Source organism: Pygocentrus nattereri, chromosome 15 (assembly GCF_015220715.1).
Source record: "Pygocentrus nattereri isolate fPygNat1 chromosome 15, fPygNat1.pri, whole genome shotgun sequence".
Taxonomy (NCBI): domain Eukaryota; kingdom Metazoa; phylum Chordata; class Actinopteri; order Characiformes; family Serrasalmidae; genus Pygocentrus; species Pygocentrus nattereri.
Window position 1 is genome coordinate 11,826,142 of NC_051225.1, and position 288,358 is coordinate 12,114,499.

At 39.7% G+C, this 288,358-nt stretch overlaps 11 protein-coding genes and 5 non-coding genes across 20 annotated transcripts in view; 10 read left to right on the top strand and 6 right to left on the bottom strand.

The window, feature by feature from the left end:
* Positions 1-8,964: 8,964 nt before the first annotated feature.
* Positions 8,965-11,862, bottom strand: LOC119265249. The gene is made up of 3 exons (XM_037545427.1): positions 11,850-11,862; positions 11,203-11,267; positions 8,965-10,497 (listed from the first exon to the last, which is right to left on the bottom strand). Exons 1-3 carry the CDS (start codon positions 11,860-11,862, stop codon positions 9,640-9,642), a joined length of 936 nt encoding a protein of 311 aa, XP_037401324.1. The 3' UTR covers positions 8,965-9,639.
* Positions 11,863-16,125: 4,263 nt separating this feature from the next.
* Positions 16,126-19,023, bottom strand: LOC119265250. Its single transcript, XM_037545428.1, has 3 exons — positions 19,011-19,023; positions 18,364-18,428; positions 16,126-17,658 (listed from the first exon to the last, which is right to left on the bottom strand). The coding sequence occupies exons 1-3, from the start codon at positions 19,021-19,023 to the stop codon at positions 16,801-16,803; spliced, it is 936 nt and encodes a 311-aa protein (XP_037401325.1). The 3' UTR covers positions 16,126-16,800.
* A 3,407-nt stretch (positions 19,024-22,430) lies between these two features.
* sinhcafl (SIN3-HDAC complex associated factor, like) lies at positions 22,431-26,598 on the bottom strand. Its single transcript, XM_017685764.2, has 6 exons — positions 26,524-26,598; positions 24,805-24,944; positions 24,557-24,656; positions 24,337-24,451; positions 23,485-23,635; positions 22,431-23,399 (listed from the first exon to the last, which is right to left on the bottom strand). Exons 2-6 carry the CDS (start codon positions 24,930-24,932, stop codon positions 23,219-23,221), a joined length of 675 nt encoding a protein of 224 aa, XP_017541253.1. The 5' UTR covers positions 24,933-24,944; positions 26,524-26,598; the 3' UTR covers positions 22,431-23,218.
* Positions 26,599-27,411: 813 nt separating this feature from the next.
* Positions 27,412-90,599, bottom strand: dennd5a (DENN/MADD domain containing 5A). Of its 5 annotated transcripts, none has more exons than XM_017685759.2 (24): positions 90,364-90,599; positions 62,182-62,253; positions 61,252-61,361; positions 60,364-61,027; positions 54,735-54,922; positions 50,082-50,396; positions 46,323-46,538; positions 45,684-45,918; positions 43,569-43,719; positions 42,741-42,834; positions 42,348-42,452; positions 41,092-41,223; positions 39,690-39,842; positions 39,296-39,383; positions 39,115-39,199; positions 33,604-33,732; positions 33,076-33,197; positions 32,810-32,955; positions 31,827-31,945; positions 31,124-31,305; positions 30,936-31,018; positions 30,719-30,842; positions 30,440-30,608; positions 27,412-28,897 (listed from the first exon to the last, which is right to left on the bottom strand). In XM_017685759.2, exons 1-24 carry the CDS (start codon positions 90,461-90,463, stop codon positions 28,714-28,716), a joined length of 3,966 nt encoding a protein of 1,321 aa, XP_017541248.1. In that variant the 5' UTR covers positions 90,464-90,599; the 3' UTR covers positions 27,412-28,713. The 5 variants fall into 5 exon arrangements, with proteins under 5 accessions (XP_017541248.1, XP_017541249.1, XP_037401231.1 ...); XM_017685760.2 differs by lacking the exon at positions 42,348-42,452 and adding an exon at positions 44,350-44,445; XM_037545334.1 differs by lacking the exons at positions 42,348-42,452; positions 62,182-62,253 and adding an exon at positions 44,350-44,445 and having other exon boundaries at positions 28,714-28,897.
* LOC119265306 lies at positions 73,194-73,249 on the top strand. The gene has a single exon (XR_005131575.1). It is a non-coding gene; the product is annotated as a U7 small nuclear RNA (small nuclear RNA).
* Positions 74,301-74,357, top strand: LOC119265305. Its single transcript, XR_005131574.1, has one exon. It is a non-coding gene; the product is annotated as a U7 small nuclear RNA (small nuclear RNA).
* An 8,390-nt stretch (positions 90,600-98,989) lies between the features above and the next one.
* Positions 98,990-108,558, bottom strand: tmem41b (transmembrane protein 41B). The gene is made up of 7 exons (XM_037545045.1): positions 108,354-108,558; positions 107,553-107,673; positions 107,116-107,244; positions 105,550-105,643; positions 101,760-101,864; positions 101,441-101,580; positions 98,990-101,266 (listed from the first exon to the last, which is right to left on the bottom strand). Exons 1-7 carry the CDS (start codon positions 108,442-108,444, stop codon positions 101,098-101,100), a joined length of 849 nt encoding a protein of 282 aa, XP_037400942.1. The 5' UTR covers positions 108,445-108,558; the 3' UTR covers positions 98,990-101,097.
* Positions 108,559-109,440: 882 nt separating this feature from the next.
* Positions 109,441-133,124, top strand: ipo7 (importin 7). The gene is made up of 25 exons (XM_017685762.2): positions 109,441-109,648; positions 112,781-112,862; positions 118,048-118,201; positions 118,315-118,473; positions 121,790-121,946; positions 122,073-122,162; positions 122,862-122,956; positions 123,168-123,252; positions 123,338-123,472; positions 125,249-125,348; positions 125,444-125,520; positions 126,659-126,775; positions 126,934-127,023; positions 127,164-127,329; positions 127,700-127,860; positions 128,002-128,130; positions 128,920-128,986; positions 129,100-129,225; positions 129,859-129,956; positions 130,034-130,129; positions 130,336-130,556; positions 130,677-130,885; positions 131,075-131,281; positions 131,377-131,493; positions 132,048-133,124. Exons 1-25 carry the CDS (start codon positions 109,565-109,567, stop codon positions 132,143-132,145), a joined length of 3,120 nt encoding a protein of 1,039 aa, XP_017541251.1. The 5' UTR covers positions 109,441-109,564; the 3' UTR covers positions 132,146-133,124.
* LOC119265309 lies at positions 122,224-122,404 on the top strand. The gene has a single exon (XR_005131578.1). It is a non-coding gene; the product is annotated as a small nucleolar RNA SNORA23 (small nucleolar RNA).
* LOC119265310 lies at positions 123,985-124,152 on the top strand. The gene has a single exon (XR_005131579.1). It is a non-coding gene; the product is annotated as a small nucleolar RNA SNORA23 (small nucleolar RNA).
* Positions 126,423-126,586, top strand: LOC119265311. Its single transcript, XR_005131580.1, has one exon. It is a non-coding gene; the product is annotated as a small nucleolar RNA SNORA23 (small nucleolar RNA).
* A 1,974-nt stretch (positions 133,125-135,098) lies between the features above and the next one.
* On the bottom strand, positions 135,099-181,906 carry pkd1l2a (polycystic kidney disease 1 like 2a). Its single transcript, XM_037545378.1, has 41 exons — positions 181,585-181,906; positions 175,161-175,319; positions 174,871-175,059; positions 172,273-172,383; positions 167,038-167,185; positions 165,921-166,150; positions 165,013-165,420; positions 163,932-164,044; positions 163,675-163,822; positions 163,329-163,518; positions 160,788-160,896; positions 160,278-160,410; positions 157,916-158,260; positions 157,675-157,817; positions 157,366-157,548; positions 156,714-156,851; positions 156,474-156,629; positions 155,980-156,104; positions 155,716-155,836; positions 154,616-154,747; positions 154,205-154,430; positions 152,845-153,035; positions 152,500-152,730; positions 151,752-151,853; positions 151,486-151,664; positions 150,806-150,952; positions 149,434-149,633; positions 148,478-148,728; positions 148,181-148,382; positions 145,568-146,016; positions 144,803-144,899; positions 144,515-144,655; positions 144,247-144,432; positions 142,253-142,583; positions 139,639-139,772; positions 139,424-139,551; positions 139,166-139,326; positions 137,709-137,919; positions 136,493-136,594; positions 136,278-136,409; positions 135,099-136,197 (listed from the first exon to the last, which is right to left on the bottom strand). Exons 1-41 carry the CDS (start codon positions 181,904-181,906, stop codon positions 136,066-136,068), a joined length of 7,536 nt encoding a protein of 2,511 aa, XP_037401275.1. The 3' UTR covers positions 135,099-136,065.
* An 18,601-nt stretch (positions 181,907-200,507) lies between these two features.
* On the top strand, positions 200,508-220,579 carry bco1l (beta-carotene oxygenase 1, like). Its single transcript, XM_017707236.2, has 11 exons — positions 200,508-200,730; positions 204,527-204,655; positions 209,570-209,699; positions 209,801-209,948; positions 210,057-210,198; positions 214,122-214,339; positions 215,008-215,268; positions 217,524-217,629; positions 217,707-217,801; positions 218,946-219,057; positions 219,468-220,579. Exons 1-11 carry the CDS (start codon positions 200,646-200,648, stop codon positions 219,668-219,670), a joined length of 1,629 nt encoding a protein of 542 aa, XP_017562725.1. The 5' UTR covers positions 200,508-200,645; the 3' UTR covers positions 219,671-220,579.
* An 8,512-nt stretch (positions 220,580-229,091) lies between these two features.
* bco1 (beta-carotene oxygenase 1) lies at positions 229,092-237,059 on the top strand. Its single transcript, XM_017707224.2, has 11 exons — positions 229,092-229,318; positions 230,343-230,471; positions 231,230-231,359; positions 231,442-231,589; positions 232,604-232,751; positions 232,846-233,066; positions 233,966-234,223; positions 234,316-234,418; positions 234,508-234,599; positions 236,059-236,170; positions 236,268-237,059. The coding sequence occupies exons 1-11, from the start codon at positions 229,255-229,257 to the stop codon at positions 236,420-236,422; spliced, it is 1,560 nt and encodes a 519-aa protein (XP_017562713.1). The 5' UTR covers positions 229,092-229,254; the 3' UTR covers positions 236,423-237,059.
* Positions 237,060-239,658: 2,599 nt separating this feature from the next.
* bola3 (bolA family member 3) lies at positions 239,659-243,835 on the top strand. Its single transcript, XM_017707225.2, has 4 exons — positions 239,659-239,826; positions 240,224-240,356; positions 240,735-240,823; positions 243,270-243,835. The coding sequence occupies exons 1-4, from the start codon at positions 239,764-239,766 to the stop codon at positions 243,333-243,335; spliced, it is 351 nt and encodes a 116-aa protein (XP_017562714.1). The 5' UTR covers positions 239,659-239,763; the 3' UTR covers positions 243,336-243,835.
* Positions 243,836-247,625: 3,790 nt separating this feature from the next.
* The window catches only part of vat1l (vesicle amine transport 1-like), a 54,809-nt gene continuing 14,076 nt past the window's right edge, over positions 247,626-288,358 (top strand). Inside the window, exons 1-7 of the mRNA XM_017707237.2 lie at positions 247,626-248,002; positions 248,944-249,073; positions 252,874-253,089; positions 254,500-254,642; positions 262,544-262,647; positions 263,319-263,374; positions 263,526-263,720. Of these exons, the coding sequence (XP_017562726.1) occupies positions 247,788-248,002; positions 248,944-249,073; positions 252,874-253,089; positions 254,500-254,642; positions 262,544-262,647; positions 263,319-263,374; positions 263,526-263,720 (1,059 nt within the window). The 5' untranslated portion in view covers positions 247,626-247,787. The remainder of the gene's footprint in view (positions 248,003-248,943; positions 249,074-252,873; positions 253,090-254,499; positions 254,643-262,543; positions 262,648-263,318; positions 263,375-263,525; positions 263,721-288,358) is intronic.

Here is a 288,358-nt window from a genome sequence, read left to right on the forward strand (position 1 = left end):
GTATCGTTTTTATAATGCCCCCTTTAGTGACGCCCCTGGTCTACTCCAAATCTTAAAGACTAAACCATCTACATTGTAACCAGCTCTGGACAGACTAACTGCTCAAACCCTCACTACATTCTACCCTGCATGCCTGCAAGGGGTCGGTCCCATTAAATTCTCAGTATGATAAATTTTGTATCATAATATAACAAATCTGACTTTTTTCAGAGGCGTAGACTCAACAATGACGTCATGACGCCAGATTAAGGCCAGTATTCATGAAGCGGACTTTGGCGCTCTCTGGTGTTCTAAGAGTGCAACAGCTTGTACCAAATTTTCTATTGCATTCTTCTATTGTCTTGGCGAAAATTTACTTACTTTTGGGGTGAGGTTTGCGTATTTCCATCATATTTGGCAACAGAAACCACTAGCGAAAACTAATTTACATACAAAGTTTTATTAAAATACAAATGTGATGGAAATTAAGATACAAAATATCAAAAAACATGACAAAAGTATAAAAAACAATTCAACATGTGCAAAAGTTATGGCACGTTTGATATTTCAGGGAATCAATTGTGAGTTGGATTTTATGTGGCTGTGTGTCATTCAGAGTGCAGAAAAACTTTCCTGTTCAAACCAGAAAAGCATAAATCAGATCGTGGCTTAGATACATTCCAGCACAACCAAGCAGTATGAACAGAGCGTTAGTGCCTGTCTGCTTCACCTGAAAACCTCCATGCAGCTCCACAGGTAGAAAACGTAGAACACCACACTTCGGCCCTGCATCTCTGATAGACTCCCGAAAACCCTGAACAGAATCACGTTCCTCCCCATCACCTGAAAAACACAAACACACAAACAGCAGGACAGGTTCAGCACTACAGGACACAACAGCACAAAAACACGAGCACCCACCTGTGTAAAATGATCTAATTGTAAGTCGCTGTGCAGAAGAGCGTCTGCCAAATGCCATAAATGTAAAATGTTTGCAGACGAGTGAATAACCGTACAGATTAAAAAGGGATAATTGTTAGAACTGTTTGATGATGATTTTAGGTTCTATGGTTCGACCTCAATACCAAACCTGTTAAATTAGCCAGAAGCCCTCCGTCCTTCTGAAAGTCCAGCTGGCTGGGGGAAACTCAAATGATCACAGAGATAGGTCTGTACTCAGAAGGCTTTTCCAATTCATTAATCAGAATAGCAGAGTTTATATAAACACAAGTGGCATGACCATCACGTGATCATGCGATAAGACAATAGAGAGAGAGGATTGGATGAAATAGACATTGAGGTGGACAAAGGCCCTCAAGGATGTTTATGACGTCCAGGAACATACAGCCTAAACAACAGACAGTGTTAGAACATTGCTAATCGGATATCATTGTCACTATGAGTTACAACTAACCATATGAACGCACAAGCATAAGTTGAGGCACTGACATTAAGCTCTAACACTAATGAAGTTTATTAATAAACACCACCGACAACAACAATAGCTCATATGTAAATATTCACTGTAAGGGTAAGACGGGTGACAGTGATCAGGCAGTCTGTAGTGAAGACTCACTGTTCCTGCTCTCCACCTTCATAACAGTCAGAATCTTCTCTCCAACCTGGAGGAAAAAGCTGCTTATGACTATGAGCTTCCACGGGACGTTTAGTCTGATTCACTTCTACTGACATCATCACCACAACAAACACTGCAAAACTCTGTGCGCTGGTATATTGTTGTTGATTTTCTAAGAGTGAATAAGTTCTCCTCTACAGAGGCACAATTCTGCACATTTTAATGTACAATAACTGTTCATTTGAATACATTGTTAAAATAATGACATGCAATATAAAAATACAACAAGAACCGAGGTTGAAATTTGTTAAATAGCAAATTAATAGAAACTGCGCGTTTCATATATGTGAAATATGTACGTGTGAAAGTTTGAACAGCGCCTGGTAAAATGATGTGCTGTTGATTGTAAGTGAAAATAAGTAAACACATCCTCTAAAATGATCAAATGTGACAGTGAGTTAATAGACACAGGAGAGGTGTTCCTAATAAAGTGCTTAGTGAGTGAATACAGAACTCATTAAATACAGTCACAGCTCTTTTATTGCACAGGTCAGTCTTTTATTAAAGCAGTGGGTCAGAAATGGAGTTGAGGAATGTGTGGTGGTCTCTTTGTGGCAGCGCTGGGGTCCTCTATCTAGTCTGCAACTTCTTCACACCCTTTAGTGTGCTTCTCACTGCCAGAGGTGCTCTTCCTCTCAAGAAGCGTGACGGCGCTGTCCTGAAGATCTCTGAGGTGGGACAAACCTCCCGGCTCTGCTGCTCAGGGGTTACAGGGTCTCTCTCTTTTGCCCTGTTCTTCACAGCCATTTGAGAGCGTCAGCACACTGTTCAGGTGGTCCATCATCCCTCGGAACAGGATGGTGCAGCCATGAAGGTCTTTGGACGGTCCAGGTTGTGGAGCTTGTGCAGCTCAGACAGCAAAATGGTTTTCCGCCCCACTCCATTTGTATGTTGCTTCAGGAACAACAGGCCGCCTTCATCTGGATGCACTCTCCGAGGGCTTTCCTGCAGAACCACGTCTTTGTTTCGTGTCTGTTTCCGTGCACATATTCTTTCGCTGTATCAGGCTCTGTGCAGCTCATTCAGGTCTTCCTCATGTTCAGAAGATAAACCTGTACAGCAGCTTAAGAGGAGAAACATCCACAGAGGGGTCACCACCACCTGGCCCTTCTGCTTCTCCTTCCTCTGCAGTGCATTAACAGCTCTTTTACTGCACAAGTCAGTCTGTTATTAAAACTTCAGGTTAGAAAACAGAAAAATGAAGAGGTAAATGTAAATTGCTTCAAACAACACAATGCAAAAGCTGAACCACAGGAGGTGATAATTTGATGGAGTTGGGATCTCTGTGGTCTCGTCCGTGGCACTGCTGGAGTCCTCTATGCAGACTGCTATTTCTTCAGGCACTTCAGAGAGCTTCCTGCTGCTGGAGGAGCTCTTCTTCTCAGGAAGTGTCATGGCGCTGCCCTGAAGATCTCCAAGGTGGGACGGTTCTGCTTTCAGCTCGGGCAACTCGGGTGTTACAGCATTTACCTCAGTTTTGCTCTGTTCTTCACTGCTGCTGAAGACCATCGGCCCCCTGTTCACATTGTCCATCACCGAGAAAAGGACAGTGCAATCTCGGTGGTCTTCATGCTGAGATGGTCCTGGTCTCGGCTCGTGCATATCTGGTGCGGAAGTGACTTTCTTCCAGTTTTCCGCGCTGCTCTGAGTCCGTGCTTCTTCGAATGCACTCTCGTGAACACTGGTGGATGTCTGGTTGCATGGAGGAGCTCTCTGTGAACTGGGTCCAGCGCCATCATTCCATCCACTGTCGTCCCCTCGTCTTTCACTCTGTCCAACTTTTCCGTTCCATTTGGTGAACAGTCCGAGAGCTTTCTTGAGAAAAGACTTTTTAGGTGTCTTCCGTTTCTGTGTGCAAGTTGCATCGGTGTTCCAAGTGTGCCGAGTTCCATGGGACTCATTCTGGTCCTCCTCATGTTCTGTAGCTGCAACTCTACTGCTGTTCAGGAGGAGAACTGTCCGCAGAAAGGTGACCACCTTCCAGCCCTTCTTCTCCTTCCTCTGCTGAGGCAGTGGGTCCATAGTTATGAATGGGTTCTTTTTTTTTTTTTAGGAAAAAAAAGAACCTAACGAAATCGACTGTCCGTGCAAATGACGCTCACACCTCAAGTGCTACACTCGAAATGAAATGAAATCCGCGGGAGTCTGGTTTTTATATGGTACCCAGGGGCGTGGACACGATTATGACGTCATAAAGAACGCCGCGATGTGTGTTTATTTTCATCATATATACACACATACACATTTCTTGCCGTGATGACGCCACTGTCTCCTGACAGAGGGTGGTACAAAAGAGCAGCCTATAAAATGTAAGCCCTTATAGTGACTCTATTGTAAAAAAAAAAAAAAGCATGTAAAACGCAGTGTAATTAATGAAAAGAGTAATTATTATATAATAATTAATCTAAATTAGTGAACATAGGAAATCATGAGCAGTCTGAGAGAGGTGGGTGAAATGTGCAGTGTTGTTTTAATTGTATAGCTGTGTCTGTGAAACTCGCTGCCGTTATTTGGCAGTAAATATGTTTCCCATTAGAGAAGCAGCGCAGTGGGATTTCATATCCAGACGACGTCATTTGAGAGTTCGGCTTTACCAAAAACCAGTGAAGCTTCATGGAAATTAAGTCAGTGTTAAACCCAAATTTTGACCAAAACTCCGCTGGCTAGCATTAGCTTAGCTACCCGAAATCTTTGCTTTAGTCACAAACTCACCGCGGATACACGAGGCTTAAGATGCTTCCTGTTCGCTAGTTCCTTATTTGAATTTTCCGGTCCACCTTAAATTGTCTTGCAGTTGCCTTCTGGCGCCGGTGCGGGTGCCCGCTAAGTGCGGCACCATTTAAGGTGGACTTGGAAATTCGAACGAGAAGCTGGAGAAGAAGAAACTTCAGCTTCGTCGGGGTGACCGGAAGTATCTCCCGGTTGAACGAATTCACTCCGCAATCCGAAATTTTACCGGGAATCAAAGTCTGATCCTGTCCAGAAAAAAAACTTATGAAAGAAATGAAAAACAAGCAACCGAGAAAAGTAAACAACAACAATAACAACCACCTCCTACACAACAGTCTGTGCACGTCACTGTTTACGACACTATTTAGACCAAACTGCAAACAGCACCTGCCCACAGATTATAGATTTTATTACTGCTTTAATGCATTATAGATTGTTTAATAATTTTCCGTAGTGAAAGGAATCAATAACTTTACACCCCTTTATCTCCTACTGATCAATCTAATGAGCTGCTAATGGACACGTGGAGGCTGTACTCTTCACTCTCTAACAGCCAGTGACTGCATATAATCATGTTTACATTTGGACATAACCCAGTTAGCAACATTTCTCTGGCTCACTTGTGGGCCACATCCTTGCTTTGTTCTGCCCCAGTATATGGCTGGGTCCTCAGCCCAGATCTGGCCCACACACTATGAAGTGAGCAGAACTATAGGATACGGCCCAAATTCGGTCCCAATCTGACCCAACTGCATCGTTGGTCCACATTCTTCATGCCAGAATTGTCCCACAAATGTAGACACGAGGCAAAACGGTATGAAGCTGTCCAGGATCTGGTCCTATTCTGGCCCACATGCCTAACATCTACCCGGTAGTCAGTCAACACTGAGAAAGCCAGAATTGGCCCAAAACTGTCTGCTATCTGGGAATGTCCTGCTTTTATTGGGCAGATGGTCAAGCTCAGTTTACTCTTTCAAAAATAGACAGAAAATCTAACTTTTTACTTGTTTTGGATATTATTTCTTTGTGTTATTGTTTGTTTTTGTTTACCTTGAATATTTTAATCTGCTTTCTTTAGTGTTACTATTTAATTTTCAATAACAGCCACTTTCAGGTTCATAAGCACTTGTTTGCAAAGCACTCCGAGCTGCTACTTGCATGGAAAGGGCTCTGTAAATGTATTTTAACAACTATATTTTTGTTATTAGATTGTAGGCAGAGGTAAACATGCTGATGCGTCATTTGAAACCCAAACTTTTTTAAAAAGAAAAAATCCACCATCAGCTCATTTTAAAACACCCAGCAACAAAACAGTGAACCCATCAAACTAGTTTAAAGCAGCACGAATGTTTATTTTAACGGCACAAACCAGTGAGACCCTTTTGTTGCTATTTGGACGTTTATGGGGGGCTGGGTTACATCACAGGCAATAAAATATAATGATTAATTTTTTTGAAATGGTGCCAGCACAATCAAGGAGCCCCGCTGAGGACATCCTTTATACATATAAATTATTCGTGGCCATGCCTTATTAACTTGTTGGAACAACATCCTGATATGTGAGATGAATAATAATAATAATAATAAATTTCATTTAAAGCACCTTTCAAACACCCAAGGACACTGTACAGATAAAATGGGAAAAAGGGTCAGATAAAGCAGAAAATAATATAAAACAATTAGGAGTTATTAAAAGCAGTCCGAAACAGGTGTGTTTTCAGTTCAGATTTAAAAGTCTTGAGTGATGTGCAGGAACGCAGGGAAATGGGGAGCGAGTTCCATAACTTTGGGCCAACAACGCTGAAGGCTCGTTCATCGAACCCTTGTAGTCGAACTGGAGGAACAACCAACAGGTGAGCATCAGCGGAATGGAGAGAGCGAGAAGGACAGTATAGTGAAACTAAAGAGGACAAGTAAGGGGGGGCCAGGTTCTGTAGTGAACGGAAGACCAAGAGTAATGTCTTGTACTGAATGCGGTATTGGATGGGTAGCCAGTGAAGGGATATCAGTTTTGGGGTGATGTGCTCAGAAAATTTAGACCGTGTCAGGACCCTGGCAGCAGAATTCTGCACATGCTGGAGCTTCTTTATTCTACTGACAGGCAGATGGATGAGATGATTAAATGATGGCCATGATTTAGTAAGGCATGGGAACGAGATCGTGGCTGACTAAGTCGTGGCCAAGCATTACGATCTCGTTCTCATGCTTTACTAAGTCGTGGCCACAATTATCTCGTCCCCACACCTTACTTAGTCATGGCCCCGCATTATTTTTATTTATACAGGATGCCACCAGTGGGGATCCATACAAACCAGCACAAACGCACAACAGTGTTTTCATTCCATTTCTGACCACATGAGGGGCCAGCTTCACTCAGGTCCCAAATAATACCTGGTCTGTGGGGGTCCTGACCATTGAAGGACAGGGTGAAAGGGGGGTAACAAAGTATGTAGAGAAACAGATGGATATCTGCCGCTGCTTTTGGAACAAAACTTTGTATCGTTTTTATAATGCCCCCTTTAGTGACGCCCCTGGTCTACTCCAAATCTTAAAGACTAAACCATCTACATTGTAACCAGCTCTGGACAGACTAACTGCTCAAACCCTCACTACATTCTACCCTGCATGCCTGCAAGGGGTCGGTCCCATTAAATTCTCAGTATGATAAATTTTGTATCATAATATAACAAATCTGACTTTTTTCAGAGGCGTAGACTCAACAATGACGTCATGACGCCAGATTAAGGCCAGTATTCATGAAGCGGACTTTGGCGCTCTCTGGTGTTCTAAGAGTGCAACAGCTTGTACCAAATTTTCTATTGCATTCTTCTATTGTCTTGGCGAAAATTTACTTACTTTTGGGGTGAGGTTTGCGTATTTCCATCATATTTGGCAACAGAAACCACTAGCGAAAACTAATTTACATACAAAGTTTTATTAAAATACAAATGTGATGGAAATTAAGATACAAAATATCAAAAAACATGACAAAAGTATAAAAAACAATTCAACATGTGCAAAAGTTATGGCACGTTTGATATTTCAGGGAATCAATTGTGAGTTGGATTTTATGTGGCTGTGTGTCATTCAGAGTGCAGAAAAACTTTCCTGTTCAAACCAGAAAAGCATAAATCAGATCGTGGCTTAGATACATTCCAGCACAACCAAGCAGTATGAACAGAGCGTTAGTGCCTGTCTGCTTCACCTGAAAACCTCCATGCAGCTCCACAGGTAGAAAACGTAGAACACCACACTTCGGCCCTGCATCTCTGATAGACTCCCGAAAACCCTGAACAGAATCACGTTCCTCCCCATCACCTGAAAAACACAAACACACAAACAGCAGGACAGGTTCAGCACTGCAGGACACAACAGCACAAAAACACGAGCACCCACCTGTGTAAAATGATCTAATTGTAAGTCGCTGTGCAGAAGAGCGTCTGCCAAATGCCATAAATGTAAAATGTTTGCAGACGAGTGAATAACCGTACAGATTAAAAAGGGATAATTGTTAGAACTGTTTGATGATGATTTTAGGTTCTATGGTTCGACCTCAATACCAAACCTGTTAAATTAGCCAGAAGCCCTCCGTCCTTCTGAAAGTCCAGCTGGCTGGGGGAAACTCAAATGACCACAGAGATAGGTCTGTACTCAGAAGGCTTTTCCAATTCATTAATCAGAATAGCAGAGTTTATATAAACACAAGTGGCATGACCATCACGTGATCATGCGATAAGACAATAGAGAGAGAGGATTGGATGAAATAGACATTTAGGTGGACAAAGGCCCTCAAGGATGTTTATGACGTCCAGGAACATACAGCCTAAACAACAGACAGTGTTAGAACATTGCTAATCGGATATCATTGTCACTATGAGTTACAACTAACCATATGAACGCACAAGCATAAGTTGAGGCACTGACATTAAGCTCTAACACTAATGAAGTTTATTAATAAACACCACCGACAACAACAATAATAGCACATATGTAAATATTCACTGTAAGGGTAAGACGGGTGACAGTGATCAGGCAGTCTGTAGTGAAGACTCACTGTTCCTCCTCTCCACCTTCATAACAGTCAGAATCTTCTCTCCAACCTGGAGGAAAAAGCTGCTTATGACTATGAGCTTCCACGGGACGTTTAGTCTGATTCACTTCTACTGACATCATCACCACAACAAACACTGCAAAACTCTGTGCGCCCCACTCAGCTGGTATATTGTTGTTGATTTTCTAAGAGTGAATAAGTTCTCCTCTACAGAGGCACAATTCTGCACATTTTAATGTACAATAACTGTTCATTTGAATACATTGTTAAAATAATGACATGCAATATAAAAATACAACAAGAACCGAGGTTGAAATTTGTTAAATAGCAAATTAATAGAAACTGCGCGTTTCATATATGTGAAATATGTACGTGTGAAAGTTTGAACAGCGCCTGGTAAAATGATGTGCTGTTGATTGTAAGTGAAAATAAGTAAACACATCCTCTAAAATGATCAAATGTGACAGTGAGTTAATAGACACAGGAGAGGTGTTCCTAATAAAGTGCTTAGTGAGTGAATACAGAACTCATTAAATACAGTCACAGCTCTTTTATTGCACAGGTCAGTCTTTTATTAAAGCAGTGGGTCAGAAATGGAGTTGAGGAATGTGTGGTGGTCTCTTTGTGGCAGCGCTGGGGTCCTCTATCTAGTCTGCAACTTCTTCACACCCTTTAGTGTGCTTCTCACTGCCAGAGGTGCTCTTCCTCTCAAGAAGCGTGACGGCGCTGTCCTGAAGATCTCTGAGGTGGGACAAACCTCCCGGCTCTGCTGCTCAGGGGTTACAGGGTCTCTCTCTTTTGCCCTGTTCTTCACAGCCATTTGAGAGCGTCAGCACACTGTTCAGGTGGTCCATCATCCCTCGGAACAGGATGGTGCAGCCATGAAGGTCTTTGGACGGTCCAGGTTGTGGAGCTTGTGCAGCTCAGACAGCAAAATGGTTTTCCGCCCCACTCCATTTGTATGTTGCTTCAGGAACAACAGGCCGTCTTCATCTGGATGCACTCTCCGAGGGCTTTCCTGCAGAACCACGTCTTTGTTTCGTGTCTGTTTCCGTGCACATATTCTTTCGCTGTATCAGGCTCTGTGCAGCTCATTCAGGTCTTCCTCATGTTCAGAAGATAAACCTGTACAGCAGCTTAAGAGGAGAAACATCCACAGAGGGGTCACCACCACCTGGCCCTTCTGCTTCTCCTTCCTCTGCAGTGCATTAACAGCTCTTTTACTGCACAAGTCAGTCTGTTATTAAAACTTCAGGTTAGAAAACAGAAAAATGAAGAGGTAAATGTAAATTGCTTCAAACAACACAATGCAAAAGCTGAACCACAGGAGGTGATAATTTGATGGAGTTGGGATCTCTGTGGTCTCGTCCGTGGCACTGCTGGAGTCCTCTATGCAGACTGCTATTTCTTCAGGCACTTCAGAGAGCTTCCTGCTGCTGGAGGAGCTCTTCTTCTCAGGAAGTGTCATGGCGCTGCCCTGAAGATCTCCAAGGTGGGACGGTTCTGCTTTCAGCTCGGGCAACTCGGGTGTTACAGCATTTACCTCAGTTTTGCTCTGTTCTTCACTGCTGCTGAAGACCATCGGCCCCCTGTTCACATTGTCCATCACCGAGAAAAGGACAGTGCAATCTCGGTGGTCTTCATGCTGAGATGGTCCTGGTCTCGGCTCGTGCATATCTGGTGCGGAAGTGACTTTCTTCCAGTTTTCCGCGCTGCTCTGAGTCCGTGCTTCTTCAGGAACACCAGGCAGTATCCAGTCGAATGCACTCTCGTGAACACTGGTGGATGTCTGGCTGCATGGAGGAGCTCTCTGTGAACTGGGTCCAGCGCCATCATTCCATCCACTGTCGTCCCCTCGTCTTTCACTCTGTCCAACTTTTCCGTTCCATTTGGTGAACAGTCCGAGAGCTTTCTTGAGAAAAGACTTTTTAGGTGTCTTCCGTTTCTGTGTGCAAGTTGCATCGGTGTTCCAAGTGTGCCGAGTTCCATGGGACTCATTCTGGTCCTCCTCATGTTCTGTAGCTGCAACTCTACTGCTGTTCAGGAGGAGAACCGTCCGCAGAAAGGTGACCACCTTCCAGCCCTTCTTCTCCTTCCTCTGCTGAGGCAGTGGGTCCATAGTTATGAATGGGTTCTTTTTTTTTTTTTTAGGAAAAAAAAGAACCTAACGAAAACGACTGTCCGTGCAAATGACGCTCACACCTCAAGTGCTACACTCGAAATGAAATTAAATCCGCGGGAGTCTGGTTTTTATATGGTACCCAGGGGCGTGGACACGATTATGACGTCATAAAGAACGCCGCGATGTGTGTTTATTTTCATCATATATACACACATACACATTTCTTGCCATGATGACGCCACTGTCTCCTGACAGAGGGTGGTACAAAAGAGCAGCCTATAAAATGTAAGCCCTTATAGTGACTCTATTGTAAAAAAAAAAGCATGTAAAACGCAGTGTAATTAATGAAAAGAGTAATTATTATATAATAATTAATCTAAATTAGTGAACATAGGAAATCATGAGCAGTCTGAGAGAGGTGGGTGAAATGTGCAGTGTTGTTTTAATTGTATAGCTGTGTCTGTGAAACTCGCTGCCGTTATTTGGCAGTAAATATGTTTCCCATTAGAGAAGCAGCGCAGTGGGATTTCATATCCAGACGACGTGATTTGAGAGTTCGGCTTTACCAAAAACCAGTGAAGCTTCATGGAAATTAAGTCAGTGTTAAACCCAAATTTTGACCAAAACTCCGCTGGCTAGCATTAGCTTAGCTACCCGAAATCTTTGCTTTAGTCACAAACTCACCGCGGATACACGAGGCTTAAGATGCTTCCTGTTCGCTAGTTCCTTATTTGAATTTTCCGGTCCACCTTAAATTGTCTTGCAGTTGCCTTCTGGCGCCGGTGCGGGTGCCCGCTAAGTGCGGCACCATTTAAGGTGGACTTGGAAATTCGAACGAGAAGCTGGAGAAGAAGAAACTTCAGCTTCGTCGGGGTGACCGGAAGTATCTCCCGGTTGAACGAATTCACTCCGCAATCCGAAATTTTAGCGGGAATCAAAGTCTGATCCTGTCCAGAAAAAAAAGTTATGAAAGAAATGAAAAACAAGCAACCGAGAAAAGTAAACAACAACAACAACAACCACCTCCTACACAACAGTCTGTACACGTCACTGTTTACGACACTTTTTAGACCAAACTGCAAACAGCACCTGCCCACAGATTATAGATTTTATTACTGCTTTAATGCATTATAGATTGTTTAATACTTTTCGGTAGTGAAAGGAATCAATAACTTTACACCCCTTTATCTCCTACTGATCAATCTAATGAGCTGCTAATGGACACGTGGAGGCTGTACTCTTCACTCTCTAACAGCCAGTGACTGTAGGTACAGCATATAATCATGTTTACATTTGGACATAACCCAGTTAGCAACATTTCTCTGGCTCACTTGTGGGCCACATCCTTGCTTTGTTCTGCCCCAGTATATGGCTGGGTCCTCAGCCCAGATCTGGCCCACACACTATGAAGTGAGCAGAACTATAGGATACGGCCCAAATTCGGTCCCAATCTGACCCAACTGCATCGTTGGTCCACATTCTTCATGCCAGAATTGTCCCACAAATGTAGACACGAGGCAAAACGGTATGAAGCTGTCCAGGATCTGGTCCTATTCTGGCCCACATGCCTAACATCTACCCGGTAGTCAGTCAACACTGAGAAAGCCAGAATTGGCCCAAAACTGTCTGCTATCTGGGAATGTTCTGCTTTTATTGGGCAGATGGTCAAGCTCAGTTTACTCTTTCAAAAATAGACAGAAAATGTAACTTTTTACTTGTTTTGGATATTATTTCTTTGTGTTATTGTCTGTTTTTGTTTACCTTGAATATTTTAATCTGCTTTCTTTAGTGTTACTATTTAATTTTCAATAACAGCCACTTTCAGGTTCATAAGCACTTGTGTGCAAAGCACTCCGAGCTGCTACTTGCATGGAAAGGGCTCTGTAAATGTATTTTAACAACTATATTTTTGTTATTAGATTGTCGGCAGAGGTAAACATGCTGATGCGTCATTTGAAACCCAAACTTTTTTAAAAAGAAAAAATCCACCATCAGCTCATTTTAAAACACCCAGCAACAAAACAGTGAACCCATCAAACTAGTTTAAAGCAGCACGAATGTTTATTTTAACGGCACTGTAAGAGCCAGTTAAGGGTTAGTTCATTTGTTGTAATGATTGACACATATGCAAGAAGAAGATGGAAGCAAGTCCAATATCTTGCAGATTTATTCTGGTCTAGATGGACACGTGAATATCTTCCACTTCTTCAGGAGCGCCAGAAATGGCTGAAACCCAGACAAAACTTCATGATGGGTGATGTTGTGCTATTAGTGGACCGTTCTTCCCCTCGCAACTCCTGGTTCATGGGGAAGATAGTTGAAACGTTGCCAGACTCCAGCGGAACGGTGTGGAGAGTGAAATTGAAGACTAGGACCAGCACTTTGGAAAGGCCTGTAAATAAACTGTGCCTGCTGAATGAAGTGACGTTAGAAGACTAACAAGGAAAGACAAGTTCATCTTTAAGGACATTTGAAGTTTAAGTAATTTGGTTCTTAAAGTTTTAAGTTCATAATTGCTTAGTCCTCCTGCCTAACCAATTAGGGGCCTGGTATGTAAGAGCCAGTTAAGGGTTAGTTCATTTGTTGTAATGATTTAGTTAAATGGTTAAAATATGGTAAAGATAATTTAATAAGAATTCATGGTAATTGTATTTTCTAAAATGCATAATTTGGTAATGTGGATATTTTAAATAATTTTTTTTTTTTTTTGCTGCTTGCGCGTTAAGGTCATATGGCAGCTAGAGACGTGGGAAGCAACACAGTTTTTTGACCGAGCCATATCGAGTCCGATGTACTGTTTATTTTGTGTCTATAAGTAAACCTTTAAAGGAAGATTCGGGCTCACTCGCGTTTTTCAAATACTGGTTGTTAAACGGACAGTAAATGGTGGTACAAAAGAATTCACAAGGGAAACGGAGTGCCATATCAGGCACAAACCAGTGACACCCTTTTGTTGCGATTTGGACGTTTATGGGGGGCTGGGTTACATCACAGGCAATAAAATATAATGATTAATTTTTTTGAAATGGTGCCAGCACAATCAAGGAGCCCCGCTGAGGACATCCTTTATACATAAAAATTATTCGTGGCCATGCCTTATTAACTTGTTGGAACAACATCCTGATATGTGAGATGAATGAGATGATTAAATGATGGCCAAGATCGTGGCCACGCATTATGATCTCGTTCTCATGCTTTACTAAGTCGTGGCCACAATTATCTCTTCCCCACGCCTTAATTAGTCATGGGCTGCATTATTTTTATTTATACAGGATGCCACCAGTGGGGCTCCATACAAACCAGCACAAACGCACAACAGTGTTTTCATTCCATTTCTGACCACATGAGGGGCCAGCTTCACTCAGGTCCCAAATAATACCTGGTCTGTGGGAGTCCTGACCATTGAAGGACAGGGTGAAAGGGGGGTAACAATGTATGTAGAGAAACAGATGGATATCTGCCGCTGCTTTTGGAACAAAACTTTGTATCGTTTTTATAATGCCCCCTTTAGTGACGCCCCTGGTCTACTCCAAATCTTAAAGACTAAACCATCTACATTGTAACCAGCTCTGGACAGACTAACTGCTCAAACCCTCACTACATTCTACCCTGCATGCCTGCTAGGGGTCGGTCCCATTAAATTCTGAGTATAATAAATTTTTTATCATAATATAACAAATCTGACTTTTTTCAGAGGCGTAGACTCAACAATGACGTCATGACGCCAGATTAAGGCCAGTATTCATGAAGCGGACTTTGGCGCTCTCTGGTGTTCTAAGAGTGCAACAGCTTGTACCAAATTTTCTATTGCATTCTTCTATTGTCTTGGCGAAAATTTACTTACTTTTGGGGTGAGGTTTGCGTATTTCCATCATATTTGGCAACAGAAACCACTAGCGAAAACTAATTTACATACAAAGTTTTATTAAAATACAAATGTGATGGAAATTAAGATACAAAATATCAAAAAACATGACAAAAGTATAAAAAACAATTCAACATGTGCAAAAGTTATGGCACGTTTGATATTTCAGGGAATCAATTGTGAGTTGGATTTTATGTGGCTGTGTGTCATTCAGAGTGCAGAAAAACTTTCCTGTTCAAACCAGAAAAGCATAAATCAGATCGTGGCTTAGATACATTCCAGCACAACCAAGCAGTATGAACAGAGCGTTAGTGCCTGTCTGCTTCACCTGAAAACCTCCATGCAGCTCCACAGGTAGAAAACGTAGAACACCACACTTCGGCCCTGCATCTCTGATAGACTCCCGAAAACCCTGAACAGAATCACGTTCCTCCCCATCACCTGAAAAACACAAACACACAAACAGCAGGACAGGTTCAGCACTGCAGGACACAACAGCACAAAAACACGAGCACCCACCTGTGTAAAATGATCTAATTGTAAGTCGCTGTGCAGAAGAGCGTCTGCCAAATGCCATAAATGTAAAATGTTTGCAGACGAGTGAATAACCGTACAGATTAAAAAGGGATAATTGTTAGAACTGTTTGATGATGATTTTAGGTTCTATGGTTCGACCTCAATACCAAACCTGTTAAATTAGCCAGAAGCCCTCTGTCCTTCTGAAAGTCCAGCTGGCTGGGGGAAACTCAAATGACCACAGAGATAGGTCTGTACTCAGAAGGCTTTTCCAATTCATTAATCAGAATAGCAGAGTTTATATAAACACAAGTGGCATGACCATCACGTGATCATGCGATAAGACAATAGAGAGAGAGGATTGGATGAAATAGACATTTAGGTGGACAAAGGCCCTCAAGGATGTTTATGACGTCCAGGAACATACAGCCTAAACAACAGACAGTGTTAGAACATTGCTAATCGGATATCATTGTCACTATGAGTTACAACTAACCATATGAACGCACAAGCATAAGTTGAGGCACTGACATTAAGCTCTAACACTAATGAAGTTTATTAATAAACACCACCGACAACAACAATAATAGCACATATGTAAATATTCACTGTAAGGGTAAGACGGGTGACAGTGATCAGGCAGTCTGTAGTGAAGACTCACTGTTCCTCCTCTCCACCTTCATAACAGTCAGAATCTTCTCTCCAACCTGGAGGAAAAAGCTGCTTATGACTATGAGCTTCCACGGGACGTTTAGTCTGATTCACTTCTACTGACATCATCACCACAACAAACACTGCAAAACTCTGTGCGCCCCACTCAGCTGGTATATTGTTGTTGATTTTCTAAGAGTGAATAAGTTCTCCTCTACAGAGGCACAATTCTGCACATTTTAATGTACAATAACTGTTCATTTGAATACATTGTTAAAATAATGACATGCAATATAAAAATACAACAAGAACCGAGGTTGAAATTTGTTAAATAGCAAATTAATAGAAACTGCGCGTTTCATATATGTGAAATATGTACGTGTGAAAGTTTGAACAGCGCCTGGTAAAATGATGTGCTGTTGATTGTAAGTGAAAATAAGTAAACACATCCTCTAAAATGATCAAATGTGACAGTGAGTTAATAGACACAGGAGAGGTGTTCCTAATAAAGTGCTTAGTGAGTGAATACAGAACTCATTAAATACAGTCACAGCTCTTTTATTGCACAGGTCAGTCTTTTATTAAAGCAGTGGGTCAGAAATGGAGTTGAGGAATGTGTGGTGGTCTCTTTGTGGCAGCGCTGGGGTCCTCTATCTAGTCTGCAACTTCTTCACACCCTTTAGTGTGCTTCTCACTGCCAGAGGTGCTCTTCCTCTCAAGAAGCGTGACGGCGCTGTCCTGAAGATCTCTGAGGTGGGACAAACCTCCCGGCTCTGCTGCTCAGGGGTTACAGGGTCTCTCTCTTTTGCCCTGTTCTTCACAGCCATTTGAGAGCGTCAGCACACTGTTCAGGTGGTCCATCATCCCTCGGAACAGGATGGTGCAGCCATGAAGGTCTTTGGACGGTCCAGGTTGTGGAGCTTGTGCAGCTCAGACAGCAAAATGGTTTTCCGCCCCACTCCATTTGTATGTTGCTTCAGGAACAACAGGCCGTCTTCATCTGGATGCACTCTCCGAGGGCTTTCCTGCAGAACCACGTCTTTGTTTCGTGTCTGTTTCCGTGCACATATTCTTTCGCTGTATCAGGCTCTGTGCAGCTCATTCAGGTCTTCCTCATGTTCAGAAGATAAACCTGTACAGCAGCTTAAGAGGAGAAACATCCACAGAGGGGTCACCACCACCTGGCCCTTCTGCTTCTCCTTCCTCTGCAGTGCATTAACAGCTCTTTTACTGCACAAGTCAGTCTGTTATTAAAACTTCAGGTTAGAAAACAGAAAAATGAAGAGGTAAATGTAAATTGCTTCAAACAACACAATGCAAAAGCTGAACCACAGGAGGTGATAATTTGATGGAGTTGGGATCTCTGTGGTCTCGTCCGTGGCACTGCTGGAGTCCTCTATGCAGACTGCTATTTCTTCAGGCACTTCAGAGAGCTTCCTGCTGCTGGAGGAGCTCTTCTTCTCAGGAAGTGTCATGGCGCTGCCCTGAAGATCTCCAAGGTGGGACGGTTCTGCTTTCAGCTCGGGCAACTCGGGTGTTACAGCATTTACCTCAGTTTTGCTCTGTTCTTCACTGCTGCTGAAGACCATCGGCCCCCTGTTCACATTGTCCATCACCGAGAAAAGGACAGTGCAATCTCGGTGGTCTTCATGCTGAGATGGTCCTGGTCTCGGCTCGTGCATATCTGGTGCGGAAGTGACTTTCTTCCAGTTTTCCGCGCTGCTCTGAGTCCGTGCTTCTTCAGGAACACCAGGCAGTATCCAGTCGAATGCACTCTCGTGAACACTGGTGGATGTCTGGCTGCATGGAGGAGCTCTCTGTGAACTGGGTCCAGCGCCATCATTCCATCCACTGTCGTCCCCTCGTCTTTCACTCTGTCCAACTTTTCCGTTCCATTTGGTGAACAGTCCGAGAGCTTTCTTGAGAAAAGACTTTTTAGGTGTCTTCCGTTTCTGTGTGCAAGTTGCATCGGTGTTCCAAGTGTGCCGAGTTCCATGGGACTCATTCTGGTCCTCCTCATGTTCTGTAGCTGCAACTCTACTGCTGTTCAGGAGGAGAACCGTCCGCAGAAAGGTGACCACCTTCCAGCCCTTCTTCTCCTTCCTCTGCTGAGGCAGTGGGTCCATAGTTATGAATGGGTTCTTTTTTTTTTTTTAGGAAAAAAAAGAACCTAACGAAAACGACTGTCCGTGCAAATGACGCTCACACCTCAAGTGCTACACTCGAAATGAAATTAAATCCGCGGGAGTCTGGTTTTTATATGGTACCCAGGGGCGTGGACACGATTATGACGTCATAAAGAACGCCGCGATGTGTGTTTATTTTCATCATATATACACACATACACATTTCTTGCCATGATGACGCCACTGTCTCCTGACAGAGGGTGGTACAAAAGAGCAGCCTATAAAATGTAAGCCCTTATAGTGACTCTATTGTAAAAAAAAAAAGCATGTAAAACGCAGTGTAATTAATGAAAAGAGTAATTATTATATAATAATTAATCTAAATTAGTGAACATAGGAAATCATGAGCAGTCTGAGAGAGGTGGGTGAAATGTGCAGTGTTGTTTTAATTGTATAGCTGTGTCTGTGAAACTCGCTGCCGTTATTTGGCAGTAAATATGTTTCCCATTAGAGAAGCAGCGCAGTGGGATTTCATATCCAGACGACGTGATTTGAGAGTTCGGCTTTACCAAAAACCAGTGAAGCTTCATGGAAATTAAGTCAGTGTTAAACCCAAATTTTGACCAAAACTCCGCTGGCTAGCATTAGCTTAGCTACCCGAAATCTTTGCTTTAGTCACAAACTCACCGCGGATACACGAGGCTTAAGATGCTTCCTGTTCGCTAGTTCCTTATTTGAATTTTCCGGTCCACCTTAAATTGTCTTGCAGTTGCATTCTGGCGCCGGTGCGGGTGCCCGCTAAGTGCGGCACCATTTAAGGTGGACTTGGAAATTCGAACGAGAAGCTGGAGAAGAAGAAACTTCAGCTTCGTCGGGGTGACCGGAAGTATCTCCCGGTTGAACGAATTCACTCCGCAATCCGAAATTTTAGCGGGAATCAAAGTCTGATCCTGTCCAGAAAAAAAAGTTATGAAAGAAATGAAAAACAAGCAACCGAGAAAAGTAAACAACAACAACAACAACCACCTCCTACACAACAGTCTGTGCACGTCACTGTTTACGACACTTTTTAGACCAAACTGCAAACAGCACCTGCCCACAGATTATAGATTTTATTACTGCTTTAATGCATTATAGATTGTTTAATACTTTTCGGTAGTGAAAGGAATCAATAACTTTACACCCCTTTATCTCCTACTGATCAATCTAATGAGCTGCTAATGGACACGTGGAGGCTGTACTCTTCACTCTCTAACAGCCAGTGACTGTAGGTACAGCATATAATCATGTTTACATTTGGACATAACCCAGTTAGCAACATTTCTCTGGCTCACTTGTGGGCCACATCCTTGCTTTGTTCTGCCCCAGTATATGGCTGGGTCCTCAGCCCAGATCTGGCCCACACACTATGAAGTGAGCAGAACTATAGGATACGGCCCAAATTCGGTCCCAATCTGACCCAACTGCATCGTTGGTCCACATTCTTCATGCCAGAATTGTCCCACAAATGTAGACACGAGGCAAAACGGTATGAAGCTGTCCAGGATCTGGTCCTATTCTGGCCCACATGCCTAACATCTACCCGGTAGTCAGTCAACACTGAGAAAGCCAGAATTGGCCCAAAACTGTCTGCTATCTGGGAATGTTCTGCTTTTATTGGGCAGATGGTCAAGCTCAGTTTACTCTTTCAAAAATAGACAGAAAATGTAACTTTTTACTTGTTTTGGATATTATTTCTTTGTGTTATTGTCTGTTTTTGTTTACCTTGAATATTTTAATCTGCTTTCTTTAGTGTTACTATTTAATTTTCAATAACAGCCACTTTCAGGTTCATAAGCACTTGTGTGCAAAGCACTCCGAGCTGCTACTTGCATGGAAAGGGCTCTGTAAATGTATTTTAACAACTATATTTTTGTTATTAGATTGTCGGCAGAGGTAAACATGCTGATGCGTCATTTGAAACCCAAACTTTTTTAAAAAGAAAAAATCCACCATCAGCTCATTTTAAAACACCCAGCAACAAAACAGTGAACCCATCAAACTAGTTTAAAGCAGCACGAATGTTTATTTTAACGGCACTGTAAGAGCCAGTTAAGGGTTAGTTCATTTGTTGTAATGATTGACACATATGCAAGAAGAAGATGGAAGCAAGTCCAATATCTTGCAGATTTATTCTGGTCTAGATGGACACGTGAATATCTTCCACTTCTTCAGGAGCGCCAGAAATGGCTGAAACCCAGACAAAACTTCATGATGGGTGATGTTGTGCTATTAGTGGACCGTTCTTCCCCTCGCAACTCCTGGTTCATGGGGAAGATAGTTGAAACGTTGCCAGACTCCAGCGGAACGGTGTGGAGAGTGAAATTGAAGACTAGGACCAGCACTTTGGAAAGGCCTGTAAATAAACTGTGCCTGCTGAATGAAGTGACGTTAGAAGACTAACAAGGAAAGACAAGTTCATCTTTAAGGACATTTGAAGTTTAAGTAATTTGGCTCTTAAAGTTTTAAGTTCATAATTGCTTAGTCCTCCTGCCTAACCAATTAGGGGCCTGGTATGTAAGAGCCAGTTAAGGGTTAGTTCATTTGTTGTAATGATTTAGTTAAATGGTTAAAATATGGTAAAGATAATTTAATAAGAATTCATGGTAATTGTATTTTCTAAAATGCATAATTTGGTAATGTGGATATTTTAAATAATTTTTTTTTTTTTTTTGCTGCTTGCGCGTTAAGGTCATATGGCAGCTAGAGACGTGGGAAGCAACACAGTTTTTTGACCGAGCCATATCGAGTCCGATGTACTGTTTATTTTGTGTCTATAAGTAAACCTTTAAAGGAAGATTCGGGCTCACTCGCGTTTTTCAAATACTGGTTGTTAAACGGACAGTAAATGGTGGTACAAAAGAATTCACAAGGGAAACGGAGTGCCATATCAGGCACAAACCAGTGACACCCTTTTGTTGCGATTTGGACGTTTATGGGGGGCTGGGTTACATCACAGGCAATAAAATATAATGATTAATTTTTTTGAAATGGTGCCAGCACAATCAAGGAGCCCCGCTGAGGACATCCTTTATACATAAAAATTATTCGTGGCCATGCCTTATTAACTTGTTGGAACAACATCCTGATATGTGAGATGAATGAGATGATTAAATGATGGCCAAGATCGTGGCCACGCATTATGATCTCGTTCTCATGCTTTACTAAGTCGTGGCCACAATTATCTCGTCCCCACGCCTTAATTAGTCATGGGCTGCATTATTTTTATTTATACAGGATGCCACCAGTGGGGCTCCATACAAACCAGCACAAACGCACAACAGTGTTTTCATTCCATTTCTGACCACATGAGGGGCCAGCTTCACTCAGGTCCCAAATAATACCTGGTCTGTGGGAGTCCTGACCATTGAAGGACAGGGTGAAAGGGGGGTAACAATGTATGTAGAGAAACAGATGGATATCTGCCGCTGCTTTTGGAACAAAACTTTGTATCGTTTTTATAATGCCCCCTTTAGTGACGCCCCTGGTCTACTCCAAATCTTAAAGACTAAACCATCTACATTGTAACCAGCTCTGGACAGACTAACTGCTCAAACCCTCACTACATTCTACCCTGCATGCCTGCTAGGGGTCGGTCCCATTAAATTCTGAGTATAATAAATTTTTTATCATAATATAACAAATCTGACTTTTTTCAGAGGCGTAGACTCAACAATGACGTCATGACGCCAGATTAAGGCCAGTATTCATGAAGCGGACTTTGGCGCTCTCTGGTGTTCTAAGAGTGCAACAGCTTGTACCAAATATTCTATTGCATTCTTCTATTGTCTTGGCGAAAACTTACTTTTGGGGTGAGGTTTGCTTATTTCCATCATATTTGGCAACAGAAACCACTAGCGAAAACTAATTTACATACAAAGTTTTATTAAAATACAAATGTGATGGAAATTAAGATACAAAATATCAAAAAACATTACAAAAGTATAAAAAAAGTGCACAAAAACCTCTTTACAGCATCAATTGTACAGTCAGAATTGAATAAATAGTATAAATTAGAAAAGACAAATTCATGTTTTGCTATCAGTTAAATCTCTCATAAGGCACATTAACACTGAATGAAAATGTACCAAGTAAATAGTTTCCCTGAACCTTACTGACATCGTCATATTAGCTTTCTTGAAAACCAGAGAAGTTTAGTTTAGTCAACATGCCTATTGACTCAGTATTGCTGGTGAGTTCAAACATTCACTCATCCCAATAATTCCATGAAAGACAAAGTGATCATACAAAAATGAAGTGAACCTTTTAACAGTCATTTGAATGTAAATTCCATTGTACCATTTCTTTGAATGGTATGTTACCCAAACAAAATGTCCTTATGTGACAATAGGTAAGTTTGCCTGGGAACCAGTCACAAGGTTTTTTTCACATTGAGTTATGACAGAAAAGCTTGACTGGATCATGATGCCAAAACAGGTTACACAAGTTCAGCTTCAATGATTTTTTTTTTTTTTGGTTACATGGATGCACATTTGTGAGAAGCATGCCACATGCAGATTTTGCAATGGCATCAACGGTGTTAAAGTCTGTGTAGTGAAACAATTGCTGGTAGTCAAAATTAATAACCAAGCCAAAAATTAAAAATAATAAAATACAGTAGTAAATAGGCACACCAGCACTTTTAACGTTGAGCAACTAGAACCAGAGATTAAACACTTAACACATGCTTATTTAGAACGCTTTCATAAATAGAATTTTATACAGCAATATTAAAGTATGCAATTTTATTTACGAACTTATTTGCAAAAGGATGGATAACGGTTTGTGCTCAAAAGCATTTGAGAATCGCAGACAGCATCCAAGCACGAATGCTTTTGGATCCTGACAACTCACGAAAACAGTAACAGAGTCAAACCAAGAATGCGAGATTAACAGATGCATGTAATGAACAAAAATAGAGCTGTATTCACACTGAATATCCAACAACCCATTCACCGCACTGCCAACACATGCAGATTAGGGGCAAATGGGTTGGCACAGTATAAACAAATTGCTTAAGATTTGAACCATTATCATCACACTGTGCCCTGTTTGACACAGATCAGTACGGCATTTCATGAACATTGACAACAACTCAACACATAGAAAACTAGGAGCCAGAGGAGGCTTTTGGTGCACTGGTATTGAAAATAAAGATATTTACAAACACTACAAAACTCAACATCAAATATTTTTACAGTGCCAAAAAATTCATAAAAAAATAAAATAAAAATACCTGTATTACACGCCTTAATAAGCCGTTTAACCCGATTCTGATCCTATGAATAATTACTAATGCCCATACTTTTTTTTGCTCCCTTTAGTTAAAAAAAAAAAAAATTATAAATGTAATATTACCAAAAAAATTGCTAACAACAAAAACAGGGAAAATATTCAACGGCATTCATACACAGTGAACTAATGTGGGAATGGTTTTTGAGTCTGCCACTGGAGACAAAGCTAGGGAGCCTCAACGAGACACTGAAGGAGGTGCGGTAGCTGATCACCAAGTCTCCTTTAAGTCCTCTGGGAGGGGAGAGGTTGGTGATTTGGAGTTCTGAGAGTCTGCGTTGGATGTCAGCGCTGCCCGCTCTTTGGTGCTGCAGCAGGGCTTGAAAAGACGAGGGTCGATAATTACCTCACCAAAACGCCCCTTGTAGACAATCCCACAGCACACTTTCTGCCTGTAAATAAACAGGAGGACGCATGAATGCAAATTCAGGTAACACCACAAACAAATCTGCTTTATTTCATTGCTCCGCTCATTACCTTTTCCAATAGGAGAGGTCGAGGAACGAGAAGCCAGCTGGGTTTGGACGCCTTTGCTTAGTCTCGATGTCTGAGCCATCATCAGACTGGTTACTGTGGCTGGGAGACTGAGAAGGAGACATGCTGGATGTAGTGCTGTGGGCATCAGAATCTAAGGTAGGGGGGAAAAAAAGGAGTGAAAAACTAAAGTAATCATATTTCACTGAACAGGTGCAACTTTGATTAATTACAAATGGTGTCCTATTGAATAGTGCGGCAGCACACCAAATCACTAGCAATAAAAAGGGAACTGCACCTTCTCCAATTCCACATGATTAAGTTGTTATAATGTAAATGTATTCATTCAGTCACTCAAGTCATTCAGAGTAGGCTAATGTAACATGCACCATTCTTTAGAAACTTAGAATTGTTATGGTGGCGATGGATGTGAGGTAGCACTGATAGCTACTTCACAGAAAGTAGCAGCTAATGCTTGAGACACTTTACACATGATAGAGGTAAATACCAGGTAGGCAGGCAAAGTGGACCCCAAAGAAGCCTTTTTGTCCAATTTAAAATCACTACTTTATATTTTACCATTAGCAAAATTAGATACAGAAATTTAAGACCTTTAGGTTAGCAAATACAATTTCAGCTAACAAATTGTGTGTAATATATATTATACACAGACCACTTTATTAGGTTTGATATTATTTGAGTTACTGTTGCCTTTCTATCATCTCGAACCAGTCTGTCCATTCTCCTCCGACCCCTCACATCATCAAGGCATTTCGGACAATCGATAATTTCACATCAAATCACCCTGAATGACTGACTTCAGAAACCTCTCAAGACAACACACTTGACACCCACTTTGTCGTTTAAATTTATGCAGCTTCTTCAGCTTGCTTTTTTTCTTCCCATCAATATTCTTCAATTTTTTGGGTTTTGTCAACTTGAAGCCAGGCCCTGCTCTTGCATCCACAACCTGTAGAGGAAGAAGAGGAAAAAAAAAACATCATCAAAATGAGAAAGAAAAGCAAAGTGTTGACTTTCATAATAAATACATGAATAAATAAAGAAATACACATACATGGTTCCAATTCTTCTTGGATCCCAGCGGCAATTTCTTCCATCTTTTCACGAGCAGCACGCAGGCATTGCAGATATCTCCAACCCTGTCCTCGGACAAACTGACAATAAAGAGTAATTACAAAACACTTGAGCGTTGGACTTGCAGTTATGAAATGATGAAATTTTAAAAAATGGCTTATGAAGACCAACATGCAGTCTGTGAAAGCCCCTCTGACCGGCTAGCAAAGAGTTAAACAGCGCTCTCACCCAAAGCAGAGTCGGAAGTTTTCCTCGTATCTGCTGCTGTCTGTAAACCGGGAGCTGGACGACTTGGTTTTACAGATACAGCAGCCCTCATGGCTGCGATAAATCTTGGATTTATGAAACCCAAACATCTCTCTTTGCTTCTGTAAATGAACATAAACAGGCATTAGAGCAGCCGAAACCCTCCGACTAGCACCGAGCTACATTTTAGGCGGGTGATGCCTTAAAGGGGGCGGTCACGCCACTCTGCCCGGCCGCTTGTCAAACCTTTATTTTCCAGTCTTCACCAAGACCTGTGACTAAAAACATACCATTTTCTTTGTCTGGAGAGAAAAAAACATCAGGAAAATTCGTTTTGTGGCGCTTCGCTGAGAAAATGTGGCGCGTTTGCAGCACTTGACCTACTTTAATCCTTCCCAACAGCTGCTTAACAACAACAGTGACGCCTTTAAAAACGCAGTGTTGGCTTATTTCAGACATTTCAAGTAGGGCTGGACAAAATTACAATTTGTCGTTTTCGTGACAAAATATGGCGCATTACAGCAGTTATATGGAACACTGTATGGATGTTGTAAGTACTCGTAGACTAACGTTAACTGCTTCATTATAAACAGAGCGAATAAAACAGTTTAAATGGATTTGGCGCAACACAGAATGCCAGATAAATAAAAATTATCGCTGTATTTATAGTTTTTGATAAATACTTAAACGTAGCACTGGTGGTTCTTTTCCCCTGTGTTGAAACTGAACCAATGTGTCTGGAAAAAAATATTACGACATAAATGTTCACAATAGGTTTTAAAGTATCGCGATATTATATTTTGGCCATACAGCCCGTTTCTGCTTTCGTTAATGTGTCGACAAACGCTGGAATATCGGGCTACATGGCAAGAGGCGCCAACATATTTAAACTACTGGGGTAGAAGAAAATGTCTGTACCCGCGAACCACAAAAACAAAAGCACTTTTAGATAAATTAAGGCAAAGCGTTTGTTTTTTAAGAGCTAAAAAGGCGAATTAGCCGAACGCAGCCCGCTATTTACTCTCCCAACTTTCTGAACGAGGCGGATCATAACGTCAGACTAAAGCGCGCGCATCTCGCACGCGAAGGTGTCCGTTTCTATGGAGCCGTTGTCGTTACTACGGACGAAAAAGCGACCGTAACCGCAACCGTGGCGCTCCTGTTTCTGGTCTAAAAGCAACTTAAAGGCGACTTAAAACTCAATTTGAAAGAAAACCTACGGCAAATAAAAGCACAGTCTTGATAACCAAACGTTAACGCGTTCTGTGTTCAGAGGTGGCCGAGACAAAAAAGGGGTGGGAGGTCGTCTTTCTTAAAACATTTATATCAAATTCGCCTCCAGATATGGTTGATTTCGAGTGGGGTTACTGACACGTCGAGTTAAAGCCGCTAGTAAAAGCTTTAACCTGACTCAGTCCGTTTCCCTTTATTCAAACTTTCGCCCATGGAGAGCGCCAAATCGCCCTCTCGGACTGAGTTGGCTATTGTTAGGGAATAGCTTAGCCTGTTAGCATGCCTGCCATGCCACGCTCCACATCCACGCTCCATTGTTGAATGTAAATAACGTCGCCGTGCGTGTGAAGCAAACGCGCGTTTCGCACGCAAATCCCTGCAAAACTTACACGCGTGAAACTCGGCCGCGCTGCACACATGTCACAAACTTTAAATAAGAGTTTACAACAACAAAAACAAAGCGCTTACCGTCGGAAACTTTGAATTCCGTTCGTTTTAGTCCTCCGCACTGCGCATGTCTCAGACTCGGGCTACGCTCAGATGAATGGGGGAGTAGCATTAGCGCACAAATACTGGAGCAAAATGGTGCGTCGCTCCGCCGGAACTCCATATTAGGAGTGGAGCGCCACGGTTTGAACAGCATTTCGACCAATCGGCGAAGCCTCTTTATTCCTTTTAAGAAAGTTGCATCTTGGGAGTTGTAGGGTAAAACGAAAACAAAAATGAACAGCATTTTGTATGTTGTTTTCTACTTTTTTCAGCTTTATTACTCGGAGTCTTGCAATTGCTTTGGAAAAGCACATATTCCAACAAAGCTCTCTAAACCAACAGAAACATGTTTTCATTACGGGACTAGACGAGGCAGGAGGACTAATTTTCCCAGACTGCATTGCCGCGTCTCTGTGTTTGTTTTGCAGCCGACTGCAAAGAGCGCGAACTGAGGAGCGGACTGGAGTCAGTCGGTTAAACGAAGCAGCTGCTTATTGAAATTTTAGACATTAAAAGCGTTTAACTGTCAAAGCACTGATGCAGTAAGTTAAAGGTACGACTGAGGCCCGCATAAATTAACAAAGAAGTCGGTTTTGCGCTGTTTAAAAGCTCCAAAGCCTTCATTGTTTGTATTAAACGTAAACCCTGCATTAGAGCGTTACCATTACGGTATTTTGTGCAGTATAAATATTAAGTTTATAAAAAATGCGTCCGATCCAAATAGCTGTAAAAGGGACTGTAAAGGTTATAATCATATTTAAATCACCGTAAAAAGCAATGTATCCATAGGCAGCAGTGATTTCTGCATTACTTCTCTAATATCTGTATTAGTACTCTGAATAGTAAAAACGACTCACAACACCAACATGGAATTATCACTTTTAATACATTTTATACACTGTACACTGTTGCTCACTTATTTAACACTACATTACACAGTTTTGTCTATAAATGTATCAAGAAACAAACAATGCTCATGCCAACTGTGTCTAGAGTGGTGGCGTAGGTTGCCACACATCTGAATGATATTGGCACATGAATGACAACCTCTAATGAGACCTGTCATCCAGACTAAAATATATGCTACACTTTAGAACAGTTGCAGAAAATCTCTGTTTTATCAATATATCCTACATCTAAGTAAGTGGTGGGTTTTTGGAGATTGCATAGCAGAAACAGATGAGCTGATTACGGGTTTTCATGGAGGCCAACAAACACTCAGTGTTGCTTTGTAATGTTCCTGGGCTATTAGCAAAGGCCAGTGTGCAGACCTGAGGGATAAAACAGATGAGGAATGTAGCGTTGCTTCTAAGCTGAGAGGAATAAATTGTTTAGAGGTATTCATGGGGATTGATAGAACAATTAAAATAAAAACAATTTTGGCTGTATAAATGCGTGGGCGATTATGGAAAGTCTTTTAAAAGTGTTATAGAGAGAAATGTCAATGTTTTTTTTCCTCCCTTTCTCATTCATAAAATACATTTGTGCATCATTTTACAAGACCTATCATCCATTCTAGTGGATTATATTCTAACCTCAATATGTGCTAATGGAGATTTGCATACTACGTTTGGGGAATGACAAAGTCCCCTGCCAATGCTTTAAAAACGAGCTTATTTCTTGCTATTTTTTAAATTAAAACATGAAGTTTCCATGAGTTATACTTATAAAGCATACTTCTACATCATTTGCTTTAAACTCTGCATTGTGACAGTATGGATTAGATAGACCACAGAGCAAGCAACTTGACAAACATATCAAAATAATACTGTTCTTCTTTGAAAATATATTACCAGTTTTTCTTCCGTGTTCTCCTTTTAAATATAGCCGTTGTCAGCAGTTCACAATAACAATGAAAATATTGAGCTTTCAATAAAACGGTATAGCACAAGTGGGTGTTTTTTTTTAACCTCTTGTGAAAAGTATGGATCATAATACAAAACATATCTTAAATGTCTAACAGCAACATCATCAAGGATAAAAATAATGACACATTTCGAAAAGGCTCATTGCACTTAATATATGGCAAACATGACAGTAGCTTTAATGTAAGCCAGGTTTAGTCCTTTTGTTCAAGTCTCTCCATGTAAAAAAACGAAATAGTCCATGGTCCCCGCTGATCTGCCTGGGTTAGGTCCTTCGTCGTCTTCCGAGGGGGAGGGGGAGGTTTTATATTCCGATCCCTTTGACTAGAGAGGCCTCCAGAGTAATGTTGAATTCTTGCAAAGTCTGTAAAACTCTGATCAAAGAGTTTACCAAAGAATGGTCTTTTAGTAGTGCTGTGTCCTCATACATCTGTGCTGTGATTGGACAGTCAGCCAGTAGGGCTATCCAGTGATGCAGCAGGTGATCTCTGCAGGAGGTGATAGAGAAACATGGGTGTCTAAATCATTTTAAAAAAACTTTTTTGTATTTTTAATGCCGTGCCGCCTGAGGGATCGAAGGTCACGGGCATTCAATGTTGGTTTTCTGCCTTGCTGCTTACTTGCAGAGATTTCTCCAGATTCTCTGTATCTTTTGATGATATTATGAACCATAGATGATGAAAGCCCTAAATCCCTTGCAATTGCACATTGTGAAATATTGTTCTTAAACTGTTGGACTATTTGCTCACGCAGATGTTCACCAAGTGGTGAGCCTCGCCACATCCTTGCTTGTGAACGACTGAGTCTTTCAGGGATGCTCCCTTTATACCCAATCATGACGCTCACCTGTTTCCAATTAACCTGTTCACCTGTGGAATGTTCCAAACAGGTGTTTTTTGAGCATTCCTCAACTTTCCCAGTCTTTTGTTGCCCCTGTCCCAACTTCTTTGGAACGTGTTGCAGGCATCACATTCAAAATGAGTGAATATTTGTAAAAAACAATAAAGTTTATCTGTTTGAACATTAAATATCTTGTCTTTCTAGTGAATTCAATTGAACATAGGTTGAAAAGGATTTGCAAATGATCATATTCTGTTTTTATTTATGTTTTACACAACGTCCCAACTTAATTGGAATTGGGGTTGTACTTGCGTGCAGCTGCTCAGCCATGGAAAGCCATTTCATGAAGCTAACAATGCACAGTTCTTGTGCTGATGTTGCTTCCAACTTTGAATTGAGTGATGCTACAGAGGATAGGTGACTGTTATGCTTTGTGTGTGTTGCAGCACTTGGCAATCCTGCTCTGAGTTTGCATACTCAACAGCTTTGTGGCTGAGCTGTTGTTTCTCCTAGATGCTTTAGTTTCACAATAATAGCACTTACAGCTGATTGGGGCAGATCTGACAGGGAAAAAAAATTTCACAAAATGACGTGTAAAAGGTGGTATCCTATGGTAGTGTCACATTTAAAGTCACTGAGCTCTTCAGTATGACCCATTCTACTGCCAATTTTTATGGAAATTGCATGGCTATGTTTATAAACCTGTTAGTAACGGGTGTTGCTGAAACACACAAACACAATAATTAGGAGGGGTATCTACATATATTTGGCCATATAGTGTATATTATGAATATTCCTAGTTACTCAGAATTAGCAGGGTGTAAAAAGAGACAGAGGATGAACATTAATGGAGTAGCCTTAAAGCAGTATAAAGCAGTATAGTATTTTAGAAATGTCTGTCTGACCTTCAGATGGCACAGTGAATACGTTTTATTGCTCTTTTAACAGCATACTCCAGCATATATCCATCTCATCTCTATCTGACGCATTGGTAGCATATGGTTATTTGGCATGGGTAATAATTTCTACTGAAAATCTGTTGGCTCAAACATGTACAACAGTGCTATACACTGTGATAAATTATGTCAACAGTACAAGGTATAAGGTAACAATTACTCTCCAATAGTATCCTACAAATGTGGCAAATAGAAATTAGTTTGAAATTCCTTAAAACAAGATTACTGACTTACCTAGCTCCAAGACACACAAGCATCTGGAACTTTCCATCTTTTCCAATATTTCTGGGTGTGCTGCTGATGGCACGCATGAAGCGACAGAAATGGCGCACCCTCGTCTGATAGTTCTCGTCCTGAGTCACCTGACTCTGCTCAGCACTCTCAAAGTAAACCTGCGCTTTTTCTGAAGAAGACACAAACATATTAACCATTTAACATAACCCTCTACAGAAATATTGGATCACATAGTCTAATTAAGGCTGAATAAAATAAATAAATAAGGCTGTTTATTACCCAGAAAATCCCAAATGAAGACATTCTTGAATAGGCGTGGTGACTTAAAGCCATGCTGGAACACCTGCTCCAAAGCCCACACCAGACCATACTCTCCGCAGAGCAGCAGAGTCAGACTACCCCTCTGAAATCAAACCGAGAGAGATATTCAGTATTGGTCATTGTGAGACTTTGTGAGACTTATAAAGTGTAATCAATGGAGCAGGGGTGCCCATACCTCCTTCTCTGGCTTATGGAAGTGTTTTACAATGCCATTGATTGCCTCCCCTACACCCTCTTGGATCTGACCTGTGTTCAGCTCTTGTAAAGACATGAAAAAGTGACAAATGATTTTTCATTGTACTTTCATGGTGAAGCTCTGTAACACTTGTCTTTTCATTTTGGTCTATTGCTGAGGTTACTTACTTGGTTTGCTGTTTGGAGAGATGGTGACAAATCGCCGCATCATCCCAGGGGATTGCTGCATGGGGGGAGTTCGGCACATTCTGTCCTCATTCTCCGTGCTAGCAGTCACCAGCTCACCCACCAGAATCCTCTCTAAACTGCCATCATCCACCCCTTTTCCCAGCCAGCGGCCACATGGGAACCTAAACACATGCACGAGTTTGTTGTTTCTTATCTCCAACATACAGTGACATTTGACCTATCAATGTTCTGCCGTTCTTTTGCACCAACTGTGACTAGGTTGACAAGTTTTGCAGTATGTTACCAAAAAAAAATCACATTCAAACTATAGAGAACTTTTAGCGAACAACAAGTTTAGCCAAAAAGAAAATTAAAAGTTATTAATGTATAATTCTGTATATTTTTTCTATGTGTCTAACACATCAGAATGTTAAGACAGACATAGATGAAGAGCTTTAGTTTTTTGTTGTCAAATAACATCCATTTGGTTTGGCGGCAAATTATAAGAGTACTACAGTAGCACTGTCCTGCATTTTAAACCGGGAACTTAATATTAACTAGAAACGATTTAAGCTAAATGGGTGTTTTCCAATATTTTGTAAAGAAGTTGCAACAAAAGTTGCTACAACAGAAAGCATTTTCAGGCGGAACATGGATGGTTCAATTATTGGAATGACTGGCAAATCGGATTATTTGTACTTACTTGTAAGTATGTCCTGTTATCCCATTACGGACCATGACGCACTCCACCAGCCACTTGGCATACAGTCCTGAGTTATCGTGGCCCATCTGCACTGTGGTCAACTTGCCCAGGTTCTGGCACTGGGGAGGGGTATAATAAACAACCATTAGGCTCCTGGTACAAGACTAATATGCATCACTCAACACACCTTCCTTCCAACCCCCTGCGTCCTGTTGGTTTAAAATCTAAAAAGGTGGTCCGCAAGTACATGCATATGGGCATTTTGGTATCTGCAACATAAGATAATTAGAACTGTGGAATCTGATAAAAAAATAATTTATACATTTTAACACTCCTTTTTATATGGTGTTCTTGAGAGCTGGCTAATGAATTACTGTAGCCTTAACCAATACCTGATAGTGTTAAATAAAAGCAACCTGCCATTACATGAGCCTGTGTAATTGTGCCCTTTAACTTTATTTCAGATAAAACAATTAAAGAAGCAGTTTAATGAAATGAGATATTATCCCTAACAGATTATATATGATATGGTTGTATGAAAAAGTCTTGGTCAAATTATGTAATTATCCCAAATCACATTACAAAATTTATATATTTGGTGAAAAATCTAAATGTGGCTTGTGCAAAGGTTATGGCACATTTTATAATTTATGTTTTATTTATTCTGTATGAAATGCCAAACAAATAGAAATTATGCACTAAAATTTACAGAAATATGCAATATTTAAGTTTGCTTTATGTAGATGTGTTAACTTACTTTCACAAAACGTACCTCGAATGGGGGCGTTCAAACTTTTGTATCTAGCTGCAGACGTTATATGTACATATTGACTATCAAAGACTGTCAGTGTCAGTTAACGATACAAAGCTCTTTGCTCACCAGATCAGGACAAGGTTGAGGTTGTGTATACCCTGTTAAAATAATGTGTGGACAATTAACCTTTAAAAAAAAAAAAAAAACAGCACCCTATGTTGTTACTCACTTCAAAAGTAATTTCCAAAGTGTTCTTAGGCACTTGGAGAACTCCAGTCTCGGCCAGTTCTCCAGAGACGCAGACCCAGGGGTTGGCTGTGAACATGGAGCCACCCAGCTTCTTACTGGGTATGATCACTACATGGTATGGAATCACTGCAACAATAACAAGACAGACAGGAGAGAAAAATGTAAACAGGACTCGGCTTCTATGTGTGCTTCCTCAGTCTCCTAGGACATGTGTATCTGGTGCTTGTGTTATATGTTGCCACTCACTGATTGTGGTGAAGACGTTGGTAAAACAGAAGTAGTCGACGGCGTTGAAAGACAAGAGGTGATAGAGAAACTGCTCCTTCTCGTCATCACAGCGCAGAAAAGCGTAGCGCTTATAGAGCTTCCTGCAGAAAAGGAAATGGAAAATGATATTTGAAATGCTCCCCGAAGAGAGTGGAAGTGGAAAGTGTTTTTGTGTTCATGCTGAAACGTGTTGTGCCAGAGATGCTCTTTCAAGTTGAGTGAAGACCTCTCAAAAGAATGCTACTACAAACTTGACCTAGTTTATCCTGCAGCTCTTATCAATAATAAAACACTTTTCATTTTTAATGGTGAATTGCTGCATCCAGAGATAATACTTCTGATATGTTCATTTATTATGGATACGCGTCTTTGCCGCATTACTTAAATGAAAATGGAATTTATATTTAAATATCATCAGGCCAAAAAAATAGAAGGGGGTCTTCACCAAAGCAAGAAGCATGGTAGCTAATGTAGATCTGAGAAATGCAAAGTGAAACTGTGCCTTACTTTGTGAGCTCATGGTCAGACAGCAGCTGCTTGAGGTGTCTGGACAGCAATTTCTTCTCCATGGAGAGTCGCACCCAGGCCCTGGCCTTCCCCACGTCTGTCTTAATCTCACTAATGTTCTGAATGTGCCTAGGAAAAAGCAAAAGAGTTGTCAACTGACACTGACAAACATGCCTTATACCCTATCCAGCATAACATCTTTCCAAAAGCTTTTTACTACATACAATTGAATATCTTTCACAGTTGTTCTCAACACCTGGGGACCCACTACTTGGCACGCTTCAATTTATTCTATACTTCAACGTTCAAATCCAGCTCATCAGGAAATTAAAAAGCCCTTTATGAGCTGCATTAAGTGCGATGAGTTAGGGGAAATTTTTAACAGTGCAGTTCATAAAGTCTCCAGGACAGGAACCTCTCATCCACCAGATATTAAGTCACCTGAATAAACTTAAGAAAACTCCTGAGTCTGTTCCATATGATCATGATAGTATTCTAACATGATGTATCTTGAACATATGGTGAACATGATTACAAATAATGCAGTCAGCATGAGTTACATAAACAATTAACAATTAACTACTGATTATTTTGATAGTTTACTGGTCAAACAATAAGAGTGGATTTTACTAAGACAACAAACCATGAATACCCTTTAAAATATAAAAAAAAAAGTTTACTGGAGAACTAAAAAGACAAGATAGCCATTAAAAAATAGTCTTAATCCATGAAGACTTCTAATTATGGCCACAGCATTCAGTGCTGGGTATTAGACACTGAAATCTGTTAATAAGTGTTTTTTTGAAGCCATGAATTTATAGTTCATCAGTAACATAGTGTATGTATTTTCATTGCAATTAAATGTTGAATATATTTTTCCATCTCAAATGCTTAAATATAGTTGTATTTTTTGTAAGTGAAAAGGGAGTGTGGATTATTTTACACTTTCTTCAGCACTATTTGTCTTTTTTTGCTGAGTTTTTCCCCTCTACATTAAAATTAGCAAATAAACAGCAAGTGTGCAACATGCAGATGCTCTCTGTAGAGGATATGTACTTATTTTCACTTAGAAAATCAAGAAGATATGTAATTTGACAAGGAGCGCTCAAACTTTTGCATACAAATGTATCTGTTTGTACATTAACAGTACCTCAATACATTTAATGCAAAAAGAATTATTTAAAAATGTAATAATTTAACAGCATCCTTGACCTTTGCCATACACAACACAAATTATTTAGCCATAAAAATAATAAATAATGTAGTGTCACATTAAGTAACATGATGAGGAAATAATATATATATATATATATATATATATATATATATATATATATATATATATATATATATATATATAATATGAAGTCTTCACGAAAGCCACATTCAAAAGCTGATAGTTTAGGTTGTTTTTAACATTGGTAATTTGACACCAGAATTCCATACTTTAAAGATTTTAACATATTATGTACACCCCATCACACAAAACAGACAGAGAAAGCAGATTTTAGTGTTATTTGTGTAATTAAAAAAATTTGTGTTTAAAAACTGATGTTAGGAAGCAGAAGCTTAGTAACAGACAGTGTGGCAGCCAGTTTAGCCTGAAACAGTCCGCCCAGTCACATTCCACTCCATCACAGGATGATCAACAAAGCATATAATTAGACCAGCATGGCTAAAACGTTTGTAAATACGTGTCCATCAGGCTGTTTCTCAGTGCACGATAGACCAGAAGGACAGTGTACACGTTATCACCATGCAAACTGCCACCCGATCATTGTCAGTTTTTCACAGGGGTGCATTTTATCATGACAGCCCTTATTGCAAATACTGATACAACTGCTTAGCAGGTAACAGCATGATCAGAATGAGGAGAGAGTACATAAACACGTGCTAGGAGTATCTCCCCAGTCTCTTGTTATGCATTCCTCCACTGGGGCAGCAGTTAGAAGTGAAGCTCCAGGAGAGAAAAGGAGGGCAGCAGGAGGAGCAGCTCTGGGCCCAGACTCCCTGCTGCATCAGCCAGCCTGCTGTCATCGCTCCGAGCCACTATCATGGCAGCCCTGTCCAGACACATTCCCTTCCACTCCAGCTCTGCCACTGAGCACTGTCTGCTCACCCTCTCTAAGTGCTGCCCCTCCCCCTGAGGCAAAATAACCCCATTTCTCCACAAACACCCCCCCTCTCTGAATCTACTCTCAAAGCTACCGCATACAAACCAGCAAGAAACAGTGATGAGGAGGGTGCATGTGGAACCACATAATTCAAGCTGTTAACATGCACGACTCTCGTCTAATAATAATCCATCTGTCAATATGTGATGCTGTTTGACCAACAGACAGCTGACTGGGGCTGTTTCATTAAATGTTTGTTGTTATAAATGTCTACAGAAGTCTTTTCTCAGTCTATCGTGGACATCAGTAATTTAGAACTGCAAGTGTCATTTAAACATTACAAATATCCTATAAAATGACACAATTAGTGTATAGTAAATGCATAAAATGCAACGTAACCAGTGCAATCTGCAGCAGACTTCAGGTTTTTCTATCTAAAATGCACACAGTTACAGACGTGGGTGTTCTTTTCACAAGGATACATGCGCTTTGACAAGGATACATGCGCTCAGTTACTTTCACATTTACCTCCTTTTTTTACCTACTTTTACACACAATGTAAAAGGCAAGGGATATTTTCAAATTACATCAAAAACTGAAAAAGCTTTTGTTCCGACAGCAACAATATAATCTTCGCATATAGTACTGTGCAAAAGTCCTAGGCATCTAAGCACATGACGTTCTATTTTACACCATTTATTTTGGCAATAATTTGCTTGTAAAATTATAATATATCATTGGAGTAAATGCAAATAGACAAATACAGTAAACAATTAAGAATTTCTTTTTTCAAATAAGTAATTATCTTATCTTTTGAGCTATTCTGAAGGACAAAGTTTGGTACTTATTTGTACTTACTGTTATGTGTTTTTTCTGAGCATATAAATGCTTCCTGCCCAGATAAACAGCTTTTTAAATCAAATTTTCTAAGGCACCTAAAACATTTTGCACAGTACTGTATATTTTTGAAATTCTGAATCAAATTACATGAAAATTGATGTTTACTGTCTATATGTATCCCAATTAAAGCAATCAAAAACTTTACTTCATCTCTATTTCTTTATGATTGACTGGTTTATTATTTGAATTGTAACCAATCAGGTCACTGAAGTTTGGCCAAAAATAAGTTCTATGTTTCACTTGCAAAATTACCGTTTGGCCGTTATTAGCAGCAGCTCATGCTGCATGAACCATATGAGTGTCTAAAAGGAGTCAAACACTGAACCAGGCAGCTTATGAGAACAGTACAGTGCTGATGCGCTGCTAGAAGAAGAGAAAAGTGTGCTCTGGTGTTAAATTTCCTCATTTGGTGTAGAGCATCGTAAAAATGTATTCCCATCAGTGGTGAATACTTATAAGCAGACCAAATCTTGTGATTTTTGGTGGTCTATGGTCCAGGTGTTTGGTGCACAACTGAATAGTTTTCACACCTGTCAACATAGACCATGCTAAAGAAAAGGTCTGAGTAGTCACCACCAAAGAAGATGTGAAAAGCACCCAAACATTCTGATATAAATTAGAACCTTATGCTTTGAAACTGTGACCATCTTCACAGACTCTATTAGTAACTCACTCAGGTAAACTAGAATCTGGCTCGTCAGTGAGAGCTGCTGACCATGCTTAAAGCAGAGATGTGTTGTGTTTATGCTGAGTGTGACTGCAGACGGGGTGAGCTCAGGGCACAGCTGCACGCTACAGGCTTCCCGCACTCTGATGTCTCACCAGAGGGCTCAGCAGGGGGGCTTCTGCTAATTAGACTGGAAGTAATGTGCCGACATGCACGCGCACAACCCCTCTCCGTCTTCTTCACGCAATGTAAGGAGTCGACCTTTACTCAGACTCAAGAGGACCGGACTGACACAGATAACTCCATATTCCAAATATATCAACAGTCTGCTTACAATTCCTATACACATATATACTATATACTATATACCTATATACTATACACAAGAGCATCAACAAGCGTATTTGTGAAATACATGTGGAAGTGCTTTTGATCTCAAAGGTGAAATGACAACTTACTAATCAGCACTAGAATAACATCACTATTAGCGTAACTTATGTTTACCTTAAATTTAAATATTAAAATCAAATAATATTAAACATAGTAACTAAAATGTGTTCTAAATCCAATCTGCATTAACAAGCATGCCTTTTCCTAACTGGTAGAGATGAAAAAACAGACCTGTTTTTCTTTTGTTGGCCACAAGATGGCAGCAACCTCACAAATTCCAGAATCTTTGCTATGAAAACAGCTGCAGGGGATTTTTTAGATCCTGGCCACAGGTGAAATGTGAGAAACGCCACACATAAAGGAAAATTCTCCTGATTTTTTCTAGGTGTCAACGCCCCTATAATACAAGATTTGTCCAGAACAAAACACCACACTTCCAGATTTGGCTCACAAATCAGCAACCTCATAAATTTTACCATCTCTCAGAAAATGTAATCTTGCAGAATTTCTTGTGAACTAACAGGACTTTTCAAAACAAACATGTCAGACAACAGAAAGATACAGATCACTGAACCAGTTATATGTGGATTGTTATTCTTCCATTCAGCTTGACTCTCGCTGGTTAAAGTGTTCCTCACATGACATCAACACAGCGTTTCATCTGCATTCCCCACATGCTACAGGATAATGAGTGGCAAATACTGGGTTTAAACTAAATATAAATATTAAACTAAATATAATATAATAATTAAATGTTAAGTTTAATATTTGCGATTTGAAATTGGGCTGGTCATGACTGGACTTCAAGCATATTGAAGGGGTAGGATTGGATTATACACACAAGATAATTAAATAGAATAAATCGATTAAGACCTTTGTGAAATCAGGGCATCTATTGTGGTTGTCAGGAAAGGTATATCAGCCTTAAAATCATTTCAAATATCCTGTAGTATCCAGTATTTGTGCATTATAATATTTGTACAACCAGACAAAAGGCCTCAGACATAAGGCAATGTCGTTAATGATGGCATGAAGTAATTCAATGGCAGGAATCGCCAAGCTGGGAAACTAAAAGACAGCTAGAGAGGATTAAACTAACATTTAACAGCTCTTTGAATATGGTGGGTAAAAAAACATAATGCACATTTGCATTTCTGTACAGCTTATCCCCATGGTTAGTTATATTATGAAAATTCATAAACATACTACAATATGGTATTCCAAAGGCATATAGAGCTGAATTCCCCTTATAATGATGGAAGACACCTCCATTTTAATACATAAAGTACATGGGCATGTCTTTGGAAATTACTAATTGCGTGTCACACTCAGTGATATAACTAACTATAACTAGGCTGGTGATAGAACTAAAATACTGTGCTAATTATTTTTAGATATCGCCCAGGCCTACCAGGCAACCATAAGCTTTCTGAGACTGACCTCATGTCCTGGATGAGGGAGATTTTCAGAGGGGGCATAGCACAGCCAGCATCTGACTTCCGCCTCTCTGTGTCATGGATGATACCTGGCAAAACAAAAGAGAGAGAAGGTCAAGCTGACAAACCCTGAAATATCCCCAAAAGAATAAGGCACTACTGAAGCAAATTGACTACAATCTTACCAGGAGGGCCTAAGCCAGCCGGTGTGGCATCCCTCTTCTCTTTGCTCTCCTGATAATGCAGCAAGTGCGACCACAAGGCTGATTTTCCCTGTCAAGGAGGAGACAACTCAAGCTTGCATAAAGCCAAATCACAAATGCAGTTCTTATTTTATAATTTGACCACACAGTGGCACTGAATACTGCATTACTGTAGAACCTGCTGTTGGTAAATTTGTATTTGATCTTTTTTTGTGAGAGAACAACTGATTTCTCTAACCACAGATCTCTGCAAAGCTACTGATTGCCATCTCAACACAAATATAATATCATTGGTCAGGACTGCCAATATTATACTGATAATACTGCCAAATCACTAAAGCCCAGTAACAACACTGTGTGCATGTTCTTGGTATACCTGTTTGACCTGCAGGCCGTGGCTCCAGATTCTCTCCAGCAGGTCACAGAGGCTGGCGATGAGTGTGTTCTCCTCCACGCCGGTGATACTGACCTCTCCATGGCCCAGCTCTACCGCCTCCCTGCCCATCTTCTCCACCAGCATGCGCTTGGTCTGAGTAAGGGACAGCCACAGGTCACATAATCAGACTGCATATGTGTCTCAGTGTATTTGAAGCACTGTATGTTAACAGCTCAATTAAAATCACTGAGCACTACAGCCCCAACAATATACTATTTTCCTGATAAAATCAGCTCTTATTCAGGTTAACAGAATTTTTAGCATCAGTAAAAATCCATCTTCACTGAAAGTTATATAAGAACTACAACCAGCAACACAATGCTATTGTGAAAAACAAAATATCCTGTCAGGTGTCAAGGGAACTCTTGTTCGAGAGTGTGAAGAAGGGGGCAGGATTAGGCTGAACCAGCAGGCTAAGTAACTGATGATATTCATCTGTGCCTTGTTTCTATCAGCCTACTTATAGTCATCTCTTCCCCCAGTAGAAGGCAGAGCCCAGAGAAATAGACCTGTGAAGGTGTGAGAGCAGAGCCAAGGAGACCTAAGCTGAGCTGAACTAAAGAAAAGAAAGAAAGGACTGAAAAGTCCCAGTGAGCGTCTTGTCTTAATTTGTCTCTGGGCTGAAAAGCTGAGTGGTTTTTGAGTTGTGTAAATAAAAAAAGCTCTCCACACCTGCGTCCTCCCTCTACCCATCTATAAAGTCGTTTAGAGTTCATGTTTTTTCCCTCTTTAAGGTTAGGTTTAAACGTAAAGTTCTGTGTTAATTATATATGTGTATCTTTTTCTAGTTATATTACTTGAGACTTGATGGGTTTCTGCTGTTTATGTGCGTTTAAAGGGATCCTTTATATCCAACATTTCTTGCATTTCATTTATCTCCCCGAGGTCCACATTTGACTAGATAAATAATTTTCACATTCAACTCTTTTCAACTGAATAGACAGATATAACAAAATAATGGATGTAATGATATAAATTAATAAAATGTAAAACTAGTAAAATTAATTCAAAATTAATTAACAATTAATTAAAAACAGGCTCTTTGTGCGGCTTAGTTTTCATATATATGGATTGCACGGACTGAAAAGGGAATAGTATGTTTTAAAAAACTATGTTTTGATAACTGGGAACTGTCAATTAGTTGCAATCAAATCAAGTGACAGCACTGTTGAAATAAAATACAAGAGTCTTTCATTTTTGACCATAGAGCTTCTTAAAATCAGTACTGGAAAACTTTCATATTGGTCAGTCCCCGTCAGGCACAGTTAAATAGATAAGCCTTCCTGGACCTCCAATCTAAAACACTGCATGGCTCTTCACAATGTTAAATCAGTAACTATACCTTATTCCTGCACTCCTTCAGTAGGCCCTCCACAAACTTCCAGTTCGTCTGGGCGATAACAGAGGGGGACAGATTGGAAAGCTTGGGCTGGCGAATGGTGGTGCCCAAGTTCCTGGCCTCCTGGATGTACTTCTGTAATCACAGAGTGAAAATGTGAGAGAGTGTACGCTGCTGTAAAGAGTGTGCTCTAAACACTGTAGGAGACGCAATCACATTCACAAGGATCTACAAAACACCACACAAAACGGTGAATGGCTATCATCTTTCTTAAAAAAGAAAAACTGCTTTCTTCAAATTATTCTTGTTCCAGTAGTTTCAATAAAAACGCCTTTAGATAAACTCTAATGAAGCAACTTCTCACAACAAGCATAGCCACTGCTGCTGAACTTCTGCTTTGGGCCGTTTGACTGTTTTCACACATGTAAACAAGCAATTAAAACGGTAATTCATTCTTTAAATTTTTTATATGAAGTTTTTTTGGGTCTTATTATTGCTGAATTGTCATTTACTGTTTCTACCACACCCAACACTATTGTTTCCAACACTTCTTGCAAAAGCACAAATCAAGCGACTACACTAGCGTGGCAATAAATATACTACACTGTGCTACTTCTTTAAAAAGATGGTTCTTGAAGGGTTCTTTAGTAAAGGAAATGGTTCTATTTAGAACTATGAGTTGTATATAAAACCATTTCATGCTTAAGTGGTTCTTTGAATGAAGAAATGGTTCTGATTGATGGAGAATGTGTTGTATATGGCTCTGTATAGAACCATTTTGATAAATTCTATATAGCACCAAAAAGGGTTCTTTTATTGTTACAGTGTCAAGCTTGTAACAACAAAAAGACACAATCTCCATCAATCTAAAGAACCATTGCAAAGAACCATTTAAGCACTTTATTAAAGTACCCTTAATCTTTTCAAAGTACTACTGTACTTTAAATTCATAATTTTTGCAGAGAATAGTGGCAGGACCAGCAAACAGCTCCTAATTCTACATGTCTACTCTAGATTCTCTAGGTTATTAACTGTCAATGATAAAAGTTTTGAGTTCTTTTGATTACAGTGTGAAGTCAACTTCTCCAATAAATGGCTAAACTGTGGTCAGCAGATACTATGCAACTGCAGGGTGCATAGCTGCTTGTTAATTGTTGTGAAACTGGTCACCAGTAACAGTGCAGTTGCTAAAGCAGGGAAAGCCCATTATGTCAGGATCATCACAGCAAGTTCACAGCATCTGACAGACCAGCACATACCGCGTCCACCTTGACAGACTTTATACATGGTCTGAAGGACTGCGAGAACCAGTAGTAGTCCAGAGCCACCAGCAGCTGGAGCTCAGGAAACAGACACTCCAGATGCTAACAGAGTGTATGTGTGTGTGTGTACGTGTGTGTGTGTGTGTGTGATTGTGGAAGGACGGGGTCATACAAGAAAGAAAAAGGGAAGAAGAAAGGAGGTCCAGGCAAAAAGTGGAGAAAAAACAACCAAAAACAATTAATCAATTTTGCTACACAGAAAAGGTGAAACAGTGAACTCAAACAGACAGAAACAAAAAGTGTGAGACAGCAACATGCAGAAACAAGCTAAAGTAACTTAAGGCCAGACATAAAGTTACAACAGGGCAACAGTAGAGGTGGGGTGCTTGCCTCTCTCTGATCATTGTCCAAATAGAGGTGCTCAGCATGCTGCTTCTGTCTGTCCTTCCGTCTCCACTGTGCAGGAGCGCTCCGTTTGGCCCATCTAAGTGGAAAAAGCAAACAGATAAGACATCAGCTCATACATACACATTAGTCCTTTAGAGAACAGCTAATGATTTCTGTGAAACCAAACATGTCTTTAATTTTCATTTATATTCAATATAATCACCATGTCTGTTGCATTTGCATTTAAAGTGTTGTATTATTTAATTGTTAAGTTAGTTGGAAAAAAAAAGGTTACAATCTTGAAATACCCAAAGGAAAATTATTCAACTCCATCCATTTCTTCATGGCCAAGCCAGCTCTCCCATTGGTTAGAACTTCAAGAGCAGAACTGAAGGCTGTGACATCAGCCCCTTTTGATTTCCAACGGGTGAAACCAATTTCATGAGGTGAAAAAAACATCACTCGAGGCCTTCTGGACAGCCTAGATACTGACTGCGAGTACAAGTGTTTGCCTGAAGATTTCTGCAATAAATGCTGCTAGAAAACAATATGCACAACCATGACAAGCTGATATTTTCGGATTACTATATTTAAAAATAGCCGAAGAGTTTTATTTTGGCCAAGAAACTGATGCAGTGGCTACTGAATATTATTTTAGTCAATATAATCAATTTTAATATTCTAAGATCAATACAGCTGAATCAGCAGCTTTAGACTGACGCATCACAATGCACTGATCCATTTGTTCACCCATAGTTTCACTCTAGGTATCACAACAAAACAGCTACAAAAAACTTTGCTGTGTAAATGGTTTTGGCTGGTTAATCTCACTTGTTGCTGGTGGGTCCACTGGATAGCACATCAGACTGCAGGCGGGGGAAGAAGCCCTGCTCGTAGCGGCCCTGGCCGATCTTCATGTCCAGCAGGTGTGGGTGGAGGGCCGTGTGGTCAATCTTTGTCAGCCGCATTTCTATGGCCTTCTCTGAAGGGACATAGGGCAACAGGAACGTTAATGGCATTTAGAAAATAAAAGTGATCCTGCTGAAAGCATGAGACTTACATCACCTGTAGGCCTGCTGTGCAATGTGTGAGTCAGGGAGAGTGAGAAAGTGAAAAAAAGGCCATTTAGCTACTGTTTCTCACCCACACACCATGCTGTGAGTAAGCGTTACATAATCAAACGCCTCCTCTAATCACTGATCAAAGGCATTTTGCAGATGCCAAGACCATGTGGGTTTAGACTGTTAACATTGTCCTTCCTTTTTATCAATGGTTAGTATAAGTAGCTACCCACAATGCATTATTTATCATGTACTGCCATGTACTGCCCTAAAAAGAATGGGAGACAGAATATTCGGTGAAGACACCGCAGTAGATTAGCTCTTAGGGTTAGAATGGTGCTTTCCTTCCATAATGATGTACTTAACCTTTTAAACTATATTTCAACCATATTAAAGCAACTGTGTTTCCCAACACTGCTTAAACAGGGCTAATGGAGGACGCAGCAAGGTTAATGACACTACATGATAATCAGAATCATTTACATAATGCATTGCAGGCATCAGTCTATTCACCCACCACCCAGTAATACAAGCTAAATGGAATGAGAGACCTGAATCACTAAGGTGAGCCTTGTTCTCCTGATACATAGGACGGGGTGGAGGGGCCACCAGATCAACTTTCTGATAGCGCTTTTTAAGGAGTGTCTCTGAAAATGGAGATAAGCAAACGTCCTCATATGAAACACTCACTCAAAACCATTTGTATGTTGTCCCCTTTTAAGAAAATTCAGTGAGATGCATTTGTACAAAAATATCTACAGTACTATCAGACTGGAGACAGGAACATGCTTCATTTATTCAATTTGAATATATTTACTTCAATAAATAAATATAATATACAATGTTTTTGGTATTTAGTGTGTCCACCCTTTGCCTTTATTACAGTTTCAAGTGTTCTCAGGAGACTTAAAGTACTTTCAGTTCTTCATAGAAATCTGCAGGGACATTTTTAAAGATCTCCAAAGTCATAGAAGTTGGTTGCATTTTCTGCTTCTCACATTGACAGTTTTGGTAGTCTACCATAGGGCTGGATGATCTGGGGGAAATATCAAACTGCGATTTTTCTGACTAATATTGTGACTACGATTGAAATCGTGATTATTTTCTATAAATTCAGGTTCTGGCTTTTTGCCAATAATTCCTGAATATCCACTTCTTCTGGCTTAAGACTTGACCCACAAGTGTAGTGTGCCAGACTGCCAGTAAGATTGTAATGTCACAACACATGAAGGTTTAGTTGTCTCTGATTGATCTAACTTATATACAGGCATTATACAAGCTCTGCGTTATTGGGTTAAATTTCCCCATTTAAAATAATGACATTTTTGATAATGTAGGCTTTAATTTTTTGTCAATTACAGCTCTTGCTATTTGAAAATTGAGCGCTCTTAAATTGTGATTTTGATATAAAAATGATTAATCTTTCAGACCTAGTCTACCAGTTCTTGTATGTTTGTTGGAAGTTCACATCTTATCTCCTCAGAAATACCTCCTGAAATATTAATAATTTGAACTAAATGGCAGTTTTAATTGGAAATTAAATAAATGAAGAGCTGTCTCTGTTGACTTGATAGTCAACACAGTAGTTGCACAGTACTGCATACAATACACAGTTGCTGTCTGTTAAAAGAATCTCCAAAAGGAAAACTGGGCAAAAGGCAAGAAACACCCTGGACAGGTGGTCCATCCATTGGAGGGCAGACATACACATTCACACAAGGGCCAATTTAACATCTCGAATACACCTGACTGCATGCACTATGGGAGCCACACAGACATTGTCGCTCAGCTAGGGAATCAAACCCAGGCCCTTCTTGCTGTGACATACCACTGCTAACCATTGCACAACAGTGATGACATAACAAAGAAGACAGCCTTCTCTGACCTGCTTCATCAATGTTGGTGCACTTCTGGTACATGGAGGTGCGCAGTGTTGGTGTTCTGACGTTCAGCAGCCGGATCTTGTCTACCCGGGCGTCGAACACTCGTAGTGTGTGCTCTTTTTCCTCATCATCGTGGTACAGGATCTTGCTGTCAATGAAGGAGGCAAACATCTGCGTCTCTAGGAAACGGGAGAGGAAGGGCAGGTATGGCTCTGGCTGGTCAGACAGGAAGGAGGCCTGTAAAAGACAAAATTAATACATGCTAAGAGGTAGTGTTTAACCAATAATCCAGGAAAAATATACTTTTGTACACTTGATTTCTTCAACATTCTTCAGTGTTGTGATGATTTAGGCATGCAGTTTGCACAGTGCCAAATGGTGGGATAAAAGCTGCAACCCAGCATATAATGTAAAACATTTTTAGGCTATATGTTATAATCCAGAAAATACAAACTGCAAAGATCTTGGTCTTTCTTGACTCTGATTCGCCTCTAGTGGTCTTCACTACAACACTGTCAGACACCAAACGTGTTGGTAAGCAACCCCATTTGGGGTGAGGGGGAGAGTGTGTAAATTAGATTGTTGCAAACTTATCACATAATGCAGTGTTGAGACTTTGCAGAACCTAAGCAGACGTTCACCTTGTCAAAGTTCTGCATCTGATCACGGTTGCTAAACCAGGACTCTTTGTCCTGGCTGGGCTGGATGACAAAGACCTCATAGTCAGCGAACATCTGTGTGAAGCGGTTGGCAAAGACCTCTCGGACTTGAATGTTCAGCTGGTGCATCTTCAGCTCTTCCTCATCACACTGCATCTTCAGATCCTTATTACTGCTTGCATTCTCCTTCACATCCAGCTAGGGAGAAAGACACAGACAATGTCCACAAACATATTCACATTTATTCTACATAATGCATGCTTAGTCAAAAACTTTATAAATAGGAAGATAGTACACAATGTATTTTTTATTCCATCTTTTATTCCAAACTATGCATACCTTATTCAAATATCCATTAAGTAAATTAAAAAGTACTAAGTTCAGATATTAGGTATTAGCATATATACACATCTGACTCAAAATTCAAGTTGCTTATCCTACAAAAAAAAGTTTCTAAAGCTATCTGAGAAAAAGGCCAAGGACAACAAAGCATGTCACTGTCAAGTTCTCTACCATCTATTTTCATCGTAAAGGACACGGACATTCAGGTAGAACTAGATAATAGGAAGAAGGAAAGAAAGGGTGTGAAAGACAGGGCTGATTCAAAGTCAGCAAGTTATCTTATCTCCTCGGTAACACACTGCCTGGGGAGATAGAAGCCTGGGAAAGGAAGTGTGCAAGTTTGTTTTGATCTATGCGGCCAACAGGGCATGTTCCCTAGAGACTGTGTGATCCTACTGTGAGGCGGGTACTGGAGGAGAAAGACGTGAAAACACAAAAGCTTGACAAGCCTTCTAAGGACACAGAGTGGGATGTTGAGTCAGAAGGATGGAAATACAAATGCATTCTTAAAGGAATATTTTGTTTCCTTATACCCCAGATATAGCTGATTGAGCCGAGATGTGCCTTGAGTCTAAATTGTGCTTCTTTTAAAAACTGGAGCACCAAGGCTAACATTGCTTACAAAAGCCAGAACTCAACGTTCATCCAAATCGCCAAAATCATGTCTGCAAAAATACACAGAAACTTCTTTCACTCACTCAAACCACACCCAGGTCTTCATTAAGGTCGTACAGACTTGTCAATGTGGTTTAGGACACAGTATGACTTACTGTGAGTTATACAAATGAACAAAACTGCAGGAAAGCACTTTAGACAATAGGATCTGTATTTACAAACCACCTCAGCAGTAGAAATGCTGATCACAGTAGCTCATAATGTGTTCTAAAGCACATCAACAAGTTTGTCACTCAATAATGAAGACCTGGATGCAGTTTTAGGCTGAGACAAGTTTTTGGGATGTATTAAAAAAAAATATCTATCCACATCTGGGGTAAGTGGGAAAATTAAGTATGTTAGATTTTTCACAGACTATTCTTAAATTAAATGAAGCTCCTAAACTGTTATAAAATGTTCTAGGAAATACCTTTAATTGGTAAAATGCAGAGATTAATTAGACTTCAAAAAGCTGCAAGTTGGGTAAAGCGACCTCAACCAGGGTTCAACTCTGTATACTTCACACTTAGTGTGTTTTGTACTACTGACTAGGGATCCCAAAAAACTTAGTTCTGAATGCAAACTATAAATATCTAAAACCTTTAACAATCTAATTTGACCCTGAACATTAAATCATGTAAATGCAGAGTGAACAGAACACATGAAAACAAGCTGAAAACAGAGCAACACATCAACATCTGCATGAAGTTGCTATTGCTTATGTTAGTTTGCGAGTTATTTTATTTCTAACTCTCTCACAAGCACTGACCAGTACAGCCTGCGCCATCCAGTCCTAACAATACTGATATTACTAACATTGCAAGCATTAACAGCTTGTTTTGCTTATCGATGTCAATTCAGTCTTGACATACTTTGGTGCTAAACAAATACACAATGACAGAGAAATAACAGAACCATCAAGGTAAACTGCTATATAACAGCTGCATTTGAACAGGGGGGCTTCAGTCATGAAGTCACAGTAAAAGTGTGTTAATCATCATCACATTAGTGCATTGTTAACACATTAATGTAATGTACTACTAGTAAAAAGTGAAGGTCTGATGTGAAGGTTTGACAAGACATGTTGTAAAGGGTTCTGCTATTTGTGTTGGAGAATTTGGAATTCGCAATCAGGCTGCTCTCATTTTCTCCCTCCTTTTTAATCTTGGCACCTGTCTTTGTGCGAAAGGTGTGGCTGTGATCTCAAACACACATTTACAGAAAAACTTGAGAATTCAAAAGACTCACCAATGACAAAGAGAAACAAAATGATACTCATTAAACAGCTCTTACTGCTGCTGGGAAATATTACTCCATAAAAACTAATAAAGCAATGTTGATTCTGTTCTTAATGAATTTCTTTTTTCATTACTGTTGCTTTTCGACAAAGTAACAGATTCAAGAGTAGCAGTAAAGTATAGAGTCCATAAGGATGAGCAGTATTGATGAGCGGAATAGTATTACTTATTCCTAACAATGTTAATCCTTAACACAGATTGAGGAAAGAATGTATGCAGTCTGAGCATGCAAGTTAAACTTAGAAGCTCTCGCTAGCCTTTTGACCAGAGTATTTTCAGACTATCAGGTCAATCCTTTCCCTCCACAAACAGGCTGAGTTTAAGCGGCTTAGCCTGCAGATAGTTAAGGACACTACTTTCTAAGATTCAGTCTGGTTCAAGTGTTAACTACAGCGTCTAAAAACTACGACTTTCATCTGACACCACACCCTCCACATTTGGATTTACAACAGAAAACAATTAAGCTTTGGGATGACTGTTTATAATATGCAATCTCTATAGACAGTCACAATGCAAATCAAGTTCAAATAAATTATGAGCACACATTATTTCCCATATAATTCTATAAAGTACTAGAATGGGTCAGAATCTCCCAGACAAAATAACTGACAATACGAATTTAGGATTAGTGAGGAGACAACATTTTAACTTCTGTGCTCTGCCAAATGCAACCAACAGCTTCTAAGACTGTTAAAAACTTTTAGAAAAGCCTATGAAATGTAAACATTGCTATAAGCTAAAACTGATGCATTTGATCCTGTCTTACATTCTTTGCAATACACAATGTAAACAAACAGCTTCAACCCTCTAAGATTAAAAATACTTACTGACTACATTCACATATATATATATATATATATATATATATATATATATATATCAATAAAATCTAATGATAATCCTACCGTTTCAGCTCATAAAAATGCAGACAACTCTGTAAAATAACCATGTATTGACAAAAGTTAGGGTGGATAAATCACGTACTGCACAGCACAAGCACAGTAGACAATTGTAGTGCTATTAAAATGAGGTAACATTCGATTATTTGTTTATTCACACTGAGGTAGTTCCTTCTTCACTTCTGAATAAAAAGTGATTTTAAGTGATAAGTGAGTTATGATGCTGTTCAAAAGCATTATTTAATAACTAAACTTGCAGATTTATTTACCTTAAAATAGCTTATTGTTTAATTATTATTTTATACAGATTTATAATTAATTTATCCGCATTGTAATGATGACTATTACTGTCACTCCATGGTAACCCTAGCTAAGCTTTATTCGGCACTTTGGGTGATGACAGGCCCAAATGGCATAATTTTGTTGGGCTCTGGCCAGTTTCAAACTCAAGCTGGGCTCAGGTCAGGTGTGGACTGTGATGCTATGTGTCGGGTGGGGTTGGGCTCAGGCACAAAATGTTTGGGCCAATTAAAGCTGTTTAGGCTCACCTTCTCCAGGCTTACCCCAGTCCTCTTCACAAGGGCCTGCAGGCGGGCGATGGTCTGGTTCTCTCTAAGCAGGTAAGAGTTCAGCGGGGAGCTGGCCAGGTTGCCATTGCGCTTGTCGGAAACCATGTCGGCTGACCGAAACCCTTTGATTTTGGCAGGACCCTCGGTGCAGTGCACATTTCCCTCTGGAGACACCCCAAATGACATCAGAACCTCTGAAATCTCCTGGATGAATTCCAGCTTGTTGGGGAACTGAGGCAAGTCTTCAGGAAGCTCAATGAAGTGGTTGTCAATGTCGACGAAGCACAGATTGGCCTGAGGAAAGAAAAAAAAGATGAAACTGAAACTGAAGCAACACACAGCTGGTCATCTTTACAACAAGTAAATGTGGGATGCTGCTGCTGTCCACTAGATGGCTATAAATGATATAATAACAATATTCAATTACTGTTCTGCTATGTGAAAGCACATATTCTATATGATTGAGATGAACCTCATCAAAGACACATAAATGGAATTTATACTGAAATATGTCCGTACAAAAGCCCATTAAATGAATGGCACAACGACAAACTGTGTTTTGCCTTCATAGTCTTTGCATATTATGTAAAACTGTCAGGCAAATAGCTTTTTGCATTACACCAATAATTTCATAATGTAAATGTGCTTGGGGTAGGTGGGGAAAAGCACTCACTGATGAATGAAGAGATAATGAGATGTAATAAAATCATCATTCCCAAATTTACCACCATTACGTATAATGGCATTTCTCCCTGGACTTAGTCCAAACGTTTAAGAGCAAAATTGGCACAAGTACAAGTACACAAACTCTGTAAGAAAGAGACTGTGGAAATGTGAAGATGTTACAATATTTTGGCTTCCACACTTTCCAAACCAAAAAGGAAATCAATTTTATCACCTTTCTACACAATATGAGACATATCTCTGAGATTCTTTAAAATGTCAGTAACTTGATTAAACACTAAAAGAACCTAAAGCCCCAAGAAAACTAAATTTGTGCTTTCTTCCAAGCAGGTTAATCTTGCTCTTGTGGGTAAATATACACCAATCAGGCAGAACATTTTGACCACCTCCTTGTTTCTACACTCATTGTCCATTTATCAGCTCCACTTACTGTATAAGTGCATTTTGTAGTTCAACAATTGCAGACTGTAGTCCATCTGTTTCTCTGATACTTTGTTAGCCCACTTTTACCCTGTTCTTCAGTGGTCAGGACCCCCATGGACCCTCACAGCGCAGGTACTATTCAGGTGGTGGATCATTCTCAGCACTGCAATAACACTGTTCATGTGGTGGTGGTCTGTTAGTGTGTGTTGCGCTGGTGTGAGCGGATCAGTCACAGCAGTGCTGCTGGACTTTTTAAAACACCTCAGTGTCCTGTGGGCAGCGTCCTGCTGTGTCTGATCCACATGTACCAGCGCAACACATACTAACACACACACCATCACATCAGTATTACTGCAGTGCTGAGACTGATCAACTACCCACATAGAACCTGCTCTGTGAGGGTCCATGGGGGTCCTGACCACTGAAGAACAGGGTAATAAGGGACTAACAAAGTATCAGAGAAACAGATGGACTACAGTCTGTAACTGTAGAACTACAAAGTGCACCTATATAGTAAGTGTATCTGATAAAATGGACAATGAGCATAGAAACAAGGAGGTGGTCACAATGTTATGCCTGATTGTTATGACTAACTTTCCAACAGACCTATTCGGACAGGATTAGTCTAGCATGAGGAGTGGAGTAATGTAAATTTTACTGGCTTTTCTCAGCGATTTCAGAGCCATCTGAACGCACCATGTCAGTCATTTTTATGGTCTGCACGCTCCTACATCAGTAAAAGGTTCTGCCGTCTTTTACTCTCCATGAAATAAGCATAGAGATAACCTCAGGTAACATTAATCTTGTGTTAAACAAAATGTTGACGAATACTCTATTATATCTTGTGGAAACAGAGTATGAAGGCACACAAAGTAGCATTCGCTTGTATTCTCTGCGACTAAAATCAAGCGATGTGTGATGTCACTGTGACATCTTACACGTACAACTCAAAACATAAAAATCACAGGAATTTTATGTGGTGAATTTGACTGTCTGCTGTGAACTCCTAAGTTTATGGCCAGGTTAATGATGCACTGCTTTCACTTAAGACTGTAAGTTAGTAAATTAGTTAGACAGTAAATCCCAAGTTAAGTTAGTTAGTGTAAACAAAATAATACCTAAATTAAATATTTTGATGATTTCTACTCTTTTCTGGAGTAAAGACATTCCATATATTGAGTAGCCACTCCCATCCCTGTCATTTATCCTGAGATTTCTTATCCTGTGCGAATAAGTCATAAACGTTACACATGTCCTGTGGTAAAGTGACATTACCCCGCTTCCCTCTGGAAAACTTATCCTCTTTGAATATGGCTAATGTCCACTAAATAGGCAATGTATTTACTAAAATTCTCCTAATGTAAACTGAGTGGTCCTAATCTTGGTTCACGTGTATGTAAGCAGTAGCCTCACCAGTAGCAGTTATATAAAACTGTGTTTTAACAAAACTGTGATAGAGAAACCTATCAAACGAAAGCTAACCACCAAGTGAAAGCTAACCAAGCAAGCAAAACTGAGCTAGCTCATCTGTTTGCCTGTTGTCTGTCTATTCAAATGTTGTTTGTTAGCCGCCCCAGCAGCATAGTGAAACTTAACCTTATCTTCTTTAAGGTGTCACCACATGAAAGCTACATAATATGTTTAGTGAGTCATGGACACACCAGGCATGGTCTATAACACAACCTTTATATGTAGAGCCCACTACACTGATCTGTGTCAGTGTAATTGCACTCTGGCATGTTGGACTGAGGGACGTCAATCACATGCGCTCATTAGAATATTAAGACCATTCCTAGACAGTTCTCAGATGGTTATGATAAGCATTTGTTTGAAGTGTTTTGCTTTTCTAGCTTGTATTTTCATTCAAACTTTGCTGGATGCTATGTTTGGCATAACAGTCAATTTTAACATCACGAAGAAATGTTTAAAATTTTGAACTGTATTCCCCTGGGACTTTCAGTTAGAGACAGAAAGGCAAAAACATGCAATCCATCACTTATTCAGGTCACTCTTTTTACAATCACAAAAGGAATACATTGCTGTTTTCCATCTAGGGATTCAGGGAGAAGCAATTACAAAAATCAAGGCCAAAATGAGTCTAGACAAAAGATGATATCTCATCTGTTACTTAAGCTTCAGTGGCCTTCCCCACAGATTAGACGACTTTACCCCATTACTGTGGCCCAAATATAAAGATGGAGATGGAAGAGGGATAAGACGTGTGCTTCCAGGTAGGATATGTTGGAAGTCCAGTAACAGAGAGCACATGCCTCTGCATTAGAATGGCAGGATATTGTTTCTGACATGCTCTCGTTTTAATAAAGAGTACAGTATATGCAAAATTCAATACAAATGCCTTACAGAAATCTAGCAGGATGGAGAAAGTTTCACAATTAAAGTGATGTGTCAAGTAAGGCTTCACTATGTATAGGTTAACTGTTTGCTATAAAAAACAATAAACATTTTTGCTAGCCAAGCAATATACAAATGAGCCTATATGGCATCAGATGTTCTTTATTGTACGAAAAAAAACACAGCAACCAAATTGAAAACATTTCAGGAATGCTTTTTTATGACTGTGTTGATAAATCAAGGTATTTACATTACCCAAGCATTAATACCACCAATTAATACCATTAATACCATGACAAATCAAGTGTTTATTAATGTACTCTAATACTGTAATAGAAATATTATTATGATGCAATGTTTTATCTATATTGTACAGCCTGTATGAATAAAATACTGCGCCAGAGTGTCTTTGCTGATAGCAATTATTCAATGAATGTCCTTTGTTTAGATCAGCAGTGCTCTTAAACTGTGTCTGAAAAACAAAAAATGCCTACAAAAATTGCACATGACCAAGTTCCCTCATCTGACCTCTACTGACTCCTCTCTAAGAGTTTTCTTACATGCCCCACTAGGTTGGCAATCCTACAACTTTCCTAGGAGAGACGTCTTCTCTGGCCCAATGCTCATAAAACTGGAGTACATTTTTCTAATTCCTTCTGAATTGTTCCTGGAAGAAAGGAAGAGTTCTTTCAGAAGCAAAGAAGACTGACCATATTAGATCTTGTTTATCCACTATGCAACAGACATCACTTACATTTCATCTTATAAAACTCTGTTTACAACTTATAAAGTAATACGTTGTTTAGTCCCATACTATTTAAGTAAACTAGTGACCTCCCTTGATTATTAATGTCACAGAATGCAGGTTTGCGACAGCAACAGTTAAAAAACTGACAGCAGGAGAAAAAGGAATTGCGTGCAGAGCCCTGAAACAATGAAACAATCTGACTTTATAATGAATATGTTTTTTGTTCATTGATTTTGTCATTATATTTTATGCAATCTTAATTCGTACCTTTTTGGTATCTTCATTTCAATATATACATTAGAGTTTAAAAGTTTAGAATCATCTGCCATAGTAATGTTTTGTTATTTTATATACCGTAATAACTTCTTCAGTATGGATTTAAATATTAAATACCCCCCAACCCAACCCCACCCCCACCAACTGACCTCCTGAGGCAGCTCCAGTTTGGTGCGGTCATCCTGGCCATTGGAGTGAAGGCCCATGAGGTAGGGCACAGGTGCATCCAGGAAGTGCAGCAGTGAGGCAGGTAGGATGGGCACATAGACATGCTGCCACTGGAAAGGGAACATTAAGGCTGTGATGCTCTCTGCCACGGTCATCAGCCGCTGGTAATCTGCTCGACACAGACATGAGGCAGATTTAGTCCACTTACAGGAAGAACTTTACTCTTTCAAGTCAAAATTTGTTTAAAATCAAAATAAAATTGACCAGAAATGTAATCAGCCAGTAATAAGACAGTATCTGACTAATTGTTAGGAAATGCAGAATCCACATTCTAACACATCTATACACACACACACACACACACACACACACACACACACACACACACACATATATATATATATATATATATAGGTACAGGGAAAATTGACAGATTCTTTTGCCAGAATATCACTTTACTTAATCCAGATAAAACAAATGACATTACCACACATATTTTCTAAGTTGATGACACTAATAATTGGGCAAAAACAAGAATTTCACTCTGTTACTCTATTAGGATAAAAACCAAAGTTGAAAAACATTCCATGGTCTTTTCTGTTTTCTGAGAGCTGAGTGCTTTTGAACAAGCGTCTGCTCTAGATTTCTGCATATCGAAAATATCTCTCAACCATGCATGGTTAAAAATGCATTCATTGTCCCTGTGAGAACACTTAAGGATTAAAATGCCAAGTTTCAAGTAGGTGTTCTATTTTTACTGATTGTGAAACTCGTAGACTAACAGCACAATGTATTCACATCCAAGTGGTGCACTGAACAAAACACTGCGAAAAAGACAAGAAAGATGAATTCAGGGTACACACACAAAAAGAGTTTGATAAAGTGGCAAAAAATCCTGTGACTTCCAACAATAGTTTGGTGCTGCCTTTTTGGAAGGTTCATGAAAAAGTCAGAGAACTTAATTTCTAGTCCAAATGACAAGTTCAAGATCAGGAGATATTTCTGAGGACATTACACATATGATAACCCATGTGCAAATGGAGGAAGTAAGTCAAAGGAAAATCAGTGAAAGAACAGGAGTTTCCAAAACTTACTAAAGGTTAAAATTATTAGAGAAAACATGACTCCTAATAAACTTGTAAGACCTGGTAGAACACCACACCTGTCACCTTCAGATAAACAGCATTCAAGGCTTTCATTTCTGAGAGGAGAAAATCAAGCTACACTCTTACTTCTGAAAACAGAGATGTTTCTGTTCATCCTTCGCTGTCAGAGGAAAAATCAATGCTACACATCTGAAAGGATGTGTAGTTGTCAAGAAGCCTTCGAAATATAGACAAAAAAGAAGAAAATTGCCAAATAAAAAAAGCTATTGGTGTTCCCAGACGTATGGACTGGCAACCGTAAAGTCCAGACCTCATCATCACTGAATGTGTTTGATATGTTCAATGTGTAATTGTTAAATATATATTCTCACACATAATGGCTGTTCTGATTGGAAATAAATCAATGAAGGGTGGTCTCTGACTTTTGCACAGTACTGTATATACAATGACAATAATAGGTATCATAAAAATAATGATGAGATATGCAATAGATGCCATAATAACCATCCATCGTAAACTTGTAAAGACAGCTGTAGCATAATTAGAATGGAACTTAAAAGAACCATTTTCTTTCAAAGCTTTCAATGTTTTTTTAGTCATCAGGAACCCTTACAGACCCATTCTTTTAAAGAGTTGACATTTTCAAAACATCTATTTCAGTCCTGTCCTTATAGTATAGCTCATTCTTGCCCTGCTTTGCCTGGCATCCCTGCATATTTTCCCAGGAAAAGGCCAGTGTCAGGAATACTAATCTATCTACTGAGCTGTGACCCTGAGGTCCAACAATAGGCCTATTCACTTACACACACACACACACACACACACTCACACACACACACACACACACACTTCAACTCATCTGTGGCATGTTAGAAGAATGGCACACCTTAATATGTTAATTTGTCTCATCCTCTTTTCAAAACTGGGAAAAGCTAATTTACACTATTATTCACATTTTTTATAATAAGCTGATCTGAGATAATAAAAAGATAACACTTCTGTCTACTTTGAATCAGACGCAGAGTTACATAACGGAACAATGATAAGAGATGGATAAACACTGATAACTGACATATTTACATTGATCTAGCTGCAGGGCTGGACCAAAAAAACGGATGCTTGTCTAAAGTATGTGGGAGAGACATTTGCCAGGCCATTTCCGAATCCAAGCTATGAATTAGCTTGCTATTTATAAACCAACCCTAGCAGCCAGCTCCTTTTTTGTAGAGACCATCCCTTAGCCTACACGAGTGTTTGTGTATGTGTGTGTGTGAGTCTCCATCTAATGACATGCCTTTCGCTTGGAATCTCACACTCCTCACACATTCTGCTGTGCTGATGAGTCTTCTTGGAAAAAAAAAACAGGATGATGTCATTTCTAGCCAATCATATTTCTGCTGCATCACCACAGTCCTCCTCGGGGTAGGTTGCTAGGCAACACCCCACCAAGGCACCCAAGCAGCTCCCTGACGCTTTGTCGAGCGCTTGCCCTTCCTTGTGACTGTAATAGAGACGACCATCACATCTGCCGCTGAATTCTTCAAGTAGCATCCAGTGCACTTTTACATTCTGTCCAGAACAATTATCTGAGCGCTTTTTCTCTTCCTACAGTTGTGAATAGTCAGAAACATTACATCTGGCAGCTGAGCCAAGCAAATGACAGCTTATTTCACGTGGTACTGTATGAGAAACTGCACCACTGAGGTTATTAAGAGTCGAAACAGATACAGAATGGTGTTCGTCTGCTAAGCTCAAAGCATCTTGAGATGGGTCCTTTTACATTTATCAACAGATCAGAACATTTATGTCATCTGGCCATTGACACTTCTTTATTATACATTAGTAGACAGATTCAGTCTTTACACAGCACTTCGTCAAAGGTAACCTCCCATAAACTCTTTGTACTTTCTTATGTGTCAGTACAGGGTTCTTACTCACTTTTTGGAGGAATGTGCTGTGATCTTTGCAGAATACCCACTCTTAGTGAGCAATGGTCCTGAATTTCCTTCTGTCTGACTGATGACTAATGGAATATGGATGGAGTGCTCCAAGCATGTGATTGGCCAGTTTACCCTACTTATTTTGGCTGCACAAACAATATTGAGATCTAAAGCCTCAATTTGTTCAATCTATGAACAGTGCTGATTCTTCAGTTTGTAGCAGGGCTGAAATGCTGTCCATAGCACCACGATGGTTGCATGCAGACCGCGGTGACACATCACAAAATGTAACTAAGTGAGGCACACTTTAGATCAGAGGCAGTAACCACAACACTTCTGCAAGCTTTCTGCATCAAGCGTTGCTTGATCAGCAGCAGAAGAGATGGGACTGGGCCACTGGGTTCAAAACGTCATGTTTCACTAGAAGCATGTGCAAAATACCCCAGCGACATATGTCCCTCACGTTGTGCTATGCTGCTGTGCTGCATGACTTTCGCTATAAAACAAGCTTGCACCAGACCTATCTGCGCTGATATTTTGTATTCATGCACTAAGAGCATGCACTAATGGTTACTTAAGGACTAATGTTGAATTAAATTTGACAATGCCAAGATATATTATGTATTAAAGTCAATAAAGTATTAAACAAATAATTAAAGTTTTGCATGTTATCCTAACACCATGTCGAAACTGTGCCACTGAAACAACCCAACCATCCAGTTCCTATACACACACGTTCTGTTTGTTCCTCCTTATGTAAGGCTTTGTACTGAGTTTATATACTTTGTATACAGTCGATTTGAAGCTGAGTACTTGTTCATGCCTTAAATCAAGATTATGTCTTTTTTGGCTCCATTCATACAGAAAAGTAGATCATTCACAAGCCATTTACAACATATTTTCTCTCAACTGGAGGTTGCAATCAAATGAATGTGCATCAAAGAGAGAGAGAGAGAGAGAGAGAGAGTGAGAGAGAGAGGAGACTCTTTACAGCACACTACTAAATTAGTCTGTTTACCCCTTTAGCTTACATCAGCCCCTGCAGGCTGAGCTGGAACCTGGGCCATTAGTAGAAACTAACATTTGCATAGCACACTTTCATGCAACAAGTCAATAAGTTGCATAATCCCTGAGGGAAGCAAAGAATCTGACTACTTTTTAAGGCCTTTTAAACACATTTACAAATTATTTGCTCTTGCTGTTCATTTTATGAATACAAGCACCAGGACATAATGGACTGTTGTATTTGCTGATGAGGGACAAAGTTCAACTGTGCCTCACTTAGAAAAGATTACAGGGATGGTTAGAATGAAGAGGAGATGTGGATGAAAATGGCTTTGTGATCGAAATCTCTGACATAACTCTGCTGATGCTGCCTAGAGGAATCATTTATAACGTGCTCTCATGTTATGGAGGCTGACATCACTGTCTCTTACATAATCATCCGTTTCTTGAATAATCACCGACAATACTGCAGCCCAGTCACTTCAGTGGCAATTCAGTGGATCTATGGGCTATAAATAACACATAATCATGGGCCCTGCATAAGCACTAACCTAAAGCTTAGGATGTAAGAGGGTTAAATCATGTCTTAGAGTAGTGGTAGTTAACTGATCCTCAGGGACCCCTAGACGGTCCAAATTTTTGCTTCATGGTGCACGGACTCAAGCAAAATGTTGGACCATCTCACAGTCCCTGAGGACTGGTTTGAGACCCACTGTATTACTGCTTGTCAATTTGCAAACAGAGATATAGCTCAGGAATTAGTGATATATGGCTACACTCAAGGCTCAACATTAAAGCTTGTCCACTTGTCCAGGTTTGTGTCAGACAAGTAGATGATGAATTTACATGTAAAATACAAACTAAAAAACATAAAAACAAATGTATTCTGAGAGAACTGAACACTTTTAAGAGTGATAAAGCATACTATACTACTAAAGCAGCAGCTAAGCTTATCAGTCAGAATGCTAGAAACCTCCACAAAGCTCTGAAATGATCTAAAGGTTAACAAATGACATGTACGAGTCCAAGAGGGAATAAGAATGTATTCCCATCTGGAAGAACAAATTTGACTGGGTGTGACGAAGCTATGACAAAGAACAAGGAATGTTCTGGCTGAGATTAAGCAGCTACGTTAGCTGTAAAAGTAGTCACAAACCAAGCCTCTTTCTCGAATGATTTGAGTGCTTTTTTGATAACATTTGTTTAAAGTAAAGAAGCAGGGCTTGGCTAATGCTAGCTAGTTAGTATCTTCAGTGACTTTTATTGAGTGTTAGCTGGTTATTTTTTTTCTAGCTGATTTACTTTCTCACTGTCATTATAAACTGTTTTCAAGCCTTGGCTATACTTATGTGTGAAAACCCTGTTTTTGTTTGTTTTAATAAATCAACTAATTCTGTTCCTCTCCCTTTACAACAAAACAGCAGCAGGCATACTGCCCCCATACTTCCTGAAGCTTCCTGCTACATACACATATATATGAATATGTATGTATGTACGAAAGAGAAAGAGAGAGAGCTCAACTAAAGCAGCCAGCAGCAGTGGCTGAAAGTTAAACTTACGCTGAGAGTACAGCAAGATCTGGATCTCCAGCAGAGCACAGGTGAACAGCTGTAGCACGTTCTCCACACCCAGCAGCTCAAACATCTTGCGCATGGGGAAGTCAAAGAGTGGCAGCTCAGCGGTGCTGGGCCTCTGGCACACCACAGGCCCGTAAACGCCCGAGAACTTGAGGGAGCGCCCAGCAGGAGGCAACGGCACCTCGTACAGGACATTGTATACGTAGCTCTCCAGTGGAAGAGGTGGCGGTTGTGGTGAGGTGACAGCCTGGTGCAGTTGCTCCAAAACCTTATGGCAGGCCTGCGCGAAGGCCATCGGCGTAATCAGGCAGATGCACTTTGACACGTACAGCGTGTCGCGGCTGATGTCGTAGGAGTTGAAGCGCTGTAGCCGCGAGATGGAGGGAGCGGCATGCAGCTGGGCACCAGAAGATGGTCGGGCCTCCTCGGTACCTGGCGTGTGCAGGATGTCGTACTGCTCAGCGTTGTGCATGTGGTAGAGCGTCTGCATGGCACTGCAGATCTGCTTGCTGGTCACCTCCTCGAAGAAGGTGAGGGCAAAGCCGTAAGTGCGTGAGCCATCCTCACGTGTGATGATAAAGGAGTGGAATTGAGGCTCGTGTGAGTCAGCCTGTGTGCGGAAAGACAGGCCTTTGGGCATGCAGAGCTGCAGGACAGACAAAAGAGCATTAAATTAGAAACAAATGACCAACAAAATTTTCCTTTTATCGTAAATACAGTCAATCTGCCAAGTTTGTTTCTGTAGGTTTGTACTTGAGCCACGAGGCTAATGTAACTACCAAGTAACAAGTAATAGTCTTTGTCACCAATGATAATGATATTGGTGGATACTGAAAAGCAAAAATGCTTAAAACCTATCAGTTTGCTTACCATGCCCACTGCATCTTGGTCGAACGGACTCCACTCCACATTCTCGGGGTAATGGGCTAGAACTTTGGATTTAAAAGTTCTCCGCAGTGGACTCTGCTCAAAATTTTCACCTGAAAGCAAGAAGAAAGACACAGCACAAAGATAGAAAGGATCAGGAAAAAGAAAAGGTGGAAGCGTCCAGAAAACACATCTACCTATCTACAGAAAATGCGTCTTGTTAATAGTGGAAAAACAGTGTTGCATCATAGAAAGCTGTCACTTCACTGTGCTCTTGGCAATTCCAGAACAGAATTAGAGAAACTGATGTAATTTTTATAAACATATTAATCTTGTCCAGCCTCTATCAGGTGCAGCTTTGGACATTTTGGCTGCACTGTTATGTCTTTCAGTTATTTTTGTTTGCCAAGAACTTTGGTAAGCGACAGCAAAGGCAAAGCATTCCCGCTTAATGATTCGAAAAAGACACAAATCAAACCATATCAAAAGTAAAGTGAAGCAGAAGTGAAGTGACACAGCAAGTAGACGTGGCTAGCAAACCCATTCCGAGTGAGAGAGGGACAGTACATAACAGTTCACACAATGACCAAGCAGACAACCGGGCCTGTGGCACAGCCCCAAAGTCAGTACAACAAGAGGAGGCAGTGACAGCCAAACAGATCAGCCTGTCGATCAGTAGACGCGGCTGGCAGGTAGAGGGATATTCGGGGGCAGAGCAGAGTGGACAGGGTTTAGAGGGATAGGGAGAAAAGTGATCGTTTCTGAATTCCCTTCACCCGCACGCAGCCGAGCACAGAAATGGAGTGCTGTGAAAGAAGTGCATGTAAGGTCAAAGGTTAGAGGGCACAAGCAGAGCCGGAATCATTTGTGTAAAGGAACAGGAGCATCGTCCGAGGTGGAGGGGAAAAGAGGAGAGTGTTTGGGATGGGTTACCTTCACATGCCATCGCCAACTTTCCTCTGGCACCATCTCTGAATTTAGTAGCCTGTATATACTGGCATAAAGCTACACAACAGATAAAACAACAGTACAATTAATCACACAAGCTAAGGGGAGGACAAATCTGCAGTCAAAGAGCCACAATGCTACAAAGATGGATGATGGTTTATAAAATAAAAACACTTCAAAGGAAAAAAGTCAAGCCACTATGAGCCCGTTCACACCTTGCATTAACATGTGTTTCATGTCCGGACTGTATGTGGATATACTTCGCGCTGGACTTCATTCAGAACTATTATAATCCCTTAATATGTGTGCCCAGTGTAGCCAGATGAGATCGGATTGTACTCTTCCAACATAAAAAGCATGTCAACACAAAGTCACAAGCTTGGCCTGAATGTTTTCATCAGCCTGGAGTGCACAAAGGCACTTTTTGGGAATAACTTCAGCCTCAGGCATCCTACATGTTTCATTTGATTGTTCATTCTCTTACGTAGTCAGCTCTCGGCAGATGCACTTCCGCTCTAGCATTTGTAAATGGATAACAAAAACACATTCCGTTTACGATTGTGTTAAATGCAGTCCATCTGTCCATCACTGACCATCACCAAATGTGGTTTGAGTGATACAGTCATAATCTGCTCACTGCATGATCTTGGGGTGTTTATACCTGGCTTTTCAAGTGAATCCGAATGTGATTCGATCCCCAAAAATACATCTTAATGCATGGTGTAAACAGGCCCTGTGTGTTTTTATACATATGGGTTATATGGCAAAAATGTATAATTACAACATTCAATGACACAATACATTAGTGGTGGACAGGATGGCCAAAAATGTATATCATAAAATCTTTGACAGTTTTGGTATACGGTGTGGTTTTATACAGTTTTTTTTTTTCATAAAAAACTTAGGTAAACCTACTTTTTAAAATGTTTTTGATGTGAAAACACGGTATTTTGTAAGTTAACAGTGGCTCATTATTCTGGGATATTTGTTCATTTTCACTTGCAACCATTTTTAACTGAGGTAATTTTTTTTTTTGGTGTAAAACCATAAAAATCAGAACTGAGCAATATACAAATAAACCCAGTACAGATTCTCTGTTGCTAAATCGTGTTTCTAAATGTTGTGTGTCCCATAAACACTGCTTGCTGTGTTTCCCATAAACACTGGGTTGCACAATGTCACAGTGTTTCAGTATAATATTCGTATAGATGTTCAGACTTGACTGATATTTTAAACTGATATTTGACGATATCAGAGCAAGAGTAACTGTGCTATCATGTCTGCATTTCACTGCATTTATAACCCCCATAACTAATGGTTACATTTCTATTTAATGCTAATGGATGTATTGACAGTGGAAGATATGTACAGTAAAAATATGGGATATTGCCCCAGAATTGCAATATCAGTGAATATCCCCAGTAAATAATACAAGTCACTATATTACACAAAGGATTCTTGGTTTGTTGCGAGGACCAGGCCCCAAGACGGCATCGTGACCTCATGTGGCTGATCAAGTGAGGTGGTGTTGTAGACAGTTTCTGAGGAAACGAAAGCACAGTAAGCGGGCTAAAGACCTCGAGAGTCTGGCCATTCTTGATGTGTGTATATATATATATATATATATATAGCTGTTGTCCGCTCCCAAACTTCAAACTGGCACAGGGATTTTCCTTACACCTGACTGAAACAGCCCATTCTTTCCAGTCAGAGCTTGTAGACATTCAGCTAAATGCACTAATCCTAGTATGTTTTGTTATCTATGCTGCCAACCTGGTTTAAAAGGTTGTAACAAAACTCATAGCATCAAGCCTTGAAAAGCTGGAAAGGATTAATCTTTCAACCCTTATACTGGTATATCCCCTACTAAAATATGCATCAAAGTATGTTGATTTTCTGACCATTGAAGAGCTGGAATGGATAAACTGCATCAGCAAAACAGTAGTGCCACATTTTAAAATGCTGTCAGAAACCATGATCTGTTTTTTCAGTGTTTGACTATATCTGATTAAACAGGACTAATTAAAGATGGTATTTAAACCTGCAACCCACTAGGGGGCAGTCACATTTATGCAGAGCTGTTTATGAATATTTCAGGCATAAAGATGGAGTGTAAGAGATGACAAAACTACAACCAAAGTACTAGATAAATGCTACAGAGATGCACAACAGGACTTTAGAAAAGAACCATAAAAAAGTCAGACTACTTTGTGTTTCAAGACAGTGAGAAGTTTGGCATGTTGTCACTGTCTTTTGATGGGCTGCCCTGCAGGGGTCGGTTTCAGGCACTCTGTTGGTGAAGAGGCAAATTCTTCCTAACCTTTTTTCATTCACCCTGCAAGTATGATGAACATCCAAGACACAAGACACAAAGAAAAAGAAAGCTCTTTTGCAGGAGCCCAAAAATTTCAGTTGCATTTTCCTCTGAGGCTAATGTTAGATGAATTGGCAATGAAATGAATAGAGCCATGCAGAGTCCTAAAAGCCACTATGTGTGGAGAGGACATATGACCAGACCCAGAGCACATTCTGTGACCATCATCTCAAAGGTCACAGGAGCTCTGGGCCTCAGCAAACAACCCAATGAACATGAGAAACAAATACAATCAACCAACATGAAACAATTAATTTTTAATGAGTTCCTTTTGCCTACTCAATGGTCATCATTATCTTCTAGGTGGTTGCATCTATTCCCATTGAAATCCCTCCTGTCTTTGTCCCTGTGGAGGTTCTAACACACCTGCTCAAGGCTGGGGGATGTCTTTTTTCTGGCACACAGAGATTTTGCTGATTCATCCTGTGCAATTCTGATTCAGCCTACGAGCCAAAGCTTTTCTGACACATATTTTAGGCACAGAGCTCCAAAACGACTCTACTCTCATCAAAAAGGGTTTTTTCGGGGCGATACTACTGGAGAACCACTTTTGGTTCCCTAACCTCTTTAACTAATTGGGACCAGCAGTGGTTCCAAAAAGCACTTTGTCATATTCTTTATAACTTTCATATTTTATAAGCTTCCTTCAAAAGGTGGGTGTCATATGAGGTTGTAATTGTGTTCTTTCCAGTCAAATAGATGGGTGATGTAATTTTAAGACTTTATAATAAAAGAAGCTGAACTCACAACGTTTTGTTCTACTGAAAGTCGACCCAAATCTAAGCTATTAACAGGATCTCAGATGGCATCTTTTCTATAATATTCTCTGTAAAAACTATTTTTATAAAAATAAATAAATACAAAAATAAAATACATTTCATGTAGTTACTGAATAATTTGCCTTACGATTTGGGCGTGTAAATTCAGAGGGAAAAAAAACTAAGTGCATAAGGGGCTTAAAAACCATTCAAATAACCATTTTTGTCAATTACATGTGTAAGTGTAAAGAACCTTTTCAGACTTTAAAGAACCGCCAATGAAAGCGTTTTCCTACAACCATACATCCAGGCCAAGAACTGTTTAGGAATCTTAAATTTTAAGAATGTAGGCGTGTCTTCTTTGATTTGCTCAACAAAGAGCTGTACGTCCTGACAAACTCAACATGAGATAACTTAACAAATGCAGTGCCAATCTACTGTGCCAGCCCATAATTAAAGTGAAGTGTACAGACAAGCAGCATCAACAAAAGGCTGACTTGCTTATGTGGCATTTCTTTTCAAAGCTGCTGACAGGGCCACCCAAACAAGACTGGTCCGTAGGGCTGTTTGGGTTTTGGGTGAGACCGAATGCAGGTTTGCTTTGGGACGTAGGTGTGAAATGTGCATTTGTAGAAAATAATTAACTCGATACAAGCTGTGTGTAGTTCACAATTATGCAGACAGTTTTCTGAACTCAGTTTAGAATGTAGGTCAGGAATGTGTGGAGCTGGACAGCCCAACAGTGAGGTTGTGGACATGTCTAAACATAGGCAAAGCTAGTGGACCCCCCTAGACAAGATGACAACGATAGGTTCAACTATGCAACACCATGACAAAGACCAGACGCATGTGGCATGGAAAAGTAGTGTTGTCTGAATTACCTTGCAATGACTAGGCATTGTAGTCTCTGTGACATACCATTTATCTCAAATGTATTAGGTAGGCCAACTTTTCAGAACTTGACAACTACAAATTTATAGCTACTTTAACACAGTAGTGGAAAATATGGACAAAAATATATGTAACCGTACGTAGATCTATCATAATTATTACATAATCGGCTTATCACAATTATTTGACTACAATTGAGTTGACTACACTTATTTTCCCCCATTAACGTTCACAATCATGTGTTTAAATTGAACAGAATTGAACAAACAGAATAAGAACTGGAGGCAGACACTATTCTTTATATGGCTATTAACAGTCATGTTAATAGTCAACAGGCTATTTCATGATGGTCTCAGGCCTAAGATGAGTCAAAATTATCTGACAGTTTTGTATATCACAGTACAGTGTATTTGTAAAATATATGCTCTATAAAAATTCATTTTAGGTATTTAAAAAAACTTTTTGTTGGTCATCAGCAGTTTATTACTCAGGGTGTCCCTTCACTTTTAATAAGAACCACAATCACAACCATATATAAAAATAAAACCGAATATATAGACAGATGTCAATACCACTTTCTAACTGTAACCCTAACAAAATAAAAGTGTGTATGCGCAACACACAACCGCTTCTTTTGGCCCAACAAAAATGGTGAGACATGTTGCTTCACATCCAAGTTTCTCAAATAATATGCTTCATAAGTGTGACTTATTTCAGAGATGGATGGAATTTGGTAAATATTTCAGTCATTCACACTATCAGTACCAGCTACTCACAGCCAAAGACCAGGCCCTGAGGCTGTGTTGACGTCTGAGGAAGCTGACCGAGGTGCCACAGTGTCCATAAAGGCTAATCACTAAGAGACCAGCTATTCTTTTAATGTATTTCTCTAATACCCACAGCCTCAATAACTAACTGGACAAACATTATCTCAGACTGCAAATGACTACACAGTGAGCAATGATGGACTGCTGAAACATCTCTGACTCAGCTAAACAGGATAACCTTATGCTGCATTATTTGCACATATTTGTGGCAAAACGGTATTTAAACAGTTATATAAAACAAAATGATACAAAACGGTATATAAAAAGGTTATTACAAAATTCATAACTGCAACCTGTATACCAGATATGCTGGTATACTGTTTTCAATCCATATTTTTACCTTGCTAAGAACAATATCACTTGGTAAACAAATTAATATGTAAATATATCAGAAAGAATAGCCATTATCATGGATTAAATTCAAGTGTAACAATTATTTTCTGGGCTCGATTTGATTTTCTGGCTGGTCTAATATTCAAGACACGTGAGGCACTCCGAAAAAAAGAGTGATAACAATGGCTGTCTGTCAACACGTATCTTCATAATCACTCAACAATCATCACACAATAGAACAGCGCTCTTGTCGTCTGTTCTCTGTGTAAGGGGAGTTTTCCTCTTTTCTCTAATTACCCCTGCATTCAGGGTGCAGAACATTTGACAGAAGCAGGCGGAGTTTGGAGCGCAGAGATCAATTAACACCCAGCTCTGACGAGCGTTTGTGTGGTGTTGAAAAGGTCTCGTCACAGTTCATCTGCTTTGTTAATTCTATGCCAATGCTGCACAGCCGATTAGCCTCACTCATGAACCCCACAAGGCCCAGACTGTCCTATGATTCTTCCTCAGATCATGTGGGGAATGAGTCAGCCTGTGGCTGGAGAGAAAAAAATGATTTTCTCAGTAGCAGTCGGCCTTTAGATATTATGACTTGCTAATGGATCAATGAGGCCAGAGGCATAAATACTGCAAACAAACAAACAACCCTTTGTGGGAGGCTATGGACATAGGAGGGGCTCCAACTACACCACAACCTAAAAGAACACACAATGAATTATAACTGATAATGAGATGAAAAAGATTTTTTTTAAATGTATATAAAGGTTTTTCCAGTTAAAATTAAAGTCTTAATCTTAAAATGGATTTATTAAAAATAGTAATTTTATAATGGAAGGAAAACGCATTCTTAAATTGAGTCTGTATTAATGTAACAGAATTTTATTCCAAGCTATTTTGGACCATTTATTTTTTATTTATTTTTCCACACTATGGCTGTAGGTTATGTACATAAAATGAAAAATTTGATTTAAGCTGTTGGATCCGTTTAATCTGTATTATCATCGTAGCTCTTAAAGATGTGTTTATCGTAGAAAATAAAATAAGAACAAAAACACAATTTATCACGCTGCTCTCGACCCTGAGTTACTTCTAATTAGTGAATTCAACTTCTTTAAGGGTGCATCCATTGCTGACACAGGTCATTTGCGCACACACTGCTTGTATAATCTCCATGGAAAAGTGCTGCCAAGAGAGTGGGAGACTCTGGAGCAGCCGCACATGAGGTCACCACGCCCAATGCCAAGCCCCCAGCACCGGGCTGTGGAGCACAGGAACTGTATTCTCTGGAGTGATGGATCACCATCCAGTTACTCTGGCATGAGATCAGAGCAGCGTTTGTAATCTAGAACTAATTATTATTAATATTACAAATGCTCCTGTGGCAGAATGCAAATAAATCCTCACATAAAATATTCCAACATCTAGTGGAAAGCCTTTCACAAAAGAGTAGAGGCTGTTAAAGCAGCAAACAAGGAACAACTCCCTATTGATACCCTTGACTGCTTAAGAAATGTATGTTGAGAAAGTGTCTGCAAACTTTGGGACATATGACAGCACATCAGGCCAAACTCAGACTGACAGACTAACAATAGATGATGCAGTTGGTGATGTCTGAGAACACATGGAAGGTGGGAGAGAGAGTGTGTCACGTTCTCTCTTTTCACACTTCCCACTTCCCCCGCTCTGTGTGCCAGGAAGTGCCTCTGGCTGAGCCTCTCAATGCCGAGCATCACATGTGCCAATCCTGGACTGAGAAGAGTCCTAACAAAACTATCATTTCCTTGACAAAATTACCAAGACGAAAGCAAAACTTGACATATCTGGACATGAGACAATAAAATCGAAAAATAAAAAAAACTACACAAAATAAAGGTCTCCAAAAATGACCAGGAATGATTCACACTCACCATTTCATAATCATCAACTGAAAAATGGTGGCGAGGAAGTCTTTTATCTCTCCATCAATTAACACTAATTAAAAAAGTAAAATGTAATAAAACTCCATGTGAGATTCAGCTAAAATGGACCTTTAAACAACAAATGTCACAGAATCAAGAAAAGGCCCTTCTACACAAATACCACAAGACCAAATTTACAACACCACAGCCTTCGTCTGAAACATGACATACATCTCCACATTGACAGTGTTTCCCTTTAACACTATATGTAAAGACATTTGTAATAAAAAAATTATGTGAGGTTTAGTAAAAAAATGACCTTTAGGCAACAAATGTCACAGAATCATTATCATGCAAAAAGCCCTTCTGGACAAAGACCACAAGATCAAATTTCCAACAACACCACAGCTCTCATCTGAACTCTCATTTCTACATCTACAGTGTTTCCCCTTGTAAACCAATCTGTAGGTGGGCTATATGTAAATGCTGTCAAAAAATCCCTTGAAGTGACCGGCGGGGTATTCTGTATGATGTTATGTCATATTCAATGTGGTGATTATCATATTTTTTGTCTGATAACCTTTCGATACACACGGAAAGTGTCACAAACTAAAAAATAACCTGTAACCTTTTGGCCATCTTCTGGAATTCCCATAGCATCATCGTATATGAATTTCCACAGAACTTTGACAAACACTTCTTGAGATTCACCATGTTTTTGCAGCATTAAAGTAACTATAAGTACTTTTTGATAACTGTCTTGTGTGTTTTGGTCACAGGGTTCACTCCAATATTAATGTAATCATCTTAGTGGTGGTTGTAACAAAGCACAGTTTTAAAGCATATGAGTGTCTCACAGTGAGAGCTAGCCAGTGCAGCCTCCATAGGGTGGGGTTAGTTTTAACAGCGTTACAACTAAGCCTCCTAATGTAAACCCTGAGAAAAGTCCATATCCATCTCATATAAAACAAACAGTTACTATATTTTTACTTATAAATTACTCTAGGTATCATTAAATAAAATATATATTTTGCTGGTACTAGCTGTTCTACTTAAAGTTGCTGCATTGACAGCCTCTTTTCATGAATCATTTTTATTTTTATGCACATATATTTTATGTATTTAGGTTGAAAAGATGGTTTGGTTCAAACATAGAACTACTTGCCTTTGGATTCATTTACCAGACCTTTCTAGCAACTAAGTATGTTAAAATTCTGTTAGAATCTATTACATTGCAACATTTGCACTCAAGCTGCATTGCTAGAATACTACATATTAATCTTGCTCAAATATTTTTTTAATTATTTAGCAAAAAACAAAATTAGTTAGATTGTTCCCAGCTTCTACAATACCACTTTCAGCAGGTTCTGAAGACCTACAAGTTGGCTTCTCCAGTTTCTACAGAATATGTAGAAAAACAACTGAAAATGTGGGAGAAACTAGTTTCCTGTTTATACGTCCTACTTCTCCATTTCACATGCCAAGAAAAGCCTCCAATCAAGTCTCCAAGTGCTTAGTTCCATGCATGCCAACCCAAGCAGCTGCACCCAGACGATGCAGGCAGTGAGAGGAAGAGAGGGGGGTGGTCAACTTCTAAGCATTAACTAGTTCTGATGGATGGCTTAAGTCATGCCAAACTACACTCCACTTCAGTGCAGGACACTGTGGTAAAAGTAGGCCTACAGCCAAATCCCTACTTGTCAAAGCTCAGAAAGATTCACAATTCTTTCATTTAGTGTGTCTGTAAGCAACAGCATTCTTGTGGATTACTTATTGTGATCACAATTCTATGGACGAATCAAGGAAAGTCCACATATGACATACCCATGACGACTCTACTACAATGAAATCATCATTATGAAAGTTGGCGCCTTTAGTCTTTGTATAGTAGGACCCTAAGCTGTTTGGGGTCTGTAAAACAAAGAAGGAGCCAAAACAGAAAAACATGAAAAGCTAAGATTTTATCCGTTTCATTAAGTACAATATTCGATTTAATCAAAATTATCCAAAATTTTGCTTGATAGCTTCAGTTCATAGTGAGGCAAGTACCATAGAGAGTTCAGCCATACTCTTCATAGTCCTACTGCATAGCTATTAAATATTTGTTGATTTTCTAGCTTAAGAAGTTTATAAGTTATTGATCTCAAACAGCCTGATGTGTGTAAGAAGCTCAGCTTGTCAAAAATCAAAAACTCACAAAGGAGGCACTAGGCCCTTACTCTATTTAATTAATGTGATATGTAGCAGTCCCTTTCATTTAGCGAGTGCGTATACACTGATGTAGCAGCACTGTACTCATTTGTTCTTGTGAGTTACTTAATGCAGTAGCAGTTCTATGGAAGAACACAGGTACAAAAGATACACCCACAGGTTTATTGCTGATGTGTACAAGGCCACTGTCTTTCACTGTCACTGTCATTTTCTCAATATTAGCATGTCATAAAAACTTTCAAATTCACTAAAAAAGTACTAGTCACCAATACTGAATAATGCATTATAATAATGCAAATTTTAACTCTGATGCTTCACCGTCAGCATAGCAACCCTGCAAAGAAAAGAAACTATAATGAGAGCAGCACACTGCGAGAGAAATCTGCTCATTTAGCATTTAGCATCTTGTATAATAAAAACAAAGGTTAAGTGCAAAAGGCTGTGGGTTCTAAATTTGTTCTCCACTCAGTACAACATTAAACTTTTTATTGGAACAGTTTTTCTATTCCATAGAAATCAGAGATGTTCTAGAGGAGACTTCTGTAGTTACAAAAGATGTTATTGCTTTTAAATATCCTAGCTTTAAAAGCACAGACAAAGCAATTTGATATTAGTAAGACACTCAGTTTGTGATAAAAATGTAAAATTCAAGAAAGAATTCTCTATTTATTTAATGTGATATGTAGCCATTCCTTTCATTTAATGTGTGCATATATGCAGGTGCAACAGCACAGTACTTATTTCTTCTTGTGAGTTACTGTATGCAATAGCAATTCTATGGACGAATCCATAAATACACTCATAGGCTTAACGCTTGCGTACAAATCCAATAGTGTAGCAACCCTGCAGAACAATGTCTGCCACCATGAGCCTCTCTCCTCACTGAAAAACTTGCTTGGGTTATTTCCTATGCGTGTTCTTGAAACTATATTTTAATTACTTTCTGATCTGTTTGTTCTGTACTACAGAAGTTCTTCAAATCTCACTGTCTGAACAGCGAAGCGGGATAGTGTCAGTTCAGGGAAAGGCAAGTAGAGTTTTGGACAAGAGTATTTGGGAGAGAGGTATACAGTACTGTGCAAAAGTTTTAGGTATCTATGGAAATTGTAAACAATTTACCTCAGCAGTGTGTTTATCACAATATACATAAGAATAAATTCATATTCATATCATCAATTACGTCATGAGCACAATTTAATGAAGCACTGATTGGTCAAACCAGGAGTTGCTGTTTAACTACATATAATACTGGACTTTTATATATATATAAAATCATTATTAGTTTTTTTTTAACTTCAGTTGGTTTGTTCAAATATTAACACTTTTCTCAGCAAATAAACACATACTGCACAAATGAACAGATTTTGAAAATGTGTCTTGGGTGCCTAAGACTTTCGCACAGTACTGTATATAATAACGATTCCCACTTTAAGATATATACAGCACATATATACTACTCATCATCATGCGAAAGAGAAGCAGAAATAGGAGAAGTTAAGTCTAGTTTTAAAGCAACCTAAACGCTTGTAAAGGCAACTGACAACTTGTACTGGTTACTATATTTACTTACTGATGTATGTAGTTGTTCTATAAAAGAAAAATACTATATTTGCATATGACACGCCCACTGGTTTACCTATGGCTACCATCAGTGTATCAACTATGTAGAACAATCTCCACTACAATGAAGCTTCCACAACACCAGGAAAATTTGCTCTTTTAGTATTTGTCTAGTAGGGTCCAAAAAGTAATGGACCCCCTTACATAGGGTTAAAAACAGAAAATCAAATAAACTGACCAGTGGTCCTTTATAAAAACACACTCATTTAAAGCATACATCTGTTCTAAGAAAATTTAGAGCTGTATCAATGTAAAGCCATCATGCTCAGTGTACTGTATTTGGTGAGATGTAAATGATCCAGATTTGTAATTTTCTCAAAAACACAAACACTTAACTGTACTTTTTACTATTATCTTACTATTGTTTTTAGTGTTATTTTTATATATTTTTTTATATTTTCACAGTTTAATTTCAAACATGCAAAACAATACTCTCTACATCAAAACCTTTCTCTAACAGGAAACTTGCAGTGTTTGTCTAGTCGCATTGTAACCATTTACGATCTCCTAGGGCTGCACTTAAAGCAGAATGTCAACCAGAATATTTGTAAAAGTCTATGCTGCAATGTAGTATAAGGGGGGGGCTAGCTTGACTACATACTGATTATTTTATACTTCTTTCTGTTTTTTCAATATCAGGTTGTGTTTAAAAATGGTTTATTTTCAAAAGAAGCACTATTTACTAGATACTTGCATATGACACACCCACAGCTCAATTCACAATGTTTAAAAGGCCACCATCAACAAAATGAGACCATTTCATTCCTCTGAGCAATTGATTCATTTTATTCAAAGAGCTCAAACAATTCATAGTCTTATTACTTTCTACCATCACTAATTTAAAGAAAGTACAGTGGAGCGGAGCTTCTGAAACTGATTATGACCTATTAATCAACTGTATAAAGCTCGAGCCTTCCTTAAAACTCGAGCCTACTTTAAAATAAAACATGCAAATATTAGATTATCCATACTTTGAATTCTCACACACCTCTAAAAAAGCAAAAACGAATAGCAGTGTTTATTAGAAATGTTCCACAATTTGCATCACGTTAAATAATTATTATGCAGAACAACTATGCTAAAATTTGCATAAGACACACCCACAGCCCAATTCACAGGTTGTATAAAGCTACCATCAACGTAGCAACTCTGCAGCACAATCCCCACTACAGCGAGACCCTCTTGTCCTTAGGAAAATTTGCTCTTTTAGTATTTGTCTAGCAGGGTCCTGAAATATGTAGGACCCCCCTGCTCCTGCCTTGGTCAAAAAAAAGATAAAGCTTGAAAAACTGAATGAAATGAAATGAAAAATTCTGCCTTAATACCATAATACCAAACAACACCAATGATTTGCAAAGAATACAGAAAACAAAATCAGCATAATCTGTCATTATTTACACAAGAACTAAAATTAATTGCTAACAGAATATTTCCATTTTTTGTATCAAAGCTCAGTAAAAAGGCCAATGAAAAAAATCAGAAGGCCACTATTTTACATTCTGTGTTGTGTGTGAAAGCAGGAAAAACACAGAAAACTGTTCAATACTGTCCAAGAGGGCAAACCATTTGCAGCTCTTTACAGCAGAAGCCAGACCCTGTAATACTGGTCTTAACAAAAATGTTATATGTTATATTTTGCTGTCAGATAGAGAGACCGAGAGCCCAGGCCTGAAAAAAAAATCAACCTGTAACACTCTGTGGGCCGAGCGTATCGCTACACCCCTACCACTCTTTAAAACTTTCACCTGTAAGTACAGTTTCATTGATTGTACCTGCTTTACCAGTAATATTGCCCTGCATCTGTGTGATGGATCTGCACAAGGCCTCTATGTGTGACCTAATAACAAGTGCTACTAAAGGTCACGTAAAAGCTACGTACCCAGAATTCTGATATTTTACATTCTATGTAGCTAAAAGCAGTAAAAAACACAGAAAACCATTCAATACTGTCCAAGAGTGCAAACCAACTGCAGCTCATTACAGCAGAAGCCAGACCCTGTAATACTGGTCTTATCAAGAATGAGCAGCTCCAGGTGATGAGTGAAAGTTATGTTGCTGTTAGATAGAGAGACTGAGACCCAAGGCCTGACTGGAATGTGTAAGAGGGCATGAATACTGTAGACAAACAGTCCACCCTGTAACACATCCACAGACTTTAGTATTACCAATCCTGAAACTACTCTTTTCAGCAAAATCTGTAAAGACTTTGCATTGCTAAAAGTACTCAAAAGCATAACAATGACTACTAAGTCAGATAGCTATGGGGAATGTGTTGAACAAATGCCCCGTACTAGCAACTCATAAAGGACAAATGAGGAAAGACAAATTATGCCTTAAACCACTATGAGAATTAAGGTGTTCTGTAATATGATCCTGCCAAAGAAGGGATTAGGGCCAATGTGAGGACACAGGGTTGATCCTTTCAACACAATAGCTCCAGATTACAATGGAGTCCCAAGATAAGTGTGTGTGAGAGAGAGAGAAAGACTCACAGAGAGATGGTGAGAGAGCAGACAGCACATTCTCAATGGTTTCCTGTGAAAATGGGCCACGTTGCCAAACATATGCAAACAGCTGTGAAATGTCCCCTTGTGAAAAGCCCAACCCTCCCCCAACACATGCATTTGAGTACACAGGTTTCAGTTTGTTCACATTACTCAAAGTACAAGTTTGCCTGCCTTAAAGTGATAGTTCAGACTTCAGACATCCATTATCTACAAAAAAGTACAGACAAATTTCACGTTTTATGGTGGCTGCTATTAATTTTTAGTGACCTACTCTCATCCAGTTTTACAAATATCTCTGTCATACAGAATCAGAAACCACACAGGCAACTCTATTTGAGATGACAATAACTTGCCGATGTTTGAGGCAAGTATTTGAAAATTTAGGCATGCAGTTTGCACAGTGCTAACTGGTGGGGAATATATCGCTTTAAACTAGGGCTGAACGATGTGGGAAATACATCTAATTGTGATTTTTCTGACTAACATTGCAACTGCAATTTAAATTGCCATACTTTATAAACTGAGATTCAAGCCTGATTTATTTTGGCCAAGAAGACCAGAATATCCACCTTTTTTGGCTTGAGGCTCGACCCCTGAATGTAGTGTGTCAAACTGCCAGTAAGCTTTTGTGGTGATGTCACAACACAAGGAGGTCTGGTCACCTCTGATTGGGCTAGCTTGCCTACTTTTAAAGCTTCTTTGGTTCTTTAAGGATTCTTTAGTAAAGAAAACACTCTACAACCCATGTCTGTGCTTAAAAAGTGGTAAAATGGTTCATTAGATTTGTTTATATGGTTCTGTATAGCACCAAAGCGTTCTTGTCACAAGCTTGTCATCATAAGAATAGCAGAACCCTTTTTAGTGCTATATAGAACCATATACAATATATTCTGCATACCCAGAATTTGGACAGTGGAAGTAATCTAAAACGCAATGTGAGGGAGGCCTTTTTTCTACGATGCTGCCAGTACACACTGAGCTCGTGGGAGATGTCCTCGTGGCATAAGCAGAGGGGACAGGGATGGAATGAGCTCGAGAGGCACCCTTTTGAAAGAGAAGAGCTTTTTTTCTCTGATCTCATGGCATACAGAGAGAAGGCGTCAAGTGAAGAGAGGCTCAGGAGGCGCAATTCTCTTAGGGAAACTCAATCAAGATTGAGCACATTATTTTGAGCAAGTAGCACATTATTCACAACTGATTAGGAAAAAGGGCAGAAGGACTGCATGTCTTTGCAGTTATACTAATAATTAAGTAATCTACTGCTGATACTGACGACTGATTGAGTAATCAGAACTTCTAAGAAAGGTCAAACAAGAAACAATGGACTTAACTGTACAATAATAAACCATGATACTTAAAATATTCCAAACGACTAGAAAACAAAAGGTATATAGGCCTTTAAAAAGACTTATATACGTATATAAATGGATGTCAATGAGCCTGCGCCTCACTTTTAGTCAACCTGAAATTAACACAACCTTTTTTGCTTTGAAACTTTGTCTTCTAGTAATCTGTGACTGAAGTATGGTGATGTTTACAACATGATCTGATTTTTGTCTGCATCACTGGGTATGGAAAAAATCATACTTAATTTATGGTGTATTAAATTTTCTAAATATTATATTATATTTCACCTTCCACTCCCACCACCCCTACCTATCATCGAGTGAAATCTCAGCTACCTCAGAAAATCTGCCTGATCACGTTTCACTCAGGTACATCACAATGTGAATGAAATTATGCTGTGATTTCTTATTTACATCGAGTAAGTGCGCAATATGCACTAACACACAGTTTGCTAACCAACTGCCAGTTCATTAAGAACATAAATGTCAATCTATGATTTATCATGACGGCCCTATTAGAGTCAGGCTGATTCAAAGGTGAGCCATGAGGTTAGAGACGTGCAACCACAAGCAACAACATCACATCCTGAGAGGATTAATCTCACGTGAAATTCTGGCAAAACTTAATTCAGCCTTCTTCACTGTATTGTGGTAATAGCTGAATGCATTTTTGCTTGCTTTGCTTTGCCTTAGCTTAGGACTGAGCAGGGTGAGGAGAGGGAGGGAGGTGCTGGGCCAGATAGGCTATAAAGTAATGAGGTGTCAGTGCGCAGCTTTATAAAAATGCTGCAGTCTGTGTCTTTCTTAAATGTGTGCTGTTCCTATCTTCCCCTGACAGCAGGGAAAGATCTCCCAGGGTGTTCATAACTGAGTTATTTCCCCAGATACATTCTAGGTTCGTGATCAGATTTTGAAGCTTTCTAAGAAACATAGAGCGCGTTGTTTGACACCCGCCTGCAAACTTGGTGTGCTTAGAATGCTTTCACACCTCGGCCGTTTCAGCATTTCAATTGGTCTCAGAACACTGAGTCATGGTTTCTATATTTGAGCGTATCAAACTAACACAGACCTCCTTTAACCCACAAACGAAGCAAACTCAGGCCAAGTATGCTTTACATTAAAGAACACTGGGCCTCATTTATGAGCCTTTCTTAAGAAGAAATTTCCTTAAAACAAACTTATGCATTTTTTATGAAGATTCTGACATTCACTAATGTTTTCTTATTTGGATTTGTTCTTAGGTAAAAGGAGAATTGACACGCACTCAAACACAAAGCTGCGAACAGTTCTGCGCTTTAAGAATATGTCATAAATCTGACGTAGACATTTCTTAAGACCTTTCTCAAGAAAATATTTGAGATAAAACATAAGAACATATTGGTGAATGAGGCTCATTGTCTTATACATACATCTTCAATCCTACAGTACTTAGCAGGTACAAACTCAAAAAGCAATAAGCCACATGAGGCAGTGGTTATTTTATCATGGCTTCCACAGTGTTCTTTGGCACGACGCATAGCAGAGCCAAATTGTCGTTCCATATCAAGTAGCTTGTTGCTACGTCAGAGTAACAAGCTCCGCCCACTCGCTGCACTGCTGACAGTTCGTTCTCCAGCTCCTTACACTAAATTCCCAAATTGTCATCACCACTGAGCAGCTTTTCAGTTGGCAGCTGTGACAGAAGAACAGCTAAACAACCTGGAATCAGCCAGAAATGAACGCAATACCATTTGCCAAGTGTGTAGTCTGATCTTCAGACTCTGACTAAATTGGACTGAGCCATGAAACTGCCACAATATCAAGTTTAGCTCAGTTTTGTCAGGTTTTGCTAGAAACCTTTAAATTCATGTTTAATTTATGTATAACCTTTTATTAATGTTGTTTTGTTCCAGCCAGTTTATTAACCCCACTTAATTTTTACAGCACAATTTGTTTGGTGAATTTTTTCCACGCTAGCCTAATCTTAATAAACTTACATCATAATCACAATATTGGCCAGAAAAATCACAATTACATGTTGTCCACAAGTAGTTCAGCCCTAATATCACTAAACAGACTACTACTGCTCAATCAAATCTACTGCTGGTCCTAAAGAAGATCCATAGCAGCCGCATCGCTTCCGAAGCAGAGTTTATAAACACTCATTATAAGACTATGACCTGCAGACAAATATTTAAGATACAATATTTCTAAAAATGCTTCTAAGCAAAGAAAGTCCACTTGGTATGTGTTTTTAGGGTGTTATTTCAAATGGAAGCTTAGCATCTTTGATAAGCCATTGCAAAGAAAAAAGAGCACACAGATGTGTTAAGAACCTCCTGAATTCTGGTGCTTCTTCAGCATGTGCATAAATAATTGACCAGCAGGCAGAGTGAGGAGATGCACTCCAACGAGAGCGCTTTCAAAGTGATGTCATTGAGAAAAAGACTAGAAGAGCGGGGGTGCATGGGAAACTCCAGAGAGGTTAGCATTTAAATGTGTGTGCGTGTCTACAGCCCAGCTGCCCCATCCCCAATGTACTAAGGGCCTGGTGGTGCAAACAGGCCATGAGCCAGCCAATGGCAGCCTCCTGGCAGGAGGCCCACCCTTTCATACATATGCTAATGAAGCCCCTGTGCCCTGTCACTGGGGATAAAGGAGGGTTTTGTCAGTAATTTTGAAACATTCTGGTCCCTTCTGTCATTTAATGAACAATAAATTACAATCATTAAAATGATGCTCAGTGATGTAAGTCAAAGATTAAGCCAACATGGATACGTGAAATACGTAAAACATATCTTGAGGCACAGCCTTAAACTCATGCCAAAATTTCTGTTTTCTTAACGAATGACTCCAGTATCCATACACCCACAGTTGGTGCCCTGGTGTCCAAGCCTAAAGCAACATTTCAGGTTCTTATTGCTTTCAGATGACCATTGTGGGGCTGAAGAAAAACAAACTGAAAGAGTGTAGCTTAAGCTGCTTTGATGAGGAAATTAATTGAAAATGCAAGAAAATATGACAGATGAGTGATGGTAATCTGTCATCTTTGTGCTAAGGACAAAAAGAAATGCATTGCACTACAGAACAAAGGCTGAGGAAACAGCCAGAGAGGAGGGAGAAGAAGAGTTGATCTCCACCCAAACTCCTAATCTCCATAAGACAATAATAATCAGAGTCTCCGCATGTTAATTACTGAACTGCAAGGAACTCAAACTCTCATTTCAGAGTACAGAACCTGCCCCATCACCAAACCTGTGAATCAGAAATTACATTCATGTTTCTGTCAGAGAACGCATCAACAGGCAGGCCTTGTTAACATCAGTTAGCCTTTCTAGGAAACTCCCAAGATGACTCAGAAACACCTCTAGTCACAAAGTCTTGAATAAAAAGCAGAACAGTTTCTTTGAGATCAAAATCAGTGATTAAACTTGCTCAATTCTGAAAAACAAGTTATACACCACCTTTCATTTGCCATCAAATCTTACCCTGAAATGATTAGACAAATGTACACCTCCCTCAGAAGCTGAGTAACAGCACTTTGTCATTCAGTGATAATAACACGCTGCCAAACTTTCTATGGAAGTTCCACTCACATCTTACTAATGCAGAAGACCAGTGTTCCCCACACAAATATGATAACACAGCAGAGACAGCCTCTTTATACCAGACTGCACAAACACACAGGCCCTATTCAGACAGTATATACAGATGTGGCTCTAGCTTGAGGCTGCATGAGTTCATTCAGCATGCGTCCCTAGCGCTCTACTCCAATTTGTGGAGAGAGTCAGCTTCCATTACGAGGTCTGTTCACTTGCTGGAAGTGAGTTCTCTTGGCTAGAGAAGCAGACAGAAATGGCCATGTGACCTTCCTCGCTGCCCTGCTCCCATCAGATGAGAGAAAGAGAGGTTTTCCTCAACAAAACAGCAGCAGAAAGCAGGGACATCATTAGCTAACTGAAGAAAGGAGACTCAAGCTAGAGCTGCAAAATATATGACCAGTTGATATATATTTTTGCTTTAAAAAAATGAGAATTGTTATAAAATTGAGAATTGGGTATAATACTGAAATTACAGCTGATATGTTGCCACACCGTTTAGCCTTGGGTTCACTACATGACTTTTAAAGTCTGAAGAGATTATAAAAATACTGGGCATCTTACACCATTCAACTGGTTTTTGCTAATTTTTTTGGGTGACTGAAATATTAGGGATCACATACTAAATGATTAGGGATCACACACTGCTCAACTTTTCAACTGCTGCTCAACCAAATCTATGTCCAATCTATGTCCAGAATCAAGACAGCAGACATTGAATTTCAGCAGCAGCACTTTGAGAAGAGTTGGACTGATAAACTGATCTTCCAGTGAAAATCACTTTCAGTTAATTAACAGTTAATAATTAGGAGAATGACCATTAAGGGTGTAACAATACGCAAATGTCATGATACTGTTCTTATGATATTTACGGTGGGTGACACAGAGGAGACTCTGGACATTTCAGCTCATTTAGAAATACTGACCAGATGTGTTACTTAGAAGCCAAAAAGAAGACACGTTCTGGAAGAAGCGGATGCATGGTCACTAGAATAGCTAAAAGCGATGCTCAAACATCGTCTATATAAAGTCTATTTAGTTTAAGAAACGGTAATATAAAGTTATCCATTCCTGTAATGAACAAATATGGACAAATATAAGCTGTGACCAGTGTGAAATGATAATATGTTACTATGAAGTCACCGTGGATAAGAGCATCTGCTCAATAAGTAAATGTAATGATGTTTACAATAATCATGTCTGATTTAGCAACCGCTTGGTTATGAAAAATGAATCAAAGACCCATATGTCCTCATTTCCTCTTCATAAAAAGATTTAAGTGTGCATTTTCAGCTCAAATCCCAGTTTTTTTCACAGAAATGGACCAGCAGCAACAGAGCTGGCTTTCAGTGGGAGAATGGACTTCCTTGCGCCTGCACACTGTGGGAGGGAGAGAAAGAGAAAGGGAGAGTAGCTCTCACAGCGCCTGTGCACGTCACAGGCCTGGCTGCTGCAGCGAGTACACAGGACGATGTGGAGGAGACAGGAAGTGGGTTGTGCAATACAGTGAATTAAAAAGGACAGGGTAAATGAAGGCCAACATTAACAAAACATCTTTCCTAGTGGGAGTCATGTTTCTGGTCAGCTTTGCCTACTAATATTTTCAGCACTGTAACTGAGGTCAACGTTCTGACACCCAGTATCAGTATCAAATTTATACCAGAATAAAATACTAAACTGGAAGAAGGAGGAAAAAAAAGAATTAATCCAATCTGAAACTATACAATACAGAACAGTAGCAACACATAAGCTAAAGGGCAGAAGGCAGGATACACCCTGGACAAGACACCAGTCCATTGCAGGGCAAACATACAGATTCACAGCCATGTCCAATTGGCCTGACTGCGTGTCTTTGGACTGTGGGAGGAAACCCACGCAGACACGGGGAGAACATGCAAACTCCACACAGAAAGGACCCTGGTTGCCCAGCCAGAGAATCAAACCCAGGCCCTTCTTGCTGTGAGGCCACAGCACTACCCACCGCGCCGCCCTGTTTCCTTAGTAGGTAAGAAATCCTGGATCCTGAAGCACTCCTGCTCTTTGTATACAGATGCTGGTCAGCTACACTGGGTAAAACAACACTTTGTAGAAGCAAAACAGGCCTAAAATAAACCCTGTCAGTAAGAGTAAGAGGTCTGTAATTAGAAATAGGGCTTCAAACAGCTCTTGAGTGGCACATGGGCCAACTTGAAAGCTCAGACATATTAAGCCTGTTTATCAACTCCAGTTACTCTAAACAGCTCAGCCATTTGAATGTGCATGTGTATGTCTGTGTCTGTATGTCTGCAAGTGTGAAAGAGGTAAGCGAAAAGTGCTCTATAATCATATTTTTATTACATAAAAAATATACATAAAAGCATTTACAAATACCTCATTATCCCCTAACATCCCAATGCAATCAAATTAAATGCACCATTAGATGTTTCTGTTGTATATGAGAGCCATCGAGCTGCTGGTTGTTTTGCACATAAAAATAAAAAGAAAATAATAATCTGATATCTTAAAGGCCCCCTCCAGTGAAAATCAAATTTTCAAACTTGTTAGCATGTTCATGTGGTGTCTTTTCTATGCTAGACGACACATCATGAGCGAAATAAGTAGTCAACACTGTATTTCTGCTTTGAAACTGCAGAGCTACAGTGACCACCTCAGGAAGGCAGATTCAGACAGGCGAGGATTTATATGTCGCAAACGCAAGGAACCAATCTTGTCCACTGATGAGTTGAGGTTTTCCATATCATTAGCATATATCATTAGCATATATATATATATATATACACACACACACACACATATATATATATATATATATATATATAATATATATATATATATATATATATATATATATATATACATATATATATATATACACCAGTTTTAAGATGTACACCTTCTACCTCATACTCATGCTGCAGTGTTTCATGCTGCTGTTATTTGCACATTTTATTTGCACCTTCTATTATTATGTTACTTTTGGGAGTTAACTAGGACTGTGAGTACAATGTTTTGTTCCACCTCATGTACCACCTGTGATGCGAATGACAATAAAGCCTTATCTATCTATCTATCTATCTATATAAATTAGGTGGAACGAGGTGTGCATCAAAGTCAGGTATAGCTGGCTACATGTCATATTTTTTGCCAAGATTATGGCAGAGACATGTTCAGTTTTCAGATGCAAAGTTGATCATTTTTGCAAAAGGATGCAAAGAAGAAAATGTGACACTTCATGTGTTATCAATGGATTGGAAAAACAGAGAAAAACATGTGGAGTTTATTTGTAAAAATTTAACTGTCCCTACCAAACCGGATTTGCAGTAGCCATTTTCCAGAGGACGGTTTTGCAAATTTTACTCAAAAACGGGTTTGCCACTTAACCACTGAAGCTTGCCACGGTTCCACCCATTTATCCTGCGGACACCGCACATATGAAGCAACCTGTACATGTTTTTTTTTCTTGTGTTTTATCTGTTGACTGTGTGCAACAAATATACAAAGCTGCAGTGAAAGGACCGGCCGTTTTCTGCTTATTCATAAGCCTCGTGTTCCAATTTACCTGTTCCGTCTTAAACAGTGCAGCAGTTATGGTCAAATTTGAATCAGAATGCCTTGAGCACCAGAACGTAACTTCAAGGCAAGAAATTCAAGCAAGAAGCTGACATATAAGAAGCTGATTTCAGCCTAGTAACAAATCTGCACTGTGATAGATAATGCTAGACAACATTAGCCTTACGAGGTTCATGATGATTCATGTCAAAATACAGAAAGGACCCTTTATACAGCCTCGGGGGATTGACAAAAAAAGTTAGCATACATTACTCAAAACATCTGTCGGATAGCTAAGCTCGCTAAATTAAAAGATAGCTATATTCATTACCATAATTCTGACCAAAAAAAAAAAATCACCACTTTGTTGTTGTTGTTCACAAAATAAGATGTCATGATAAAGTTCATCCTTCTAAGCTGCTAGTATAGCATTAGCAAGATAAGGTTAGCTAATTCAGGTGCATATGGAATGTGGAGAAAGCTGCTTTCCGGCAGAAAGCCCTGAAGGCAAATGTTTCTTTGCATATTCATAGATCCATGAATACTGAATGAAGGCAAATGTGTAGAGTCACATCTAATCAACTTTTAAGACATTAGGGGATTTTTATCTTGGAAAAAACTTTAAAATATGTCATTGTGATAAACAGAGACGAGTTCTTCTGACTTTCATCGATGCCTGGAGAGGTCATTTTCTCAACAGGCTCTGTAAGTATAGCTGGATGTCAGCAGTACACACCACTGAAAGACATGTTTGTGTTCTCGCATAATGAAGTGTTAGGCTATTTGGGTTATAATCTGTTCTTGCACAGGTGCTCCAAAAACATTCTTGTCTGTGTAAACTGTTTTTATTTACTGTTAGCTTTTATCGATTTTCCGTTTCGGTTTTCAGCTCAGCGTGTCTTGATTTTCACTTTCAGCCGAGAATTTTGATTCTGGTGTATCACAGGCGCAATTTATTAAACCTACAGCAAGAACTAGCAAACCATGCCAAAAAAATTCAGCCTACAAGTTCCAGGCCATCAACACAAGCACAAACACTCATCCATCAGCAATGGCTAAGGGACACCATGGGACGGGTAATCTCACAAGACTAGTTGGCGAAATCATTAAGGGAAGTGGTTCTCAATCCTAATACTGGGAGGCCCATTTTGTATAGTAACCTTCACTAATCTAATTACAGCCTTTCTTCTATTGACTGTAAAATAGGTCATACTCTCTCTGACTCCTGCCTCTGGTTTGAGGAAGAAAAGAGGATGGACAAAATGTAAAAATATGATAATAATTATAATAACTGAGTTTTCCACAAGGCCACACTCACATAAATACAACAGTTTACTACATTTCTAAACAATCATGATAACGACCTGGTAAAGTATTTGTAAAGTCATGCAATTAGTCTGTTTATCTCAGCTTTATTATCCGATTCACAATTTAGGGCCTGTAGTAACTACACTCTACAGGCTTCTGGTCAATCACAGATATGCTGGATGAATCTAACCACTTTCAAACTTTCATCATACATTAAACAGACGAACGCAGCACGGCAGGAAAGTTGTGTCTTGTTTGTTTTTCCACCGTAACCAAAGCACTCCTTGCTTTCCAAAACACAGTGAGGTTTACTCATTCCTTTGTATTCATCTTACAGTGCAACAAGTGACCCAGATTCAGAATGCATGCTTTGCATTACCGCAATGTGTTTCGACAAGAAAATATAGTCAGCATATTGACAAGGAAACTAGGTTCAGCCATCTGGAGCGCTCTTCTCAACAGCCATTCAAAATAACATTAAACCCTAAGAGCAACGAGCTCCCACATTTTCACAAATATGCACTATTAATAACAAAACAATTATATTTCACTACATCTGGTCAACATTTAAACATAATTAGCACTATATTATCTTGTTAAACAAACACAGTTTGCTGCAGCTTAGACCTACATTCTATATGTTAAGCTTACATGTTTCTAAGCATGAACTCATTTAATGAAAATCTTATTCAAATTATAAATCAAATAAATAACTCATGATGGACGATATGGCTAAAAAAATTATCAAAATACTTCCAAACATTTTCAAAATGCACATTTTTTCTGAGATGGAAGTTGGAACAGATAAAACAGAACCTGTAGCGCCCTATTCAAGACACTATACTAACTATACTACATTCACTACAGCTACAATTTTAACTCCATGTTATAAAAAAAGCGTTTTGCAACAATTTTTCGTGATATCAATAAAATATTGTCATTACGGACACTCACCAATCTTTTTGTAATGAACTATTTTAGCTCTCGCTGTGAAAGTTGTGGCTGCAAACACATTTGTAAGATCCTTCTAGTTTGGGTTCATGGATTTTTCTTCTCTTAGAATGACGCCTGTGTTAACAGCTCCCCCTTGAGGACAAGCTTCAGACTGCCAAACGTGTATGATTGACTGTGTGTTTTAATAAATATTTCCTTTAAAAAAATTTTTGACTGGGTATGCTTGTAAACTGTAAATACAATGTATATAAAACATAAGTTTCTATGAGTCTGGCCACAAATTCTTGACTTTGGCCACAAGATAAATTAACCAGTGCAAATTTTTATCTGTCTACCCCTGCATAAGCCCCCTTTTAGGTCTATTAGGTTCCTCACTCTCATAATTACATAACTTAGAAAACATAACATAGTAGGTTCATAGTAGTTTCTGAATGGTCTTAAATCTTGAAGATTAACAATGAAAAATCTTAAACTGAAGAATATGTGAAGGGTTCACAGGGTTAACAAGGCCAGTGGCACAAAGTCATGTGTGGAATAAATTAGGTGTTAATGGCTTTGTAGCAGAACACCAGCAAATCCAATCTGTGACATCTTGGAAATGCAAAATGAAAGTGCAAAACTAAAGTGAAACATGCGTTGTTATCACCAGCACAGCGGCGCATGCAACAACACACAATCTTCTCTTCACCATAAAACCTCAGCATGACAGCAGCCACTTAAAGAGGAAGTGCATAAAAAAGTGCTTATGTTCATGAGACCAAAGCTGATGTCGCACACACCTTGGGTCGTTTGACACTTGACACTGAACAAAATCAGTGAAAACTAGGCATGGAATGCTTAATATTTTGCCATGAGTTTAGAAATAAATCACTTGTAAATAAACACATGAATTTATGAATTTATTTATTTATCACAAATGCTTCTCTCTTTCTGCAGTAACTAAGTTAAATTAATCACTGTAATAAAAAACAAATTAACTGAACTTTCACTGAGAGATCTCTTGATCGCTATACAGAACACAACAACCATTGATATGGTAGGATTTCTTCATGACAGCATGTCAATTAATTCTTTTCTGTTCAAGCCATAGAATTTTTACATATAAAAATCCAAAAACAGACAAGTGTGAGTCACCAGTCGTTTTAAATAAAGTGCTGTACAAAACTGCTATATTTGCAATGCAGATGTTGTGACCACAGCCTCCTATGAGCCCCACTGTGAAGAAATACAATTTAGTAAGTTTCTCAACAATGGACCATTTCACATAAAACCACTTACAATGACTTTGGCCCAGTCCAATTTCACCCCTTGCCCCTACTACTCAGCCCTCATTTCGGTGTTCACATCTAGGGTTAGGGTCTCTCAATTTTTGTTGAGATAGAGGGGACAGCGAACCGTGAGGGCTCCTCCAAGCTGAGGTTCTTCAGAGTCACACTCCAAACAGAATGATATGAGAAAAAAAGAAAAACCGGCGTGCTAATGTCATGGTAGCTAGCTAGCTAACTTTCCCATTCCACCTAAAATAGTCCAGCAGTGCTGACACCTGAAGTGCCAGAATGTAACTGCTGCATGATTTAAGGTGGAACGGGAAAATTCGAACAAGAGGCTGGTGAATATCTAGCTTCAGCTTCACATCACCAAAGAATTAGCACTGGGCAATAATAAATATATTGTCCCACTCTTTGAAAGCATATGATGCCCTAAATGTAACTAAAGCCCAGCAGTGAGGAGCTGAACTTTTCCCTCTTCTGCTCTCACTAAAGACGGACCGGGCTGCCTACAGAGCAGCACTTACAACCTGTTAATAAAGTGATGTTTTTGTTTTGTTTTTTTTGAGGGTCCCATTTCGTAGGGCAAGTTTTCAACCATTACCCTTTGTAACTCAGTTCCAAGGGGGTGGGGTGAAACGCGAAAACAAGGGGTAGGGTAAAAAGATGAAATAGGGTTGAGCCTTTGGGCATATCTCAACGACTACACTATTTTTGAAAAATTAGTGGACTTCCTCTTCAACAATGTATAGAGGCAACTGGCACACAGAGAAAGTCTCCTGGAACACCCTGTGGAGCAACTGAGCAGCTAATGATATCTCAATAGGTTCTTTCTAGACCTTTCCTTCAGGTCTAACCTCATCTGAACTGAATGATTCAGCCCCACGTTGACATTGGAAAGACCTGACATTAGTAGAATGTTTTTCTCTGAACAGAACTCTTTGGCCGTGTGCCATTCTGAGACAAAAACACTGCAACAGATGACGAAGAGAAAAAGACTGACTTGCACCTCCTCAACCAAGCTAAGAAGTTGGATGTCTTTTCAGAAGTCGTTTTTCTTCATCTGCTGCAAGGGTGTAGAGAGACCACTCACTAAGGCACTTGCCAAATTACTCCATTTTCTACAGCAGCTGACCCCATTACACCTACAAGGCAAGTTGTCACGTATAATTCGGCAAAATGACTCTCTCTTCATAGTCATTTTCTGTAATTTGCCAGTCACTGTAATACCTGAGTTGGGTAGTCCAAAAAAAGCCAACATCAGTTATGGATTTATGCCCCATAATGTCAACACCTTTAGACTGAATTTCCCTTCTTTTAAATGAAGAGTTTAATGTAGTATGTACAATGTTCGTTTTCCAGGCCACACAGAAATATGAAAATAAAGCCGCAAAAACAGCCCATTTTGGATTATGCAGAGAATTCAAAAAGAAGTTATAGAGAGAAGCTATAAGGAGCGTTCCGAACAGCCAATCAGAACATAGATAATTTACATATGTCTTAAATGCACAGTAACCCCAGCAGCGAGTTTAATTCTAAGGTTGGAAGACAGTCAGGTATAAACAAATTACAACTATTTTTGACACTTAAAGCAACACAAAAGTAAGTGCAGCTCAGAGAAAAAGGGCATGAGCCTTTTAAAGGACAGGATGTACTCAGCCTAAGAAATCTCTGACCATAGCTGACCATAAACTGATCAGTGTGTGTTCCTCTGCGATGGTCTACATGGCCAGATGTGGTTGAAATAATGAGAAACAGCTGGGACCTGAATGTGGCTTGTTCACAAGAGTGTAATTGCACTGTAATAACAAAAAAACAAGGCCAATACATGAAGAGCAGCGTTTCCAACTGAGGTGACGGAACTGTTAAATCAACACGAGATTCACTCGTCAATGAACAACGATTCTCTCAGGCTGATTCAATCAAAGGTAGTGGCCGAAAGCCCCCTTTGCCAAGTACTTGGGAGAAAGTGGAAACCCCACAAAAGAGAGTTCAATGTTCCTGTATAAAGAGGAAGTGCTTAACCACAGGAAACGCAATTTCTTTTAGCTCTGGTTTAAACAGAATTTCAAATGGCAATTTGTCCTATAGGTTAAATAACATTCATCTCTCATAGGTCACACCGAGTGGATAATGTGACTCCAAGAGGAACGTTCACTAATGTTTTTGGTTGAAATGAAAGGCCGTAGCTGTTTAGAAAGACGGTCGCCCTGGTCAAGAAACCACTTAGCACTGATTTCAGCACCGAATTTGGACAAGACGCTAAAACAGTCACAAGCTGTTAACCTAGATAGCCTAGCTAATACTTTTCAATACTAACTACATGCCGCCGTACAGCCCTCAGCTGGAAAACAGCGATGTATCTCGCTAGCACATTCTGCCTAGAACAGAGAAACTACACTTCGCCAAGGGATTTTATTTTCTGTGGGGGTCGACCTCAAAATATTTGGACAAAACACTCAGGAAAAACGTCATTTAGCCGTTAGCTAAACAAGCTAGCTTCGAATTCTATTCGTGCTCTAACGGTTACACGACGCGCATCCTTCACGGGGAAAGCAGTAACGGCAACCGTATCCGGCGCATTTCGTCAAATAAACAGAACATAAATCACCAAACTGATGCTACTAACGTAGAAGCTTGACATGCGCTATTATGCGCTTAAAATGCAAAAAAGCAACAACACTTGAGAAACCGTTAAAACTGTGAAAGCATTTTAAAAAATCGACGTCCAATCCTCCGCCTTACCGGAGAGCTCGTCTGGCTCCAACCCGCTGTCCGTGTCCAGTCCGCAGATAACGAAGTAATCCGCGAACCGGCAGGAACTCGAGCTGAACCCGGTGCTCATTTTGAGACTGGTCCGGCTGTGCTCTGCTCTCCGCCGCCCTACTGAGGTGCATAGTAGCGGAGCTGAGGGTCAGCTCGCGCAGCCATTGCGGAGCGCTTCATAATCACAGCCCGACTCCGTCAACGCGCTCGCATTGCATCATGGGGCCTCCCACAGCTGTTTTTTTCGGTAAGCGAAGAACCGACTCGTGAAGGAATCACTCATTTGATTCTGTTCTTTTTAATAAACCGATTAAATCAAATGTTGTGCCTTGATAGGTAGATAGGTAGGTGAGTAGGTAGGTAGGTAGGTAGGTAAGCAGCTAGGTAGGTAGGTAGATAAGCAGGTAGGTAGGTAGGTAAGTAGATAGGTAGGTAGATACTATATTGATCCTGAAGGAAATTTAGCAGCCAGCATCAGTCACACAACACAGGACAGCAATAATAATAAGGGTGAAACAATATAAAAAGAAGAGGAAATACAAAAAGCCCATCTACAGCCATATATACAAATAGAAATACACAAAAATCTGCAATAAGATCTATAATCTGAGATAAATAAAGGCAGTGCAATAACAGCATATAATAACAATCCTGAATAAACACGTGCATTTATTAGTACTGAAATAAAGTGTCCAGGTGTGGAATGTCCAGATGTGCCTGATGCGTGGTAGGGGTTACAGAAAGTGCAGTATGTACAGTAAGGTGTCCATTTGTGCAGATGGATAGAATAAACCTATGATTTCGCAGGAGATTCATCTGTCCTCTTCCCTCTCTTCTCTTCTGGCCACCAACTTGCAACTAAACATGCTGCTCTTGTCCGTGATGGTGGTGTCCAGCGGGTGGCCATCATCCTCCATAGTAGAGAGTAGTTTGTGCAGTGTTACAGACGTGTTGCTGAGGCGTTCCAGTTATTAACTTAAATCATTTAACTTAAAAAAATTACAGCAAAAATACCAATTGTTCATTGGGGACAACTTTGAATGTGACTGATTACTCAAACATGCAGCTGGGAAGTGATTTTTAAGCACATATAGAAATTTTTCACAGTAACGATAAATATTGTCATGTCGCCCAGCTCTAGTTATAAGTGCGCTTAAATCCATTAGTTAGCACAAGTCCAATCAGACCTACTAAACCGAGCGCGTTGTATGAAGTGGAGATGACAATGAAGTGGACTTGAAATGAATCACTGAATCGATTTGTTGAAACAAACAGTTTGAAAGAATCGGTTCGGGGAAACTATTTTTGAGGGTACTCGAGTCACTGGTGCGCGTGCGCGTCGCTGGTCACCGATGACGTTATGCGATTGGTCGCTTTGTCGTGCCTTGCGGAGGCAGAGCGAGAGGATTAGAGAACATTTAAAGTCAATCAAAGCAAAGTTAAAAAGTCTAAGGTGAAATACGACAGACACACAGACAGAGGCAGACGAGAGAGCAGACCTATAGACCACGGTTTTTAAACACGTTTAGGCTTGAACCACAAAATAGACACATGTATTTGTAAAGATTTGCATCCAGATGTTATTGTGTAGTTATTAACCAGCTGCTACACATATTTGCTTATTACTTTTAGACAAGTACATTTCAAAGGACGTGCACTCTTCTGAGAATTTTCAAACTGGACTTTTCCCAGCACTCAAGTAAGGAAAGCAATCTACTTTTTGGGTCCTTCCACTGATTTTTCAACGTCTCTGCATAATTCAATGGTTAGGATATTCAATGGCAAAAAAGTTGTGACACTGTGTAAAATGTAAATAAATGTAAATAAAAACTGAATGCAATGATTTGCGAATCTCATAGACGCCTAATTTAGTTAAGTGACTCTTAGTAGTCCCACAACGGGGAAATTTCACCTCCACATTTAACCCATCCATGAAGTGACACACCATATACACACTAGTGTATGTATACTAGGGGGCAATGAGCACACTTGCCCGGAGCAGTGGGCAGCCCTATCCGCAGCTCCCTGGGCTTGCTCAAGGATGCCTCAGTCATGTGCTGTCAGCTCTGGGAATCAAACCAGCGATCTTCCGATCACATGGCTGGTTCCCTTACCTCCAGCCCATGACTGCCCCAATTATTTACAATAGAACCTAGAACACATATCAGATGTTGAAAGTGAGACATTTTACCATTTCATGAAAAACATTAACTCATTTAGAACTTAATGGCAACAACGCATCTCAAACTTGGGACAGGGCAACAAAAGGCTGGTAAAGTAAGTGGTACTAATAAAACAGCTGGAGGAGCAAATGTGAAACTAACTCATATGACTGGGTATAAAAAGAACATTTTAGAGAGGGAGAGTCTCTCAGAAGCAAAGATAGGCAGAGGTTCACCAATTTGAAAAAACTGTGTCTAGAAATTGTGTAACAATTTCAAAAAAGTGTTCTTCAATATAAAATTGCAAAGATTTTGAATGTCCCACTATCTACAGCACATAATGTCATCAAAAGATTCAGAGAATCTGGAGAAATCACTGTACGCAAGGGACCAGGCTAATGGTCAACATTGAACGTTCACAATCTTTGGGCCCTCAGGCGGCACTGTGTTAAAAAAAAGGTATGACTCTGTAGTGGAAATCACTGCATGGGCTCAGGAACACTTCCCAAAATCACCGTCTGTGAACACAGATCGCCATGCAATTGACAAAATGCAAGTTAATTTCATAAAGAATCAAAGAAGAAACCGTATATTTTCAGGATCCAGAAATGCTGCTACCCTCTCTGGGCCCAAGTTCATTTAAGATGGACTGAGGCAAAGTGGAAAAGTGTCCTGTGGTCCACTGAATCAAAATTTGACATTCTCTTTGGAAATAATGGACTGCATCCTCCAGACTAAAGACTTCCCAGCTTGCTATTAGCACACAGTTCAAAAGCCAGCTTTCCTGATGGTATAGAGGAGCATTAGTGTGCATAGCATGGGTGTCTTGCACATCTGTGAAGGCCCCATAAATGCTGAATGAAATATACTTGTTTGGCAACATATGCTCCCATCCAGACAATGTCTCTTTCAGGGAAGGCCTTGAATATTTCAGCAAGGCGATGCTAAACCACATACTGCATCCATCACTGCAGCATGGCTTTGCAGAACAAGCCTGCAGTCCAAAACATTTGACACATCATGAAACGAAAATCTGGCAAAGAAGACCCAGGACTGTTGAGCAGCTGGAATCCTACATCAGACACGAATGGGACAACATTCCTCTCCCAAAGCTCCAGCATTAGGTCTCCTCACCTCCCAGATGTTTACAGACTGTTGTTAAAAGAAGAGGGGAAGCTACACAGTGGTGGACATGGCCCTGTCCCAAATTTTTAGACATGTGTTGCTGCCATCAAGTTTCAAAAGAGTTAACGTTTTTCATGAAATGGTAAAATGTCTCACTTTCAACATATGATGTGTGTTCTATGTTCTATTGTGAATAAAAATATGGGTCTGTGAGATTTGGAAATCATTGCATTGTTTTCATTTACATTTTACACAGCGTCCCCACTTTTTTGGAATTGGGGTTGTCAATAAAGTCACTCAAAGTGATTTAAGGTGACTCAGACTCAGATATCTTTACGATGATAGTGGTGATAGGAACCAGGAGTCCCAATGTCTACAATACAATTTTATTTACTATACAAAACCACCAATTAACCAACATGTCTTTGAGTTTGAGATGTCCATGAGTTTTTTATGTAATGTTGATGAAAATGGTCAATCTGACAATCTGAAGATTTCTTTGGGTACTATTTTGCCTCAGAACATCCTACAAACCCCTCTGCCATGAATGGATTACAATAAATTGATTAAAATACATTTTACACCAAAACTTTATCACAAAACTACAATAAACAATGTCTCAAACATCAGGCAGTGTATTAATTTAATGTTTCATATTCAAACCATTTCACCAACAGCCTTCTGTGAGCAAACTTTTAAAGGTAGACATCTGGTTCCTATCACCATCACTGTGAACAATTCTGACTCAGCAGGTTTCTCTAGCATTTCTCATTTCACTCTGAATGACTGTTGATTTGTCATCCATTTAATTATACAGAAATTTTGAATCAGTGGAGTTCCCTTTAAGATAGTTTTCTTTTGTACTGAATTGTATTATTTTGCCTTGGTGGCAACTATAAGCTGCTGACCTTTCTACTTTTGCACTTTTATTTGAGGGTGAGTTTAAGCTCTTCTTCTCACCTCTGGTCAGAAGTCATAATGACTTGGATATGATCCTGAAGATGTTTTGATACTCATCCATGGGGATGTCCATTACAGTCCTTGTACATCTTTAAGACTGTAGTTACTTTGACATGCTGCACAAGGCAAATGCAAATCATTGAATTCAGGTGTTCCAATCACTTCCATGGCCACAGGTGTATAAAAGGCACCTAGGCCTGCAGACTGCTTCTACAGACATTAGTGAAAGAATGAGTCGCTCTCAGGAGCTCAGTGAATTCCTGCGTGGTACCGTGATTGGACGCCACCTGTGCACCAAGTCCAGTCGTGAAATTTCCTCACTACTAAATATTCCACAGTCAACTGTCAGTGGCATTATAACTAAGTGGAAGTGATTGGGAATGACAGCAACTCAGCCACAAAGTGTTAGGCCATGTATAATGATAGAGCGGGGTATAGTGCATAGACGTCACCAACTTTCTGTAGAGTCAATCACTACAGACCTCCAAACTTCATGTGGCCTTCAGATTAGCTCAAGAACAGCATAGAGAGCTTCATGAAATGGGTTTCCATGGCCGAGCAGCTGCATCCAAGCCTGACATCACAGAGCACAATGCAAAGCGTTGAATGCACTGGTGTAAAGCGCCACCACTGGACTTGGTGGAGCAGTGGAGATGTGTTCTCGGGAGTGACGAATCATGCTTCTCCAGCTGGCAATCTGATTAATGAGTCTGGGTTTGGTGGTTGCCAGGAGACGGTACTTGTCTGACTGCATTATGCCAAGTGTAAAGTTTGGTGGAGGGGGGATTATGGTGTGGTGTTGTTTTTCAGGAGTTGGACTCGGCCCCTTAGTTCAAGTGAAAGAACTCAGTGCTTCAGCAGACCAAGAGATTTTGGACAATTTCATGCTCCCAACTTTGTGGGAACAGTTTGGGCACGGCACCTTCCTGTTCCAACATGACTGCGCACCAGTGCACAAAGCAAGGTCCATAAAGACATGGATGAGCGAGTTTGGTGTGGAAGAACTTGACAGGCCTGCCCAGAGTCTTGACCTCAACCCGATAGAACACCTTCGGGAATTAGAGCAGAGACTGCGAGCCAGGCCTTCTCGTCCAACATCAGTGTCTGACCTCACAAATGCTCTTCTGGAAGAATGGTCAAAAATTCCCATAAACACACTCCTAAACCTTGCGGAGAGCCTTCCCAGAAGAGTTGAAGCTGTTGTAGCTGCAAAGGGTGGGCATCATATTAAACCCTATGGATTAAGAATGGGATCTCATTCAAGTTCATATGAGAGTGAAGCCAGATGAGCGAATACTTTCGCAGTAAAGTGTATGTTTGCTTAGTGTCCTTCACTCCGGGAGGATAAAACTGCCATAGTGAGATGTGTTGATATACTGCCCTCTTGTGCCCAGATAAAGAAAAGCATCCATATACAAAAAAGTAGGCTGGGTAAAGTAAATTCACTAAACATATTTCCTATGGCTCTGTGCAGGTTCAATAGAGTTCCTCTGCATCAAACTTATCTAACCATGCCCTTATTCCCCTCACTTTGTGCAGTGGGGTACAGTCATGCTGGAACAAATAAGGGCCTTTCCCAAACGGTTGCTAACTAAGCTGGAAGCATATGATTGTTTAAAATGTCATTACCTTATGGAACCAAGGGGCTAAGCCCAAACCCTAAAATCTACAGATAGAGTTCTCCTGGCATTCGCCAAACTTAGACTCTTTCATTAGACAGCCAAACAGTGAACTGCAATTCAACAGTCCAGAGAACACATTTCCACTGCTCCAGAGTCCAACTGTAGTGTGGTGTGTTTTATACCCTTCCAGTCAGCGCCTGGCATTGTGCATTAGGTTTATGTGCAGCTGTTCACCCATTTCATGAAGCTCCTGATACAGAGGGCTTGTGCACAGTGGTTGTGCTGATGCCAAGCACTTGCAATTATGTTTTGGAACTCTGTAGTGTGACACTTCTACATTTATCAGCGTTCAGCAGGCCAGCTCTGTTAGTTTGTGTGGTCTGCCGCTTTGTGGCTGAGCCGTTGCTCCTTGTTGCTTTCATTTCACAAAAATAGCACTTAGTATTGACTGCAGATGTAGGAGGACAGAAATTCAACAAACTGACTTGTGCCAAAGGTAACATCCTATGAAAGTGCCTTGTTTAAACTCACTGAGCTCTTCATTATGACCAGTTCTTTATTCTACTGCCAATGTTTGAAATGAAAATATGTGATTGATTTTTCACACCTGCAAGCTATGCATGATGGCTGAAACACTTGAACTCAATAATTAAGAGGGGTGTCCACATACTTTTGGCCATATAGTGTAGTTTTTAAATCTCTTAAATGGTAGCACCCTCATAAATCTCTGAATGCCTGAAAAATGATTGTTGCAGATCATCATCAGAGTGCGCCTTCCTCATATCCAAAGTATGACAAAAAAAGCCAAATATCTGGACCGTACTACCAATAAATATTCACCAGACACCTTTTATCATTTTTAAATGTAATGTTTATGTTTATCATGTTTAAATGTATTTTACTAGCTTAGCCATCATTATTTTCCTTACTTTTATCTACATTTACACTACTTTAATTACAATGTACTTGTATTCTTTTGATTTTTTATTTTTTGTCAGTTTCTATTTGTTGCATTTTCATTATTTTTCTCATTTTAATGTTTTTTTCTTTTTCTTTAAAAAAAAAACTTTACACACTATATATCCAAAAGTATTCGCCCATTCGCCCATTCTTAATCCATTGGGTTTAATGGGCCCACCCAACCACCAAACCCAGACTTGCCAGATGGAGAAGCATGATTCGTCACTCCACTGTTCTAGAGTCCAGTGACGGTGCTTTACACCACTGCAATCGACGCTTTGCATTGCGCTTGGTGATGTAAGGCTTGGATGCAGCTGCACAGCCATGGAAACCCATTCCATGAAGCTCTCTACGCTGTTCTTGAGCTGATCTGAAAGCCACATGAAGTTTGGAGGTCTGTAGCGATTGACTCTGCAGAAAGTTGGTGACCATCTGCTGACCCCACTCTGTTACGTGGCCTAACACTTCGTAGCTGAGTTGCTGTCGTTCCCAATCACTTCCACTTTGTTGTAATACCACTGACAGTTGACTGTGGAATATTTAGTAGTGAGGAAATTTCACGACTGGACAGCTGGCACTAATGCACTAATGGATTGGATGTTATAGTGAAAGCTTATTACCCTCAAGAAAGAGAAGGCTAGGTCAGAAAGTCTGTAGAATTCTGGGATGCAATAAAGTTTTGAGCTGTTACCCTCTGGTGGCCACTCTTGGTTTTCAGCGTTTGTTAGGAACAGGTCACATTTTACAGTTTTAAACCAGGCAAAGGGCCAAAAGAAACATAAACTGAGTATCGCAGCAGTGATTTCTATGGTCACCGATTTCAGGCAGTCAGCTTCTACAAAGGATATGCAACTAGGCAATAAATGTGCTTATCCATCTATCTATGGTCCCCTGAAATGCAGAGGCTTTGTATAGAAGATGTTTCCTATATGGTTTAGGCAATAAAGAAGTACATGTGTTGAAAGTAGACATTCTTAACCTCACAGTCACTGCTTCATTTAAAATCCAGTACAATACAGATCCACAAGTGGGTAAAAAGGACAGAGGAACTGTACTTAAAGGGGCATTCCGGCCTTAAACTAGCATTTAAGAGAGTTATTGGTCATGTAATATTCTGCAGTGCAGCACTGCATCCCTCAGACTCATCAGCTTGGCAGAATTCTAAATTTTGTGTTCCTTTATGTGTTTTCATTCATTAATATTGTCTCACTACAATACCCAGCATTACATTTCTACCACCTTCAAGGTACATCACCAGAGTGGGGTTTCAACTCTCCAACCTGAGAACTAGTTAGAAGTAAACATACTATACAGGTACATGATTCATTCATCAAAGTACACACAATGTAAGTGCACCCTCAAAAGGTACAACAGTGGTTTTAAGGTCCAATGGTACATCTTACCTGATTTTTTCCTAGTGGAAAAGTAGGTATTTGTAGCTTTTCATAAGCGATTGTTTTAAATCAGAATAAAATAAAAAGCCTGGAGACGAGACGGGGGGCATGGAGTCAATACAACTTAGAAAATATAATGTCAAAGGAAATTCTGGTACAATTATGTTCCCTGACTAAAGGTACTGGGATGTACCCCTGAGGGTCACAAGTGACAAGAGGGGCACTGCCCCAGTGACTGTCATTCCTTTTTCTAAGAGTGTACTACTCTTGAGACTATAGTGGCACTACTGTAGGACAGATGAAGCTATGGTTCAATTTTCAGTTGACTAAGTAATCAACAGTACTGGTCTTTGCACAAAAACACACTAACAGTTGTGGAGAGTTGCATTTTGCAATGATATGAATCTGAATGCTTTAATAATAATATTCAAATGCCCAGGAACTCGACTGACAAGTAAGAGGGAAAAAAAACTCCTGGCTTTTGGGATTTGAGTACTTCATAAAAAAAAAAAAAAGTAAGGACTGAAAAGTAGTTCACTTTTTTTTCCCTCTCGGAAATGCAATTGACTAAAATACAAGTTCAATAGTGCTCCAGTACAGTACAAATCTTCCAAAATAGTAATTAGGTATTGTAACAAAGCACAATTACTTAAGTATTTTCCACTTCCGGAGCCACAAAAGACAACTCTTATCTTCTGTACACTCTTATGCACATGTGAGTATAGTGTGTCTTATGCATAATCAGAACCCATGATGAACAAAAACAGTCAGCCTTACACAATTTCTAAGGAATCTATAAACAGAAGTCAAGGAAAACATTTGTTTATGATTTCATAATAAATATCTTCATCATAGAGCATGTCAAGACATTCAAAAGAAAAGTTAATCCAATTTATAGCATTTTTTTATAAGAATAACATACTGCAATACACCAACTCGGTGTAATACTGTGATTGTGGAAAGAATTTAAATGATGAGACAGTAGAGAAAATGAAAATCGGGAGCATAAAAACATGTAGCACAGTCGCGCTCAAACTGACATGTCAAACATCCCCAACTGGATGAACTGTTAGAGTGAACCTGTGTAAGCCTGTTACCTGTTCACACTGTTCGTCGGTCAAACTATTTCGGAGTATTCGCAGCATTCAGGATTACATGGCATGTTATATGTTATGTCTCTGAGCTGCAGATGTGGATGTAGATAGCAGTCAGAATGAGAAAAAGATGAAAACTAAGTAGTGCCTTGGATGTTGGAGGTATGAACAGCAATAAATATGAACAAGGACACAACCATGTGACGTGAAATCAACCAACCGATGTATCCGACGTCTACCTTATGTGGCATGGCAACCCTTGAGATTCAGTGCAAATAAGACTGTTTATCATATAGACACCACTCATTTCCTATAGGTCCATGAAAAAACAAACTGCTTTCTTAAAACCTCAAAAAAAGCATTGGGACAAATGAAGTTTCTCACATGAGGCTAGTGGGCTGCACAGGCTAACATAGCTAAATATTTTAATATATAATTTATATTAATATAAAGAGTTTTCGGTCATTATGCTAAATCAATTAAGACTACAGGATAGTTTCTCTCTTCTGTTCGTTTCTTTCTTTTTCCTCCAGGCGGCAAAATCAGCCAGAACCAGGGTTGTGAGTGAGTTAGCGATTACACCAACAATCTCCCATTTTAAGACAAAATTAATTAAAACAAATCCAGTCTGAGAAAGTTACAATACATATGAGGCATCTTCATAAACACAACTCTCCATGTCTCATTTCTGTCCAACAATATGCAATGGCAGTGCAGAAAAATCTAGGATAAAAGTGTCAGGAGCACCTCCTACATATAGTTGGCAGCAGTACATAGGACATTAAGCTGGCACAGCATTAGACTGTTTGGAGTATCATCATCCAGTCCTAAAACCAAGACCACCCTGAAGGCTTCAGGAAGCCCATAATGCCCATTCTCCTATGTTAAGGCTCCAGATAAAATAGTATCTAACATCCAAACTGTAGGGTGAAAGAGCATGCTGATGGCACATTCCTGTTTTATAACATATACTGAAGGATGTGTTGTATCTAAAAAAGTTCATTATCTCACCAGTGTATAACACAGAACTAAGAAAATGAATGTACTTTGCGTTGTCAAGGCAACACACCCTAAAACACCACAAAAGTATTGCTTTACAGTTATGAGAAAAAATTGGGAAATGTTGAAAAGATAAAAACCACTGATATTAATATGAGGCCAGCAATTAGTATCCAGGGTTATTAAAAATATGCAGAAAAATGTAAAAAAGAAAAAAAGAGAAAAAACCCTGTATCATCTGCAATCTGCAAGGACAAAAAAGAAAACTGAGGGAAAGATGGTGAATGTGGGCCAAATCAGAGCTTTGACAGTTCTGAGCCATTTCACCATGTGGACAAGGAAGGGCTCGCAGTGTGACGATGAGGAGAAAGCAGAATGAAGCAGACTTGTGGGAGCTTCATTCCAGTTTCTGCTGCAACTTCTTCTGGAAGCACACCGGGAGGATGGAGAGAACAGCTAAGACACCCAAAACTGCCAAAGAGTTCCAGGACACTGCTTCTCCTGCTGTTGTCAGTTTGTATAGCGTCGTACCAGCATTAATTGCTACAAAAGATGGAGGAGCTACCCTGTCAAAGAGAGGAAAGAGCATGCTAAAATGGACGGTCTCATTAAATGTTACTGGAGCAGAAACAAAAATGTAAAGTTCTTTGCTTTATGGAAAAAAAAAATAGAAGTATCTCAAATGAAACACACAGAACTGAAATTTAGATGTTAAGCACCATTAGATATTAAGAGTCTTACCAAGAAATGTACCAATGAAGAAGACTCCTAGAGGCACGTTAATGACCGGGGAAGTTATGTTGATAAACCAGTTGGGGAGGAATGGGGTGATTCTCAGAAAAATTATATAATTGATCAGATGTTCTCTGTGCTTATCTACCTGTAGATAAATTCAAGGCAATCATTCAGTATAAAGTAAAATCTGCTTAAAATACATAAAAGGTGACAGACAAACAGAAATAAACATGTTTCAATTACACCTGTAACATAATGGTCAAACTAAATTCCAACACACTGACTGAATGAGGATCAATATATCCACTCATGTTAAATTTTTACCTGTTGAGACCACTTCTGGGCTCTCTCTGTGAGGTATTTGTAGACCACCGGTCTGCCAACTAAATAAGACAACATATAGCAGAAGGAAGCTCCAAGGCCTGAACACTGAAAAGGAAACAATCTAGATGTTAGTGAACAGTATGTATTACAGGTATGTTAAAACCTACACTGCAGTGCAAAACACTGGGCCAAGCCCAGAATATAATGTTTTATTTACTGAAGTTTTCAGCCTGATCAGAATCCAGATTTAACCTCTTCAAATCCTTGAGACCATCGGTGTTCCCAAAACTTCATAATTCTTAAGCTACAGTACTGCATGAAAGTCTTAGGCACCCAGATACATTTCAAAATCTATTATTTGTGTAGTGTGTTCATTTGCTGAGAAAATGGTTAATATTTGAATAAACAACATTTATAGAATATTAATTAATAATGATTTTATATATATATATATATATATATATATATATATATATATATAAAGGCAAACCATTTTTCCACAAATCTGGGCTACAAACTAAACAGACAGCGTCTCTTCAGTGATCTGCTCTGTAAAAATGATTTTTATAAAATAAAACATGCCATAGTAAGTTACTTTCTCTATTTGCTTAATGATTTATTGTCAAATCCTTGAAACCTTAATGCTTGCCATTTTTGCACAGAGTATAGATACATACATTTTAAAGTGGATGTACTGGATATACTTCCTGATCTATTTTATACAGTGGGGAAAAAAGTATTTAGTCAGTCACCAATTGTGCAAGTTCTCCCACTTAAAAAGATGAGAGGCCTGTAATTGACATCATAGGTAGACCTCAACTATGAGAGACAAAATGAGGGGAAAAAAAAAAAAAAAAAGTAGAAAAATCACATTGTCTGATTTTTAAAGAATGTATTTGCAAATAATGGTGGAAAATTTGTATTTGGTCAATAACAAAAGTTCATCTCAATACTTTGTTGGCAATGACAGAGGTCAAACATTTTCTGTAAGTCTTTACAAGGTTAGCACACACTGCTGCTGGTATGTTGGCCCATTCCTCCATGCGGATCTCCTCTAGAACTCCCTCCAAAGGTTCTCTATGGGGTTGAGATCTATCCATCGATCCATCATCTCTATGGCTGAGTGGCTAGGCCACTCCAGGACCTTGAAATGCTTCTTACGAAGCCACTCCTTTGTTGCCCTGGCAGTGTACTTGGTATCATTGTCATGCTGAAAGTCCCAGCCACGTTTCATCTTCAAAGCCCTTGCTAATGGAAGATGGTTTGCATTCAAAATCTCACAATTCATGGCCCCATTCATTCTTTCATGTACACGGACCAGTCGTCCTGGTCCCTTTGCAGAGAAACAGCCCCAAAGCATGATGTTGCTACCCCCATGCTTCACAGTTGGTATGGTGTTCTTTTGATGCAACTCAGCATTCACTCTTGTGTTTGTACCAAACAGTTCTACTTTCATCTGACCATATGACATTCTCCCAATACTCTTCCGGAACATCCAAATGCTCTCTTGCAAACTTCAGACGTGCTTCTCTGAAGTTTGAAGTGCCCGTTTGGCACTGCAAGATCTGAGTCCCTGGCGGCATGGCGTGTTACTGACAGTAGCCTTTGTAACGTTGGTCCCAGCTTTCTGCGGGTCATTCACTAGGTCCCCCCCGTGTGGTTCTGGGATTTCTGCTCACCGTTCTTGATCATTTTGACCCCACGGGCTGAGATCTTGTGTGGAGCCCCTGCTCGAGGGAGATTAGCAGTGGTCTTGTAGGTCTTCCATTTTCTGATTATTGCTCCCACAGTAGATTTCTTCACACCAAGCTGTTTGCCTATTGCAGATTCAGTCTTCCCAGCCTGGTGCAGGTCTACAATCTTGTTTCTGGTGTCCTTCAACATCTCTTTGGTCTGAGTTTGGAGTGTGACTGTTTGAGGTTGTGAGCAGGTGTCTTTTATACAGATAACAAGGTCAAACAGGTGCCATTAATACAGGTAATGAGTGGAGGACAAAGAAACCTCTTAAAGAAGAGGTTACAGGTCTGTGACAGCCAGAAATCTTGCTTGTTTGTAGGTAACCAAATACTTATTTTCCACCATTATTTGCAAATAAATTATTTAAAAATCAATGTGATTTTCTGATTTTTTTCCCTCGTTTTATCTCTCATAGTTGAGGTCTACCTATGATGTCAATTACAGGCCTCTCATCTTTTTAAGTGAGAGAACTTGCACAATTGGTGACTGAATAAATACTTTTTTCCCCACTGTATTATCATAAAAAAACAAACAAACAAAAAAACAAACAAACATACATGGACATAAGTATGTTGAAACCCAAACAACACTTCAAATGTATTAGTTAAACCTCTCATTCCACAACCAGGGCATTTATATGGAGCTGGTTTGCTGCTATAACAGCCTGCACTCTACTGGAAAGGCTTTCCATCAGATTTTGGAATATGGTTGTGGGGAATCTCTTCTATTTAGCCACATGAGCATTAGCGATATCAGGCAATGATGTTGAAGCAAAAAGCAACAAAAGGCCGTGGGTTGCTGAAATTTTATCATGGGGAAGGGTGTTCTTTGGCACAATGCGAAATGGAGTAAAACTCCCTTCGCCGTGATAAAATCTCAGTAATGCACTGCCTCAAATGGCTTATTGCTTTTATAGAACAGTGGCCAACATAAAATATATTAATTATCTAAAACATTGTGCATTTTAAGTTATTATTATTAATAATCGATATAGCCAAGTATTCCACCAAGAGATATAGATCGTTTAGAGTACAGTATCATTGCTAGGCAACCACTAACCACTGAATGAGGACAAGAACGTTTCATCACCAATCACTGTAAACTGCAGACACGTCATAATTTTTCTCATATAACAGGGAACATAACAGCACTGTTGAATACAAATAGTTTTAGGTCACCAAATTACCACCACGAGTCTTCTGCCAGTCTGACAACATCACTTTTTTCACGCTGGGGCTGAGTCTCAAACGGCACCCTGCTCCCTACATAGTGCACTACGTAGGAATTTAGTTACGGACTCTTGCAGCCCAACAGCGCAAAGTATCACTAAACAATGGTCACTTGGGATTCATCCACATTCATACATGACAAGCAGTCACTATCTGAGAGCAGAAGCTAGAACTTCTAAACATAATGTTACTCAACACTCTATTGCACTTGGGAGTGTGGAGCTGTCTGGGATTCAGAAGGGTTTTTCATGCTGTTGTGCAGTAATACAGCGTTCAGGTGGTGTGGGGTGGTCACAGCCATGGTATATCATGGATTTTACAACGGCTTTGAACACAGCTCAGCTGATCAGATTTTAGGACCGGAACGATCAGTTTTTTTTATTGAGCAAAAAGGCCAGTCAGTCTGCATTCCGCTTGATCTCAAAGATGTTCCATAGGACATCAAGACAGATGCAGGCTACTCAGTCTTCCACATCAATCTCAGCAAAACAACTTAATGAATCTTGCATTGTTATGCAGAAATAGCAAAGCAATTATTTCCCCAAACTACTGCCAGAAAGTTGAAATTACACACCTCTCTACTATATCATTGTATGCTATAGCAGATTAGTTATTAGATTTCCCTTCACTAGATCTAACGGTTCCACCCAAACTATAAAAAGCGACCCAGACTATTATTTCTTCTCCAACAAACTTGAAATTAGGCACTACACATTGACAAATAGCATTTGGTAGTCAAGCCTACTAATTAGAAAGTGAGTTCACATACTTTTGACCAAGTATGGAATTGATTTAAACTGAGAAAGTGATTAGGTCATACTTACCAGGCATACCAGGAACAAGGCTAGGGGGAAGGGATAGAGATAGCCAGAGAGTATACTGAGGAAAATTGAACCTGGAATTGCAAATGTCTGGAGGCTGGGATAAAACAGTCAAGGACCACAAAAGATTTATACTACATAATATGTACAGAACATCACATAAGAAAGGTTAGGAAGTTCAGTTCAACACTAAATACTCCAAACAGTGATCAGTTTATAAGTCATTTTTCACTTGTCTCTCTGACTCCGTCTCAAGGGTCCAAGATGTTAAATTAACTAAAGGTTCACTTGGCAAACATTGGACTTCATTTACAAATTTATTTATAAATTTTTTTTTGAGAAAGGTCCTAAGAAATAGTCTGCATCAGATTCACTATGTGTTCTTAAACTGCAGAACTGTTTGCATCTTTGCGCTTGAGTGCGCGTAGACTCTGTTCTTACCCAAGAAAAAATCCCTAATAAAAAATGTTTGTGAATGTTTGAATGTTGATGAAAACTACATAAGTGGGTTTTAAAAAGAAATTTCTTCTTAAGAATGATTGATGAATGAGGCCCATCTATACATAGTAAAACACACTGTCCCAGATGTTTGTCATGTCACTTCAGGGTACATATCTGAAGATAAATCCCATATTTATATTACCAAATATATTTCCAAATATTTATATTATCATTAAATTATTACATTTAAAAAATCCACCATTTTGTCTGTCCACCCAAATGTCTCTGTTGTTAAGAAAGTAAAAAAGTCATTCAGAGGGGTTTGGTGTGAAATGCTCCGTTCTAAAGAAACTGGCTCAAAACTGTTCACAGTGGTGGTGATAGGAAGCTTTTAGAGGTGAATGGCTGGTTCCTCGCAGAACATCCATCCATCCATGCATTTTCTAAGCTGCTTCCCCGTCAGGGCTTTACCCTCACAGAACATTATTACAGTAAATGTTTATGAATATTAAGCATGATGACAGACATTGTCTTGTTTTATGATAGTTTTAGGAAGTTCTGGTCCAAAACACATTTTTGAAATCCATTCATTGTGGAGGGATGATGCAGTATTGTGAGACAAAATCATTTCTAAAGAGATTTTTCAGATTTACCACTGTTAACCATTGTTAACCATTACCAGTGTGGCATATAAAGACTCAGAAAACACATGTAGGTTCAGAGGTTGTTTGGGATGGTAAATAAAATGGCTATGAGTTGTAGATACTGTGACTCCTGGTTCACACGAGTCTACTCTGAATAACTTTGTCGGCTGCAGAATTCTAATTCTAAATCTATCCATCTATCTATCTAACACATTCTGATTATCAGCAATAGATGGCAACATAAAAATCAGCAAAATAAATGCCGAAAATGTAGCAGAAAGCACTTATGCACCCTGCAAATTCTGTAAAAGATCACCAATGTGGCACGACGGTAGATGCTACACGGATAAACTGTTCCATACATATATTGGCTGGTGTCAGTAACTCCGAATGCTTTCACAATGGCTTCTACCTCAACACTGTTTTTTGACCAGAATGCAGGTGGAAAACAAGTCAGGAAAAGAACCTGTAGCACAAAGGATACAAGATATATGTAGCAAAATAAGCTATCAGCACTTGGGTATAATAAGTGTCCTTATATTTGGAAAGCACTGTACCCAATGCCTTAGCGTCATCCATATCTTTTGGGATTTTTATCGTCTTTCTCTCATCTCTGAAAGGAAACAGGGAAAATGAGGGAAAGGGCTAGCTTTATATATAAATGAATAAGTAAATAACAATAATAAAACTCATCACCATCACTGTTTTCATGGGTAATATACTATGCGTTTAACTATAAAGACTATTAATAACAACAACAACAACAACAACAACAACAACAACAACAAACTTCCTTCTTTTTATTAACATTTAATAATTTTATAATAATATTATAATATTTTTATAAATTGTTAATATCGTGTTTGGCATTCAAAAAAGACAAAGTGATAAATATGTAGTTAAGAGAAGAAGCACACTTACTCGCTCAGCTCAGGGAAATTTCTATAAACCAGATACATAACTGAGGCAGAACATGCAAAGATGGACAGCAATATAAGGAGAGACATGCGGGCAGAACCTCCACCAGAGTACTGCTGACCTCCTGTGAGAAAATGAAACAATAATAACCACAGTAAACATTTCTTTAAACATTCATTGCTTAAAGCAGCAGTTCCTACAGATAACATACGATACACAGACTCCGCCTCAATGATAGAGCAACGCATTGCTCAACTTTGCGTCAGCAACTTTGCCCCAGAGAGAGAGAGAGAGAGAGAGAGAGAGAGAGAGAGAGAGAGAGAGAGAGAGAGAGAGAGAGAGAGAGAGAGAAGGGTTACGTCGCTTCGTCCTGACTAACTACAATTACTACATTAGACAACTTTCCTGCTCAAACACCTAAATATACTTAGCTATTTTGTACTATCTATTTACTTGGAATATCTGAAAGACAAAGGTTCCTCGGCTAAACTCGACACTGGAGTTGCTGCTGGCTATTTATATCACACACATTGGGGAACCGGTTCACAGCGTCCGGTAAACAAGAGTAAGGTTAATTCACAGTTGGCTAGCTAAAAAGAAACCTCCCAGTTAGCTGCCTAAGCTAACACTACAGCTTCCGAAAGCTCATTATGCCGGTCTTGTGTCCGAGACGAGGTGTAACAGGCGGTCAAACTATCTTCTGAGCTATTTTTGTCATTTATCCAGCTAAATATCTTCGCTGAGTGACGTTAATCGTTCAAGCTAATCGATCCTTAGCTAACGCTACAAACCCTCACTGGTTACCTTTCAGGGACTGAGTGTCTTTAACCGTCGACTCTTCCTCTAACAGGGCAGCGCCTTCTGTTTCGCGGACTCCGCTTCTCTTCTTGGCCATTTTGACTTATGAAAAAATCCAACAATAACGTTAAACTTAGCTGTGGGTCTCCTCAGACGCTGCTCACCGATGTGGGAGCTGGAAAATCACCCGGTTACTAGAACTAGAGCGGTAGTGACCTTTTACCTCTGTCTGTCCCACGACAGCGCTGTGTGGAAGGCCGAATAGCGCCTCTACTGGCTCGATATATATTCAGTGTATATATATATATATATATATATATATATATATATATATATATATATATATATATATATATATATATATATATATATATATATATATACTCAAAAATACATTGTACAGTAGTACTGTATATAACGTGATTTCCATGCCTCTGTATAAACGTTATATACTAATTTATAACATCTTGGTCTCTCTATAATATGTCTATAGTACTGCCTTATACTAATCTGAACTTTTAATGTCCTGTAGTGGCAAATTACACCCTTTAAAAAAAAGTTCCTCAAGGTTTCGTTAGTAAAGGCAAAGTTCTATACAGAACCGTTTATGCTGAAATCGTTCTTTGCATGGTTCAATGGTTCTTCAGAATGTGTTATATATGGTCCCTACAGAACATTTTTAAAAAGTGTTCTACATAACACCAAAAAGCGTTCTGCTATTGTTACACTATCAAGCGTGTGACAACAGAAGAACCCTTTTGGGTGCTTATAGATTCTTAAGAACCATTCCACCACGCAAAGTACCATTTAAGCATAAAACGGTTCTATACGGAACGGAATAGTTCTAAATAGAAACATTGTCTTAAATAAAGAACCATCTTTTAAGTGTGTAGGACATCAATCCACGTTAAGATGTTTCCTTATGAAGATGTTTGAGTCATTTTAAAGTAAAGCGGGGGAAAACTATTATAGTGTACTGCCATTACGTTTGGTTTAGGACTTTTTGTTCCATAGCGAAAAAAACTACATCTCCCACAATGCACCTTGAGGCAGGCGGAAGTTCGGTGAGGAAATTTTGGCGCTGATTTATCCGGCCCGTCCAGACTCCTCTTCCTTTCGCGCCGGTAGCCGGAGAGCCGCGCGTCCATGTGCGCATCGCCTCGGACTTGATAGATCTTTGAAGCCTTCCAAATCCGAGCCAGACTCAGAATCTCGCTATGGATCCTAACACTCTGATCGAGGCCCTGAGGGGCACCATGGACCCAAATTTGCGCGAGGCCGCAGAGAGACAGCTGAATGAGGTAAAGCGCGCTCTGCTATGATGATGGTGTGGTGGTGATGGTGGTGATGATGATGGTGGCAGCGCTTTGGGCCTTCGCTCAGCAGGACAGCGTGGAGTCTTCAGCTGCGTGTGATCAACGCTGCCGCCGCAGTGCTGGATGGTGTATCGCAGAAACGTTAGCCTTCTCGCACTAGGCGGTACAGTCTTGACTAACCTTATAGTAGTTGATGATCCACGCTGTCAAGTCAGGCCGCTGCGCTCGCTCCCGGCCCCGCGTCTCGGGTGCCCGGGTTTTTTAATGCCGACGGAGCCTAACGTGAGCTAGCTAGTTAGCATGCTCGTTGTCTTTGTAACCCGTAAACCAAGCGTTCGGTGATGTTCAGGGCAGCGTAACTGTAAGAGATGGCAGAGCTTTTGATTGTAGCCGTTGTACTTTTATCACGTTATAAATCAGTACCTAATACTGGCTCCCGTTGATGCACAGTTAGCTCGCGGGCTAACTTGGCTAACCCAGCTAACTTGGCTAGCACAGTCTCTCACGTGTCATGGTGGCTGTTGTCGTTGTTCGTCGTTGCCGGCGAAGACTTTTCGTGAACTTAACGGTTAAGCCTGGCAGGTTTGGTGGGGGTCAAAGTATGAACAATGCCGAAGTACTTCTGTGTTTATCCAAACGTTTAAACGTCGCAGTGTCTGTAGCGACGGTTCGCAGTAGCCGACTCTTTGGGCCGTTTTAGCGCAGTTGATTTAACTGTCAGCAATGGCATTTCCCTACTAACGCTAACCAACGTTAGCCAGCGACTGCTCACCTACTAGCGTTAGTCAGCGCTGTGACATTTTGGGGGTTGGTATGGATTTTTTGTCAGTAAAACACGGGTTAATGTCCAAGTTAGTTAATCCGTGGTCATTTTGGACAGTAGCTTAACCAGTGCAGCGAATGCAGTTAAGCTAAGTAGCTAACTTAATATCATATTGTGTTAGCTGATTTTCTCGCGGGGGGTGGGGGGGACTAGCGAGTGCTAGCATTGCTTTCGCAAGGAAATGTGTCGTTACGCGAGGACAAAATGTGAACAAATTTCCTTTAAGTGTTTGCCAAGTTCTCAGTTTTTGTACATGTATTGTGGTTTTTGAGCCCCAGTGTTAACTTAGAGTCTGTATAAGTGTTAGTTACTGTAAGTTACGAGCTGCTGGCCGCTGAAGTGAAATATTTTCTAGGTATTTATTGTTTAGCCGCTGCTGTGTTTAGTGCGTTGTTCATATTGAATGCGCGCATTTATAAGAGGCTTGTCTGTCTAGTGTATAAGGACTAAAAACAAAGCCCTCTAATAGGGGATTTCCCTCTTCAGTGTACAGTGTCTTTAAAGATACACTCGGCACTAAGGAATGTATGGTGGAAGTCTTGTGCATTAACTGGGTGAGTCATGTTGTGGTATCCAGGGAGAGGTTAAAAAGTGCATTTGTCACTGCATGGAGGGAGACGGAGGCTCATTTAGCAGCCGTCTGTGCGCCCTGTGTGGCAGTTCAGCACTAGTAGTTGGATCACAGCCAAGGCCAGTGCCACTGGGCAGCCTTAGTAGGTCCTGCTGTCCAGTTCATTCACTGTTTATTTGTGCTTTTTTACCTCATCTCTGTTTTGGCCGCCTAATGGACAGTTTTTGGTTTGTTGAAGGAGACAGCGTCAGCAAATGAACACGCTCAGGTTGAATGGGGAATGGATTGATGCCTGCTGCAGTCTCCAGTGACAGAGCCACCATGCTGGCTTGGCTCCAGGCAGCCCATGTGGCCCACAGGCTTAGATTCCTGGGTGCTGACACATTCTGTGGAGAGAGGGAGGGCGAGAACACGCACCACCGGTGACATGGCAATTCAGTTGTTTAAATAAAAAGAGATGTATTTATTAATCATTTTTAACATCACTATCTAGAGCTTCAGTTTTAGTATTCTTTGGATAAAAGGGGCAGATTGCATCGCAACCATGAGAGTAGAAGTTGAAGCATCTGTAAACTTTGAAGTAGAGGATAAAGTTCTGTAGATGTTAAACCCACCAGTGTAATCAAACTGGAAATATGTAAATGTTCATATTGCATATCACTAGGACATTGAGAGCGCTTAATTGGTGATGTCTAAGAAATGTACTAATGCAGGGTTTCTTTCAGCACCGCTAGTCAGCTGCTGCAGTCTATTGAAGGACAACAGATGTTTCTTGTTTCTCAACCTTCCAAGTGAAGTTCAGCCAACAGTGTCTGCAGCGGTTTTGAATTCTCTCAGTGCTGCAGTAGTAGATAATTGCAATTTACAAGCACATTTGGAAAAGTGGCATGCAATTAAAATCCCTTTTGTTTAACTGTACCTGTGACCGCTTGAGGCGGGTGAAGTATTTTCATTTAGTTGCGTGTAATGAAATGTTAAATCAGGACGCAGGATCTATAAAATCCAAGAAGTCAATGTGAAATATTAAATGACCCATATTCCACATGTAATTTTTTTATAAATGGTTATAACAGCCTGTTTTTAGGCTTGTCAATGAACCAGGCTATTGTTATTGTCTTTAAGACTGCTATATAGAAATTATCTCTGTTCTTATTAGCTGCACTGTATTGTGTCTCATTCAGAAAGCAGCTTAGTGTGAAACACTCCCTGTAACCTCAGAATAGGCACCATTGTTCTGCTGTAGGTGAAATAAGCAAGTATATGTAAGTTTGTTGATTTTTGGTGACCTCACAGAAGGAATCAATTCAAAAACATGTTTTGTTTTTTTTTTCAGCATAATTTTCATATTTTGACTGTATGGATATGGGAGTGAATAGTAAAAAAATTAACCTTTTATTTTCTAAGCAAAAAGCAAGGGGATTTTGGTTTTCCATGTTAAGGATGATCCTGTAAATCCTCAGTTTGAGTTTGATATGCAATTCGGTCCTGTATTGTGAGGACCTTGAGTGTAAACATGCTGCCTTCCCTGAAGTGTGCCCCATTTTCCTGAAAATAAGGCACATAGTCAATCACTTGAAGCACTTAGTTTATTTAGGATTTTCACAACAAGGTATGGCTTTCCCATTTTATTGCCAGAGGCTGGAACATAAACATTTATGGAATGCATAATTTTTAATCCCATTTCCTTTAAAGCATAATTACTTTTTTCTTTTCTCTCTCACAGGGCCATGCCCAGATAAACTTCACATCAACGCTGCTGCAGGTGACCATGTCTGAACAGCTGGATTTGCCTGTGCGGCAAGCAGGTATGCAGACATTTAGATGTTTGAAGACTCCTTTTTGTTTACATTCTCATGGTGCGCCCCACATGACACTGAATCATATCTGAGCCATCAAGTCGAAGATGTGCAGTGTCCTCCCTGGCCCTGTGACGCAGTGTGAGGAGCCTGTTCTCTGCTTTGTTAGTTCATCAGTTATCATGCAGTGACGTGACACTGAGCTGACATGTCCTTTCTCTACAGTTTTATATACTAGTTTGCCACATCATTTTTCAAAGTTTCTTATGGCCATTGGTGTATACAAGCACATGGAGGTAGCAGCTATGGCTGAAAGTATGACAAGTCATTAACAACACCATTTAAGTCATTTTCAAATGAGAAGAGCTACACTTTTAATCATGGCCTTCAGTTTTATGTGAGGAAATTTTATCTGATAACATGGAGCTTGAACAGCCTGTAGACTAGGTAGACCAGCAACCGAACTGTCACATGGCACTTTACGTTATGTGTTCACTCTCTTAAAGCCAGAAAAAAGTGGATGTGGTCATCTTGTCTAAAAATACAGACCTGGGGTCTTACTTTATAGAATATAGGTGGGAGAACTAGATTATTTCATAACATTTCGTTCTTTTTAAAGACTTAAGGTCCATCTTGGTTACATTTTCCACTGTGTGGATTCTTTTAAAACACAAGGAACAAACTCTTGTTCTCCCTAAACCTCCTGTGCTCCATTTGACACATTGTGTAAACCTTCATTTTAAGGTTAGGAAGAGTTCTTTGACCACATTCCTCAGATGGTTTCTGTGTGGAGTGCTTAAAAAAAGACTTCATCGGACTGTTTTCTGTGAAGAAAACTTAATCTGTCTTTGACATTTTAAAGGACCTGACATATTTAACCTGAGATTTTTCTCGCAGTGTTTATTTTATCATCACATTATCACTCGTGAGTAATTGTTACACCATCTACTGGCTCACAACTCCTGCACCACATAAAACTCTGCTCCTGGGAGGAAAAACAGCATCTTAACATCATAGAACTTTAGCCAGAGGTTAATTTGAGTAGACAGGACATTTCTTCTAGACTGGGACAGCCAGATGTCCCATGACCGTGCTGCCAGTTAGCCACCGAGCCACTGCATGACTCCAATTTGGCCAGATTCAATTGCTGTAGTGGTGGTGGCAGGAGTATCAGTGAAATGTGCTCAGTGGCTAAAGCTCTAAATGCTGGAACTGTGACACCCCCCCCCTTGTAATGTAGCATGCCTCCTGCGTAGTCCCTTAACGAGCTGCCGTCACAGTAAGATGAGCTGCTGGAGGAGGTGTTGGCCGTGGTCACAGCATGAGCACTTCTTAGAGAGTTATCTGAGCTCTTCCTGGTATCACAGCTAAAACTCAGACCTCACACCGATTCAGTTGGATCTTTTGTGATCTTACAATCACACAGATGTGAAATTTATGATTTACTTTAGTTTTTAAAATGCATCCTTGTAAAATAAAGGTTCCTTGTTGGTAGTAATAAAGAATTGTTTTTATTTATTTATTTTTATCAAATTTGAAATTTGGGTGCAAATGTGAGCCGCTTCCAGGTGAGCTGAAGCATTAAGAAGCAACCAGTCACATGCTGTGTATGGAACACAATTTAACTGGCATTTTAGTGCATAGCACTCAAGCCAGATGAAGAGGACATGCACTTTTGCTTGGCCAAAAAAATGTATAGAAATAATCAAAATTTAAATCACAGGCACAATATTGATAAATAGTTAGATATTTCCCCCTCAATCATCCAGCTCTGCTAAATGGTTATTAGCTTATATGTATAATTCAAAGAATCTTTTGTTATTGAATCTTTACATGATGTAGATGTTCTTCAGGTAGGTGGGCAGGTAGAACTTTATTGATCCTGATGGGAAATTGCAATGTTTCAGTAACATGACATAATTGCATATAAATTTGCATCTACTATTCAGAGAAAAATTAGACATAAGAGAGGGAGAAATAATACCAAAGTATTATTTCTACCAGAGTAGAAATGAAAGTATATCTATTTGCATATATACATGGCATTTAAGACAGATTTGTTGTATTTGTGATGGCAGGCAAGTGGTATGAGGTAGACTAAAAGCACAACGAAAATGAAAAACTGAATTTTCCACACTTCTTACATAAATTTTCCAAAGATGATGATTTGAAGGACCATTTCATGAAAGATTTTTGACATAGCAGTTTACAGATAAAGACGGATGGTAGGTTTCAGTTCAGAATTGAGTGTTGATTTATGTAAAAGAAAAATTAGAAATTAACAAATTGCATATTGTTTTTTCGGTCATTGGGTAAGGAAGTGTGGTTGGGGTCACATTCTGGTGGCAACACGGATGCTACTGGAAGTGTGGAATGTAGACTGCAAGGATAATACATATTATGCCTTTATTCATATGAAAACGACACGTTCTTTTAAATATTCTTTATACTCATTTCTGTTGTCTATTTTAATTGGTTATAACATTTATAAAGTTCTAAAATCCATGTGTTTTGCATTTGGTCCATTTCCAGAGTTTCTATTGATTTTAAAAAAATTGACTGATTCATTACAACTTTTTATACCCGTAACGCAGAACTGAGCACAGTTTAAGGATTATTAGTAGAAGGACCAGATAAGCGTGTCCTCAGGCCAGTTCTTAGGGTGTACACACCTCAGAAGAAGCAAAACTGCAGTACCCCTCTTTATTTCAGGACGGTCGGTTAGATTGGGGCTGGAAAGGGCCACTGAAAGACCTGCTGTTTCAGCAGCTGGAAGGATTAACCTCATCCGGCTACACAGACTCATCCGGCTACGCGGACACATCTGTGTCAGCAGTCTGCTGTCCAATTCGCTCCCATCACAACCATCTATACTTTTAGCTGGAGGACTAGAGCACAGGGTGAGGGTTGGGCCAGTTGAAGTAGTCTCACACAGCCCTTCCACATTTCACATGTGCTGTAGCATTCAACACCCAACGCCAAGGACTCTGCGCTACGTCATCTGGATCGCAGCCATGCAGCGCCGATTTACACATGAAATAGAGGCTGAACTATGAGCCCTTGTGTCAGGTGACAGGAGGTGAATACATAAGTGGACGGGGGTTTGTAACGGACCCTGACTGTATGTGTGTGGAGATGAATACAGAAGCGTCCTGATTGTGTTTGAAAAGCACACCTGCTGGTCTTATTGAGCATAAGCTCTGGTGAGCTGATGCGCAGAGCCTGCTGTAACTCAGCTTTTTTTCAGGGTTTCGTATAGCTCAGGATGAATATAGAACCCCGGTCTCTTCACTGGCTTTGTTTCAATTATGGTCAAAGTGTTGCAATATTATGACAAAGGCACATGTCTTGCGTTCTTGGCAACACGGACAGTGTACGCGGGAACATGTTCTAACTAGATTATGGCCTCTTTCTACTGTAGGTCAGAATGTTTCTGAGCACTGGGAGTAACCATTCCAATAGCATTTTCGTAGGGTTTGGCATGGAAAACATATGCGTTGCTCAGTAAAGGGTTTTCTGGAAGCATCTTGGCACAAAGATTAACACTTTTTAATAGAGTCTTAAATAGAAAGATAATCGCACTGACCGTTCTCTTTACAAGTTATGATCTTGACACTAGGATGCTTTTTTTCAGGGGTAAAAAGAGGCATGATTTCTTCAGCAGGGTTAGCTGTCTGCTCAGGGCCGAAAAAACCATTCAGGTGGGAGGGATTGATAACATAGCTATTCGCTGATCGGTTCTGTTTGCTGCTTTTGTGCCACCACATCCTGCGTTATTGAATATCAAAAACAATCAAGTAGAGCTGTTTGCTAACACAGTAGCAAAATGATTACAGTGCATCATTCCGTATGTCAAGTCATCAATTGTTAAATATTAAGTGGTGCCAACAACTAAAAGATGTGGCTCTCATTCACTGCTCTTGTTTGGAGCACATGAGACACTGTTCTGAGAATGCGTGTGCTGTTACAATGACATAAGCTCCATTGGCACTGGATGTCCACGCAGCACACGTTAGGTTTTCGTCTTGGTGTAGAGGATTGGGGGGCTCGCTTTGTCAGTAAAATATCTTCGAAACGAGACACTGTATGTCGGCTCTAGAGTGTGCAGTATAGTGCGAAAGCCATGGTTCTCAGACTGAGAACGGATGCAAATCCTTGGCAAAGTAGCGATAATTTGTAATTCGCTTCTGAGTTGGGTGTAAGCTTTGACTTCGCTTGCTCGATGGTCCTTTGGTTGGTAGCAACTGCAGTCAGTTGGACAATGGATGAAAACATGTAATATGGATTCCCATATGGTTTCCAAAATATTTGTTTAGTGTGAGGAAACCTGCATTTAGTATGGCCCTTATTCAGGTCCCTTTTCCCCTGGCATGCAGACTGCAAGTCACAGAAATGCAGACAGTCTTGCCAAGCTAGTAGTTAATGAAAAGACAGAGGGGGATTTAAGACAAACAGGAAACAAATGGGCTTATTCGCATTTATAAGCAGTGGAGTTGGTTTCCTGGTGTGTTAAGTTTGCAGCGAGAGACTGGACACTTCCAAGTTCTGCATTTCAAAAATCAAAAATCGATTTTCTACATTTTAATTCATGACGTAATGTTGACATTTGTGAATCGACTCAATCCTCCACGTCGTGACTCATCCAAGAATTGATTCTATTCCCTATTCCATGTTGTCTGGACAGACTCAGACAGAGCCACATTACAGTATAGGTTTGATTCTGACTGGTGGTCTTCTGACACAAGTGGAAATGCTTAACAAATTTCTAAGAGACCAGAGTAAAGGTACTGGTGTTCGTAACAGCACGAAAGTGAATCTGTTCTGTACTGTTTGGAGTTTAAACATGTTGGCTAAGCTAAAAGTGCCCCACATGACAGTATTATCAAGCATGCAGAATAGCACTTTGTATTTTTTATATTTTTCAGTCAAGCAGTGCATTTGTACGTACTTTAAATTTGACAATTTTTATTTAAAGTATAAAATAGTTATAGTATAGTTTATATTTATCATTTATGTACTTGCCTGCCTAAATATCTTTGCTGCCATAGCAGACCTTGTAGCTTTGAAGCAATTTGAAAATACTGTTTGCCTTTTAGGGTGTGTGAATCATTTGACAATTGTGCTTTTCTGTAATCTTCCCTGTGAGAGATGAGGTCTTTTTACAACAGCAATGGTCTATTCTTCACTTATGCAGGAGTGATCTATTTGAAGAACATGGTCACGCAGTTCTGGAGCGAAGGTGACAACGCAAACAATGAGGCGCCTGCCAGCAACATACCCGAAGAGGACCGCCAGTTCATCCGAGACAACATAGTGGAGGCCATCATCCACTCCCCAGAGCGCATCAGGTAACATGGGCTTTGCTGATAAGTGACTGTAGATATAAATGCACACACTCTAGAGGCGTGTGGGCTTTCTCTTTTGTGTCTTAACTGCTTGTTTCTTTACCGTCTGCTTCCAGAGTGCAACTCACCACCTGCATTCACCACATGATTAAGCATGACTATCCCAACAAGTGGACAGCCATTGTTGACAAGATCGGTTTCTACCTGCAGTCTGACAACAGTGCCTGCTGGCTGGGCATTCTACTGTGCCTCTACCAGCTGGTGAAGAATTATGAGTAAGACGACAATTAGAACAAGTTAAAAATCCACAGGTCTCCTGGCCTGAACAGGGTTTTACAGGCTTTGAACACTTGTTAATCACCTGTAAAAACAATATTTTAAGCCATTTTTAATCATCCATTTGCTGGAACAGATGCTGTTCAATTTGAATGAGTTTCAGTCCAGTCCAGTTGTGCTAGATGTGTCATGTCCGTCAAAATGCAAGCCTTTTTAGAAACCTGCACCCGAGTGTAGTGTAAACTCTGTGGAGATCCAGAAACTTGTTTTTGTGCTATTATAGAAATAAGCAAATCTACTGTTTTAAACTTGCTGTACAACTGTTTAATTTGCAAAAGAAAAAAGGGGGGGTGGACTGTGGATTGAACACACGGTACTTGGATAATGATCACACTACAGTTCTCTTTTTCTTCTTCTTTTTTTTAAATATATTTATTTTCCTTTTTTTACTACTTTATTTTTATTGGTACATCGAGGGAACAGGCAGGCACAAATTATAATTATAGCAAAAATGGAGGAGTGGGAGAAAAGAGAAAAAAAACTGATAATAAAGTGGGGGGGGGGTGGTTCTACATCTGGTCAGGGATTAGTCCTTATGTTGAGTCTTTTGTTTTACTATTAAGAAATTTGTCCCATTTACTCCGAAGTTTAGAAGACCTTTCCTTCTGTAGCCTCAAAGACAGGGTTATGCGTTCCATGTGCTGAATTTCTTTGACTATGTCCATCCATTGCTCAAGAGTTGGGGGTGATGTTTGCAGCCATTTCCTTGTAATGGCTTTTTTCTGGCTGCTGTAAGGATTTTGAATAAATACTTGTCCTTCTCCCTTCAGTCTCCAGGCATGAGCCCTAAGTACAAAGTGGTACAGTTAAATGGTATGTCCAGCTCTAAGATTACAGATATTGTATCTCTTACTTCTTTCGAGTAAAAAAGTAGTACAGGACAGGACCAGAAGATTTGAGTATGATCTGCAGCCTTTTCACCACAGTTTCTCCAACAACAGCTGCTTTGTTTTAGATGCTTTACAATTTGTTTGGGGGAGACAAAGAAGCGACTAATTGACTTTCAGCAAAATTCCCTCGAAGATCTGGCTAATGTGGTTCTGGGTTGGGAGCTACAGATTCTAGACCTGTGATGGTGACTTAAAGTTCCTTTTACCATCTATTTTTAATATAGCTGGTTGAGATCATAGAAAATGAGAGATTCGTATAACTTAGAAACGGTTCTATTAACTATTCCTTTTTTATAGGCATCTACAAAAATCTCTACTATTGGTGAATTATCCAAGTTTAGAACTTCTGCTCTAAAGTAATTTCTAATCTGGAGGTACCAATAAAAATCTTGATTCTCCAGATTAAATTACAATTTTAAATTTTCAAATGATTTTAGGTTGTTATTCTGCAACCTAACACAGAGTGGGGAGATGCCTTTAGCAGCCCACTGTTTAAATCTACCATCATAGCGGGCAGGTTCAAAGTGAATGTCATATCCTGGCCATGAAAGAAGCTTAACGTCTCTAAGTCATATTTATCTATTATATCTGACCAGATCTTCAGTGGCACACAAACCCACTGACACTGCTGTACTCCTGCAGATTTAATCATTTCTACACTACTTAAGGCTGCTAGGAGGGGAAAGCTGAGCAAATTGTTTTCAATATTTTTCCATTTGGTGGTAATTAGGCTTACACCAACATAATATTGGTCGTGGTAGTGGTAATATGGGTAGTGCCATACCTCCCTTTTTCTTAGAAAGCTGTAATGTGATTTTTACCCTGGAATGTTTCGCACTCCATATAAATCTAGAGATTAGTTTATTCCAACTTCTAAACTGATGTTGATATGGTATTTCTACAGGCAGGGACTGGAATAAATAGAGTAGCCTTGGTAGGATGTTCATCTTAATGGCTTATATAGTGTTGCTAAAGTCTCCTGGCAGCAGGGACCATCTGTTCAAATCTTCCTTCATTTTGGCATTGATGGGGGAATAATTCAATTGATATAAATTTCTTAAGTCTTTTGGTAAATTAATCCCGAGATACTTAATCTGTAAGGAAGACCATCTGAAATTTAAATTTGGTTTGAAATTCTTGTGTAAGGTTATAATTATATAATAGGATTTGTGTTTTGTGTGTGTTGAGGACATATCCCAAACATTTTAAGAAAATCCATCAATACTGGTATGCCAACTTCTGGATCTTGTAGAAACAATAGCACATCATCTGCGTACAAACACATTTTATGTTCTTACCCCCCCCCCCCCCCCCCTCCCCTATTTGTATAACTCTCGAGCCTGTATTCTGCCTTATACCCTGAGCCAGAGGCTCAATATACAGTGCAAATAAGGAGGGAGATGACACACACCCTTGGTGTGTTCCTCTTTCTAGTTTAATTCGGTCTGATAAGGAACCATTTATCTTAACTATCGCAGTAGTGGAGGAATACAAGGTCCGAATGGAATTTATGCTTGATTCGTTAAATCCAAATTTCCTCAATACTTCATAAAGGTAACCCCACCCAACCGAGTCAAAAGCCTTTTCAGCATCAAGACTAATTAAGTTTTTCTTTTTGTACAATAATGCTCTTTTAGCTTCAGTGGCTGCATGGAAAGCAGTGCAAATCATTGTGCTCTGACACAAGATGAAGTGAACACTTGGAATGAATTTATGCTGTGTTCAGCTAAACCAACTATAATTGACTAACTTTTTTTTGTATATTAACAAACACAGTTCTGTGTAAAGGTCAGTGATTCCAATTTCTGTGGCTTAAAAAAGACAAAGTATCCAATTACTAATAGCAAAATATACCTGCATACATGAATACTCAGTATTTAAAGTATTTACTTTTACATTTACAGCATTTACAGACGCTCTTATCCAGAGCGACTTACAAGAAGTGCATTGTCAATCTAGAGAAAGTATCTAGAGTATTTAACTCATTTAGATCAGCTCAAGATGTTGATGTAGGTGATCAGTCAAGACATTTTTTGGTACCTGAATTTGCTTTGCTTTCCTTTTTTTTTTTTTTTTCATGGAGTTATGAGGCAGATTTAGCTAACAGGTTTAAAAAAAACTTGTAGCCTCCAGGTTAACGTTTTGTAGACTACAAATTACCTCAAGAAATGGTATGAGCTGTCTAGTGTCAGATACTACTTTACATGCTTTTATCTATAAAGAAAAAAAAACGTTTGAGGCTCATGTCTCCAGTGAAAAAACTAAAGGAACAATCTTAAAGCATACGATGACTGCATTTGTAGTACAGGATTTTTTTTTTTTTTTTTTGGCTTGCTTGAATGATTATTGCATTCATTTGTTACAGGTACAAGAAACCTGATGAGCGCCAGCCCCTGATTGCAGCCATGCAGATCTTCATGCCCATGCTGAAAGACCGATTCATCCAGCTGCTGTCAGACCCCTCCAGTGACTCAGTGCTGGTGCAGAAACAAATCTTCAAAATCCTCTATGCTCTCTTTCAGGTACTCCTTTTAGGTTGAGATTTCACTTCAAAGTGTTTAAAACTGGGCCAGTGCCTAATGTTGAGAGTATTTGGATCTTGGTTGTTTGAAGCTTTGGTGTGATGGTTGCTTTCTATTCCATTCCAGTATAATCTCCCTCTGGAGCTTATTAACAGGCAGAACCTGACTGAGTGGATGGAGATTCTGAAGACAGTAGTGGACAGAGATGTACCTCCGGTAAGGGCCCATTATCAGCTGTATAGGGCTATTCAAGTTTCAAGTATATGGCTTGGCTGCAGGTGAACGGTGTGCGTGGTGTCTGTCTGCGTTTAGTGTCGTCTCCAGTCTGTGTTTTACAGGCTGTGTGGCTGTGCTCACACCACACTTGCAGCCACAGAGCTACTGGAGATCATAGTACTGGCTTAGTGATGTCTCCGTGACGTTATACCACTAGCCAGCCTCCAATCTCTCCTACAAAAAGTCATCTGGGACAGTGTTTTGTAGTCTAGTACTGCAGTGACATGGTCCCTGTACTGGGGGTCTGTTCTGCAAAGTTTGATCCAGGAAATTAACATGGTCAATAAGGAGTGGAACTTCGATAATTAGTTTTGAATCATATTTAAAATCATAACTAGTTGATACAGCTGAATAACTTTCCATACAATAACACAACCATTTTAACTCAGGAAGGACTTGATGATTAGTTACATCAAGTTTGCTAGAGTACTCCAACCTGGGTTAGAAATCATTGGATTAGGTGAAGCATGTGTTGAGTAAAAATAACAGGTTGCCCAAAAGAGGGGAATGTACAATGGTATACAATGGCTATACTACAGTGTTTATATAGCAATAACACCATAAAGTCAGTAATGTTGGGTAGTCATTTCTTTAGGTATTGAGCACTGACTGACCATTTCTGTGTGTGCTGCTCTTCAGGAGACCCTGCAGGTGGATGAGGACGAAAGGCCTGAGCTTCCCTGGTGGAAGTGTAAGAAGTGGGCCCTCCACATCCTGGCCCGGCTCTTTGAGAGGTACAGCACGCCCTCGCTCTCTTGCTCGTGAAGCGTAGCGCTTCAGCTCCGCTCTGGGAAACCGGAGGTTGAGCTCTCACTGATGACTCACTGCTGAATTACCAGCCCACGCTGAACATTTGGAAATACTGGACTGGTTATTTTTAGTGGTCTTTTGTGTCTTTTGAAAGTGTAATCTGACATAATGCCCAACCATTATGCTTTGTCTTAGATATGGCAGCCCTGGCAACACCACCAAAGAGTACACAGAGTTTGCGGAACTTTTCCTCAAGGGTTACGCTGTGGCCGCTCAACAGGTAGGGAAGCTAAATGAAGGCTTCGCTGACTCGTTTTGAGGGCAGCGATGCATTATGCTGAAATGTTCTGCTTGTGTCCTTACAGGTGCTGCTGAAAGTCTTATATCAGTATAAAGAGATGCAGTATGTGGCACCCAGAGTCCTGCAGCAGACACTAAACTACATTAACCAGGGTATTGCCCATGCTATCACCTGGAAAAACCTAAAGCCACACATCCAGGTAAGAGGCCTGTACAGCCAATGATCCTCCAACGTGATATTTACTTTTTGTGGCTGTGGCATTGCCAGGATTCAGACTTGCAATCCCAAAACAATGGGACGATGGCAAAACCTTAAAGGTGCACCACTTGAGCAACTTCTGAGTCATTTCAAATGAGTAGTTTCATATTCAGTCATGGTCATCACTGTCAGACTGAACTGGTAAATTTAAACACAAAATATCATGGTGAAAATTGTATCCTTAAGCATGAGTAACCTGTTTTAACACAATGTATGAAAAACTGACAGAAAAAGAAGATAATTAACAAAAACATGCATGCCTGGAATGGTCACTGATTTTGCTATATTATTTTTAAAAATATCATTTTAAATTGTAGCATTTCTTAAAGAGCAGACTCTGACGATCCTAGTTTATAGCTGAGAACTGACAGCCATAAGTCAGTAAAGCATTGTTTAACTAAATTTGATTGAACTTTGAAAATAACATTAAGTGGGAGTAAATCCCTGGCTGTGGGTGGGCGGTGTGCGCTGTGTCTGTCAGCGTTTAGTGCCGTCTCTAGTCTGTGTTTTACAAGCTGTGGCTGTACTCACACCTCACCAGCAGCCACAGAGCCACTGGAGATCATAGTACTGGCTTAGTGACTGTCCACCACTAGCCAGCCTCCAATCTCTCCTACAAGAACTTCATGAGGAATGCAGTTTGTGTGCTTGTCTTTTATTGCAGTTATGTTCCACTTTGTGGAAATTATCTTCCAGATTTCCTTAATCAAGCTTTAAATGGGGAAATTTTCATGCAACTAGCAGTAACCCATTTATTCCAGTAGTTAGCAAGATTAGTAGTTCATGCATGCATCAAATTAGTCTGTGCTTATTCATACGTCATTAGTCTGTGTAAATCATAACAGAAATGAAACTACTAAAACAATTTCCTTTGAGATCAATAAAGTGTCTGTCTGTCTGAATGTTGCTTAAGCACCTGATTAAACAGCTGTGTGTTAGCTGTCTAACCTGGCAACCTGTCTAGCAACCTGTTAGCTGTCTAGCAGGTTAAACAGACTGTTTTCCAGCAAATAAGCAGTAAGTTTTTAGGGATGTATCAATGCCGAACTTCTGGATGTGTTATATAAGTATGTCGAAACAAATATGAGAAATAATGTAGTATTTTTGACTAAATCCACATAATTCTGCATTACAGAAAAAATTACCTTTTATTTCTGCAGGGTGCCAAATGCCTGAACTTAATAAAATGCAGAAATTTCAGTGCAAGTAGCCTAAGTGTACTGCTCTTCTGGAGTAAATCATTAAATATTTGTCTGCAATATTGGCCAAATCTAAATGTATGTATAATGCATTTATGTGCCCATACATATTAGATTCATATGTGCCTCTTAACTTGAGTTTATCAGAGCTCAGACTTATTGATGGCCTTTTTTTATTTTTTGGTTTATCCCAGTTGAAATAGAACTGTTGAAATGCTATTGCTTGGAGTTAACTGGTATTATCAAATTTTTCAGGTGACTTGTTTGATGCTCAGCTGCTGCAAGTGCAGCCATATCAACTTTATGAAACAAGTTTTCAGTGAATTGCAGGAGGCAGCCCAAGTGAAATTTAGTTTTGAGCATCTAAAGTTGTGTGGAAAAATGCACCATGTAAAACCAGCCTGCGAGTTTGTCATCCTTGTAATCGTTTTTGGTGCAGGCAAATACTTTTTGTGCTTTTTTGTTTTTCTTTGTCCAGAGATGATATTGGAATGTCTTTTGAACATGTCTGATTGCAGGGCATCATTCAGGACGTGGTCTTCCCGCTTATGTGCTACACTGACAGTGATGAGGAGCTGTGGCAGGAGGATCCCTATGAATATATCCGCATGAAATTTGGTGAGTGTTGGTTATTGCAGAGTTTGCAGCTGCAAAGAGTTTCTTTATAGCAATTTGAAGAAGTTTGTTAATGTCTCATTGGCACTTTCCCTTAGATGTGTTTGAGGACTTCATCTCTCCAACCACAGCAGCTCAGACTCTGCTCTACACTGCCTGTAACAAAAGGAAAGAAGTAAGTGTTTGCAAAGCACCATCTGGCATAAACAGGTCTGGCATGCTACTGTTTGGCCACATTTCCAAGTGTATAGGTCTCATTGCCAACATGCTGATGTATCCAATCGGCACCCTGCTGCTCATGTAGCGTCATTGTTGGGCATCTGCTGAGGCTGCCTCAAAGAGAAGAGAATGAATTGGGAGCATTTGTCTGTTGTCGGAGAAATGTGGCTCTCTTCATTCAAATTTTTGTTCAAATTGCACTGACAGCCTTTTGTGTTTACTTACTTACTTTTTACTTTTATTTATTTATTTGCTTTTGTTTCACATTTTTTGTTGTCTAATATATTAGAGCCTGACATGTGTTGGTTGTTCAATAATACTGGGCATTATGGAGGACCTGCCCATTGATTTGGCATCAGCAAAAGTACTACTAGTAATCCTCCGATGTGATTTACTTTTTGTGGCTGTGGCATTGCCAGGATTCAGACTCACAATCCCAAAACGATGGAATGATGGCAAAACCTTAAAGGTGCACCACTTGAGCAACCTCTGAGTCATTTCACATGAGTAGTTACATATTCAGTCATGGTCATCACTGTCAGACTGAACTGGTAAATTTAAACACAAAATATCATGGTGAAAATAGAATCCTTTAAGCATGAGTAACCCGTTTTAACACAATGTATGAAAAACTGACAGAAAAAATGATTAACAAAAACTGGCATGCCTGGAATGGTTACTGATTTTCTACAATATTTTTAAGACCATCAGTTTTAAATTGTAGCTTTTCTTAAACAGCAGACTCTGATCATGGTTTATAGCTGAGAACTGACAGCCATAAGTCAGTAAAGCATTGTTTAACCAAGTTTGATTGAACTATTGAAAATAACATTAAGTGGGAGTAAAGCCCTGGCTGTGGGTGGGTGGTGTGCACTGTGTCTGTCTGCTTAGTGCCATCTCCAGTCTGTGTTTTACAGGCTGTGTGGCTGTACTCACACCTCACCAGCAGCCACAGAGCCACTGGAGATCATAGTACTGGCTTAGTGTCCACCACTGGCTAGCCCTCAATCTCTCTTACAAACACATCATAAGGAATGCAGTTTGTGTGCTTGTCTTTTATTGCAGTTGTGTTGACTGTGCGTCTTCTGTTACAGGTGTTGCAAAAGACCATGGGCTTCTGCTATCAGATCCTCACTGAACCCACCTCTGACCCTCGCAAAAAGGATGGTGCACTTCACATGATTGGATCCCTGGCTGAGATTCTGCTCAAGGTATGCTCAAGGTTATTTAAAAAAAAAAAGCAGTGAATTACACACCATTTTTGTGGGATCTGAATTTTAAATGGCTTTCCAAAATGTGTTGTCTGGTCGTAATGCACTAGATCAGTAGAAACTCGATGTATTGATATTTTTTTGTCTGTGCTTCAAAGAAAAAGATCTATAAAGACCAGATGGAGTTTATGCTGCAGACCCATGTCTTCCCCCTCTTCCGCAGTGAACTCGGATACATGAGGGCAAGGGTAAGAGAACATTAAGTAAACTTTTTTGTCAGATTATACTTGAAATATTTAAATTTTAAAATGCTTTGTGGTAAAAGACCAGATATGAACTTCTTGGAGCAGTGTTGGAACATCTCTCTGCTTCATTTTCTTGACTTCAGGCCTGTTGGGTCCTGCACTACTTCTGTGAGGTGAAGTTTAAGAGTGATCAGAACCTGCAAACAGCCCTGGAGCTGACTCGTCTCTGCCTCATCAATGACAATGAAATGCCCGTCAAAGTGGAGGCAGCCATTGCCCTGCAGGTCCTCATCAGCAATCAAGAGAAAGGTAAACTTTCGTTGTTGCCATTTTTAACCCTTTCCTAGAGGCCCATATCTAGTGGTAGAGATGCAGATCCCCACGACTGAGTTATTGCAGTCAACGTGTCCAACAGCATGTAATTGTAATAAACCGGATGTTTGACATCTTCAGCATAAGTACAGTTGAAATGTGAAGTTAATCTGTGTAGTCTATGTCTCAATACTAGTTTGACTAAAATAATATACAAATTTTCAAGGTTTCATATCCTAATAGGCATAATGACAGTACTCTGAGATTGCACCATTTGAAGAAAATAGTTTTCACTCTGCACTCATCTTGACTTGTACATGTGTTCACTAATAGAGGGTTTTTTTTCCCCCCTCCTTTTCTCCTGTAGCCAAAGAGTACATCACCCCCTTCATCCGGCCAGTGATGCAGGCTCTCCTCCACATTGTGCGTGAGACAGAGAACGATGACCTCACCAATGTGATCCAGAAGATGATCTGTGAATACAGTGAGGAGGTGACCCCCATTGCTGTGGAGATGACCCAGCATCTGGTAAGGCCCTCCAGCCTGTTGCTTAGTCACTGCTCCTAACGGAGGTTTTTTTTAATGATTCATTCGGAAGGATGATTGCAGTAGGCAGGGCTGTGTGCGTTATCACTCAAATGCACTCATGCATCTATGTTCTTCTGCCAGGCTATGACCTTCAACCAGGTGATCCAGACTGGCCCTGATGAGGAAGGAGGCGATGACAAGGCAGTAACAGCCATGGGCATCCTCAACACCATTGACACACTCCTCAGTGTGGTGGAGGACCATAAAGAGGTCTGTGTAGCCAGATGCCAACGCTTTGACTGGCCCCCTCATAGCAGAGCATGCTGGTTTATAATAACAGGGTTGCACAATATGGACATTCTATACTGTCATTTACATGGCTGCATTTGTGATTTTTTTTTTTTTTTTTTTTTTTTTTTTTTTTTTTTTTTTTCTGTGTGCTTTGTAACATTGGTAAATCCTTGCCATGACGTGGCCTGCTTTGATCAGATTTCACATTTTTTGGATCACATGAAAGACTTGAACATCTGTAATTGGCCAAGATGCTTACAACATGCAAGAAAAGTTTGTGGCCTATTTGCATCTTGCCTACTTCTGCAGTATTAGTATTATGAAGGTCAGCATTAATAATAATTACCATAATTACAATTATGTAATTACATCCCCTTTCTGTCCTCTATGGCTTGTCAATGCTGACATACTTCCAGCCACCCACAAACTCCAGGCAACACACCCTTCAGCCCTCTTTAACATGCCTTCTGGGCATGCACTCTAGAAATATAGATTGAATGGCTAGTACTGTAAAGCAGCCAGCCACACAGCCATTCTGTTGTCTGTCTAACTTGGGATGCTGCTTGACCGTTGCTGTTGATGTCCATTAAAAGCTATAAGTTTGCACCTTCAGGACTGTTTGTTGCACCAGATTGAAGGAAGTAGGACAGTCGTACACATTTTTTCTTTGTATCTGTTTCCAGTAATTGACAGTGCTTTGTAGGAGGCATCTTGCCAGCACTCAAGTAACTGCATACTCGCTTATTAGTGTTTCCTGGCTCATTTCAGATCACACAACAGTTAGAGGGGATTTGCCTGCAGGTGATCGGCACAGTTCTGCAGCAGCACGTCCTAGGTGAGCGTTGCCCTTTCTTTTCAGTTCAACAACGTTCTGATCATGACTGGCATTTTAAAGTGGTCCTATATTTATCCAGGTCAGGTGCCTCACTGTCTGTATGTGTTCCACAGAGTTCTATGAAGAGATCCTGTCCCTGGCCCACAGTCTGACGTGTCAACAGGTGTCCCCTCAGATGTGGCAGCTTCTCCCTCTGGTCTATGAAGTCTTCCAACAGGATGGTTTTGATTACTTCACAGGTAATTTTGTTTGCTTGTTTTTGAAGCTGCATTGATTATGAATCTTGAATGGCAGCTTTTACATAAGTAAGGACTGTACAAAACAGTTTACAAGAGCGGCAAATCTTTACCAGAAACAAGTTCTCAGGGTTACAAATGTATGCTTGAATGCAGGTGATAAATTTACTTATTATTTATGCAGAGAGAACTCTTAACTGAAAAGTAAAGCCACAAAAAGCTGACGTGTTTCGAAATGACGTATTAAAGTTAACTTGTAGACTGTCAACAACAAAATGTTTGGTCGTCCAAGGTAATGAGTTTCATCATTCTTGTCCATTATGAAAACAGTGATAGTCCCACACAACAAACATTTTCACTGTTTTGATGCAATCATACTGTTTAAATACAGCAAGAAAGTTAAGGGACCAGCATTTGAATCATCCCAAAAATTGGATTGACCACTAAAGTTTGGATTCTGTTTATCCGTTGGAGGCCTGCTTAATTTTTTTTCAGTGTTCAGAATTCCGGTGCGTCTCTAATATTGATGTGTGAAGTTTTTGGTAAAGGGGACCTCAGTGGAGAGCCTTTTATCCTTTTGTCAGACCCCCATTTGTTGATGTTTTTGCTCTTTATTTAATTACACCTCTCTTCCAGACATGATGCCACTCCTCCACAACTACATTACGGTCGACACAGACACTCTTCTGTCTGACACAAAGTACCTTGAAATTATATACAGCATGTGCAAAAAGGTAAGACCCTTAACTGCACTGTAGATTTGAGATTTTGAGTTTACAACTAAGCTGTAACAAGTGTTCTGTCCTTTCAGGTTTTGACAGGTGACCCAGGAGAGGACCCAGAGTGTCATGCTGCCAAGCTGCTGGAAGTAATCATTCTACAGTGCAAAGGACGTGGTATTGACCAGGTACCTTCCTAAACCCCTAGTCTGCAGCCTTATTTAATGATTAATGTTTAAACTTATTTAGTCAGTTCTATAAATTTATTAAGCAGCTACTATTAAACTGTTAGGTAATGTTGTATAATTACAATAGTGAGGAAGTGAAGTGTTTTCAGGGGTTATTCTGAACTGTGCAATATTAATAAAGTTGCTATTATTGCTTGTCCCTGCAGGTGGTGCCCTTATTTGTAACCACAGCGCTAGAGCGTTTGACACGGGAGGTGAAGACCAGTGAGCTGAGGACCATGTGTCTGCAGGTAGCGATTGCTGCCCTCTACTACAGCCCTCCTCTGCTGCTCAACACTCTGGAGAACCTGCGCTTCCCCAACAACACTGAACCAATCACCAACCACTTTATCTCCCAGTGGCTCAAGGACATTGACTGCTTCCTTGGGTACTTGTTTTGTGGCTTTTGTCTTTTTCTCTATGGCAGACTTGTCTTGTTGATTTGATCATACATTTTATTTGCCTCTGCATTTGCTTTAGCAGCAATTCTGTACTTTTTTCTTTTTAGGCTCCATGACAGAAAGATGTGTGTGTTAGGGCTTTGTGCTTTAATGGATCTAGAGCAAAGGCCCCAGGCTATCAATCAAGTTGCCGGTCAGCTCCTCCCCGCTGCCATCCTTCTGTTTAACGGCCTGAAGAGGGCCTACGCCTGTAGGGCTGAGCATGAGAACGAAGACGACGAGGATGATGAAGATGGAGAAGAGGAGGATGATAATGGTAACTGATAATACAGAAAGCATTTCACTAATTGTTAGGAATTAACATACAAGTCCTGTAAGACAATAAGTCCTGTAGAAAGTTGTGTCCATACTGTGTCTGTGAAATATCCAGAACTTGAATGTTGAGTGACAGTATATGTTGAAAGTAAGCTTGACTCTCTCCTTGAATTTTGTCATGTTTTTCTAGCTGAGCTTGGAAGTGATGAGGATGACATTGATGAGGAAGGCCAAGAGTACCTTGAAATGTTAGCCAAGCAAGCAGGAGAGGATGGCGATGATGAGGACTGGGAGGAAGACGATGCTGAAGAGACTGCTCTCGAGGGCTACACCACTGCAGTTGATGATGAGGAAAACCCTGTTGATGAGTACCAGATCTTTAAAGCCATATTACAAAGTAAGAGCCATTTGTGGAAAAAGCTTCCTTCTTTAAAAGCATTGCTTTGGTTTTTAAGGATGCTTTGTTGACTTGATGGACTTTCTTCTCTGTAGATATCCAGTCCCGTGATCCCACATGGTACCAGGCACTCACCCAGACATTGGATGAAGAGCAGGGCAAACAGCTTCAGGACATTGGCACGCTTGCAGATCAGAGACGAGCAGCACATGGTATGCCCAAAGAATTTAAGAGGACACATTAAAGCAATAAGCCACAAGAGGTTGTGCATTACTGCAGTCTCCTCATGGGGAAGGGTGTTCTTAGGCACGACTTCAGTATCACAGGCTTGATTTAAGTTATTTAGCCTGTTAGCTAGATGACCAGCCTAGTTCTAGTCAAGCAAAGTTGTCAGCTCCCCCCAAAAAATAAGTTCTTACTTCATCAGTACATGGTGGTCCATCAGAGAGTATTTCATTAAAAGCACAAGGATTTTTTTTGTTGTGGTACAGTGATACAAAATTCAGTTGTGAGGTAATCATAGGTGTGCATATAGTTTGTATTTTACTGTCTCTAATGATGGCCAAGTCAATTAGATTTCAGGACAAGACTGTTTCATAAAGTGGCCATGATGTGATTTATTTATTTATTTTATTTATTTTTTTTAATGTTCTTTTTCTTTCTCATTCCCTTACCATTTTGAGTTCAATTGAATTGAGATTCAGTTGAATTTTAATTGAAGTGTTCAATGTTAATGTTTCCCCCCCTTTTTTTTTTTTTTTTCTAGAATCAAAGATGATTGAGAAGCATGGGGGATACAAGTTCACAGCTCCAGTGGTGCCAAGCAGTTTCAACTTTGGAGGCAACGCCCCTGGAATGAATTGAGTCCTTTCTCTCCCCCCTCCCCTTTCTTACTCTGTGACTGATTGTAGTGAAGTGAAAAAGCTTGTGTTGTTCCCTCAAGTAGTGGTTCCAGAACTGGTTCTTCTCACTCACTCTTCAATCTGACTATCAAACTGGACAGCACCAGTACACGTGGGAAGACAACCAAATGCAACCAATGGCTGGGAAAACAAACCAAGGACTTTGCAAGTGAAAAAAACGAAGCTTTGAACAATGTTGTCTTATGGAATCCAGAAACGAGGGATACCATGATGGCAGCTCTTTTTTTCCCTCCCACTCGCATTCATTGGGGGCTATAAATAATTGAAATTGATAATGGGACTGAATCTCAAATCATTTTCACTGTTCTGGCCACGGGCCTCTGTAAGATTATTACCTCTGGCAGTAGTGTGTCAACCTTTTTTCTGCATAAACAAAACAAATTCTCATGATATTGTACATACTAGCCAAGGCTCTTGATTTTTAAGTAGCCTGGCCAAACATCCAGAGGCATTTGTAAGGTGTCAAACGTGTATTCAAATGTAGCATATTGGATACTTGTCATAGCACTATGTGATGCCTGAAATCTGTAAATTAATGACTAGCACTTTCATATTGTTCAGGTCTCTTAGCCTTCTGTATCAGACTGCAAATTTTTTTAAAACTCAATTGAAGCTATTTAAAGAGTAACTGTAACTTTGTTACTTGGCAGGCAACTTGTCCCATAATGTCTGGTTGTCAAATGATTTGCTTACGGTAAAGTAAGTGGCAATCCTTTGCTGCTTGTAATGGGAATATTTAAGGTTCCAAAAAAAAAGGCTTTTAGTGCTCAGTCTGGACACAGGAGATTGTGTTGCCAGCACTAAAGGTTGTTTGAATAGTTCATTGGAGCATGTACAATTGGGCTGGATTGTGAAGGTCAAGCATTTGGTTGATGTACGGATGAACCATCTATATATGCCATTAAAGAAAAATAACTTCATTGGCTTCTTTTGTGGTGGCATTGCTGCCATATTGGAATCAGTACTGGCTAAGTTGTGGGATATGATTATCCTAGTATTAGCAATGCTGCACTTTTATGTTCATGCCTTATGCCTTATAGACATGTGATACAGAGAGTATCAGGTGACTGGCGAAACATGCAGGCATGAAACTGCAACTGAATTGTCATGTATTATGTCAGCATTATGCCAACTGAAGCTCAGAAAACCCTGATATGCTCTTTTATGCACATGAGCAAGGCAGGCTTCACTTTTCTTTATGGAAAGTAACACAAACTGACACATCAAACAAAGGGATGCAGATTTCATGACAATTATTATTAAAGGACATATGACATCAAGCAGTTGACACAACTTTTAAGGTTGAAAGCTTAGTACAAAGTCCCAAACGGCAGTGCTGTAGGACCATAGTGATAAGGGCACGTATCTAGATGACTCAGTGCAGTGCATTAAGGCAAAGAACATTCAAAACAAGCTTTTAGATCTAATCACAGTATTTGCATGTACACTCTAACATTTACAAAGCTAAAGAGGACTGCTGCTGGGCAATGTCACTCTTGGTATTGTAATAAACTTCCTTTCTGAGTATACTGTTGATACTGTCAGTGGGGAAGTCCCCCGGTCATTTCAACATAGACAATTTCTGCAATGTTTAAGATGCCAGCAAAGCCATTCAGAGTGGTATAACGTGAAATGCTCTAGAAAATCTCAAAGCTACCTCACAAAGTCAATGCATGACATGGTTACAGATACGCTGCTGGGTTTCTGAGACATTGTATTTTAACTGCGATAAGCATGTGGTGTAAAATGTACTTTTTCAATTTATTTATGGCCCAGAAGTACATGCAAAGGTTTGAAAGGACAATTGGTCCCAAAAGAGAACTTTTCTTCAGATAGACCACTATCTTACCATCCACGTTCCATTTAAAACTCAGAAGGCATGTAGACTCATTGATTTGTTATAGATAGTAAATAAAAGTATTGTGTTATGTAAAGGGTGATTCAGAAATATTCATCCGATTTCAAAATGATTTATTTCACTTGTAAATCTTTATAGAATAATACAGTAAACTGTAAATGGTTTTAATGAGCATTACGTTTATGTAATATTACAAGTGCTCAGTATGAACCTCTTCCAGCTGTACAGACAGCAACACCACAGTCAAACAACGAACGCTCTGAGCTGCTGGAGGTTCACCGCCTCCGAAAATCATGTACAGTTATGACGGATTCGTTTTATTGAAGTGGAGAACGCTTTCTGCTCAGGGGTCTCCTCTCTCAGGCTGAAAGGAGCCATCATCCGGTGACACCCTCTTTTAATTGGATTGTGGTTGGTTCCTAGGCGCCTCATGGTTCGAAAAACAGTGCTTTGAAATCGGAGGAATCATTTTGAATCACCCTGTATTTTTGTTGCAGACATCACACCTCCTGGTTCTTGTCACCACCACTTTATAGAAATCCAGGTTCGTAAATTTCTCTACAATGAACCATTTGACGTCTCTGAATGACTTTTGATCGTATTGTTAAAAGTCGCCCAATTGTTTGTCAAACTTCTGGGGCTGTATTACAGAAACCTATTTTGAGCTTAAGATCTGACGGGTCAAAATAAGAGTTTTCACAAATTCGTGTTACAGAAGCGAGTCTTATCTTACGGCACCGATTGAAGTCGACAATCAACTGTCGTGTCTGTTACCTAGCAACCACGATACGCACACAGCTAAGTTAGTAATAAACCTTAATGCCAAATTTCCTTCGGGATCAATAACGTATCTGTCTATTTAGACACCCGTTCAGCCAGAGCCGGTTTATGATGAGCCTGGCCACTTCCTATTTCTCCAGGAGTGCCGAACAGCAGAGGGCGCCCGCGAGTGAGTCCTCAATGAATGGGAGTTAATGGAGCTCAACGGCTAAAAACAAGTTAAAAGAAGTTAAAATTCTGATCACTCGCCCAGAACGTTTCTGTAATTTTAGAAAGTAGAAGGATGTATTTCACTAAAACACAAAGAAATCTTACCTGTATGTTTCCTTTTTTCTACAGCAAACCGGCTTTGGGCTGCAGGGGGTGGGCTTTACTGCTAGAGCGTGACGATTGATTGGCGAGCGTAACAACTCATTGGCTGTTCACGCTCTGACGTCATGAATGTACATGAAGCGCCGTTTTAAACTCCTATAGCTCGAGTTTAAAAGTTCTTAAAAATATAACAGGTGTTAAAATGTTTTATGACATTAATTGTTCAGGAAGGTATTGCATTCTGTTAAGTTACAAATGTTTAAACCTTTATAAACTATGGTTTTGCTCAAATGCTCCATATCAACTCAAATTGATTTTGGACTCACTCGGGAGCGCCCTCTAGCGTTTGAGAAAACCGGAAGCCACTGCGGAGTGGGAATTCTCTTTGCAAGTTCTCTGGTTCAGCTCTGTCTCCTCATTATTCACCACCATCATTGTATCTGATGAGTTTTCATCAACATTAACACACGAAGCTAATAAGACGGGACAATGAAGACCATGTCTGCAGTTTCAGGGGATTTTAAACACTGTTAAAACAAAACCTCAAGTCAGCATAAAACAATAGAAACACGGTAAAAAAAACATAATTTTGGCAACTTAGGACGTTTCTGTAATGCTGTTTTCCTATCTGTAAACAAGATAAGATTGTAGACTTAAGAACCGTTGTTCTGCAATTGCTTCTCTCCTAACTTCAGTCTTAACTGAAGTTGGCAACAAAGCAGACATGATTTCAGACTTAAGAATTTTCTGTAATATGGCCCCAGAAATACTAAATACTGTGATCCATATTGTATATAAAATGTCTTAACAATATCATGATATTTTGCCATATTGCCCACCCCTAACAAGCCATGACATCACAGCTTTCATTATACATGTAACAGTCTGCGGTAGCTTGACAACTGGTATGCCTATGATATGACCGATGGAGCTGTGCTGGAGACTGTAGCATGGTCAGTCAGCTGGTTCTTCTTCACCTTGACTCCGAAAAGGCTGCATATCTTCATCAGCATCAGGTCCACAATTTCCTCCTCTTCAGAGGGCTGAAGAACAAAGATGAGAGCTTGTTTAATGGTGTCAAAAAGTTTTCCAAATGTTAGACTGGTGGAGAAAGCACCTGTACCGTGTGGTGTAACTGCTCTTCACTGAATGCCACCAGGATGACAGATATGAACAAGTTGAGCACCACAAACGTCATGAAGATGATGCAGGACCCAATGACAAATGCACCGAGGACGGGGTTATAATCCAGAACCTGGATTAATGCAGAAATGGTAATTATTATTGAGATTGCAGACATCAGGGAAGAACATCTTAACACTGATATGCCTGACATACTTCCTCATAGTTGAAGATTCCCAGTTGTAAGCTGACCATGGTCTGGGCAGCACCTAGAAGAGTCCGGTATGAGTAAAGCTTCCAACCATACATCAGATTACACTGCGGGAAGACAAATCAAGGCGTTAACATCTTAGAAGAGGGATGTCAAATTCAAACAGTAAAAGGGTGATATTAAAACATTTCATCAAATCTGTGAGCCAGAGAAAAAAATGGTTTTTATTTTATTTTTAATTCATGCTGTGCTGTAACACGAACTGGCCATTGTTTATTTAAAACATGCAGAAACCTCAGTAGTAAAATACAGACACTTGTAGACCTTGAAATGTTACATGGACACCTGAAATATTCAAAATGTAAATGTCCCCACATGCTTGGTGTCTTAAACCTACCTATCTGCTTGAACTACCTATACAGCTGTCACTGTGTCTCAAGATGTCTTGACAGTATTTACAGATGTCTTGAGACATTTTCTTAAGTCAAGACATCTCAAGAATGTCTTAAGACGTATGAGTGAAGACACCGTAATTATTTTGTGTGTCTTGAAGATGAAGCATGACTTAAGACATCCCAAGGCATGGTAATGGCTGGGTAAGTAGACACCTGGCATCCTTTCTTTGGAACCAAACCCTTGATATATTTTGTTTTTACTCTGTTATGACTTAGTTTATGTCTTCATAAGTATGTAATAATAAGTATGAAATAATGCTTGTTTCCCCCTTATTCTAGATCCCATGTGTCAAACACAAGGCCAGATCAGGGCCGTGACACAATCACACCCATCTGTAAAGTATTAGACCATTTCACAGTGTGCTGCACTACAATCCCCAGCATGCATCACAATGTAATGTGTGCTCTGACTCTCCTCCCCTAAAAGACTTACCATTTAAATACTGGGCATGTCAAGTAGTCATGTAACATTTCAAGGTCTACTACAAGTGTCTATAGTTTGCTGTTGATGTTTTGGTGTATTTTGAATAAACAGCCAGCCCAGGTTATAGCAAAATGTTTTTATAAAAACATTCTCTGGCCCATAGATATGTTGAGATTTTCTAATATGGACTTTTTAGAGGTCGAGTCTGACATCTCTGCTCTGTGCAACTTTATTACATAGACTAATAAATGTAAAACTACTTTGCTTGGGCTCCTCAGGACTAGAATTCAGAACCATTGTTAAATTTCTGGTACATTCTAACAACTGTAATTCAGTTCTCACAGCAATGGAGTAGGCCAAGAACATGATCGTCATGACCACGATGAAGCCAGAGATGTCGTTCCATGCCCGCTGTAGCGTGGAGGTGATCATGTGAAGTTTCGGGTTGAGACGCAGCAGGTGCCACAGTTTGACGGTGGCCAGCAGAACCAAGAAAGCTAAGATGTATCCGAGAACTGCATCTGCTGTGGCAGTTTCATTGAAACCAGCAAACCTGCCAAAGGAGCACACAATTAGAGCGCAGTGTAACAGCAAGTCCATCTAACAGTCCACATTAACTGACATTTAAACAGTGGTGGACGAAGTACACAAACCATGTACTTGAGTTAAATTAGAGATACCCAAGGTAAAATATTACTCCAGTAAAAGTAGAAGTTCCTCCCTTTAGACCTCCAGTTGAGTAAAAGTACAAAAGTATTTGCCTTCAAATGTACTGAAGTATCAAAAGTAAAAGTACTAAAACATTAATTATGGCTCTGATGTCCTGTTATCATTTTTATAACAAGACTGGCTTCATGAACTCATTTTAGGTGAAAGTCCTCCAGCGTCTCTCTTGGTAAACCAGGCTTTTAATAGAATGTCATTAATTAGTGACGCTGATGTTTATTAAAATGATCATGAGCACAAAACACTGAAGGTAAGCAGTTTCCATCAGGAAGAACCGAGTGGCTCTGAAATCACTTTTTACACACAAGCAAAGTTTCAGTTTAAGATTTATTTACAAGTTTAGTTACAAGTTTAAGTTTAATAAAAACTGGCTTTAAACTCACAAATGAGCTCCTTTACTATATTGATCTGTAGGTCTCTGATCATAAATATAAACCAGCCCAAACTAATTTACTATAAAATGAAATGGTGTTTGTATAAATTCAGAAAAAAGCCACGTCAGTCACGACTGCATATGTGGACATATTTCTATATTGTGCTCTATTTACACAAAGTTAGGTTAGTTCATCATTTATGTTGAACAGACTCTCCCAAAATTTTACACTGCTGCACTGATGTTGAACTGTGTGTTTGCGCTGGGTCAGTATGACCAACAGGTCAAAACAAGCTCAAAACAAAGTGACCGCTGTGGCCTGATTGGTGTTCTTGCTTTGCGCTTCATTCGTTTTGACGTTATGCTTTAATACACACAGAAACCAAAAGGAATGACAGATTTCTCAAAATGTAGTGAAGTAAATTGTAAGATATTTGACTTTGAAATGTAGTGGAGTCAAAGTAAAAAGTTGCCCAAAATGAAAAAACCTAAGTACATTTACATGAAAAAGCTACTTAAGTACAGAAATGAATTACATTTACTTAGTTACTGTCCACCACTGCATTTAAATATTCTTCTCAATGAGGGTTGTCTGCATACATTAGTTCAGCAAAGTTCAGAAACAAGCATATATTCATGTCCTGCTGTAATAACTTCATCTGAGCATAAACAGAGAAAATCAGGTCCATTGCTTACTTACTGGTCTTTGTGGTTTTGATAGTACTTCATGCTCTGGTTGCCCAAAAGTGTCCTCTTGACAAATACAGATAATGCACTCCAACTTAAAATAATGATGGCAAGCTCTAAAAGATTCCACTTGCTCCTGAAGTATTCCCATTTCTGCAGCTTCATAAGCTTGCCCTGTAAAACCCAGCATATGCATCTATTTATCCACATTTTATGACCCTTTATTAAAGCCATCATAAATGAGTGGCAGTGTTATTATGAATAGACTCACCTGCTGGAACATGTAATAAAAGATGAAGAGAAAATAAATGACCTCAGAAGCCATGACAAATATATGAAGGCCACCGGTGGACTGATAGAGACGGACGCTCTGCAGCTCACTGCGATACTGGAACGCTCCTGTGAAACCAAAAAAAAAGCTCAAGAAGTTTCTGGGCTTTCTTTTTAATTGGAGAAGCCTAGAAAGTCCAGGAAAACAGGCCTCACCCACTGCCGTGGTCTCAAACATCAACGTGACAATGCAGAAGAGGTTGACGTTGGCGTTATAAACCGTGAACTCCACAAAGATAGCCCGGGTGTACACATCCAACCAGATGTTGTCAAAGAGATACTGAAGCAGACTGTGAAAGGGGAAAGCAGTGGTTGGTCTTTTACTTAACATGCATGTTCTGAATTCAAGTAAGTCGAGATGGTGAAGCTACTCCATAAATCTCCATAAGCCCAGGGTAGGCCAGCGGCTGCCAGTGGGCCCAAAGTCTTGTTATACACTTCTATAACCAAAGAATAGCTCAAAGTTTGTATTGACGTCCATGTAGTTACTGAATAATTAGCCTTACTATATTAAGGCTGGGATTTTAAGGAGTTAAAGGAAATGTTTTGGCCACCATGAGCCACAAGAACAGCTTTGATAAATTTTTCCTTGCAGAGAATATAGCGAGTCTCCTTACTGTGGAGACGGTACTGATCTCTTGCTGTCTGGACTGTGCTGAACTATCTCCTCTCTGATTAATACACACTGTGCAATACATCATAACTACTAGGAATGACACTCACTGTGCACTTTACACTGTATTATTGATGCAACTCCGTGTTTGTCTATAATATGTGCTTTTTTACCTCATACCACTCATTGCCTGCTGTCATGTAAATACAACCAATCTGTCTCATATGCTGTGTAAATATGTACATAGACATACTTTTATTTCTCTTGTACTTTAACTCATGTCTAGATTTATTTGTATGTGCTATTTTTCTGCAAAGTATATGTAGGTTTATGTGCAATTATACATCTTGCTACTGAAACAGTGCAATTTCCCTTCAGGATGTACAAAGATCGTTCGTTCTTTCATTCTCTCTTTTTTTCGTTTGTTCATTCTTTCGTTCTCTTTCATTCTTTCTTTTGTTCGTAGTTCTTTCGTTTGCTTATTCGTTCGTTCTTTCTTTCTTTCATTCTTTTGTTCTCTCTTTCTTTCTGTCTTTAGTCCGTTTGTTCTTTCTTTATCTTTCTTTCGTTCGTTCATTCTTTCGTTCATTCTTTTGTTGGTTGGTTGTTTTGTTCTTTCATTCGTTCTTTCATTTGTTCTTTCATTCGTTCTTTCGTTTGTTCTTTCATTCTCTCTTTCTTTCTGTCTTTGTTGTAAAGGATGACTCATCTGATGACTCACCCTATCACTTCTTTCCACATCTCCATAGACCACAGCTGATGTTTTTTCTACCACTGAACTCAAATTCATTCATCTTTGTAATGAGGGCTTTATGCCCTGCAACCCTACATTCATATCCCTCTCTGTGTAGTTGTGGACAAGCTGTTATTGCTGACACTCTGATCATGTCCTACATCAAAATTCTTGGTCATGTGAGGAACAATTCCTGTTCTGCTTTCTGACAAATCACACTAACGCGCTCAATCACTCAATCAGCACTTTTAACCACAATTTCCACCCCTATTTACTCTTATCTGTCCCATAAATCTAAATGCAGATGTCACGGATGTTCCTGTTTAAACACTAGGCAGTTGCTGCCATACGTGCCCCAGTAATAAACCCTCTTTCAACTCACCTACATCTTTTCTTTTTCCACATTAATCCAAACTTTAAGGTGAACTGGGTCTGCTTAGCATTTTCATACAATATGCAGAAAGTTGGGCATGGTCAAAGTGACAATAAGTTAACACATCCTCTACAGTGAGCACACTTCACTTCACTGCACATTTTAATGCACAATTACTGTTTATTTGCTGGATTTAATATACTGGAAATATAATTGTAAATTGTTGACTGTGCAGAAGTTATGGCACTTTTTATATATATATTTTTAATATATTAAAGTCAAATAAAACAGAAATTATGCCTTAAAATTTGCAGAAGCATCCCCTTAAATTCTCTTCCCTGCAGAGATTTTTGTGACTTCAACTCACTATGTAATCTGACCCAAGTTTTGCATACAGCTGTACATGCCACAGAGCACTGTAGACTAATTTTATGTTCTTTAATATGTCGAGATTTTCGCTGGGAGTGACAAGGATGGACAAGATTAGAAATGAGCAGATCAGAGGGACAGTGAAGGTGGAGCAGTTTGGAGATAAAGCCAGAGAGGCCAGGTTGAGATGGTTTGGACATGTGTTGAAGAGGAATAGTGGATATATTGGGCAAAGAATGTTGGAGATGGAGCTGCCGGGTAGAAGGAGAAGAGGTAGACCTCAGAGAAGGTTTATGGATGTAGTGAAGGTAGACATGGAGATGGTGTGAAAGTAGAGGAGGCAGTGGATAGGGCAAGATGGAGGCAGATGATCCGCTGTCGCGACCCCTAAAGGGAGCAGCCGAAAGAAGAAGAAGAAGAATAGCTAAATATAGGACTTCTTATCTAGTAGATCCTGGATGCACAGGGTTTGCTCATCCATACACAAAACAAAGGCTCACACTTTAAAGTCAAATGATATTAATAAGAACAACTACATCAAAACAGTCTCCCTTCATTTAAACTGGACAATATAAAATACACAGCAACAGTAAGTGTGACATCAGTACTAGAGGAGTACAAGATTTAAAACTACATGCTAGTGGAAAATGCATCCCTAACCTAAACATGGCTGGACAGTTACCTGCTTGCATTTTCCCTGTTGGGGCCCAGGTCCACTACAAAGCCTCCACCTCTATACAGAGCCACACCACCCCACACAGGATGCGCTCTGAGCCTAGACTGGGTTTGGTACTGCCACGGTGTGAGCAGCATCTTGGACATGTTTGCATGTATTGAATGATTCCAGCCTGGACCGTAGGAGCCCATGTCCTCCACCTCCCAGGAGTACGGAGCATGACAGTCTGGAACAGAGCAGCGCATGGAGCTGGCTGTCCTGCAGGAGCCCTTCTGCACACGAACTTGACGGAGACGAGCGTTTCCTACAAGCTTCGAGTTTCCATCTGTGATGAAACCTAATAGAGTGGCCGAAACACATCAAGTATTATGATTAAAGTGACAGTTTGGTGAAACACTTACACAATTTCACACTTTATATATATATAACAACCAAGACGTGTGGTGAATTTGCTTTAGTTTTGCATGGGAGATATGATGCTAATATATGGAAAAGTATGCTGAGTGTGCTGACTGATGTAGCCATAAAATCATAAAGATGGACAAAATTCAGGCATCACGATGCCTGTCACTGCTGTTTTTATCTGAGCAATGTACTTCTGTCTATTTTTATCAAAAATAAAACACACTTAAAAAGTTTTTAGTAAATGTTTAGAACCATCATTCTTCACATAGATGGGGAGTGTATTGTGCATGGCTCCATATGGAACCTTTCTGAAAACGGTTCTATTTAGCATCAAGAAAGGTTCTATTTTTTACAATCTCAAGCTTGTAACAAGAGAAGAACCCTTTTCAGTCCTATACAGAACCATTTCCGGCAGTGTTTTATATAGAACCATATACAACACATTTTCCATTCATCTGAAGAACTATTACACCTTGCAAAGAAACATTTAGGCATGAACTGATTCTATACAGAACTCAAGGTTCCAAACAGAACCACTGACTTTACTAAAGAACCTTTAAAGAACCAATTAAAAAAGCTAACTAAATAAATCTTGCCTGCCAAATTGACAGTTTATGGGACATCTTACAAGCATAGTCTGGCATTTTTGATTCCCTGTATTTAAAATAAAGCGATTGCTAAAATGTAAATGAAGCCCAGTTCAGCTTTTTAATGTAAAAGGTTGCACAAAATAAATAGAAAAAAAAATATGTAATCCAAAAAAGGGAAAACAGTGATATGTTTTTTGTTGGAAGAGCTCAGTTACAGGCCCAATCCCATTTCACATCTCGCCCCTACCATTTAGCCCTTAGCCCTCTGTTTTGCACATTCACGTCTAGGGGTAGGGTGTCTCAATTTTTGTTGAGATAGAGGGGTAGGGCGAAGTGTTAGGGCTACATGGGCCTCCAAACGGAGGATTTTCAGAGACTCAAAACAGAGTGTTATGAGAAAAAAAGACAAACTGGTAAGATGGCAGCGCAAGCGACCAAACGTGAGAATTTCCTCCAATTAACAATTACAATAAACACTGTATTATCTTAGTTTAATGTCATTTCAGTGTATTATGGTTGTTTTCTTCATAACAAGCATAAAGAATCATTAATAATATGCTACTGTTTCTGTAGCTTGCTAGCTAACTTTCCAGTTCCACCTTAAATAGTCAAGAAGGTGGTGACCATCTGACTTCAGCTTTGTATCATCAAATAATTAGCGGTGGGCCATAACAAATAGTTGTCTTATACCCCCTCTTTGAAAGTATATGATGTCCTAAATGTAACTAAAGCCCAGCAGTGAGGAGCTGAACTTTACCCTCCTCTGCTGTCACTAAAGATGGGCCGGGTTAAGGCTTTGTCCCATTTCATAGGGCAAGATTTCAACCACTACCCTTTGTAACTCCATTCCAATGGGTTTTAGGGTGACACTCGAAAACAAGGGGTAGGGGTAAAAAAGAAGAAATGGGATTGGGCCTTAGAGTTTTTAGAATTTCATTTTCAACAGACTATTGTTTTAAATCTGGCCAAGATGGACATATTGTGTTAAAAGAGGTAAAAATGTACCTGGTTGTCGTCCAAAGAGGTTTCGTAGGAGCGTGTTGTTTGCCCAGGTAAACACATCTTTGTGGTTCATACTGTCTGAGATGCCATTGCTGAAGCTCTGCTGAATGTGCTGAGTGAGCAAGTAAGCGTTTGGATCACGCTGACCATAAGTCACCAGCAGTAGCATCCAGAGGAACCCCACATAGACTGTAAAGGAAAGAAATATCTAACCCGCAGCTGGTAAATTTACCACACAATTAATACCAACTTACAAACTGGTCCTTCTTACTGAGAATCTCTCTGATCAGTGCAAAGACTTTCTGTTCTTTGATCATATTGCTCCTCATCTTTTCAATGTCAGACGGAGGAGGAGGCTGATAAAAGCTGCATTTACTGTCCCTTCTGGCAATCCGTACGCTATCAGGATCATCTGCGGGCAGAAGGATAATTTTAAGTCATTCTTACAATGAAATCATGTGGGTTTATTTATGTTTATGTCCAGCATTATGACAGGAATCTTCTTGGAAACCTGTTTTGGAACTTCTGTAAAATATACATATATAAAATTTCAATTTACTTGAATTTGAGAGATCCCCATCAATTGGAACATCGCCATATTCCTCCTGATCCACTCTCTTTAGCACGAGAGCGAAGAAGACAGCGAATCCGAGGACCTAAAAATACACAAGTCAGTTAAGAATAAGAGTAAAAAGTTTTAGTACTGTGCAAAAGTCAAAGATATCCCTTCATTTATTTTATTTCCAGTCAAAACAGCTATTAAGTATGAGTCATATTTATTTTTCTGAGCTAGGAAAAAAGCAGAAAACTTATATTTAACAAAAAATTACACTCTTTATAACCATTTCCATTTTTTGGGGAGAATAGTTCAGGTTTGTAAGATGGCTCCATTTACTGCTACTCAAAAAAGTAATCCCAAACACTTTCAATGATGTTGAGGTCTGGGCTCAACATCAGTCAACCTGTAGATGTTTTCAGATCTGAAGCAGTTTGATTTTCTCCTCTCTCTCAAAGATGAAAGTGCTGTTTATCTGATAGGGGCAGTTTCATTGTCTACCAGGTCTCACTTTGATGTTATGAGTTCCATTTTTCTGTATAATAATAATTTTTAAACACAAGTGTACTCTGCTTTTTTTCCATCTTTCTTATGCAAGTGAATAACCTCATATCTAACCTCTTTACAAATATCTCAAGAAAAATGAATATGTTGTACTGAATAGACTGGATGAATGAAACAAATCAAGGTTTGTCTCTGACTTCTGCAAGATACTGTATGTACAGACTCAACTGAAGATGTAGGAGTGAAAGAAAAAGTGACTCTTACCTTCACAGGCTGGGTAATGAAGAGACTCTCAAAAAAAGACACAACCATTGAAATGAGCCAGCTAATGGAGCGCTCTTTCCCATAGGTCAACCCGTACATCATAGTGAAGTATGCCGAGACTCCGCTTGTGGCTGCCACAAGAAACCAGGCCACAAACACAAACCACCAAGGCAGGCCTTTCTGACAGCACTTTTTACTGCCTCCACTGCTGCCTTCTACAGGGCTGGAGCTGCAGGCAAACCTCTCCCCGATGGAACTGGAGGAAAGCTGGGGTACTAGCAGTTCCTTCATGCTCTGAACCTGCAGCACAGCCTGATTATAGCCTTCTGGTTTGGAGAATCGTGAAGGACCCAGCAGCCTCAGCTCTTTCTCCACATTCTGGAGTTGCTTATAGAGATACTGCCTGTAGATGTTACGTTTCTCACTTGGCATCCGTTCAGGACTTCTCTCTGTCAGTGGGAACAAATGGAAAAAATAGCACTGAAAACATGTCTTACAGACAAGAACAGATTGTCAAACAGGCTTATTGGGCTTGTACCTATGGGTCCTGGCCACTAGAGGGCCTTAAACCTGCACATAATTTTTGTGTTGGCCAGTACAGCAGAATTCACACTCAGCCCACACAACCTATCAAGACATAAGTGAGCTGAAATAACATGAGCTGATGAAAGTACAGCCATATAATTTGAAATAAGTTTGGAAAGGTTTTTGATGCATAGATCTGACTTTGTAAACAATAAAAGCATTTAGTTATGTCCTTAACATACTTTAAAGAAGTTAGACAAGCAGACTGATATGTTTGACCATGTTAGTTAAGCCATAGAACACAAGAGGGACTGAGCCATAAAACTGCCGCAATATCAAGTTTAGCTTAGTTTTGTCATTTTTTGCCTGATCAGTATTAATGTTGCTTTGTTCCAGACAGTCTGTAAAGCATCTTACAGCCCATTTTGTTTGGCAAATGGTATTCAGTTCACGCTTCTCAACCAATCAGCTTGTGTGGCCAGAATTACGTGTTGTATTATACCAAAATCATGAATAACAACAATATAAATGGAAAAAAGAGAAGTCAGAGAAGCAGTATTATTGCAAAAAGTGTCTGCTCTGCTAATAGGGCTTGGGAATGTGATGCCATGGTGCAGTGTCTTATGGATGATCTGCCATTTTGGCAGTGTCTTCTAGGTTGGTTGTGAATAGTTCAATCTTCTGTTCCTACACATATATATGTTGGCAGAGCTGACTAGTGGGTGGATCCACCTGGCTACAAGAACAGACAAAATCAAGAAAAGCACACAGGAAAGTTGCAAGTTTCATTTAAATATGCAAATGCAGCCTTGGTCAAGCAGCTTATAGAAAGCATTACAGTGAAAGTGTTTACAAACATCAAGCTCAAGCTTAGTTCATAAAATTGTAAAGACTTGATGGAATAAAACTTTCAACATCATTAAGTGAATTTATAATGCTTTGTATCAGCTAACAAACTTCGGAAACCTTCTGAGCTAAAAGGTATGGCTAGTAAAGTTAGCTGAGGTGAAGAAAATATGCTTATGCTTGTCTTATTTGTCATATTAAAGACTTTAGATTGGCTGCCCTTTCAATGTGGCCTTTTTGATAGCCACATGTGATCTACTATTGATTTTTATAGGGTTTCATATAGTAATATAGTAAAGCACAGCAATACTGTCATATGATCACCAACTAGCTAGGCAAGGCTACCTGCAGTAAGATAGGCCAGTAACTTAGTGAAATGTGTTAGTAGCTGATTGAATTATGTAATTAACTATATCAAATACCAAAACCAGCTGAGGTGGTTCGGGCATCTGGTTAGGATGCCTCCTGGACGCCTCCCTCGGGAGGTGTCACAGGCGAGTCCACCTGGGAGGAGACCCCGGGGAAGACCCAGGACATGCTGGCGCGACTATATCGCCCAGCTGGCCTGGGAGCGCCTCGGAATCCCCCTTGGAGAGCTGGTGGAAGTGGCTGGGGAAAGGGAGGTCTGGGCTTCATTGCTTCGGATGCTGCCCCCGCGACCCGAACCCCGGACAAGCGGAAGATAATGGATGGATGGATGGATGGACTATGTCAAATATGCCAGTAGCTGAGTGGAATTTGCCAGTAACTGAGTGAAATATGCAAGTATCTGTATTAAGTGTTAGCAGCTGAGTGGAATATGCTAGCAGCTGAGTGGAATATGCCAATAACTGGGTGAAACACACCAGTAACTAAGAGGAATATGCCAGTAACTGTGTTAAATATACCAGTAACTGAGTGAAAAATGCCACAAACTTTGTTATACATGTCAGTGGCAGAGTGAAATATGACGGTAACAGCATATAAAGAACAAACCATGTCAATATGGCAGAATGATTCTATAATTAAGCATAACATGATGTTGATTCCGAAGCCCTATAAGTGACTGTGATGGTGCAAATGTAGCAACTAATGATAGAATATAGCACTGATGCTAATCCTAAAATGCATGTGAGTAAGGATGGAGTGTGCATGTGTTGTGGAAAGGGGGGCCTTGTGGAGGTTTACAGCCAGAGGCCCAGGATTTATTAAAAACACTCGACCATTCGAAAGAGGTTTTGTATATTAATTTTAAGTCCAAACCTTGCAGGTTTACGGCTCCAAGGGAGAGAGAAAGCTCTTTCTTGCAGTCATCGGAGTAAAACTCGCCACCTACATGGTTTTGCTGCCGAATAATATCTTCAACCAATGACAGGAGAGCATTGATATCCATTTTACCAGATTCTATCCTAGGCATGGGGCTTCTCAGAACCTTGGAGAGTGACTGGGCTATCCTTTTAATGTCCTAAAACATCACAAAAATGATTCATATCAGATTAGAATAGTCTTGCACATTAACATGCCAGAAGATAGTGGTTCAACTATTGTAGCCTCATGTACCTTAATTACAGCGTCTGGTGTGATCTCCCGAAGATCACTCTGTGGAGAGGGAGGCTGAGTCGGTGACACACGTCCTGCTTTTCCTTGCTTAGTAGAATCCATCCTGGAGTGCTGTTTGGAAGCTTCATCTGGCTTTCGTTCTCTTGGGCGGGTTATTCTGAAGATGGTCACGATAAGGAGGTTGATGGGGAACATGATGATGGAACTCTGGATGCCAATCATTACTTGCTGCCAGGTAAACTCGATCTTTCCTTTAGTCAGAGAACATAAGGATAAGAACTGAATGCTCATTTTCCCAAAAACTGCATACAAGACATGTAACAAAATGCCCACCCACTCAATCCTGCTCAAACAGAAGATGGATAAAAAAAGTAAAAATAATACATAGATATTTAAAACTATATTGGCACTAAAATATGAATATCATTGAATTTAGGTGTTCCAAACCCTTCCATGGACACATGTGTATAAAACCAAGCCCCTAGGCCTGCAGACTGCTTCTACAAACATTAGTGAAAGAATGGGTCGCTCTCAGGAGCTCAGTGAATGGTACCCTGATAGGACACCATTTGTGCAACAAGTCCAGTCATGAAATTTCCTCACTACTAACTATTCCACAGTCAACTGTCAGTGGTATTATAACAAAGTGTAAATGATGGGGAACAACAGCAACTCAGCCATGAAGTATTAGGCCATGTAAAATGACAGATCGAGGTCAGCGGATAGCCCCTTCCTGTTCCAACGAGACTGCGCACCAAGGTCAGAGGCAGAGAACTATCATTTATATGAGCTGAGGCCAGTGGGGAAGAATATATGAATACATTGCTCTGTATTCAATCAGCCATGCAAACTGTGCAAATTAGATTTTTCTCTTTACTACCAGTTTAAAACACTTCAAACTGTCATGAGCTTAGTAGTGCAAGCACAAGTGCAGCACAAAGAAACATCTGCTTTACCTAAGTCCATGGTCTGCTCAGAGGGGTCAGTGGGAATCCCCCAGAACATGATGCTGGTCAGCATTGTACAGAACAGCAGGGAAAAACAACAAGAAACACGCTGCACACGAGTGAAGTTACTAGTGGGCGGGCGGCTGATAACAGAGAACCATATGTGGCCATCCCGGAAATCCTTTGCCGTCTTCATGAAGAACAGATTGCTGTTGGAAAGCAGGACAGTAACACTTGTATCAGAGGCTTATAGAGGAATCCAAAAATGACAACAGAAATATCTTTGGTGTTTAATTAAGCAACATACATTATCAGTTTATGCAATCTTAACTGAAGGGAATATTTTAAATGTAAACCTTGGCAGTTGCAGTTATCACCAGTGTCACGATTGGCCCCTCCCTGTGCTGTCCATGTATTCGTGTTGTTTTGGTTTAGCCCATGTGCATTTGTTTTGGTCCAGCCCCCTCATTTCATGACTCTGCCCCTGATTGTTTCCACCTGTCCCTCGTCAGCCCTGTTGTATTTAAGCCCTGCGTTTGCCCCTTGTGTTTGCTGGTCTTTGTTATCTGCTGTGTTGTTTGTACTGGTTCATGTACTGTTGTTTGTTCTGGTTTGTCCGTCATGTCTGCCTCCTGATCATTCCGTGTTGGCTCTATGACCCTGGACTGTCTCGACCCTGATTTTGGATTTGCCCATAATAAATCTCGCTTATCTCAGCATGTGCATCCGCCTCCTCGCTCCCAACCGTTACAACCAGTGGTAACAAAGGCATGGTGTAATTTGATCTGTATTGTTTCTCATCCATATCTTACCTGGTGAAAGTATGAATTTTAAAACTTTAATTGTAAGTTGAAGAGGAGATGTTTTATTATGAACTGAAGTTGATGAAAAATGATTGTGGTGCATACAGTCTTGTTTTGTGGAAAGAAATTAAAATGAAAATATTTTTTCAATATTTTCGTCAATACAGAATGTAAATTGAATGCAAATGTAAATAATTAAGTGACCCTTATTAGTCCCATGACAGGGAAACTTCAACTCCGCATTTTAACCCATCTGTGCAGTGAAACACCACATGCACACTATTGAACACACACACTAGGGGGCAGTAAGCACACTTGCTTGGAGCGGTGGGCAGCCCTATCCACAGGGCCCGGGGAGCAGTTGGGGGTTAGGTGCCTTGCTCAAGAGCACTTCAGTCATGTACTGTTGGCTCATGGGATCAAGCCAGTAACCTTCTGGCCACAGGGTTGGTTCCCCGACCTCCAACTCATGATTGCCCAATTGGGTAAATAGGTAATTAGATATAAATAGCATAGCAATAACAGCAATAACTACAGGTCTTGTATTATTGTACTTCTTTAAGCTGCCAGTCACACACCTAAACCTTTTTAAGTCCACCTCTGTTGCTACAGGGAACACTTTGTCCAGGGTGCACTCCCCCATGTCAATGGCCAGCCATGAGCTGCACAAGAAATGCCATTTCTGTCCAGTCTCCAGGTCTTGTGCCATCACCTTGTTAACATACCTGAGGAGTGGACATGAAAGATACATGCATCATTAGAATGCATCCTTCTATTTTAGAGTTAAGAAACAAACATTATACTAGGTATACTAACGGGTCCTTATCATACTTTTTTCTTTTATTTTAGTCATGCTATGAGTCCACTTATGCTATTTATATGAGTTTAGGTACCAAAAACATTCATCATTTACTTAATACATGATCATGTTCCAACCTCTTTTTATCCCTCAGAATTATACAAGACTAATGAGCTCTGTTGTTATTGGCTGCTCTGTATTGCGGCTCATTCAAAAAGCAGCTCAGGCTGAAACACTCCTTATAACTTCAGCATGAATGGGTGGAGCACAACTACTGCAGGCTGAATGGCAAAAACAATTAATTCATATACCTATTTTTGCATTTAGTTTCCACATATAGTTTTAAATTTCAAACTGAACAATGTTTACATGCTATATCAAAACCTTTTATTTCTAAAAAGCTAAGAAAATTGCATTTTCTATGTGAATACTGTTGAAGAACCACATATTTTGCCTCACCAAGCAGGATATTTTCCGGTGTTATCATGCCACAATCTGATGCTCTGAAGCTCTCCCAGAGAAAACGGAGTGGTGAGGAGGAACATGTCCACTCCTCCCCTCTCAAACACTGGCTTGTCCGGGTCAGTCAGATGATGGGGCTCACTCTCCCCCTCAGAGCCTAACAGAGTCACTGTAACCTGCAGTAACAATAGTACTGGTTGCAATGGTCACTCTTTAAAAACACATTCCCAAGAGAGCATTTATGCAGAGCTGAACATACTGACCTGAGAGGAAGTGGAAGCTCCCCGACGATGCCCGGTGGTGATGGTCAATAAGTAGCGATATTCAGCCAAGGGATCATTGTCCTCCAACACAGTGACTTTCACCTTTTACAATATAACAGGAGCCCATATTCTATATATTTCTTATATTCTGGTTTCTAAAACATTCATAATTCATGTTTACGTTCCTTTATTACTGTCCCTTTTTTATACTTCTCTACTGTATCTTGTTCATAAAAAGTGTATGAACCAAACCACTAGGCCATAATGGAAATCCCCAAAGGCATTAGAAAAATCAACTTAATCTACTCCTATAGATGTGTGGAGCCATTGAAAGGCTGCAGTGATATACTTGCTTCCCAACAGCACAATGTTTAATCATTTTCTCCACATCCTTCATTCTGTTAACTCTCTACAGACTGTTTGTAGTAACAACACTCCTCATCACTTCAGTGTAAACTTGTAGGCTAAATGGCTGTTGGCTAAAATAGGTTATCAATTATAAATTTGTTCATGGTTGTGACCTCACTACTATAAATTTAAATTGGACTTTTTTTGTCATCTTAGTTTACCTACATGCACTGAGAAGTGAATGGAATGTTTTGATTCTTTCAAAGTCAAAAACGTGATAGAAATGTGTTAAAAAGTGATACACAAGACCTCTACCCAACATTTTCTCTTTCAACTTCTGTCTAAGGCAAAAGAATCAAAACGTTACAAATTCAGAAACAGTGACTAGTATAAGTAAGACCTTAGTGGCGTCCTGGATGTCCTTTTTTCGTGCCCATATCACCACCATGAGGTAGACCAGGAAGATAGCACCGACAAAACACACCACCACGGGATTGTTGACAAACGTGGCAAAAAGCTCAGCAGTGCGGGACACGTCAACCAGGTTGGGCATGACAAAAAAGGAGCTCCCAAAAAATGTCAGATGAGTGCACAGGCACTGAGTGACTAGGGGTGTGGTGCGGGGGCCAACCTGCAGAGACAGAAGTGTATATAACCAGTTGAGTGACCTATACTAAAGATTAAGAACTGTCCTCCTGTGTTAACTTTGGGAAACGTTAAGTTGGTCAAAATTGTTCACGCTCACCCGACAGCCATAGTCGCTCCAGTTGGTCTTGGTCTCATCCCAGTACTTGCATTGAGTAGCAATGGACGTGATGAACACAGAAGCATTTGAAGAGTTCACCCCTGCTTCTACTATGGGCCTCACTAGAAGATAGTAAACTCCTGCTTCCATTGCCATATCCTGCGGGCCCAGCACCCATGTGTACCTCTCTTCTGTACCACACAAACACAGCAAATTTATTCATGATTCTATGTCCAGTTTAAAGAATGATATCAGTCATTCATCATACTACTCTCTAGGGCTGTCTTGAATGTTTCATTAAAAACAATCAATAATGAAAATCTACCTTCTCTATGAATCGTAATGGCTACTTGGCAGTTTACTTGATGACAATGTATATTTTAAGTTTTCCTACTGTTCTCTCTTACAACAACAGAACCTAACGTACCCACTTATAAGAATTTTTGCCACATAGTGTTCTTATACATTTTTATTAAATGGCTCATTCTACAGAAACGTCTACTTTTGTGTCCCTAGAGTTTACAGATATATTACACTTGAAAAACAAGTTAGAGTTGCAATTTATTTATTAAGTTATTTTAACAATTACACCTTCTTGAGCCATTTAAGAACACAATGTTGGTTTTTAAATCATATAGAATTCCAAGCACCACAGAAGTGTTTGTCCCCACAGTCACTTGTAATGGCTGAGGCCATATTTTGAAGGAAAAAAACTGAAGGAAATAACTACAATAGTCCATACATGACTACGGATTATATAAATTAAATGACATAAATAAAAAAAAAAGCCAAATAAATTATAAAATATCTAATGAAATTTGTTGTCCCCAGGAGTTGTGTCACTGGTGTCACTGTGTAACAAAAAAATCTCTTATTTTGAAATAAAAATCATACCGATGACATCACTCGACTTCCTTCACCTGTTGTCTGAGGATCTATGATTTCATGTGAAGTTTTTAGTTGAAGTCACTGGTGTGACCTACTGTATTCTTAGGTAATTGTGAAAAAAAAAGTATACAAATGGATTGAATGATATATTTTAGTGGATGTTCTATGACCGACAACATGTGGTTTGATGCCCTGTAGCAGCCGTTTTGTAAAATGCCATTTTTCATTTAAAATGTCCCTGGTGTTACTGTCACCTAGGGATAGATGGATATAGGTGGACGTTTCTGTAGAATGACCCAAATGCACATCTTAGTGAATCATTTTTCATGAAGTATTTCATAAAGCTATGCATGATTTTTTATTTTTTATTGTTTAAACTTTTAAAAATATATGTCTTTATAATCGTACTATAATACTACTAATATAATCAACAGTGGCCACCTATGTTCCCCATGATCTGTTACTGAATCACCTGATGGGCTTCCTGGTTGAGGGAGCTGGATTTTGGCCTTGTGGTTGGTGTCATTTGGGTAGTGTTGAAAACCCAAGAGTAACTGTAAAGGTGTCTCCTCTGAAGGGTCCAGTTTCAAGACGAGAGATATGTCCGGTGTGGTAACATTGATGACCAGAGTACTGTAGTTTCCCAGGTCCAGAAATGTGCTGTTTACCTCCTCCACCACTGCTCTTGGTAAGAGAATCTGGGAATCAGAGATAAACACATGGGATACATGGAATCTTATGACTGAAGGTCAATATCTACATCTTTGAGACAAATTTGACCATTTTTCTGTAAAGTGATGTCTGCACATACACATGATACATGCATATGCCCTATTTATATGCCCTATATGTTCAGAAAGGTTTGATGGCTGAGACATCTTACCTCAATCTCCTCATTGAGGTTTGAGACTGGAATGACAGAACCATTCTCTCTAGTGAGAGAGAGACTCCCGACTGCTCCACTTATTGGCTCACCTTCACTCCAGGAGAAAGGGTTCTTCTCAAAACTCAGCATCTGCCTCCAGTAAAATATCAATAATGTGCTTTACAATACTTCCAGTATTCCTTCAGGGTATTACATGTATGTGTATGTATGTATGTACGTATCTATCTATTGTTGTAAAGTGTGATAATGTAATAAATAATAAGTAATAAATATAATGCTGTGCAAAATGGAAATAAAAACAAAATGCAATCATGTGTAAATTATTTAAACTGTACATTTCATTGAAAATAGTATGACAACAAATGTTGAAACTGAGGAATTTTATTGTTTTTTGAAAAATATATGCCCATTTTGAATTTGGAAAAGTTGTGATGGAGGCCTGTTTACCACTGCGTTTCATCACCTCTTTTAACAACATAACAAGAAAATAAGTGTTTGGAAACTCAAGAGACACTGCTGTAGTTTTGCAAGTGAAATGCTTGCACATTCTTGTTATATATATGTTTATATGTCATTCAGCGTTAATGGTGCCTTCACAGATGTGGATGTCACCCATTGCACTAATGTTCACTAATGGCCCCCTATACCATCATGGCTTTTGAACTAATAACAAGCTGAGTGGTCCATGATTTCCAAGGGAATTTCAAATGTTGATTCATTGGACCACAGGACACTTTTCAACTTCCTCTCAGTCTATTTTAAGTAAGCTCAGGCCCAGAGAAGGTGCCAGCGTTTCTGGATCCTGTTTATATATGGTTTCCTCTTTGTGTTTTCGAGTTGTAACTTGTATTTGTGAATGCAGCGACAAACTGTTTTTAAAGACAGTGTTTTTCAGAAGTGTTTCTGAGCCTGTGCAGTGATTTCCATCACAGAATCACATCTGTTTTTAATGCAATGCCACCTGAGGGTGGCATAAAAATTTAATTTTATGGTCTTATTTAAAATGTCATGGATAATGATTTTCAAATCACTCATTCGTACCAAGCTATATAGACTAAGTGGTGCATTCATCATCATGCACTAGTAAAAGACCTCACCCGCACATCCACTGCTTCCCCTAAAGGCAGCACATCAGATCCCAAAGATGGAAGCATGAAGCTGGCTGAGCTGCTGTTCTCAATGCTGAAGGAGTGTCTCTGAAGCTTATCTGGAGACACTCTAATAAATGATATGATGAAATGTAGAAGTTAATGAGGCAAATGGGTGTATCCATGCTTAGACGCACCACTATTGAACATAAAGACCTTTCAAAAATGCTGTATTCTTCACGGAACAGCCATATTAGCCTTAGCTTCGTTTACCTGTTTACATACACGCTGATCTGGGCAGTGCTAATGATGATTGGCTCTTGGTTTGTCCTTTTCCCAGCCAGCAGGGCACTTTGAATGCTGTCTGCTGCGTTCAATAAAAGTTTTGAGATCTTTTCCTAAAGCAAAGGAAAAAGCATAAAAAATCAAGATTATTATTCACCAGTATTAGTCCCACAATGGGGAAATTTCACCTCTGCATTCTAACCCATCTGTGCAGTGAAACACCACATACACACTAGTGAAAACACACACTAGGGGTCAGTGAGCACACTTGCCTAAAGCGCCCGAGGAGCAGTTGGGGGTTTGTGTCTTGCGCAAGATCACCTCAGTCATGTATTGTCGGCTTAGGGGATCAAGCCGGTGACCTTACGGTCACAAAGCTGGCTCCCTAACCTCCAGCCCATGACTGCCCCAAAGGAAATATAGGAAAAGGAAATATATAATATGCTGGCTAATGAGATTTAGCCAAAGCTTAGTACCAGTACCTGGTTTTCTGTGTTGGCAGACACTTTAAGGATGTTACTGGCAGCCTGAATGATGGGTATGGCCGCCTGCTTCATTACTTCTTTGACATCCCCCTCTGAAGGAGTGAGAGCCACCAGGCATTCACTGAGGTTTGACACAAGAGAGCTGGCCTGTAACTGCAGGACAAAAAGACGAGTTAGAAAGGAAATGGATGGCCGGGGTGTACCTCAAGTAGCCCATAGTTCATCCGGAACAGGTACCTGGGCTGTAGAGGTCAGCTCCTCGCCCTGTTTGGTGAGGCTCACCACAGCAAAAGCAGTCATCTGCACTTCTGACGGGTTCCCAAAGGGGGCAGCATAAACAGCTGTGCTCAGGTCTAACAGCATCTGTTCCCGTAACTTTATGACAATGTAATGTAAATATTTGTTTATAGTTATGTCCTCAAGATTTGATCACCAGATTTAATAATGTAATTATCTGCAGCTTTATTTAATTATGTATTTTTGCATTTTCATATGCAAAAGCATTTAATGAGTATTTATTACCAATTATCAATTGAGAATTACCAATTATCAATTTTTTACAAAAAAGATAACAACATATATATATATATATATATATATATATATATATATATATATATATATATGTGTGTGTGTGTGTGTGTGTGTGTGTGTGTGTGTATACATATATGTACACATATATATATATATATATACACACACACACACACACATATATATATATATATGTGTGTGTGTGTGTGTATAAGTGGAAAAGTATTATTTACATTTTAAAATATTTGTACATTTTTTATTATTTATTAATATTTATTAAAATAATATGTATTATTTTTACATAAAAATCAGATATGAATATGAAGAGCAAGTAAAAGCTTATATTTCTTTGTACCCTTTCTCTGGCAACCTGATCTTCGCTGTCAACTGAGCCCCCATTTAGCTTGTCACACACAGATTGGTACATCTGGGCCAGTGCTGGACCTTTGAGCTTGCCATTCTGCTGCAGCTGATTCACCTGCTCAGACACAAGGGCCTCCAGATCCTGTACTGTGGCCCCAGTGCTGACATCATATACCTGAAAACCCGTGAAAGCCATGATTATTTAGTAAGTACTAAGACTTTTCTGTAATTACTAAGACAGATATGTGGTTGTAAGGGCCTGAAGTGGGTTAGGGTTTCCAGAATGTGTCCTAGTACAAACCTGGGCAGATAATGTAGTATTAATCTTCTGTCCTGCTCTGTTCTCAACAGTGATGTCCACAACCACACTATGGTTACTTTCAGCTCCTAGAGGAAAGAAGAGTGACTCCACCGTCTCCTCGTGGCCACAGTGAAGGTAGTCTCCTGCAGTGGAAGGTAAATACATGACAGTAAACTGGTTTTATGGAGAAGAAAGGTGGAAAAAATAATGTAGAATCTAATGTAGAAAGAAAATTTCATACCAGCAGAATGCCAGAAACAATAAGTGCAGGCTGTGCTCTCACAGAATAAAGGATCTACCGTGCACGTGATTTTAAAGGGCGAGAGAATGTCTCCCACAGTGGGGGTAATGATACAGGAGGGTGGGCTAGCTGGGGAAACAGATGACAATACAGTAACTGAGGCTGAAGAACTAAAAGGAGCATTGGATGAGGCCACGGTGGACGCTGATGAAGTATGAGGCTGCGATGTAGGGGGCACACTGGTCTGTGCTGTTGGCACAGGTTGTAATGTTGACGATGCAGTGCCGGAAGCACTGAAGATTGGAATGGTGAACTCAGCAGATCCAGATAAGCCATCTTTCACACCTTAGAGACAAACACATTTAAAGTGGGCCTCATTAGAAATTCAGCAACTACAGCCTACTTATCCAGGAAACTATAAATATTTTAATACCATCAATAGACAGAATGCAGTTGGAAAGCAGTGGAAAGTCTCAAACCTGTTTTGCTATAGAAGTCTGCACAAGTCTGCACATACGGACAGAAACTGCATTACCCAGAATCCATTGCAGACTCACAAAGAGGAGCTATTCCCGTCACTACTGTTTCTGGACTTCAATTCCCAGAATCCTCTGCAAAATCACATGACTCCGGACATTTCCTCCTCTACCTATCAGCGATCTAGATTGCCTGAGCTCTAATGTAACACAGCTGTGTGTATATCACATGACCTATTTAGGTAGTATATAAGCCCAGGCTTTAGCATAGGCTCCTTGTGAAGTATTGATTCTCTCTGAGAAACTACTGAGTGTTATTCCTGTTCTGCTCTTGACTTCCTGCCTGTTTTTCCGTTGACCTTAATTTTTGGACTTGCCCTTGTGTACGTTTGCCTGGTTTATTGGATTCATGGTTTTAACTCATTGCATGTTTTGTGGACTCTGCCCTGTCTTGTCCTTGTCTGTTATGGTCGCCTTACTTGTTCTGCTGTGTTTCGACCCCTGCTGTGATTTGACCCCTGCCTGTCTCCTGACTACTTCTGCCTGTCTCCTGACCACTAAAGCTTCACTTCTGTTCTTAAGCCATGAGCGTCTGCTTTCTGGTTGCACGCCAGAACTTTTTTCCGTTTTTTTTTATGTCAGTATATGATAAACCCAAGGCAACATGTAAAGGATGTTTCTTCTCTCTTTAAAACAAGACTACATACAACAATAACTTTTGATTATATTGAAAGAAAAGTAAAAGTACATCCAAACTAGAGGTGTCAAAGTTAACAACTCTTTTTTATTACACTAATGTGTTTATCAATGCGTTAAAAAAGTGTTTATTCTTTTAAATAAATGGTTGCGACCGTAATAACCGCAATTTCCCTCTGGGATCAATAAAGTATTCTGATTCTGATTCTGAAAAGATAAATTAACACCATTTTTTTTCTTCACTGTAAAATATATTTTCACTGTCAAAAATGTACTGTAACAATTAGTGGTCAATAAAGTTTTTCTTTTTTAAAGAAAACTACAGAAATAGAATGTAAATTCACAAAAAACAATGATCACTTTTATTTCAGACATTTGCATTTAGTTTAATGGTCATTCTTGCTATTATTATTATTATTATTATGGTAAAATAGTGTGTGTCAGAATAACTAGACAACACTGTTGAAATAAAAGGCAGTATTTCTAGGTAATTAAATAACTGTAAATATATTGATTTTTATAACACAGTTGTAAAAATCAGTACAAACATTGTATTACTGTAAATAATGAGTTTTTTCAGGCACCCCAGCTGCTAGACTTGTTACCCAGCTGGTCACATGCTGTATGGTGTTAGGACTCCATGACTATAGCCCTCCTTTTCAAATACAGCCTTTAAATATCAAGTTCCACTGACAGCTTTTCTGATGAAACCAAATTTATTTACACTACTGCAATGTGTTGAATTTGTTTAGTATCAAAGTATTGCGAGTCTGAAATATCATTTACAAACAAAACAATGATATGGCAATATTAGTAATTCAGCTGACCACACAGGACAAGAACCCACAGGATTTTGGTTTGTGACAGTGGTTTGAGAACGAGAGGCTACAATCAGAATGGAATTGGATCATGTGGCTACTGCTGCTCTCACTGGACATTAGTGATGAACACTGGAAATTGGATTCTTAATATTTCATTTTCACCTTGTGTTTGTGTTAATTTCATGTTCAGGTAATGTGAACCTAGCATTACTGAATTTTCTAATGAAAAAAATATTTTTGAAACAACATGTGATGCAATCAATCTCAATTTGTTTTAATAAGCTTTAACAATTAAAATCAAATTACACTAGATTTCTTAGTTTTTTGGGTTTTTTTTAGGAGAGCAGATGAAAATCATATCGTACCCACCATAAGCCACGACAGTGATGCTCTGCTGTGCTTTGACCAGAGTTGAACTCTCAATTGTGAGAGAGCTGACTCCTTTCTTCTTCATTATCAATGGTTTCTGCCCACTATTAGAATAGCAGGAACTTAAAACATCCTAAAGCAATGAAGATTAGCACTGGAGATTAGACACATTTACGCAAACACAGAAAGTAAATGTTTCAGTCCACTCTCCACTGAAGCTACACTATATTGCCAAAAGTATTCACTCACCCATCCAAATCATTGAATTTAAGTGTTCCAATCATGTCCATGGCCACAGGTGTATAAAACCAAGCACTTAGGCCTGCAGACTGCTTCTACAAACATTAATGAAAGACTGGGAAAGACTCAGGAGCTCAGTGAATTCCAGCGTGGTACCGTGATATGAGCGAATACTTTTGGCAATATAGTGTATGTTACACAAGTGCTTCTTTCACATGTTAAAAATCAGAGCATTTCTGTGTCTGTTACAGAACGTATGAATGCACTAACAGATACAGGGTTCGTGTCCTCAAAGTACCAAGCCATTTCCTGACAGCCTTCACAGTGCAACTGCAAAGTAACATCGATGCTGGTATTCACTGGATTGCAATTGGAACATCTGAAAGAAAGTGAGAACAAATGGGGTTTAGATGATCCTCTGTAATTTACTATAAAATATATTTGCATATTTATTAAGAACATATTTCTTACAACCCCATTTCCAAAAAAGTTGGGAAGGTGCCCAGAATGTAAATAAAAATAGAAGGCAATGATGTGCAAATCATGTAAACCATATTTTAAAGGGAAATTCTACAAAGGCAACATATCAAATGTTGAATCAAATAAAACATTTTTTAATATATGCCCATTTTTAATTTGATGCCAAAAACATGTGTCCAAAAAAGTGGGGACGGGAGCCTGTTTACCACTGTGTTTCATCACCTCTTCTTTTAACAACACTCTGTAAGCCCGACTACTGTAGTTATGAAAATGAAATATTTTCTCGTTCTTGTTTGCTATAGGATTTTAGCTGCTCATCAGATGGGGGTCTCCTTTGTCATTTTTTTTCCCACAATGTACTAAATGTTTTCAGTGGGTGACAGATCTGTACTGCAGGCAGGTCAGTTTAGCACCCAGACTCTTTTAATATGGAGCAATGCTGTTGTAATACATGAAGAATGTGGTTTGGCATTGTCTTGCTGAAAAAATCAAGGCCTTCCCTGAAAAAGATGTCGTGTGGATGGCAGCATATGTTGCAGATACATGTATATATTGTTCACCATTAATGATGCCTTCACAGATGTGCACGTCACCCATGCCACGCACACTAATGCACCCCTATACCTTCCTGAGTAGTGGCTTTTGAACTGTGCACTGAAAAGCTAAGTGGTCTTTAGCCGGGAGAACACAACATCCCTGATTTCCAAAAAGAATTTCAAATGTTGATTCATCGGACCACAGAACAATTTTCCCCTTCGCCTTAGTCTGTTTTAATTGATCTCGGGCCCAGAGAAGGTGGCAGTGTTTTCACAGACAGTGGTTTTCAGAAGTGTTTCTGAGTACATGCAGTGATTTTCACTACAGAAAAAAAAATCATGTTTGTTTTTGATGAGGTGCTGTCTCAGGGCCCAAAGACCATGGTCAGCAAATACTAGTTTTTGACCTTTTTACTTGCATACAGAGATTCTTTTTTAATGATATTTTATACTGTAGATCAAGAAAAGCAAAGGTTCTTTGCTTTTTTACATTGAGAAATGTTATTCTTGAATTGTTGCACTATTTGCCTGTGCAGTCTTTCACACAGTGGCAAACCCCTCCTCATCTTTAGTTTTGAAAGACTTTCTAACCCTAACCCTAAACCTCTCTGAGCTGCTCTTTTTACCCTTTTTTCCTGTTACTGACCTGTTATCAATTAACCACCAGGTGTTTTTTTTTAGTATAACACAACTTTACCAGTCTTTTGATGCCCCCCATCCCAACTTTTATGGAATGTGTTGTTGGCATCAGATTCAAAATAGGCTAATATTTTATACTTTTATACAATAAAATTTGCAACAAGTTCTAAAGGGGCTAATATTTTTCATGAAATAATTAAATGTCTCACTATCAACATCTAATATGTGTTCTATGTTCTGTTGTGAATAAAATATGGTCTATGAGATTCGCAAATCATTACATTCTGTTTTTACTTACATTTATTTACATTTTGCACAATGTCCCAACTTTTTTGGAATTGGGGTTGTACTATTGTTTTCCTGTCTTCATCAGTATAATATTGATCATGCACTTTAGACATAAACATCAAGCAGGACCTTCTTTGATGTTTAATGTGACATTAATTCAAAATGACATATGATGCGGTTCCAATTACGGCAAAGTCCGTTCCATTGCCTTCGACTTCTAAATGACTATTTCGGAATTTACTGGGTGATTTACTGAATTTTTTTGGACACCATATTTTAGCAAGATTCTGTTCTTTCTTAACTCAGTAATGCTACTTCCTTCAATTTAATGGAAGATCTCACAAAGTTCAGCTTTAAGTCTAGCTAAGATAAATGACAACACGGTCATGAACGTGATAAATAAAATGACGATCATATCAACAAAGAATTCTTTGGTCACTGTAGAAATAGAAATTGAGGAGTAAAAAGTTCAAAGGCCTTGCAAGAAGAAGTGCATATACATGGGCCTGTAACTCTTTTCTTCTCTTTTTTTTTGCTGCAAGCATTTCATTGTTGTTGGAAGAAAATTTTGTATCTCCAAAATGGCAACTTTACAGGAGAAGGAAAAAACCTACTTTATTTTTAATGTAATGAAACTGATGGAACCAGACTTTTTTTCCAACTACTATACAATGTATAGGATGACAGGCATTTCCAAATTATGTCAAAAAACTAACAACAAGCTTTACAGCAGCGATATAATGTACAGAGTTATAAGAATTTTCCACACAAACACATCAGAGCTCTCTGTGTGCAACTTGGCCTAAATTATTTCCTTTTTTACTCGACTGGACCTGAGAATGAATGAATGTGCAGTGTGATGACTTACGTGATGACTGGGTTTAAATCAGTCCCTGGTCTGACAGAGATGCATCTGGTTGCTGTCTGTGGCTGCGTCTGCCCTGTCGTTTTTGTGGCAGTCAGAAAGTAGAGTGAAAAACTGTAAGGTGGAGGGAGACAAGCTGCACTTATCTCATGCGTTTCAGTCTTAGTACTGACATTACAGGGACAAGTTCCACCTGCAAAGAGAAGGAAAAGCAACTGAGCCCAACATGCTGCTTTCTTTAATAACCAAAAAGCAGAACCTCATACAATAACTCTCGCAGTTATCACAAACATGAATATGACACTTTTTAAAAGTATTCACCACATTTTAACCCAGGAGATGTACTTACTGCAGCTCCAGTAAAATGTATTAAGTCTAGCATTTTCATTTAGGCCATTAATTCCCAGCAGGACACTGGCTGTACCGATGACTGGGCTTTCTGGATATGCTGTGATGGTCAGGTTACTGTCTCCTGGGATTCTAACGAGTGCTTCAGTCTATGAAAGGTATGGAAATAGACATAATATGACGTGATATTTCAAAAGCATAAATTGATCTTGAATTTCACTTGGAAAGTCCTCCTTTGGATGAGCCTGTTTTACATACCGTGTTTCCATCCTGGGTCACTGTGTCATCCTGGCAGTTCACTGTTATATTTCCAGCATCCACTTCTATCACTGAAAACAAATTCCTTGCCCTGACCAGAACATTCACTTCACCTGAAACAGTAAATGTCAAGCTCATCTGAAAACAGCACATTTTTCTCGTATATGAAAATAAGATTAAAATGGTGGTTCAACCCAAAAGTCAAACTTACAGGTTTGTTTCTTGTACTGGAGCTATGAGGCTAAAGCAGTTAACATTAGCCTTATTAAAATGGACATAAATGGAATGTAAAAGTCATTCATTTTTCAGGACGCATTTCTTTTTTGTTCTTGAGTTTTCTGCCAAAACTCATTTAGTCAGATTCAATTCCTCCCACTAGTTAGGATGCTAGTTCCCCCAATCACACCAATACTACCAACACTACGAGGGTAAAAGCTAGCACAGGTTTCCTCTGAGTCCTGTGAAGCACCACTGCATCTTTTCGAACTGCCGCTAACGCAACATCATTGGACAGCCAAACGTGTTTGGAGGAGAACATTAACTGCCAGTTCTGGAATGTCAGCCAACAGACACCTGCGCTGACTAGCATTCCACTGAGTCAATGGACTGACCACCCTAAAGTCCAGACCTCAGCATCACTGAATGTGTCTGGGATTACTTGGATCATGAACAGCAGAAAATACGACCAACTTCCAAGAAGAACTAAACGCATGCTTCCTGGAAAGAATGGAACACTAAACACTAAAAAACATGATATCATATGTAGTTGTTGAGGCTTCTGTGTGTTTTGTTTTTAAATATATGTGTTCTGCTTTTTCCTGTTGCTGAAAAATGAATAACTTGTACTTGAGTCATTTTGACTGGAAATTAAATAAATAGATAGCGGTCTCTGATTTTTGCACAGTAATGTACATGACAGCTCCAATTCATACATGTCGTGACTGATTTACCGTTGAGGTAAAATTGCATAAACTTCTATTTTGTCCAATCTGTCACTTTACAACCAAACTGTAACACAATAACATGAAGCTTTAATAATGTGCAGAAGCCTTTGTCATGAAACTAAAAAACATCAAGGCACCTTTTATCCTGCTGGAGATGTTGAAGTCGTGTAGGCTGCCATTTACCATCTGATGGGTCTCAGAGATGCTGTCATTGACCCCAGAAATCATAAAGAGCAGTTCCACTGGAGCACCACTTCCCAGAGAGACATGAACATTCAGGGCTGATCCTGAGCAAATATCCTGCTTTGGTGCAATAGAGGCCAGCAATCCCTCTACTGGCTCCACCAAGCACAGCTGCAGAGCAGCAGAGATATTTGTAGTTGTCACCTCATTGGAGGCCAAGAGAGTCAGCTGATGGCATCCTGGGCCCAGCTGCTGTAAGGTTTCTGGAGGTAAGGTGATGTTGTGGGGAATCCTCCCTCTGACTGCAAGCAAGTGGGCAATTTCCATCCCTTTAAGCTGGATCTTGTAGGTGACATTAGTTCCTATAGGAAGTCAGAGAGGTCTTTTTTTATGGCTCTAAATATTATAAATAAGATGATGTATATTGTTTAAAAATTCAAGTATTATAGGAGAAACAAGAATTTGGGGGGGGGGGGGGGGGGACAAGAAATAACAACACAGTCTACTGTAACTAGTGAAATTCATAATGTAATATATAATAAATAATTATTTTAGGTCAGCATGTTTGCATTTCATCCATACTTCACAAATAGACCATGAGGAATTCCTGACTTAATTCATCCTCGATACTACAGAGCCCTCATTTTAGAATCACCTACAGTGCTGTTCATCATGCTGGATATTCAGCATTTTTATATTTTAACAGCTTCTTACTAATCTTTTAAAACCTGTGCCATGTTAGAATCACTTTATACAAATATTCTGCAACCAATATTCTGGTTTTATATTATGATAAACATTGCAAACTTTTGAAACTGTAGTGTAGATCTTTACATTTGAATGAATACACGTGTTATGTTACCTGCATTTAGCTCCACTTGGATTCTCAGTGCATGTGGGTAGAGACCTGTGCAGTTGTCACCGTTTGTTGATTGATTTGAGCTGTGGCATCTTATTATCCCAAATTCTCCCAGTGGCTCCTGGACGGCGATGGTTTTCTGGGCGGTCACATGCCACTCACTGGTGCTGCACTCCACTGTAACAGTGTAGACTCCAGCATGTTTGTACCTGTGCACCATGGTACCCTGTAACCTGAAAATAAAGACTTTTTTTAAAGACTTATAAAAAGTCTTTCACTTGAACTTCAGTACCAATATGAGGATTGGGCCTAATCTAGCACAAGAGGGTTCAGAAATTATTACATTTTCCCTGTAATGGTACATTTTTTTCCCATTTTTAAAAAATAAAGTAATTAACTTTATAGAATATTTACTCCTCAACATCACAGAGTAAAACTCCTTGTTTTTTGTGAAACTAGCTGGTTGGCTAGCTAGCTTAACAGCTAAATAGCTGGCTTGCTTGGCTAAACTGTATTTTTTTTGTATAGATTTAACTTTTACTTACCTTTTCTGTTATTTCAACTGAAACCTGTTGCTTATGCATTCTATTGCAAATGCCTAATAATAATAATAGCATTCAAGGTGAATAAAGCCAGAAAGGCCAGTAAACCTAAAAGACATAAGGCTTTATGTAATGCTCACTGTAACTTGAATTGAATTCAGAATTATCAGCCAACTGTGTTTTGCACACTGTTGAATTAGACCTCCACTTTTAACCCATTTGTGCAGTGAAATACCCACATACATGCACATTAGTGTGCTAGGAGGCAGTGAGAACACTTGTCTGGAGCAGTGGGCATACTGGAGCAGCTCAAGGGCACTTCAGTCATGGACCGTCAGCCAAGGGGATTGAACTGGCAACCTTCCAATCACAGGGCTGGTTCCCTAACGACTACCCCAATTCATTACATATTAAAGTTATTACTTGATAAATAATTTCTTGCTTAAGTAATTGTCACAGTGAAAGCTTTTATTTGTCTTCAAGTAAGTTTTTCACTACAGTAGCAGTGTCCCTTGCACCGAGTAGAACTTACAGTAATCTGAAGATTCACCAAAGGTGTGGAAGAGGTTGTATTTTACCCTTCAGGCCTGTAGGGGTCGAGAGTGTGCCCATCACCAGTGGTCAAAGTGCACGTGAGGTTGCCTTGAAAAGGATGCAGCAGCCACTTTACTCTTAAAGTGACGTTGTCAAAAACGGCAGCCAGTTTGTCCATCAGCAGGTGAAGAGCTGTAAGCAAAATTGTCCGGAATGCTGATATTACCTACAAGCAAATGTAGCCTTAAAGTCCAGGTGTCAAAACACAAGGCCTAGGGGCCAGATCACGCCTGTGGCATAATCCTACCTAGCCCGCAAAAGTTTCACTACACACTGCATTACAATCCCCAGCATGCACTGCAAGATAGGATGCATAATGTAGCCTATTGTAACATGCTTAATGCTGTGTACTTATCATATAAGCCCCCATATCTTTAAGAGATTTTATCCAGCTTCTATATGTCGTGTCCATATGTGGCAAATTCTCAGCTTTTCTAAAATAGCACATTTTCAAATATAGGCCATATAACAACACGTACAAATGTGTGCAACACATATATTTAAAAATGGATAGGATATATTACTCATATAAATAGCTTGATGTTGTAAAGTGTTTTTGCATCTTCTTTATTTCTTTCACATACTTTCTAACAAGTTAAAATTAGTATAATAACTACAAATAAACTCTAAAAACATGTACCATGTCCTCTTTTTAATGAAAGCATAAAACATTAAACATTAACTGAAAATATCTTTCCCTGACACATTATACACATTTCTGATACCAAGTATCAGAAAATCACTATATTTCCAAAAGTATTCACTCACCCATTCAAATCACTGAATTCAGGTGTTCCAATCACTTCCATGGCCACAGTATAAAACCAAGCACCTAGGCCTGCAGACTGCTTCTACAAACATTAGTGAAAGAATGGGTCCCTCTCAGGAGCTCAGTGAATTCCAGCGTGGTACCGTGATACGACCACCTCTCCATAGATCACCACCTTATCGTGGTGGAGGGGTTTGCGTGCTTGAATGATCCTAGGAGCTATGTTATCTGGAGCAAAAGCTCCTGGTAGGGTCTCCCATGGCAAACTGGTCCTAGGTGACAGGTCAGACAAAGTGTGATCCATAATAACCCTTATGAAAACACAAAAACAGGACTTGTGTCCCCTGCCCGGAACAGGGTTACCGGGGCCCCACCCTGGAGCCAGGCCTGGGGGAGGGGCTTGCCAGCGAGCGTCTGGTGGCCGGGCATTTACTCATGGGGCCCGGTTGGGCCCAGCCCGAAGGAGTTACATGAGTCCCCCCTCCCATCGACCCACCACCAATGGGAGGGGCAGTAGTAGGGGTTCGGTGCTTTGTCGATCGGGCAGTGTCCGAAGGCGTGGGCCTTGGCGTTCTCCTCCTCGGTTGCCAAAACTGGCATTTGAAACTTGGAACGTTACCTCACTGGCGAGGAAGGAGCCTGAGTTGGTGCGCGAGGTTGAGAGATACCGGCTAGATATAGTCGGGCTCACCTCAACACACAGCTTGGGCTCTGGGTCCAATCTCCTTGAGAAGGGCTGGATTTTATTCTTTTCTGGAGTTGCCCATGGTGAGAGGCGGCGGGCAGGTGTGGGCTTTCTCATAGCCCCTCGACTTGGTGCATGTATTTTGGGGTTTTCTCCGGTGGACGAGAGGGTAGCTTCCCTACGCCTTCAGGTTGGGGAACGGGTCCTGACTGCTGTCTGTGCTTATGCACCGAACAGCAGTTCAGAGTACCCAGCCTTCTTAGAGTCCTTGGGAAGGGTGCTTGAAAGTGCTCCCCCTGGAGACTATTGTCCTACTGGGGGACTTCAACGCTCACATGGGCAATGACAGTGAGACCTGGAGGGGTGTGATTGGGAGGAATTGCCTCTTTGATCTGAACCTGAGTGGTGTTCAGTTTTTGGACTTCTGTGCAAACCACAGTTTGTCCATCAGGAACACCATGTTTGAACACAATGTTTGATTGACTTTGTAGTCGTGTCATCGGACTTGTGGCCATGTGTTTTGGACACTCAGGTAAAGAGAGGAGCTGAGCTGTCAACTGATCACCACCTGGTGGTGAGTTGGATCAGGTGGTGGGGGAAGATGCCGGTCAGACCAGGCAAGCCCAAACGTATAGTGAGGGTTTGCTGGGAACGTCTGGCAGAAGAACCTGTCAGATTGATCTTCAACTCACACCTCCATCAGAACTTTGACCAGATATCAGGGGAGGTGGGGGACATTGACTCAGAATGGGCCATGTTCCGTTCCTCCATTGTTGAAGCAGCTGACTGTAGCTGTGGCCGTAAGGTAGTTGGTGCTTATCGGGGTGGTAATCCTCGAACCCGGTGGTGGACACCCCAGGTTAGAGATGCCGTCAAGCTGAAGAAGGAGTCCTACCAGGAATGGTTGGCCTGTGGGACACCAGAAGCCTTGGAAAGTGACTTTAAGTCGGCTTAAGATTCTGGCAAACCGTCAGGCGACCCAGAAGGGTAAAGCAGTGTGCCACTAGCACTGTATATAGTGGAGATGGTGTGCTGCTGACTTCGACTGAAGACGTCATTGGGCGGTGGAAGGAATACTTTGAGGACCTTCTCAATCCCACCGACACGTTCTCCAGTGAGGAGGCTGAGTCTGGGGACATGGGAATAGGCTTGTCCATTACTGAGGCCGAAGTCGCTAAGGTAGTTAAGAAGCTCCTTGGTGGCAAGGCTCCAGGGGTGGATGAGATCCGCCCTGAGTTCCTCAAGGCTCTGGATGTTGTGGGGCTGTCTTGGCTGACACGCCTTTTCAACATTGCGTGGACATCGGGGGCGGTGCCACTGGATTGGGTGGTGGTGCCTCTTTTTAAAAAAGGGGACCGGAGGGTGTGTTCCAACTACAGGGGAATGACACTCCTCAGCCTCCCTGGTAAGGTCTATGAAGGGGTACTGGAGAAGAGAGTCCGGCTTATAGTCAAACCTCAGATCCAGGAGGAGTCACCGATTCTATTCATAATTTTTATGGATAGAATTCTAGACGCAGTCAGGGGATGGAGGGTGTCCGGTTTGGTGACCTCAAGGTCACATCGCTGCTGTTTGCGGATGATGTGGTCCTACTGGGGACATCAGGCCGCGAACTTCAGCTTTCGCTGGATTGGTTTGCAGCCGAGTGTGAAGCGGCCGGCATAAGAATCAGTACCTCTAAATCCGAGACCATGGTTCTCAGGCGGAAAAGGATGGAGGATGGTCAGCAGTGATGCGGGCTCTTTACCGGTCTGTTGTGGTAAAGAAAGAGCTGAGCCATAAGGCAAGGCTCTCGATTTACCGGTCAATCTACGTTCCCACCCTCACCTATGGTCATGAGCTTTGGGTAATGACCGAAAGAATAAGATCGCGAATACAAGTGGCCAAAGTGAGTTTCCTCCGCAGGGTGTCTGGACTCTCCCTTAGAGATAGGGTGAGAAGTTCGGTCATCCAGGAGGAACTCGGAGTAGAGCCGCTGCTTCTTCATGTCGAGAGGAGCCAGCTGAGGTGGTTCGGGCATCTGGATGGATGCCTCCTCGGGAGGTGTCACAGGCAAGTCCACCTGGCAGGAGACTCCGGGGAAGCCCCAGGACACGCTGGCGTGACTATATCGCCCAGCTGGCCTGGGAGCACCTCGGAATCCCCCTTGGAGAGTTAGTGGAAGTGGCTGGGGAAAGGGAGGTCTGGGCCTCATTGCTTAGGATGCTGCCCCCGTGACCCGAACCCCGGAGAAGCGGAAGATAATGGATGGATAATAATGGATGGACCATGATACGACGCCATCTGTGCAACAAGTCCAGTCGTGAAATTTCCTCACTACTAAATATTCCACAGTCAACTGTCAGTGGTATTATAACAAAGTGGAAGTGATTGGGAACGACAACAACTCAGACACGAAGTGGTCAACCACGTAAAATGACAGAGCAGGGTCAGCGGATGCTGAGGCGCATAGTGTGCAGAGGTCACCAACTGCAATCACTACAGACCTCCAAACTTCATGTGGCCTTAAGATCAGCTCAAGAACAGCATAGAGAGCTTCAAGGAATGGGTTTCCATGGCCAAGCAGCTGCATCCAGGCCTTACATCACCAATTGCAATGCAAAGCGGTGTAAAGCGTGTGTGTAAAGCGCCGCCACTGGACTCTAGAGCAATGGAGACGTTTTCTCTGGAGTGAAGAATCATGCTTCTCCGTCTGGGAAACCAATGGATGACTCTGGGTTTGGCAGTTGCCAGGAGAACGGTACTTGTCTGACTGCACTGTGCCAAGTGTAAAGTTTGGTGGAGGAGGGATTATGGTGTGGGGTTGTTTTTCAAGAGTTGGGCTTGGCCCCTTAGTTCCAGTGAAAGGAACACTTAATGTTTCAGCTCCAAGAGATTAGAGAATTTCATGCTCCCAATTTTGTGAGAACAGTTTGGGGATGGCCCCTTCCTGTTCCAACATGACTGCGCACCAGTGCACAAAGCAAGGTCCATAAAGACATGGATGAGCGAGTTTGGTGTGGGAGAACTTGACTGGTCTGCACAGAGTCCTCACCTCAACCCAATAGAACACCTTTGGGAATTAGAGCGGTGACTGCGAGCCAGGCCTTCTCGTCCATCATCAGTGTCTGACCTCACAAATGCACTTCTGGAAGCATGGTCAAAAATTCCCATAAAATCACTCCTAACCCTTGTGGAAAGCCTTCCCAGAAGAGTTGAAGCTGTTATAGCTGTATAGACATCATATTATACACTATAGATTAAGAATGGGATCTCACTCAAGTTCATATGTGTGTGAAGGCAGACAAGCTAATACTTTTGGAAATATAGTGTATGTAGCATCCATATATCGTGCACACGTCGAGTATTTTATACTTGCATATAAAAAAAAACATACATGTACATATATTTTAAATACATGCCTCACCCTTTACATGTGCACATACGGCCACATATCAGATTTTCATATACAGCAAGACCATAATCATAAACCTTTGATCTTTACATTTTCTATGAGTCAACAAGAATAAAACTTTGGATTAGGCAATAGATAAGACTACACTACAGCCATGCTGTAAGACACGTATTGTAGTCATAATTATAGTATATATAGGTTTGCCTTAATTACTGCTTGTTCCATCAGGGAATTGTACGTCATCAATAACACCCTGCTCTTTTGATACTTGACTTGTATTTGATCTATCTGAATATTCTGATAAATTTATAATGAAAGACATTTTATTGATGAGTCCTATCCAGATAAGAACAATAAAAGTGAGCTCTGACCGTCTTTGCAGTGATACTCCACTGACAGGTAACTCCCCAGGCCTGGGCAAGGATCACCAAAGGATGCTACGTCTGCAGTGGCCTGGCAAACCTGCAGACCATGGCAGCGCTCTTGAGAGAGGAAGGTGAAAGTGATAATCATATGTAAATCTTTTTCTTATGTAAACTATTTCATCGTTAAAAGGGAATTCCACCAATATTTCAGCATTTCTCTATTGTTGGATCGTTGAAATGTAAAGAAAGTTATGCAGAGTGCTTTGAAATGAATAAGTGTAGACATCTATTTATAGTGGTGGTGATGGGTCCAGACATCTGAGAAGTTCACTGCGTCCACAAGCACCCTCATAGAAAGTTATTGCATGAAATTGTTATAAAATATGCTTACTGTTGTTTTATGACAGTTTTGTGATCATGTTTTGGCCTAAAGTATGTTTTTTTTTTAATCCATTAATTGTAGAGAGATACATGAAGGCCTTTCCAAGGCAACATAGTACCAGAAGAAAACATGTTTTTGGATCCATCACAATTTTATCATTATCAACATTACATATAGATAGTTTTGTAGGTTAACTGGTCATTTCAATTAGCAAATAAAATACATTTGCATTGAACATATTATGACCCCTGGTTCCTATCACCACCATGGTAAAGAAATTCAAGTCTGTAAGTTTTCTTTCTTTTTAATGCACAATTACTGTCTATGTGCTGACATTAACATCTTGGAGAAAATAAGAAAACATAAAAAGAGGCCTCTGAAAAAGTTATGGCATACTTTACGTTTGATGTTTTATTTTTGTTATTAAATTCCAACATAATTTTAATTGTGCATTAAAATTTGCCCAAAATGACAGACTTAAGTGTGTTTTTTGCAGACATGTTATGTTATTTCACTTAGAAAATCAACAAAACATGTCATTTGACTGGGGCTAAAATGGGTGCAATTCCCCTTCAGCTACTCTTGCACATTTAATGCACATTTATTTTGTGCGCCTTTTAACCACAAACCTGTTGTGAGACAGCAGATTTCCATGCATAATAACAGCAAGGAATGAAGAGGAGGTGGAGAGAAGATATACACAAGGAAATAAGGGAGCAGTGTGAAAACATTTAAACATGCAGTATCAACAAAAATGCCAAACAAGCGGCTCTGAGACTACAGCTTAACACAAATCAGGTTTAAATTCCATTATTATTTAAAAACTTGGGCTAAACAGATGAATCACCTGTATGAAATGACCTCATATGGAGGTCAGAGTTCAATTAGATACAGGTCATTAAAATGACACTGCTGATTGTACTCTGTATTAATTCATCACTGTCCAAAAAAAGGCACATCTCCTTTTTTTCACATCATTTGAACTCAGCAGCTGACCTTTACATTGGATGAAAAGTTCATAATGAATGGGCCAATAGATATGCTTCTAAAAATGACCTTGTAATCAAAACCTTTAAATAATGGCAGTCAATAATGTTGCTGTCCTCTCCTGTAAAGTTCCCATTTTAAGATAAATGTATTTCTTGGTAAGTGATGAAACCTTTGTTGACTTGTTTGTGTAAAAAAGGGAAAGTACAACCCACAGAAACTGTGACAAATCAAATTCCGCTGTTCATACAGTACTGTGTGAAAGTCTTAGGCAGCCACATTTTCAAAATCTATTTATTTCTGTAGTGTGTGTTTATTTGTTGAGAAAAGTGTTAATATTTGAATAAACAACATTTATAGAATATTAATTAATAATGATAACATCTTCTGGATGTTAGTGTGTTTGTTTAACCATTTTCAAACCTCTCCTCAAGGAAGCCCAGTATTATATGTAGTTAAAGAGCAACTCCTGGTTTGACCAATCAGTGCTTCATTAAATTGTGCTCATGATGTAATTGATGATATTAAGTCTCTGTGGCGGCTGTGAAGGGGTCAAGGAAAAATATGGACCCAAGAAATTCTTGTAACTTTTAATTGTTTCTATGTTTATTTGAATTATGAATATGACTTTATTCTAATATATATTGTGATAAACTCACTGCTGAGGTAAATTGTTTATGTAAATAAAAATGTGTCTGATCCACTCATACCAGCACAACACACATTAACACACCACCACCCTGTCAATGTTACTGCAGTGCTGAAAATGACCAACAACCAAATAGTATGTGCTCTATGAGGGTCCATGGGGGTCCTGACCACTGAAGAACAGGGTAAAAGGGGGCTAACAAAGTATCAGAGAAACAGATGGACTACAGTCTGTAACTATAGAACTACAAAGTGCACCTATATAGTAAGTGGAGCTGATAAAATGGACAATGAGCGTAAAAACAAGAAGGTGGGCATGATGTTATGTCTAATCAGTGTAGATGTTTTTTATGGAAAAACTTTTCTATTGTGCTGATAGTAAGAACCCTTTTGGTTCCATTTAATACCTTTATTTTCAAGAGCACACCACAAATTGGTTCATGTGATTATTAAAGATGATTAGAAACCCTCAAAAAGCTCTATGTCAATCTGATGTTCAACTCGCATTCAAAGACCAAGAACCAGAGAAAGACGCTGTTGGAAGGACTTGCGTTTGTGCTGGAAGGACATCCTGCAGAAGAACGTACCAGAAACCACGTCCACCACGTCCATCCAGGTGCACTCCTCCTGTAAGGATGCGTGAGTGGGAGAATGGCTGGTTCTGCAGTAGTGCCTCGTCTTCCTGCCGTAGAAACTGTCGTCAATCTCTATCACCTGGCCAGATCCACACTGCAGTGTTGCATTATGGTCTGTGCAGGCTAGAGAGTGTCCTAACTCTGAAACAAATGCAGAATATGCATTTACAGTTGCCTTAATAACCACATAGCACAACAGTGGTAACAGTGCATTGACGGGCAATTTAGAAAGTAATACTAACCAAACTGACAGATAAAGTAGAACTCCTGACTGCAGTTACCGCTTGTTCCCCATTGAAATCCAGAGTCTTTCATGATGTAACCACAGCCTGCACCCGGGATGGGCTCACCAAGCCAGTTAGAGTAGCTCACATCAGAGCTATCAAGCCAAGACAGGGAACCTGCACATGTAGAATGTGCATCATTATTGCTGCAAACAGGTTCCAACCAATTGCATTTCAACCGAGCTTCAACGAGGGTAGCTTTGAGTCAAAAAAGATGCCTAATCCTCTAGTGTTGGTTATATGGAACGTTCTGTATTGCATTCAGACTGCATGACAAAATTTGAAGACATGATCTTGTGAGAAGTCCTGGGACCAGTTTATATAGGGTGCCCTTGTTTTAATGAGTCAGTGAAATGTAGATCATCATTGTCCATTTTTTTGGTGATTATATCTTTTGAACACATCAATGATTTACACTGTGAAGCACTTGAAATGAAATTTCTTTACATTAACATACATAAATAATGGGGTGTTTTGTCTTTTTCTTATAAATTCGCCATTATGGAGATTTTTTGGAGAGCGATGATATGGAATATAGTTCGTAACTCACTGAATACCCCCCCGAATATTTCCCATAATTAAATGTTTAAGAAACATTTCAACATATTCAAAGTGGTTTGATATGACACTTCCAACACTTCATTCTAGCGCTACTTCAGAAGAATCGAAATTGGTCACAGTGGTAGTGATAGGAACCAGACATCCAAGGCATTTAATACCTTTAAAAGCTCCCTCACTTTAGAGTATTATACAATATGTTCACAAATACACAGCTTGATGTCTGAGACATTGTTTTACAATAGCGTTGAGAGCGGGTTTTAGCCTACAACATACGTTTTTAAAATATACTTTTAAAAGATACATGCAGGGTGCAAAATAGTTTGTTTTACTACTATTTCACTATTATCAGCATTACAGATAAAAACTCAGGAAGCACAAGTATGTTTACAGATCATACTGGATAGTAAATAAATAAATAAAATGGCCATATTACATTGTAAACATCACAGCCTCTGGTTTCTGTCACAACCACTGTGAAGAAATCCAAGTCAGTAAGCTTTTCTACAATGAGCCATTTCATACTAGGCCACTCTGAAGGACTGTTTACATCTCAATCACTGAATTATAAATAAAGTTGGTCGTTAAAAGGTTCCAAGCTTGGACATACAGTTTTGTGAGGTTTAATTGGTATAGAAACGTTACATTATGTAGTAGGACTGTAATATGGCTGGAGCCATAGCTCATGGCTAGTATATTAGCTTGGAGCTAGCTGTTTGGACTACTTGACATGGAACCTCTATGTTATGCAGATTCTTTATACTTTGAAGGGTACATCCACCAATTTTTCAACATTTCTGCATAGTTAGCTGATGAAGATGTGAACAAAGTCATTCGTGGTTTGATGTGAAATGCGCTGTTCTAGAGAAACTTACTGAGCCAGATTTGAATCCTGTCACCACCACTGTAATGGTAAACCATGGATTGTGACGTCTACAATGTATATATAGCCATTTTATTTACTCGCCAAAATGACTAGATTTACATTGTAGATCTGATAGTAGTTCCTATCACCACCGCTGTAAAGACATGCAGGTTAGTAAGCTTCTCTGCAATACACCATCTCACACTGACCCTCTCTGAACGACTTTGTTCACATCTCAGTGAATGAATTATTCAGACATATTGAAGAATTAATATTTAAAAAGATTCTTCACACTCACATCTCATTTACACATAATGGCTCTTTAAAGAACCATCAATTGAGAGGTTCTTTGTAGAACCAAAAGGGATACTTCTATGTCAAAATCGATCGCTTAGTGTCCTTTACAGAACGTCTGGTATCTATATCGTTGTCATTAGGGGCAGTTGTGGGCTGGAGGTTAGGGACCCAGCCTCGTGACCGGAAGGTCGCCGGTTCGATCCCCAGAGCCGACAGCACAAGACTGAGGTGTCCTTGAGCAAGACGCCTAACCCCCAACTGCTCCTCGGGCGCTGCGGATTGGGCTGCCCACTGCTCCGGGCAAGTGTGCTCACTGCCCCCTAGTGTGTGTGTGCTCACTAGTGTGTATGTGGTGTTTCACCTCACGGATGGGTTAAATGCAAAGTTGAAATTTCCCCGTTGTGGGACTAATAAGGGTCTCTTAATCTTAATCTTAATTTAGACCTTGCATCCAAATTGAACTGCTCATTGATGAAAACTAGTCTAGGACTGAATCTAGGACAGCAGTATGGATTTGTTGGTTCTATCTTCTGAATTGGAATAAGAACCCATAGAATGGAAAGCAGCAGTAGGTGAAAAGACAACACAACAGGAGCTGCGCTGGCGTCCAAGCGATAAAGCCCGGCCCCTTTGTGCTTGACCTAAAAAGCTTCTCAGTGAAAGAAAGAGATTGGCATGGCAACCGTTTTGTGGGCCTGTGTAAATGAAAGCAAAAGGTCGCTACCCACTGGAGATATCCATTGAGAGTCGTCTACAGTCTGTAATCCTGGGTCACAAATGAGGTTATCAGTGGAAAAGCGGGACATAAAGTACAAAAAGTGCTCCCCTACTGTGTGCTTTGGAAATGTTATTCTAGGACAAATCTGACTGATAAAGTCAACGGTGTTTACTCATTGGCTCTGTATAAAGCCCATTGTACAAAAAAATAACATCTAATTCACATGTAATTTGTGAATGAAGTCGTAGTTAACCATTTATTACATGAATTATTACTTAAGCATGATAAAAAAATGTATATGTTTTTGTTATTTAATATTTCTCAAATAATGGATATATTTAATATATATATATATATATATATTTATATTTATATTTATATACAAATTAAATAGGGTGTTTGGTAAATTGTTGGCATATGGCAACAGTGTGCAATCGTACCACATCACCATAAAATCTAAAAAAAAAAAACACCAAAAATCGAATTTTTTCTCTAAAAACTTCTTATACTGACCTGATATTTACAAACATCTGAAATGAACACAATTTCGATTGGCATTTGGAACCTGATGTCATGAAGTATTAGTCCTTTCAACGTAAAAGACCCTTTTCCCACAATTAAATAGGAAAACACAGATTTTAAATCACTGCTTTTCAGTAAAATTGAGATAAGGTAACTGTTGCCATATGGGTTAAACACCCAGGGCTTTGGTAACATTCACAAAGAAAGTACAAATATTTTAATAACCCCATAATTGTATGGCTTAATATTTATAACGACAATGATTTATTATGGAACTACGCTTAAAAGATGTGGCATTGAATTCACTTGATCCAAACGTTTACATTATTTCCTCATGAATAAAATATAATACATTAACACAACTATTACAGAAATAAGCTGAAAGACAAAACTGAATAGAAGAAATAGAAGAAAATTAAGCTCCTCTCTTGCTTTAAAAATCCACAGATGTTTCTGTCCATCTTTCCACTGTAAGAAGACAACTCAGCATTATGAGTCTAAAAGGATGTGTGGCTGTCAAGAAGCTGTTACTGAAAAAAAGAAAATGGACAGAAAAAGAAGAAAAGTTGCAAAACAAACAAAGAAGCTGCTGGTGTTCTCAGATCTGTGGACTGACCTCCCCAGAGTCCAGACCATCATTGAATATGTTTGGCATTACTTGGATTGTGAGAAGCAGAAAATGAAACCAACTTCTAAGACTGAAGTTTCTGCAGATTTAAAGGAAGACAAAGAGTGAACATTCTAAAAATTGAAATAAATGAACACTGGTCTCTGACTTTCATACATTACTGTATGTAATTCCTGTGGAAGTGATGTGTGCATTTAAATCATTGCAAACATTTTTGTGCATTATCAAACTAATAAGTACGTTGTGTATTGAGGAAGTGCAGTGTGGACCTACATATGGGCCCTTAGACCTCATTGCAGGGATACATCTAAACTTTTTGATCTAAGCTGAATCTGTTGCATCTGTAATGTGCAGCTGATTAACATAAACAATAAATTCCCGATGGATTCAGAGCGCTGTTGTAAGAGAAGCCAATGGGCAGATGCTGCAGTGTTGGACGAAGTACACAAACCATGTAATTGATTTAAAGCAGAGGCACCCAAGGTAAAATATTACTCCAGTAAAAGTAGAAGATCCTCCTTTAGACCTCCACTTGAGTAAAAGTACTAAAGTATTTACCTTCAAATGTACTTAAGTACCAAAAGTAAAAGTACTAAAAGATTAATTATGGCTCTAATGTCCTGTTATCATTTTTATAACAAGACTGGCTTCATGAACTCATTGTAGGTGAAAATCCTCCAGTGTCTCTCTTGGTGAACCAGGCTTTTAATAGAATGACATTAATTAGTGACGCTGATGTTTATTAAAATGATCATAAGCACAAAACACTGAAGGTAAACAGTTTCCATCAGGAAGAACCGAGTGGCTCTGAAATCACTTTTTACAAACAAGCAAAGTTTCAGTTTAAGATTTATTTACAACTTAGTTACAAGTTTAAGTTTAATAAAAACTGGCTTTAAACTCAGGATCACAAATGAGTTCCTTTACTATGTTGATCTGTAGGTCTCTGTTCATAAACATAAACCAGCCCAAACTAATTTACTATTAAATTAAATTGTGTTTATTTAAATTCAGAAAAAAGACGCATCAGTCACGACTGCATATGTGGACATATTTCTATATTGTGGTCTATTTACATAAAGTTAGGTTAGTTCATCATTTATGTTGGCATAGGCTCAATATGTTTTATGCTGTTGCACTGAAGCTCAAAACAAAGTGACTGCTGTGCCTGATTGGTGTTCTTGCTTTGCGCTTCTTCCGTTTTGACATGTTATGTTTTTTTACACACAGGAATCAAAAGGAACGACAGATTTCTCAAAATGTAGTGGAGGAAAAAGTCAGATATTTGACTTTGAAATGTAGTGGAGTGAAAGTAAAAAGTTGCCCAAAATGGAAAAACTTAAGTAAAGTGCAGATACACTCTCTCACTTTTCACCTATTTTGGGCAACACATTTTTTAAGGCAGGGAGAGCTGAGAAGCTGGCAGACCTTTACAAGGATGGCAACCTTCTTACGTTTGAGCAATTATGCCAAACATATAACATTCCAAGGAAACATTTTTACAAATATTTACAAGTTAAACATTTCATTATGTTAAAATATGCCAATCGAATCCGAACCACCACTGTCATACCTAGAGAATACCGTACTGCAAAATCTAGAGAAGAGAGGCCATATTTCTTTATTTTATACCGTTTTATTAACACACGATAAGGAATCCACAACTGACAGGTTGGATGCATGGAGATCTGACATTCAAGAGGAGATACAGGAGACGGACTGGGAAACTACATGCTTAAAAGCCCAAAAGCAATCAATTAATACAAGAATGAAACTTCTCCAATATAAGTGGTTGATGAGAACCTATGTAACTCCAGTCAAATTGAATCGTTGGTCTCCTGATATTCCAGATAGTTGTAGTAAATGTTTAGCTGGAAAGGGTACTCTCGTTCACTGTGTATGGGAATGTCCAAAATTACAGCAGTACTGGAAATCAGTCATGCAGACTTTGTCTAAGATTGTTGGAGTAAATGTACCTGTTGAGGCAAAAATATGTGTGTTGGGTATATATCCAGAGAACTGTACTTTTAGTTCCAGACAATTAAAACTGATGACTTTGGTCTCCTGCAGGCCAGGCGATTAATATCTTTGTACTGGAAGAAAATGGATGTACCCTCAAATCAAATGTGGGTGAAAGAGATGGCATCCTGTATTGTATTGGAACGACTCACTTATTTTGTCAAAGGAAAGGGGATAAAATTTGAAGAAATATGGTCACCGTTGACTGAGTTTCTGAGACATTATGAAGGAAATTAATTAGGAAAATGATGCAAAGTGCTGAGTGTTTTTGATTTTTTATTTATTTATTTATTTTATTTAATCTCACCTTATTTATATGTATGTGTGTATGTGTGTATATATATATATATATATATATATATATATATATATATATATATATATATATATGTACACTGAAAACTGTATTTTTTTTGGGGGGGGGTGCTGGGGATTATGTTGTTTAATGTACATTTTATGTCAACTGTCATTATTTGCTTGTTTTGTAATATTGAAAAACAATAAAAAGACAAGGGGAAAAAAAGTGCAGATACACGAGAAAACTACTTAAGTACAGTAATTAATTACATTTACTTAGTTACTGTGTACCATCGAGATGCTGAAGCGCTTTTTGAGAGAACTGGTTTTCTTTTCTTCTATTCACTAAAATGGCAAGTCACAAAATTATTATCCATAGAAACTGACTGTATACAAAGAATTGTCAGATAGAGATTTAGTTGAAAGGCACTGGAGTATTCCTTTAAGTTCTGAAGCCCCCAAACTCCGAAGCACTTACCCTCAGTGGCTGCAGAGTCTAGGCTGAGGTTGAAGGAGGCGGGCGCCAGCCCCAGCCACCAGTCCAGCTCTGGCTGCAGATGTTTCTGGAGAAACTGCTGAGTCTCATCATTCTGGATGAAGGCCAGGTGTCCACCACCACGCTCACACCAGCCTTGTGCACTGAGGAAGCTGCGCTGCAGAGCCACAAACTCAAAGCAGGAGCCCTCAAAGACCTGCTGCTGCTCTGGACAGGATGGAGATTCTGTGTTCACTTCAACATCAGCTGCAGCGACAGTGAAGACAAGTGCATGCAACAGAGTGGACAAAGTATGTGTGGCCATCCTTCACCTCCTCACCTGCACGCTATTACAAGCAGTCTGGCGTCTCTCCATACTTAAAGGGCCCTGACGTCAGACAGGCTAGTCATGCCGGTAAGCCTGTTGGCTCAACAAAGGCCCAACTGCTATTAGATGTATTGTCCCCAAGCATCAGAGAATGCAGTGTAATAAGGGCCCATGTGTAAATAACCAAGCACAATCTTCTCCCCGTGCAGGCAGCTATAAACCTCTCAATACACAGCCTGCAGAGTGGGAGATAAGCCGGGGGCCAAGCATGAATGATGGTTCTGTGACATCCGATCATTAATTACAACGTAAAAGATTTTTTGTTGACCATTTCAGCCTATTGTGTTATACAAATGCTTATCTTATCAGGAATAAAGCACAAAAACAATTATATAACGATTAAAGGGGAACTCCAGGACTTTTTCAAAATTTTGACATAATTTAATTGTGGAGAAGTCATTTATAGCAGGTTGATGTGAAACGGGCCCTTCTATAGTGAGAATTGTTCATAGAGGAGGTGATGTTTAAAGCATTTAATGCCACACTGTAAAAATGAACAGCACAACAACTTAAATGCTATAAAAATTTGGAGTTACTTAAGATAAAAAAAATTACAAAATTAGGTAATTTTATTCAGATGTATTATTTTTTTGTTGGACATTTTGTTGGATATTTTGTCGAGTATTTTGGACTTTGGACTTGTAATAGTTGTACTAACTCAATACAATTAAGTAATTTTGACTATAATTTTGATGCCACAAAACTTAAATTCACTGCCTTTATACAAATCTGAATTGAATTTATACTCAAGCTGAATTAACTCAATGTTTTCCATTAAAAAAGACTAGGCTGTAAATGTAACAAATTAATAGCACATTTAATTCAATTAGTGAAAACAATGTCCTAAATAATTTAACTTAATATCACTCTGGACCATCTTTCCAAATGCTGGCCGTTTATCCCAGAGTGCAAAATTGGTCAATGTAGTGTCCAATCGCTACAAAACAACAACCGCAGGTGGGAACATGGTAACTCAGTTCCTCAACACTGACTGGTTTATTCAAATTATTTAAAAGATTAGATCTTTATCAAAATATAGAACATAAGTAGACACCCCAGGGAAGGGAGGCTGGGCAGGATGTCAACAAAACAGTCCCCCTAAACGTTTTTGAAATTTACCACTATTTTAACATTATCAACATTTCATAAAACCCAGAAGATTTATAGGCTCACTAGTCATTTTGGTTAGTAAATAATATGGCTATATTTGTGTTGCTGACATTGTGACCCCCAGTTCCCATCAACACCACTGTAAAGAAATCTGAGTCATTGCGTTTTTTAACAATGGACCATTTCACATCGAACCACTCTGAATGACTTTGTGATGTTTATGTGTCATTAACTCAATTATGCAGTGCTGAAAATTTGTGAAATTTTAATATTTAATGTAATTTTGGACTATTTCTGTTAGTCATTCAACATTAAGGACAGGCAATGGAAACACGTGGTTCTGATGTGAAATCGATAATTTGTTTAAATTTGATTCATGGTGGAGAGGTACTCCATCACATTATAGCCAAAAGTATATACACTCCTCCTAATTATTGAGTTTAGGTGTTTTAACCACATTAATTCCTAGCAAGTGTATAAAATCAAGTACATAGCCATCTCCATACACAAATATCAGAAATAAAATAGGTCGTACTGAAGAGGTCAGTGACTTTAAATGTGGCAGTGTCATTGGATACTACTTCAAGTCAGTTCATGAAATTTCTGCCCTGTTAGATCTGCCCCAGTCAACTGTAAGTGCTATTATGGTGAAACAGAAGTGTGTAGGAGCAACAACAGCTCAGATATGAAGCAGACTTACAGAGCTGGAGCATAAACTGCTGAAATGCATAAAAAAAATCACCCATAATGTGTCACTAAATACAGAACTCCAAACTGCCCTTGAAGCCACATCAGCACAAGAGTTGAGTCTTGGGAGCTTCATGAAATGGATTTCTAAATGAGCCAAGCAGCTGCTCACAAGTGCAGCTAGATTGGTGTAAAACTTGCTGTCACTCGAGGGAATAGGATATCAAAGAAGATCATATAGGTGTGATGGTCAGATGTCCACATACTCTTGGCCATATAGTGTATATGCAAGGTATTTTAAGGCAAAATTGTCAACGAAGATTTTTTTTTCTTTCAGATTTAGATAAGAACACCTAGTTCTTATCACTACCACTGTAAAAAAGTTTCTGTACAAGTAACCAATTCAGATTGAAAAACTTTGAAAGACTTGAAAATTTAAATTATGCAAAAATACAGAAATGTTGTCTGTTTTGAAGATTTTTGAAACCTTAATGCTGAAGTAGGCCTTGGGTCACATGTTTGCTCAGTGTATCTATTTTTGAGCGCCCATCAAGTTATGAATAAAGTAAAACAAATAAATATTGATTAAAGATTAAAGCTTGACCTCAGGCCAAATGTTTATTTGGCCTATTATACTGAGCCCATAATGAATGCTTAGGACAAAATAAACAGACAAAGTCTCCATCTGAAAGCTGTAGCAGCAGTGTTAATGACTGACTAAACAGCTACACTTAATTACCACTAGACAAGGCATATGTCGAATAGATAGCAGGCATGAAACTCGGTCCGAAGTCTAATGTGCAGATTTACTCTCGCAGTAAAAAAAAAAGTATGAATATATATTCATAATGAATAATTTTATATGGGTTACCTTTGATCATGTACAGGGGCGAGTATAAAAATATGCAATATCTTCATGAGATGTTTATAAACATTTTAAATTTAAATAGATGACTAAATGATTCTGTCTGTATTGCAGCAATGCCCTCTTTAAACACGTACTGCACAGACGATAACAGGCCTAATATCTACACAGCTTTAAACTGTTCTGACTTCTGTCATTTTTCTCTGTACAAACAGGGAATTGGAATTGTTAGTGGTTCATAAACTTTTCTTATCGCAACACTTGATAAGCTTGTTAAGATAATTGCCTATATTGTTTGTATAGCATTTACAGAGAGATAACCGATAAGGTATATATGGTTTCTCAATCTTCTTCCACATTTACCCAGTGGACAGAAATGAAGTAAATGTAATTCATTACTGTTCTTAAGTAGTTTTTTCATGTATCTGTACTTTACTGAAGTATTTTGACTTTTTACTTTCACTCCACTACATTTCAAAGAAAAATCTGACTTTTTCCTCCACTACATTTTGCAAAATCTGTCATTTCTTTTGGTTTCTGTGTGTATAAAAACATAAAATGTCAAAATGAAAGAAGCACAATGCAAGAACACCAATCAGGGCACAGCGGTCACTTTGTTTCGAGCTTGTTTTGACCTGTTGGTCATACTGACCCAGTGCACTGTTTCACGTCAGTGCACCAGCATAAAATTTTGGGAGAGTCTGTTCAACATAAATGATGAAGTAACCTAACTTTGTGTAAATAGACTGAATTTATACAAACACCATTTCATTTTATAGTAAATTAGTTTGGGCTGATTTATGTTTATGAACAGAGACCTACAGATCAACATAGTAAAGGAACTCATTTGTGATCCTGAGTTTAAAGCCAGTTTTTATTAAACTTAAACTTGTAACTAAGTTGTAAATAAATCTTAAACTGAAACTTTGCTTGTGTGTAAAAAGTGATTTCAGAGCCACTCGGTTCTACCTGATGGAAACTGTTTGCCTTCAGTGTTTTGTGCTTATGATCATTTTAATAAACATCAGCGTCACTAATTAATGACGTTCTATTAAAAGCCTGGTTTACCAAGAGAGACACTGGAGGATTTTTTTTTTTGTAACTTTTTATTTATGGTATTTTTTGTCACAATAAGAATATTAAGAAAAACAGGGAAAAACGAAAGGAAAAAAGCAAAACAAAGCAGGAAAAAAAAAAAAAAAAAAAAAAAAAAAAACAACTGAGGTCCAGGAGTAAATGCATATCACGTCTGATATCAGATCTGACGTCTGATTAATCTATGTTATTGGTTCTGTCATTCATGTAAACGGACCATTTTCCCCACTTTCTTTCTCCAATTTCTTTCTGGAGCCGTAAGGAATAAGTCATCTGCTCAAGAAAGTGCAAATGTTTTACAATACCAACAAATGTGCCCACAGTAGGTGTATCTTTCTGAAGCCAATATTTAGTAATTGCCTTCTTCCCTGCTACCAACATAATTTTTAAGAGATACTCATCATCTTTATCTAAGTCCTCAGGAGAATTACCTAAATACAAATGAAGAAATGTCACATCCACACTAAAACCCAGAACCTTATCAATGACTACTGTCACCTCCCTCCAGTAAGTCTGGATGGGGGGGCACAACCAAAATATATGGGCATGATCCACCATGTTTTCTCCACATTCTCTCCAGCATCTCAACTGAGTGTCTGTCTGTTTGCCTTTTTGCTTAGGAGTTATAAAGAAGCGAATCAGATTCTTCCAGCAGAAGTCTCTCCATCCCAATGAGTTAGTAGTAGTTGACTGTGTTTTCCAGGCATTCATCCACATGTCCTTTGTTATTACAATGTCCAGTTCTTTTTCCCAACGCTGCTTCACATATTCTGTGGAGTCCTTCTTAAGAGATGTGACAGCATGGTACAGTTTACTTATCAGTCCTTTACTGCTCCTGCAGTTGTACGCTTCAACAAATAACTGAACAACCCTAGACCACTCTTTCTGGTCAGGGTCCCTAACCTCTTTACAGAAATAATCAGACATTTGTAAGTACCTGTAAAAATCCTGTGTCCTCAGCCCATAGACCTCACATAAATGTTCAAAACCATAGAGTTTTCTGTCTTTAACTATTGTACATAGAGATGTGATACCATGATATGCCCATTGTTTGTACCTGAAATCATACAATGATGGCTTATAGTCAGGGTCATAAGCAGGCCAACTGAGTAATTTTACCTCCCTCTGGAGCCGATAGCGTTTAACAATTTCAAACCATATCTTCAGTGAGAGGTTCACCCAGTTACTCTCCGTCTGTGGTCTTGCCTTGTCCCTGTCAGTAAAACCAATTAACGCTTGTAATGGGACATCTGTTAAAGATGTCTCTATATCTTTCCACTTAGCTTTATAAGATGGGTTACATAGACATACAAGTGGCCTTAACTGAGCTGATATATAATAATCCTTTAATGATGGGAGTGCCATGCCCCCCTGCTCCCTTGGTAGTTGGAGTGTGGAAAATTTCACCCTTGGCCTCTTATTATTCCATAAGAATAATGAAATGCGCTTATTCCATTTTCTGAATTGTTTTATGGGGATGTCTATAGGAAGTGACAGAAAAAGATAAAGTAATCTGGGCATGATGTTCATCTTAACTGTTCTAATTCTATTGCCAAAGTCGAGGGGGAGGAGACTCCATCTATTAAGATCCTCATATATTTTTTTACTAACCTTGTTATAATTACATTGAAATAACTGCGACAGATCTTTAGTCATATATACACCCAAGTATTTAATCTGGGTAGAATACCAGTTAAACATATATTTTGTTTTAAATTCCTGTGTGGGAGCAAAATTAAATGTCATAACCTGAGTTTTATTTATGTTAAGAACATAACCTGAATATTTCCCATATGTTTCCAGCATATCCATTAAAATAGGTAGGCCGGAGGCTGGTTCAGATAATGTGATTAGTACATCATCGGCATATAGGCTTACTTTGTATTCCTTTCCTCCAATAAAGATTCCTCTCAGTTTTGCCTCCTGCCTTATGGCCTGGGCCAAAGGTTCAATGAACATGTTGAAAAGACTGGGGCTGGCAGGGCAGCCCTGTCTACATCCTCGCTCCAAGCTAATAGCATCTGAAAGACTGCCGTTTACCTTAACCCTAGCTACAGGGGAGGAATAAAGTGCTTGAATACAGCTGATAAACTTATTCCCAAAGCCAAATCTTTTCATCACTGCATAAAGGAAATTCCATCCCACAGAATCAAAGGCCATTTCGGCATCTAGACTTAAAATAACGGCTTCTGACTGTGTTTTATTAATATTTTCAATAATATGGAGGGATCTCCTAATATTATCTTGTGTTTGTCTATTTCTAACGAATCCGGTTTGGTCCTCATCTATTAGATCATGCATTGCAGTTTCCATTCTCTTTGTTAGGATTGTTGCATAGAGCTTATAGTCGGCATTTAACACACTGATCGGTCTATACCCTTTGCAATCCATTCTATCCTTCCCTTCCTTAGGGATGACAGATATGAATGCCTCTCTCCAAGATGGCGGGGGAGATCCATCCTCTAATATGTAGTTAAAGCATGTGTCAAGAAGGGGTACCAAATGTTCTCTCATGGTTTTGTACCACTCTGGGGGAAATCCATCCACACCAGGTGACTTGTTATTGTTTAGACTTGAGATGGCATCGTTTATCTCCTCCCTTGTTATTGGTTGAGTTAATTTTTCATTGATTTGTGTACCAATATTTGGGAGGTCTAGAGAATTTAGGAACTCTGTTATTGATTGCATATCTGACTGGTCCCTATTAGAGTAAAGAGATGTATAATATTTCTCAAAAGATTTTTGTATGTCATCTAGATTTTTAACAATCTTATTTGTGACAGGGTCTTTTATCTTATGAATTGTATTTTCAGCTTGTTGCTTCTTTAATCTCCAGGCTAACAGCTTTGATGCTTTGGGACCGGCCTCATAATATCTTTGTTTCATAAATCTAAGTTTTTTCTCCACCTCCTCACTAAGTATTTTGTCTATATCCTGCTTAATAAGTCTTATTTGTTTGATAATTGCATGGTCTCTATTGGTAATATGAATTTGTTCAAGATTCTTTAATTTTTCTTCTAAGTCTGACAGTTGCTTTGTTTTTAACTTTTTTAATAAGGCTGACCAAGCTATTATCTTGCCCCTCAAGACTGCCTTAAACGCATCCCATAGCATACTGGGATTTACAGACCCATTATCATTTTCCTGAAGATATAAATCTAGCTCTATTTTCATCATTGACACAAAACTGGCATCATTTAACATACCAGAGTTTAACCTCCAAAGTGTTTTGCGCCTTTTACCTTCTAAATGCATCGTTATATAGATTCCTGCATGGTCAGAAAGAATTCTCTGGCCAATTTTACATTCCTTGATTCTATGCAGATCCTTTTTATACAGAAACGCATAATCTAATCTTGAGTGAGTAGCATGTCTCCCAGAATAGAAAGTGTACCCAGGTTGTGAACCATGTATTGCTCTCCACACATCACTCAGTCCTAGTTCTCTTAGGGCCTTATTAATTAGTTTTTCTGTGGGGTTCCTTTTCCTGTTTCTATTGGTGGTATCTAAGGAGGGATTCAATAGAACATTTAAGTCACCAGCACAAATGAGCGTTCCGTATGTCTCTGTTGCCAGCAGATCAAACACCCTTTTAAAAAATGATGCCTGACTGCCTGGAGGGGCATAAATATTAAATAAAGTCACTTCTCGCTGATCTATTTTGCATTTAACCAGGATAAACCTACCTTCTTTATCCCTTATTTCAGAAACAAATTCAAATGGGGTTAAGTTTGAAATTAGTATTGCTACTCCCCTTTTCCTGCCATTTTTGTATGATGAGAAAAATGTATTTCTAAAACCCATCTTTTTAAACTTTTCATGTTCTACTGCAGACATATGGGTTTCCTGCCAAAACACTATATTTACCCTGTCCCTTTTAACCTTGGCTATCATCTTACTACGTTTTATAGGATTGTTAAGCCCATTTACATTCCATGACAGTATATTATAGTATTGATAATGCATTCATATTATCATTGGTATCCTGTAATTGTACATTCCAAGACCTCAAACAAGAAAAAGAAAAAGGAATAAGGGAACTACAACTATAATACAAACAAATTAACAGGGCTTCCAACAAGAAAGGTGACCCATCACCTTTAGGAAGAGGGAGGGAACTGCCACTAGGTGGGGTCCCTCGGCCAGCTAACGCAAAAACAAAAAAGATTTGTGGCAGTCTAATGACGATACAACGTATCAGCTAATCAAATATAATCAAATAAGACGACTAGTCCGGCGGCTGGTTCTCAACTCCTGAGGCCTCCTTCCTGCGATACTCCTGTAGTCTCTCTCTCACCTGTTGTTGGTGCTCCTCCCCTATGCTACGAGGCTTGCTAATCACCTCCCAGGGTAGCAACTTGGCAAGTGTTTCCTCAGTGAAAACATCCACATTTTCCTTACATGTGATCTTGCCCACGTTGAGCCCACGTCTTCTCAGATCCTCTGCTGCTTGTGTCGCGTTGTGGTATGTGACCGGACCGTCCTGCAGATGAACTCGCATTTTGGTCATCGGAGTCCGAAATCGTATCCCCTGTTCCTTCAGTGCTTTCTTAATAGGGGCATATTCCCTCCTCTTCTTTTGCACCGCTTCGGCGTAGTCATGGTCAAAATACACTCGTTGGTTATCGTGGCTAAGACCCTTTTTCCAAGCTGCATAGAGGATTTTTTCTTTGACTGTGAACTGGAGGAAGCGAACCACCATTGAGCGTGGAGGAGCACTAGCGGACGGTTTAGCAGCCAGTGCGCGGTGAGCGCGTTCTATCCCGAGGTCGCTACTCCAGTTAGGGTCAATATCCTCACTGAGTTGCGTCTTGATCATATTCACCACAAATGCTGTTGCAGATGTACCCTCTGCGTCCTCTGGTATTCCATAAATTCTAATGTTGTTTCGTCTCGCGTGCCCCTCCATCTCAGTCACTTTATCCTGCAGCGTACGTTGGTTTGCTATCAACTGAGTTAGCGTATCCTTCACGGCAATATCCCACCGCTCCGCGTCCGCCATGCTATGCTCCATCTCTCCAACTCGTTCAGTAACACCTTCAATCCGACTGGTCACATCTTGAAGTTTTATACGCATTTCAGAAGTGAATTCGTCCATTTGCTTTTTCATATCTTCTCTAAGACACTTACTAAATTCTTGGAGGTCCCTTTTCAGCTCGATTCTTAGATCCTCCATTCCTTTAGCTACAGCTGTACTCACTGCTTCTCGAATTGTGTCCAAGCGTTCATCCCCGCCATGTGCTCCTCCGTGTTTCTCAACATCTCTCTGCTTTTCCTCAGTTTCTCGCCCTTTCGTAGTCGTCTTTGCTTTCCTGAGTTTGTCCGCACTCATTCTTGCGAGTGAATTTTAAAACAAATAAATGAATTTTAGAATGTTGAGTGGGAAAAGCCAAGCTGATACAGGAGCTCAGATTTTACGCCGTCATCTCAACTCTCACGCCACCGGAAAAACCGACACTGGAGGATTTTCATCTAAATTGAGTTCATGAAGCCAGTCTTGTTATAAAAATGATAACAGGACATTAGAGCCATAATTAATCTTTTAGTACTTTTACTTTTGGTACTTAAGTACATTTGAAGGTAAATACTTTAGTACTTTTACTCAAGTGGAGGTCTAAAGGGAGGAAAGTCTACTTTTACTGGAGTAATATTTTAAACTGCTTAAGGCTGAATGAAAATGCATTGTTTTTTTGTGACATCACAAAACCAATCAACCCAAAATGAGCTGGTACTGTAGCTTGGTTTAAATACATGGACCATATGGATTGAGGAGTGAATGTAACATTTTTGAAAGTTTAACAGTGTTTACATATTACCTCCAACTCTTATTTTAAAAAACAAAGTTTTTTATTATATGGGCCCTTTAACTGAAGGCGAAAGTAGTAATGAAAAGATTGAACTTGTCATTTTTTTTTTTTTCACACTGAATGTCCTATAAATCTTGATTATGATTAGAAATGACTCATGTTGCAATATAGGTGAGCTTTGGTTAATTCCTTTCCACCTGACCACACTAAGTATTATTAGTGCTAAACTTAATTTTGACCTGTTAAATTTTTGGTGTTTTATTCCACCATCAGCCACTAAACTTTGTAGCATTTTACAATTAAGTGAGCTCAATATGTTGTGAATTTTAACGGACATGATATGGTGGTAAGTTTCATGTCTGGATTATTAAGATGACAAAACTCCAAAGTACGTTCACTGGCCACTTTAAGGTCACTCTACTTTGTATGTTGCATGTTGCTGTTGTCCAGTTGGATACCATAGCCCAAGCAGTGCGAGTGAAACTAACCAATGATGAATGGGATAGAGGGTGATTGAGAAACAGGTGGGCTGTAGTCTGTACCTGTACACCTATATAATGAGCCTTTGAGTTATGTGGACCTCATAAAGTGGCCACTGAGAGGAAGTTTAGGGTGAACATTTCTTATAAACTGAATGGTGAGTATATGCACTCGTTTCTGCATCTTTTTGTGTGTTCCCTTCATGCTCAGCCCTTTATGCTGGAGAAAAATGATCTTTATAGCTCAAGAGCTTATATCAACTGACCTTGCTGGGAATAACTTAGGCCTGCATTCTGATGCAATCTGAAAAATATTGCAACATCTGCACCATGTTTTTTTTCCGCACAGAGTCACTGAGTTTCTCTGGAAATGCACTTTGGATGAATTTCCTGCAGTAGATTTTTCAGATTATTGTTAACATTTGTGGTGAGTATCTATGTCGTTCTTGTATTAAACTGTTATTTTCTATACATTCACTCTCTACAGATTCATTGTATTTTCACCTTGTAACATTTCTAAAGCATGAATTATTATTATTTCATGTTATAATTATTCATTTTAGAGCTAATCCTAAATTGACCAAGAGAAGCCTATTCAATTTACCAAAAGCTATTTGGCTATATTCATTTATTTTAGTTAAATGTAACACAGTATACCCTCCCATCGACCCACCACCAATGGGAGGGGCAGTAGTAGGGGTTCGGTACTTTGTGGATCGGGCAGTGTCCAAAGGTGTGGGCCTTGGCGTTCTGATTCTCGGTTACTAAAACTGGCTTTTGGAACTTGGAACGTTACCTCACTGGCGGGGAAGGAGCCTGAGTTGGTGCGCGAGGTTGAGAGATACCGGCTAGATATAGTCGGGCTCACCTCAACACACAGCTTGGGCTCTGGGTCCAATCTCCTTGAGAGGGGCTGGACTTTATTCTTTTCTGGAGTTGCCCATGGTGAGAGGCGGCGGGCAGGTGTGGGCTTTCTCATAGCCCCTCGACTCGGTGCCTGTATGTTGGGGTTTTCTCCGGTGGACGAGAGGGTTGCTTCCCTACGCCTTCGGGTTGGGGAACGGGTCCTGACTGCTGTCTGTGCTTATGCACCGAACAGCAGTTCAGAGTACCCAGCCTTCTTAAAGTCCTTGGAAAGGGTGCTTGAAAGTGCTCCTCCTGGAGACTCTATTGTCCTAGTGGGGGACTTTAACGCTCACGTGGGCAATGACAGTGAGACCTGGACGGGTGTGATTGGGAGGAATGGCCTCTCTGATCTGAACCCGAGTGGTGTTCAGTTTTTGGACTTCTGTGCAAACCACAGTTTGTCCATCACGAACACCATGTTTGAACACAAGGATGTCCATAAGTGCACATGGCACCAGGACACCCTAGGCCGCAGTTCAATGATTGACTTTGTAGTCGTGTCATCGGACTTGCGGCCATGTGTTTTGGACACTCGGGTAAAGAGAGGAGTTGAGCTGTCAACTGATCACCACCTGGTGGTGAGTTGGATCAGGTGGTGGGGGAAGATGCCGGTCAGACCAGGCAAGCCCAAAAGTATAGTGAGGGTTTGCTGGGAACGTCTGGCAGAAGAACCTGTCAGATTGATCTTCAACTCACACCTCAATCAGAACTTTGACCAGATATCGCGGGAGGTGGGGGACATTGCCTCAGAATGGGCCATGTTCCGTTCCTCCATTGTTGAAGCGGCTGACTGTAGCTGTGGCTGTAAGGTAGTTGGTGCTTGTCGGGGCGGTAATCCTCGAACCTGGTGGTGGACACCCCAGGTGAGAGATGCCGTCAAGCTGAAGAAGGAGTCCTACCGGTAATGGTTGGCCTGTGGGACACCAAAGGCAGCTGGCAGGTATCGACAGGCCAAGCGATCTGCGGCTTCAGTCGTCGCCAAGGCAAAAATCCGTGTATGGGAGGAGTTTGGTGAGGCCTTGGAAAGTGACTTTAAGTCGGCTCCGAAAAGATTCTGGTAAACCGTCAGGCGACTCAGAAGGGGAAAGCAGTGTGCCACTAGCACTGTATATAGTGGAGATGGTGTGCTGCTGACTTTGACTGAAGATGTCATTGGGCGGTGGAAGGAATACTTTGAGGACCTTCTCAATCCCACCGACACGTTCTCCGGTGAGGAGGCTGAGTCTGGGGACATGGGAATAGGCTTGTCCATTACTGAGGCCGAAGTCGCTAAGGTAGTTAAGAAGCTCCTTGGTGGCAAGGTTCCAGGGGTGGATGAGATCCGCCCTGAGTTCCTCAAGGCTCTGTATGTTGTGGGGCTGTCTTGGCTGACACGCCTTTTCAACATTGCGTGGACATCGGGGCGGTGCCATTGGATTGGCAGACTGGGGTGGTGGTGCCTCTTTTTAAAAAAGGGGAGCGGAGGGTGTGTTCCAACTACAGGGAATCACACTCCTCAGCCTCCCTGGTAAGGTCTATGCAGGGGTACTGGAGAAGAGAGTCCAGCTTATAGTTGAACTTCGGATCCAGGAGGAGCAGTGCGGGTTCCGTCCTATTCGTGGAACACTGGACCAACCCTTCACCCTCTTCAGGATTCTAGAGGGTTCATGGGAGTTTGCCCAACCAGTCCACATGTGCTTTGTGGAGCTGGAGAAGGCATTCGACTGTGTTCCCGGGGTATTCTGTGGGAGGTGCTTCGGGAGTACGGGGTACATGGCTCTTTTGTACGAGCCATTCAGGCCCTGTACAAACAAAGCAGGAGTTTGGTTCGCATGGCCGGCAGTAAGTCAGACTCGTTCCCAGTGAGAGTTGGACTCCGTAAGGGCTACCCTTTGTCACCGATTCTATGCATAATTTTTATGGATAGAATTTCTAGGCGCAGTCAGGGGATGGAGGGTGTCCGGTTTGGTGACCTCAGGCTCACATCGCTGCTGTTTGCAGATGATGTGGTCCTATTGGGGACATCAGGCCGCGAACTTCAGCTTTCGCTGGATCGGTTTGCAGCCGAGTGTGAAGCGGCCGGGATGAGAATCAGTACCTCCAAATCTGAGACCATGGTTCTCAGGTGGAAAAGGGTGGAGAGCCCTCTTTGGGTCGGGGATAGGCTCTTGCCTCAAGTGGAGGAGTTCAAGTATCTCGGGGTCTTCAGAATCAGAATCAGAATCAAGAAGTTTTATTGCCATTGTCAATGAACAGGATTCACAGACTAGGAATTTGCTTCGGCATGAAGGTGCAACATAAAAACAAGTAGTAATAGGCATGCAAAATTAAGTCCACATAAATAAATACTCTATGCAAATATATAGATAGAATGAATAAAAATAAAAATACAAAAGGCATGTACAACAGTACTATATACAACAGTGCAGGTGGAGTAGTGCAATTCAAGTAAAGTGACCAAGGCAGGGTTATAAAGAGGTAAGTGACGTGATTATATATTGTTCTTGAGTCCAATGGCAGAGGGGAAGAAACTGTTCCTGTGGCGGGAGGTTCTGGTCCGAATGGACCGAAGCCTCCTGCCCGAGGGGAGTGGATCAAATAGTCCGTGTGCGGGGTGAGAAGGGTCTGCTATAATACGATCCGCTCTCCCCACAGTCCTGGAGATGTACAGGTCTTGGAGAGATGGGAGGCTGCAGCCTATCACCTTCTCAGCAGAGCGCACAATGAGCTGCAGCCTTTGTCTGTCCCTGGCAGTGGCCCCAGTATACCACACTGTGATGGAGGAGCTGAGGATGGACTCGATGATGGCCGTGTAGAACTGTACCATCAGCTGGGCCGGCAGTTTGGCTTTCCTCAGCTGCCGCAGAAAGTACATCCTCTGCTGAGCCTTCTTGATGAGGGAGCTGATGTTCAGCTCCCACTTGAGGTCCTGGGTGATGGTGGTGCCAAGGAACCGGTAACAGTCCACAGTGGTGATGGGGGTGTCGGTAAGGATAAGGGGGGGCAGGGGGCTTGTGGCTTTCCTGAAGTCCACAGTCATCTCCACTGTCTTCTGGGCATTGAGCACCAAGTTGCTGTTGCTGCACCAGGTCACCAGCCGGTCCACCTCCTTCCTGTAGGCAGACTCATCACCGTCTGAGATGAGTCCAATGAGGGTGGTGTCGTCCGCAAACTTAATCAGTTTGACAGAGTCATGGATGGAGGTGCAGCAGTTGGTGTACAGGGAGAAGAGCAGGGGGGAAAGTACACAGCCCTGAGGAGATCCTGTGCTTAAAGTCCGCGTGTCCGAGACAATCTTCCCCAGCCGTACTCGCTGACTGCGGTCCGTGAGGAAGTCTGTGATCCACCTGCAGGTGGAGTCGGGCACATGGAGCAGAGAGACCTTGTCCTGGAGCAGAGTGGGAAGGATAGTATTGAATGCAGAGCTGAAGTCCACAAACAGGATCCTAGCGTAGGTTCTTGGGGAGTCCAGATGCTGCAGGATGAAGTGGAGGGCCAGGTTTATGGCATCATCTACAGACCTGTTGGCTCTGTAGGCAAACTGCAGGGGGTCCAGAAGGGGGTTGGTGATGGACTTGAGGTGGGATAAGTCCAGATGTTCAAAGGTCTTCATGACTACGGACGTCAGGGCCACAGGCCTGTAGTCATTAAGTCCTGTGGCGCGTGGTTTCTTGGGGACAGGGACGATGATGGAGGACTTGAAACAGGCTGGGACATGGCATGACTCCAGGGAAGAGTTGAAGATTCCCGTGAAGACTGGGGCCAGCTCATCAGCACAGTGTCTAAAGGTGGCAGAGGACACGGAGTCAGGGCCCGAAGCCTTGTGTGGATTTAGCCTCTTAAACAGTCTGTTCACATCCTCCTCCTGGACCGAGAGGGCAGAGGGGGCAGATGGGCAATCCAAAGTGGTTGAGTGTATTGTGGTGTGGGGGGTGGAGGATGGGGGGTGTGAGTACATGACTTCAAAACGTGAATAGAAGCCGTTAAGGTCGTTAGCCAGTTTGAAATCTTCTGAACAATGAGGTGCTCTGGGCCTATAGTTGGTGATCTCTTTCAGCCCCCTCCATACAGTGGCAGAGTCGTTAGCATAGAACCGCTGCTTCAGATGAGCATTGTACTTGGATTTAGCCTTTAACACCTCCCTGCTAAATTCATACTTTGCACCTCTGTAGCTGACTCTGTCTCCCTCTCTGAAAGCAACCTCTTTCTGCTGGCGAAGCTGTCTGAGTTTTGGTGTGAACCAGGGTTTATCATTATTAAAAGTGATTCTGGAGGGTGATTGGATGATGCTGTCTTCACAGAAATGTATATATGACGTCACGTTATCTGTGTATTCATCTAAACTGTCTGTAGAATCCTTGAACATGTCCCAGTCTGTGGTGTCCAAACACGTGCGTAGCTCCTCCACAGCTTCACTGGTCCACTTTTTATATGTCCTCACGACAGGTTTAGAGAGCTTTAGTCTCTGTCTGTACGCAGGGATCAGGTGAACCATGACATGATCTGAGAGTCCTAAGGCCACACGGGGCACAGCACGGTAAGCACCACTCACTGTAGTGTAAGAGTGATCCAACGTGTTCCCCTCTCTGGTCGGGCATGTGACAAACTGTTTGTATTTCGGTAGTTCATGATTAAGTTTCGCTTTGTTAAAATCTCCGAGGATTATAACAAGGGAGTCCGGTAAAGACCGCTCCACGTCCATAATCTGGTCCACCAGAGCACGCTCAGCTTCGTGCACATCGGCACTCGGTGGAATGTAAATAGCGGCCAGAATAAATGAAGAAAACTCACATGGGGCGTAGAACGGCTTACAGTTAATGAAAATGTATTCCAGAGAAGGAGAGCAGTGTTGGGAAATCACTGTCACATCGGAGCAGCAGGCGTTGTTGATGTAGAAACAGACTCCTCCATCTTTCGTTTTACCTTACGGCAAGTTCCCGTTGTCTGTCCGCACGGAGGAGCTGGAATCCCTCAAGATGGAGCGCACAGTCCGGGGTCTGTGTGTTCAACCACGTCTCGGTGAAGCACAACACACTAGAGGAGGAAAAGTCGCTGTTTCTTCTCATCAGCAGCGCTATCTCGTCCATTTTATTGGAGAGTGAGCGGACGTTGGAGAGGAAAATCCCAGGTAGGGGCGTGCGCGTCCCCCGTGTGCGAAGGCGCATGAGTACCCCAGCTCGCTTCCCTCTTCGGCGGCGTCTCACTTTTTTGTTTATAAAGTGCACTAATAATGCAGCAGGCACTAGAAAAACTGGTGAAATGTCTGTAGGGGATGTTGTTCTGATGTTTAGTAGCTCCTCATGGCTGTAGGAGCACGAAGACACACGAATAACGCACAAAAACAAACAAAACAAAGAGCACCCGAACGCCAGGGCAGCCGTACGTGGCGCCATCTTGTTCACGAGTGATGGTACAAGGGAGCGGGAGATTGACAGGTGGATTGGTGCTGGGTCAGCAGTGATGCGGGCTCTTTACCGGTCTGTTGTGGTAAAGAAAGAGCTGAGCCATAAGGCAAGGCTCTCGATTTACCGGTCGATCTACGTTCCCACCCTCACCTATGGTCATGAGCTTTGGGTAATGACTGAAAGAATAAGACTCTGGACTCTCCCTTAGAGATAGGGTGAGAAGTTCGGTCATCCGGGAGGGACCTGGAGTAGAGCCGCTGCTTCTTCACATCGAGAGGAGTCAGCTGAGGTGGTTCGGGCATCTAGTTAGGATGCGTCCTGGACGCCTCCCTCGGGAGGTGTCACAGGCAAGTCCATCTGGCAGGAGACCCCGGGGAAGACCCAGGACACGCTGGCGTGACTATATCGCCCAGCTGGCCTGGGAGCGCCTTGGAATCCCCCTTGGAGAGCTAGTGGAAGTGGCTGGGGAAAGGGAGGTCTGGGCCTCATTGCTTAGGATGTTGCCCCCGTGACCCAAACCCCGGAGAAGCGGAAGATAATGGATGGATGGATGGATGGTAACACAGTATAGTGCCTTAGAAAATGTATGGCACAGAACATTTAAAACTACACAACATTAAAGGTGGACCTCTTTGAAAATGGACACGTTGTAGCAGATTTGGGGGCAGAATTGGGGGGCAGGATCAGTAGTAGACTTGGGAAAAGAGGAAAGAATGAACTCAAAACAGACCCAATGACCACCATGTGATTATCATGATGTCATATAAAAAGGACTAAGTGACTAAGCTACTGATTCCTGATCGTTTCTGAGGCATTACCTTCAGAATCCGCTCTCTCCATCAGCAGACTTCAACGGTTAATTCATCTTCACAGGTGCAAGTGGCACACATGTCACATTCATTTTGAGACTATTACTCTTGAGGAAATGAATAATTGTGCGGTTTTTGTGACTGACGCACCTGCAATTCAGCCATGGACTTTATTGGCTGATATTGTTGCTTTGAAAGCTCATCTGTCAAACCTCTGACTGTGAAAAGTGTTGCATATGATATGACCTGCCTGTGAAGCGGCTTAAATCATTTAAGTACTTCAAAGTCTTTGCGTGGGGCTTCTGTTGTTTTGCCCGCCCCCATAGGTATGACAATTAAATCAATGATCTCATTTATTAATCTGTTCAAACAAAAGATTATAGAATAATTAAGATTAAGAGACCCATATTAGTCCCACAACAGGGAAATTTCACCTCCGCATTTAACCCATCCATGAAGTGAAACACACTAGTGAGCACACACACTAGGGGGCAGTGAGCACACTTGCCCGGAGTGGTGGGCAGCCCTATCTGCAGTGCCAGGGGAGCAGTTGGGGGTTAGGACACCTCAGTCATAATATTGGCACTGGGGATCAAACCGGCAACCAACTTAAGTGATTAATTAATAAATTAGCATAGTTATATAGTTGGTACTTTATTGTTTCATCCTCATTCAGAAGCTAATTTAGCTGCCTTTTCTTATCTTTATAGATTACAATACATAAAGGGTAAATATGTGAATATTTCAGTCTGATTCAACCAATAAGCTGTAAATAAAGTAATTCACCGAGGTTTGATGTGAAATAGTTAAATGTAGAGAAACTGACACACTCCTTTACCCTTTACAGTGGTGGTGATAGGAACCAGGGGTCGCAATGTCTACAATCCAAAAATGTAGCCAGTTTATTTACTTTATCTAAACAATATATGAGTCTTTTTATGTTATACTAATTATGGTGAGATACTAGTACATCCAGATATAACAAGGTATCTCCAGCCTTACAGTGATCATCAGCATGTACCTCTCCTCCATGAATGGATTTTTAAAACCAATTTTTTTCTTAAATCTTCTGTAAAACAATGCCTTAGACATAGTCATAGCTGTGTTAACTAAAATCCTTATATGAGGAAGCTGTTATAGAGGCATTAAAAGCATCAGACGTCTGGTTCCTATTTTGATTTGGTACGCTTCTCTATTATGGAGAATTTCACATCAGATCACTCTGAATGGCTTTGTTTAGATCTTAATGCAGAGAATTTTTCAAAAGTCGGGGGAGTTGTCCTTTCACTATAAAGACCTAAGTGCTCATTCACTCTCTCAGTCTCATTCTAGGCTCCACACCACTCCTCCACTCCCGCACCACGCCCACCACTCTTTATATTGTTGTACACCATTAAACTATGCAATATGGTGGACTGCAGTTATGTAACACGAACGTGCAACTGCCCTCAGCTATAGGGTACACCAGTTATCGGCGGAGTTCGTGACAAAGGAGATAAATTGAGGTAGAGCTCTCATCTCTCCACAGGCAGTCATGGCAGAGCCAGCCCAAAACATAGAATCAGCATTCTGTCGAAATGGCAAGGAGACCCCGGAGCCCCTCAGAGCAGAAGTGACAGGTAGGCTTGATGCGGTAGGGTGCTGTTTGAGGACAGCCTGGGATCAGCTGGAAGTTAATTGATTTGTCTTGTGTAGCTAAGCCTGACATACACAGGGTTCACACTGGGTCAGTGAACCTCAACTCATTTCCTCTTGTCGTGCATGCGCATTTCTCTGCATGTGGTTCTACAGGAGATCCGCTCATAATTATATCCACAAACTAAAACTAGAAAATAAATTGTCTGTTCAAACCAATGAACATTTGCTGTTTTAGCTTTAATAACCTGGTTTCTGTAACGTTTCAATGTTCTGTAACTCAAAAAGTATATTTATAGCTAGAACAGTATGGGACAGTAGTTAGTAGGGGATAGTGTAGTATGGTATAGTACAGTATGGTATAGTGTAGTATGGGATAGTGTAGTATGGTATTGTGTAGTATGGGGATACTGTAGTTTGGTACAGTGTAGTACGGGATAGTGTAGTATGGTATTGTGTAGTATGGGATACTGTAGTTTGGTACAGTGTAGTACGGGATAGTGTAGTATGGTATTGTGTAGTATGGGATACTGTAGTTTGGTACAGTGTAGTACGGGATAGTGTAGTATGGTATTGTGTAGTATGGGATAGTGTAGTATTGTATAGTATAATACGTAATAGTGTAGTTCTGTATAGTGTTGTACGGTATAATGTAGTACAGGATATTGTAGTATGGGATAGTGTAATATGGTATAGTGTAGTATGGGATAGTGCAGTACGGTATAGTGTAGTACAGGATATTCAGTTATAAAAGATATATGTACTAATAATCTACATTTGCTGCCAGAAGCTGAAATACAGTGTTATTACACATGGAAATGGGAGTAGAACTGCATAAATCATTCAATTATACCAAACCATGTTTGTGAAAGTTTTCACAAATCAGGTAACGGCTAAAACAAGTGAAATATCATTGCTCCTCTAAGAGTACATGGCATTTCAGCCATGAAAACCAGCATTTGAATGACTTTAGTAGTGCATGCATGCATATATATTTTAAATAATGTTCCAAAGATAAAACCACATTTTTCAGCTTTTTTTAAGCAACAGCTTTTTAATCAATGACTGATAAATAATATTTTAATCTCCTCACATATATATTACTGTGTCACTTTTTGGGTAAATGATAAAAATATGCAATTTTGTATGCATGGTAAGACAAACAGACCTGTATAAAACAAGGAGACATCACAAAATCCATTCGTTAATATTTTTCCAAATCAAGTAATATGTACAAGAAGGGAATCTGCAAAGTTGCTGATAATGTTTGTATGTGGAACTAAACTGCAACATCAGCTATATTTATATTATATTTCCCTTACTTTCACTTCCCGTGCTCATGGTCTGCACAGGCGACGGACAGGCAAAATAAGAGCTGTGAAATTTTTCACAAATCGGCCTGGTCAGTCTCAGCCTGCTTTCACTCACCTGAGAGATCGACTTTTGAAGTGATTTAGAAAATAAAACCCCGATGTGTAATATTGGCGGATTTTGGCGTGGAACGTCAACATTCCGGAGTTACAGCCGATAGAAATCCAACTTTACTGCGGTCTTGAATGACAGGGCTGCCAGAGACCTTGTAGAGAGGAGAGAAGTATCTCTCTCTGTAATGTCTTCCGTGTTTCTCACGCTAGAGGGCGCTCCTGAGCAAGTCCAAAATGAATGGGTTAATGTGGAGCATTTTAGCAAAATCATAGTTAAAAATGCTTAAATCTTTTTAAGTGTAAAAGCATACACTCATGTTCTAAACACAGAACAGCATAAAGTATTTAAATACCGCTCTTATATTTTTCACCACTTTTGAAATCCAGTGATAGGAGTTTAAAACGGTGCCTCCTGCATATTCATGACGTCAGTGCGTGTGAACAGCCAATGAGCTGATCTGCTCGCCATCCAATCAGCACTCGGTACCAACACTACTAGTGACATGCTGCCCAAAAACCATTAACTATAGAAAAAAGAAACGTACAGGTGAGTTAGTTTTCTTTGCTTTTTTAGTGCTGTTTACAAGTCCTGCTTTTGATATAAGAAATAAGAAAAGGCCAGGCTTTTAAACCGGCTCTGTTCAGGCCCAACAAGAAGTAGCAAAATGTTTATGTACACTGATAAGGCCGTGCACTGAACACTGTTGTGTTATACGAGCGCTGTAACTGTGGTAGCTGAGGAGGCCACTCTCGGCATCATTCTAGCTTAGTCTGTCAAAAAACTTTACACTACAGACTCACGACACGTCTTCTAACGTTTTCAGTAGTTGCATACACGAAGCTACAGTCATTTGTAGAGGACGTTGTTAAAATTAATTGTGTGGCTGCCTTTTTAATAAGGCTGGGTTTATATGCCCGCTGCTGCTGATTGGGTAAGACCTCTGACACGCCCATCAAACAAGAGGAAAGCCCGTTTCACACCGTTTCAGCAGCACATGTCGTTCAAGTCGGAAACCACAGCAAAACTGTGAACAACGTTTGAGATTAAGCGTAACCCAGGTTACTTGTTCTGAAAAACTAGTAAAAATTCAACAGCCAAACACACAGGTGGAGCTAATTGACATCTCTGTTTCGGCTTTGGGGACGGGACGCTTACCTGTGTGGATTAGTGATCAGTGAGAGGGAGGAAAGCGCTTTAGCTGCTTTCTAACCAGGGAACTGTTTTATGCACTTGGCCAGTTTGTATGACCACACTGTGTGCAATTGACTAAAAGTAAGCTGCATTGCTTATTTCTCATTGCTCCTTCGCTGAACTAGGATTTGACCAGTGTGATGTTCCGATGTATGTGAGCTAGCTAGCGGACTTGGCCATCTGGAGCTCAGTGAACTCCTCAGGGTCAAAACTAACCACACTAAAACCGTTCATAACCACTTATATTGGGACAGAGGCTGTAGTGTTGTGCAGTGCTGAAAGATTTAATTCGTCAGTCAGTGGCTCAGTTGTCTTTTGTCAGAGGAAGTCATGGTGTTTCAGCAAGTTTAGCACATCTTAGTCAAGATTCATTCATTTATTTATTTGTTAATAATGCATTCTTTTTACCCACCATATTCTATCTGCATTAGCAAAAAGGTGCTCAACTGCTTGTCTGTGTGTAATTCTTCTGCAAAACCTCTACAACTGTCATGTATCTACAACGCTATGCCAGGTAAATGGCATGTCGGTTGTGATATCGGTTTAGATATTACAGGTCATATAGATAACATACTGAAACGCCCCAGATAACAAAGAATGTACTCTACACTGAACTCTGTACAGAGTGCGTGTTCATTCAGTGGGGTCACTTAAGTTTATGTAATAAGTGAGTAATAAAGAATTAGGGCTGTCTAAGAACCGTTTCACCAGGCAGCTGCTGTGGTTTGTTGGTCTCGTGCTTTAAACTTATAAAATGTGTTTTTTTGGGGAGGGATTTTACCAAGAGTTTAATAAAATCCACATCTCTATGAATGTTTTATGTATTAACATAAAGCCATGTAATGTCCTTGTGCATTTCACTGCAGTCGGGACAAAACCTTGTATCTCCATTTTTGTCGTTTTTCAGTTTCCTACATAATTTGAAAACACCTCTTGTCCTATACATTGTGTATAAATTTCATGAGCAATGGACCAAAAGAAACAGCCCAAAATGACTTGGAAAAAAGTCTGGTTCCATTGACTTACCTTAAAAGTTGAGTAGGATTTTCCTTCTCCTGTAAAGTTACCATTTTGGAGATACAAGGTTTTGCTCCGAGAACAGCGATTTGCATTTTTTCTTCTTTCTATGTTCAATGTTCTGTCCTGAAACGTGTTTGTTTGTAGGCACCATCCCATCGTGGCTTCAGGGCACACTTCTGCGCAATGGACCTGGCCTTTTCTCAGTCGGAGACACTTCCTACAACCACTGGTTTGATGGAATGTCCCTCATTCACAGTTTCACCTTTAAGGATGGTAGGGTCAGCTTGGAAAACATGCAGAAAGAGGTTTCTGCACACTTAATTCCCATAGTCGAGTGAGTTAGCAGGTTTATGGCTCACTGATTCTAGGAAAACTTTAAAATGGCACAGGGGCAATTGCACTGTCAGTAGCTTGGCTGTGGTTTAGAGTGACCTGAGTTCAGGCCTGAATAAGTCATGTTGGTTCATAAACTCCATTTCTGTGTCCTTGAAAGATTCTGTATAAAGTGCACCTGAGCTTTAAACTAAACCTGATTACTGTGTCATTTAAAAATCACACATCTTGCCAGTAGATGTGCTGTATACCAGAGTTGACTGCGGTTAAATACAAGATTATTGTAATTAAAGCACATTTTCAGCTCAGATATTTTAACATTGATATATTAGCTCATTGGAGTAATTGAGCCTTTTGAGAGGCATCATGAGGTACTGGTGCAGAGGGTAGCATTGCACACCAAGCAGCACTACACTGTAAGCCCCTTCCTTGGGTCAAGTCATTCTGTTCACTCAATATCATTCAGTTTCATATCAGCTAATCTTTTAAAATGCTGTGGATACTTTTTTAAGTGAGTGGCTTTGTGGTTTTAGTTGATGTGTTTTAAATTGAGTAGCCTAACCGACACCATTGTGCACAGTTATGACATACACAGACTTTTTGTAATTAACATTGCTGTGTTGGGTTAGGCCTGAAATGAAAAGGATGTTCTTATGTGCTATTAAGTGTAAATTAAAGGAACAAATATGTGATATAGACAGCTTAGAAGAGTTTAAAATGGGTCATGCTGTCCAAATTCAGTATACTAGAGATTTGTCTGCTTCCACGTCCCCTCCCCAGACTTGAAGCTCACACAGGTTGCCAGGTTGAGAACACTTAACCTACACAAATCAGCGTAAGACGAGCAACTAAACTTTGACAATGGCTAGCAATGAATCATACACTGTAAGGTGATCAGCTATTGTGTTTGCAATGTTTTATTGTTTGCAAATTATAAACCAGCTCGTGTGGATTTTTTAAAATCATTCTGTCATTGTTAGCTAGATGCTGGGCTGGTACTGTAGCCACAGATGAGCCCATGAGCTATTCCAGAAAACGAAAGTGTGCTGCTCCAAAAATACTTGCTGCCTGAAGTCAGCTTCTTATTTTATTTCAAATTTCCCGTTCCACTTTACACGGTGTAGCAGTTACATTATGGCACCTGAGGAGCTATGATAACTGCTGCACTGTTTAAGGAAGAACAGAAAACCTAAACGAGTCAGGTCAAAGTTTATTTGAAGCTGGCAAATAAGAAGCCAACTTTAGCCTCGTTTGCCTCAATAACCCAGCTGCACACAGACCACAGAACATGAATGGGAGTACTTGAATATTAAAATGACTTAAAATACTTTACATTTATCTACCATCAGCTGAAGTTCAATACTTACCTGTTTAGGAGAAAATGAGCTAACTCCACATCCATTTTAAAACCTTTTTGGGCTCTAAACTGTCTCCCTCTTTTGACACATCACTAATATTTACTCACGTTTTACTAGGCCTCTGGCCATGGAACTCTTTAAAAAGATGTCAAAGCTTTTTAGGCTGGTTCGTTTGTAGGCTCCCATGGCTGCAGTATACTGTGTCTGTTTGCCAGCTTATTTCATATCTGGCAACCTAGGGTGTCAAAATGGAACTAGGAAATGGGCAGTGGGAAGGATCACAGACCAAAACACAAGCAGACTTTCCAGTCAAGAACAGAAATTTCAGAGGAGCACATGCAGGCTTTAGCACTGTTATCAGAGAAGCCAGTATTTTTACTTGGCAAGTTTCCTCAATAATTGGTGACATATGATGGTCATTTTATGATTTAGTACAGTAAATACACCAGTCAGGCATAACATTATGGTCCCCATGGACCCTCACAGAACAGGTACTATTTGGGTGGTGGATCATTCTCAGCACTGCAGTAATACTGATGTGGTGGTGGTGTGTTAGTGTGTGTTGTGCTGGTAAGAGTGGATCAGACACAGCAGTGCTGCTGGAGTTTTTAAACACTGTGTCCACTCACTGACCACTCTATTAGACACTCCTACCTTGTCAGTCTACCTTGTGGATGTAAAGTCAGAGACGATAGCTCATCTGCTGCTGCACAGTTTGTGTTGGTCATCCTCTAGTCCTTCATCAGTGGTCACAGGATGTTGCCCACTGGACGCTGTTGGCTGGATATTTTTGGTTGGTGGACTATTCTCAGCAGTGACACTGAGGTGTCCAGCAGCACTGCTGTGACTGATCCAGTCACACCAGTGCAACACACACTAACACACCACCACCACTATGTCAGTGTTAGTGCAGTGCTGAGAATGATCCACAACCCAAATAGTACCTGCTCTGTGAGGGTCCATGGGGGTCCTGACCACTGAAGAACAAGGTAAAAGGGGGCTAACAAAGTATCAGAAAAACAGATGGACTACAGTCTGTAACTGTAGAACTACAAAGTGCACCTCTATAGTAAGTGTATCTGATAAAATGGACAATGAACATAGAAACAAGGAGGTGGTCAGAATGTTACGCCTGATCAGTGTACATTATCTATTGTTCCTTTAACTGAAGGAAGATAATTTTAATGTTTTAATCATTGTGATTATATAGGGTAAAATCCTTAGTAGACTGATTGATAAATTTAGAAGCTTTTATATAGTAAAATATGTCATGCAGGGTTTTGTTTTAATTGGGCTGATCATGATGTAATTTGATAATATATACAGTTTATTGGCCAATCAGGTAGACTAGTGTTTATTTCAACAGAGCAATCAGGTTTAATTTAACATGCATTGTTAAACTGTTAAGACTAAACTGCTGCTAAGCTAATGGGTCCAGTTTTATCTGAAAAGGGCCAGTGTTTTCACTCCAAACAAGTAGGACCACCTCATTCCACTTATTTAATCAGTTAGCCACCATGACTGTCAGAATGTAATGAAAACCCACAGCCACACCAGCCCTTTGTGGAAAAGATTGGACCAACCCTGCACTAAACTGTGAAGTGCAAAGCCCTCAAGAACTGGACATGGACACATCAGCCTTGTGTTCAGCTCCACTTGGTGGTTTCATGCTGAAATAACTAAAAAGACTAGGTAGTTGTGGGGGCAAACAAGCAGAGAAGTGTAGCAGTTAATTGCATTTGCTCAGTTCTGTTTACCTAAGTACGTTACAGAGTGTGATGTTTTGTGCAGTTTTTTAAAGTATAAAAAGTTCCATTACAAAATTGATTCTTTAAGGAAACATCCATTAAGAGGTTCTTTAGGCAGCCAAAAGTAGCTCTTCAGTGCTATCTCTACAAAAAAAACCCTTTTGGCACCTTTATTTTTATTTTATTTTGCTATGTTGGTTGTGCACCTGAACTGCTTTGCTTTTGCCCACAGACATCAATTTTAAGGTTTATTGTTTTATAAAAGATGGAAAGGACCACAAAAATAGTGCCTGGTATACAGTATCGCACAAAAGTGAGTACACCCCTCACATTTCTGCAAATATTTTATTATATCTTTTCATGGGATGACACTATAGAAATGAAACTTGGATATACCTTAAAGTAGTCAGTGTTCAGCTTGTATAGCAGTGTAGATTTACTTTCCTCTGAAGATAACTCAACACACAGCCATTAATGTCTAAATAGCTGGGAACACAAGTGAGTCTACCTCACAGTGAACATGTCCAAATTGTGCTCAAACTGTCAATATTTCGTGTCACCACCATTATTATCTACTGCCTTAACCTTCTCTGGCATGGAATTCACCCGAGCTGCACAGGTTGCTACTGGGACATCACAGAGCTGGTGTATGTTAGATACCTTGCACTCCTCCTCCTTCCACTTGAGGATGCCACACATGTTCTCAATTGGGTTTATGTCTGGAGACATACTTGGCCAGTCCATCGCCTTTACCTTCAGCAAGGCAGTTGTCATCTTTAGGGTGTGTATGGGCTCGTTATTGAGTTGGAAAACTGCCATGCGGCGCAGTTTCTGAAGGTAGGGGATCATGCTCTGCTTCAGAATGTCACAGTACATGTTGGAATTCATGTTTACCTCAATGAACCGCAGCTCCCCAGTGCCGGCCATGTGATGGCCATGCAGACCGAGTTGGTGCATTGTGCGGCGTATTGTGTGAACGCCGACAGGCTTACCTCCCACTTCTTCGACCTCTGCAGCAATGCTGGCAGAACTCATGTGTCTTCTTTGGTCGATCCTGGCGAGGCCTGTTCCAACTGGAACCTGTCCAACTGGAACCTATCAGTTCCAGGGTGTTAACAAACTTCTTATAGTCTAGGCCATCTTTGTGGAGAGCAACAAATATTTTTTTCACATCCTCAGAGAGTTCTTTGCCATGAAGTGCCATGTTGAATATCCAGTGGCCAGTATGACTGAATTGTACCCAAAACAAATTTAACAGCCTTGCTTCCCATTCACACCTGGAACCTTGTAAGTCTAATAAATCACATGACACCAGGGAGGGACAATGACACAATTGGGAACAATTTGGACGTGGTCACTGTGAGGTGGACTCACTTGTGTTCCCAGCTATTTAGACATTAATGGCTATGTGTTGAGTTATTTTCAGAGGACAGTAAATCTGTACTGCTATATAAGCTGCACACTGACTACTTTAAGTTATATCCAAGTTTAATTTCTATAGTGTCGTCTCATGAAAAGATATAATAACATATTATCGGAAATGTGAGGGGTGTAGTCACTTTTGTGAGATGCTGTATACTAGATGTGGAAGTTCCACTGCAGGTCCACTGCAACTCTATAGAAAACTCAGTACATCAGAAATGTTTAGACCTGAAATTAGATAATGTCATTGATGTTATAATACTGAGTGCAGTTCTAGGCTACTACAGCCACCTCTGGAAAAGAGTAATGTCTCTGTTTTTTGTCAGGTGAGGTACACTACAGGAGCAAATTCCTGAAGAGTGAAACATACAAGAAGAACATTGCCGCCAACAGGATTGTGGTTACAGAATTTGGGACCATGGCCTACCCCGATCCCTGCAAGAATATATTCTCAAAGTAATTCTGTCTTTTTAGACCTGTGTTATAATTGTTTGTTTATAGATGATATTAGTTTACATTTCTATTTTTCAGAACAAAACATTTTTAACACATTTCAGGGCGTTCACCTACCTACTCAATACCATCCCAAATTTCACCGACAATAATCTTGTAAACATTATACGATATGGAGAAGATTACTACGCGGCCTCGGAAATAAACTTCATCAACCAAGTTAATCCATCGACTCTTGAAACTGTAGGAAGAGTGAGTTCAAATTTAAATAGCTGTTTTTTTGGGACATTTTTAAAAGCAGTATTTAATGTCTGATGATGAGCTATCTGGTTTTGTGTGTGTCTTGAACTGCTGTTTCAGGTTAATTACAGGAACCACATCGCCCTGAACTTGGCTACAGCACACCCTCACTATGACGAGGAGGGAAACACCTATAACATGGGCACGTCGATCATGGCAATGACCGGACTCAAATATGTTATCTTCAAGGTTCCAGCAACAGGTATAAAGGACAGCTGAAATGAAAACTTTCAGTTTCCTTGTACCTTCACTTATCAGCTATTTAATCAGGAGCACCTACCACTTTGTAGATGTACATACTAGATACAGTTTAGAGTGTGTCGCTCTGCTAAGAGGGTATTGCATATTGAGGTGTTACTTTGTTTCTATACTGCTGAGTTGAGTACATTCTAACCAAAAATATCCACCCAACTGTGGTCCTGTGGTCAGAAACTGACCATTGAAGAATGACTAGAGGATGACTAACACAAACTGTAAATGGAAAAGGGCAGCTGTAGTCTCTACCTGTAAATACACGGTGCAACAAGGTAAGCGCATCTAATAAAGTGGTCTGTAGTGGTGTTTTCCATCGAGTGATATGGTACAGCACAGTGTAGTTACAAATCTGAAGCCAGAACTAGTCGTACCCTGGTCGAATGTCTATGTCCATTTTCCATTGACCTCTGAAGTTGAGCTGTCATTATGTTGTCTGATCCAAAATCCAATAATAATGCTGCGTATCCAATAAGCTTGTCCTGGTGGTGCAGTAGGTAGCACTAACACCTCACAGTAAGGAGGGCCTGGGTGTGACTTCCACGCCTGAGCAACCAGGGTGCTTTCTGTGTGGAGTTTGCATGTTCTCCCTGTGTCTGCGTGGGTTTACTCCGGTTTCTTCCAACAATCCAAAGACATGCAGTCAGGCCAACTGGACACGTTAAATTGCCCCTAGGTGTGAATGTATGTGTCTGTAATGTGATTCAATTTGATCAATCGATGGTCTGTTTCTAGCACCACCCAGACATTTGTGCTCAGCATGCATGGTCCCCCTGTAAGAAGGGTAATCAAATTCATACTGAGCTATGGCATTAGAAGTGAAGACAAAATGTGTGATTGTAGTTTTGTACCTGTCCTGTACTGCACTGCCTAATGGAAAAACACCATTAGTACACAATGTGTAAAAACCCAAGCAACACTGCTCTGCACTTGTATCAGTACAGCACATACTACCATGTTGCTATCACTACTGTGCTGAGAATGGTCCATCACTCAATTACTCAAAGTACTTGTGTATTGACAGAGAACCTGATACAATTATTTATGAGTTACTATGTTACTTGCAACTCTCTTTGGTGAATCATTCTGAGGGAAGCAGGCCTCATAAGGTTAATGTACCTAACAATGGAAGCCTGTGCTCTGCCAATTAGCAACATGCAAACTGTATACGTAAATCACCACACACCTCCCTCAACCTGTCAAGTTATTAAGTAATCTTAAATATGAGTCACTGGTGCAGGTGTCAAAGGATCGAATTCCTAGACAACATCCCACACAGCATACCCAGATTATGCAACCCCAATTTACTGGGTAGGGGGCCCCATGCTGGAATACTGAAATAAATGAGTTAGACAGAGCTGTTCTGCAGTATTTACAATTTATTTATTAACTTTCAGTAAAAAAATGTCAGAGCTGTCCACAATGTTCTCAATATAACCATTAAGAGCAACAAGAGAGTAAAATCTAAAATGTAAACCAGCCATAATTATCACAGTTTATGTGCTCAAAAGGGTAGAAAAAAATCAATACACCCTCAAAAATAAATAAACCAATACAACCAAAATTGCACAACACTTCAAAAAAAGAAACAAATAATGTCACCAAAACAAACAAAATACCACAAACGGCACATCCTATCACAAAACCAAAATCCCAAAATAATCCCCACTCTGAGTGATGAAATTGTACACCTCAAGAGCACAATGAATAAATAAATAAATAAATAACTCAAAATGTTTTCATTATGGAGAAGGAACATAACCAGAGTCTCACTATAATGAGCAATTAACCCACACACTCTTTAATAAAACTTTTACCATAGATAGGGACTCAAGTGCAAATATTGTTCCAAAATGTAAATATAAAAATAATACCAATGGGCAGCTGAACAGCAAATCTCAAAAAAACTGCGAATAAAATACGCTAAAATAGGCGGCTCAGTGCAAATATATCGGAAAGCATCTATAAAAGAACCCCCAGGGGAAAACAGTGGCCTGCAGACCACCAGGCCTTGATCCACTATTTAACCTGCAATCATGTTCCACCCTTTGGACTTCACTGGTAGCACTTTGCTGGTCGCACGGACTGCGAAGTCAAGTGCTCCTTCAGAAGCTTAAGCACCATATAGACTCGGTACTCAGGCTGGAGACCTGCTTCTGACTCTGAATGGACTTCTGTTTGGTCCGTTTACCCAACCGCAATGACCAGGACTCGTTCTTCCAGAGACAGCAGCTCGCGCCATACAATTCAAGCTCCCCTTTGTCTGCCCAAAAGTGGAAGTGAGGTACCTTCCAACACCAGAACTTTTATTGTCTCTAGCAGGCATGCCACACTATTTATCATTCACAATTAAAACTACAGGAAGTGGACAGATTGGAATGAGAAGTAATCAGTCCCCCTATATAACAAGAAAGAAGAATAAAACTAAATAAGAAGAAAAAAACAACAAAAAAGGACTTTCTTTGTAGTTAGTCTATGGCCTGCACCAACCTCTCAGTTCCACTAGATGGCAGCAATGAAGCTTTATTTTCCACCAACCCTACTACTTATGCTTAATTCAATTGTTTATGGTATACTTCTCTTGTTTACGACGTACTTTTAACTAGGGGTGGGCGATACAGCAAAAAAACCTAGTATCACGATGCTTTTAGGTACTTTTAGGTTTTTAAAATACTATCAACGTTGATTTTTCTTTAACACTTCACATACTGTGGTACAGCAAATCCAGTGAAAAGAACTATTCATGCTGTCTTTGTAATGAATCATGTAGTGATTTAGTGTTAAAGCAGCGGCAATATCCATGATATGCTTAGAAAAGCATAGTGTGGCATTATAACAATAACATTTCATCGTACTGCCCACCCCTACATTAACTATAAAAATATAACACTTGTTAAATTTGATTTTCTTCCAAACCATTGATCGAAAACTCACTCTTAAGATTATTTAACAATATAATTTGTTATAACAATAGTTAAATGAAAGATAAATTAGGGGGTTTTGATACATTTTATGGTTTTTATGATAAACAATATGCATCACAATATTTCGATGTTCTGAGGTTTCATAAGTTGGAACAAATGATATGCAACAGCAATGCCACATTTAAAAATGCTGTCAAAAAGCACACTTTTTGTTTCACAGCACAAAAAAAGGAACTAAACTGCCACTGTAGTGGTGCGCTTAAGTGTATATCTTCAGTACCTTTATCTAGGGATCATAATTGTTTTTAATTGCAGTTTTATATTTAAAACTACATTGACTCCATACACCTTGTCTTGACTCTATGCTTCTTACTTTTGGTTCTGTTTTAGAACATTAGGTTAAGAAAGGTGTAAATATGTATTTCTCCCCATTGGAAAAATCATTGTTGTACTTTTTTTAGGGTACATTTACATTGTTTACACACACACACACCCACACACACACCCACACACACACACACACACACACACACACACACACACACATATATATATATATATATATATATATATATATATATATATATACACACACACATACATGTGTATCACTGTTGTCGGGACAAAACCTGGTATCTCCACTTTTCAGTTTTTAACATTATTTGAAAAGGCCTGTTGTCACATACATGAGATTTCATGATGAATGGACCAAAAGTAACGGCCCAAATTTACTTGAAAAAAAAAGTCTGCTTCCATTGACTTACATTAAAAGTAAAGAAGGCTTTATCCTTCTCCTGTAATGTTACCAATTTGGAGATATGTGGTTTTGTCCGACATCAATGATATATATATATATATATAAAAAACAAGAATGTACCTTTTTCCTGACACTAGACTGCTTTACACTGCTTCAACCTAAAGGGAAAGATAAAGTTTGTACTCCTTGCAGACAAAGAGAAGATGCCTGCACTAAAGAAGCTGGAGCAGGTTTGCTCCATTCCTGCTCGCTCCAACCTCTACCCCAGCTACTTCCACAGCTTTGGGATGACTGAAAACTACATCATATTCGTCGAACAGGCGTTCAAACTGGACATAATCCGACTGGCCACAGCTTACTTCAGAGGAGAAACCTGGGGCAGGTGCCTCAATTATGACAAAGATGATGTTGTAAGCAAAGTTTATTTAGCTTTTAGCCCACCTACATTCTCAGAACAGGTTTTAAATGGTACTTGTTGCTGCTGTCGGACCAAAACCTTGTGTCTACATTTTTCTGTTTTTCAATGTTTTATATTGTTTGAAAGTACTGGTAGTTCTATATATTGTATGTAAATTTCATGATGAAAGGGCCAAAAGAAATTATTCAAAACTACTTGGAAAAAACTCTGACTCCATTGACCTACATTAAAAGTAAAGTATGTTTTTTCCTTCTCCTGTAAAGGTACCCTTTTGGAGATACGAGGTTTTGATCTGACAACAGCGAAATGAAGGTGCATGTGTTTGTTGCTGGGGTGGTATCCTCCAGGGTGTGTCTTCAGTGCCATTAGTTAGAGAACGTAAATGTACAGTAGTCTATTGTGGTTGAACTGCATTCCATACAGCCTCTTGAAGTTATGAAACCTTTAACATTCATTAAAGGTACACATTAAGACTTAAAGACCCATGTTGTACCTCAGATGTTATGTTTATATTGTTTCAACCTTGGGGCATAAAAATGTACCTGTACAGTTTGCTTTTTTCCAACAGTTTTCCAATATCTGTTCACATCATATTTGTCACCTGTGTACATTCACCAGCAGCTTCTCAGCATAATAAAATTTTTATCTGCTGCCTCATAGACGCTGTTCCACCTGATTGACAGAAAGACTGGGAAGGCTGTGGACACCAAGTTCTATGGGGACGCTTTCGTGGTTTTCCATCATATCAACGCCTATGAGGAGAACGGCCATGTAGTGTTCGACCTGATCACATTCAAAGACGCCAGTCTTTATGACATGTTCTACATGGAAAACATGAAGAAGGAGATTCAGGAAGAAGGCAAGACCATTCCTCCACCAGTCAGCCAGCGATTTGTCATCCCCATAAATGCTGACCTCAAGGTTAGTGGTGAGGAAGTAAACATGTTTTGCTTTGTCAGTAAGGCTCATGTGATGCTATAATGCACACTCAAAACCAGTAACAGCACACTATTTAGCCCTTTTTTGCTGTCCTAGAAGAACTCAGGATGCCTCTGACACAGAATGTGTCATTAGAACTTTTTAAGACATTAGAACATTAACATTAGAATTTTTTAAAGACCAAATTGGCAGTGTAAAATAATTAAGAGACCCTTCCCACAATGGAGAAATTTCACTTTCCGCATTTAACCCATCTATGCAGTGAAGCACCACATACACAGTAGTGAACGCACACTTTCCTGGAGTGGTGGGCAGCCCTATCCACAGCACCCAGTAGGGGGTTAGGTGTCTTGCTCAATCATGTACTGTTGGCACTGGGGATCCAACCGGCAACCTTCCTGTCACAGGGCCGGTTCTCAAACTTCCAGCCCATGACCGCCCGTTAATGACACCTTAAAAGTCTTGGTTAATACTAGCAATAACAAAATCAATTGTATATTAAAGAGGAATTTCACAATTTTCAAGTTCCAAAATTTGTGCTTAATTAAATATTTAAGATGGTTGAAACCAGCAGAGATAGTCAACAGTGCAGATTCTAAACTGTCATTTGATATCACATTTGTGTTTGTAAGTAGAAAAGAAGCTTTTTATATAAATGTATATATAATTTTATTGTGCATACAAACTCATTTTGTAAAAAGAAAAACATTTTTCCTTTTTCCAGAACATTTATTTCAGTTGAACGTGTTGATGGTGAAAGTAAATTGAATGAACAAGACCCATTACATAACTGACTATGTAATTACATAGATAATTCAAAGTCTTGGTTAATACTAGCAATAACAAAGTAATTATATATTGTACAAGTAATTGTATATTAAAGAGGAATTTCACCGTTTTGAAGTTCCAAAATGTGTGGTTAACGCTTAATTAAATCTTTAAGATGCATACAAAGTCATTTAAAGTGGTTTTGATGTGAAATGTTGAATGAGTCACAGTTGTTTACAGTAGAGGTGATAGGAACCAGACGTCTGAAGAGTTTATTGCCTCTAAAAGTCAAAATTCCATACTTTCAGAAGATTTTAATTGTAAACATGTTTTTAATATCCATTTATGGTGGAGGTGTGCATGCAGGGTGTTGTAAGGCAGAAGAAAATCTTTTTTTTTTTCAGATTTACCACTGTTTAGTCATTACCAACATTACATATAAAAACTCAGAAGCTACTTGTTTGCTCACTTGGCATTTTGGATAACATGTAAAAACGTAAAATTGCGTTGTAGACATGTGCACTGCCACTGTAAAGTTAGCATGTTTCTCTACAGTGCACCATTCCACATCAAACCACTCTGAATTACTCTGTGTTAAAGCGGGGCGACATGGTATTTGTCATTGTGATGATAAAATGCATTACAGTAATGTCACAATATGCAGAGCATATTTGGGAAATCGTCAGTATTTAGATAAACATTTCATAAAGCATGTTTGATGCATAATTAATACAGTTAATTGCATTTAGTGCAGTTTATGAAATGCTGAATTGAAATCATTGGATTCATAGTTTTCATAGTATTTATTAAATGTGGCACTACTTGGATCTGACTTATCAAATGTCAGAAAATAATATAGTGATATGTCGAGAATCATGAAAGACTTTGGAAGTTTCATGATATTGCATATATATATATATACCTGTGATGGACTGGCAACCTGTCCAGGGTGTATCCTGCCTTCCGCCCGAAGACTGCTGGGATAGGCTCCAGCACCCCCCCCGCGACCCTCACGGAGAAGCGGTTTAAAAAATGGATGGATGGATGGATGGATATATATATATATATATATATATATATATATATATATATATATATATATATATAGAAACTATGCAGAAATATTAGAAAGTTTGGTGTAAGTGCCCCTTAATAATTTTGTAGTCATAGCTTATTGAAACCAGTGGAGATATTCTGTCAAAATGGCAGATTCTAAAATGTCATTTGATATCACATTTGTGTTTGTAAGTAGAAAAGAAGCTATTTTATTATAAATGTACTGTGCATACAAACTTATTTTGCAGAAAGAAAAACATTTTTGCTTTTTCCAGAATTTCAGTTGATCTTGTTGACAGGGAATGTAAATTGAATGTGAACCACGCTGGACATGATGATGTGTTGCACAATTCATGTTATTTTTAGTGCATCTGATTTGAGGATGTGAGCATTTTTTCATCTTTCATTTCAAGGAAGTTCCAGGAGGCACTAACCTTGTGAAGCTGCAGGACACATCAGCCACAGCTGTGCTGCAGAAGGATGGCTCCCTGTTCCTCACCCCTGACTCTTTGTTTGAGGGTTAGAATCACAAACTCAAGTTTGTTGTCACCGTCGGAATAATAGAAACATACTTATATACGTATACCTATTTACAGGTTTGGAGTTACCTGGGATCAACTACAAATACAACACGAAAAAGCACAGATACTTCTATGGCTCGAGGATGGATTGGTCACCAAAGATAACTAAGGTACAGTCCAGTCTACAGGAAGGATTCCGTGTTTTCTCTTTCTAACTTTGATAACGGATGTGGTGTTCAGACATGCTACTCACACCTAAGACCATGTGGTCCACATATGGACCTGCAAAAATAAGCTATAAAACAGCCTGTTGTTGTTGTTGTAATGTCATAAAATTAACTCATTAACGTAAATCATTGTATTCAGCCAACGGATGTTTACGCTCTCAGAAATAAAGGTATGAAACTGTGACTGGGTCAGTGCCCCTCTTGTCACTGGGGTTTTACCCTCAAGGGTATGTCTGAGTACCTTTAGTCAGGGAACATAACTGAAACATAATGCATTGAAATGATGTTTTTTAAACTGTACTGACTCCACACACCCCATCTTGTCTCCAGACTTGTATTTTATTGTTCTGTTTTAAAATATTCGGTCATGAAAAGGTGCAAATATGTACTTTTCACCTGGAAAAACTATTTAAGGTATGTAATTGGACCTTATATCCACTGCTGTACCTTTGAGGGAACATTTACACGCTTTTTACCTTGATAAATGAAAAATGTACCTGCACAGAACCTTTATTTCTGACAGTGTAGCCTGTTAAACATATGAGTGTTTCACGCTGGACTAAAACTCTTACATGTAATGAATCTTTTCAAAACTGTCATGAAACCATGTCTCAGGTATCCTGCGGCAAATTATGAATCACGTCAAGTAATTGGTATCTGTGATGTAGATTTTAGAGACAGTAAAGACTGTGTTTACATCTTAACCACTGAATTATGTAGAAAATTGGTGGAATTTCCCTTTAAAGGCACAGTAACAAATACTCCCTTTGTAATTCTAAGGCATTACAAAAGGCTGGAAATGGTCATTTAAAAAACTGTCACAAATCCACACATACATCATAAGTGGCAGGAAAAAGCCCCCTTTAATGATGGGCTGGTTGAACGGACAGCTGCCCAATATTAGTAAACTGAAAGCTTAGTCTTTGTGCAACAGCAAAGGAGTATCACACTGACCTCATTGAACTATGCTGCCTATTTATCTGAGCCACACTTGCTGTCAGACACACCAGAAAGTGGATGGTAAATACTCATGTGCTTACACAACCTGCTACAAATTGTGACATTCTTGACATTTACACTTTTGCAGGTCACCAAAGTGGACACTGTTACCAGGACATACATGGAATGGACAGAAAAGGATTGTTACCCATCTGAACCGGTGTTTGTGGCATCTCCGGATGCTGTGGATGAGGATGATGGTAAACTCCTTGAATCTTTGATTTAAAAACACATTTTGGGGGCATATGCAGATTAACCATGTATAGTAAATGTCCAAATGTTTTAGGAACTGATGAGTGAAATTGTGTTCTTTGGAGTGATGAAGAACCATCCAGTACCTTTAGGATGAATAGGAGTGCTGTTTGTGATTCAGAACTCATCTTCCAACATCAGTAGCTGAGCTTACTGATGACTGAATGCAGTCAAATCCTCACAGCGATGTTCCCAGAAGAGCAGAGGCTGCTTTTTTTCTGTTAATATCACTTTTTAAGCAAAATCTTGGAACAGCAAGTGCCTGGATGCATTTGGAGACGTGGGGTGTAACATTTAGAGTGCCGAGAAAGTGCAAAGCATTCTGTCATTTTAAACTGTTGCCATTTTTCTCTTTTAGGTGTTATTCTGTCATCTGTTGTCTCTCTCAATCCCAAGAAACCCCCATTCATGTTGGTTCTGGATGCGAAGACTTTTCAAGAGATCGCTCGTGCCTCCATTAATGCCTCCGTACACCTGGACCTGCACGGGCTTTTCATCCATGAGAAGTCTCAACTCAAACAGCCTTTAGAACCAACCAGCATTTCTAAAAGACTTGTGTAGTGCTTATTTACTCAATGCTGCCTGGTTTGTGGCCTTGTGTTTTTGGCTGTCACATAACAGTAGTTAGTTACACTAAAGCTACTTTCAAGATCGAGATCAAAATCAAGGCCAACTTTTTGTCATCCCAACCATATTTCTGACAGTGTAGCCTGTTAAACATATGAGTGTTTCACGCTGGACTAAAACTCTTACATGTAATGAATCTTTTCAAAACTGTCATGAAACCATGTCTCAGGTATCCTGCGGCAAATTATGAATCACTTCAAGTAACTGGTATCTGTGATGTAGATTTTAGAGACAGTAAAGTCTTCCTATCACCAAAACTAAAAAATTCTGGCTTACTACATCTCTCTAGAATAGCATATTTCACATTGAACCACTCTGAAAGACTGTGTTTACATCTTAACCACTGAATTATGTAGAAAATTGGTGGAATTTCCCTTTAAAGGCACAGTAACAAAAACTCCCTTTGTAATTCTAAGGCATTACGAAAGTCTGGAAATGGTCATTTAAAAAACTGTCACAAATCCACACATACATCATAAGTGGCGGGAAAAAGCCCCCTTTAATGATGGGCTGGTTGAACGGACAGCTGCCCAATATTAGTAAACTGAAAGCTTAGTCTTTGTGCAACAGCAAAGGAGTATCACACTGACCTCACTGAACTATGCTGCCTATTTATCTGAGCCACACTTGCTGTCAGACACACCAGAAAGTAGATGGTAAATCCTCATGTGCTACTAAACCTACAACCTACTAAAAATTGTGACATTTTTCTTTTTGAAAATATTGTGAGATTTCCCTTTAAAGGCACAGTAACAAAAACTCCCTTTGTAATTCTAAGACATTAAGAAAGGCTGGAAATGGTCATTTAAAAAACATAAATAAATCACAGTCATAAATCATAAATCACAGTCATAAATCCACACATACATCATAAATGCCTCCATTAATGCCTCCGTACACCTGGACCTGCACGGGCTTTTCATCCACGAGAAGTCTCAACTCAAACAGCCTTGTGAACCAACCAGTATTTCTAAAAGACTTGTGTAGTGCTTATTTACTCAATGCTGCCTGGTTTGTGGCCCTGTGTTGTTGGCTGTCACATAACAGTAGTTAGTTACACTAAAGCTACTTTCAAGATCGAGATCAAAATCAAGGACAACCTTTTGTCATCCCAACCATATACAAGTATATGGTGGTAAAAAATGGCCTTTAAGGTCAAAATGCAATGTATAGCACAGGGCAATTCAATACAAGTGACCAAGACATGAGCTACATATAGTGCAATTAAAAAAAAACACTGCAGGGAAATACACTAGGCTTAAAGAAATGGTTTAGTGTAAAAACAAATTTACATAATTTTTCATTTACCCCAGATAAACTCAGTCAGCCAAGACATTTTAAAACTGAGAAATTATATATATATTGAAAAAATATATGATCATTTTGAATTTCCGTTTCATAATGTGCAAAATGTTTGCCACCTGAAATGCTGCCGCGTCTCTGGGCCCAAACTCATTTAAAATGGACTGAATGACTCTGAATTAACGAGCAGCTGAAATCCTGTATTAAACAAGAACAGGAAACATTTCACTTTCAAAACTACAGCAGCGTCTCCTCAGTTCCCAAATGCAATGATTAAACACAGTGTTAAACATGCCCCATCCTAACTCGTTTGGAATTAATTTGTTGTTGGCATTAATTTCAAAATGGGCATGTATTTTTAAAATATCTCAGTTTTGACCTTTAATTTGTTTTTGTAGTAATTTCCTTTAACAATATGGTTTCCATGATTTGTATATCATTGCATTCTATTTTTATTTACATTCTGTACAGTGTCCCAACTTTTTTGGGTTGTACTACAAGCTTAAAGATTTTATTGCATTAGAAATATTCTGGAATAAGATACAACAGGAGCCACAATGTGATCTGATCCTCGCAGATGTGAATGATATAATGTCCAAAGATTGATCATGTTAGTTGATTTCACCTTTAATTCTACTACAGGACATCATAGAAGGCAAAGCAAAGCTTGAACTGCTCCTGCGAGCGATCACATTAAAATCGTTTACATTTTTTTCTTAAAGCATGACAGAAATAGAGGTTGGATAATATCTGATGATGATGATGTGAAAAGTGACCTAGATAACCTAGAATTAGATAATTAGCACATCTTCAAAAGCCAGTTAATCGTATATGAAATTCTTACAGTAAATTACATTTACCACTTCAAAAATGTCAGAAAATGCACTCATACATTTATATTATTGTTGTATAGTAAAATGAGTGAACCTGATCTTACCGTAGCAGTTCTACTCACTGAAATGGAGGAGGAGCATCCAGATCTCCTATGCCTCCAGCCTTTTGCCTCTGACATTTGGGCACTGACCATCACTGACCTCTCTCTCTGAGCCCCGTTTATACCTCGGTTCACTGTTGTATAACTTGCTCAGTGTTCTACTAATGGAATTAGTACACAGTGTTATCATGCCACTGTACTGGATATGAATAAATAACTTATTTCTGGGAATATTTAGACTTTTACACCTCAGCATATTTAGAGAAAGCTAATCAGTGTTCATTATCAGTGAATCAAGGCTGTTATGTAAAGAGACCTTTGAACAGTATACTCTGAAATCGGAGAGCAACGTTCGCTCTTCATAACTGATTATGGCATCTCTGTGAACTGAAAATTTGATATGAGGCATGTAATTCCACTGTATGTCATGCTTTCATTGAAAATCAGGCTATTTTTGAGTGGAAATGAAAGCTTTTTGTGGAACTTAGTGTCTTGCCTTGTTCCCTCTGCAGGAATAAGTACAGATAAACATGTCTGTTTTCCAACATAACGTTTATGACTTAGATGGCCTTTAAAACCTTTACGATCATAAAGTTGAAAAATGTCTCATAAAAGGCTACCAGTGTGTATAATAATGTTTCATGTATTTTGTGTTTAGCCTTGTTAGATAAATAGTGATAAAAAGCAAACGTAATAATAATAATGCTGCAAAAGTTTCGTTTAGGCTGGGACCAGAACAGATTTTCATAACGATAAGCACACTTAGTGGAACGACTGGTGCAAAGTTGAGTTGAGGAAAGACCTAAATGAAAGCAATTCTGTGAAATGAATAGAAAATAGCTACAATATCTAATATTATTAAGGTAAAATACTCTGGGTAGAGACTAGCTGAGTCAGCCTATATGAAATGCCTATATACCAGGGATCTTTCATTAAAATTCAATCAGGTCCAGTTAGAGAAAATTTCTGGAAGATCATGATGTCTAACTTGCATCATGATTCAGTGCCATATACTGTTTACTGAAATAGCCTAGTAGGTATATCAACATCATATTCAGTCAAGAACTGAATATCAAATAAAATAAAGTACAGTTCAGTCAGATTTCAACAATATTTTTTGTCAGTTTTCTCTTTTTAAAGCACGACGTGTGAAATACCTTCCCTCTGACTCACTTTCCTCTCTGACTGCTGTTTCTCGTCTCGTTCTTCCCCTGTGTGTCACTCACTCATGTCTAAGTGCTCATCATAAGATCTGATTGGCTGTTGCATTGTGTGTGATATTTACAATGCATGCGATTGGTCTGTGAGTCTCCTGGGCTGCTAAAGCTACCACTAAGGCTAGAAAAGCTACATTGATTTAAACAGGACCACCCTGTCGAAATCAAATAATTCTCCATAGTTTATCGGTTATTGGTCCAGGTCTGCGTCTGGGTCCAGAACCTGTTAGTGACCTGTGGCCTAAACCCTTATATCCTTATGAAAAATATCAATAGTGCAGAAATGTCTATATTCCTACAAGAGTAATAGTACATTTAGTTACTAGCTAATTACAGTAGTTTACTACAGGGTACTAAATAAGTATAAAAGATTACTCTAAGACAGAACTACAGGAAGGCAAGACTGTTGTTTAAACTATAGAACACCAGTGCTATTGAGAATAAGTCATGGCTGTGATTCGGTCACAGGTACATGCCGAAGGCAGGTACAGTAGGCTGCCTGATGTTATTAACAAACTTACAGTCTCAAGTGTTCCATTACCTTTATACTACAGTTCTTCAAAATGAACAAAAAACAAAGGAAAGAAGCTCTGAATTTTATTTCAAATCTCTTTACTGGAAATTTCATGTAAAGAACATCCTTCTGTGTTACAGATCAGATTACAGTGCAGTAAAATTGGGTTTATATGGACATTCACTGGATATTTGACTTTCTTCCCTCAATTTCTCATGAAATGCATTTCCAAAGATGATCAAACCTACATTCCCTCCCTCCTAAAGGTCAAGAAAAACTGCGATATACATATGTATATTTCTATAATGTTAATATGAAATGGGGGGATGTAACATGGGAGGACATGACATTTGAGGAGGGTAGACATTACCAACCCACTGTATCTCACCCTCCTCATGATAGCAGAAGTATTATGACAAACTGACAATTTTAACCAGGAATTGTGTGTGTATTTATACATATATATATATATATATATATATATATATATATATATATATATATAAATACACACACAATTAGGCCCAGAAGTATTTGGACACATATATACTGTGGGGGGAATTGGCCTGACTGCATGTCTTTGGACTGTGGGGGGAAACCTCAAATTAAAGCAGAGAGTCTGCACTTTAAGCTCATGTCAATTATACAACTGTATGTTGAATATGTTTTGGTAAACAGCTAAAATACCAAAACCTGTGTCACTGTCCAAATATTTCTGGGCTTAACTGTACGTCTCAGTTTGGACACTCGGGCCCCTGAAATTGGGTTTCAAAGTGTCTTTTGTGATCTGAACACTTGCAAAAGAGTGCAGACAGTCATCTCAAAAGATCTGATTTAAGAAATTAATTTGACTTGTCTGCAGTCTGAACATAGCCATAAACTCCCTCAGTCAGCATCGCGTCCAACCCTGGATTTGCTAGCAGAGAACTCGGTGATCATGTTTTATGCTGTAGATGCAATTCTTTGCATTATATTGAAAAAGTGCAGCACTTTTACAAAACGCATATATATACAGTACACACACACACACACACACACACACACATATATATATATGTATATATATATATATATATATATATATATATATATATAGGGGTGGCATGGTGTGTAGAGCTGTCGCCTCACTGCAAGTAGGGACTGGGTGACCAGGGTCCTTTCTGTGTGGAATTTGCATGTTCTCCCTGTGTCCACGTGGGTTCCCCCGGGTGCTCGGGTTTCCCCCCACAGTCCAAAGGCATGCAGTCAGGCCAATTGGACATGCTAAATTGCCCCTAGGTGTAAGTGACTGTGTGTGTGTGTCTGCGATGGACTGGGTTAGGCTCCAGCACGCCCCATGACCCAGAAGGAGAAGGTGTGTGTGTGTGTGTGTGTGTGTGTGTGTGTGTGTGTGTGTGTGTGTGTGTGTGTGTGTGTGTGTGCGTGTATACAGATAAGCCCAGAAATATTTGAACAGTGACACAAGTTTTGCTATTTTAGTTGTTTACCAAAATATATTCAAGATACAGTTGTATAATCAACATGCAGACTCTCTGCTTTAATTTGAGGGTATTCACATCCCAATTAGAGGAAGGGTTTAGGAATTACGGCTCTTTAATGTAACATGGAGCGAGGTAGCGGACACATATGCGGAGGTAAGCAACTTTTATTGAGGACAAATCCAAAATCAGGGTCATCACGGTCCAGGGTCATAGAGCCAATACGGATAGAACGGGGTGCAGACATGACATAAACCAGAATACTATCAACAACACAGAGATTCAAACGAAGCTAACAAACAGACCAATACATCAAACATAGATCAATACAAAGACCAGCCAAGACCTAGTCAAACACAGGGCTTAAGTAACAAAGGGAAAACGAGGGACAGGTGAAAACAGTCAGGGGCGGAGTCACGAAACAAGGGGGCAGGACTAGAAAAACCAAAACAATACACACATGGACAAGACTGGGAGGGGCCAATCGTGACATTTAATATGTAGCTGCCTCTTTTTCAAGGGTCCAAACGTAATTGGACAATTATCTCAAAAGCTATTTCATGGGCTGCATGAGCTATTCCCTCATTAATCCATCATCAGTTAGACAAGTAAAAGGTCTGGAGTTGATTCCAGGTGTGGCATTTGCATTTGGAAGTTGTTGCACAACATGCAGTCAAAGGAGCTCTCAATGGAAGTGAAGCAGACCATCATTAGGCTGAAAAAAGAAGAAATCCATCAGAGAGATAGCAGAAATGTTAGGAGTGGCCAAATCAACCGTTTGGTACATTCTGGGGAAAAAAGAGCGCACTAGTGAGCTCGGCAACTCAAAAAGGCATGGACGTCCACAGAAGACAACAGCAGTGAATGATTGCAGAATCCTTTCCATGGTGAAGAAAAACGGTTCACAACATCCACCCAAGCTAAGAAAACTTTCCAGGAAGTAGGTGTATCAATATCTAAGTCTACTAAAAAGAGAAGACTTCATGAGAGCAGATACAGAGGGTTCACCACAAGGTGCAAACCATTAATCAGCCTCAGAACAGATGAAACTAAAATCAACCTGTACCAGAATGATGGGAAGAACATAGTATGGAGAAGGCTTGGAACGGCTCGTGATCCAAAGCACACCACATCGTGTAAAACAGGCAGTGTGATGGCTTGGGCATGCATGGCTTCCAATGGCACTGGGTCACTAGTGTTTACTGATGATGTGACAGAAGACAGAAGCAGCCGGATGAATTCTGACGTGTACAGGGACATACTTTCTGATCAGATTCAACCAAATGCAGCAAGGTTGATTGGATGTCGCTTCACAGTGCAGATGAACAAAGAGTGAAACTGCGAAAGCAACTCAGGAGTTTTTAAGGCAAAGAAGTGGAATATTCTGCAATGGCTGAGCCAATCACCAGATCTCAACCTGTTCAACCACGTATTTCACTTGCTTAAAACAAACCTTAAGGCAGAAAGACCCAAAAACAAGCAACAACTGAAGACAGCTGCAGTAAAGGCCTGGCAATGCATCACAAAGGAGGAAACCCAACGTTTGGTGATGTCCATGAGTTCCAGACTTCAGGCAGTCATTGCCTGCAAATGATTCTCAACAAAGTATTAAAAATGAACATTTTATTTATGGTAAAGTTAATTTGTCCAAATATTTTGAGCCCCTGAAATGAGGAAGCTTTGTAGAAAAAATGGTTGCAATTCCTGAGCATTTCATAGGATATTTTTGTGCAACCCCTTGAATTAAACCTAAAAGTCTACACTTCAATTGCCTCTCAGTTGTTTAATTTCAAATCCAATGTGGTGGCATGCAGAGCCCAAAACATGAAGATTGTGTCACTGTCCAAATATTCCTGGGCCTAGCTGTGTCTGTAAATCATTTTTCTGCATTGGACCTTGAAGTTGGGTTGACCTGTCTTGAAAACTCAGCCTGTGCACTTTGCTCTATTGACTAAGACTAAGGTCACGCACTCTCTGGGTGACCTGTGAGAAATTAAGCGCTCCAAAGCGTGGACAGTCTAAACAGAACTCAGGAAGTAGACAAATAAATGTGTTGATTAAGAAATAAAAACAGTTGTTTCTGCCAAAGCAAAATATGGAGGCATCCATATCTATTCCAGTCATAAACTACTGTAAACCAATAGAAGAGTAATCTTGTTCCAATCTGCTATAGAATGAGGTTGTATACAGCTCTGATTCCAGAGGATTCCAGTGCCAAGCAGATCATTTATCTTATCTCTCATTAAGTTATATTCCTGTGACACCGTACGGACAAAAAAAGGCAATTGGTTACCATGGAAAATCACACAGCCTATTTGTAGTGATCAGCTACACTGTAGTAATCAAAATGCTACAGTCACTAAAGTTTATTTACTTTTTCACAAGTTTCTTCAAAACACACAACAACAAACACATCTGTTCTGAAGAGTTCAGATATGGACATCCTTTTGAACTGTAGCCCTGCTGTTCTTTGAGAAATGAGGGCAGATTTTACATGCTTTCTGTAAATAACTGATGCTGAAAGTCCCAGTGGAATATCCCCAGTGCACGAGCTTTTCAAAGAACTCTTTAAATCAGAAAATGCCTCAGGACGGTCTCTGTCAATGTAAATAATTAAGAGATATTTTCTGCAGTTTCTTTGGGATTATGATGGTAAAGGCCACAGAAGCCTTATCGTAGATATATCTGACAATTGCAGAAATGAGAAGCTTTAGAAGGAAATTTGGCCAGGCCAAATGAATTTAACAGGTAATATATCAAGTAAATAAACAGAAAATGTGAACAAAACAAACAAATACAACAGAAAGTGTGGCATAAGTAGTGATACAGCCCAAATGGGAAAAAAATGATGCAATCATAGTCAACTACATTTCATTCATAGATGTGTATGAATCGTTCCAGTGAACTGGTTCAATGTTAGATTAACACACAGTGATCCTATTACCTTAATAATGTTTGTTTTATTCAAATAAAAGATTGAACATTTCATTTTTTCACAACCAATACAAAAATAACACTAGCAAAACTGGGGCAGTCGCGGGCTGGAGGTTAGGGAACCAGCCTTGTCGCTGGAAGATCGTCGGCTCGATCCCCCGACCGTACGTGACTGAAGTTCTTTGAGCAAAACACCTAACTGCTCCCCAGGCACTGTGGATAGGGCTGCCCACTGATCCAGGCAAGTGTGCTCACTGCCCCCTTGTGTGTGTGTTCACTAGTGTGCATGTTTATATTTTATTTATGGTGCCAGAACTCCACCTCCCTCACCTGAGATTCAGATGATGGGGTCTGAATAAGCATCCCCTTTCAAATATATAGACGAAACCAGGAGAGCAAGGGTTTACAAAAGTAAACACAGGCGAACCACTAAAACGAACCACTAAAAAGAACCATCAATGGTGGTCAGCCTCCACTGTTTTGTTATAGCCTCAGTTTGTGCAGTAGTTTCTTCACGGTCTTCCTTCAAGCCCTAACAGTACCAACTACACTAGATCCATGTCTCTGCGTTAGAACCCAACCTGATGTTCTGAGAAGTTGCCCAGGTGGTAAAAAAAAACCCTGGATTGGTCACAAACAATCGACAGTACAACATCTTAGCGCTGAGAAACGTTACAGTTCAAGAAAATTTGTGAGTCAGCTCCAATAGGCCTACCACAGCAATGAGGCCCTTAGATAAGAAAAGTAGGTCCTCTCCTCACTCTTCCCACCGCTATTCCGTCAAGCCCCGCCTCCTGCGCCACGATTGGCTCAAAATATCCCCTCTCCTGCGCTGCGATTCGCCAGCAGACCTGATAAACTCGCGAGATTGTGAACCAAGAGCCATTCGCAGCGGGAGGCGGGGCTTGAATACAGGTTGGTGGAGGGGTCTGTAGAGAGGGGCGGAGCCACATATGAACTCATATAACCAGAACACTGCGCTCTGCACTGTAGGCGTTTTTTCACGGAGAGGAAGAAATTGCTGAAGTTACCGGAAAACAAAGGGAAATAGAGTAGTTTTGTAGTCAAGAAAGAGAAATATAGCAAGAGGGAGACAAAGAGACAGAGAAAGAGATACAGAGAGAAAGAGAGAGAGAGAGATGGGTTACGATTATGGGAAAAACAGAAGCGAGCACCCCGAGCCTATGCAAGCAGAGGTGAAAGGTAAGAGAGGAGAGAACACTCATAAACTTGTTTAAAACATCCAGAATGTTGACTTTAGGCATTGATCCACTGAGTTCTGTCCTGTCCTTGCCTCTAGGTTTGTTTAGTATATGGTCTGCTTGGCCTGCCACTTTGTGAGATACTGTATGCACAAGGGGCAGGCATACATTTCAAATGTTCACACACATATGTATATATATATATATATATATATATATATATATATATATATATATATATATATATTTCACTGTTGTTTGAATACCAAAGACTTCTAAACCAACCAGCAACATATATGTAATAAAAAACTTACATAACATGAAACGTGTATATCTGAGTCCTATATGCCATATATATGACGGCATATGACTGAAATATATGTCCCAAATTTGAAATATAGGTCACATATATGACTGACATAAGTTGGATATGAGGGAAATCCATATATGCTGACATATGCTACATATTTAAAATCTATATATTGGCATACATCAAATTTCTGTATGGAATAAAAGGAATTTTTCAAAAAAATCTGATTTACACTGTTTTCTCCTTCCACAAATTTAGTCAAGGGCCAAGATATGTTTGGTGTGTAAAGTTTGCTTCTTTAGTTTTGCACTTCAGCTATTAGGCTAGTATTAGGATTTTGGATTTTGGGCGACATAGACTTACATTACTATTTACTGACATTAGCCTTGTATCTCTGCATACATATGACCTAAGGGGAAAACTGTGAAACAACTAATAACTTGGGGTTGTGTGACGGAGCCGAGGTGTCACTGGAGTTCACTCAGTTTTAACTGTTTTGTTGGCCTAACCTAAGAAGCAGTACTGAACATACAGGTGTGTTAAGAGAACTTTTTTTGTGAACTAAATTGAGAAAATAACATTTCAAGTTGACCTGACTTTACATTTGTACGGTGTAATAACTGTGCAATAGTTGATTGCATTAATGGATTAATTAATGTGGAAATTAGTTAATAAGTAAATTAGTAAAATATTGACTGCTCTGATTTTTCTGCAGGTTCTCTTCCTGAGTGGCTTCAGGGGACTCTTGTGCGAAATGGCCCTGGTCTCTTCTCAGTTGGAGAGACTTCTTACAACCACTGGTTTGATGGAATGGCGCTCATGCACAGCTTCACAATCAAACATGGTGATGATCCTTTCACATGTCTTTTCATGGTCAACTAGAGGGTTTGGCATTCATTCCTCTGATCTGAGGACTCAATAAGAGGGCCCCATTTCAAAACCAGGCTGTTTTCCTTTTATTCCATTTTTATACAGAATGGGCCTATATGTGGGCCAATGCTTCCACTCTTAGAACTACATGACTTCAATATTAGTTTCATAGTAGCTACTGGCTAGTAAAAGATTCATAACAGATAAAAGATTCATAGCAGCTTTACAACAGAATAATAAAGCTACATACCATAAAAACATGGTTCTTTGGGGGTTCTTTAGTAAAGACAATGTTTCTGTATGGAACAATGAACACTAATGGAACCATTTGCATGCTTAAAAGATTCTTTGCATCATGAAATGGATTCTGTATAACACCAAAAAGAGTTCTTCTGTTGTTACAAACTTGACATCATAACAATAGCAGAAGCCTTTTTGGTGCTATATAGAACCATTTTCAAAAGGGTTCTATATAGAACCATATGCAGTACATTCTCCATTAATCTGATAAACCATGTCACGGTTCAAAGAATTCTTGAAGCAAGCAAGTGGTTATGTCAGTGTTTATGGTTCCATATAGAACCATTGTCTTTACTAAAGAAACCATAAAGATTTTAACAGTGAAGGGTTAAGTTAATAATAATAATAATAACAATAATAATAATTATTATGAATTCATTGTGTTGGATTGCTATGAAAGAACATTTTCAAATGACATGTTATAACCCGCAGGCGAGGTTACCTATAGAAGCAAATATCTCAGAGGTGACACTTACAACAGCAACATGCAAGCCAACAGAATAGTGGTGTCCGAGATGGGGACCATGGCGTATCCACATCCATCTAAAAACATATTTTCCAAGTAAGTTATCTAGTCCATTTTTTTTGTAAGTGCTCAGGGACTGAGGCAGTTCTAATAAGCCCATCATTTTTTTTAATCCCAGAGTGATCACCTTTCTCAACCACACAGTTCCAGACTTTACAGATAACTGTGCTGGCAATATAATAAAATATGGAAACGACTACTATGCCACATCTGAAACCAACTACATTCGCAAAATTGACCCTGTGACCCTGGAGACACAAGACAAGGTGAGAGATGTATCCTTTATAAACTGCATCCTTTTAAATGAATAACCCAGAGTTTTAAAAAATGAAGTTGGTTGGTATGAACATTTGTAGAAAACCCATGCCGCTAAAGCAGGAGTCTCAAACCAAATTACAAGGTTGGTCTTCTACAAGGAGAAGCCTACTACTACTAGTACTACTACTACTACTAATTATTATTTATTTATTTATTTATTTTTTTAAGTTGTAGCAATATTTTTAAGTTATTTAGTGTTCAATTAAATCAAGTAAACTAACATTTAACAGAACCATTATATGATTCTCTTGTTGTGATAGCATTGCCATTCCTGCTGAACATGAGTGAAGTTATTGGAAGTGAAGTGTTGGTAATAGACAATGGTTAAATCTGCAGTCATCCAGGATTGTTTCATTAATTTCTTAATTCTGACACATTGTGTCTACCACCCAGCAGTGAATGAATCCACAAAGGCAGATTTAACTATCAGCCTAAATTAGAGTAATAGATAAGTTAGTTACAGCTAAATTACAGTCACGCCTGCTCATGAGCAGCGTTCATGCTGTGTCACGGTTTTGTTTGAATTGCTCTGCTTGTATACAGTGCTCTCTTTCTGCTTTTGTAAGCATCAAGAAAGTGAATTCTATATAGTTTATGTTTGGTAGCCAGCAATTGGGTAAGGTGGATAAAGCAGATTTACCTGATGGAGAATATTGTGTTACTGTATTATTGTAGTTGTACATTATTATATTAGAGCTCTGAGATGGGCTGGTGACCTGTCCAGGGTGTGTCCAGCTTTCCACCCAGTGACTGCTTGGATAGGCTCCAGCAACCCCCCTCCCCACCCCCACCCCCACCCCCTGCGTGCGACTCAGTGTGTGTGTGGTATATTAGTATTTTTGATCCCACTTTCTATGCTGCATTAAAGCCTATAGGGTGTCTAAGTTTGGTGCCATATCTTACAACAACAAAAGGGATAACATTGGACTATTGGTTTAAGAACATTTGTTCTTTTTGTCCAGGTGGATTACCAGAAATACATCGCCGTGAACCTTGTCACATCACACCCGCATTACGATAAAGAGGGAAACACCTACAACATGGGGACATCAATTGCAGACAAGGGCAAGACAAAATACATGATATTCAAGATTCCTGCAGTGGGGAAAAGTAAGTACTTGAGATTTTTTTTAGAAATTATTATTCTGAAACTTGTTATTTGCAACTTGTAATTAGGAAAATGACCCATACTCCATCTCTGTAGGTGGCTCTGCGGAGTCTCCAGCCTTGAAGAATGTTGAGACCATCTGCACGTTGCCCTGCCGCTCTCTCCTAACCCCGAGTTATTACCACAGCTTTGGCATGACTGAAAACTACTTTGTCTTTATTGAGCAGCCCTTAAAGCTGGACATTCTCAAAATGGCCACTGCCTACCTGAGGGGAGTCAACTGGGCCAGCTGTTTAAAATTGCACCCTGAGGATGAAGTAAGCATTAGCTGATTTGTGTGTCGACTCTCAAAAATGAAGGTATTGGAGAATGTATTGGAGAAATGCATAGATGAACTTGCGTCGGTTCTCAAAAGAACCTTTCAGTGGAGAATGATTTAAAGAGCCCATGCTTGATATTGACCATTGCTCTTTGTGATGTCATAACTTCAGTGTACAAAAGTTGGGCCTTGGTGTTTCAGTCTGCACTGCTAAGGCGTAGTACAGTACAACCAATCAGAGCAGAGGTTATTTAAATATATTGTCCGTACAGGAGAAGGGTTGGATGATGTTCCTAACTTGGAAGCTAACAGAGCAATATTTTTTGCCAAACATTTTTTGAAGCATTTCTACTGGTCCTTTCATCGTGAAATTGTGACACAATGTAAAGGGTAATGGGAGCTGTCAAATTATGCAAAAATGTAAAATATGATAAGGTTTTAATATTAGTCTTAAACATATAGCAACAGAAACAACCTGTTTTATTATACAGGATAAAGAGAGGAAAATATTTAATATAATAATAATTAACATATATAAAATAATAACTATAGTATTAATTTTAGTAGACAAAACCACATAAACATATCACTGTTGTCAGAAGGAAACATCGTATCTTCAAAATGGTGACTTTACAGGAGAAGGCAAAAACCTACTTTACTTTTAATGTAAGTCAATGGAACCAGAATTTCTTCCAAGTCACTTTGGGACATTTATTTTAGTCCAATCATCATGAAATTCACACACAGTGTAAAGAGCAACAGCTATTTTCAAATTATGTCAAAAACTGAAAAACGTCAAAAGTGGACATATGAGGTTTTCTTCTGACTGTAACTTGGCATGTGAGCCAAGTGATTTTCTTCCAAGTTGGATTTCATTCCTTTTTATTTCTGCAATAGACCTTGATTCACCTCATTGATCGAAAGACAAAGAAACAAGTTGGCATCAAATACTACACCGGTGCTATGGTGGTATACCATCATGTCAATGCTTTTGAAGAGGATGGTCATGTGGTATTTGATGTGATCGCCTATGAAGACAACAGCCTGTATGACATGTTCTACCTCGACAAGCTAAAAGACCAAGACACATCTGGCCCCAGCAAAACCTTTACCAAACCTACGTGCAAGCGATTTGTGCTGCCACTTAATGACAAGGTACTTTGGTTTTGCATTGTCGTACCCCTAGTACTGTAATGTCAAACCTCAAAATAAAATGTGAACAGTAACATGTCTGTATTTTTCTGTAGGGTGAGGCAGGAGAAGACCTGGTCAAGTTAAAATATACAAAAGCAAGTGCTATAAAAGAAAAGGAAGGAAAAATTCTCTGCCAGCCAGAAGTGCTCACTGAAGGTGATTTACCATTAAATTCAGTTAAATTGATCCTACTCTGTACTATATACCTCTTTTAATGTAATCTGATTCTGTTTGAACCTTACCAGGTGTGGAACTTCCCAGAATCAATCACCACTACAATGGACAGAAACACAGATATGTTTATCTGACGGCTGCAGAGAAGGTTGAATCCACAATGGTGAGAAAAATAAAAACAAATTTCTAAATAAACAAATTAAACAAATTTCTAAACAAATAAACAAATTTCAGAATATGTAGAGCTCTCTGGTATATATATAAAATTGCAAGCAACTTGCAGAAGAACATTTTCATAATGTCATGAGTGGATCATTCAGAGAAGCTGGGGTAGATGACTGTGGGGTTTGGCATCTAGCCCAAGGACTCTCACTGGTATGACAGTGGCATTCATGCCTGGACAAGGAATTGAACTTTTGATCTTACATGTGCAGGGGAGGTCTTCAAATCCAGATCAGTTTCCAGTCCAGGGTTTTCTCATTCACATCTGCACATCATTCACATCTGTTAACTGGGCCTGTGAAATCCAGCCTATTTAGAGACCCTTATTAGTCCCACAACAGAGAAATTATACCTCTGCATTTAACCCATCTGTACAGTGAAAGACCACATACACACTAGTGAGCGCACACACATTAAAGTGCAGTGAGCACACTTGCCTGGCACTGTGGGTGGACCTTTCTGTCCTCAGTGCCTGGGGACCATTTGGGGGTTAGGTGCCTTGCTCAAGGACACCTCAGCCACGTACTGTTGACTCTGGGGATTGAACTGGTGACCTTCTGGTCACAGTAACTGGTCTGGTAACCTCCAGCCCATGACTGCACCCAGTCAAACCATCTTTGAGCCCAAGTGTGTGTCATCAGTAAATAATATGGCAGACTGTAACTGCTAGAGGTTGGTCCTTAATTCAGGCCATAAATGTCAAAATTCAGTCAAAACATGAGAGAAGAACCCACCTCAGTGTTAATGCTAACTTTTGGTAGCGTCCTTGTAGGATTCTAGAAGTTTGTTAGCACTAAATTAACAGCAATAATCATCTTTTTCTAAAAGGCATTTCATGTTTTACATGAAGCTTTTGACATACATATTATCATATATTGTTTCACAGTGACTTTTTCAGTAGAAAGTCCTGGTATAGAGGAACTGGTACATTTCAACAACCCACCGATTAGGCTGCTCATATTCATAGTCATTAACCTATGTAGGGCTTCTAGAAGGCCTAGAGTAACTTCTCTTCAGCTCTTAAAGTCCTAACCAATAGGAGAGCTCACTTAGCTATCTCTGTCAAAATACCATGGAGAATAACTATTGCTGATTGGTCAATTTACCTTTTCCACTGGGTGTTCCAAGAACTTGTTTCCATCCAAAACTTAACAACAAGCGCAAAGTATTGTAATACTTGCAGAATTTAAATGCAAGCATGATTGTATTGAAGTAAAGCAAATAAAAAAATGACAGACATGCATTTTTTAGTTCCCAGAAATCATTATCAGGCCCTGAGAGACCAAACAATTCCAAACAAATCCATCTAAACTAAAGCCAAGGCCTAATTTTGATATAGTGAGCTTCAGGTGTTTCATAGTTTATATTAAATGTAATAATACTATAAAATCTTTGTGTAGATCACCAAGCTGGATGTTGAGACAAAGCAGAGGCTTGACTGGACAGCAGAAAACTGCCTTCTTTCTGAGCCTGTGTTTGTTCCCAGGCCAGGTGCAACTGAAGAAGATGATGGTGAGCTATTAAGAATCGTGAGCGTGTCCTTTTCATGTTTAATTTACAAGGCAAAGCAGTTTTGATTTACCTTTATTTGTCTGCATTTTGTGTTTAGGTGTTATCTTGACTGCAGTCATAAACAGCAGTCCTGGTGAGTCCGACTATCTTCTGGTGCTTGAAGGAAAGTCTTTTAAAGAAGTGGCACGAGTATATGTCAACGTGGAGCTGCACATAGACATGCACGGCTACTTCATACCACAAAACGATTAAATGCTGGATTTGCTGGTGGAGCACATGAAGCGTGAACGATGAGCTGTTGAAAAGAGACAAGATTATTAAAAGAGAAATGGATCGAAATGGTCGGTCAGATGTGCACAAGCAGCTACAAACTGTTATTAAAGTTTACATCCATGAAACCACAGGGCTGACATCAAATGGTCACCTTATATGTGTCTTATCTGTGAGCAAATGCAGGTGTGCTGTGTGCTGTGCAGAGCAGCACTGCAGACCAGTTCAGACACCGATTGGGCATAACATTATGACCACCTCCTTGTTTCTACGCTCATTGTCCATGTTCTCAGCTCCACTTACAATATAGGTGCACTTTGTAGTTCTACAATTACAGTCCGTAGTCCATCTGTTTCTCTGATACTTTGTTAGCCCCTTTTTACCTTGTTCTTCAGTGGTCAGGACCCCCATGGACCCTCACAGAGCAGGTACTATTTGGGTAGTGGGTCATTCTCAGTATTGCAGTAATAATGATGTGGTGGAGGTATGTTAGGGTGTGTTGTGCTAGTCCGAGTGGCTCAGACACAGCAGTGCTGCTGGAGGTTTTAAACACTGTGTCTACTCACTGTCCACTCTATTAGACACTCCTACCTTGTCAGTCCACCTTGTGGATGTAAAGTCAGAGACGGTAGCTCATCTGCTACTGCACAGTTTGTGTTGGTCATCCTCTAGTCCTTCATCAGTGGTCACAGGACTCTGCTGGCTGGATAATTTTGGTTGGTGGACTATTCTCAGTCCAGCGGTGGCACTGAGGTGTTTAAAAACTCCAGCACTGCTGTGTCTGATCCATTCAGACCACTCAGACCAGTCTGTAACTGTAGACCTACAAAGTGCACTTATAGGTGCTAAAAAGGTGGAGCTGCTAAAATGGACAATGAGCGTAGAAACAAGGAGGTAGTCATAATGTTATGCCTGATTGGTGTATATCAGTGAATTAAACTGATCATCTGTCGTTTTGTTATTTGACTGTATTTCCATCTCATGTTTGGTCTTTGGATTTTGCCATAAATTTAAAGTATAACACAGTCATGTAAATGTAGTTGTCTGGGTTTGTTTAATGAGGATTGCAGTTTCATGCACTGTGAACCTGAATGCAACTGTGGGCTCTCTTCCCAAATCTGAGATCCTTCCTGTCCCTTCTACACTCTTAAAAATCAGTGGGACAGTGTGCTTTGGAGCAATGCCGTGGATGAACCACTGAATAAGTGAGTCTTTAAAAAAACATTTTTTTTTCTAAATGTGATATTTGTTAGTGATTAAACTGATTAAACCGTTTTACATTGGTTGAAGTTTGTTTTAGGTACATTGAAGCCAAGAACCATTTAGGAACAGAATCCATTTCCATGTAGCCTTCTGTAAATTCTACTGACCTGACAAGCTTCTCTAGCCCACCTGCTTTGTCAAACCCTCCACTGGTATTGTTCCTACTTTTGTTATGATTCAAATAGCTTGCTTGATAAAAGTGTCCTCACATTTATAAGGGATTACTGTTGCTTTTTTAAACAGTTATTTGCTATTTTGCATCACAGCCTTCCTTTCATATTCCATGCCTCATTCTAAACTGATGCATCCATCCATCCATCCATTTTCTAAGCCGTAAACTGATGCATGTCCAGTATTAATTTTATTCTGTGCAGCTTTATCAAGTTAAATCCTGGTCTCCTTCCATCAACTGGACACTAATTTGTTAGACTGATTTTAACTGAAAGTGACCCTCTGGTGCAGTTTAGGATTTGGGATTGCAGGTCAGCTGGCCAGGACTAACTTATCTGTCCAATAAGATTGAAGTCTTTCTAACACAGAAAATGGAATTAGGCAACTTCTTTCCTTCTAGCTATATGTAGCCTATATTCCCTATTATGATTATTTACTCATTTTCATGTACTACACATTTACATGTAATACAGTTGTTGATAAATGAAAGAATGCAACTGTTATCTTGTGTGTATGTGTGTGTGTGTGTGTGTGTGTGTGTGTGTGTGTTTGTGTGTGTGTGTTTGTGTGTGAGAGAATAGATTTTGTACTGTTTAAAGTGATGGGAAATGCAAACTCTTTTGTAAGAAAAATAAATAAATCTTGAAGAATAAATAATAAAGAATATATAATAAAGAATAAAAATCTTGAAGAAAAAATAAATCTTGAATCTTGAAAGTAAAACTTTATGTTCTTATAAGTAATAATTGTAGTGAGTTTATATATATATATATATATATATATATATATATATATATATATATATATATAAACACTTTTTTTTTACTTGTTCAAACCACTTTGTCTTAATGAGTCCATATCCTGCATATTGTTAACATGATACATCTTTTCCCTGTGGTCCACTTATAATGTTTAATGAATTTTGAAATAATAATAATGAATAATAATGAAAATTTACTTTTTTCTGACAGCATGTCAGGGCTGAACAGCTACATATATGTAAAAGCATTGGTTTTGTGACATCATAGCAACAGCAGGGAATTCAATGTGTCCTCATATGGACTGTATAGGCTGGATGGTGAACTTTAACAAAGTTTACATACTACATCAAATCATTTAATTTCAGTTTTTAATTATATTGGTCCTTAAATGATAATAACAACACAGTGCAATATAATATATACATCAGTTAGTTCTGGCCACGCGAGCTGTTTGATTGAGAGGCGTTCTAACCTGCTGTTATTTCGACATAACATTGCAGGTTTATCACAAACACTGTCACTCCATGCGACACTGTTCCTTAGCAACGACTTTGACAGCTATAGGAGACGCTCAAGCCATTTGAACGTTTTTACTTCTTACTGTGGGCACAAACTGTAAACGGATACTGTTAAGATCACATTTGACCGACAGCCGATTTGGTCCGACTCTGAAGATGAGACTCCACTAAATTCCCAAACTGTCAGTTGGTCTGTGTGGAGCTGGAGGACGAACTGCCGGCTGTGCAGCGAGTGGGCGGAGCTCGTTACTCTGACGTAGCAACAAGCTGCTCGTTAAGGAGCTATAATGTGGTGAAGGAACTGAACATTAAAACATATGAAACGCCGCGTTCACGCCCAGTTTATTCATTTATTACTTTATTTATTTAACTGTTGTATAAAAGCGATAGAAAACTCGAGGTCGCGAGTAGAATCACGGCGGCGACTAAATCACAGATCACGTTATTTCGCGATAACACACTCCCTCTCGGGTTCTACAGCTTAGGTACAATTCAGCTTCGGCAGGGGGCGCCAAAACACAGCCAAGAGGACTTGGGTTGATTACGTAATATCCCTGCGCCTCCAAGTGCAGGGGCATGACTTTTATAACGGGGCTGCGAAATTTGATGGATGTTTATCACTGAAAACCGACTCCGGTCCACGATGTCGTTTTCCAGTCTACTGAGATGCAAAGTAACTTACTGTCTGAAGCCTGTTTGATCGCATAACATTCAAACCTAGCGCTGTTTTACCGATAAGGTAGTTAGCCGGCTAGCAGAGTTAGCCACTGTTGACCGGCTAAAGGGCTCGTGTCTGTTGTGTGTATGTTTCCAGTTGCGACCCAGATATAAAATTCGAATTTTTCCGTTCCACCTTAAATGGTGCAGCAGTTACGGTCTGGTGTTCTCTAAAGCCTGAAGTGTCCGAATGGAAGTGCTGCAGCGTTTAAGGTGGAACGGGGTGATTCGAGCTAGAAGCTGGCGAATAGACGGCCAGCTTTGCTGGAAAGTTATCAAAATATATTATTATGAAATCGGAATCGCGGTGTTTAATGCTAATCAGCCCTCCCGGTGTTTATGTGTGCACACAGACTCTGCTGTCGTTACCGTGCAGGACCGCGTCAAGGAGGTTCTCCACTCAAACAGACGGAGAAGTCCGGATTGCAAAAGTACTGAAAGAGAAGTTTCCCCTCGCGACTTCGCTAAAGGTTGTGGACATATCAGGTGAGCTTTTTACGGAGTCCCGCTGTTGACATCCTGTATAAATAAAAATAATGCGTGGCCACGCCTTGTTAACGCGTAGGAACGACATCCTAATGCGTGGGAATGAGATGATTTAAGTCGTGGCTACTTTATAAGCCGCGATCTCGTTCCCACGCCTTCGTAGTTGTGGCCACACATTAGGATCTCATTCCCATGCTTTCCTAAGTCGTGGCCATGCCATATTTTTATTTATACAGGATGTCATCAACGGGGCTCCGTAGCTTTTCAAGGATTAATGTCCAGAATGTTTTGGTGCTCTCGGTGCACCGGCTGACCGCAGTACGTATTTGGCAGTTTGTCTTCAGCTTTACAGCTTTCTCTCTTACCTGCTTATTCCAGGAGGCTGCGGCGCCATGTATGAGATACACATCGAATCAGATGAATTCAGAGGGAAAAGGACGGTGCAGCAACACCAGTTAGTGAATCAGGTACATCCAAGGATTGAGTTGAAATCCCTTTCACAAGATCAAAGGGGTATTCCACCCATTTTTTCAGAATTTCTGCATATTTGACACGCACACAAAGCTATTCAGTGAGGTTTGTTGTGAAATATCCCCTTCTAGGGAAACATAATCATTTCCCTTTAAGATGAAGAACATGACACCAGAAGATAGTTTGCGTTTATTTTTTAAATACAATGTTTTTCTTGTACTTGTTTGAATTTGTTTAATGCTCATTTTGCACTTTTACAGAAAGCAAAACTGAATTGCTCGAGCATTTACAATGTTCACTTACACATTTATAAAAGAAAATAAAAAATAATTAACTCAATAAGTAAATAAGACACTGTATGCCTCCTAAAGATGCAAACCATTCTATAAATCTTCATTTAATATTCTTATAAAAAAAAGGAATGGGTGACTTTCAGAACGTATCGGTTCTCATTTTTGGAATCTGCAGTTTGTTGCCATCTCTGGTGTTCCAGCCTGATATCTGGGCTCTTGGAGGCAGTAGCCACTCTTTGAAAGAGGAGCTTAGGACACTAAAAGCAAACAGTCTACACAATATGTCTCTTCTCTCTTTAAGAGTTGGTAATGCGAGGGCTTGAAGGGCTTCTTGATGCGTAGAATAAGCCCTGCCGATGATGATTTGTTTCTGGACAGTCTCAATCTGGTTTGACAGATACTTTGTCAGGTTTCCACGCCATGCTGGGCAGGCATACTCTAAAATGGGCCGAATATAAAATGTGTACATCAAAGTTAGGTCAGAAGTTGCCACTCTGGTTCTTCTTAGGAAATGAAGTCTGGTATTTGCTTTCTTTACAATAGTCTGTGTGTGGTGGACCCATTTAAAATCTGACTGAATCAAAACTCCAAGCACCTTGATCATTGTGCAAGATGGTAGCTGTTGTTCAGACAGGTAAAGGGGTGTAGGGGAAGGTGTACTTATTTATTTCTCCTCCAGGGGTTTGTAAACCAAAAGCAGTCACAATTAATTTTTTGATGATTATTCTCCAGCTGCTCTTTATCCCTAAGAATTAAACAAGACTGTTTTGGTTGCTGCGCCTGGTAGCCCTGTATTGTGCCTCAGAAGTAATTCAACACTGCTTATAACTTTAATGGAAATGGCAGGAGCTAAACGGCAGCAGCCTAAATACATGAATATAAGTGAACGCTTTGGGTTTTGTGAAAGTACAGAATCAAACAATTTAAAATGGGTTGTTAAATGGGTTGGTTTTTTTTTTTTTTTGAAGCCCGGATTCCTTAGATGGTCCCTATTGGTGTAGGGTGGGGAGTACAGCAATTTGTTTCGAAACTTGAATAATGTTTACATAATGAATTGAACTATTTTATATCAGAAAATATTGTTTTTTGACATTTTAAAAATTGGTGTCTTTGGTTGTGAAAGTATTAGAAGTGCTTTTAACCTCTTATGCTCCAGGGTAGATTTTGGTTTGTCCATCTGAGTTTACATGACCAAATCGTAAGGAAGTTATTCAGTAACTGCATGAAATAAATGTAAATGAACAGAACATGTGTTTTATGATCCACACATTGCTAAATGCTTACAATTTACTGCTGAAAGCCTAAAATCTCAGACGCTCTGTTTTATCTTATAAAAGTCATTTTTACAGAGCAGATTAAGAGACCCTTATTAGTCCCACAGTGGGGAAATTTCACCTCCGCATTTAACCCATCCGTGAAGTGAAACACCACACACACACACACACACACACGCACACACACACACACTAGGGGCAGTGAGCACACTTGCCCGGAGCGGTGGGCAGCCCAATCCGCAGTGCCCAGGGAGCAGTTGGGGGTTGGGTGTCTTGCTCAAGGACACTTCAGTCATGGGCTGTCGGCTCACGGTTCCCTATCCTCCAGCCCATGACTGGCCGATCACTGAAGAGATGCTGTCTTTTGTGGAAAAATGGGTCGACTTGCAGTAGAAAAACAAACTTGAGTTCAGCTTCTTTTATTTTAAGGGTTTAAAATGACATCACCATCTATTTGACTGGAAAGAAGAGTTACAGCCTCATACGACGGCCACCTTCTGAATGTAGCTTATGGAATATGAAAGTTATAGAATATGATGAAGTGCATTTAGGAATCACTGGTGGTCCCAAGGAGTTTAAGTGGTTAACAGCCCAGTGTGCTTTCAGAAGCTTCTGAGTGTCTTTACATTGTACAAGTCTATGAGGTCAGGTATTGTAAAGTTGATGTGATGCATTTAACTGATTTAACTCTACACCTTGTCTAAGATGCATCACTTGCACATTTAACAGAAAAAGTTGATTAGCTTAGTTATCAACACTGTTGCATTTGGTTTACTGGTATGTTTCTTTGCATGTCAGACATGCTGTTGTTTAAGGGTTTTGGTCCCATAACAGGTTAGTAAAGTTCTATCCACTGTCTTTTTATCATTCCACAGGCACTCAAGGAAGAGATTAAAGGAATGCATGGACTGCGAATATTCACCGATGTTCCAAGGAAGTAGACTCGGCTATTGTTCACTACACAAAGATTTCTACTATGTTAGTCAACTCGTGCACCTGAGTATCATATTGCAATGATTCCTTTTGAAGCACTTCAAGTAAATTATTACAAGCTATTTAAAAAAGTATGAAATATCAGGGAAATCTTTTAGAGAATATGTGACATACAACATTAACAGCAAACACATTAGTTTGCCTTTGCTACAGTACGCACAACATACGTCTTTTGAACGCTGTAATACGCACAAAACGATACAGTATGACAGTGTAGCATCAGGCACGACGACACACTGTTGTATCCTGAGTAAGAGAGGGCCTAGCAAGCTGCTGAATATGCAGGGTATAACTGAAATATGTGAGACCAGTGTTGCTGGGCAGACTTTATAGTTTTGTTATGACTTTAAATGGGACCCAATCTTCTGTTGTATGTCTGAGACTTGGTTTTTCCTCTGTGCTGTTTTTGTGATTAGGAGCTAAAAGCCATTAAATCACATTCAATTTATTTCTGTTGGGCTTCATTTATTTGTTTCCCTTTATAGGCTTGAATCTGAAATGTTTTTCTTGCTGCTGGTCACTCAAACAGACCTTCTCGAGGGGTTTTAGCATAGAAGTCCTGTTCAAATGACCAGAGTAGCATGATTATCCACTGGGTGGCAGGTTTTCCTCAACAAAGATGAAACGACAAACAACCTGTCAGCAGTTCTCCAAGCATCGTTTTGTGAAGGATGAACAATTTTTATGTTTTATTCCTTTTTGAACGTGCACATGAAGATCGAGAGTTGAAAATATTTTTTCGAAACAATAAGGGACGAGAAAGGTTTTCAAAATAATGGCTGTAGTCTCCAATAAGACTCTCCATGTTTTGAAGAAAAAAAAGGCATTTATGCAGCTTCTTGGCTCCCTGCTTATGAAGGTCACTTATTCATGAACGGCACAAAGCAACTGCTGATCTGTCGTGTGTAGATATGCCTGAAAGGTGAAATCACCTGTGATGTGTGTTATGTAGATAAACAGTCAAATGCAAAAGTTTGGGCATCCCTGGTCTGATTTTGTGTTGTCGGAGAACCCACTACTGCACATTTAGTCTTTATTTGCTGAATTTAATGTAATGGGGGGGGTATAAAACATAAAATGTTTTGTTTTCAGCAAAATAGGTCCAAATTGCACTAAAATTAACAGAAAAATGCCCTATTTATGTTTGTTCTATGTAAATATGTGCTATTTTTTCACTTAGAAAATCAACAGGACATGTAATACAACCATAAGAAACTTAAAAACGGCTCAGTGAGTGTCTGAATTTGAGCGATTTGAAAATGCATGTGTGCGGCTTTTGCATGCAATCTGCTGGAAGCACTGCAGAGAGCAGCATGTGTGAAGAGGTTCGTGACAGATTGGAATAAGAGAGTTTTGGATGACAAAATGTTTATATGCGAGTGAACAAATTCAAAAGCTACTCCAGTGCTTGAAACTATCCATGCAAACCACTATGAAACACTTTGCACCGTGTCTTAAATGATCATTTTTCATTCCACTCTGTTAAAGGAACTCAAAGGCTTACACTGAACCATTAATTGCTTAGTTATATTTTGGTGCATCCTACCTTTGGGATAGCACCCTAGTGTTACATGTAGATTCAAGGCACACTCTGGAACAAAACAAAAATGTGACCTTTGCTAAATTTGCTGCTTACTCACTTTACAGCGGTGACACTGTGAACTTTTTTTAGGTTAAAGACTAGAAAAATCTTCTTCTGATGACATAACTTGAAGGTGGGAGGAACCACTATAATATTTTGGCTAAAAAGTTGATTATGTATGTATTTATTATCCTCCACATCAGTGGTTATGCTTGGTAATGTAGAGAAAGAATACTGCTGGAAATAACATGAATTCTGTCAAGCCGATGAGACTGAGGGATGTGATCTTACAACATAAATAACAGTAAATGCAAGTTTTACATTGGAAAGTCCCTTTAGAAAAAAATACATTTTTGCTGAAATATTTCTTTTTTTAATCCACCAAAACACAAATAACAGTGTTTAAATCAATACTCCATTACAGAATTGCCTTGGCGCTAAGAACAACCTTTAACTGAATCTTTTCAATGCACTGGCATGAGGGGCAAACATGATTCATCTCTCTAAGTGCTGTGAATTCAACTGTGTGAAGAAGATGGAGGCTGCAGACCTGAAGGATCAAACATCCCTTTCATTCCATTCGCCGTGCCTGTAATGTCAGTATAAAGATGTTTTAGTTGAGAAGCTTGTAAAATCAAAACCTTTTACTATTGCAAATTTTACAGTTTGTATTTTTTCACAATGCACCAATAATATCAGTAAAATTTAGAGTAGATATGAAAAGCAGGCTGTCAAAATTAAGTTCAAATAGCCTCGAAAGGATGCAAGAATTATTTAGGTTCAAAGATGTAGTCTTATAGTTTCGTGTGTGAAATCTCATAGCAATTCCTTTAGGATTCAGTGCGCCTCAGAGAAACGATTTGACCTTAAAACAGAAAAATTCCGTGTTTTTAGGAGAGCCCTCCGTTTTGTGCCTCTACCGTTAAGCTCATAGAAGCGAGTCTTTCCACTCCGCAAAGGTCCAATAGTGATGGGCATTAGGACTCAATATACTGAGTCGATTCTTTTGAACTTTCCGTCAAAGTGAGTCGAACGACACGAGGTTCGCCACCCACAGTGGGCATTTGGACCAGCCTTACGGTCTCATTTGTTCGGTTCTTCTAGCTATTTTGCCTATTTTTTCAGGGCCAGGAAAGTTTGTGTGTGGATAACGGCAGACAGCAAGCATGTTCGGGCCGGATCACCTTGTCCGTCACAAAATCCTCCTGGCAGTCGCATCTGCATCGCGAACCTGTGCCACATTTGGGCCAAGTACCTGTTAGCAGCGCTACACCGTGCCGGTCGGCAGACTCGGACTCATTTGAATCGGATCTATAAAAACGGACGCGCCTTATTTAAAATTGGCCCCTCCCCTTTTCTCGCTCATCGATCTGCAGTCGTCGTTTGACTGTAACTGTCAACTTATTTGCTGCTGAATTTTGAGGTAAGATGTATTTTGTATTTTAAATATTTGCATATTTATTAGAATTATGATCAGGTATCTTGGATTTTATCGTTTAACCTTTAATATGTTATTCAATTAGACAAGCAAAGAAGCTGAATGGTGGAGTTGCGGGGGGTGGGGGGGTGGGGGGGCATCAATGCTAGCTAGAATTAGCGTTAGCTAACATTAGAGATTTTTCTTTAATAGTGTTTAATAACGACATACTCTTAACCTTACATCATCTCTCTCACCTGGCTTTGTAACTTGCTAAATGTGCTGGTTAACTAACTTAACTAGTTATAAGGCTGGGCTGTAGCTACTATGACTTTCTGCTGTCATTAGTATTGTTATTGTCTCTGTATGCACATATGCTGATGTGTTCAGAGGCATCAGCAGAGGTATTTACAGAGATACTAAAGCTACTATTACTAGTAATAATAGTAATAATAATAATAATAGCTTCACTTGTTTAGTCTTGTAATTTTGAGACGGTCTCTGACTCTGAAGCAGACGCGGCCATGCACAGTGGTGTATTGTGAGTTGAACCTTTTGGCAAAAATAAAAGAATAGAAAAAAGAACAAGAAAACAATGCCGCAGTTCAGTAAAACCGGGCTTGATGATGTGTTTGTCATCTTCAATTTGGCCACGAAAGTGTAATTAATCCAATAAGACAGAACGTCACTGTGAATGTCACACGAACGTTACCGTCCCCCTGATGGTGTGAAAGCTGCGACATGGCCGTGTTTCGGCCCGAGACTTGTTTGTTCTTGTTTGAATTCATTGTCTAGATATGCTGTGTTGAAAACAATGATGATGTTCAGTAAACATTTTTTTCTAGGTATTTGTTTTTATGTTAAATTTACCTTTAAAATAAATTTTTTATAAAGTATTATTATTACATTTCTAATTTAATGTATACTTTATATTACTTAATTTAATTCATTGAAATTATTTTTTTATTAAACATTATTCATATAATAATGCATATAATTATTTGAGATATGGAACTCTTCTGAACTGGCTTACCGTGCCACATTTGGTCCAGATATGAGGATCATTTTTAGACCTGCGCCAGTTCAGATGTAGCCAGATGTAACGCTCTTCTTTGTTTTAGCGCAGATCCGTAAAACGGATCTTGGCCCGTTGTGCGAAAAAACACCGGGCCAGCTCTGCTTTGGATCCGGACCGGATGCAGCGCTACGTTTGGCCCTAATGAGGCGCAATGTGCATTTGTTGTCTGGTGAATCGTTTCGCCCGGTTCATTTAGAAGAGTCGTTCAAAAAAGAGCGATTCGTTCATGAATCGCCCATCACTACAGACTTGCTGGAGAAGCATCGGGAAGACCGTTAGTTAAATAGCTGCTCTCTTCTGGCCGGCATACTAAACCTACAGACATGGCAAAGGAAGGACTGGAGATGACAGAGGAGACCGAACACATGATAGAGAAGAACGTGGCGAAGGAGCCGGACAGCGCCGTGTGTGCGGCGGATTCGAAAGAGATGCGGGCTGTGCTGCTGACAGGCTTTGGAGGGCTAAACAAACTCAAAGTGACCAAGAAGCTAATGCCTGAGCCCCAGGAAGGAGAAGTGAAGATCCGAGTGAAAGCATGGTACATGTTTCAGCTTTTAGCTGCAGCTGTCTTACTGTCTTAAATATATATATATATATATATATATATATATATATATATATATATATATATATATATATAATTTACGTGTATTTCATTTTCATGTGCAACGTCTGGAGGTGTGAGGGTGTTACAATCCAGCGCGTCTCAGTAGCAACACGTTGCAGCGGCGTGATTGGCTGACGTAGCCATAACCATTAGTTGTTTAACGATGCGACGAGTAATTTTTCAGGTTTTTTTTTCCGTTATTGAATAGCGAGGCTGTAAGTTCAGCAGGTTCTAGGAGGGAGCTATAGTTGGAAATGGTCTTGCTGTGTCTGGTAAACCACTAATTATCCACAAACATAAGTTAAGTGCATGAAATATAGTTAGATTTTTGCTGTTAGGCTACTGGATTAGTCATATGAAAGAATAATCCATAAGAATAAACTTTCTTGATGACTCATTAGTTGGCAATTTGTGGAATGATAAAGCATATTTAACATTTTACTAACAGTGGCTGATAGACACACCCATTTCTATACCTATACTACATACTGTTACTATATTAAGTCTTAATTGATTTTTTTTTATCTTTGGAAAGCTGTTTTTTGTTGTTTAGTCTCTGATTAGTCATTAAAATAATCTGTAGTTTATTTGATTACTAATACAACCAGTAGTAGCCATAAAGAATATTTGAATGTGATACAAAGTATAAAATAGAAAGAAATAAAGTATGAAAGTATATAAATGTGTCTGACTTGAAGAGTTATGCCATTGCATGCTGAAAACAATGTGGGTGGCACTGTTCAAAGTTATTGCCAGGAAAAGCACAGATTGTGGCTGCTAGAGGCAAAAAAACCCCCAAAAAACAAAACAGGCGGTGAAACTGACACAGAGGGTTGTTTCTGAGATTGTGACCCTGACATTTAATTTGACAGCGGGTTGAATTTCCTGGACCTTATGGTGCGTCAAGGGAATATTGATAATCCTCCTAAAACACCACTCGTGCCTGGATTTGAATGTTCTGGAATAGTGGAGGCTATGGGCGAAAACACGAAAGGCTTTGAGGTAAGTGTGGTTAAAGTGCACCCATATATCTGTGATGTAGGGTTTATCAAATGTGAGACGTTTGTCTGCCCTGCACTTTACCACTTTGTCATTCCTACTGAATTTTCTTTTTGTGATCAACTTTTTATTGCATTTTTCATAATGTTTTACAATAAGGGTGGGGACAGGTATAGGGGAAGGGATGGCAGGACGGTGTCATACATTTCAGGAATACACACAAATCAAAAATAAAGACAATATATAAACAACTACACAATAAAACAACATCACATAATTTAATTGAATACTAGAGTTCTTGAATAGGTTGGACAGGTTGACAGATGAGGTCAGGCAGGAGGCTCCATGGACCATGATGTTTGCAGATGACATTGTAATCTGTGGTGAGAGTAGAGAGCAGGTGGAAGAGAATCTGGAGAGGTGGAGGTTTGCACTGGAGAGGAGAGGAATGAAAGTCAGTAGAGACAAGCTGGAATACATGTGTGTGAATGAGAGGGAGGCAGGTGGAAAGGTGAAGATGCAAGGAGTAGAGGTCATAAAGGTGGATGACTTCAAATATCTTGGCTCAACCATCCAGAGCAATGGACAGTGCAAAAAAGAGGTGAGGAAGAGGGTGCAGGCAGGATGGAGTGGGTGGAGACGGATGTCAGGGCTAATGTGTGACAGAAGGATAACAGCAGAGTGAAAGGGAAGGTTTACAAGACAGTAGTGTGTCCTGCTATGATGTATGGTTTGGAGACTGTGGCTCTGTCTAAAAGACAAGAGGCTGAGCTGGAGGTGGCGGAGATGAAGATGCTGAGATTTTTGTTGGGAGTGACAAGGATGGACAGGATTAGAAATGAGCAGATCAGAGGGACAGTGAAGGTGGAGCAGTTTGGAGATAAAGCCAGAGAGGCCAGGTTGAGATGGTTTGGACATGTGTTGAGGAGTAATAGTGGATATATTGGGCAAAGAATGTTGGAGATGGAGCTGCCGGGAAAAAGGAGAAGAGGTAGACCTCAGAGAAGGTTTATGGATGTAGTGAAGGTGGACATGGAGATGGTTGGTGTGAAAGTAGAGGAGGCAATGGATAGGGCAAGATGGAGGCAGATGATCCGCTGTGGCGACCCCTAAAGGGAGCAGCCGAAAGAAGAAGAAGACTAGAGTTCTTGAATAGAGTTGAATATAAATTCTCCCAGTTTCTTATTGTTTTTCTGTTTTGCCTTGTTGTTTTGCTCAGCTGTAAGAGATTCCATCCAAACTATATTTTGAAAAGTAGATATCCAGAATTTCATAGCTGAAAGTTGTGGGGCAATCCAAAGTTGCAAGACAGTTTTCTTGGTGGTTGTAAAGCCTGCCATCAACAATCTTCATTGAATCGAAGAAAACGGAAGAGCAGAGTCATCATTTAAAAGACATAAATGTGGAGACAGTGGAATACTGAGATCAAGTACTTTAGATAATAAATATACAGTTGAGGTCTATATATCTGTTACATTTAAATCTGTTACTTTAAAACATTAGTCCCACTGAACTTAATCAGATTTGCTCCCAGTTATAACCGGATAACCACAACCCATCAACATCTGCACTGAAAACATGGCTTTGAATATGCATGATTCAAATGTGTCAAGTGGTTGCGCATAAATAAAATGTGTTACAGTCACTGCCTTTCCGCTGAAGTCTTCTAGGCATGACTTGTATTACACAAAAATAAATGTGGCATGTTTTATTTTTGTGAAAGTGATTGGTACGTCTGAATAAGATTAGAAATGAGCAGATCAGAGGGACAGTGAAGGTGGAGCAGTTTGGAGATAAAGCCAGAGAGGCCAGGTTGAGATGGTTTGGACATGTGTTGAAGAGGAATAGTGGATATATTGGGCAAAGAATGTTGGAGATGGAGCTGCCGGGTAGAAGGAGAAGAGGTAGACCTCAGAGAAGGTTTATGGATGTAGTGAAGGTGGACATGGAGATGGTTGGTGTAAAAGTAGAGGATGCAGTGGATAGGGCAAGATGGAGGCAGATGATCCGCTGTGGCGACCCATAAAGGGAGCAGCCGAAGGAAGAAGAAGAAGAAGATTGGTACATCTGAATCGCGCAGGTTAAGAGTAGGAGTGGGTGATATGGCAAAAATATAACATCATGATGCTTCAGGACATTTACATGAAACACAATATGCCTCATGATATTTAATTTTTCTGATGTTGGATGTTTGGGACAGACAAGGCAACAACATCAGTACTATTAAAATTATTAGTAGAGAGATTTTTTATTCAGCGTTTCGCGTACGTCACCACACTGAATCCAGTTAAACAGGCCTAATTATGGTGTCTTTGTAGTGAAACAAGGAATTTGTTAGTGTTTTTCAGGTACTGATGATACTTCAGAACACAGGGGAAATATTGTAACATAATTTATCACAATTATGTTAAATATCATTGCCCACACCTAATTCAAAGCACATTTTCACTGTGTCATGCACACTTCCTAGTGCACAAGAGTGTAACATTAGGCTACTCTCAGAACAAAGGCTGCACAATAAATCATATTTATATCGCAAGATGAATATCTACGATATACACATTGTTAAGGGCTGCGATGATAGAACAGATCAAATTACCCCATATGCACATTGGTGCCACAGCCAGATTAACAGGAGCAGTGTTAGAACCAACAACTAATGACAGTGACATGCAGAATACGAGCTAAAATGAAAACAAAGCCTTGTTATACTGATTTGATCACTTTACAGAAAAGCAATGAAATACAAAGCTCATGTGGCATTACTTTTCCATAGATGACATTGTAGAACCTATACTGTTTTCACTTCGCCTGACTTCTAATTTATTTGCCTTATTGAAATGCAACCAAAACAGTGAAAGGCAGAGCTCACACAAGACTACATTTAAATATTAACTTCAGGAAAGTGTGCCAAAATGAAAAGTAAAAGATCCATCCATTTTCAGTAAAGAGGTCAAGCGACATGAAAAGATAGAGGGTTAAAAATAGAGGGTTTGTTTTTTTTATTTTGGTGCATTTTTTGCATTTCACTGTGGAAAAGTAATGTCGTGTATTGAGTTTCATGTTTTTTTCACTGTAGTAATTGGCACAAATTCCTTTTCATGAGATGTGGAACATTTAAGGAATTAAACATATTTTTTTAGCCTATATAGGAAAAGCCAGTCAAAGAATGCTGGTTTTCAGTGCACAAAATTGCACTCCTAGTTAGTAGCTGTTAGTACTTTATTCATTTTATTTTACACAGTATTGAATAGTACTTTTGTAATTTTCTATTATTTTGCTGTTTTCTAAAGGAGAGGAAAGTTAGATTTCTGTTTACAAGAGAAAAAAGCAGAAGTCTGTATCTGCTGCATGCCCAGTCTGAGGCAGACTACTTTAAGCCTAATTTAGCACTTCTCACGTTGTTAAATGTCCAGCAGCTTTATGGCCATTTTTGCCATTTTAAAAGGTTTTTTTACATGATCTGAAATGGCAGCAGGTGTTCGCATTGTGTTAAAATTTCACGATGAATGGACCAATAGAAATGGTCTATAATACTTTGATAATGACAGATGGACGGCATGTTGAATTTGAAAGGAGGCTAGTTTAAGTGGAATAGAGTGCGTCATTGTTATCTGTGTTTGTGTGGTTTTGTTGAGTTATAGTAATAGCCCTACTCAATCTAAAAACTCTTATATTGCTAAAAAATAAATGAGGTGCCAGCTGGCTGTGCAAGCGAGATTACATTAACTGGTCCCCACCAGTTTTTCTTTATTTCTGTCACATTATATGATCAGTTTAAAGGCTGTCTTGCCTGCTTTCAGATTGGTGACCGGGTGATGGCCTTCATGAACTATAATGCTTGGGCTGAAGTGGTCTGTACACCGCTGGACTGGGTTTATAAGATACCTGATGAGATGACTTTCCCTGAGGCAGCTGCCTTCTGCATGAACTTCGTGGCCGCCTACATGATGTTGTTTGAAGTGTCCAATCTCCGGGAGGGGATGTCTGTATTGGTCCACTCAGCGGGAGGTGGAGTGGTAAGCCTGTCAGCCTCAGGGTGGCTCTGGGGACATTGAAGTAACACCTGGGAAAAAATGCTTGATATTAGGATTCCATCGTTTCAGTATTTTGGAATTGTTTTAGACATTTCTTTCATAACGTAAATATTACTAAGGTGAAGTTCAGCAAAGCTAGTGCAAATAACAGTAATTTAATGTAAAACTTCAGTAGATTGGCCTGTTAAATCTCTGTGGCTCCAAATGTTATTTAACTGTTAGAAGAGCAGACACTAAGGGGCAGAGCCTTTCACTGCATTTTCAGGCACAAATAGGAAACATTCTGCCCATGTGTTATGTATAAAACGGGTATACATGCCTAAATGCTTGGTTTATGTGAATTGCACAGAAAATGGGTGGGGATTTTTTTAAATACAGGATGAATGGAAAGTTTGAGAACTAGCAGCAGCCAGTTTTAGTTTAGAAAATGTCTATGTTGATTATACTATTTCTTTGTGGCTTTTAAACACTGCGCCTCAGAATCATAGTGCAGATAGCAGGAAGTCATATACACAGTTTGACTGAATACCTACAGCCTTTATAAATAGGCTAGTTATGTGAAAAATTACATTTTTAAAATTGTCCACTTACCCCAGATGTAGTTGATCAGCCAAGACATGTTTGGAGTCCAAATTTTGCTTTTTACATTTAGAACTTGAACAATGAGGCTACCATTGCTAATAAATACCAGAGCTCAATAATCACCCAAATAGCCAAAATTGTTCAGGTAAAAATACATCACAAAATTTTCTGTCAACCCGCTCACACCACATCCAGGTCTTTATTAAGGTCACACAAACTTGATATGGTTGGTACACTGACTTGTGGTATGACTTACCATGAACCAGAGTCGAGTATCATAAATATGGAGGAGTCTAATCCAAGATAAGTCCTGTTTGGGAATACCAGCTTGGGTCTTGTCTGAAATGGCCACTCGAATGGGAAGTTTTTTCGTTTTTGTAGCTCATGGTAGGTTATACTGTGCCCTAAATCACATTAGTTGTAGTATTTGTTGGTAACATTAACCTTGTAGCCCCAGTCTTAAACTAAAAAAAGCCAAATTTGAAATCTAAACATTAGTCTTAGATGATGTACATCTGGGGTAAGTGGGAATTTATTGTTTTGCTCTGCAAAACTCTTCTTGTTCAGTAGACTGTACTTCATGCTACTTGACATGCTAATTCAATATCACTGTGAAGAAAATCAGATTGCTGTCAGAGTTCTGGTATGTTAGCTGTGTAAGTGGCCTTTGAATTGTATATCACTGTACTGTCAACACAGAGATTTGCACTCTGACATTGTTTCAAATGGCCTCAGTGACATATTTCATTGTGCATTCTATTTTATGCCAAAGCTCTCGTCTGCTTTCATGTCTGCTTTTTTGTTTTCCAGGGTCAAGCTGTAGCTCAGCTGTGTTCCACCGTTCCCAATGTCACTGTTTTTGGCACAGCCTCTCCCTTCAAACATGAAGCCATTCGTCACTCTGTCACTTACCTGTTTGATAGAAACGTCGACTACGTAGCAGAAGTTAGAAAGTAAGAGCTCAACTTTATATTGCACTGTCACTGCATGAAGTAACTACAACCCCATTTCCAAAAAAGGTGGGATGCTGTGCAAAATGTAAATAAAAACAAAATGCAATGGCGTGCAAATCATTTACATTTACATTCTACATTTACAGCATTTAGCAGACGCTCTTATCCAGAGCGACTTACAGGTAAATTACGTTAAAAAATCCAGTTTTAATTATGGTGTGGGGGGAATTGGTGCACATGGTGGATGTGCACATCGGTGAAGGCATCATTAATGCTGGATGATATATTCATGTTTTGGCAACATATGCTGCTATCCAGACGATGTCTTTTTCAGGGAAGGCCTTGATTATTTCAGCAAGACAATGCCAAACCACATTCTGAATGGATTACAGCAGCATTGCTCAATTTTAAGAGTGCTAAACTGACCTGCCTGCAGTCCAGGCCTGACACCACCACTGTTACAAACATTTGGTGCATTATGAAATGAAAAATATGACAAAGGAGACCCCCAACTGATGAGCAACATTTCATTTTCAAAACTACAGCAGTGTCTCCTCAGATCCCAAACAGAGTGTTGGTAAAAAAAGAGGTGATGAAACACAGTGGTAAACATGACTCTGTTTGGAATGTGTTTCTGGCATCAAATTCAAAATGAGCATATATTTTTCAAAAACTATAAAATTTCTCAAGTTTCAAAATTTTATTTGTTGTTTGATTTGTATTATTTTGAGTGTGTAAACACAGTGTGCAATATATATAGAGTGTGCAAACGCAGTGACAAATGGTTCTAAAGTCAATTAAATATGGGGTTTAAATGATTTGTACAAAATTACATTTTTTTTACTTACATTTTGCACAGCATCCCAACAATTGCAAAAAAACACGCAGAAGCACGTTTTATAACATCGGATTCCCTGAGCGGATGAATCTGATTGACAGCGTGATTAAAGAGTATTCAGAGTGGATGTAAGAGAATTGTCTGCTGTCGTCATCGTATTCAGTGTAATATAAAATAAACCTCATGAAACTCTGTCTTTTAATTATTTCAGATTATACGGGGTGACTCGCTGTAACACACAAACACAATATTTATTTATACATTATTTACAATAATGTTTTTTTCCCTCCTGACTCAGTAATGCTACTCTTTTCAATTTTCCTTTCAAAAAAGAACTGTAGTAGTAATATATTGAATTTTTATAGCATCACCCAATAATCAGACCATGAATTGCTTAATGTTAAGCAGTCATAAGGAAAGGTCAGTGGCACGGATTAATAACTAACCTTAAAGTCTATTAAAAAATTCAAAGATTTGTTTCTAAACACGCTACACGTTATAAAATTATTGATGAAGACGTGTGAGCTACGCAAAATGTTTTGTTCTGTTATTTATCGATAGCCTAACTTTACTTGGCTATGTTGTGCTAGTCAGTAATATCTGTTGCTAACTTGTATGAATGGCAGAAAAATACTTTTGCAGACTGAGAGGAATGAGGTTGATTCTCTGTGTCCTCTGGCTCTGAATTAAATCCAACCTGCCTAACCTAGTGAGCTAACGGATATGCGTTAGTATGAACCTAAAGTTGGCTTCCTATTCGCCAGATTCTTATTCAAATTTTCCAATTCCACCTTAACCTTTCTGTGGTGTTGGGGTCTGTGGGACCCATTTTCAATGTGTACTAAAAGAAAAAATTATGTGATCCTTGGCCCTTGCTCATTTTCTGTGAAGAACATATAAGGAATACATTTTCAGTGACTTCATTATATTACACATGTGGTGTTGGGTGAACCCGTGAGGAATAAAAGTGTGGAGGTGCTGTGTCCTTCACTCTGTTCTCCTACATGGCCTGCTGTTAGTGTGTGTGTGTGTGTGTGTGTGTGTGTGTGTGTGTGTGTGTGTGTGTGTGTGGGTGGGTGTGGGTGTGAGTGGACAACATGGATAGGCTGCTTACTGGCTACAGCTGCTAAAGGACAACCCTATGCTGGTCACTTGTGATATTTTAAACATCTGATAGTTTTCCCTAAATTGTTATGGTTGTATTCATTTAAAAAAAACAATAATGTGGTGGGACACACCACCAGCATTTCAGAGCATACAATACTGCTTATTTTTTCACAATTTTGAAACCTAATCCACTAAATTGCCTCAAAGGAGAATCAGAGAACTGGAACTGCTATTGGTGTTTGAACCTGTTTTAACTCGCTCTCTAAGCTAACATTTCTGGCACTAACAAGGACAAATCAGTTATAGGACAAATCAGAATTACAGACACATGCCAAGAGCCAGCCTTTTCAAATGCACAGCCACCAAGGAAAAATGGTCTGTGTGTTAAGATTTTATTGCTGAGTTTACAGCCACCTTTCAGTCTAGCCTGTCTAAGCCCAAAATTAACACGATGGGGTGAATGTTCTGTGTCGAAGTGGAGACCCATGGGTTAGCCTCCGTGCTGGCGTTGGATGCCTATTTTGCCTCTAAGGTTTTCTGTGATGAGGTGTTGCACCCCAACCTGTGCTGCCCTAGCAACAATGCAGGCACACAGACAAGACAGTGGGCCTTTCAACTCAATCCACAGGACAGTTGCTAGCCACCCTTATACACAGTCAGCAGCAGGTTTGGCTAGCACAAACATCGCTATCTGACTCATACACAGCCACACTTTGGATTCTACCACTTGTGGCTGGCCATGTTGTTGAGGCACTAGATCGATAGTCATCCTTCACAGAGTCACGCAAACTGGAGAATGCAAAAAAGACATTTTGTATTCACCCTCCTGGTCCACATACCATTCCCACTCAGTTGCCTCAATCAGATGGGTTCTATTCATTTTATTTCGGCGTTCCAAGGAATGTTGGGGACCTTAATCCAATTCTTCACCTTTGATAGGAAATACTTGAAAGTTCTTACCTTCCGCATGAGGCACACGGCAGCAGTTATTTGCCTGGATGACTGGTTAGTTTGCACTCGACCGTGGCACTCGAGTGTATTCCTGTCTACTACCATGGCCATGGGTCTGATTCCTTCATGAATGGAGGTGGTGACGACAGATGCTGTCTGGCTACGCAGATGGGTGCAAAGTGGATAGTCCAGACAAGATGCCTGGCAACATATCAACTTTCTTGATTTGCACTCAGTCTGTGAAGCTTTAGCGCTGCAAGGGAAATATGTACTTGTCCTCTCAGACATCCTGCCTGAAGTCTGTCACATAAACCACTATGGTGGCACTACAGTGCTAAACCTCACATTGCACCTGTGGACAAGGACTAACCCTGGGTTCCTTTCCTTGAGAGCAGCACACCTAGCAGGCAGATGCCCTGTCAAGCTTTGAACCCTAGCAACTGGAAATTGTGTCCAGATATGGTCATGTTAATTTGGCAGCTATCTGGGGAGGCATGGTTGGGACTGTTCGCCTCATCATCCAGGCCCCAAAGAAGACACATGTGGCTAATCAAAAGTGCCTTTAGCTCACATATGTGCTTAGCTCTGAGAACCTGTCAGCACTACAGCTGGGCAGAATGCTTATTTGCATGCTTCTCTGTGTCGAGACAAGGTTTGTCACTTTCTAAGCAGCAGCTCTTCCATTGGCTAGTGGACGTGATCAAGCTGGCTTATGAGGTTGCTGGCTGCTCCTTGCCTGCACCAGCTAGTGGACAGTCTGTTAGGAGTATAGCAGCCTTCTGTGCTGCCCTGAATGATGTCTCTCTGGGGGATATCTACAGAATCCACAGTTGCTGTGCACTGTCTCCCACTTTTATAATGTTAACATTGCTGCGTCAGCTGGCGTACTTGCAGTTCTGTCCCTAGGTATGGGCTGCAATTGAGGCACTCCTTGTGAGGTTGTGGGTACAAGTTATCCAATTGGTAAGAACTGCCAATGTGGTCAGAAGATCTGAAACATAAGCCTAGTAGTGTATGTAACTGTTTTTGTGTGAGTAGTGCATGACTGCCAATGTTCCTGGTCACTGCGAGAAAGGGCCGTGTTCCAGAGAAAGATTGCAGTGTGACTTGAGTATATTGAGTCATAAGGTGACAATACTCTCTAGGTTTATAGCTGGCAAACCTAGAAAGCCATCCACTTGGAAAGAAGCGCCCTGGCAATAATTTGCTACTCACTTTACCACATTTACATAGTAGCTTTATTTTTTGTCATAAAATGTTGTGAACATGCACCAGCCACACATTTCAATGCAAGGTTTAATTAAAAAGTAATCGCTTTATAAAAGTGTTTTCCCACTGGACATTCAAAAACAACAGCTCACCCAAACACGAGCCAGCTGAACATATAGTTCTACTTCTAATCCTAGTTCATTTCCCAACTGCTTAGGAGACAGGTCGAACTTTTTATAATAACGGTGATTAACTTTAAATTAATTTTTTTTTGGTCTTTTGCTCACTCTAAAGCAGGGGTGCACAACTCTGGTCCTGGAGGGCAGGTGTCCAGCACAGTTTGGAGGTTTCCCCACTTAAACACCTACTAAACCTGCCAGTTAACAAGTATCAAGGATAATCTTCTGTGTTTGAGTGAATCAGTTACTGAACAATTGCTAAACTGTGCTGCACTTGCAAAGTTCTCTGTGAGGTATGGAAATATGAGCAAAAACACTAATGCTATTTCTGCATAAATGCTAATAGCATTTTTTATGTCATCCCATGTCAAACTCTCCATGAAATAATGAAGTAATTCTAAAAATAACTTGACACATCAACATTCCATCCTAGTTTACATTGTGGTGCTTTTATTGCTTGTGTGATAGTGCTTAGCAACTTTACCTGGAGGATTAAAGAATCAGCTGCAAGTGTTACCAAACCAGAGGATCCTTTAAAGGGCTTAATACTTAAAGCAACAATATATTACCAGTATTACAAATATTTTGTCTGTCATAATAAAATTTACTGTAAATTGGTTTAGGCAGGAATGCACCTTTCACTAACTCTTGTGTTTCATTTATAATTCACACACACACACACACACACACATACATACACACATTTTCTAAGCCACTTCACCCTCAGGGTTGCAGGGTCATTTAGAATATATTATCATTTATTTATCTTATTGTCATGCAGTGTTATTGTGTTATAACATGTTATCTTCTTGCCAAAAGTTAGTATTTTACATGTTTTTGTTACTTTACCCAGCTGTTTTGTGTTCAAATTTACTTGTTCAGCCTGAATTGCTGTAATAGAAGTTAGCAGCTTTACAGTGTCTGTAAAGATTAACGCAGAATATGAAACCATTAAGTTATGTAAAACACGTTGGTGCTTTGTCATCTGAAGTTTTGCCATTACCGATAAATCCATGGTGTTTCAGTATCGGCAGATATATTGGTTGGGCTCTGTTGCTGTTCCTGTTCCTGTAGTTACTGCATGTGCCGAAACAAAGTCGAACATTTTCGTTCCTTTGTTATTTTTTCCGTTGTAAGAATTCAGATGTTGCAGTGCAGGTTTTGCTCTGGGCTGGTACTGTAAGAGGTGGTCAGTTCATGTGGGAATGGAGCTATTTAATGATGAGGATATGATAATGTGAGTCATGCTTGGAGGCCAGTGCTGGTCTGAGGAGGTAGAGACGTCACCATTTACCTTCTCTGGAACTGTGCAGCTACAGTCCCCATGGCAACACTCCGCTCGACTAGTGGCTTAATGTGAGGAGGGGCATCAGAAGGCTCTCTCGCGCACACACACACACACACACAGGCTGGAGGGCTGGAGATGCAGAGCGGCCCGCAGTGGACTTCCCATAGACATTACTTAATGTGATTTCACATTGGAGGAGAAAATCATTATGTGGGGTAGATCATTAGAAAACACTGCAGTCTTGATGTATCTTGTATGGAATAGTCCTACGTTTCTTATTACCAGTACATACTGCACTGCCATTGGACTTAGCTAGTTGTACAGTTGAAATATTTGTGCAGTTCTCCTTTCATCATGTTTTTTTTTTTCTCTAATCTGAGAGGACAACAGCTCTGGAATGATTTCACCCAGTGATAGTACTTCTTACAATTAATATTAAAACCCTGAGATACATGCTAAGCTTGGGTAGGTCTAAAGTGCTGATTGATACAGCCCAAATGCAGCCCCGGTGCATATTAGAGTGCTAATAAATTGAAGTAAAATGAGTAGGAGAGGGGAGATTAATACTCCTTTCATCTCCATGGCCCCACATTCCTCTCAGGATCAGGAGAAAAGCAAAATTAAATTGCTCTCAAGTCAGTCCTTTTACAATAGTGACTCTGGGCATCACAAGACCACTATGCAGGCGGTCTGAGCAGCAAATAGAAAAGAAGGCATAAGGACCACTTCATCTTAATGACATGGTTCTCATTACTTTTCAGCTCTTCTTGTTTGCACTGCACTCCATTGAAAACACACTCAGCATTAATCATGCGCTGTTTCTGATTCTTATGTGTTTGTTGGAGCTGTAAATGGGTCCTCATTTTCACTTGGTGAAAAAACAAAGCTGGCAGACATTGTACATAAAATTATTGTATAAGTAAGTGGAAATAGTTTGGGTTAGAACTATGCCTAGTGTATGTGCTGAGAATACAGACATGATTAGCTCATAATAATATAGGCTAATATTGAGCTCTAATATTGGAATATCCCTCAGGTAAAGCACTAGTGATTTTTAGTGATTTGTTTTATATTGCAGCTAACGAACAACTTTGATGTAAAGATACCTGGTAACTTCATGGTAACTTAACAGTTTTGTGCTAATTTTAATTAGAAATTATGAAGCTAATCTAGGTCCAATCCCATTTCTTATTTTTACCCCTACCCCTTGTTTTTGAGTGTCTCCTTGCCTGTTGGAAATGAGTCATTGGGTAGCAGTTGAAACCTTCCCTACGAAATGGGAACCTCAAATAAAAAAGAGCATTACTTCAATAACAGCTACTAGCGCCGCTCTGTAGGTGACCCTGCCAGTCTGCAATGACTGCAGAGGAGGATAAAGTTCAGCTCCTCACTGCTGGGCTTTAGTTACATATAGGGCATCATATGCTTTTAAAGAAGGGGTAAGACAGTTTATTATCGCCCACCCCTTCTTCAGTGATATGAAGCTGACGTTAGTTATCTGCCAGCTTCTTGTTCAAGTTTTCCCATTCCACCTTAAATGGAGCTGCAGTTACAAATCTGGCGTCTCAGGCGTAAGAACTGCTGCACCATTTAAGGTGGAATGGGGAAAACTAGCTACTGAGACAAATACATACTGCTAACGGTTTTTGGCGCTTGAATAAAAGAACTATAATACATTGAATGATACGATGGTTATGGCAATTTCTAACAGAGAAATTTCTCACATTAGTGGGTTTCTTTGGTCGCTCATGCAGCCATCTTGCCAGGTGTTTTTTTTTTTTTTCATATCACTCCATTTGGAATGAGCCTTGGAAAATTCTTCATTTGGACAGTTGTGAAGCCCTAACATGTCCCCTACCCCTCTATCTCAACAACAATCAGTACACCCTACTCCTAAGCGTGAACGGAGGGCTAAGGGCTAAGAGGTAGGGTTCAAGGGGTGACATGGGATTGAGCGTTAAGACTTCGTCAGTGCTTGCTAATGTCTATTAAAGCTATAGGGGTATTATCTGTATTACTTGTCAATTAATAGTTGCCACCCAACAATCATTTCAGTGAGTAAATCACAGAGTTTTTCGTTTTCCTGCTGTCATAGACAGTTCCACTTGCCTGCTAGTTCTTCACCATCACATGATCAGGGATTAACCTTACGATCTCCCAATAAAAGAGCCAACACTTAGATGGCTGTCCCATTAGGGAGCCTGTAAAGCACTGTTTAATACATTATTTGACACAAGCAGAATTTGTTCCATAAAATTGGTATTGGCCAGTTTTGAGTAACTTAACAATAACAATAATAATGGCTAACAGCATCTCTCATCTATTGTAGAATCTCTCCAGAAGGAGTGGACATTGTTCTGGATTGTCTGTGTGGAGAGAACACAGGGAAAGGCCTGGGTCTACTGAAGCCCCTGGGCACCTACATCCTCTACGGTTGGTCATTTTCCTTTGTGTATAATGGTACCTCTTTGAAAGTGTGACACTGAGCTTGATGGCAGTGCTGTTTTTTTTATAGCCATAAATGTTATTGAAGAATTACATTTAGCATTAATAGATTATAAAGAGAACATTGATATTTTTCGTTCCAGGAATATAAAATGATCCATTAGTCAAGTCTGAACATGACAAAAACATATAGTATCAAAGTTGGTGAAAAAAGGAAGATGTTAATGCAAATGGGTTTTCTCCTGATAGCACACGTTACTGAGAGTGAATTTATGACCTCTTGGCCCTCATTTGAGATCAGTCATGTACAGAACATAAGGACAGAATTGAGGTTAATACACATTAAAGCCTGGCAGAGCAATTCATGCATTAATAACCTGTAATGCCTTGGTTTTAGATATAGGCAGCATTTTTAATTGAGGAGGAATCCTCTGGGGCTGAGATAAGGTATAATTTGAGTTCAGCCACGTATGGCTGCAAAATGAATCAATTCATCATTGTAACATATGTTTAAGCCCATTAATATGAGTCTGGGTATTAATTCGATGTTATATTTTACTGCACACAGTAGTTCAGTTCAGGATATGCGTAATGTGTTTTGCTTTTTCATTAAAGCCTTTGTATGAAAGCTAAAATTTTGTTATCGAACATGCTTATAGGTTCTTCAAACATGGTGACGGGAGAGACGAAAAGTTTCTTCAGCTTGGCCAAATCTGTAAGCAGTGCAGTCTGTCATTGATTAATTGTGCTGGCCAATTACCTTAAGACCTTACATCAGTTCTCCGTGGTCTTTTTTTAAACAGAACCACTTCAGTTTGTTTCTACTGTTCAGATGCTGTGTAGTCAATTTGTCTCTTCATCTCCAGTGGTGGCAGGTTGAGAAGGTTAATCCCATCAAACTCTATGAAGAAAACAAAGTCATGGCTGGATTCTCGCTCCTCAACCTCCTCTTCAAACAGGGGGGCTGCAGCCAAGTGAAGACTACTGTACAGAAGCTACTTTCACTCTACAGTGAGAAGAAGATCAAACCTATAGTGGATTCTCTGTGGGCTCTGGAGGAGGTAAGAGATCTGGATGACAAGCGCCATTTCATATGTTTGGACAGTCTTAAGTTTACAAGTAATAACACCATACAGATGTCCTCTATTCTTTAATGCCACATGAATACAGTACTCCATGCTGTATTAGTTACGGTAAGTGATAGAATTGGTCAGTCCCAGTGGGCATACTTACTGTTTATGTGTTAAATCACATTTTTGTTCATGTGTTAATTCAGTCACCAATGACCACCCAAACATCAATTAGTGATATGGCAGTTTTCTGAATTTGCAAGTTCCAAAGGCTAATTGGGTAAATTGGGTAATAGGATGGCCAAAACTACTGGAATTTCACACTATTATTGGCTATTTCAGTGCATGGAAGTTTGTATGTACAAACCTCTATGAACTGGTGTCTATCAGGCCAAAGTAAAACAAACAGAAGTTTTTAAAATGTATTTTGTTTAAAGCAGTTAGCAAGTAAATGAGACATTCTTGAGTGTTTGCAGCTGTACATACTGGTTTGTTTGATGTGTGTCTATTTTTGTTGTAGCTCTGTAACTTCAGTTTTCAATCTCTCCCTACCCATCATACCCCAAAAAATGGCTTGTGGCTGGTTGTTTTACATGTCAGTCAAATAGTGGCTTCCTGTAGTAGGGAGGTCTTGGTCATGTTGACTGACAGAACTTACTAGATGTTTTAACTTTTTGATGGTAGCCTGAAATGTGGCTTATGGCACTAGAGGACAGGCAGCTAAGAATAGTTATGTGTTCTTCCAGGATATGGTTTTCCTCCGTGTGTGTTCAAACAGCACTTATAAACTCATAACTTCACAGTACCACAAGGAAGTTGCACTCGAACATCTCTCAAAGTGGCAAAGTTGCCTTGACCAACCACACCCAAAAAATGGCTAGTTATGATTTGATGGCATGAGAGTTTGCCAGCTTTATGAGCTGACAGCTTCACTCAGAGCTAAGAAACATGTAGCCCTAAACCCCACCTGTTGTCAGCAGAAAGGTGGGCGGTGAAGGTATTTATTAAGTGGAAGTGGCATTGCAGAGCATTCAGGCTTATCTGTTGCTCGGTGCAATCAGGATCTGTCACCGGAGGCTCTCCTCATCCAGTGACAGGTGGGCTGTCCAGCCCTGTTCCCTCTACCTCTTTGATAAATGCTGTTTATGTTATTTCCCTCCTACACACTCTCTAGCCCGCCAGCCCTCCATCATTCTCTATTAAGGCTAACAGACCCATACAGGCTGCGAAACAGTAGTCCAGGATCAATTACGTGTTAAAGAACTGGCTGTGTGTCATTTGTTGTTTTTGCATTCTGCCATTTGTCAGCTGTATATGGGCAATATAGGTCTGATGTCAGCACAGACTGATTGTTGTGAGATGCAATTTTGTTAGAAATGCTGCATGTCATTTTTAAATCAATATCACAATACCTACCTTTGCAATACTGATATCACAGAAGACTGAAATATGCAAATGACTCAAGGTTTCTTGAAAAAGGACACTTAAAAATGTATGTTTAAATTAGATAAATATGTGCCATTACATTTACTTGATGTGAATAAGTTCTCTTCCAGGTATATGTGGCATTTTGCTTTTATTAAGCTACATTTACGCAGCAGGTACGTGGCCTAAATCTGATTTTCTCACCAAATCAGATTTTTTGTTTGGCTGTTCACATTGTCCTTTAAATTCAACCTGTATGCGACATTAGTCAGAACAGATCAGCTCCCAGTCTAACCCTCATTGCTTAAAAGAGCAATGCTTCACGTGGCTCATCCAGATGTACACAATCATGACGGTCGGCAAACGCCTGTCGCTCCCGGAGCTTTCAGTTTTCGTCTTCACCAGTGTCACAAGATTATGACGTTACAATGATTGACAGCTGGGCTCATTACCCACAGTGTGTTTGAGTTGTTGAGTTGGATTGATGTAAAAGTCAAATGAATTCCGATCTGGCTGTTCAGACTGTGTCACATTGCCGCAGATCAGCTATGTATCAGATTTCAGTACCACATATAAAAGCATCTCAAATCAGAATTGAAAATGTCAGATTCAGTGTGTTTTCTTGCTGTTCACACTGACATACAGACACACATCTGTGTCACATGCGAGGAAAAAAGATCGGATTTGGGTCACTTTTACCTGCTATGTAAACATAGTCTGCTAAGCTACCTAATAAGATGACTTTGTATGAGGTTGCGGCCAAACTCAATGTTTCATATACACTGCTCAAAAAAATAAAGGGAACACTCAAATAGCACATCCTAGATCTGAATGAATGACATATTCTCATTGAATACTTGGTACAAAGTTGAATGTGTTGACAACAAAATCACACAAAAATCATCAATGGAAATCAAATTTATTAACCAATGGAGGCCTGGATTTGGAGTCACACACAAAATTAAAGTGGAAAAACACACTACAGGCTGATCCAACTTTGATGTAATGTCCTTAAAACAAGTCAAAATGAGGCTCAGTATTGTGTGTGGCCTCCACGTGCCTGTATGACCTCCCTGCAATGCCTGGGCATGCTCCTGATGAGGTGGCAGATGGTCTCCTGAGGGATCTCCTCCAAGACCTGGACTAAAGCATCCGCCAACTCCTGGACAGTCTGTGGTACAACGTGACATTGGTGGATGGAGCGAGACATGATGTCCCAGATGTGCTCAATTGGATTCAGGTCTGGGGAACAGGCAGGCCAGTCCATAGCTTCAATGCCCTCCAAAGAAATGCCACCCCACACCATTACTGACCCACTGCCAAACCAGTCATGCTGAAGGATGTTGCAGCCAGCAGATCGCTCTCCGCAGCGTCTCCAGACTCGGTCACGTCTGTCACATGTGCTCAGTGTGAACCTGCTTTCATCTGTGAAGAGCACAGGAGCCAGTGGCGAATTTGCCAATGCTAGTTTTCTCTGGCAAATGCCAAGCGTCCTGCACGGTGTTGGGCTGTGAGCACAACCCCCATCTGTGGACGTCGGGCCCTCATACCATCCTCATGGAGTCAGTTTCTAAACGTTTGTGCAGACACATGCACATTTGTGGCCTGCTGCAGGTCATTTTGCAGGGCTCTGGCAGTGCTCCTCCTGTTCTTCCTTCTACAAAGGCGGAGGTAGCGGTCCTGCTGCTGGGTTGTTGCCCTCCTACGGCCTCCTCCACGTCTCCTAGTGTACTGGCCTGTCTCCTGGTAGCGCCTCCAGGCTCTAGACACTACGCTGACAGACACAACAAACCTTCTTGCCACAGCTCGCATTGATGTGCCATCCTGGATGAGCTGCACTACCTGAGCCACTTGTGTGGGTTGTAGAGTCCGTCTCATGCTACCACGAGTGTGAAAGCACCACCAACATTCAAAAGTGACCAAAACATCAGCCAGAAAGCAGAAAGGTACTGAGAAGTGGTCTGTGGTCCCCACCTGCAGAACCACTCCTTTATTGAGTGTGTCTTGCTAATTGCCAATAATTTCCACCTGTTGTTTATTCCATTTACACAACATGTGAAATTGATTGTCAATCAGTGTTGCTTCCTAAGTGGACAGTTTGATTTCACAGACGTTTTGATTTACTTGGAGTTATATTGTGTTGTTTAAGTGTTCCCTTTATTTTTTTGAGCAGTGTATATTACTCATACTTGGGTTTGAAAAATGCTTCTGGATTCTTGATGTAGTCTGGTTGTTTTGTATCTGAACGTCTGCCCAGCTTGGATCTCGATCTGTTGTCACTTAGAAAATCAGACGGTTGTCGTAGACTATCTTTGTTTGGCTGCAAAATGTGGCACAGGTGATCACCCCATCATGTTCTTCAAGAAATTATTAAAAATTAAAGCCCCCCTGGTTATAGGGAACTGTGCTAAAGCCAGGGACTGCCGTTAATGTCAGTCAAAAGTACCATTAAGGATGTTTTCAGTAACAGAAAATAACAACAAAATGTTTTTTTTTTCCCAGAAGACTTTCTGAAAAAAAAAATCTGCAGGGATATCTTTCCATATGAAGTTCAGTCTTAGAAATTTGTAGCATTTTCTACTTCTCATGATCAAAGTGCACACACACACACTCAATGATGTGGTCTGGACCAGCAGCATCTTTATTTAGTTTGCAAATGTTTGTCTGTTCGCTTATTTTTCTACCTTAAGCAATGGGAGTTATATCTAATATCTTCAGAAATGAGAAATTCAGAAATTCCCCTGAAAAACTAATAACTTGTAATTAATGGCCATTTTGCCTGGGGGTTAAATAAATGAAGGGTGGTCTTCAAGCACAGCATTAGACACAATGTGTGCTTTGAGCATCTTGACCAGTCATAGTTTCAGATTGGTGTTCCGATCATTAATTTAATGCTTTAGCGTTTTTTTTTCAGTATTCCCAGTCTGTTTTTACTGCAGTGATGTCAGATGCAGTTCTTTTTGGGTATTCGCATCCTTTTTTTGTTTGACCTGTCCAGTTAACTTATGCTATGTGTTAGGTAATGATTCACTTTGTGTTTTCGTCTGGCGTTCACACATGCCCGTAGCAGCTCTTTGCTGTTTCCTCACAGCCGGGCCGGACGCACCACAGATATCCTTCTGCTTTATTGAATCAACTGTGAATATGTGTGTGAGAGTGCTGAGGATGCGAGTGCCGGGCTGTCAGCTGCCTACTGAAAACAGTTGAATTTGGTTTCTTTGTGTATGTAGCATTTCGACAGATAGCTGCTGCTGACACAGGCTTCACTTTTCTTCTTTATGTTTCTCTTCTGTGTATTCTCTTCTTATTCTTTTGCTGAAGATACTGTCAGAGCCTCTGTCTGAGCAGCAAGAGATGAAGTAGACAGTTGTAATCAGTGCTGGAGAATGTTCCTTGCCAGTGATCATAGTCTTCCTGTGCAGCTTTGGAAAGGGGATGTGTAGTCTTGAGGGAAAGGTGTTAGAAGGTAGTTTATCGTGTGGCAGCTGGAAAAGACGCTGGCCCTCAACCTCACAGCTTGAAACTTGTGTGTAGAGATAGTGGGCAAAAACTCAGCACAGAAAAAACAAATCATTCAGCTTTGTTGGCCACAAATAAAGGCTGCGTTCACATTACAAGCCTCATTGCTCAAATCCGAATATTTGTTCAGATCTGATCTGTCTGACCTGATGGTTCACACTCATTTAGGTAAGTGACGCAAATCTGTTATTAATGTGAATGAACCGGTGTCGTGAAATGACCCACATGTGTGCATCCTATTCAGTAACGTCATGTGAATGAATTACGTGCGTCAACAGCTAATAATGCTGTTAATGCTCCTCACATTGCATAATTAACTGAACTAATGTACCATTTTTCTTTTTTTATTATCTAGTTTACAGAGCTTGGTTTGGTCACAAACAATTTAAAATCTAAATTTTAACAGTAATACATTATATTGGTGTAATACGTGAGGAGAAGTGAGTCTGAAAAAAGCTTTGTTACTGAATAATTCATAGTATTTACTGGCTCATAAACTTAATTACTTAAAGGTTTATCTAAGAGATTAAGGGTTAAATACTGTATTTTGTGTTACTGTGGTACATATTGGAAAAAGCCTCGTATGAGATCCGCAGTCTGCACAATCAAATGAATGTCACATTGCAACATGTTGTTGCATGACAGCTGTGCAAAATGTGTCACATTTGCTTTTGGATGTGTTAGTTTATAACCAGAATAAGCAAAGTGTCACCCTCAGATTTTGGGTTTCATTTTCATATTAATTCTTCATCTAAAAAAGTGTTTTAGAATAAGACAAGACACTGCATAGGAACTCCAGAACTATGTTAAAATCCAACATTAGTTGAAATTGTAAAAAATGTTACCATTTTACAGAAAGCATGTGATTCCACAGACTGTTAGGATTTACTGCTGGATCCTGCATCACTATGAGTAAATGTCCTGTCTCACTTAAATAACCACATCCCCTTACCAAGCCTTCATACTTTCACTGTCACAGCTGCTCTGTGTATAAAACAGTGATGTAATTTCACATATAGAAAGCATTACAGCTAGTGACTGTTTCAGTAGACTCTTTTCTGTTGCTGTTACCTTCAAGTAAGATGGGCATATAGCTAACAGGGTAAAAGGCTCCAATAATATTCAGAGACAGGCTTTTAAATCTTTACTGAAGGGAGACAATATCCAAACTGTAATATCCAAAGTAAAGACTGTCCCTTGACAAGTAAAGAATGGCTCCCAACACAGTTCTTGCGCTGTTTCCAGAGCCAGTTTGGGACTCTGTAGTAAGTGATGCAAAAGACGGATAGGCAATTTTTGTGCACTGTGTGTTTTAGCAACTCTATCCATATGGCCAAAAAGAGTCGGAAATGGACTCAGCAGCCTCCCTGTGTGAGTTTCTGTGGTTCACTGCTTAGTTGCTAAGCTAATGTTGCTCCTACACACTTCCATTTTACAATAATAACACTTATAGTTGGCTGGGGCAGATCTAGCAGGGCTGAAATTTCATGAACTGACTTGTGGCAAAGTTGCCGTGTTTAAAGTCTCTTCAGTATGAGCCATTCTGTTGACAGTATTGTCTGTAGCGAGTGCATGTGCTTGATTTGCTGAGTAATAATGAGTGGGGATGAAATTTTCTGAACTCTTAAGAGGGGTGTCCACATACATTTGGCTATGTAGTGTATTGTATATCCTATATAAACTACAGACCAATGGTTTCATAGCTTTTCCTTTAAACATTGCATTTACTGTGCGTAACACTTTCTGTCCTTCAGACTGAAGGTTTTTCTCTGATGAAAGGTTTGTAATTTATAGCTGTGTCAAACCTGAGAGGTTTTTAAGAGCTATACTTTTATGTAATGCAATTTTACGCCAGACTCAGATCACAGAGACTCGAGTTTCAACTTGGACTTGTATAAAGAGACTTATGGACAACTCTAGTTTATAATATTCCACATTTAAGCCTCTCTTTTCAACCAGTTTCAACTGATTAGAAATACATGCTCAGCTTGCACAACAGAAGACACGAAACGTGTGGGCTGTATCACCTGACTGTTGGAACACTTTCCACAGTGAGCACAACCTTATTGTTTATCATGCTATCAGAAATAGGAAAGGAAAGAAGTAAGAGTTATGAGAATCTGAAGGAAGAAGAGAGCAGGAATGAATAAGTGGCCTGAGGTGGCTACAGGGCTGCAGACAGTAATGTCCTCAGCAGGAGAGGCTGCAATCTCATTACCTGTGTGCAGTCCAGCTGCTCTCGCTTGCTCTTCCCCCATGGCATGAGATGAAGATGTCTATCTGGATGCTAAATGGAACGTTAGCATCGCCCTGAACCTTTTCTGAATGTTCAGCTTTGGTTCAGTATTTCTGCGAAAGTGATGAACACGCTGACCAGACACAGTGATTCCTTGCAAGGCTTTAAAGGACCAGCTAAGCATTTTTCAACTGAATCTCTATCTGCTGCATCTGTGTGATACTGTTGATTACCTCAGAGGGCAGTTTGAATCTGTTTTTGTGAACTGAGAAAAGAACAGAAAACCTGTAGACTTGAAAGACTTATAGTAGAAGCCAGGGGGCAGCTGCTGAAGACAAGGGTCAACATTGAACAGTAAACAAGTTCGCTGTACTTTTTTAAGCACGTGAAAACGTGCCAAAGTTCTTGACTGTAATCATCAGCTACATGTTACAGATGCAGCAGATAGACATCGAGTTAAAATGCGAGATTTCTGTGATGTTGCAGGAACCAGTTCATTTACATATATCCACCTATTTGGCCTATAGCAGTTTTGCCCCAGCCATTCAAATGAAAGTTTTAGGAGTGTTTCTGCTCTGAATGCTTTCTGAATGAGGAACAGTGTATAACAGGACAGCCAGTTAGTACAGTTTATTTACATATTTCAGTCTTAAAGGCACAGTAACAAAAACAGCCTGTTTAATTCTAAGGGATAACGAGATTGGAAAATGGTCATGTAAAATGAATTTTTAATTACCATTTTTAGTACATAAAACCACACAGCCTGCGCGAGCCTGTGCCCATTCACCATGCCCATTGCCAAACGTTGCTGAAACACTGGACTGTGGAGTAATTAAACCATGTTCTGTGGAGTGATAGCTCCATCCAGTCTTTGGATGAGCTGGAGTGATGCAGAACTAGTCGTCCGTCATCAGTACCTGACCTCACTAATGCTCTTGTGACTGAATGCAGTCAAAACCTCACCCTCGTGTTTCAGAATCTAGTGTAAAGCCTGTACGGATAGGTAGAGACTTTTAGTGCAGCAAAGGGATGAAAAAGAAACATTGGTTGGACTACAAACATTCGGACATATAGTGTAGACATATAGAGAAGGGGAAAAAAAGACACTTATTAATATAATTCCAAAGAAACCTGGCTTTTGGTCCATTTGTTGTGAATTTTTCACACAATGTAAAGGGCAGGTGGTATTTTCAAATGATTAAACCAAAGGTTTTTATGACTAAAAATATGGGCTGTGTGTAACGTGGAGCGATGAGGCGGACGCACGTGCTGAGATAAGCGAGATTTATTAAGGGCAAATCCAAAATCAGGGTCATAACGGTCCAGGGTCATAGAGCCAATACAGATAGGTCGGGGGGCAGACATGACAAACCAGAGTACAACAGACCAAACACTACGGCAGATAACACCAACAACAGAGACAAATATCAGCACAAAGACCAGCAAACACAAGGGGCAAACACAGGGCTTAAATACACAGGGAAAACAAGGGACAGGTGGAAAACTGGTGGAGACAATCAGGGGCAGAGTCATGAAACGAGGGGGCTAAACCAAAACAAAACGCACATGGGCTAAACCAAAACATGAACACATGGACAGGACTGGGAGGGGCCAATCGTGACACTGTGTATTAAAGTACTTAATCATGCACCATGAACATGAACCATCAATGAACCATTTTTTTGGTAAAGATATATAGAATTTGAGTGCATAAATTGTTCTTTGCATGGTTGAATGAAAATCTACTCGGTATGGTCCTTTATGGAACCTTTTAAAAAATATAACACCAAAAGGATTCTGCTGTTGTTGCAAATTACAGAACCATTTTTGGTATTCTGTAGAACCATTTTTGCTGAGTGTACATATTGTTGCTATCATAAAAACCTTGCATCCTCAGAGTGGTAACTGTACACAGAAAGGAAAAAGCATTAAATTGAACTAATGTACATGTCTCATAACATGAGACTTTAGGCCAGGATACCTTTTTTATCAAACGGTTTTAATTAACAGTGACAGTATATGTATAATACATGCAGCAGATGTTTGCACTGATTCCTTTGGCACAAGGAGGGTCCTGTTTCTGATTAGTCTGTAGTTTATCCTGTCAGGCACCTGCTGTGCAGTTCCACGTCACTGACAGCTACGTGGCTGTGTTTGCAGCTGCTGCAGCAGTTGCCATGCTAACCTGAGAGCCACTCTGACGCTGTGTCTGGTGACCTGGGAAGACAGTCGCTCTTAGTCAGACATCCGGAGATTTAGATCAGCCCTGGAGACTGCGAGAGTGAGCAGCTATTGCAAATCTGTTAACGGGGCTGAAATTATAACACAAGCTGTGAAGTCTTAGCTAATTGGTGTGCACCTCAGTGGAAGGGATAATTAGCCCAACAGAGGCACATGCAATGGCTGTTTTTGAGAAAGAAGTGCATGGAAGATGATATGTAATTTATTGTAATATTGGAGCACCTGCTGGAACCTAATGGATTAACATTTTATATATATATATATATCCCTGCGATGGACTGGCGACCTGTCCAGGGTGTATCCTGCCTTCCGCCCGAAGACTGCTGGGATAGGCTCCAGCATCCCCACGCGACCCTGACGGAGAAGCGGCTTAGAAAATGGATGGATGGATGGATGGATATATATATATATATATATATATATATATATATATATATATATATATATATATATATATATATATATTTATATATATATATATATTTTAATATATTATTTTATATATATAAAATAAAGGCAAGATAATGAGCTAATTCATACATACACACGTGTGTGTGTGTGTGTGTGTGTGTGTGTGTGTACACTTTATTAGGTGCACTTTGTGGTTCTACAGTTACAGACTGTAGTCCATGTGTTTCTCTGCATACTTTGTTAGCACCTTTTACCCTATTCTTCAGTGGTCAGGACCCCCACAGGACCACCACAGAGCAGGTATTATTCAGGTCATTCTCAGCACTCCAGTAACACTGACTTGGTGGTGGTGTGTTAGTGTGTGTTGTGCTGGTGCAAGTGGATCAGACACAGCAGTGCTGCTGGAGTTTTTTAACACTGTCTCCACTCACTGACCACTCTATTGGACAGTCCTACCCTGTTGGTCTATCTTGTAGATGTAAAGTCAGAGATAGCAGCTGATGTGCTGCTGCACAGTTTCTGTTGGCTGTTCTTTAATCCTTCATCAGTGGTCACAGAAAGGCTGCCTACTGGATGTTTTTGGTTCTCGGTTGCAAGACTGATGTGTTTAAAAACTCCAGCAGCACTGCTGTGTACTCAGTCTATCTACTCAAAAACTGATGTAAGTTTCATGCAGTTTTTACATTTTTACTCATATGTTAATACATTTTGCTTCTAGCATTACTGTAAATCACAATCCATACACTGGTTCTTGTAATTATACCCTCTTGTAAATTACACCCAGACTGGCTATCTCAGTCATGTGATGTGCGTTTTGTACATATTGACTGTTCCGCTGTTTCATCTTCCTCGATGCCCTAGTGTAATGAACTTTGCACTTCTAAATTAATGCTCTCTAGCTTGGCCATGGCTTTGCTTGTCCATTTAATTTTTTACTACCTGGCAAACCTGGCAAATGCACACCATCAACATAACCCCATGGTGTGAAGCATTAGCAAACAGTATACCATCTACTGTTTTGCTGCAGGCTACGTTAATTGCATTGTTCTTGTACGGCTTGGCATTGGCTGATTTGTTGCTTTTGTATTTCAAGGACACTGTTGTTTGCAGCATCATCTGAACAAAGACGTCAATGCTGCAGGAGTAATTTGCCATTCTTTTCTTTTTTTCTTTTTTTCTCAATAAGCAGCGGTCCCTGAGGCATCATTGGAGCAATCACTGTGACAGTTGATGCCGCGGACGTCTTTATTTTGATTATCCTCACTGACGACTTCTCACTCTGCAGCTTTATTACGTATGACAACAGCACCATTATCTATGATCCATAAAATTGAATTATGCCAGCATTACTTTTCTTTCTAATCTCATTCCACAATTCTTGATACTGGATCCGAAGCTGTCAAAGGTCGGATGGCTAGTTCCTAGTTATATTTTGATAAATACAGTGTGTAACTATGGTGATACTGCTAAGCTGTTGTGTGTCATTGTATAATGGTAGGTTATATGTGAGCAGAGAAAGAGAGACAGAGAGCTACAGAGTCTGAGAGGATTAGGTACCACTGCAGAGATTTTATGATGTCTAGAGGCACATTTCCTGGATAGACATCATGTGGAATATATAAAAGATTCTTTTTGCATTCTCCTTAATATTGCTGCGCGGTTTCTAAGCTTTAGACATTTTAGGCATGTGACATTAGCTGTTAACCATATCCATCGCCACATTTTTATTTGGAATTGTGTTAAAGGGCCCATATTCAAGGAAACAGACATTTTCTTGCATTTTTGGAGTAGAAATGTTAAAATGTTTCAGAACATATTGTTTACTTCCCACTCCGTACAGTCCGTAAATGGAGACTAAACTTCAAAAGCAACCTGTTTTGATTGTCATTGTGGTTGTGATGTCACTAAGTATAAAAAATTCAGACAGCACTCAAATAATTCACATTGTATACTGATTAGGCAACTGATTGTTGAAGCAAGGCTAAGGCGAGAGAATGCTGCTAAAACTTCTTATTACAGATATCATAGAACCAACAAAGTACCAACCAATTTGTGGTGTCTCAATACCAAATTTCCCTGTAACTTTTATTTAACGTATCTTAGTTAATGATTATGAATACTTTGTGTTCATATTTAAGTACAGTGTCCAAAGTATATAAAGTGTCTGAATACTTGTTTCCCCTCAATGTTTATTATTTATTATTATTTCTGAAATACAGAATACAAATATTTTAAAAAGTAATGCTGTAAATAGGACAAAAACCTTATAGGATGTACAAGATATACATTGTCCTCAGTATGTGAACAAATGCACAGTTTACATGCCGCACAACATTTGATAATAAGCTACTCCATCATTCAATTCTCTTACTAGCCACAGCTTGCTTTAACCTTTCTGCAGTCGACACTCAGTTTTGCAGAGACACTAAATTTGTCCCCTGAGTGAAAGCACGGTAACTTTGCCAAGCTCAGTGAAAACCTCCTTTTGTTGGGCCTCAAAATAGCACAACTAGTTCTCACCAAAAATAGATGAAAGGTATGGTATACTCCTGAGTTGTGGGGACCTGTGTAATGTTCAGTTCTGAGAAACCTTTTCTTCATGCACTTGGGATTCTTCTGTGGTGATCTCACATAATAACATCAGGTTGTTGGGTTCAGCCTTCGTTTTCTTTGTTCGAAGACAAAAAGTGCACTATGGCAACCTGTCTCTTAAAGCAAGAGCTCAGTAAAAAAAAATCAAGTTTGCACACTTTTTCCTCTTTTCTCCAATAGTATTTGAGTAGTTTGCTGTCAGACGTTTACCATACAATAGGCAGGAAGAGTTCAATTTCAGGATTCAGAATGCCTGCCATTACTGTTTTTAGCATTTATGGTTAGAGGCAAATGTGTGATGATATAGACATGCAAGCTTGCGCGCTCATATAAGCTTCCATTACGTGTTACCTCCAGTGCAAAACTAAAGAAGCAAACTTCTGACAGCAAAACGTTTTTGGCTGATTGACTACTTTGAATATCAGAATAACATTGTGTAAATTTGTTTTTTAATTGTTGCAGTAAAGCATAACTGTTAGTGTAAAGCAAACTAGAGCAAGTAACTTCATTGTTGTTTGTAGTGTCACAAAAGACATTGAGGACAGTTTGAATGAATGTTGGTAGAGACATTTGGTAGGACTATCATGATTTCTCATTTAAATTTGATTTCTCAAATCAGGTTAGTGATTGCTCACAATTTACATGTCATTATAAAGCAGAGTTTAGCAGCTTGAACATTCTCCACAAGTGGGAGCTGTTAGCACTCAAGTCACATTTGTGAGCGTCACTGAAAGAGAGGAAACCCACACCAGCATCTCAGGATTTCACTAACACATGCATGTTCATAGTTACAAATTTCATGTAGAAGGATTAAAATGAAGTGGTTGCTGTTATGAATTAAGTCATGGTAGATATGAAGTAAAAGGTTTTGGTCAATGAGGTCTGGACTGAACAGATGGCTATCAGGCTGATAGGCCTCCATTAAGAAAGTCTTTACTGAAAGACAACTGTTACAAACTTGAAATGCTTCAAATGTCCAAGTAGAACTGGCTTAAATAGTATTTAACATTTTGAGCAGTAACATGTGCACCACTTGCAGCTTACCTTTAATGTGACATTGAAATCTTTACAAATATTAGTGGAAATTAGCATTACTAGAGAAGTGGCACTCACATTACTTACAAAGCATTTGTAGCTGAAGGGACTGGCTCAAAACACCATGGAATTTCTCAAATTAAAAAATTGGCATTGCGTTGAAATACCCTGATGGAAATACTGTCCTGTCTTACAGTAAGACACACAGCCTGATGGACACTAGAGTTTTAAATATTTGTCCGAGCCCAGGCGGGTTCATATTTAACATTTGGGTTCTTGAGTCCGTCTCTAACACTGAACAGATTTTCTCCTGCATTTTCCCCTCCTTTAGTTTTTACTCTTAAGCTCTTTCATTATCTTAAATCGTACTCATGAGAAACCCACACCTGAGAAAAAACAGGACATAAGTCAGTTCAGGAAGGTACAGTTTAGTGCAGCCTGTTTAATTGTTTGTCCAAAATACTTTATATATTCAGTAGGTTTTGTAAGAAGGAATATAGCTTTAGGATGAAACTGAAGGCTGACATGAATAATAAATTATGCAATTATAAATTCATTAAAGCAGAATTTAAACTTACTGATTATTGTATTATAGCATATTCTTTTATATTGTTTTGAATTTTATTTATCCATGCTCTAATGACAGCTGTCATTGTTACTACACAGTAACTATCCAACACGGTGCTGTACTATTGGATTTTATTCTGAACTGTGGCTGATGATGGATGTACAGATGGATACAATTTTGTTATGCTTGAATTTTGTCAGTTTCAGACTCAAAACACAGTAATATGGTTCTTGTTCAGACAGAATTTTGTTGGGCTTGGTTTGGGTTTGGACAGTTACCAATACTGTCGATTGTGACAGCTCTACATACAAGTAGTATAAAAAAAGCTGCGCTCTGTAAAGGAACTAGTTATAGCATCAGCAATTCAGGCACTGTGAAAAAAGCCCAGTGTGATTTCATTCAGTGTCATTTTTGTTGTCAGCATGTTCTGATAAAAGATTTGAATGTAACCCATCCAGTCATTACAGGGCCTTAATATTAGCTCCCGCAGAGCTCTGCATATTGCAGGATTTACTGGCCATAATGAAATCATGCGAGGGAAATGGAGCTCTTTGCTTTTCACTGTTATCCCAAAGACTGAGCAGCTCATTGAAAACTCACATCAGTGCAAGCAGCCAAGAAATGTCTGAGGATGTATCGGACCCTATGATGTGTCTCACAAGAAGCTAATGATCCTCGCAAGCTGTCGGAGAGGCTGGCACAAGCCGCTACATCGCACCAGGGAGTGTGTTAATGCAGGGTCTACCAGTGTTCGAGGTCTGAAATAGAATATTTGGAAGCAGGTTCTTTGGTTACCAAATGTGCTGAGTTGTATCCAAAGGCCAGTCATTTAGCCACAACGATCCTATTCATGTTTCTTAATGTACTTTTGAAGATGTCACGCTGGCTCTTTGATGGGTTTTATGGAGGGGATATACCTGTTTTTTGACAAACTAAATATTGCACAAATCAAATATTTTCCACTTTATTTAAAATGTATTTAAAAATAAATGATTATTCAGTATATAAACATTGTTAAAGTCGAAATGCACTTTTTACTCTAATGTCCATGCAGTACATGTAAAAGTGATGTCCTGAAAACGCAAGATATTTGCTTATCCATCTGGGAATTATCCATCTAGGAGTGTTTTAGTCTGGACCCTCCTTTTTAAAGGAGGCACACAATAGGGGAGCCAGTCAGAATAGAGCTCCTTTATGTCTTAAAGACACAGTAACAAAACAGCCTATTTAATTCTAAGGGATAGAGAGATGTTGGAAAATGGTCATGTAAACATGACATATCAGTTTTTGGCTAATAAAGCCACCCAAACAGTAAATGGAAAACAAAAAAAGAAAGCAGAGTGTAGGATATGGGCCTTACATTCCCTAGATTGGGAATACTCTGGCATTTGTCACCTGCAACATCTGTATCATATGGTTGATTACCATGGACAAATAATTTAAATTTCAGCATTTCCAGACAGAGAGCATGTTGACTCGAGTTATAATAGAAGCCATTAGACATCTACTGAATTCTGCAGTAAACGTTTATGCAAAACACATCATTTTGGAGAACGTTCACTCAATTGTTCACAAGGAAAACATGTCGAAATGTTTGTCCATGGTAATCAACTGTACGATGCAGAAGAGGCAGGTAGAGATTAGATTGGAAAAAGATGAACATTAGGTTGAAACGCATTATTCATTCAAAAGTAGATTCTTTTCTTTCTCCTCTATTTGGACATTAGGCTTTGTCTTTGATTGGTTGCTGTATTCTCCGAGCCCAGACTGTGTGGAGATTTTGTTAGAGGCTGGGTTGAGTGCCCGAAGCCTGGACTCCATTGTCGTGAGCATGTGGGAGGAGGATTTCAGATGTTTGTAGGGTGAGAGAGAGCTGACCCTCCATTCAACCATGCTGAGTCTCTGTGGTAGAAGCTAGCTGCCTTTTTTAAGCTGGGTTGAGATCAAGTTTTCCTTTTCTTTTCTTATCATCGATTGTAGTCAGAATATTATGTTTGCATTGTAGCTGAAATTAATAATACAATACAGTGTAGTCTGAGCTGGTCTTGAACCAGTATGAACAGCAATATCTTCCAGTTTATCCTGCTGAAATTGCAGTGAGTGAACATTTGGACAGACAACTGTGGCTACTGATGCCAGTGAGCATAAAATCTGATATGAAAATGTGATATATGTTATTAATAGTGCTGTCAGTTTGGCTCCGACTCCTAGCAACCATATGGATACTCTTTCTCCTGAATATCTTTTTTTTTTCGTTTGGGTCTTTAGACTTCTTAATGGCTTGTTCGTGATATTTCTGATTGTGCCTATCCATCATTTTACTGGCTGTCCTCTTCCTCATTTACTTTTAGCTGTTCTATGCATAATTATGTTCCAATGAATTGGTTCTTCTCGTATATTCAGAATCAGAGAGCTTGAGATTGGTTAATCCGGGCTTCGAGTGAGAAGTGGGACTTGATTTGGTCAAGAATACATGTGATCACAAGTCTTTGTGAGCACCAAAGTTCAAAGGCATCAATATTTTTCCTGTCTCAGTCTTTTCACGCTCCCTCATGCTTGTTCTCCTGACTGCTAATCTGTCATGTTTCCTCACATCTGTGGTTTGTTCCTTCCTCGTCTTCACTGTTGTAGTTACATACAACAATATGTTTTTACATACATACACACACACATACATACATACATATATATTTGACAAAGATAGATAGGTTAACCCATAGGTCATATATCAATGCTGTCGGGACAAAACCTTGTCCTGATTATTGTCAGTTTTTTGAAGAATTCGAAAATGGCAGCTGGGCTTTACAGTGTGTTAAAAATGATGAGGAGTGGACCAATAGAAATGATCCAAAATTAGCTTAATAATAAAATCGTGCTTCATTATCTTCCATTCAAAACCAAGAATTTTTTTCTTCTCATATGAAGTTACCATTAGGAAAAAACAAGGTTTGCTCTGACAGCAATAACAAATTACATGGTCTTACTTAGTTACCCTGAATAGGTTTACAATACAAGTTTAGGGTACATACTATATTCTGTCTCATGTTGAATGATAGTAGTATTGTGCATGTGCCAGTACATTTTATGTTGTGGTCAACTAGTGATTTCAGCTAAAGCTACACAAGCCTAAGGGGACAAATACATAAATGCACTGTCCAGTTTGTAGTAAAACTAAAGCCCTTTGCTGCAGTGTCAGCCTTTACTTTTCTGAGAAGGCTTTACCCTAGATATTGGAACATCGCTGTGAGGATTTGATTGCATTCGTGAGGTCCGGTACTGATAGTGAATGGTCAGTTCTGGGTCGCAAGCATCACTAGCTCATCTCAAAGGGATTGGTTACTCCAGAGAATGTAGTTCCACTGCTCCAGAACTCAGTGCTAGAGAGGCTTTATACCACTCTGGTCAATACTTGACATTGAGCATGTTGACCTTGGCTCATGTGCAGCTGCTGCAGCGCATACCAATCAATTGGTCAGTGCTTTTCTGTAGAGATCATACAAACGGACAGTGCTGGTATCAGCAATGAGCGTACCTTAGAGTAGCTGAACTAACTAGTTCTTGCGGTAATGGATTAGGCCTTGTGTTAGACTAAACTGCCGTTCTTGAGTATTTCTTTTTGGTAAGGGCTTAGGCTTAATCTGGGTCTGGGAAAACAGCCCATAGTGTACATTTACATATTCAAGTAGTATATTGCTGCTGTTGGAAGAAAACCTCATATCTCAATTTTTGATGTTTTTCAGTTTTTGAAATAATTTGAAGGTACCTGTTACCCTTTACTTTTATGTAAATTTCATGATGAATGAAGAAACAGAAAAGAAACAGCCCAAAATTAGTTCCATTGATTCAAGTTAGAAGTAGGTTTTTTTCCTCCTCCTGTAAAGTTCTCATTTTGGAGATATGAGGATTTCTTCAACAACAGTGATAGGTTAAGATAAAATTCCCACTCATACATTTATGTAGCATATCACTGCTGTCAGAAGAAAACCTTGTATCTCCATTTTTGTTGTTTCTCTGTTTGTGATATAATTTTAAAATACCTGTTACCCTTTACTTTGTGTGTAAATTTCATGATGGATGGACCAAAAGAAACTGTCCAATCACTTGGGAAAAATGTGTGGTTACAGTGACGTACATTAAAAGGAAAGTAGTTTTTTTTCCCTGTAAAGTTATCATTTTATATACAAGGTTTTCTTCTGACAACAGCGATATATGGAGAACCCTAACACTGTCTTATATTGTGTTTTCACATGGGATACTAGGTACAGGCTTGTGTTTTTCACCCGCTCGGGTACTGTGAAGCATGGCCGTGCGCCTTCAGCTGCAAGCCCAGTAAAAGTCTCATGCCATCTTCTCTGTCACGGCGCATTCAGTGGGATTTGCCCTACTTTTACACAGATTACCTCACCTCTCATAAATACTGAATGTGAATAGAGGGCTAAACACAAAGGCTTACATTCAGTTTTGTTTAGAGTTAATCAGGTTAGGATGCACATCCACAATTACTAGTTCTATTTTGCAGTTTGGGAACGGCGAGGGTCCTTTATGACTGCAAACAGTGAACAGGCTTTTCATGTATCTTTAATGGTTACGAAGTGGCATAGTTTGGTACATGGGTAAGTACTGCTTGGACTTGATCTGGATTGTAAACATGTTTTATGCGTGAGTTGTCTTTGCTGCTCTACTCGGCTTTTGAAAAGACTCAAAGCCTGAATTTACTTTAACAAGAGATTAAAAACTGAGGGAATCTGGACTGGAGAGGGAGAGAGAGAGGCTGAAATCTGGAAGAATTAAAGCTTCACTTTGGACTGAATTGGGTCTCTCAGTCACCTTGATTTGTCACCTCAGTGATAGACAGTGTAGATCATTTGGGTACAGCTTACTCAGTTTCCCCATATCAATTTATGAGTGAACAGAATACTTCTGCATTTCACAATATTGCTGAGTGGTAAAGCACCATAGAAAGGTTTTGTTTTTTACATTTCTGCTATACATTACTTTTTTTTATCAAGTCTGCTTTTTTATGTGGCCAAATTGTATATTTTGTTGACTTCTTAAAAGAAACTTGTAGCAAACTATATTCAAATATAACAAGTTTCCATAAATGTTTCTATAAATTACTTTACATTTGATTAAATTAAACAGACAAAAAATAATAATAATTGTGGCATTTACAAAAGTTTGGACACTTTCATCCAGTTGTAAAGTCTCAGGGCTTAATTAACTTATTAGGCCTTAATTGAGTGCTCAGTAGATCTGATTCAGTAAAACTAAGAGTTGTTATTAGGAAAAGTGTATTGAATTCTCCTTAAATCTTGTTATACCACTCAACATCTCTTCTAATCAGCTGGCTGAGGATCTGAAAATTAAGCTAATTGTTGCCTACAAAGGAGAGGAAAGGTCATAAAAAGACTTCCACTGCCTGAGCAGTCATTAAGAATTGGCAGTTAAAGGGAACTGCGGAAGTCAAGGCAACTGTCCTCTGGAGGACAGATAGAGCTGCTAATATGCTGTCAGAAAGGCAAAACAAATCATATGACAAAAGACCTGTAGGAAGGTTCAGCTGACACAGAATGGTGGAGCACCATTCTACTGCTTGGTGCTGTTCTACAAACATGATCTGCATAGAACAGTCATCAGAAGGAAACTTTACCTGTAACAATTACCAAAGGTATGTGTGGATGTGTGGAGAAAAAAGCAGTAGTATTTGATGAAAAGAACACCTTGCCAAATATTAAGCATTAAGATGTATGTTTAATGCGTTTTACTTGTGTGGCATATCTAATGGATTTCATTAAATATCAATATATAAATATAAATTCTGGAAGCAAATATGACACAATCAGTCAAGAAACTGGAGCTGAGAAGAGGCTGGCTTCTACAACATCTACAACAAAATTTACCATGAGCTACTTCAAGAAATGCAAGCTGAAGTTTTTAGGATGGCCCTGCCTTGGGCATCATTGAAAATCTGCAAGACTGCCCAAAATTATGGCAGAACTGGAAGCGTTCAGCAAGGAAGAGTGGGTGAGACTTCCAAAAACAAGAAAGTAAAGACTTGTTATCTACCAAAGTCTTAGTAAGTACTGGCTTAGTTGGATGTCCAGATGTTTGCACGTCACAATTTCTATTTCATTAAGTAATATTTGCAGATTTTTTTTAAATGCAGAGGTTTTTACTTCTTTTCACTTCAGAAATCAACAAAATATGTAAATATACATGCCGGGGTGCCCAAACTTACACACATCTGTACAGTTGTAATTCATTTTTATAGGACCATTTCTCAACCTCTCTTCATCCTTTAGAATTCAGTACACTGTTGTTACTTAAGCTTGATATATGTAAATGTGCTCTGCTCTGATTGGCTTTATTGGACCTGATTCCAAATGCAGTACAGGCTGAAACACTTTATAACTTCAACATGACTGGGCAGAGCTTAATGACTTGTAAATGTGTTTATTTTTTGCGTTTGTTTCACAAAAATTATGAATTGTAAACAGCTTGTTTTTTAATTTCATCAATTTTCACACACCACATTGAACTGCTGTTTCCAAAAGGTAAGACGTTTTTCCATGATACCGGCATTTTCTCACTACAGGTATAACACTAGCGAATGTGAGGTTTAGAATTTGTTGATGTTCACAGTGAGATCGTGTTGTTGCAACAGCTGCATTGGTGTTTTGAATGGATGAAATGGATGTTTACAGACACTTGGAAATGATACATTTCTCATTGCTGATTACAGAGTCAATTGCCATATTCATAATGAAAATCTATTACCGCATATGTAAATGTGTTGCTCTTGAAAATTTACATATGGAAGGAATGTTTAGAAAGAGCTATGAATCCTCCAAGCAGAAGAGCTGCTGAGTGATCCTCAGTCTCTTTAATCGCAACTACAGCAGAATTAAATCTCCATTGCTCATTTTCAAAAAGCTTTGAGAGAAGCTGTATGAGAAAGAGAGCTGACACAAGACAGCAAGTTTTCCATTGCAAATGAGGTGAGCATTTGCTCTGCTGTGGGAAGAATCACATTTCTCATTTCAGCTCATCCCTGTATATCCACACTATTACCGGCAAGTGTGGGGACACGTGAAATACGCCTCGTGTCCTGATTTACAGTGTGTACATGAGCAGTGGAGAGACTCATCGCACTAAACTTTGGTCACGAAGAGTGATTCAGAATCATACAATGAGTCATGATCCTGAATATCAGCCTTTCAGATGCCTAAAGCTAATATGACTCAGTGTTTTTTTTAACTCTTAGAAATTGAAGTCATTGCCAGATAATGATTTCCTAACCCACTGAAAGAAGAAATTTGAGAAATTTTCCAATATCACATTATTTTGTATAAATAGAAGAATCATTTATTATGATATCCATTTGATGAAAAGTGTGTGCAGTCTTGTTTTACAGAAAAGTATCCGTTAAGTTTTTGTCTTTAGATGAAAGTCCCATTGCTGACTTGAGGCTGTAGCTGCAGAACTTACATTGAGTGTAACTAATCAAAGATTAAACCAAAAAATGTGATAAAAATCAATGCAGTGAAGTTAGGAACATTAAATACAAGTTATTCATATTTTATGAAAAAAGCAGACAACACATGTTTACACAGAAGCTTAGATGAAATTAGATTATTGGATTCAACTTTACTGTCATCGTGCACTGAATACAGGTCCAGACCCAATTAAATGCATTAAGTGTCTAACCAGAAGTGCTAAATACAATATTATTTACATATAAAGTGCAGTAAAAGTGGTAAGCAATGCTGTGGTAGCAGTACGTACAATAAAGAGAATGAGTGGATTGAATGGAGAGAATGCAAATGTAGGTAGTATGTACTGTGAGCGCAGCTTATGTAAAAATGTATGTATGTGGATGAAGAACATGTACAGAAACTGTGCAAATATGAAAAGGGACAGCGCAGTGAGTGCAAAGATAATGTCAATATCAATTTTTCACTATTTACTGTGTCCACCTTTTGCATTTATTACAGCTTTCTTTCTTTTTTTGGAGACTTGCATTCCGTTTTTCAAAGAAATCTGCAGGGATATTTTTCCACACCAGCAAAGTTCAGTCTTAGAAGTTGGTCGTACTTGATCCAAGTAATCCCAAAGGCATTCAATGATTTTGAGGTCTGGACAGCCAGGTCCAGGTGGACAGTCTGTTGTTCTGTGAACCAGGATGATTGTAATTTCAATGTTTTCATTGTTTTTTTGTTTATTTATTTATTCACTTTGTTTTTTTAGAAGTTTCTCCTCAAAATGGTTAACCTGTATTTAACAGCCATTTTGGCTGGAAATGAAATAAATGAAGGTCTCTTTTGTTGCACAGTGCACATTTGCACAGTGGTGTATACAACTGCCATTTGATTACATGCCAGAATTTGAGGGCTTATCTATCCGTCTGTCTGTGTTGGTCTGAATATCAGTTACTGCAGTTGGTAAATCCCATGAGAAGAAATGAGAAATGACATTGAAACCTGTTGAAGGGTCAGGGATGTGTCACTGTGGATACAGAGTGTTGGGGCATTGTTGTTCTCAAGAGCTTTCTCTCTGATGTGTTTTATTGTCCCTCATTCCTCTGGGGCTGGCGCAGTGGACTCATTCAGAAGCAATCAAACTCTCTACATGTCTGTAGTGCCTCTGAGAGGAGACCGAATTTGAAGCGGGGGAACTGGAGAAATGGCTGTTGGCGGTTTATGAGGCGAATGTTACTCTAAAGGCATGCCGATCAGCAGTGGGGGGTGAGGGGAGAGCGTACCAAGGGCAGTGTTTCTTCGATGGCAGCCATGCAGAAAGTGGTAACCAAAATTGGAGCTCGCTCTAGGAAAACGATGGATAAAACACTGAAAATGCACTGTGATGAAGCAGAGTCATGTTAAAACATATATTAAAACACAACAGTCAAATCCCTTCCTCATCTCTGCAGTCTTGTTTTAATAGGATTGCTGCTTGTAGTTTAATTGGTTTCAGTACAGTATTAATTAGGGCTGCAACAATATGAAAAAATCATATGTCTTGCTGTTTTTGCATGACGATATGATATATTTTAGATATGGATTTAGAAAAGATTGCTAACATCACATTCATTTATTTATGTATTTATATAATGTTTAGTAATTCTGAACATTTTTCTTCTAAACAGACAACAGTGATTGTTGAAAGAAGAACTAGCACAAGGCATTTTCTTAGAAAACATAAAGCTAAAGCTCACCATTTTAAATGGCTAGACTAACCAAATAGCAATGGTTTTTTTATACATTCATGGTTCAGATTTTTGTACTATGAATTGTGTTAAATGGAGCTATACCATATTTAATTCACAGTGTATATCATCTTGCAACCCACATGTGAGCAAAAACAAATATTAGCATCGTGACACCACTAGTATTGATGTAGTTTCTTTATTTGACAAAGGACATGCTTTTATGAATGAATACATTTAAATACATACATGTGTAGTTTAAGCCCCTTTTCATAGTAAAAATGTGATTTATATTCATTTTGGGGGTCCCTCAGTTGAACTGTAATAAAGTTGATGGAATGTCTCAATGGACATGTGTGTGACTTACAAACCCAGAAGTAAAATAGATTTATGTCATAACTGGTGGAACAAAAAATTCAAATCTCCAAAACTTTAACATTATAGGATATTGTAAAGGATGTTTTAATAACAACATTTTTAAAATGGAGCAATTTTGGACCATTTCTATCGGTTCATTCATCATGGAATTTTATTGTTGGTATCTTGTTATTATGGCAGTTGAGCATGATTTGGTGATGTGAAGTAGGATGGGCGGAAATGTCAAAAATATATCATGATACATAAATACTTTATATGATACACGATACGTATCACAATCAGACACAAGACACCAGTCGTGCCACATTTAAAATTTGCCATCAAAATCTCAGAGATCATGATTATTACTCAGCATTTCACATACTTTACCGCGCTAAAGCCAGTTAAACACAACTAATTAGGCTCTCTTTTTGAGAAACATGCAGTTGGTCAATGTTCTGATAATATCCATGATACACTCGGAAAAGCATTTTATCATGATAGTATTAAAATATGTAGGAGGCTCCTGTTGTGCTGTCCATGTTATCTCAGCACAGCCGTCTTAGTGGAGAGGTGTGAATTGATTTCACAGAAGGGGGTTCTCGCTCCTCATTGCTCAACACAAAAGAGGAACAGGAAGAATATGTTATTTGATGGAGTTGATTTCTGTTCTGCTGGTGAAGTAACCACTAGGAGGCTGCAGAAAGAAGCTACAGATTTAACTATCAATACTGCAGGCAGTGGTAATGCCTGGTAAGATAATTGGGCAGCTGGTGAATTACCTCATTTGTGGAAGGAGCTAAGCTTTTTAAGGACACAGGAAATACATAATTCAAAAATTGAGATGTAAACAGGATAATTTAGGTGAAACGTAAGAAAAGTCTATCCACTGTGGTGATGATAGGAACCAGGAGTCACAATGTCTTATGTTCAAAATGGCCATTGAGTTTTATATGTTACACAGTTTTCTTTGGGGACTGTTTGGCCCTACAATGCTTTGCGTTACTCCCGTATGAATGAATTAAACAAAAAATACCGTA

Coding starts and splice junctions, on each gene's coding strand:
- bco1l (XM_017707236.2), top strand. CDS start 200,646: ATGGCAGAGCCAGCCCAAAACATAGAATCAGCATTCTGTCGAAATGGC. Junction 214,340..215,007: donor ATTATGACAAAGATGATGTT/GTAAGCAAAGTT, acceptor GCTGCCTCATAG/ACGCTGTTCCACCTGATTGA. Junction 217,802..218,945: donor GGTCACCAAAGATAACTAAG/GTACAGTCCAGT, acceptor ACACTTTTGCAG/GTCACCAAAGTGGACACTGT.
- ipo7 (XM_017685762.2), top strand. CDS start 109,565: ATGGATCCTAACACTCTGATCGAGGCCCTGAGGGGCACCATGGACCCA. Junction 112,863..118,047: donor TTTGCCTGTGCGGCAAGCAG/GTATGCAGACAT, acceptor TCACTTATGCAG/GAGTGATCTATTTGAAGAAC. Junction 118,202..118,314: donor CACTCCCCAGAGCGCATCAG/GTAACATGGGCT, acceptor GTCTGCTTCCAG/AGTGCAACTCACCACCTGCA.
- bco1 (XM_017707224.2), top strand. CDS start 229,255: ATGGGTTACGATTATGGGAAAAACAGAAGCGAGCACCCCGAGCCTATG. Junction 230,472..231,229: donor CAGCTTCACAATCAAACATG/GTGATGATCCTT, acceptor TATAACCCGCAG/GCGAGGTTACCTATAGAAGC. Junction 231,590..232,603: donor CCCTGGAGACACAAGACAAG/GTGAGAGATGTA, acceptor CTTTTTGTCCAG/GTGGATTACCAGAAATACAT.
- bola3 (XM_017707225.2), top strand. CDS start 239,764: ATGTTTATCACTGAAAACCGACTCCGGTCCACGATGTCGTTTTCCAGT. Junction 239,827..240,223: donor CCAGTCTACTGAGATGCAAA/GTAACTTACTGT, acceptor GTGTGCACACAG/ACTCTGCTGTCGTTACCGTG. Junction 240,357..240,734: donor AAAGGTTGTGGACATATCAG/GTGAGCTTTTTA, acceptor TGCTTATTCCAG/GAGGCTGCGGCGCCATGTAT.
- LOC119265250 (XM_037545428.1), bottom strand. Junction 17,659..18,363: donor TTAAGCCTCGTGTATCCGCG/GTGAGTTTGTGA, acceptor CCACTGCCTCAG/CAGAGGAAGGAGAAGAAGGG.
- sinhcafl (XM_017685764.2), bottom strand. CDS start 24,932: ATGTTTGGGTTTCATAAATCCAAGATTTATCGCAGCCATGAGGGCTGC. Junction 23,636..24,336: donor GCATAAATTTAAACGACAAA/GTGGGTGTCAAG, acceptor CCCCTACCTTAG/ATTCTGATGCCCACAGCACT. Junction 23,400..23,484: donor GACCTCTCCTATTGGAAAAG/GTAATGAGCGGA, acceptor GTTTATTTACAG/GCAGAAAGTGTGCTGTGGGA.
- tmem41b (XM_037545045.1), bottom strand. CDS start 108,444: ATGGCCAAGAAGAGAAGCGGAGTCCGCGAAACAGAAGGCGCTGCCCTG. Junction 105,644..107,115: donor TATTTTGCTACATATATCTT/GTATCCTTTGTG, acceptor GTTTTATCCCAG/CCTCCAGACATTTGCAATTC. Junction 101,865..105,549: donor CCTTGTTCCTGGTATGCCTG/GTAAGTATGACC, acceptor TTTCCTTTTCAG/TGTTCAGGCCTTGGAGCTTC.
- pkd1l2a (XM_037545378.1), bottom strand. CDS start 181,906: ATGGCCACACATACTTTGTCCACTCTGTTGCATGCACTTGTCTTCACT. Junction 151,854..152,499: donor ACATCCAGGACGCCACTAAG/GTCTTACTTATA, acceptor ATATTGTAAAAG/GTGAAAGTCACTGTGTTGGA. Junction 136,595..137,708: donor TCTTGGCCTACTCCATTGCT/GTGAGAACTGAA, acceptor GTCTTCCCGCAG/TGTAATCTGATGTATGGTTG.
- dennd5a (XM_017685759.2), bottom strand. CDS start 90,463: ATGAGCACCGGGTTCAGCTCGAGTTCCTGCCGGTTCGCGGATTACTTC. Junction 42,453..42,740: donor TGGACAATGATCAGAGAGAG/GCAAGCACCCCA, acceptor ACACTCTGTTAG/CATCTGGAGTGTCTGTTTCC. Junction 39,384..39,689: donor ACGGCCTGCAGGTCAAACAG/GTATACCAAGAA, acceptor CCTCCTTGACAG/GGAAAATCAGCCTTGTGGTC.
- LOC119265249 (XM_037545427.1), bottom strand. Junction 10,498..11,202: donor TTAAGCCTCGTGTATCCGCG/GTGAGTTTGTGA, acceptor CCACTGCCTCAG/CAGAGGAAGGAGAAGAAGGG.